Raw genomic sequence first — 281,709 nt, forward strand, 5'->3', positions numbered from 1 at the left:
TTGCACCAACCCTGTGCAGTGATCATCTTTTATGCGGTTGTGAGGAGGCGTTTGGAAGCCAAAGAAGATTTTTCAGACCATATCCAGTCCCTTCTGTGTGACTGCAGTTACCTGCCAAGATGCCCTAATACTTAAAGGGGCCAAGCTCCTGCTCACCTCTTGAGGAAGAAGGAAGACCTGCAACCCCGATTTCTGGTCCATGAACGCTTCCCTTTCCAATAAAGGAACATTTTCAGTGATGGGGGAGGGGGGGAATGTTTCCCTTCTTAGAGAATGTCCCACCAACTGTACAACTACAGAGCACACCAAGTCCATCACTAGGTCGGAGGTATTTGCAGGTGTTTGGTCCCTGACCTCTCCTCTTGGAGTGGGAAGACTTGCACCAAAGCAAGCAGTCCTCACCTCCATGTTAGTCCTGGGGAAAAACAGTCCATTGCTGACAATCTTTGATGTGATTATTTCATATCACAAGGTTGGCTGGACAGGTGGATGCTGCCAGAGCAGGGAAACCACCCAGCACAGCTTGAGCAGGTGGGCTTTTGCTGGCCACGCAGGAATGCAGATCCCCCCCAAGCGGGGAAGGAAATCGAGTTGGGTTGCATTTGAAATAAGGCCTATGCAAAAAATTTGCATAATAACATGCAAAAAAATGTGAGGTGAAACTAAATATAGTGCAGTGCTATTTTACCAACCTCTGGTTAATCAAAGTTAACTGCATTATAATGTAACATGTGTTGTCTCACTGCATATCAAATTGCCATTCTTCCAAACCATTGGCATGTTTTTGGTAGGCAGCTCTACAAAAAAGTACAGTAGGAAAAAAAATCCCAACTACACTACAATTCAAACTTGCTTTTACACTGATAAAAAAGTTTTAATTCTTTTTTAAGTCTCACCATGTCATTTGAGGCAAACCTGGGTGGGAGGGTTGTGTGGAAGGGTAGCAGCAGGAACACCCATTTCTAGTGCTCTGGAAAAAGCCAGATTTGTCTGTCATGTCTGGGAAAGAAATATAAATATTTACTTGAATCAAAATCACAATTTTCTGTAGAAAGAAAGAATGTTTTCCGGTAAAACTTTTCGGCTTGTTCTGTTTAATCTGCAATGTTTTGAGCCTCTCAGAGGAGTGTTGTCACTGAGCATTAGCCAAGAATGGTCCTACAGAAAAGTCAGGAAAGAAAGGAGCACCAGTCTGTTCTTTGATTTTTTGTTTCTTTCTCTCTCTCTCTTTTTTTTTTTTTTTTTAAAGAAACTTGTCCTCTGAGTCTCCAGTCTTTCCATTTTCTTCTCATACAATTTCTGTCACGAGCCATGATCTCAGTCCTACCGAGTTCTTGCTGTGGCTCCAGCGCAATATCGCACATATCTCTGTGTAATCTTGATTTACAAAGCAGAGGTTATATTGCAAATCAGACACCGGGCTGCTGCCCTCTGCAAGCCTCACTGGTCCAGTGAATCCCAGACTCTTGTTAATATTCATACCGGAGCTAACAGTGGCGCGGGGGGCTGTGATGGGCTCCATCACGTCAGGTCCCATACGACCATGTGTGGGAACGCGTGGGTCGCCGCGTGCCCAGCGAAGCGCTCCCCTTTTCGAGCCGAGAGCTGATTGCCCGCCCTCGCCCGGGGTTCTGCACCGCGAGGACCGCTGGCGTTCAGCACGTTCCTGGAAACACCCCGCTCTCCCCATTCAAAGCCTCTGTGGGTTGAACTCCTCCACGGCTTCTGTTAATAGGTTAATGAGACCCTCGTCTGGCGGAGTTAGAGTGCCTGGCTTTCTAAGATAAAACTATCCAGCGACATTAGGAGGCTGGGCCTCTTTATGACTGAACGCCATTCATCCTGAGTACACAAGAGCTCACAAATTTAATAAGCAGAATCCATTTCAGCCCCGTGGCCTGCCATGGCAACAGGAGAGAGGGGCTCCAGCCTCCGCTGCTCAGGCATCATTATCTCCAGGGCCATCTGCTCCAGAGAAGCACAATCCCAAACTCATTTAAATAGAGCCAGCCTGAAATATGTGATGATTTTTCCCAGTCTTCCCCTCCCCGCTGGCTCCCCCCTCTCCCCGTGCACGGCTACACCTCCGCATACAAGCGGGAGGAGATGTAATATTCAAAGGGTGAGGAGAGGGTACGGGAGATAAGATTATAGTGATAATGAACTGAGGGGAGGCAAACAGGGGAGGGAGGAACTTTCCTCCTTTGCCTGCCATTCCCTGAGAAAGCAAGAGGTTGCAATAAATTATAAATGTATTTTTCAAATCATCTTCTTGGAAGAAATATTTCATAAACAATGATTCATCAGCCTCCCCAGAACTCAGCCTCTCTGGAACAATTAAGCAGTGAAGAAAACTAACGCAGCTAATTCATTCCTTTCCCTGCTTTCTGACTGACGGTGCACTGTCCTCACCATGAATGCGTACAATAAATTACCATGTGCCTAAACGAGTTCACCCCTAATAACTGGGGATATTTTGGAAAGCCAATGGGAGGGGTTAGGGAGAAGAAGATTCAGTCCTTGCCCTGTGGGGCTCCGATGGCTTGTGCCCATGCACGTGCTGCCTCATGTTTAGGGGCTTCCGAGCCAGGGTTTGGGATGGGGACCCAAAAGAACTCTCTGAGATGAGCAGCCTCAAGTGCATCCCCTGAAGGGGACAGGAAAGGACATGGGCTTTGACAGAGGGACATAAACAAGAGCGTGCACAGTTGCACTATGCCTCTGCTTCCAGACAGAAGTCATTTTTAATGCACCTGTTTTATTTTGGATGTAACTCACAGCTTGCAGGCACAGTGGCTGCAGGAGCTGTAAGGAGCAGCATGAGCCAAAGTAGGGGCAATGGGGGATGCTGGCAGGTGGTTTTATAATTCATTGCCCCAACGGTGTGTAAAGTTTGAGGAGCACTTCAGGCTGTAGCTGGGAGGAGATGGCCAAGAGCAAGCCCCAGGCAGCCCCAGGGAGATACTCGCTTGGCACCCAGGCTGGGAAGGGTGTTCCTCTGCCCGGCCCCTCCATGACAGCTCTGCACGGTGGGAGAGATGCTGCAGCTGGAGGGCAAAGAAGTTACTGCAGGAATTTCTGAAAGATGCCATTTCTCATTTGTTGTCTGTCAGGGTCTTCTGACCTCTGCTCGCTGGGTCACAGGAGTAAATCTGTCATGGGCGGAAAGATGGGTTTCCTCCGCTGAGGTGGAGGCAGTGTCCATCTGCTGAGCATCCCTGTCCCTCCTGAGAGTCCGTAAATGTGTCTGGAGACATTTGCCCTGTTCTCATGTTTCTAGGTCCTCAGCACACATACACCATAGAGCATGCACACAGGTATACGGTCACAGAGGTGTTGAGGCTGTGGGTGGGATGGGAAGCCACAGCTCCCTTAGCTTTCGGGGCAGGCTTGCAGCAGAAGGTGTGACTTTGCCAGCTCCCATTCATGCAGTCATGGTGCTGGGGTCCTTCTCACCTGAAGCTCCTACCTGCCAAGTTTCCCAGCTCCACTCCGTGGCATGTGGAGTTTGAGTGGATTATATGGACTGAGGCTGCAGTATGACAATGAGATCATATGAAAGTGTAGAAATGTGTCTGGGATGGGCAGAAATGAAATAATATATTTTCCATATGTTTATTTAGTGATGTTAAGCCTCCCAGTGCCTGTAACACCCTCTATATGCTGTCATCATTCACCTACGGCAGAGGCGTACCTCTGGGGGGAGCAGGGCAGATGGACAGCAAGCCAGTGCAGCAGCGCTGAGGTGGGGATGTGATGAACGCCTGCAAGGATAGACATCTCTGCCCTGGCCCCAGGGAAAGTTGAAGGAGGCAGAATGCAATTCTACATCTTGGAAACTGGAGGTTTTCCACAATCGACTGAGCCCTGGTGTTTTTCAGCGTCTGCTTCTGTGGATTTTTGCAAGAGCAGTGCTTGCTCAGGGGAGGAAATTGTGGTTACTGTTGGTGCCCATCCCTGGGCAATGCAACCACACATGTGCAAGACATCTTGGGTGACCAAGGTGCCCCGCGTCCCCTCCTGGAGGCTGAGACTGCTTTGGTTACATCACTTACTTTGCACAGATACGATTTTTAAGTGTTCACTAACTCAGGTTGTCAAGTCTTTGATTAGGAATGCAGACTCAGCAAATCCCAGGTGATAAATAGTGTATGACATTAATTCATATACAAAGCCTGTATTGCCTGGAAATCTTTTTAGGTTGATAAATTGGAATATCTACCACAAAATCCATAGTAATGTATTTTTCTCTGTAGCTCAGTTAGAAATGATAAGGTACCAAGTGCTATCGGAGATTAAAAAGCTTCAAAGTATTTGCAGAAGTATTTTAATTTATTAAATCTGCAGAATAGTTGAAAAATTCATAATGTTTTCACTGCAAGTTTCTCAGATTTTTCTTTTCCTGGACTGGCTAACACCTCGTGAGAAGCCGAACCTAACCAGGCCTTTGAATCCTCATCCTAGACAGAGGCTTGGCCAACAAAAAACAAACAAAAAAAACACCTTATGAGGACACAAGTTCAGACCATGTTTCCTTACTGAGAAGAAAACTTTTTGCCTCTAAAGAAACTTCAGACCTCATGTAAGTCCTTGTCAGATTTATGTGAAAAGAAAAGTTACTGCCTCTAAAGAAACTTCAGACCTCGCATAAATCCTTGTCAGAGAGGTCCCAGGAAGGTGCAGCACCCACGGCAGATGAAGGGAAAGCCGGTCTGCACACACAGGCTGATGCCACAAACTCCATTTGATCCTCTGTGAAATCTCAGCCTGGAGTTTCATGGAAACCCTTTCACCAGCCAGCCTAGACTCTTACCTTAAGTGCATGCATTCAATTATTTAGCAAGGAAAATGGGCTCCTGTAACTAATGAAATATCTGCTTTAGCCCCTTATTCCCATTCTAATGTCTTTAAACCAGTGCCAACACAGGTGAGACCTCTGGGAGAGGAAAGCTAAATATTGCTCTCCGCCTCGTGGCTTGCTTTCAAATGTACATTTCATTCCATCTCTGTTGCTCACAATTTGCGTTGCAAGGGGAGCGGCGGAGAGCTTTTCTAGGAAAGCATGGCAAATGCCCAGCTCCAGCAGCAACCAGCCTACCGCCGTGCAGATCCGCTCTAACACGGGTAATTCATCCCGGATGGCAAAGGCTGGGCTTGTTTTTTGAAATACTCAGCTGTTAGCAGCATGAGAGAACCAGCTCATGGGTGAAAGCTCTCAGAGCAAATCTTTCTGCTTTATTTTTCAGGTTTTCAGAGATAAAGCCCAGCAGGTGGGAAGGAAAAGATTGAACAGGGCAGTTTTTCATTCTTCCATAAGCAAATTCTTGGTCGCAATCTCTCCAGCTCCTGGTGCGGTGGTCTAAAGTAACTAGACAGCACAGCCCGAAATCTTTGCTGCATAATTGTGTGCTTCACTGGACTGACACCAGGAAGGAATTTTGCTCACCCGAGGCTCAGCTGGAGATGGGGTGGCTTTCAAGAAGCTTACGCTCTGTCCTGGCGCATCACCCTTCATTGATTGATTACCTTTTCTGCAGATTCTGACAAGAGGTATCAAATTATCATTAAAGATGCCCCTCAGAAAGGCTCTAAGCTGTTTTCTATCAGATTTACACTGTGTTGGGAGAAGTGAGGCAACTAGCAACTCCCTTCGCACCCCGTCATCTAATTCCGCAGCTGATGGAGCTGGCTAAAGAGATGGCGTGGAGGAAAATCTGTGCTGTGAGCAAGGTCTGGACAAGCCAGGGAGACCAGCAGACACCAGCGTTTCAGGTTTAGTTTGATGCAATTCAGCTTCAATTTTTATCACCTTAGCAAGAGTTATAAAAACAAACAACCCCCCCCCCAAAAAAAAAAAAACCAACAAAAAAACCCCAAACCCCACACCAGGAAATTTGACGTTTTCTGACAAAAAAAAACCCAACCACATTTGGATTGCTTGTAGTGAAGACGTGTTGGGTTAAATGTCCCGGAAAATTTGGGGCAGTCTATAGCTATAAATGTACCTAACATCCTTCCCGGTATCTATTTCACACACAGCCTCGTTTTCTTGCATATTTTCTATTTTTATTTTCTTTAATGGGTCTCAGCAGTGATATTTTTAAGAGCGCTTTTCTGTGCGTAGCAGCTGCCATTGCCATGCTGGCAGCCCGGTTGCCATGGCTGAGCTGCAGGGCTTGTGCCAGAATTTTGTTGGTCAACAAGCCACTGTCAGAGCTGTTGGGCAGCGTGTTTCCATAGCTGTCTGTGGAGAGGGGCGTCTTCAGGTGATGTGATGCTGAATCTCCTGTTTAAAGGACTCAGCCTAAATGCACTTGTAGGTCTGTAGACTTTGATGTGACTGTTTAGCACCCTAACAGCCCAGCTCTTTCCAAATTAGCCAGAAAAGCGAGCGTGATAATTTTTAACACAGCGCCGGTAGAGCAGCTTGTTTGTGCTAATCAAAAGGGAGCTATCAGCTTGAAAATGTCCCCTCTTAATTTAATTCATGGACTTCAAAAATAAGTTTCTTCAGATGCAGGTGCCTTGAGAACATCCATTTTTAACTCATTTGAAGTAGCGAATTCCTCTCACTGGACTTAATTAGGGACAGGTATTAAAACAAATTGAGGAAGAGGATCTTAGAAGAAAAGTGTTTTTATTAGGAAAGGACTGTAGGGCTTTTTAATTAATGCCAGAACAGCTGTCCTTAAATTGTTTCTCTCCTATGAGCCGATTATTCCAGCGAAGGCTAAGAGGCCATGGAAAACAAGGAGCAAGTTCTGTTCAGAGCTTCTGGTCCCCGTCTGCACCGCTGCCATCAGAAACCACGAAGCATTTGTCTGGTCCTCCCTTGGATTGCAGCATATTTCTGTTTTCTTACAATATAGACTCATCCCAGTTTGTTTCTAGGCGAACTGCTGTTTTGTTCATGTTGCATATTCCCTAAACAGTCGTATTAGTGGCGACAGCATGTCATTTTGATGGTGTTATGACAGTATGACGCCAAACGAGTATTAACATAACATTTCTTTTTAAATCTTGTCTGAAAACATATTGTTCTCCTTTGCCAGGGTTTCTCTGTTTCTCTCACCCTTTACCATGGGTTCTGGGTTGTCTTTTTTGGTTGAACTCAGTTGCTGCAAGCGGGCTGATGCACAGGGTATATGGAGGCATTTTGGGGATCATTCAGGTGATAAGAGGAGGGAAAGAAGAACGAACCTGTTTGCCCAAGGCTGTCCAGAAGCCTCTTCTGGGGAAAAGCCCCAAGCCCACGTTTCCCTGCCTGACATCCTCCTGCTTTCTCTTATGCTTCACCTTGCTCAGATTTATTGTGTTGAGATTTATGAAGTTTAGGTTTCAAGATCCCCATCGCTACCACAGAATTATTTATATTTCTCCTACCTTTCCCTCTACAACCTCAGTTAAAAGGTGAACTCTGATGTCCCCCAAATGGTGAAGTCAGTCTTAAATTCAGAATGCTCATGAAAAGGGAAGAGCCATAACCTGGGGGACAAGGAGTTCTCTGTGTGCGTGAGGGGGATGAGCAGATGGCCTCTACTTGCTTGAATGTCCCGTTTTTCTGATGTGAGGTCTGTGGGATGGAGCTAGTTTGGCCTGGAAGTGAAAATTGTTTGCTAAGTAACAGACATTTTCTTCTGAAGGAAAGTAGAATAGCGCTTGTTTCCCAAGGAAGAGATTTTTATGTTGAAAATGGGAGAGCAGCAATTACCTGGATCCAGCCCCCATGACACGTAGGCAGCGAGATGCATGCTCCCAGGCAAATGCCTGCATCCGAGGGAGCCCAAATTGCCAAGGAGGAGCTTCAGTCATTAAAACAGAGAAAAATACAAATGGCCTTTCCTGCAGTCCTTTGCTTCAAGGCAGAAGCCTGGCTGGCAGATGCTGGTGGTCGAGAGGACTGGGAGAAAGTGACACCCAGAACTAAGAGCTGTCGGGGAGCCCCAAAGCTGGAGGCATTGCTCAGTGTCCTTGTGCAACCAAGCTGCCAAACCCGGGGAGCATCTTCACCTGATCCCTCTCATGTTCCCAGTGGGGCAAATATGCGCTGGTCCAGATCGGCTTAGCATCTGGTCTGGCTGTCTGCAGGGCTTTCCTGGCCCCTTAGTAAGGAAAGGAGGATGGGAGTGGGTCCTGTGATACAAAGCACAGTAAAGCTCCCCGACAGCCCACCGATGGTGGTGACACACCTACTCTCCTCTTCAACAGCCTGTAGATGAGCACAGACCCCATCCCCATCGCCCTGGACATCTGCACCCCACAGTTCCTCCTGCCCGATTGTCCCCAGCCTCTTCCTCACAACAAACCTTTGCTCAGGTTTTATTTTTGCCTGTTTGTTTTCCCATCCCTCTTTCTGTTCCTTGACCTGACAAGCACTCCTTTTAGCAGAGTATTAATTATCATCACAGTGCTGGGACTAGTAATTATCCCTCCCTTGTGCTTTATGGGCTTCCCAGCACAGCTTGCAACGAGGACAGGGTGAGATGGCTCAGCTGGCAAGGGGCTCGTGGTGGTGTCTCAGAGCTGTGGTAATTGTCCTGTGCCCGAGAGCAGGCAAAAAGGGGAAGAAGAAGGAAAAGGAGAAAATGGTCTCTTTGGAGTCAATGGTGAATCGAAGAACTCAGGTTGTAGCCTTTAACCAGCGTGTTTTCTTCCCAGTGGCTCCCAGAGTTTATAATGAAGAAGAAAAATAGGAGTAACCTTAGGCTAGCTACCAGGAGATGGAGAAGCCCAGGAGGGCTGAGAGGATGACAGTGCTGAGCAACCCCCTTGTAACAAGAAGCATGAGAAAAAATCCCAACAGAGACATAAAGAGGGGTCACAGGGAGAAGATTTCAAGGCTGTGGGTACACCTGTGTGTTCATCTGTGGGTATTTGTATGGGGCAAGTGCAGCAGGCGCTGCTTTTGAGGGGGGTTTGCTCATGGTTCCTCACAGGGCTCGTGTGGGCTGGCTGGGGACAACTGGGCACAGCAGCACTGGTTCAGTTACCTCACTGATATTAACTACTGTGCTAGTGCCCAGGTTACAAGATCTGTCCAAAATAATTCATACTCAATGCATTGTGTTTCACCGAGCATTTGAAATGAAAAACTCTGTATTTAACTCTGCCCCCTCACACCACATCTCACACACACTACTTCTGTAGTACCTTGCTGTGTTTCTATGCCAAAATTTCATGGTGACCAGCCACCTAAGGCTGCTGCTCTGAGATGCCCATCACCCCAGTGCCATCCTGGCTGATAGGACCTCCCCTGGGATGGCCATGGTGAGCCCAGTGGGAAGGCACTGCGTGGGATGGCAGAGCTGGAGAGCATCGAGGTGGGAGCCCGGGTGCCTCCCCAGGGGCAGGGCTACCACCGCTGCCAGATATACAACAGCTCTCTGTCATGGACAGGATAAAAAAAAAAAAAAATAATCACTCCTCTTTGGTCAAAACTGTGACTTTTTCTTTGGCAAAATGACAACACTGTTAGTGAAAATTGCCTTTCATTACAGCAGGGAGGGGAAAGAGAGATAAAAATGAAATAAGCTGTGCTTTTCTTCCCTTTATGTCCTTTTTGCAAACCTGTAAAGATTCTTTCTGTCTTTGTCCCCCTCTGTTTCCTGCAGCAGTGAGAAGTTTTATTGCGATTTATTGTGTATTTGCCTAGGAATTTAGGGATCTCAAGCAAATCACAGCCCCAGCCTGGCAAGCACTGCTAATAGACATGGTAAGAGCAGGGTGTGCTCTGAGCACCTTTTACTCAAAATAGAGAAGCCAGGTGTCAGGGGGAAATGGATGAAGACGCTTTCCCATAGCCACCCTCAAAAGATCAGTGTCAGGAGCAGAAATGAAATTCAGATCTCTTATCTCCTAGGCCCTTGGGCAAACCTGCCTGCTTGAGGATTTTCTTCCAGGTTAAGGATTAATTGCAGCAATGGAACTGTCATGCTGAAGTCCCAAGCTAGAAAGCAGAAGCCCACCCTGGCTGCTGCTCTGCCCCATGCCTGACCCTGGGACAAGTTGCATGTGTGAGACCTGAGGCCATGCAGGTCTGCAGTGCCACACGCAGCATCTCAGAAGCCGTGGGAGTGAACCCTGCAGCCTTTCCCTGTGCTGGTGCAGAGCACAGGAGGTGCTTGGCTTTGGTAGGCCAGCATGGGAAGCTGTGGAGGACACTTATTCCACAGAGATGCTCGGTGCGAGTAAATCCCCAGCACATCCAGGCTGGAAACTTTGTGCCTGGGGAATCAGGCAGAGTCATTTTCCCATTATTAATGGGAACAGATGAAAATATGACCACCAAGATGGTGATTATCCCTGTAAATATAGTCATCCTGAGAAAACTAGCCCTCAGACACATAAGCATCTCATCTCTGCCTTTGCAGCAAGGGAACTGTGAGCATCTTCTCTGATACAGTGGAGCCAGCTGGGATTTCGGACTCTGTGCTAAGGAGGGTGATACTCATCTCTTAGCTCTGCCAGCGACTCTCTATGTAACCTTGGTCAAATCACTTGCCACTCTGCAAAGGGTGGAAGAAGATTCAGTGCAGCAGCTCCTGAGGGTGCGCAGCCCCAACTCCCCACGTGCTCAGAGCAGCGCAGTGGCTGCAGCACCAAAGCAAGCTGCTGCGAGTGCCAGTGCGGCTTCAGCCTCCTCCTGCCGCTGCGCTGGGGCAGCCCCGGGTAAACAGGCAGTCTGCACGGACTGTCACTTCTTGGCTGCTCCCTCTCTGGCTCAGCCAAGACAGTCCAAATACGGTTCCGAATCACCACGTGCCTCAATTTCCCCATCTGTTAAATGAAGCTCATCATCATTTTCAGCTTTGCACTGTCAGCGTTGCACTGTTGTGCAGAACCTAACAGAAAAAGGCTTTCTCAACGAGGGTGAGCAACATCCTGGAGCTGAGCAGCTCCCCTGGTCGGGCATTCCCCATCCATGGTGGCTCTGCCAATTTTGGGCACGTGCACATCCCTCCTGCACACCAGATAACAAACTGGCTCAGGAAACCGCATCCATCCCCCATCTTGTCTGAAGGCAGATTGCTCACGGGCGGAGGAAATCTCCTGGAGAGTGAACCTTGTCAGCAAAAATGCAAATATTTGGAGACAAAGTGTTCATTACAGCAGAACTTGATTTCAGGGTCAACCCTTTTTGCAGCAAATTGTTAGCCAGCTAAAATGTTTATTGTCACCAGACTCTGGCAGTTTTGACAGTACCTATCAAGTTGAGCTTGACAATATCTGCATACGGCTTCTCTGCTTTTCGTTGCACAGCAATGAGAGAGGTGCTGGAGGAAGAGATTTAAGACAGAAGCAAACAGTCAACAGATAATTGGAACTATCCTCTTTGTGAAAAAGCCAGGGCTGCTGTGGACCGGGGGAGCTGTTTAAGAGGAGGAAGGTGTAACACAGGCTGTTGGTAAGATGGTGATGGGGTAGGCAGAGAAGCGTCTTGGCAATTTATTTTTTTTTTCCAGATGCAAAACTGCACACATGGAACAATAAATTCCCCCCGGCCTGGCAGTGCATCAGCAGAAATCACAGGCTACAAAGGGATGGTATTTCCTTTGGTCTTTTTCTACATGAGCCACGTGGCCAGGGAACCATCCAGACATCAGTGGAGTTTCTGTGATTCTTCTCCATTCCCATCTGTGCTCTCCTCTGCTCCCCTTCATGCCTGCGCGAGACTAAGGCCAGTGGCACCTGGGAAGAGGATCGCACTGCTGGCCAGCCCAGAGCCCAAAGGGATAAGCTCTCACATCTTCACACTGTGATCCAAGACTAGAGGATGGAGGGAGCCGGGGCTGGCTCTGCCTTACCGGTGAAGAGGGGAAAGGGGAGGCAGCAGAAGGAATTTGGGGGAAAACAAGAACAAGGATGAGATGCTGATGAAAACAGCAAGAAGGAGCGGATGAGGCAGCTGCAGCCACAATGCTTGCTAATAATATTTTGGGGCTCCCTCTGCTAGACAAAAGACAATAGCTTGCAGCTTCAGGATGGACTAATTTTACTCTGCTTTTTGCTTCTCCACATCTTTACCTTTTCCCCCAGCTAATGCACAAGGAAGGTGAGCCAGTCTGGAGCCACCGTGAATGGGTTTCATTTCCTTGCTTGCTGGAGCTGAGTGAAGACTGTTTCATCCCAACAGGCTGCTCCCAACACCCCTTAATTTGAGATCTCCTGCATGCAGGAAGCAATGGAGTTGAGTGACCTTGCTGAATCCCAGCCGCTGCAGCTGCAGGAGAACAGGGGAGGAAAAGAAAAGAGGGGAGGAGGAAGAGGCCCTTTGCTGTCTCCCATTAAAGCCCCAAGAGGCCGAAGATGAGAGAGCGAAAGTTTCAAATTGCCAGAACGTAATTCTGAAAGTCATTTTCCAAGCGCAGAGCTCTCTGCAATGTCACCTCTCATCTTCCAAGGTGGGGATTGAAGGGACAATAAAGCACAGAATATTCTGCAAAGACAGAGCTGCTAATTCAAAGACGGAAGAGGTGCCAGTCCCCAAACAGGCTGTCTCACACCCCCTTCTGCCGGGAGATCTGTGCAGTCAGATGTAGCTGTACAGGGGGCCCAGCTCCAGCTCCTTTCCTGAGCCATATCCAGCCCAGACGAGCGATCCGGCTGAGCTAAGCGTGGCTTATCCAGGTCCTTCTAAGAGCAAGGATCTCAAAAAAAGTCTGCCTATTCAACAGTTACACTTTTAATTTGAATCAGACTCCTGACTTTCAATTCAATTCAATGATGATCCTAATGATTATTACTACTATTGTTTCCTTAGACCTCCCTGAGACCAGCAGATGACCGTGATGGATGTGCAGACAAAAAGGTGCACTTTGATATTCACACACACCCTGCCCCAACCCAACAAAACTGTACCTCCCCGCTCGCTCTTCCAGCTCTCTGCCTTCAAAGAAATCTGGATTAAGGAGTTAGATGTATTCAACAAAGTGTTCAGCCCGGGATCTTGCACCAAAGAGGGAATTAGCCTCTTGTTCTACATTCATTGCCAGCATTTATTCCAACTGCAATCCCCCCTTATGTTTATAAAATAAAAAAAAAAAATCACCCAAATATGCAGGCATGCCCTGCTGAGATAAATTGCATTCAGCTCTCCTTCAGATAATATCAGCTTTGTCCCGGGTTCCTTATTACTGGTGCCACCTGTCCCTAGAAGCACAGGCTTTTCCCCTTTCCCAAAGTACCCGAGCTGAGGCTTGGGTGGGCTTGCCCTCTCTCTGCCAGAGCACTGCTTTGCCCACCCGGGTCAGGGTGCTGTTTTTACACTGACAGTCAGGCTTTTTGCCAGGCTACCCCTCCTCTCTCCCACTTTCAGAAATGACACTTTTCCCTCTCCCAGACCAGGGCTGGCCCACAGAAAGAGCTGCCCTTGGTTCATCCGGGGTAATGAGCAGGGCACGGCGGGTCACACAGCCTAGAGAAGGCACTTTGCCCTCCCAGCCAACATGGTAACAAAGTTCAGTCCTATCATACATATTAATCACAATCCTGGTTAGTTTTCTTCTATTATTATTATTATTACTGTTATTATTATTATTATTTCCTGGTAACTCTTTCCCTGCTTTTCCATCTGGGAGGCCAGTGAGAATGTTCCTCACTGGCCTGTAGCCAGTTTTCTCCAGCTGGGATCAGTTCAGTCCAACGTTGCCATCTGTCCTTTGAGGCAGAGGGACATCTTCTTCCATTTCGGATCTCTCCCAGAACCAGTTCCCCCCTTTCCTTCCCCCACGCACCCTGGACTCGACCAGAGCACCCAACGAGCTTGTGTATGGCCATCAGCAGACTTGTGCATTTCTAGATGGACTCAGGCATGCAAGAGGTCCAGTGGCCTGATCCTGCCAGCCTGTGGACTGCCCAGGGGGCTGTGGGCACATCCCTCTGCCCAACCCCCGGGTCAGCTGGGGGGGCTGTCACCCTTCAAGGAGATACAGTGTGTTTGGGGGTCTCCGTGACATAGTGGAGGTGGATGGGGCTCTCTGGGGATGCTTTGTCTTGTTGGGCGCGGGGGTGTGTGTGTGTTTACCCCCCACTCCTCCACTGGGATGTGCAAGCTGTCACTTCATCCCTCTCCTACAGGCAGAAGAGAGGCACTGAGACCCCGAGGGCCAGGGAGGACAGGTCCCCTTCCTCAGCTTCTCCCCCCGCCCTGCCCAGCCGGGGAGGGGGGCGGGGGACGGGACACGACAACCCCCCTCCGGGCCGTTGCGCGGGGCCCCGCGGATTGGCCGCCGCGTGCTCTGCGGGGACTTTGCGGCGGGTCCCATTGGCCGCCGCCGCCCATAAGTTTTTGCTCCGGACGGGAACTTTTCTCAGGGATGATGGAGTAACCCCGGCCGCCCCGCACCCCCCGGCACACGCACCCACCGCTACGCGGCAAGGATGAAGCTCTGCGGGACCTTCCTCGGTTCGTAGCCGTTCGGTGTTGGGGGGGGGGGGGGCATCCTGAGTGCGGGGTGGGGTCCTGAGCGCGTCCCCCACCCCCGCCTTCTGTCTCCTCTAAAGCACTTGAGCATCTTAACTCTGCCTAAGCCACGCCTTGGCAAAGGGGGTCAGTCAGTCGGCCGGGGGTGGGCATCGCGAACCAGCCTGTTCCCCCTTGTTTTATGATGGATTTCCCCCCAACAGCACGGTGGCAAGAGGCTCTCAAGTGTGTTTCGGAGCGCAGGTTCCCCGTGTCTGTGTTTAGTGAGCGAGGTCCCTGTCCCATTTCCCTCCCCTCCCCGGCCACCCCACCCCCCACCCCCCCCGGGCTCAGCTGCGAAGGGCTACAGGTGCTGGGGGAGGAGGCGGGGAGTGCCCGGCCCCGGCGCTTTGCTCCGGGGCACCGGCGTGGCTTTGTCCCCGCTGCCGACGGTTTCACCGAATTACAAAGGACGAGGAGGGGAGGGGAGGTGGGGGTGAGGAGAAAATCCTGTTTTCTGCCGCTTCTAGTCCCAGTTCTGCTGGGGACGGGGTGCTTGGTTTGCTTTTGCAGATTTTTTTTTTCCTTCCCACTCTTGAGCGTTGCTGGGTAATAAAGGGGCGAGTGGGATGTTGTTAAATAAAAAGTTAGTTCGTGGCTGTCGAGCCGGGTGTTTCAGTACCTGCGTTACCCGAAGCACGAAGGAGGAACTTTGGGGATAATGCGAGGTGCCTTTTGCAAAAGATGGGGATTGCTCCGACTGCTGTTCTTCGGGGAAAAAGAGCTCTAGGTTTGGGTCAGACAAAGACGTTGCCTCTTCGGGAAGGAACCGCCCAAACCGGGGAGAAGGGGCGCGCTGCAGAGTGAGTAAAGGGTTATTAAAAGTTTTTTTGTGCCTGTTGTTCCATCTGCCAGGGCCCTGTAGTGGGCAGGTTTCTTCGCAACCCTTCAGCTGTTCCATATACAATATTAATGCTGGCCATTTCTATTCGGCATACAACAGCACTAATTGTAGTCTGAGGCATTAAGGCAGCCAGCCCATCTGCATAGAAGCTTTCAGAAAGAAACAAGGAGGGGGGAAAAAAAAAAATCTTTCACCCCCAGCTGGTAACCGGAGAAGTTGGTGCCAATTACAAATGCATAAAGTTTGAGATCTAATTTTCTTTGAAACAGACTCAAAGAAGCCAGTGAAATGCAGCACGGTGCCTGTATTTACACAAATGCAGTTTTATTTTAAATAGTCTCAAACTTTACACCCATGTTTTTGGATGAATCATTTAGTAAGATAAAAAAATTAATTAAAAAAATCAAATTGCATGGGGGCTGTGGGGTGTGTGTGAAGGGAATTTACTTTTTAAATCCTGTTGGCGCTGGGTTCTGTGGACACCAGGCAGGCAGCGACCCTCGGGGCGCCTGTCCCAAACCACGCTCCGAGGGAGAGAACAGGCGGACGCTTATTTTACACCTCTGCGCTGTTCCGCTGCCTTCAGGGAAGCGGCAGCTCCTTCAGACCTGGGAAGACACAGTCGTTCTCCCTGCGAACAGCTGGGAAGTGACTCTGTAGAGCTTGGAAACACCAAAATGGTCGGAAAAGGCGTAAAAGGCCGGGAAGCGGCCGGGAAGGGGGCGGGGCGGGGCGGGCGGAGCTGTCCGCCGCCGTGGTGCTGACCCGCCGGCAGAGCCCACGCGTGGCCGCGCTCCCCGCGGGCTCCTCCGGCTGGGCCAGAGGGGGCTGCGGGGGGCTTACCCTTGGCTGGGGTGTGTGTGGGGGGTGGGGGTGTGTGTGTGTTGGGGCTGCGAGCTGGGAATTCCTGCCGGCTGCTGAAGTTGATGGGAATGAGAAACTGCGGGTAAGGTGCCGGCTGGCGGCAGCGTTTTGGGGAGGTTTGGAGCGGAGGTGAAGGGGAAATCCGGCTAGTTTGGGAACAAAGGAAAACCAAGGACCCTTTCAGAACCCGGAGCTTAGTAGAATGATATCAAAGCTGTCAGCTGCCTCGGGGCTTCTTGGTTTGTCGTGTTAATAACTGCAACAACAGCAATAATAAAATTCATCTGTGCTACCACTCAGAGTGGCACAGGTAGATTTGCACATGTGTGTATTCCCACCCGTGCCGTGTGCGTGTCCACAAATTTATGTGGAAACACGTGAGTAAACACATTTCCCTCCTGCCTTCTAGTCTATCTATTGTGCTTTTTGTTTCTCAAGTTTTAGCATTACGTCTCTAAATGAAATAGCGGAGAAGAGGACCAGGCAGCATTGTGAGCAGAGAGGAGCTGAGTACACCCAGCCCTCCCTTTGATTCTATCGTGGGTGCAGAACAATGGAGATGCAGTGTAGCACTAGGCCTGCTGCCTGCAGATAAGAGTTTAATAGAATTTCTGAATGCCAAAGGTTTAGGATGTAAAATATCCCTGTCTTCGTGGTGTGTCCAAAGGAGATAGAAAACGGCTTTTCAGGAGTACTCTCTGCTGAATACCTCCTTTATGTTAATGGTTTAGGAGCACACCAGGCTTGCAAGCCATAGAAATGGGCATCATAAGAATCTCCAAAGCAGCCTCAACAGTTTAAAATTAGTATTTCTGTCACCCTCTCCTCAAAAAAAAAAAAAATGCCTGAAATGGGGAATGAAATCCCTCTCCCCTGCTGTGCACCCTGTAATGGTCCGTGGGTGCAGTGGGGTTGCAGGCAGCTTGCTCAAGCCTGCGCTGCCAGGCAGGTGTCCAGCACAGCTAATAACACACGTGGGCTGAAACCTCGGGCAGCTTGAGGGGCTTCTCCCTCCTGCCTGCACCCAACCTCGCCAGGGTGGGAGGGAGCTGGAGAGGGGTGGCTGGGGCTCCCGCAGCTCTGGGGCTGGAGTTTCCCACAGGAGAGTGCATCCTCAGGAGGAATCAACTTCCCTTGCCAGGCTCTGCCTCTGCTCTCGCAGCTCTCTAAAGGCTCCTGGGGTTTCTGTCCGTTTGTGCAGTCCTGCACCTTTTTGTAAATCTTCATGAACATGATGGTGAAGTCTTAATCATCTCGGTGATGCTGAGGTGGTGTGAGGGTGCAGGAAAAAGCGCTGAGTAGAAAGGTGACACCACCGCCCGCCCCCCCCCCCCCCCCCCCCCCCACACACACACGGGGCTGCATCATGCCTGTGTTTTCCCTCACTGTCTCTGAAAAGTTGCAACCCAAGTGCCAATGCTCCTGTCTGGCAGGGCGGGACACGGGACCGGGGGATGGGGACGTGCTAATGCCCTTCCTTCTGCACGGTGCCGGGGTCTCTCCCCAGAGTCCCTCCCTCCAGCTCGGCGAGGGTTCTCCTCCTGGGGTGACCAGACCTCTGCCAAACAGAAGCATTTACAAGGAAAGATGATGCTAGTGCCTGGAAAGTGTAGCTCTTTCTGGGAGGAGGAGAAACATGTTGCAAGAACACGTACTTTTCTCACTTAGAAACAATCTCCAAACTATTTGAGTCACCGCTTTCTTTTAGGACTTCATTAGGTTATTCTCCTTCCCATCATGAAACCCAAAACGTAACTGCCTGAGCCACGATCCGTCCTTCCCGGGGTGAGGCGATGTCTGCTGGGAATATGTTGTGTCATTTATTTTATTATTTTTTTGAAGGGGAAGAAAAAAAAAATATTTATACACCTTTTAACCACTCGCTTTTGAATATGTATATCAGCTAATATGCAATACTTCCAGGTTCATAGAGGCGATAAATTTCCCAGTCTGTTCTTTATGGTGATAGGTCATCTTCCTAACCACCAATAAATATTGTAAAGTACTTTCGCTGGAGCTGTGCTAACCCAGGGCATCTGTCACTCGCTGCTTGCTGCTATTAGGAATTATTGGGCCGTACCACGCGTTGGGATGCGCGGGGGGGGGACACGGCACGGTGCTTGTCGCGCTCGCCGTCCTTTTGTGTTGCTGCTATCAAAGGAACCCCGAGCCTCGTGCATATTAATTATGAATCAGCTCGGGTAAAATCACTCACCTTCTGCCGGGTCTTGGGGAGGGGGGAGTGTGAAGTGAGAGGGGCTGGTGGGGCTGGGAGAGCCCCAACTCTCTGTGCACTGAAGTCAGCAGCTCCATCTCTCTCTCTCTCTCTTTTTGATGCTATACTGTAAATTTATTTCACCTCAGAGAGTAAACAGATATATTGCAACCCCAAGGGTTCATGGGTAGTGTATTTACAAAGGGAAGGCGCAGCAAGCCCCCTCTGTGCCATTTCCATTAATGAGAGCGGTCATTAAGTAAATGAGACATTGCCTTTAGCAGGCTTAAGAGTTCACACACTAAGGAGTATCAGATATTTAATTGAAACCAACAACCCGTCTTACACGCGTGTTACTGGTGTAGGGAAGTGGGCTGCCCTCCAAGAACTCTCCCCCCACAACCTCCCCCATGCAAATTTCATGATTGGTTCCGTGATGTCATTTTGTAAAGGGCAGACAATAGCTGTGGGGAAAGGTAAGTCAATATTATGTTCTTTCGCTGACAAAGGCAGATAATGCTGGCTTTTTTCTTTTATTTTTTTTTCCCTTCTCTCTCTTTTTTTTTTTTTTTTTTTTTTTTTACCCACCTGCTTCCCACCCTTGGATTGAGACAGAGGGGAAAGGCTTTCGCAGCACACAGTTGATGTAAACAGACGCAGGCGTTTTGCCTTTAGAGCACGAAGGCTGGGTTGTTGTTTTGAAAATTGCACTGGAGAACCGAGGGGATTTTTATGATGATCATCATGCTCCTAGGTCCATCTTTGCTCGCTCGCTCTCTCGCTGGCTGCGAGACGCTAGTGGACATGTTATGCTTCTGACTGAAAAGAGGTTGAATAAGACAGAAAGGAGATTTCTTGAAAAAAAAGAAAAAAAACAAAAAAAAAAAGCACAACATCGCATTCAGCCGGGAAACTTTCTGAATATTTCTGGAAGAGGATGCTTGCCGGGTTTGTGGACCGCGGGATCGGTGGATGTGTGCCCGGAGGGAAGCGTGCGCGGTGTTAGCAGAAGACGCTCCCGGGCGCCGGGAGGAGCTGGCGCCGGCGGCCTCCGCGCCCGCGGAGCTCTCGGAGGTGCTGATGGCGGTGCGCGCCCGCGGTGCGGGTACCGGGGCTCCGCGCGTCCCCCGCCCCCCCCCCCCCCCCCCCCCAGCCCCCTTTACTACAGAAACTCCAGCCCAAGTCCGCAGTTGCCCGCTCCGCGGTCTTTAAGCAGCTCTGCGCCCCGGCGGGGGGGGCCGCGCTTTGCTCGCCGGTGGACGCGTGTGCGGGGGGCTGGCGTTTGCCCGCTCAGGTCGCCCGCCGGGTGCTCGCTTTTGCCACTGGCAGACTTTTTTACTTTTTTCCTTTTTTTTCCCTCTCTTACTGCCCCCCCCCCTTCCCCAATATTGACTACTTGAGAGTTCTCTATTTATAGCAGCGAGGAGCAGGGGGAGTGTGCCATGTTTGTGGCTGTCTCTGTGCATTGACCACGACAGAAAGCTGCGGGTTCTTTATTTTTAGCTGGCTCGGAAGAGGCTTTGCTCAGCTAATCTCTTTATCAATTTTAGCAAAGTTTGTTGTTGTTCTTCTGCGGGGGATTTGCAGGGGGGAGAGGAGGGAAGGGGCCCGGTGCCCGAGGCTGTGCGTGCGCTGCCATCGCCCCCCCGCCAGTGAGGCTGAGTTCGGGGCGCACTTTGCCGGCGGGTAGGACCGACTGCCCCCCAGGGAGGCGGCCCGAAGGGAGGCTCAGCACCCTCCGAGGCTCTCCTACACAAAGGGGCAGGTCGTGGGGGTCAACCCCCTGGGAGCTGGAGGTTTGGGGCATGGCAGCCCCCCTCCCCGAGCCGGGCTGCGGGCAGGGGGGTGTAGGCTGGCCACCGCTCCGCTCTCCTCCCGCTATTGTTGAGCCCCCTCGCACCGAGCAGCCGCTGGAAACAAGTGCAAAAATCCAAATCCTCGCCATCGCCCTGCCGCTACTTTTAGTTATTATTTTTTCTTTCCCTTTCCCCCTCTCTTGTTGGCTCATCTGCTGTTATTATCAACCTTTTCCATATGGTCACTTTAATTAATGGCAGACAAAAGGGGGTTGGGGGGGTGGGGGTGGAGGGGAAATCCAGGAATTAGAGTTTATAGTTGGTTTGTCTCTGATGCTGTCATAGAAACCAGAAGCAAAGATGCCGCCTTTCTACTTCTTTGTATGATCCTGTTTATTGTTCCCGAGCGGCGCAGGCTGGAGCAGGCGCATGTTGCAAAGCGCAACCCACCGCCTGCTGCTGCGGCCCGGGAGCCCGGGCACAACTTGGCCCCTTCGGCTCCTCTCCCCGTCCACCTTGCCTGCCCTCTCCCCGTCCTTCCCCTCCTCCTCTCCTTCGGGAAGGCCAAGGAGAACTTATTTTTGCTTTCTCTCTCACTCTTTTTTTTTTTTTTTTTTTTTTTTTTGCAAGTAGCTTAGGGGACTGCGGGTTCCCCCACACAAAGGCGAGAAGAGTAGGCAAACTACCGCAAGTTGGCTTTACCCTGCCCGGAAAGCAGCCGGGAGCTGCCCCGTGGGTCCCGGCGGAATTGGGGTCCCGGTACCACGCAGCGGCGGGTCCGGCTCTGTCCCGGGGTGCCGTTACAGCGGGGGTTACCGTCCCCCCCGGGGCTGGGCGGCGCGGGCCGGGGGCGGCAGCTTCCCGGGGGTTCCGTCGAGGAGCCGGGGGCTGGGCGGGCAGCCCCCCTTGTCCCCTGCGCAGCCCCGGGATGCCGCCTCCCATCCCGGCCGCCGTCGGCCCCTGGCAGCCCCCGGGGGCGGTGGGGGCACCTCGTACTGTAGAAAAGCCAGAAGTGCAGCCCCCCCCCCCCCCGTGACCCCCGAGGTTTGGCCCGGCTTGGGGGGGCGTCCCACTGTGGGACGGTGCTTAAGGTCACTGCCAAGGCTGGCGCTGGGGGATTTGGGACTGGGGTGCCTCCTCGTCTTTGGGCAAGCCCAAAGGTTCTTCCCTTAAAGAACTCAAACCTCTCCCTTACCACCACCCCCCACCCCCCGGTCGGTGCTGCTACTAGGTGCTCAGTCCCTTTGCTCCCCTTGTCCCCAAAGCGGGGGGCGGGGGGGCACACGGAGCAGGGGGAGAGCCGTCTGGGGGTCGGAGCGGCAGCCGCTCCAGCTCCCCCCGGCTTTTGTTTCGCAGAGCCGGGCCGTGTCGGTTAATGGCCCGGGCGGGGGGGGGGGGGGGGGGGGGGGGGGGAGGGACGGAGCGAGGCGGGGCACGGCGAGCCCAGGTACCTTCCAGCCGGGGGAATGATGGGGCCAGGGCTAACCCAGCCGGGCCGGGGCTTGCCCCTCCCGTCCGGAGCCGCAACGTGCGGGCCGGGGGCGGGCGGGCGAGGGTCCGGCTCCACGAGCCCCCCTGTCTCGCAGAGCCCCTGGGGAGCCGGCAGCGGAGCGGCCCCGGTTCCTGGCAGTCAGATGATGAGGGCAGGGCTGACTTTGCAAGACGTAGCTCGGCGTCAGAGCAGCTGCCATTTTAGCAGACAGTGCTAAACTGCCCCCATCGCACCCCCCGTGTCCCCCCCCCGGGGGAGACCTGGGCTTTGGGGTGCTGCCTCCAAACTTTCCTTCTTGATGGGGCACGCTGCTCTTCGTGGGCTCTGGCGGGGAGCAGTGCACCCTAAGCCAGCCATGCACCCTAAACGGGCTGAATTACCCAGCTTTTGGAGCTCAGGAATATAAACTCTTCTCTCCTCACCAAATCCCACCGTGGTTCCACATCAGGGCTTGAGGAGGGCAGGTGAGTTTGTACTCCCAAGCCCCCCCCAAATCAGTTTGTGCAATGCAAAATGGTCCCCAGCTCCCTGTCCGGTGAGGGGGAGAGAATTCCTTTTGCAGCTTGGGGGTTCTTATTTTGCAAGGGGTGCTGGCATCTGCCCCACTCGAAACTCGGGGGGTTTGCCCCCCGAGAGTAGAGCGAGGAGGGGGAAGCAGCAGGTTTACAGTAAAGGCCGGAGCGTGCAGGAGAAATCATCCACGGCTGGGCTGGGCTTCCCAGAAGACATGAAATCAGCCGTGGGAAGGGGGGGGAGACGTGGGGAAGCGTCGCGTTACCGCTGGGAAGTCGGCTGTGAGAGTTTGATGGCAAAGTGGGGGGCAAGACCCCGTTCCCCCTCCACTTTGTGCATGTGCGTCAGTTTGCAAACGGAAAGAGTTATTTTTACAGCTGTAAACTGTGTGGCTTAGTTGCTAGTGCTCTTTCCTTAATGACAAAGGACATCTCCTGTCATCACTACATAGCTGTTCCCCTTTCTCGTATATACGGGAGCTGAGGGTGGAGGATCCTCACTGCAAACTTCCAGAGCTGGGAATACACCACTACTCGTTACTCTTCTTCCCTTAACAACCCCCCTCTTTGAGTTATTTGTTGTGCAAATGCTGTTTAGTCCCCGGCTGTGCAGAGAAGGATGCTGATGCCGGGAAGGAGGGAGGCCAAGGTGGCCCCAAAATCCAGGTTTATTTGTCTTTTTGGGAGATAGTCCTCTAGCAGCTGTGTGAAAGGCATTATCAGGTGGGATTAGCTCCCACCCATCCTCTCAGTTCCCAGGTATTTCTAGAGTTTTGATAGGACAGAACTTGCTGTCAGGAAACTTTATGCTTTCCACTTTTTTTTTTTTTTTTACTTTTTTTTTTTTCTGTAACCCCTGCCTTTTCCATCTTTTTCCTGGGTTTTTCTGGTTTCTACAAAGAATAACTCCAGCACCTACACAGCAGCGCTGGTCTCCTGGGGCGCGTGATGCTGAGTCCCCCGGTGTCTCTGACACCCTTAAGGCTTTCAGATGTTTGCGTGAAACATCCCATCTTAAAATACTCTGTATCGCTTCTGAGGCTGTTTACCTTTGAAATGTAGAAACTTGATTCCCCACCTAGTCCTTAGAGAGGAGATCGTGGTGTGAACAGGGAAGTGGGGTGATAAGCATGTGCTGTGAAAAGTTTCTGGGGTGGAGCAATGCCCTGAAACACCTTCCTCCTAGAGTGAAAGGAATGTGCGTGAGATTTTTGCTCCGGGATCTGGGAGCCAGGTCACGGGTAACAGCAAAGAGCAGGGCTGGGGCATCCCTTCTGCTTCCTTCAGAGATGGAAGGGAGATCTGCCACCCACCCCCACATTCCACACAAATATTTGCACCGGGGAGAAAAGGGCTTGATGTATGTCTATTTGGAGGACGCAAGTTTCTCCTCTTGGCAGGTTAGCTCATCGGAGGGGATGCCTGGCAGTGCAGCGGGCTCCCTTGCAGAGCCTGGGGCAGGGCTGAGATACCGAAGGTGAAGAGAAGTTCCCAGGTGTCCCCTGCCCGTGCAGGTTCGCTGGAAGCCCTGTGTGAGAGCAGCAGCGCAGGAGGGCATCCCTCTGCTTCTTGGAGCTGCTCTGCCCTGGCATCTGGGGTGGGAGGGAGGATGTTTCTGCCCTGAGAGGTGTGGACACTGGGGTGAGGGCATCTCTGAGGCACAAGCATGTGTTGGACACTTATGTTTAAAGACTGTTAACATTAAAAAACACCTGAATGGAGTGACTCCTCAAAAACTTGAAATGTTTTGTGGATTTTCTGGACTTTTTAATAGAATTAATGAGCTGGAATTTTAAGGAAAAATGGCTAAATATACAATACAAAACTAGTGGTTTTCTATTGTTGAGGGTATTCATCCCTACAGCACTTCTGTGAGGTTTTGCTGTGGTTTTGCAGGTGGGGATGAGGAGGCAGAGAAGATTTCTGAGCCAGAAAGATCCAGGCTAACAGCCTGGGATCCTTGTGTGAAATCTTGCTCCCTTTAAGCAGGGATTTGCCCATTGAGGGACTCTATTTTGAACATCTCTGGCTGCTTTTTAAAGCACTGCATCCACCAGTGCTATGGGAGCCTTTGGTGAGGCAAAGCCTGTATGAAACTGGTCCAGCAGTGCCCTGGAGGGACCTGGCACTGGGAGCCGTGGCCATTTTGGGGCAGACCCAAGTGGGCAAAGGCTCACGTGGCTCCTGCTTGTTTACAGATGAGTGTGGGGAAGAAGATGTGGGATGAGTGTGGCTGGGGCTCCATCCTGCCTCCCTGCTCCTCTGCTGATCTGATCGGAGCATCCTGGTGTATCGATTGCTGTGCACGCGTTCATACGTGACTCAGATGCCCGCTGTGTTTTATAGGAGTGAGGAAATGCAGGGAGCTGTGAAAGCTTGTGTGGGGAAGGGTGGTCTGGTGTGAAAGGATGGCAGGAAAGAGGAACACCGAATCACGCACAGTTTAGTTGAGGAAAGGGTGGCTGAGATCGCTTTGTCCTACCAGCCAGGCTGTTCCCAGCAAGTGTCAATCTTACAGCAGAATAATAAAGTGACACACTCGGCAATACTCTGCTTTTCATTTTGGTTTGGTTAAAAAAAAAAAAAAAAGATAAAAAAATATAATTTTCACCTGAATTAAAATACTTTTGATCTTTGTCTTTCATTGAACTTTTTGCTTCAGAGAGAATAGATTAATAAACACTTTCAAATGGAAAAACATAGTTTGGAAAGGTCCCCCTTTTATCTTTAACACAGAGCTTTAATGCTAACCTGGGTATGGGCTGGCTGTCCCTCAGTTCCTTCTGCCTTGCTTTTTTTATCTTAACAACAATAAATTTGCTTTTATTGTGATCATGCTGGCCTTTACTGGTCACTTTTTATTCTTTCCTTTTTTATTTTGAAGTCAGCACATTAAAAAAAAATTGCAATGTTATTTTAATCAGACCAAATGAAAGAGCAAATCAGAGCGAGAATTTTAATCTGCCCCAAGCAAAACTGCCTTGTACATCTGTCATGTTGGGATTAGCGGAACTCTTTAAAGAAGCTGAAGACTTTTTAAACAAAGTATTAAACATTTGTGACCTGATTTCCATTCTTACAATATTCTCATTAATAAGAGTGCAGGCTGAAAGACATCTGTTAGGTCCTATTTGTTTTAAGAATATTAAAGAATAATATGAATATTGGAGGGGGGTGTGTGTGGGTGGAGGAAATCTAATTGTAATATTTAGAGCTAAATCTCTAAGCTGCAGTATTGCAAAGTGATTCTGTGTCTGACTTGGAGCAGGGTGGGGGGAAACAAGTCTTGGTAAAGCCCATCAAGTTGGATACTCCGTATTGTTGGTCTTGCTTGGTTAGTTTAGGCTGGTAGTGCTTGGGTGAGGCTTCCCGGCGGGCTGTGAGCTTTGCCTGGTGCTCTGTCCAGGCTGCAGTAGTGGACAAGAGGCAACTCTACCTTCCTGAGATAAAATCACATCTGAAACGAAAACCAAGCAGCAATGCAGCCTTAAACTGTGCACAGATACAACTCGTATGGCTGCAGCACCTGCATGCATCAAGTGCTGCCTTGGACAGCCAGAAAACAGCAGGAAGGGAATGAAAACGTCCTTCTTGGGTTTGCTGCTTGTGTTTTATTTGATGCTAAGGCAGTTAAGTAAATGGCCCAGCTTGGGCTCCTAAGGGAGGGTGGGAAAAAAAAAAAAAGCCAGGCATGTGTTCAGTAAGCTACTTGCTGAAAGAAGTCTACACTATTAACATGGGTATATGGTTTAAGAGAAGGTTGCTGTCGACTGCAATCTTTGCATCTTGTTTATGCTTGCTGGGTAAAATATTAACTAAAGCATCTGAACATAAAGTTCTGGTGTGAAAGAATATCAGCAGGGGAGAGCCATATGGTGCCAGCCTGCTAACAAAATACCAAACGCTGGAGATTCCTTTTTGCAGAAGACTGAAAACTCTCGTTCCCATACATAATACATGAGTTCACGCCTTTGATTACTCTAAACATTAGTCCAAGCAGTACAGGCGTCTCTCTGGAGCTAACACAACTTAGGGTACGCAGTTCTCATCCACCCTCTTCCTTTACATAAAAGAAATCAATGTCGAGCTGTTAAGATACAAATATCCAATATGCTGTAAGACAATATGTTTCCAAAACTGCTGCGTAAGCTGCCTTTCCTCTAATTAAATATAAACTGCACTAGAAACTCAGGTTTCTTCGTTCCTTTGCTTGAAACCATTTGGCCAGCGTATGGCTCTCCCTAGGACGGCATCCACAAGCCAGGTCTGTGCCTGCTTTGGGGAAGCCCTTCACACCTTGTAGGTGTGCTCAGACCTTTGTGATCAATGCCGAGGACTGCAGTCCTCTCTCTGAGCAGCAGCTCGTGGGCGCATTTACCTGAACGCCCCTGCAAGCCAAGGAGTGGGGTGTATTCAACAGCAATGGATTCAAACCCTGCATTAGGAGGATCCCCTGGTGAATATTATTATAAGGTACAAGAGATGGCTCTGGGGGAGCTTTCATGCACACGGTATTTAAAACCCCAAGGTATTGCTGGCAAAATCTGTAGGTGACACTTCGAGCACTTTTGAATTTCTTTTTTTAAACAGTCTCTCGAAACCAACAATTTAAGGTTGAAAAACTCTGCCTTGTGCTTGTCACTGGGTTCCCCAAGCGCAGCTTATTAAAGGTTGTGATGAGTACCCAATTACCTGTGCGTAGAAACACCCACGTACTGTGGAGAAACCTCCCCAGCAGCTGTCTGGGGTTAACCCATGTTTTAGAGCTGGAGTCTCTCCCTGCTCTGGGGGTCTCCAGCCTGGGAGAGGCAGCTCCAGTGGGTGGAAAGCAATGTCTGTCTGGCAGCTGTGGGTTCGGGGCCAAAGCTTGCATCTGAGTCACTTGTTTCAGCTCTTGGACATCCAAACCCTCTTGGAAGAACATCAGATTTAACACCGAAATGCAGAACTGGGCTTTCCTTTTTCAGCACTGGTTTTTCCTATCTGGCTGTACAGGCAACGCGGAGTGGTGGGATGGAAATTAAGTCACAGTCCAACCCCCCGCTGGCTGAATGTCCGGTGCACATTTTGGGGCAGGACAGAGCAGTATCCCGGGGGGAGGCTGCTCCTGTGCACTGCTGGGATAAGTGACAGTGTCAGATGGGCTTTGAGAGAAGTTGCCTAATTTCAGCCAAGCACTTTTGAAAACCATCTTATGGTGGGGCTTGAAGCCTAAGCAAGAGCCTTCCTGGGGAACATGTGTCCAGTCCTTGCTCCTTAACTAAAACCCAAACGCTTGTGTGGGAATGAGAGAAAATAAATTGGTTCCTTTCCCTGGAAAAGGCAAAAAGTCTTTATTTATATGACATCAAAAGCCTTGGGGCAGTGATATTCTGGGTGAAGTTATCCTGGGCAAAGTTAGCCTAACCAGTGGCTCTAGAGAGAGGAAAGGAAATATATACCTCTAAAATGATGTGGCCATGAGCACGTCTGGAGTCACAGCTTCTCCTGCTGTTGCATACATTTCTCCTCCATAACTTTGAAGCTTTGCATCAAGCGAGCTGCTGGCAAGCAGAGTTAAAGGTTTGTTTGTTGCCCTCAATATTTTGATGTAATTAGTCAGCAAGCAACTCGCTGCTTTTGCCCAGAGAAATGCTCTCTCCAAGAACACAAATGACAGGAGAGGATTAATAGCCTTCTGGAGAGAGCTGTTCCATTTTTTTATTATTAAAAAACAAAAAAGTGCCTGAGAGCATTGTTGTTGCTTTAAAAAAAAATGACAGTCTAAACAGTTACCTTTGCCTGCAGTGTCTCAGAGGAGCATGGAGTTGTCAGCTCCTCTCCCGCATCCCCTAGAAAGTTTCGGCTCCCTCCCATCCCGGAGCAGCTTTTCCTGGAGCAGCAAAGTGGCTCTGGCAGGTTGGCTGCCTCCCCTCTGCGCTCGCCCGCCACGCAAGGAGCGTGGCTGGGGAGAGCAAGGACACCGTGGCAGAAAGGGGCGGACTGGGAAGTGAGGAATTTGGACGAGAGAGAAACTTCCCACTTATGGGCTACAAGCTGATCCTTGGCTGTGGGGTGTGAGGAGCGGGCACAGTGCTGGTGACCTTGGGCTTGGCTGGCTTGGCATCAGGACAAAGCTGACGTGGTGCGGTGGGCTCAGCCGGTGCAAGTGGCTGGACGTGGGGATGAAGGCTGCTCCCACAGCGCTGCCCAAGGGCACCCAGCTGCTGCCCCATCCCGCCTCGTTGTCCCAACTTTGTATTCACTAGCAAATGCAGGCTTCTCTGGGAAGGACAGAAAGTTATCACTTGCCTCTATTTAATTTCAGTTACATGAGGTCCACAGGAGCACTAAGAGTGGTGCCAGCAGGGCTATAAACTTAACATATTTGATGATTCTCCTTCTTTTCAAGCAAGTGGTGCACAGCAGCCATCCCATTCAGCGGTGATAATCCTGGGGGGCTGCGACATTACTGCTGGTAGAGTTGTGCACTGCAGTGGAGGCTCCTTTTTAATAAAACCATTTGAAGGGTCAGCTTAATTGCTTCATTTCATGGTACGCAGCATGGCACCCTGTGCATGGCCCTGGTCTGGGAGGCTTGGTGTGGAAATGGGCATCAGCGTGAGAGTGCTGAGCCTGTGCCGTGAAAGGGGATGCTGGTGGGGGACTGAGAGCCAGCGGGCACTGTGCAGCACTGCCTCTTACCCCAGGGGAGTCGTTGCTGCACGATGATCTCACCTCCTTTTATGCCTTATTGCTTCTGTCTCTCTGACTCTGTATGGCACATGCTTACGTGTCAACTTTTCACTTCTTATATGGCAGCAGAGAGGAAAGGCTTAATATCATAAAGACAAGCTGGCAGCTGGGAAGTAGCCCACTTAGTCATCTAACTTTGCGTCAGAGGCACTGCCAGCCTCTTCCCCAGCTCTTCCAGGCAGCTTCCCCCGCCTCTGCCTGACCTGGTGTCACACATGGTAGAAACCCCCATCTGGAAAACCACCTGCTTGAGCAAACGCTCTTGGTGGACCCCAGTCCTGTGCTGGGGGTAAAAGGGTTTGTGTCCCCCAAAGACGTCTGTGTGCCCAGCTGGGGACAAATTTGGGTAGAAGCAATGTGGGGTTTTGTAGCTTTTGTGGGTTTTTGCAGCTCTGTGGTTTTGCCCAGAACCTACAGGGCTGAAAGTAAGGTCCCAGAGCAGATTCAGATTAACTTGGAGTGTAACAGTCAACACTGGGGCATCTCTGGAGGTCTGGAGCCCAGAAGGCTCCAGAAGGAAGAGTCATTGACAGCTAAATCTATAGATCACTAAAATGACGGAGGAAAGATTAGTTTAGATTTCCCCTGTTTCTTCTATTCTTTCCCTACACACTGGGGAAATCTATATTTGCTGCTCAGAAACGGGTACTGAGCCAAACGCTGTGCTGCCCTGTCCCAGGAAGGCCATCTGCAGCTGCCTTTTCTCACTTGCTATTCCTGTATGCAAAGAACCTCACTTATTACCTTTGCTTTTACATTTGTCTTCCTCCCCAGCACTCAGCCTTGTATCCCCCTCTGCAAGCACAATGCTCAGGCTCACCTTCCTTCTTCTCTGTTTCCGAACAGATAATGGAGCAATTTGGATGCAGGGTGTCCAATACCCAGCTGGGTCAAGGCATCCAACCGGATCTGTTTGACATCCATCCGTGCTGGGAGTCTTTCCCTGCGCGGGCATCAAGCAGCTGTGAGAACGGGGAAGCTTTGCTTGCAGCAGTTGCCGATGCCTCCTTTCACCCCTCAACCTGCTGGGGTGGGCTTCTGTTCCTGGGTTAGGGGGACAACCCTGTTCCCATCCCATGGGTGAGGAGATATAAGCCAAGGGCTGTCTGGCACGTGGCTGCTGGCATTGGGACTATTGTGCAGTGGTGCTCTGTGCTGCTCTCCCAGAGGTTTACCCTTCTTTCAATGGCTGGGAGAAGGAGAGGTGAACTAGAGGGGTCTTGGAGCTGAAATCCCCTAATCTTATTTGTTCCTCTTTATGCATCATCTCATTGTGGCTGCTTCCCCACCGGCCTCTTCTTCAGCCACCCTTCTCACTATTTATCTTCAGCCTCAGCAGTCCTAATGCTGCCCTGGAGCTCCTTTGTGCAGTGCAGACACCGCGCACGCACACACAACCTGAAAGCTCTTCCCAGACCACCTCAGGTGGGGAAGGGCATCCGTGCTTGACACCAGCATCCCTCTCATACCTGCTGTGCTCGCCCCACACAGAGCTCCCTGGCTCACTCAGTTTGTTTTCCCCTTCCTGAGGGCTTCTGTGTGTCAGCAGCACCATGCAAAGTGTTTTACAAGACAAGAGATGCTCTTCTGACCTCACCCTGAGCCATCAGGTCATTCCCTTTGGCAGCAGCGTGTCTTGGAGCTGCTTCCTTCCCACTGGTCCAAGACAACACTTATCCAAAACCATCTCTAAAAATCCATCTGCGCTGAATTCTCCTGCTGGTCTTTTGACACATCGGCTCCACGGAGGCTTTCGATTTGGTATGAAAAGTAATTATTACTGGGGTGCAGTTTAGCAGTTGTGTTTTACAGTGCTGGTAAGGTTAAAAGAAATAATAATAATATAAGAAAGACTCAGCCAGAGTAACTGCCTGCAACATGCTATTTGCATTTTTAAGGAAATACTTCTTTGAGATAGCTTGGGTGAAAGGTCGGCATTTCCATATAAATGGAAAAGAAAGTGTGTGATGCTGGAAGTTACATCTATATTATTTTCTCAGCAGTGAGCTGCTGTTTCAGAGATTAAGGGACGCGGTTTGCATTTGGCTTTTATTGAATAGAGAAGGTACCAGGAAAGCCAAATCAGAACAAAATAATGAGGGAAACGTGCAAGAAGAAAGAAGCAACATCCTGTTCCTCAGAGATGCTCTCCTGCATGCCTGACGTGTTACACGCCTGTTTGCACACGCACTGGGCACAAGCAGATGAGCGTTACTGAGCAGGGCTCCCTCTGTGTGCACAGAAGGATGGATGCTGGAGATGAAGCCAGTGGCAGGAGTGGTCCACGCTGTGGATAAGCCTGGCAGAAGGGGGGATGCTGGCACTCATCGTTTGGCAGTGATAAGCCAGGAATTGCCTGATTTATTTTTTTTTTCCCACTTAAACTTCTGTTGTTGTTCAGGCTCCGGTATGTTTGTAAAGGAATTAATCAGCAGAATCAGATGAATTTCCTTTTCTTGTAGTAAGAAAATTCACACTTTGGGCAACTCTTAGTGGCTGGCAGGGTGAAGGCAGGAGGCAGGAAAGCCCATGACTTAGGTCTTCCTCTCCTCTTGGAGGGGGTCGGCATCAGCTGAGAGCTTTTCCAGGCCCTGCTGTTGCCCTGTGCTTTGGAAATCCCAAAGGGATTCTCCGGTGGAGAACCTCACCGCTTTGTTTTCCCTCTCATTGGTGGCCTTGCTCGCCACGCTCAGAGTGGCTTTGCATTTTGACAGCTCCCCCAAGGAGCTGGGGGGAGATGGGATGTTGAACAACATTCACTCTTTAATCTCTTTGATCGATATGCTTAAGAACAATGTACCGACAGCAGTGTCACTGTGGGCACGCGGCATTTATTCCTCCCTTGAAGGGTACACAAGCGATACAAGGATGGAAAGTGAAAACCACCTTCTTTTATATCTTCTGCAGCGCTGTGTAGTATGCTTCTGCCACTTTGCAGAAGAAGAAAAAAGGCTCTAATAAAAAAGTCTTATTAACTGGCCGTGAACACTGGAGCATGAATATTGCTCTTAATGAGGAGGGACTGTAGCCTCATTTGCTTCCTTTGCATTGTAGATGCAATGAGGGCTTTGGCTCCTGTAGCACTGGGTGGTAGAGGGAAACTGGACGAAATGTTGGTCCTTCCCTAGAGCAGTTAGTGGGTCGGTGAACAGAGCTGCTGGGCAGGCATGGGGAGGGGGCCTTGGGGGATGGGTGGCAGCGTGGCCATCACAGGGGCTTGGGGATACTGGGTCCCCTGGCAAGGTGATGCCTGTACCTTGCTGTCAACCCCGCTGGTGAGGGCTCCACTCCCACTCCAAGGAGCGGGTTTTGGTGCTTCTTCCCTTCCTATTACAACGTGTCCTCCTGTTTGGGACATCTGAATCTTCTTGCAATTAATTGCCAGTTGCTCCATGTCCTGTCCCAGGGCTGTGGGAAAGGATCGATTCCCTTTTCCCATCAAGGACATGGCAAAGAGAGTTCAAAAGCATCCGAAGGTGCCAGGTATCACAAAGCAAAGCACGAGCTGGCATGGCTGAGGTGGTCACAAGGGCTGACTGGGCAGAGGTGGCAGATGATGACATCAAAGCAGGATGAGCCACAGGATGAGGTGGCAAGGGGCTGGGAAGGAGGATCTGAGTCACTTACGCTTCATGCAGGAGGGAGCCAAGGCAGGGGATGCTCCCTTGGCTGCTGGCTGGCCCCTGGACACTGCAGGAATTGCTGGAAGGAGGGTGGCAGGTTTCTGTGGCTGGGGATGGAGAAACAGTGGCATCTTGCTAGCAGTGACCTGTCCTCTTCCCCTTAGCATAGCCAGATGGAAGCCCTGCTGCTCCCCTCTGTGCCCCCAGGACCTGCAAGGCTGTGCTTGGCTGTTGGCAGCGAACACCTCTGAGCCCTGCTGGTGCTGAGCCTGTTGCTTAGTGTGTTAGCAACACACACTGTTCTGCAAGCATCCGTTTGGCAGCGAAAGCTCTAGAAAGGCTTGATCCAACTGAAATCAAAACTCTCTCCTTTGCGTAAGCGGAAAGTAAAAGATCAGAGTGCACACCACAGATTTCATAAACTTTGTTGTAGTGTGTGGTTCGGTAGCACAGTAGGTTAAGCCAGGATTGCATGCGTGTCTGGGCTGTGGGATCAAAAATTGAGTTCACTGGTACGATGAGTTGTTCGGTCTCCAAACAGCTGTGCAGTGCGGCAAGGCACCGTGTGGTGCTGTGTCTCAGCGAGAGGGGGCACGGCTGGGAGGGGGGTGGGGATGAGGAGCAGCGACTCCCGGGCTGTGGGAGCGGGATGTGCTGGGTGAATACGATGATGGAGCCAAGGGATGGGAGCAGCAGGAGACTGAGCACTCAGGTGAACGAGGGCAATGATCTTTGTCAACTTGCTGTGAATAAAAGTTACTATTAGAAAGGGTGGCCGTGACTCTTGCACACTTTTGAAAGGATCCCCCAGGCGCTGGGGGAGGATCACCATCTCCCATTTGCTCCCCATTCACCAGGGTTCACTGCTTTGCTGTCGGTGCATGGTCATGGGGCCAGGTCCCTGCAGCTTGGCCCTGCCTTAGTAGGAGGAAACTGCTCATGGCTCCCTCATTTCTCCTCTATTTATAGAGATTGTAAACTCTTCAGGACTTGTCCAGGTAAGCACCCCAGGTGAAAGCATCAAAGCTCAACATCTGCTTGGTGATTACCAAGCTCCTTTCCAAACATGCTAAGGAAAAGTATCTTTAGGTCAGCAAATGAACAACCAGCAGTCTAGCTGGGCATGCCGAGTCTTCTATCCATATATCCCGTCCTAGCTGATTATTAAATCATATTTGCTGATAAGTATGAGATGTAATATCTATTACACAGCTGTTAAACCTCAATTAATATGTTTTAATGATCAGTCGTTTACTGTGCAATATACAATTAACATCCGGTATTAGATCTTAAATTAAATGCATGTTTAGGAAGCTAAATTTGAAGCGCCAAACATAGCCATGCCACAGTAAACAGTGATAATTGCATTGAACAGACAGTATTCCTGTGCCCTGAGAGGGGCTTAAACCAACACTCCTGGCAGCAGAGAAGAATTGCTGAAGTAGCTGGGTTCTCCTTTTTCAGTGTATTTTGATCCCTACGGAGGTTGTAATTTATCTCTGTTGAAAAAAAAACACCTTGATGCATAGCTGCTGTGCTCCTGCATGTGGGAAGGCTGAACCGGCAGGCGGTACACAGGGTGTCTGCTCAGATGAGTCTTCTCTTGGCAGGGGCTGGGCAGGAGCATGGGGCAATTAGTTGTGCTTCAGGCTGGGTTGGGCTGTGCTGAGTGCCGGGGGCTGTGCTGAGTGCCAGGGGCTGTGCTGAGTGCCGGGGGCTGTGCAAGGGGCTTCAGTGGTGCAGCTAGGATCTGAGACTGCAGCCTTAAATCAAAGCTAAGACTCACATTACCTGCTGGAAGAGAAGACCTCACTGTACCATGGGTTTGGGGCCATGCAGGAAAGCAAATTCGGTTGTTGGTGTCCCTCAGGCAGTGGCTACAGAGAGCGGTGCGTGTGAGCCATGCACTGCAAAATGCAGCGGTGTCAGCCAGCAGGCAGTGCTGAGGGGGTGGAAGGGACCATGGGTGGCGTTTGCAGCTTAGAGAAGATGCAAAATTTGGATTTGAGATTTTTTTCTAAGTTCAATTCATATGAAAGATGCAGTCCAAAGGGCACCCTCCCACCCCTGACACTGCTGCTGCATGTGCTCTGAGCAGCGAGCCCACGTTGCCTGGTGGGACACTGAAGGACGCTGCTGCCTTGTTAACACAGGGTTCACCTTTCCCATGAAAAATGTGCCTGAACAAAGATGAAGAAAAATCTTACCCTCTTCCTTTTTCTTTTCTCATATGTGGGGGAAGCAAATGAAGATTGATATGTTTTTCTTCTAGTCTTTCAGTTTAAATATGCAGTGAGGCATCTTATGAGGAAATGAAGCCTTCACCCCACCATCTTTTCTCTAAGGAACCTGTCTCTCACCCCACCACTTTGCTATAGCAGATGTAACCTCTGCATAGATTTGCAAACAGAGGGATGCTGCTCTGGCAGGCATCCTGTGAGCACGGCTCCCCCCAGCACCGTAGGACACGTGTGGGAGCCGGCTGCCACCCAGAGCTCCCTCCTGCCACATCCCGCCTTGTTTTCTATCCACCCTCTGTGCTGCGAAGCTTTCTGCGAGGTTTGTTTGGTTTATTCTGGAGGGAAATTTCTGCCATTCTTTGGAGGGTTTAGTTTTTTTTTTTTCTGGCAAATCAATGCTTTCTTCTCTCTTTGGAAATGTAAAGTAAAACATACCCAAGTCTGATTCATGCTTTGATTTGCATGTGATCTCCTCCCAAGTCTCCAGATCTTGTTTGGAGTTGATGACAGTGGCCCAAAGGTTTCACAGAACTTGCTCCTCCGTGCCAGGGCTCTGCACAACTCGCAATGCTTTGGTTCACAGCTGACCCTTCTCTGTAGATGTTTCTGAAGGACAGAAGGGGACAAAGAGATTCAAGGTTTGGGAAGGAATCTCATCTGGAAGAAGACACGCTGATGTTTTGGTGGTGGATCGTTATACATGTTGATGAGGGAAAAGACAGAAGTGTGGGTATGCCATCCCTGGCAGGGTTCAAGGCCAGGCTGGACAGGGCTTTGAGCAACCTGGGCTGGTGGAAGTTGTCCCTGGCTGTGGCCAGTAACTAGATGATCTTTAAGGTCCCTTTCCAACCCAAACCGTTCTAGGATTCTTTGAAAAGCAACCTGTCTGATTAGGGAACCCAGTGTGTGATCCCATCCAGGCTAGGTGGTGGGTACTGAGGATGGAGCGGGTGGGGGAAAGCCCGTGATTTCCTTTGCGATGTGAACATCAGGCAGCGATCTGTCAGACCAGCTGAGCATCTAGATTATTTTTCAAGGAGGAGTGGATGCAAGTGCTCCCGGCTGTGTGCTTTGGCTGTTCCGGCTCGGTGCCAGGGGGGGACCCCAGAACGTGCTGTGCCCACTGGGATCTACTTCCCATGGGGAAAAACTTTAATTTAAGGCAATATCCTGCATCATCACTTGGGTGGCCCAGGTAGGGGTTAAAAGAAGTGTCCTTCACAGAACCACTGAGCTGCATTTCTGCTGAACCCAGGGTCCGGAGGCGAGGTGGAAAGGGCACAGCCAGCACTGCAAGCTGATCCTCTCTGGGGACCAGATGCATTTAAGCAGCACGGAGTAGAGGAAATCTGACTCGTGTATTGATGGAGCTGCCTTGGCCATCTGAACCGGGCTGGGCAGAGGGACAGGAGTGGGCAGGAAGGTGCTGAGCTGGTGCGGCCAACGTACATTCAGCCTGGCCAGGGCTCTTCACCCCAACATTCAGCCCCTTCCCCTCCTCTTGCTCACAGCGACAAAGGCACAGGAGGTGGGGATGGGGCCCGTGGCAAGGACAAGCTGGCATCTGGGGCCATATTCACTGCAGCAGCTTCCAGAACTCACCCTTAGCCTACAACAGAGGCACATGTGACCGAAATAGGCCCAAAGAGGATAAGTGTGTATGTGTTTGCTATTTTTTCATCCTTGGTGTTGTATCTCATGACCTCTCAACCTTTCAAAAAAATCTTCTAAGCTATCTTTAGGGTTATCTTGCATCCAGGATCCATTGTTTCTACAGTTTAACCCACTCTGCTTCTGCCCCCACTGCATCCCAGAGGGGATGCTCCTTCTTCAAAACACACTGCTCGGGAGAAGTATGCTCAGAGAAATGCTTCAGCTAAGCAGGCAGGCTGTACTGTCCTATGAATGTGCTATAGAAACATCTTTATTTCTTCCTATCTGATGGGGTTTTTTCCCTCTGTTCTCCTTTCTTCTGTCCCTTTCTAGTTTCTTTCCCACATTTTGCGTGGTTTTCATCATCTGCCTGGCCATCTGTGCCTCCCTGCTCCCTTTCCTCGGAGCTTCTCCAAAGCAGAATAATGTTTCAGCCCAGGCTGGAACACAGCGCATCAGACAGAGTTTGGAGCAGTCTCCAACACAGGTGTTTCTCCTGTGAAACCTCAAAAAGTTCCCCCAGCTGCCCTCCTGGCTCCAGCACAGCTCTGGTTTAGGACAGATACATGAAGATGACTTTCACAGTCATTTGTCTTCATCACTAACGTAGATTGTGCATCACCATAGGATCAAATTATCCTGGTCTTTCAATGTATTCATTCTTGCAAGAGCACTGTAGGATATACTGGTTGTTCCTTAATGTTTTGCAGGTAGAGAACAGGCACAAGCAGGGAAGGAACACATTCCCTACCTAATTTCTTCATGTTCTCCTAAAAGCTGCTTTGTGGCAGAACAGATCCAAAGTTGCTCGGCTGCTGTCCTATGCATTCAGCAAGTTATCCACTGCTGGAAACACCCACCTTCTGCAGGTTTCCTTTAGCATGCGTGAGCCTTCTCCCTGCTTTCCCTGTCTTTGAGGTTGCCCCAATAACAGAACCATCAAGCCAAAGAAGCAGGAGAGCCTGTTGGGCGGAGGAAACAAAGCCTCTACCCTGAGCTCTTCCCCGGAATATTAGGAGCCCAAGATGAATGAGCGCGCCAGCATGTGCGTAGCTCCTCATGTGCCTCCTTCTGGGGGATGCTCTCCTTTTACCTTTCTATCAGTGGTAGAAGATAAATGAAGCAAGACTTGGAGAACAGGCAGTAAATAATTCAGTACTCAGTGCCAGAGGGAACCGCAATTACTGATGTGAGGGGAAGACTTGTGGCGGCAGTGCCCAAAGCAACAACCATTTGCCAAGGTGAGCTGTGGTGCTGGGGGCAAGCGCCCTTGATCTCCTTGCGGTGAGCAGTACCTGCACACCGTGCAGCTGTGCCATGCAGCTCCCGCACCACCGCAGCTCCTCTGCGCTGGCCCCGCTGCTGCACGTCCACCCATGTGCAGCAGGGCTGGCGCCAGCCCCTTGGAGATGCTTGAAGTTGTATGAGATGAAGGGAAAGTGCTGAGAATCTGCTTGGGAAGTATATACGTCCCACGGTATTTCCCCACGGATGGAGGGTCCTCTCTGCCTGCTTTCCCTCGCTCCCAGAGCAGCTCTGTGTCTGGAAGCTCTAACTCTGAGAGCCGTGGTTTGCACCTTCGCTGCTGTTTGTGGACGGACTCCCTCTAGAACACTGATGTCACAGACCGATGCCATGGAGATGGGTGGGGACCCCACTCGCTTTCATTGATACACAGCTAAAGGGTCCCATCCACTGCCCTAGGTGTGCACATTTTAAGGAAAGGTTAAAAATTAACTTTACTTCTGGAATGAGAGGAAGCTGTAAGGGCACAGCGGGGTTCCCCAGCCACTGCTGGCAGCTGCCTTGCCCAGCCCACCAGTGACACTCACTGTTAATACTGTGGTTTCCAATGGAGGACCAAGCTGAGCAGCATTGCAGTGTTTATGGTAAGCTGAGGGTGCGCATAAACATTTTTCATGGTTGGGGCTCTTGGCTTTGGCATGGCACCCTGGGTTCCTGCTCGGGGCATCGAGACCCTCAGCCAGGATTTTTATGGCCGTTAAAGAAAGCAGGCAGGGAATATATATATGGCATTTTTGTCTCCGGTTGCTGCTGCTGGGTTGCTGGGCTGACTCCGTGTCCTGACCCCGTGTTCCTCTTCCCTTCCCCAGAAAATGAGTTTCGGGGTGAGCTGCTGAATCAGAGGTGGACCTGCGGAGAGAAGATCAGCAGCTGCGAGGGAGCCACCAGCCTGCACGGCACACACATCAAGGTGAGCAGAAAGCCTTCCGTCCCCTAAAAGCGTGCACTTTTGTGGTACGGTGACCCTTGGCCCCACATGTTGGCCATGGGACGAGGGCCACGTGCTGCTCCAGCCCTTATGGACCAGGTGGTTCTGGGGGGATGGAGCCTTTCCGGTACCCAAAGTGATGGGCAGGACTTGGATGTCTCTGTCTCCCTGCTGCAGCCAAACCTCCTGCATGGTGAATCCGGGCAGAGAGGGCTTCCAGCTGCCAAGATTTGGCTTCGAGTCCACATATTTAAATCCTTGCCTTCCTCTCTGGTCCCATCCTTCAAGGGCGGATCAGATCAGGATATTTAGGTCAGTCCCAGGCCTGATAAATAGGCCCTTTCTGCAAGGGGCCGGCTGGTCGGAAGGAGCCCCCCGCACGCCAGGTGAAGCTGTGGAGCCTTTGGAGGAGACAAGTGCAGCATTCATCCCCACCAGGACCCCGGGCAGCAACAGGGGCTCAACAGAGCCACTCATTTACTGCTGCAGCTGTGGCTGATGAAAGAGGTCCAGCCAAAGCTGTCAAACCTCCTGGCAGATTCACTGCCAGCAGATTAAGAAGCTTTAATTAAGCATAGAATTGGGCTGCTTGCTACACAAATGGCCCTTCCTGTCCCGTTTTGGCCCCTCGGTAGTGAGGCACCATCTCAGATGGGCGGATGGACGCACCTGGGTGGTGGAGGAAGCCCTCCTTTGGTGACTGATGTTACTGACTCTTCCTGTATCCCCAAATAAACTGAACCCTGGGAAACCCCCAAACCAGCAAAAATCCACCCTTAAAAACCATCCTTCTTCACTAACAAGCTGTCAGCTGCAAGCAGGTGTCGCCAGAAAAGCTCACACCTTCTTAGAAAGCAGAGTAAGCAGTTGTTGCTATATTTAAAACGAGCTCAATTAAGGCTTTTCTATTGAACCTGCCAAATAAGCACTTAGATTAGATTTAATAAGATTGTTGTATGTTAATAAAGCGATGATTACAAAAGGTAATATTCCTCATACCTGGTGCTCATCTAGTGTGCTGTCTCTGCCAGGCACATTGCTAACAAGGGTTTCCTGCAACCTCCGACTCTGCTGATTTGTGTTAAAACAGAGTGACTGGTCTGGGGGCAAGAGGAGGAGGTGGGAAGGGGGCATCTGAAGTGGGAGCAGGATTTGGGGAGCTGCAGCTTTTCGGGGTGGCAGTGCTGGTCCTGTAAAGCCAGGGTCAGAGTCACACCGTGGGATGTCAGGGGTACGCAAGGGCCTGATCCTGTGCATCTTTGGCTGCAAGACCGAGCCTGCTAGCCTAAGGTGTGTGAGTGAGCGACAGATCAGTTCTGGTCCTTTGTTATAAAAGCCAAATTAAACTTGAACGGGAAGGAAGAGGCTGGCTTTGATAAGGCTATTGCCAGCTCTCCATGTGCAGTTTTCCCCACGCATCACTTTAAATCCATTAGGCAAATTTAAAAAATAGTTCTCTGCATATCAGTGCAGTAGCATATTTGTTTTCTGCCGTGTTTTCCTAAAATGCAGGTAGAACTTACGATGGTTTAGGCCTAGGTATTGTGCCTGTGTGCAGCCCTCTTCCTCGCAGTGGGGAGCGAGATCTCAGTTGCTCTCTAACCTCTGGGTCTGCCCCATGCACACATGCTTCCACTTGCGTGTGTGCTCCTAAATACATATTGTATTTAAATGTAGTTTTTCATGCCAGTTACAGCTTGTAATCCACAGGATGTGCAGCAGTGAAGGACAATGGGATGTGGGGCACGTTTACTTATTTATTTTTGCCTCTTAAAGAAGTCCAGGCGCAGGATAAAATTTCCCATGACAGGTCTGAAATGAGATCTCCGGAGAGTGCTGCGGTGAGGTGCTTGCTGCACGGAGCCAGCTGGGACTGTCCGCATGGACGCTCCTGCCTGCGCTCATCCTGGATCACCGTGCTGATGGAGAAAAGAATCTTTGTCTCCCAAATCTTCCCTATTTTCCTGTGCCACAGTGAGCTAGCTGGGGGTACCGCTAAGCAGCGGGCAGGCTGTTGCAGAAGGCTGGCCACTGGTAGGACAGGCAGGGCTGATGTTGATAGGACCACCAGAGCTGCCCACCCCCTGCCAAGAACATGGGCTGCTGCAGCCCTCTTCGGAGACAGGCATGTAGCTCGCCTCAGCCATCGCCTCTCATTGTGCCACTCGAGGATAATCTTATGAAAAAGGCAGCTTATTACTGAGCTTGAAAGCAATGAGGTTGAAGAACTGTGATATATTATTTCCGCCCCCCCTTCCCCAACCCCTCCTTTTCTGGCGTAAGAGCTGTTTGCACGAACGAAGCCACTTAGGTCTCTCTGCGCGTGAAATGGCGTTTGGATTGCGTGTTGTAGCACTTTCAAACAGTCAAGAGGAAAGTATATGTCAACTTAAACTACTGCATATGAAATCACCCCAGCCTAATGCTTGAATGTCAGCGCTGCAGAGGCACACGGTACAGCTGCGGCTGTGTCAAACGTGATGCTCGGGAGCATCTTTTCTGGTCCGCTTCACTTGTGCGGAGGATGCCTCTGCTATCGCTACAGAGCATTAGCGCTCGGTAAGCGTATCATTCGCAGCATTAAGCTTTTTTTTTGGGGTGGGAGTTGGACCTTTTCTGCAAACGCAAACTGACAGTACAGCTTCGGGAGGATGTTTGTGACACCTCGGTAATGTGTAGTTTGAGGGGGGTACAAGCTGTGGGTTTGCATCTAAAGATGTCAAGGCAAAATCCTCCCCCCGACTCCAAGCCCCAGAACACTGCGCAGGGTGTCCTTTCCTGGAAGCAGTCAGAAAGCAAAAGGCAGGCGGTAGTTTGTTCAGCTGAGGATGGGACTCACAATAGGTGGAATGTCAGGAGGATTTAAATCAAGCAGCAAGGAAGACCCTAAAGGGAAGAAGCAAAAAAAACACCCCTAACCTCAGAGTGTGGTTATAAAATAGCAGCTGGGAGCTACTATTGAGCCTTTTTTAAAAGTAGAGGCAGATCAAGGGTATTTCTTCCTTCATTGTTCCCTTATTTTTTACAAAATTAACAGCTGGAGAAGGTCCAGTGGGACAAAGTCCTCTTCATTTTCTGCAGTGACTGATGATGCCATGGTGCTTTGCAGAGAGCAAGTGGGAGAGATTTGGAGACCCAGATCCAGGTCTTTCCACCCATGTTCTGCCTGCATCAGCCAAGGAGGGAGATTCCTCAGCGGTGGGGAAAAAACCCTCAGAAAAAAACAAAAAAAAAGAAAAGAAAAAAAAATACAACAGAGGAAGAAGAAATCGGGACAGGCCATTCAAGCCCATCCTCACCTCTTGGTGGGTGCTGAGGGGCAGTTCTGGTGCCTGGGTGTGATTTGCCCCATAGTATACATCCAGCTGGACCGCAGGGTTTGCTCCCTTCAGTGGCTCACACTGATAAGGTGATCCTTGGGTAGGAAAGGAGCAGTGGGCAGCAGTGCAAATTAACCAGCAAATTAATCTTCCCTGGTGAGGGCTCGAAGGTGTTTGCTGGGACAAGGTTGGTGATGGAGGAGGTTTCCCACCCAGCATCCTTCTCCTTTCCCTCACCCTGGCTTTGAACCCAGCCCTGAAATGGGGTTGTGGGAGCTGGACCGTCCTTGGCCTCTGCCAGGGTGGAGTGAGGTGTGGTGGGGTCCTCCCTCGTTAGGGTGGTCTGTGCTGCCTTCTCCCATGAGGAGCTAAAGAAGGGGCTCTTTGGACCTGGAAGGAGGGAAGGACCAAGCAGAAAACCACTTTTCAACAATTCTGTTCTAAAAATGTAATCTCTTCTGGCATCTTCCTCCTCTTGCTTTACCTGCTGCTAGGCAAATTTAGATTTCGGGGGTTTTAACTAAAAATAGAGGCTCTGTCTGTCAGTCTGTCTCTCTAAAGCTCAGACGCAGCTTCTTGCAAATGGCATTTTGCTACATCTGCGAATAAGCACTGATGGAAGCTCTGCTGTTTTCAGAGTGAAATAAATATTCCCGCTGAATCCTCACCTCCCTTTGTCCACCTGAAGGCTTTTTTAAGATGTTTATTTTCTCTGAGCTCAGTGGTGCTTTTGAATACACAGAAAGTATTACTGCTGACGGTGGGGAATTTCATCATGGCCCTTAATGGCATATTTGCATAGAGCTATTGAAGCCTAGGCACACCTAGGTGTCAGTGCATGGGAGGCTCCAGCGGTTTTAACTTAGCACCTCACTCTTCCATCGGAGAAGAAGTCTGTATTAAGATAAGAAAGAAGAAGATATCAACCCCTCAGGTACTCCATAAAATTAAACATCAGGTCCGTGCTGGTGTTCCCACGCTGTATCCCTGTAGTCTTGGCAGCAGAGCAAGACCATCACTGTAGGAGGAGGCTGTTAAGATTCACTTTTTACTCAGGTTAAACAGTCTTTCCAGTTTATCTGTCTGAACCCCATTGATTTAGATTTGCAGCACTGGGACATGGTCAGTATAGCTTGTGTTACGGTCGTGTCAGGAAGCTACTTGGTGCGGGACAAATGCGTGGTAAGAAATAGCCCCTGCGCCATGGCGTGTTTGGAGAAGTGGGGGGAAGGAGCACCCAGAGATGAAGTGACGCTCTCAAGGTTGTCCTGGCTCAGTGGCAGAGCACTGAGCTGAATCCTGACCTCAGCACGGGGTCCTTTCTACTGCATGGCCTAGTGGTGTTGGGTTAGGAAACCTGCCAGCTGCTCGTTTCGGTTTAATGTGAGAAATAATCCAGCGATAAGGCGAGGATGAGCAGAATAAACCTCTGTCTTTTGTAGCTGGACTAACATGCTCTGAGGCTGGCATCTGCTAGCAATAATTTATTTGCAGGTTTCCTTTCAGATTGCTTTGTTTTCCTTTCAGAGTTAAAATAATAAGAGTGAAATCCAGATAGCTTCTCAGCCTGGCTATTATGCGAGCAAGGGAGAGAACAAATGAAAATACCCCATCAGTTTCCAAGACTGCAAACATGCACTATGTGACCTGAAATTTCGCGTTAAAACGATCTGTCTAGAGGGCTTCTCGCTGAGGAGGCAAACAATAAAGAACAGTGGTTTCATGTAACCTTCATGCATCCGAGCCCGATAACCACAGAGGCTCCAGAAGCGCAGTAATGGCCATGTCAGTTAATTTAAGTTGCCTGGGAGGAGCAGGGGCTGAGTTCAGAAATGGATCTTTTTCCTGGTGTTTCTGCACTTTGGTGGGAAATGAAGATTTTTGAGGCTGGTGCTGCTGTTGATTTAAGCTGAGAAAAGCAGCTTGATGGTAGGAAAAAAAAAAAAAGTCTGGGAGTACAGAACTCACCCCATCCATCTGATGCTGTGAGCGAAACGTTATAATTATGCAGTGGCGGGGCTGTGTCAAGTTCTTTAACCAAGTAATGGAGTCTTCCCTATGGGGGAAAATCCCAATAATTTAGTGATCTAGTGAGATTTTTTGAGTTTTTTTGGTTTGTGTTTGGTTTTTATTTAAAAAAAAAATGCTGCTTTGTAGAGATTACAGGCAAGGCAGCTTATCTGGCTTTTTCATCCTTTGGTCTTCAGCAAGGTTGGGTCCGTCCCTGCCTCAGGTGGCTCCGGTCCCCTTTCCCTATGCAGTGCCCAAGTATGCTCCGGTCTTCCCAGGGCATTTGATCCTGGCTTGAAAGAGGTGGCAAAGGCAATGGGAGGAGTTGCTTTATGAAGTGCTGTGGTGTAGTGAGGAGCTTGGGTGTGTTACCTAATTTTCTGAAGACAAATGTAACTTGAAATGGGGCCTCCCCCATTTATAGACAAGCAGCTTGAGCCCTTCCCACCTGCCTGTCCTTGAAGGTTTAAGAAAATTGAAGTTTTGCTCTGCTTTTCCCCCACTGTCCCTGCAGGGTCCCAGCCCTTCCTCTTTTTTGGCCAGAGCTGGCACGTTGCAGGCGGTGCCCATTACGCTTCCCACTTTGACTAATTTATCTGCAGGAAACCCATATTGCCAAGGCACCAGCCCAACATGTGCCAATTCCCTGGGAAAACTGTCAAAAAAAAAAAAAAAAAAAAAAAAAAGAAAAAAAAAGAAAAAAGAAAAAAATAAAAAAAAAAAAAACCCCGCTCTGAAGTTCGTTTTGGTTGGAGGCAGACTCCCAGCAATCAAATGTATTAGTTGTATTGTCGGCGCGCGGCAGCGGCATTAGCTAGCTTGCTCAGTGCACGCCAACGTTGAAAGGCTCATAAATGTAATGAAGTCCCTTTGACACCTGCTCCTCTCCACACTTTAAACGTGAGCCATTGGTCCACAGGGAAACGGGGCTTTAAAAATACAAATTATAGTAATTGTCTGCTGTGTTATTGGGAAGATTGTAATAAACGTGGAGCACAACACTGCGGTGCCATGAGCTGAATGCTGACAGGATGCATAAATTGCTCCAGGTTTTGATTTTTCCCCCCCTTCCCCCCCCTCCCCTCCTCGCCAATCTCCCTATCTAACAAAAACACATAAATCACTGTGTGTTAACGCCGCATTTCTGGAGGGTGGCAGTGGAAGGGAGAGGGGCACTGGGGGAAATTCCATCCCTGCCCTTTGGAGTGGGGACTTGCATCCCCTCTCCCTGCCTGCCTGACAGCCTCCCTCCTTGCTCCCCCCAAGCCTCAGGGGGAACAAAAGAGACTCACACCAAGCAGTGCATCCTTTGAGGCTGATGGGTGAGGACCTCCCCAGCCCCTTCTGCTGGGGACTGTGAGCAGCATCCATCAAGAAATAGTTTCAAGGTGCGTGTGGGGATGCAGTGGATGTATCAGGCGAGCATCATCCCAGCTACCGCACATGCTCTGCATGCATGTCCCTTCCTGCTCCTCAGCTTGGGGGAGCAGCTGCTTGCGTCCCCCCTCTCTCAGGGGTGCTGGAGGGTTAGCTGTGGAGCCTCATGTGGGGATGCACAGGAGCTGGTCAGATCCTTTCCAACCAGTAGAGGATGCTCCAAAGAGAATCTGGTTTTATGTCAAATCCCACTTGGAAATGGTCCTTCCCCTGCCTTTCTCTCTGCGCCTCTTTATCCCAGGAGGAAATGTCCCAGATGGTAGCACTACAATAAAGCTCAAATTGTCTTGACCCTAACCTACCAGGCTACAATCCACCCCCTGCCCACACCCTGATCCTGCGTACCCCAAATGCACCTGCCTGCAGAGAGAGCATCTGTGTCAAGGGCAAGATGTAAAACCAGCTCCTTGACCACTTCAGCAACTTCATTGGCAACTTTAATGAAGTCCCATTTCTGTTATTCTGGCTATGCCTTTTTGCTCTGCCACAGAGGTTCCCCTGCTCTTGTAGCTCCCACCTCCAGGCACAGCCTGATTTCAAAGCCCCCCGATGCTGGGGCATGGGTGTGTAGCCTGCGCTGCACCCCAAAGGTGGCTGCACTTCAGCCTTCCGCTACCTTGTGGCATGTTGTGATGTTTAATTAATATCAAGCACTTTGAAGTCCCCAGTGTTGCTTATTCATGCCCATATTCCCTGCAGACCTCCTCTTTGATGTCCATGTTGCAGGGGTTATTTAGATGCAACCCTCTCTGTGTCAAATTTAAGCAGAAAGAAGAGGGTGCCCTTTAGGGCACTACACAAAAAGTTGCCCTTCCTGAGCACAAGATCAGCTGGGCTGTGTATCCACAGATTTCTGAATATGTGCCAGCAACTCATCTCGGTGCTTACAGCGCTTCTGTGGTGCAATCCAGAGAAATCAGTTTTGCCCTTAAGTGCTCAGACACGGGTGTTTTCCATCATGGGCCATCACATCTGGCTGTTTGTCCCTCTGTAGTTCCCAACCAGTGGAGAGTCCTTGTTGTGTCCCAGGATGTGGATATTAATTATAGGGTTCCTACAGGGCACTGTGGGTTGAACAATCAAATCAGTGCAAGAAACCTCTGTCTCAAAATTATGGGAAAGCTTTCCCTGCTGCTCAGGTATTTACACAGAGCGATGACCACATATGAGATTGTCCTTTAACAATAATTTTCTTGTTATCTTTCAACAATTATCTTTTCTTTACATTCCAGATGAGTTTAGAAAATGATGATAAGAGAGCACGCACGCGATCGAAGTCTATCAGAGGTGAGCAGCTGGTTATCCCGCAGCACAGGGATGCACAAACTTGAACTCCTCGCGCTTTGCTTGTTCCAAATAGGCTTTGATTTTTCAGGTCCAGGCTTAACTCTTTAAGTTATGCTCAATATTCTCCTCTCCAACCCTACTGCAATCTATCTACAAACCTGCAAAACTCCCAGCCGCAACCTTTATAGGTCCTTAGAATATTTAACCCTCATCCCTTACACCTAGGAGAAAAAAAAAAAAAAAAAAAAAAAAAGAGCAAGAGAGAGAGAGAAATAAAAAAAAAATCACCCCTTTACATGCTTTGCTTTAGGGGGATTGCAATCACTGGAGCTTCAGATCAGCTCCTGGGGCTTTCATCATGCGCACTCTGCCAGCGGCTTTGAAGTTGCACATCTGAGAGTGCCTGGCAGAAGTAGTGCATGCTGGAGAAGCAAATGGGGCCGTCCCCTGGCAGGGATGTGAGGACAAACGACTTGTTAAAAAGCTTGATTGCTATTTATTTTCTGAATTTAAAAACATGTGCAGGTCTTTCGTTGCATGCTTTCTGTTGGGGAGAAGGCGAGGTGCTCTGATGCAGAGCAGAGGGTGTCACCTCAGATGGTCCCATAGCCACGTGTGATGGTTACAGACCAGCCTCTCTGTTTTGGTTCCTTTTTGTGACCATGAATTTTTTTTTGTGGCTATGGATGTGATGAATTGCAAAGGTGGCTGGAAGCAAGGAATGAACAGGGCTGGCTGAAAAAGTGCAATGGCTGCAGGACCTGCAGCTTCACCCACACAGCTGTGCCAAGCCACCTTCCTTTGTCTTGACCCTCCTTGCCCTTCTCAGCATCTGCAGCTTTTTAAAACAAAAACCCAGATGCTGCCAATTATGCTGAATCGAGCTTGGATTTTTGGGTTTCATTGCTTTGTTGTGCTTACATAAAGGTGCTTGCTCAGGTTGCTAATGAGAGTGCCCTGATTCTATTTATTTTCTCGCACCCTGCCTTCCCCACACTTGAATCTGGATTTCCTGATGTGAAAAAGTAATTTATTGCATATGCCCTGGGACTTGCTGCTGCCTCCAGTTTGTTGAAGCTTGTGAGTCATCCCACCGGGAACTGGATCCCAGGAAACCCAATTAGCTCAAACAAATTGAGCAAACGTGTTATGGTTTTTAGCCTGGGCAAATTTAGACTTGGGTTGTGGATTTTCCCCCCTCCTGATTATTTGGATTCCTGGATGGATGTAAGGTTTCAGCAGCGATGCTATGTTGTGTGTTATAACTGTAAGCAATGAGAAGTCCTCTTATTCATAAATGGGGAATAATCCCTAACACCCCTACAAAGCATTGTTTACCTTAGAAGCCAAATAGCACACAGCCTACCATGTGTCTGAGCATAGGCAGGGGCTCCCACATCAGTCCAGTGTGACAAGGGGAGGAGAAAAATGTGGCTGTGCCTGTTGTTGTAGAGGTAAATGTGGCCATTGCAGCAAAACAGTAACAGTGCAAAAAGTAACTGAGGTGCATGTTTTAAAGGCAAACAGAGAAGAAGGCATGAGAAAACTTGGTCTTTACTTAAAAATGTTTGAGTTCAATGCACTGTATCAGTATGGCTCCACTGACTTTAAAGTCATCGCGTCTTTAGAGAGAGAGGTGGTCCCTGATGCTGCAAACACGCTCACGCGCTTGAAATTAAGCACAGCCATGAGGATTTACAAGGCAGGATTATGATTTACTAGAGGCTGGCATGCAGTAAATAATGGCAGGATAGATTTTCCTTGCCTTCCCCAAATGGGATGCCTGAGGAGGCAGCAGCAACCCAGCTGCAGGCAGGAGACGATCCCCCAGAGAAGGGGGGTGCGCAGATCCCTGGTGTGTTTTTGACCTTGTGTTTGTTTCCATTGCTGCATCCTGCCCCTCCACCAGTGCCCACGGAGCTCATCGGCCAGGAGGTGAGGTAAGGACCCTGCTCACCCTCGGTGGTGGGAAGGAGGGGAGGCCCCGCACCAAGGCTGCTGTGGGCACAGCCCTGCAGCTCCTTATAGGCTGGGGAGCCCGGGTGAGGGGAGCAAACCCATGGGACTGATGGGGTGGAGGTCTTGCTAGGAGACTTATACTGGTGGGAACCTTGTGTCCAAGTCCTCTGGGCACACTGATGTGTGGACAACATGCACCAGAAGAACCACGGGAGTTAAAGGGGTGAAAATAGAAACTCTAGAGGGGTCACATTAGACTGGAAACCCTCCAGCCATCCTCTGTCCCACCCCCGATCTAAATCCCAGCAAAACCTAACACCCACGTTTTGCATTGCAGGTTCATTAGGGACAACATCCCCCTAACCAGAGTTTCTTTTCTATGTATTTTACATCCTCTTATTAACCCTAAACAATGTTGTTTCACATCACCTCACGCCAGATGCCCCTCCTTTGGCCCTGCATCCCCCTGTTGAGTCACCCAGGTCCTGTTATTATTCATTTAGCGGCACCGGCATGCCAACAGCAGCAGCCAAAAGAGCAGGAGCAAGTCTCTGCAGCCCTACAGAGCTTCTCATTATAAATAACAGCCTCCCCCATCTCTAAGCTCCCATTAAACCTTGCAGAAGGGCTTACGTGAAAGGTAGGAGTCTTTAACCTGGACAGGCGCTAATAGCAGGGGCTGCCTCTCCTAGCAGCCTCCCTTAGAAAGCTGCATGTGTCAAAGAGTAATTGGACCTTAACCAACCCAATTTCAGAGTATTTCTGCTCCTCTGCTCTCCTATTACTCTGGAGAGATGGGAGGAGTGAGTGGCAGGCATGCCACTTCTCCAACTTTTATTGCTGAACACTTGAGTGGAGGTGGTAATTGGAGCAGGTGACATATATAAGGGGCAGGGCAGAGTGCTCCACAAAGCCATCTCTGCAGCTGTCACCTAATTGCCTGAATAACTGGACGATTAATCGACTAATTGGAAGCAGGGCATCGTCTGCATAACAATAAGAGGCCCTTTTGTCAAGCATATGAAGGCTGTGGGGAGGGGGAGAGCAGTGCGGTGTGGTGGCTCTTGCTGGGAAGGAGAGCAGCTTTAACAGACCTGGAAGCCCTTTTGGGACTCCTGCCAAAATCCGTGAAACCTCCCGAAAGGAGGGTGGGCATGGGTAAAGCCTGGCGTAGCACATGCTGAGCATCACCTCTGCACTGGCACTTTTTAAGGGGATTGAATTAATATGCTGAAGCCGGAGACATCCCAAATCGCCACCTGCTTTGGAAAACCTCGATGCCGAACCACTTGGCTCTCTCCTGCTTACTCTTTACTGCAGGCTTCCTTTTGCCACATCAAAAATGGGGTGGGTGAGTGGGGGGGAATCAGCTTTAATTGATGCAGGGAAGCTTATGAAAGCCTGTAACATCTTCATCAGAGCTGCTCTTGTTTTCCACTGAATAAGGCCTTTTTCAGGCACATCACTGGTAACATAAACACCGCTCTGTCTTTCAGCGTGCAGTCACTTAAAGTGTGTCTGGGGCTGCTCAGGACAGAGCTGCCTCGGTCATGACTGAGGGCAATTAAAATTAAATAGACTTTCAGATCATCAGCAGAGGCAGTAGTGAAGCGGGGAGCTCCCTCTTCCAATTATGCATGTTAGCGGGACGAGATCTTTTTATACATGACCTTAAGCATTTTGCTCGGGAAGGGATGCTTTGCTGGCAGGCAAGACCCCAGGCGTGGTGAGGCTCAGGCTGTGCATGTGTGCTGAAAAAGCTGGGAGCCATCCCCCAAGCGATGATGCTGGAGGATGCTCAGCAACTCTGATTGAAACTGGGCCATAAGCAAAGGGGACAGCAGGAAGGGGACTTCATCTTGGAGGGGCCAGGAGGTGCAGCTTATGCCCACGCCTCATCTAGAACGCTGTGTCCCTTTAGGGGACATGCTGCCATCATTTGCCCTGTTAGCGTTAGCTTTGCTAAGCTAAAGCAAGCAGGTCTCCCTGGAGGAAGGATTCCTACTCTCCTGACAGTTCAGCAGCCCTTTCCTGTCCCGGTTTTGGGTTGAATTATATTCTCTGAACACAGCGATCTGACTTGTGCACGGTGTTCTGGGGAGCTGAGCCATTAATAACCTGCCGGCACCCAGAGCTGCTGCATCCATTAGTGCACTCAGATCCTCCTTATCCTCAGCTTTCTGCAAGGGCTGAGCTCTCTGCTGAGAGCAGAAATTCTGAGTCCCTAAAGCCTGACTTGGCACTTGGTACTATGTAATGTTGTCCTGCGTCTTTTACTCCAGGAATAACAGGCTGGCCAGATCCCCTCTGGGCTGGCGATGCCTTCTCCCTTTGCACTGTCATAAAGAGATTTCATTAGCGCTTCCAACTTCCCGGGCCGAGGGTGATACGGTGCTAAATGAGGTTATTAATCCTACACGACTCCAGAATTCCTCAGATGTCAGGCAAGTCACTTGGGCATCCTATAATCAATGCCATAATCTGGTTTTGCCAGAAAATGTTTGCTCTAATGCTTTTTATCTGGAGCCCTTATAGCTCCTGGAGCTGGGACTAATTACCCTGGCAGGAGAGGTGTGTGGCCCCGCGCTGAGGGATGCAGCAAGCAGGCTGCATCGCTGCAGTCTGTGGCAAAGGACTTTGAGCACTGCCCAGAGCTCCCTGGAAGTATTTAACTCATCCTCTTCTGTGGAGCAGCCGGAACAAATGCAGGGATTTGGGAGATCTGGTCACCTAAATCCCACCTGTTCCCCCCAAAGAGGCTCTGAGGTGCTTTTGAGGATTTTTGTCCTGGTGATCTCCACCCAATGTGCTCTGGCTAATACCTCCTTGATCCACTCCCAGCCTGCTCTTTCCAAAAAAGCCATCCCTTTCTTACTGCAAGGAACCCCAGTTCCCTGAGAAGCCATCAAATAAGCGCAAAGCCCGTGTTTTCCTCCTGCACCAGAGGAAAACTGAAGAGTGGCAGTGGGGAGGCAGAGTGCAGTAGTTGCCTGCTTTTTAAAAGCTTGCTCTTACACATGCAAATCTTTAATTAAACATACTCATAAAACTATAATGAACCGTTCATCTAATTAAATGGGGTGAGTCATTTCATTAATTTTTAGCAAACTGCAAGGCTGCTCTCCTGCCCTCCTCACTTGGAATTCAAAGGGACAAGCTGAACCATTTGAGGGAAATTATCTTCCCTTTTGCGGTTATTTTGTTCCTTTGGCACAGGACCTGTTTAACTGACCATAGTTTATACATTTCTAATTAAAAATAAATTCGCCAAATCCTATTGCTGTTCTTGATGGTTGCTTGTTTCCCTTTCAAGCTGTCCAACTCCAGGCTGTAATGGCTCAGGACACATCCGTGGAAAGTATGCAAGGCACAGAAGGTGAGGCTGGGTTGGAGGTTGTGGGAACGGAAAAATGCAAGCAAGAAACCCAAAAGACAGACGTTCACTGGAGAGAGGCTGGTTCAGAGCAGCAACCCAACCAAACCTAGCTACCAAAGAGCCAATTTCTGTCTCTCCATCAGTCCTTGAGGGATCCTAAAGGATCTGCTTCACCAGGCTGACGGTAGCCTTCCCGCAGATCCCAGACCAAGTGCGTAGGTGCCTGGGGTTGATGGCCGGCAGAAATTTTGGTCTGCTCTGTGCCTCTGTGGGTAAGGAGAAGAAATGAGAGCACTCTGGCTGCCTTGGAGGCCATGGCAGCCTTAAGTGATGGTTTTCGTTACCCTATAATAGTGAGACTGGAAAAGTTGGTAGACGTGCCCCAGGGGATGGTACTGCATCTCTTGCCTTGTTTCATGGTGGCACTGGTGGCCATCAGCAACAGTGGTGCTGGGAGCTGCTGGTCCTGCTGCTCCCTGGCAGCAGCTGCCTGTGGGCCAGGGTGCTGGAGTGAGCCCAACATCCTTGCGCTGACTTCTGAGAAAAGTTGACATAGTTGCAGAAAGTTAAGGTCTGAGAGCAGATCTTCTGGCCACAAAGGGTTAAAACAGCTAGAATGCTGGGCTGCTGGATGATTTATTTGTTTTTTTTAGTATTTGTATATTTGTCCGACTCACCTTTGCCTAACGGGTTTGGATGCCGTAGCCATGCCTTTCTCACTCAGCAATGTCTCCTCTCTGCTCCTTGATCCCATCTGCAGTTTACAAAGCTGCCCTCTAGCAAAGAAGAGGAAACTTCAGGATGCGGAGACTGAACATCTGGTATCAAAGAGAAAATCCCATCCGCTCAAGCTGGCCTTGGATGAAGGCTACAATGTTGACAGTGACGGCAGCGAGGAGGCTGAGGCAAAGGAGGAGTCCGGCTCCGATGAGTCGGAAGGGATGCTGGAGGAGGACGAGGCGGAGGCGGTGGAGCAGGAGGAGACCCACAGCCCTGAGCCAGCAGAAGGTGCTTTATCATTATTGATTGCAGAGCTGTGTTCTGCAGATGAATAAAGGGCAGGGAGTGTTAATAACCAGGAGTTATAGCTCCTCTGAATTATGTACAGGATGGGTCCTTCAATTATTACATTCAGTGGAAGCACAATGGCAAAGCTCTGGTTAAGCAGAGAGAGGATGAGCATAGATTGTCTCCAGTGTCTTAAAAATGAGAGCTTTTCCATCAGGGATGCTCCCTGGGGAAAGACCCATGGAAAGCACGGAGGAGCTCACTGCATGGCTCAGATGGCGGTGGGGAAGGCAGCCGCGGTCCCGCATCGGTGCCTCGAGGGGCTCAGCTGGTGTCCCCATGCAGGAGCTGTCCCTGTCTCTACCTGGAGGAGGTGGGTGTCCAGCCAAGGTCCTGGCACTGTGCCGCCCCCCTGCTTTGGAAAGCCCGGTCTGGGGAGCACTGGGAGCAAGGGGGCCAGGTGGCTGCTGGCTGCGGGGGCTGGGAAGCCACACGCATCTTAGTCCCACCAAAACTTCCACGTGGAAATCCCCTTTCTACCTGTGATGCCCAAATGCAATAAATTAGCTGCTGCAGAGGTACAACAGCTAGGCTCTAGTTTCAATTAAGCTTAAGGAAGACAAAGAGATGTTTATGAGCTTAAATAATTACTTTATTTTCCTCTTTTTTTTCTTTACTTTTCCTCCTTTTTTTCTTTTCCTTTTTTCTTTTCCTTTTCCTTTTCTCCTTTCTTCCTTTTTTTTCTTTCTCCCCTTTTCTTTTTCCCCCTTTTCTTTCTTCTTCCCCTTTCTTTTCTTTCTCCTCCACCCCCCCAGAGAGAAGCCCAGCGAAATCGACGCATTATGGACAAAACACGGCAACAAGTATGTCTGGGCCCAGCAAGGCCAACTATAGCAGCTATCAAGAAATAATCGCCAACTCTCTCCTAAACCTAGGCCAAATAGCAGAGGAAACCCTCGCCATCGAAGGGCAGCTGCCTGAGGCTGAGCTGCAGGGCTCCAAGCCGCCATCCAATGTTGTGCACCTGGTCCATGAGGATGCGGGAGAGGAGTTAGTGGAGGAGGAGTGTGACAAGGAGATCATCATCCAGACGGAGGATGCGGAGGAGGTCATCGAGGTCACCAGCGAACGCAGCAGCGAGTTGTGTCCAGAGCACCGGGACGATGCGAACTGCGAGGAGTCCTGCAAACTGGAAAAGGCTGAAGCAGAAGAAGAGGAGGAGGAGGAGGAGGAGGAGGAGGATGAGGAGGATGAAGATGATGATGATGATGAGGAGGATGAAGATGAAGAGGAGGAAGAGGAAGAAGAAGAGGAGGATGAAGAGGAGGAGGAGATGGCTCCTGAAGTGATCTGTGAAGAAGCTCCTCACACTTCTCAGGACACCCAGAAAAGCCACTGTGAAGGGCAGTTCAGCCCAAAGCCCGAGTACTCGGTCATCGTGGAGGTCCGGTCAGATGACGACAAAGACGACGACGCCCGCTCCCAGAAATCAGCGGTGACCGATGAGTCAGAGATGTATGACATGATGACGAGGGGGAACCTGGGGCTGCTGGAACAAGCCATTGCGCTGAAAGCCGAGCAGGTGAAAATTGTGCGGGAGCCCAGCAGGCTGCCGGGAGAGCATGTAAAGCACTTCCAGGTGGACGAGAAGCAGAGCAAACCGCTGGACAGCATCCGAAAGAGCTACTATGGCAAAGGTATGGGGACAAACCTTCATGGGTCTTCTTCCTTCCTATCCCCAGTGAAATAGCTGAACTTGTCTGCACAGCACCCTTTGAAAACCAGGCTGCTGGGGGGGGGTCACAGCCCACCCAGGGGATTTAGCCACAACTCCTCAGTACCCAGAGGGGTGGGGACATCTGAGGGTCAACAGAGAATGCACAAAATGATGGTGTCCTCTACATCTCAGCAGGGAAATTGCTTGACTAAATTGCCTGTTGGCCTTGAGACTCTCTGCCTGAGCAGCAGGGCTGGTTCAGAATCCGAGTGGGGTTTAAAGTAGTGGTAGGAGTCTGGCCACAGCAGCACGAGGGACACGGCAGAGTCCCCTGGGTGCTGAGCCCGGCTGCCTGCTCGGTCACTGTGAGTGGCTCCGTGCTCCTGGCTGGGTCAGTTACTCAAACTGCTCTGCTGATTTTAGTTTTTGAAACTTCCAGTGTTACAATTCCACCTTCAAGAAATAAAATCTCCAAAGCCAAAGGTTTCTCCCTGTTTAACTGGAAAAGCGGTAGGAAGCATCCTCAGCAATATTCCTCTCCTTTCCACCTTTTCCCCTCCAAATCTGGTAACCTGCTTCCCACCGTGCTTCTCCCACAATCCCTAGATCCCTCAAGACCCGAGAAGCGAGAAATCAAATGTCCGACTCCTGGCTGTGACGGGACCGGCCATGTCACGGGACTCTACCCTCACCACCGCAGCCTCTCCGGTTGTCCGCACAAAGACAGGATCCCTCCCGAGAGTGAGTACACGGTGGGATAATGAGGGTTGTTTAAACTGGTCTGAAGCCTGATTTCCTAGGGAGAATTTCACACCTGGTGGGCAGAGCTGTCTCAAGGCCAGTGGGCACTCCAGATAGTCCCAAATGATGGGAATATTATGACTGAGTCCCTAGCATGAGCCTAATGTTAATCCTTGGGCCATGCCAGAGTTTCTGGCGTGGGATGATCCTTTTCCAAGTTGTTCTGGGATGCTTCTATCCACCAAAGTGTTATTGCTCTTCATGGGAAACACTATGGAATTTACTAGGAAGTCCTACCCTTCTTAAAGATTTTTAGCACCATCCTGTGGAGAATGAGGTCCCTTCCCTGAGAATTAAAGAAGTGCTTTAAAAATCACTGCCTGCCTCCAGGGGTGTGTTAAGCAGTTCCCATCTTTACACTGAATGTCTTGCGTTTTTCCTTATTTGGGATATCATGTTGGGAAGAAGGGGAAAACGTTCTTTCTTGCTGTTTAAATGTGCTGGAAGTGTTGCCGGGTGGCAAAGGCGAGGAGTCGTTCAGGATGCGCAGGATAGCTGAGTCTCCTCCTATGCTCTCCTCACTGTAAAACTCGCAAGGTGCTGTACTGAGATTCATCTAGCCCACAGAAAATATTTATCATCATCATAACAGATTTATATATCTATATGCATAGAGAGATACTTCATTTCTACCTCTCTACCAGCATCCTAAATAGCTTTCCCTCTACATATATATAAAAATCAATGTTGTATGTTTACTATAATGGCATAACAGAGGAAAAAAAAAAATTAGGAGCCCTTCCTTATCGGTAATTTCAAAGGTTGCAGACCTGCCATAAACACAGCAAGAAACAAGGAGAAAGTGCAGTTATCGTCACACAAGCTTGAATGCAAGAAAAAAATATTAATAAATAACTAACATAAGCTGTGTGCTTTAGAAAAGCTCGCAAATCAAATTATTTTCCTTACTTTTAAGGTCAGCGCTGCAGGAAGCAATAATCCTGAAGATTAAATTTTTTTTAAAAAAAAAAAGACAAAAAAGAAAAATCAAACAAAGACTAGTCCTAAGGATAAAAGCAGAGATACAACTTCAATCACTTAAAACTACCTGAAATGGGGAGACCTGGCTCCAAAACAGTGGTGGGCGGGAGGGGCTGGATGGGGGAAGCTGGACTGCAATCAGCAAACGAGAAGAAAGCCCAAGCTGTGTGCACAGATGCTAATCTAGTGCTGACCTGAGCACTGCTGCCTTGTAAATCTTTTTTCTCTACTCAGACAAATTCTAATTACAGCATTTCACGTCCCCTGATTTCTAGGAAACCAGCGTACAAACCTTGATGATTTTGTCTTTTTTCTTTTTTCTCTGATTTTTATCAAGTTGTTTTTGCTTCCCTTCCCCTCTCCCCTTGCCCTTCTTGCTCCGAAGTCTTGGCGATGCACGAGAACGTGTTGAAATGCCCCACGCCAGGCTGCACAGGACAGGGTCACGTCAACAGCAACCGCAACACGCACAGGAGGTACCAGCTTTGACTGCTTCTCCATCACAGCCAGGGCAAGGGTGGCCAGCAGGGCGACCATCCCCACAAGACTTGGCTTTACTTTTGCACTGAGGGATGGTGCAACTAAGATGGGTGAAGCAGGGATAACCCTAAGAGAAAGAATAATTTGGGAAAGCAAGATGGGGCAGTGACTTCTGGCTGGGAATAGAGCAGAGCAATGTTTCCAGGCTTGCAGGTGGGACTGTGGAGGGCTTGATGCAGGTGGGGTTCCTGAAAGAGGCATTTGGCATTGGGGAAGCAGAGGGTGCCCAGTGAGGCTGCCTGGAGGGTGATGTTTGTGTTTGGTGGTGGAGCACTGTGCATGATTTCTAGGGATTTCCACAATATTTAGGTCAAAATGCTTGACGAACTGGGAAATTAGGTCCTCTTGCTGTAGGACCTCAGGCCAGATGTGGTCAGGAGGGGACAGGGTTCAGTTTGGGACCTGTATCCCGTGCTCTGGCTTTGGTTAAACCCGAGCAATTTTACAAATGGGAAGACTGCAAGTGGAGGGGATGAGGCACTTAAAAGCTAGAAACCTTCCAAAAAGCCAGGGTAGCTTTTGCTACAGGGATGCGCTCATGAATTTATGATTTACCATTTGTTGCTCTTGAGCTTAATTGGCAGAGAGTGATGTCCCTGTGAGTGTCAGTGCGCTTGCAGGTGTGAGGTGAGTTTGTGTTGTTACTTGTTCAGCCATGGAGGAAGGTGGTGGGTGCTTCATCATAGCTGCTAGAGGAATATTAGGGAAATCTGCTTGGTTAATTAAGAAGTTCAGTTTGGTGCAGGCAGCAAGCAATTGCAATGAGACTGAACCACCTGCTGGTGTTAGGGGTTACGGAGCGAACTTTGGGCTGAGACCCAGTGGGGTCGGAGCCCTGAATTGCACATGGGGCTGGGCTGGGGTTCCCTCCATGCTGGCTGTTCCAGCGATGAAGCTGCCTGTGATGGCTTGGGGTAGGCTGGGAGCATGCGGGTTCTGCTTGCGAGGGATTTTTACCTTCCCTGAGCAATCGCAGTAAGATCCAAGCTGTCCCGGAGAGGCAGAGCCAGGCTGATGCACAGGGCATGTGTGAGCAAAAGCCATTACAGCCCTCGACCTTCCCCAGGCACCGGCGCGCTGGCAGCCGTGCACATCAGAAGTGCAAATGCTTCCCTGCAAGTGCCCTTCAGAAGGCTCCCTTCAAATGGCCCCTGCAAAAGATCCATATAAATACAAATCAGAAATGCCATTTAACTGCTAAAACCACTCAAAGGCACCAGCCCGTCCCCTTCTACCCCTGCTGTGCTCAAGCAGGGGGAGCTACGTCCCTGACCCACCGCTGGGCCCTGGGGATGTTCCGGGGCTCATTCCAGAGAAGTCTGGCACTTGGTGTTTGGCTGCTTTGCCACTTGCCAAGACTAAGAGTAAGCTAGGATAATGGTAATGAAAAAACCCTTTAAATGCAAGCACTGTTCGCATGGGCTCAGTGCAGCTCTGGGACCCTGAAATGAATTTTTTACACTCATCCCTCATGCTTGCTTTCCTTCTCTCTTTTTTTTTTCTCCTTCTTAAAAAAAAAACCAAACCGCAAAACAAAACAAAAAAAATTTCCACAGTTTATCTGGGTGCCCCATTGCTGCTGCTGAAAAATTAGCCAAATCGCATGAAAAGCAACAAACCCAGTCTGGTGATCCTTCGAAGACCAGCTCCAATTCTGACCGGATACTCAGGTAAATGGGACCACAAAGCGCAGCGCCGCGTAACCAGGCTGCCCCAGCCCTCCCCGTCATGCCATGCTCGCAAGAGCAGCCGTCACGGCTCCCTCCGGCTGTATCTTGATACTGCTGAGTCCTGTTATTATGATCATAGGTCTCGCCAAGGTGGGGAGATATTTAATTGATGATCCCAGGGAGGGCATTGAGGACAATGAATTGCTTCTGTAGCATCAATTAATGCTGAGGCTACAGGCCAAAGGGTTTTACCAGTGCAGCAGAAGGCATTTGTGCCGATTGCTCTGCAATGCAAACTGCCAGAGAGTGATGGCTATTATATTAGCATTATAAGTAGGGTGGGCTCGGGGAGGGGGAGGAGGAGATTTAGGCTGCGTATAAATCACTCGATGGCAGTTTCGCCTGAAGTCCACCCACTTTTCATCCCTAGCCTGCACAGTTCGGAGGAGAGAAACCTGCCACTCATTTCCAAACCAGTCGCATTTATTTTGTTCTTTCACCCATCTCTATCTTCCCGGGAGAAAGGGCTGTCTCACGTTAAGGGTGTTCCTGATAGATGCTGGCTTCCGTAGCTGATGTGATTCATGAGGCTACAGATGGATTGTAATATGGTTAGTTATTTTGCGACGAGAGTGGGATAAAAACCGCAGTAGGAGCCTTGAGCAGCACTCCCACAAAGGCATCAAGGTCTGATTAATTTATTTATTTGCTCCCCAGGACTGCTGTGCACCCTGGTGTGCCAGCACTCGGTGCTTTGGAAAGGCCATTCAGGGCAATTATTTATTTATTTGCAGCAGAGCCCGTGCCGGGAGCAGAGTGCTCTGAGCACATCATGAGGACAGTCCATGCTCCAAGGAGCTCCCGCTCCGAGGACTGGCTGGTGGAAAGAGGTCACGGGAAGGAGAATAACAATAGGCCATTTATATACAATTTCTATGCAAGTCAAATTGATTCATGATAAGCAGCCCAGCAGAAGCGGGTCTTCCAGAGGGGCTCTGCAGGCAGGGGAGAGGCCCTGTGCCTTTGCAATGAACCTGCAGTGGGGAGCAGAGCAAAACTGGGGTCTTCATGGCCTTGGGTTCCATCCTGTGTCATAGGTCCCATAAGCGGTCGTGCCCAAGTTTCTACAGCTTTTGGAAAATGCTACCATGCCATGGCAGCCTGCAAGAATATTGTTTTGGATGAAAGCGACACCTCGGTGTTTTGCTTAAAAAGAGAAAAAAAAAAAAAAAAGAAAAATATAAAGGGGGAAATATAAAAAAAGTAATCAAAGAGACCCAAACCAGATTCAGACTTGCTGAGGGAGAACCAAAGGGCTGTCGCTGCATCTGCTTCTTCAGTAACCCCTCAGGGACAAGGCACAGCTAGCTATGCATCCCCATTGCGTCTGGTCCCCTCCCAACAGCCATCTTGTCAAGGAAAAGAGAGTCACTGTTGTTTGTTGTTTCATCCTCAGGCCTATGTGCTTTGTGAAGCAACTGGAGATCCCTCAGTACGGAAGCTACCGGCCCAACATGGTCCCAGCAACCCCCCGGGCCAACCTGGCCAAGGAGCTGGAGAAGTACTCCAAGGTCACCTTCGATTATGCAAGTTTTGATGCTCAGGTTTTTGGCAAACGCATGCTTGCCCCAAAGATTCAGACTAGCGAAACCTCACCTAAAGCCTTTAAATGTAAGTTGGGAGCAGGGATGGGCTGGGTTTGCATTTTCTGCCTTTCTCAGCATGCCGCGAGGTTCTTGGGATCATGGCTTTGGGGTGATGGGAGAGTCTTGGGTCTGAGCTGCTGGATCCCTCCTGCTGCTGTGAAGCTAGTGGAGAAATGGGGATGGGGAGGCTGAGATGGGTCCCAAGGTGTGCACCTTTGATGGAGAGAGGAGCCCATGGCTGCCAGTAAAGCTTTGCTTGGGGAAGAGTCCCTTCAGCTTTGGGAAGAATTGCATTGAGTGGTGGGAACGTTAATCTGAGTGATGTCTCTAGGTGGGATAAGTTACACAGTCGTCCTCAGTCGGTCCCCATTGCTTTGCAGTTCATATCTATTGATCTGTCTTTCCTCATCTAGCTAAATGGATTACAGTTTTCTTCTCTTCCATCTTATATATGATCCACTCTGCCCATTTGTCTTCTCTGTCGTGCTCTGCTCTCCAGCTCTACTACCTATCGATCACCCACCTCCTATCTCCCAGCTCTTTCCTATTGTAGCCACCCACCTCTGTTCTGTACCGAGGACCGAGCGCTGGCTACAACACTGTGCGATGGAAGCGTGGGTGAAAATGAAATGGCTAAATAAACCCTCAGGGGCTGGGCTGTCAGAAGCAGGAGGGAAGATGCATGGAGAGACAGCCTGCTGCGAGCCGATGTGAAACCTCCCCTTCCTTTTGACACCAAACATGCACCTGAAGACATCTTTTTGAGGAGGAAAAAAAAAAAAAAAAAAAAGATTTAGAAGCCCAGTTTGCAGAAGTCAGCGGCCTCAAGAGGGTTTTCTGTCTGGCTAATCCCACTTCCACAATCCTGTTTAATCCTGATGCAGCTGCTCTCTAAAAAGTGCTCGTACTTGAAAGCATCCCGGTTGTGGCACTACAATGGAAGCGCCCTTTATTACAGTACTAAATCTGTAAAGGATCAGACAATGAAATTGGATGGAGGCCAGAGAGCACAACTGCCACTGTCATCCTGGGTTAGGGCTGATGGAAAAGTAATTTGTTTCCCAGCACAAGTGATTCTCTTGCTGAATAGATTGTGTTATTTGCAATATTAGCAAAGAATTTTCAGGGTAATTGTACTGACAAAAATAATTCCAGCAGACCCACTAGGATAATCCTTTCTATTTTTTCTCATCACTTATTTTACTAATTTGCTGATTGCGAGTCTATTAGTGGTAGAAATACTTATGAAATGGAAAAGCATCGCTGAGCCTATGGTGTGAAATTGCAATTGGCATCTCACGATCCTGGATATTGTCAGGTTGGGCTGGCGAATACCCGCACCCCACTGCAAAGACATGGATTAAACTGGACTCGAAAACAGGCAGCCATACACAAGAATAACCATTTGGGCAAACCTCCAATGAGTTAATCAAAGCGACAAGATGAATATGATTGCCAATCATAGCAGGGAAATCTGTTCCTTTCACTGAGAACTTATTTTAAAGAGATCTTCATCCAGAGGGATTTATATTCCCCTGCATGTGTGTGTATAACTCCCATTAATGTCAATATGCATTATATACGCACACAACGAGGAAGAAAGCAGTCCTTGGGAAGATTAGCATTTTATAGTGTCTTATATTACGAGTTTGTAATGGGAATAATGAAATCGCTTTGCTCTGTAGGCACATCAACCAAGGTTGTCTTGCTGCTTTGCCATCGTCGGGACAAAGCTTAGGAGTCTTCCCTGCGTGAGACTCCTACTGAAGTGGGAGGGATGTTTTCCCTTGAAAAGGGCATAGTGGAATGAATTAAGAATTTGAAGATTTTGCTAATTGATTCAGAATGCAATCCCATGGTTGTTGCAAATCCTGATCCCCTGTTTGCACTCACTGAAACTACTGACTTCAGAGGGACTCTCTGTGGGTCAAGGACCTAACCAGGACCAGGTTTAAGATTAGGGCAAGTTTTATTGTGGGCTAACACTGGGAAATACTGGCTTTTGTTTCATAGGGTGTGAAGAGAAAACGTATCTCTCGGATTGCGCTGCCACGTGCTGTAGCATACAGTAACAGTGCAGCATCGTGGCCACATGTGGCTGTGTAATAAATCCTGTTATTCAGGCATATTAAAATGATATGTCAGCTGTCAGAAAATCCATATTTCACTGGTGTCATCGTTGGAATCTTGTATTTCATGGCCATGGTTTTGCTATTAATGTAATTTTTTAAATTGTAAGTTTTCAAATGTGCTACAAGAAATGTGCCTGTAAGCCAGCTCTGCAGATAAATTATGAACATACAGAGAACCATAAAAAAAAAAAAGAGCCAGGAAGCTTCTCTAAGCTTTCGCTTTTATCCGCTTCCAGTGAGGAGTAGCTTTAATGAAGAAAAGCACTTGTGTTTGGGGGACTTGATAGCAGAGTCAGTTAATGAATTAAGTTTTTGCACCGAGAGACCATTGCACAAGCCGCAGCCAGCACCGCTCTGGTCGCACATCCCAGGCAACAAAACAGCCGGTGGGTCAGTAATACCCCAGGCTGTCACTGGAACCACTAATACATTGGCTGTGTCAGACTGACTTAACCTCTCACCGCTGCCCGTGCCAGTTATACATTAGCCTTGTGTTGTTCCTTCTCTTTTTATTCCAGCCAAACCTTTTCCAAAGGCCTCTTCCCCCAGCCACAGCCCCTCCAGCAGTTACGTGAAGAGCACTTCATCTTCCTCCACAGGCTTCGACTACTCCCACGACGCTGAGGCTGCGCACATGGCTGCCACTGCCATCCTCAACCTCTCCACCCGCTGCTGGGAAATGCCGGAGAATCTCAGCACCAAGCAGCAAGAGGCCCCCGGCAAGGTGAGTCGAGCGTGCCCGGGGACCACTGTGCCAGCACACAGCGGAGTGGGGTGAAACATGAAGTCTGGGGTGGGAGAAATACCTTTTTCTACTCGTTCTTATTTTAATTTTTAAATGTAGAGGGAATGCAGAGACTTGGTGCGTATCACCCTTTCGGTCCCTGCTTTGGGTGATGCAGTTTGGAGGCAGTAATCTTGGCTCTTACTGTGTTATGGAGATGCATTGTGGTTCAAATTACCTATCTGAGACATGCGTCGTTCCCAAGCAGAGTCTCAGAGCTGGTTTCAGTTGCTCACTGGGCTGTATCTGATGCCATTTGAGATTCCCCAGTTGCATCCAGGCTGACCTCCAGCTATTTTTCAGAAGAACACAGGTTTCCCAGCAGTCCCATGTTGCACCCTCAGCCTTGGGCAGATCTTAGATGCCCTGGGGCATCTTAAATGGCCCTGAGGCCTGTGTTCAAGCAACAGAGACAAAGCGCCACGTTGCTGGTAGTAGGAGGCTGCATTTGCATGGCACGTTTCGGAAATATTTATGAAAGAGCATCCCTTTTCATTCAGTCCCTTGTAACTGACTGTGGAGAGGATGGGATGTGAATAGCTTGTCCCCCTGCATTGCAAGAGGCAAATGGGGGCAAGATCCCCGTAGGGAATCGCTGGCAGCTGCTAACATTGGGCATGTTTCCAACCTTTCAGTCCATGGACATCGAGGTGGATGAAAATGGGACTCTGGACTTGAGTATGAACAAGCACCGCAAACGGGAGAGCACCTTCCCCAGCAGCAGCAGCTGCAGCAGTAGTCCCAGCATGAAGTCTCCAGATATGTCCCAGCGCCAAAACAGCACCAGTGCCACAAGCAGCACCATGACCTCCCCGCAGTCCAGCCAGACCTCCCGCCAGGATGAATGGGATGGGCCCATTGACTACACTAAACCAAACCGTCAGCGGGAAGAGGAGCCAGAAGAGGTGAGTGGTGGCTCTTCATGCTTGAATAACACCTCATGGGGGACTGAATGCCATGTTTGCTTGCCCAGTTGTCCTATTTCCCCCCAGGACCCCTAGTTTGTCCTTTGAGCCTAGGAGAGAAATATTATTAGCTTTGTCAGCGCTATCAGGAGTCAGCTGTGGACCATCAGGCAGGAGGCAGATGCTCTTGGATCTGCTGGGGTGCTCCTGCAAAGGAGGAGCCCTCAGCTTGTGTTGTTCTGGGTCTGCACTACTTTCTTCGTTGTAAATCCTTTCAGCTCATTCGCACCAGTGGTGCTCCTGGTGACATTCCTCAGGACGATTTATGTCTGCCATGAGCAGCTATGGCCCTGCATGCTGCTGACATTAATCCTGCAGGTGGGGGAATCATCCATTACCTCCAGCTGGGGGGAGCGTCCCAGCCCTGGAAGCAGCGCACTGCCCATTGGGAGGCAGGTGCTGCTGAGGATGAGTATGGCGAGATTGCACTGACCTTCATGCCTTGAAGACCTTGGGAGACCCAGGTGTAAATCCCTGTACAGACGTGTTTTACACATTTCCCCTGTAAAAAGGCAAAATTAAAGAGATTGTATTTCTGAGGTTTTTCCAATTACTATCAGATCTCTGGGTATGGAAAGGCACTTGCAGAGGGCTCGGGAGTGTTGGCAGTGCTGCACTAACTCTGAGCTGGGCTGAAGCTGGGATCCTTTCCTATCACAGCTCAACAGCAACAACCACCACTACAACCACTTTTCCTGGCTGTTTTCTTGCAGTCAGAGCCTGCTGCCCACTCTTTTGCCTCTTCTGAAGCTGATGAGCAAGAAGTGTCGGAGGAAAACTTTGAAGAACGAAAATACCCAGGGGAAGTTACTTTAACCAACTTCAAGCTTAAATTCCTCTCCAAGGACATCAAGAAAGAGCTGCTCACGTAAGTCCTGCCTTCTTGTCTCTTCTTCCAAAATGTATAAAATATGTACCCAGCACAACCAGGCTGGTAGGAGACAAACTTTGTTAGCAAATACATTTTAAAAATTAGAAGTGTAGTTCCCTTTCTTACTGTGATTGGTTTTACCTCATCTAAGCAGTTCAAATGAAAGCTCAAAGAGAAACCCTCCCTTCATACAGCTGCTGATCGAGGCAAAATATGTTCCCATATGTCCTTGAAACTGTGCAGTGATGAAGGGAACTTTCTGAGGAGCTTGGATTCATGGATGGGGCTGTGGAAACCTCCTTGCAGGGCCCATTTTCCCTGGTATTGTCCTGCAAGAGTGTTTCTGGTGCAGTGATGGAGCCTGCCCAATCTCCTGCCCCCTTGTTTTGGGACACTGGGTGATGCTGTGGAGCCAAGAGCACCCACTGGGTCTCAATATCTTCTTGATGGGGGTGTTGAACCACAAGATGCCTCACTGGGAGGACAGGACTTGTTGGCTGCTTAATGTAGAGCAATGGGTCCCATCACCATGATAGTGCAGGGCCACAAAATGTGAGCTAGGGCTGCAGCAAGGTTGTCACGCTGCATCTCACATGGGAGAGAGATCCTAACCCAGCTCATGTCTGTGTATCCGTGGCATTGGGTGGGTGGGTCTGTTCTGCTAGATGGAGTGCTGCTCTGCATCCACACGGGTCACCAAACCGATGGTTAATGTTTAGTCAGACCCAAACACTGCTGCTTGGAGCTGGCTCTGATCTAATGGCATGTTGGGATCAGTCTGGAGATTGTGATGGGGACGTACCCCCTCCCGGGCATCCCAGCAGATCTGCTGTTCTTGGCTTCTTCCCTGTGCTTCTGACCTTCTTATGTGGTACACAGGGAAGAGTCAGCAAGCATCATTTTGCTGACCTTAGACAACGTAGCTCATGATTTGGCTATGCAAGCAGGAGGCTGAGGGAGCAGACAGGCAGGGAGATCACAGCAATTTCTGAGGTAGAGCCCTAAAGTCCTCCTGTGCTTTGATTGTATTATGAGGGTAGAGATATTTCCTAAATGGAAAGAGTTCTCAAATAAATAAATGGTGTTGAGGGCAGCACTGAGCCTTCTCTCCTTATTTAGCAATGCTGTTCCTTTCTGGTCCCAGGGCTGTAATGAATTAGCTGTTGTTAACTCAGGATCAGACTTGTCTGCTGTGTCTGTCTGGTGCTCCATGTCTGGGTATAGATCTTGGGCCATCCCCTGGCACTGATGGCTGTCGCTGTGAAGATGCTCCTCACTTCAACCTTCTCGTCCCCCTCCTGCTGGTGCAGGAGTGGGTACCACATAGCAATACATCACTGCTGCTTGAGCATCTTCATATCACTGCTGGCTCTAGGGCTCACTGTGTTTGTTGTGAGTGTTGCGGCTGCAAAAAGGACTCAAGGGTGAGCAGGGAATAGGCACACCTCCAAGCCTCAGCCTGCTGGGCCAAGCTCTCCCAGGATATCCCTGCACGTCCCGGGACATCCCTGCTCTCTGGCATCCCCCTGGCCTCAGGCAGGCAGGGCACAACTGTGCCAGAGCCTCACTGCTCATGCACAAATGGGATTTTATTCCCTGGATGCTGAGAAGGGATGGCACCTTCTCCCATCACCCACGCAGGTGCAGCTCACGGGGGAGGCAGCAGAGCAGGCAGGTGGGAAGCGCAGCCCGGTGGAGGCAGCAGGCGGGATGCGGCAGCTTCTGCCTGCCCTCAGTTTAGAATCCCCCAGGCACGGGAGTCAGAAGTTACTTTCATTCCCTTTCTGGAGTGAGCAGTGTTTTCAAGATTTTCTTTGCAACTGTAAGGGCTGGGGGGAAAAAAATGTTTCAGAAAGCTGAAATCTGATGCTTTCAGGCAATAAGCTGATTCCCACACCCAGAGCTTCAGTATTGCAAAAACCATCCACTGAGCAAAGCAAGCAACTATGCATCTTGAACACTTTCTCACGTTTGCCACAAATTCTTTCAATTTTTTCAAATTTCTTTCAGGATCCTTGGGATCTTTTGGGATCAAAAAAGGGAGGAAGGGGAGCTGAAAGGGAAACAGCTGGTTTATTTGTACGCAAACATATAAACACATGCCAAGGTCCGATGGAAGGGGGGCTCAGCTGGCTTTGCAGATCCGTGGCTCTCGGGTGAATCCATTCCTTTCCAGCACTTACACTCGTTGTTGTTGTTGTTGCCCAGTTGCCCAACCCCAGGCTGTGATGGCAGCGGACACATAACAGGAAACTATGCCTCTCACCGCAGGTGAGTTGACCTTTTTTTCATGGTTTGGACTCTAAAGGCAACTTTTTTTTTTCCTTTTGGTATATTTTTTGACCATGTGGATAGTTTGGTTCTGTTTCTTCCCCACCTTCTGTTGCCCCTTTCCCTCCCAACACCCCGGTCCGTTTTCTTTTTCCTTTTTTCCTTTTTTTTTTTTTTTTTTTTTGCTTATCCAGATATTCCATCTCTTCTCTTTCAGCCTTTCTGGTTGTCCTCTTGCTGACAAGAGCCTCAGAAACCTCATGGCTGCCCACTCTGCTGACCTCAAGTATGTTTGCGCTCAACTTGGAACTCCTTTTTTTCTTTATTTCCACCCTTTTTTCTCTCTTCCCCCTCCCCCCCCTCCTTTTGCTCTGCTTTTGCTTTTCCATCCCCTCCCTTCTCCTTTCAAAGAGCTGCTCAAATACCACCTGCAAGGAGCTCTGGTGGAGTCCAGCCTCCAGCTGCTGCATTGAGAAGAGGCAATGGCATGGAGGAAAGATAATTTTGGGGAGGGGGGACCATGGCAGTGTTCAGAAATAACCTGGACCCTTGGCAGGTTTCCTTTGGGCACTGTAGACAAATGATATTTTCTTTTTCATTTGGTGTCTTTTCCCAAGCTCTTGTTCCCTTGTTTGTGCCATAACCATTTTCATTCAACATTTTTGTATGTCTCTCAAATAATCCAAAGCCTAGATAAAGGCACATGCTTTATTTTTGGGTAGAGACACAGCTGGGAAAATACTGCCAGGACATAGCAAAGCCAACTCTTTTGGACAACCTGGGATGCTAATTTTATGCTAAATTTTAGGGGCCATTGGGATATAGTGACAGAGGTTTCTGTTCATTTCCATGAGAGTTTGATTTGTGAGGGGATGAAAGAAGGAGCAAGCAAATACTTGGTGAGGCCGGATCCTGAGCCAGTGGCAAAGGGCTCACCGGCACCCAAATTTCTGTTCCCATTTCTGCTCCTGAAGGGAGGAACCTGGTTTTGACATTTTCATTCCAATATCTTCCTCTGAATCCCGTTTTCAGTTTTGCTACTGACTTCCCAAACCTCCTCATTTTCAGTAGGAGCTTATTCTTCACAAGAGGGTTTCCCAAATGCTGTCTTTGGTTGCCTCCCATAAAGAAAGGTTTAATCAAAAATGTATTTAAAGTAGATGGAGACACTGGGGGCACCCCAACCCTCCTCCACCCAACCTGCATCACTGGGGGCAAGCTAATTGTGAATTTTTTTTCGACATCTGTTCCACGGAGCCAGCCTACCTTCAGAGACCGATTCTCCTCTGAGCTCCCTGTTTTGCTGAATCCAGTTTCAGGATTATTTAGAAACTGAGATATTCATAACTATAATTGAGGAGCCTCTACTGAGAATAAAACCTTATGGAGGACTTCACATTGCACAGGCTCATCACAAAAAGAAAAAAATATATAATGCCCTGTGTCCTGTATGCAATCAGTGATGTCTGGAGCCATAGCAGAGTCAGGTGGGAGCCTCTCTGCTCAATAAGGTGGTGGGTAATGTCCTAAATCCCTTTTTGGTGGGTGACCTGGAGGGCAGTGTGGGTCTAGAACTGCTCCACACTCCACCACTGATGTGGGTGCTAGAGCCAGGAAAAATGTTGATTAACCTCCTGCTCCTTATCACAGAGGTGGAAAAAGTAGCTGGATTAATTGATATTAATAGAATATGCTAGTGGATGGAAAGGACTCGCATGATTAGCACTAAGTACGCTTAATCGTGCATTATAGACGATATACATTTTGAAAGAACCTCTTAAGAGAGCTTTGCTGAACTGGTGTTTCTCCAACAGCCTTAAAGAATAGCCAAGTGATCAGGCAATTAGTGTTAAAGATATTAAAAGCTCTCAGGAACAGTGCCTGTTTCCAGTAAGGGCTGGAGAAAACGCAAATGGTGTTGTCCCCGAGAGCGAGCATCATGCTGAGCCTCGCTGTGCTGCATACCCTGCTCCCCTCAGGCATCTGACGTGAGCACTTTTTGTCAAAATACTGTATAAAACAGGAGACTTCTGGCCAAAACAAAGCTTTCTCATGTTATTTCCCAAGTAATGTTTGGTTTGGGTTTTTTTTTTTTTTTTTGCCTCACTATGTCCTGGTGAGGATGGGAGCAGAGGAAGGAAGAAGGGGAGAGGATTTGGAGATATTACAGATAGCACAGCCATAGCTTTTCACAACTCCAGATAAGGCCATGTCAGTGTTTCTATTATAAATTCTATTTCAGGGGTTAATATCCCTGATATAAAAAAAATAGCTCCAGGCTGAAACATGCAATAAAAGGTCTCAGTCGGTATGATTTGTCTCCAGATAATTAAAAATCAAGATCAAATCACTTTTCTCCCCTCTTTAAAGTCCTGAAAGGCAAAAAGGATTTGGTGTTAGTGGTTTTCATAATTTCATCCCACCCTGAAGCTAGAACAACAAAGAAATAGTTTTGCTTTCTACTTTAACAGCATATAACAGGGAAATGTCAGTCATCTCCCAAACCTGTAATTTCTAAATAAGTTAGAGTATTTGTACCCTCATAGAGGTCCTGATGGATGTGTCCCTTACTGCACTGGATTTATGTGCATTTATATTTTACTAGGTCTGAGTGTGCTAAGCCTTGCTCCAGACTAGTCAACCCTCCCTTCTGGGGCAAGGACATGTCCCTGCTCTCAAACCCTAGGCGAGGTACCAATTTTTTTTGCCATTGGAGACAATGCAATGACCTGCACATGCCAAACCCTCCTTCAGAGGTGGTGCAAAGAGGAGAATTTTGATATTTTCTGACTAAAAAAAAAGAGAACTCTTTAAAAGGCTGTTTTCCAAGTCACAAAACTAAAGGTATCTCTGGAAATCATTGCTCTGCTGACTCTCAGGGGCCAGAGCACCGCAGCAACACCATTGCCCAAGCCAGACATCAGTGCATTGCCTTTCCCAAGGGCACTGGCCTCGGGGTCTGCCCAAGCGCCACCATGTGTTGCCCATTACTTCACTGGGGTGTCCTGGAGACACATCGGTCCCTGCAGTACCAACCAGTGGTACCAAACCAGGCACCCATGGCTTTAAAAATGGGGATCGAGAAAGCGGGGATGCAGCAAAATCCTCCCACGACAAGAACGCGCACTCTGCAAGCTTGCAGCTGTGAGCTTTGCTGGCTCTGGCTCAAAAGCTGAGCATCTCTCCTGCTCATCCCATGGATTTCTTACCCCCCCTCCCCCTGCCCTGGTCCTAATCACTTGATTCAAAAAGCCCTGGATAATTGGCAGGCTGGCGAGCACTCCTCGCCTCTCTTCCTTGTCCCCATGACAGCTTTTATGTCCGCTGCATCACCTACAGCATTCAGAGTAGATCTTCATGCTTGTGGTACTTCAATCCCCTCACCTTTCTCTGTCTGCACCCTTAATGATGCAGTGCTTAACCCGTGCCATTATCTTCGCTGCCACTGGGTACAGCTCGCAGCCCCTGCTAGCCTTTGTGCAGCTTTGGGTGAGCACGGAAGTATTCCCCTGCTGTTGCTTTCAACCATGTCCCAGAGCGTGGGATGCTTACCTTCAAACCATGATCATGAATGCATCTCCAAGGACTCCTATGTAACGGCAGCGGCTGAGGACAGAGAGGCAGATTCTCCACTGAAGCACCAAAAGCTGCTGGGGCACCATGTGTGGTGACCTGGTGTCCCCCAGCCCGAGGCCCCACGGGCAGCCATCCCCCTGCAGACCCTGCCCATGGTGTTATGGAAGGAGGAGACCCGAGCTAACCTAACCTTTTTCCTCCTCTTCCTTCGTTACTTTCCATAGAGGCATCGGCTGGTTTCGGACTCTGAGGACCCTCCTGTGGTGGGGTGTCTCTTTCTGCTCTCAGTGAGATTAGCCCCCCACAAGTCGCCCAGACCTGAGCTGAGACCTTCTGTCAGGCTTCCTCGTGGCTGTGGTCAGGGTGGCCCCGTTGCCCAGAGCTGTCAGCTATTTTTCTGGTTTCTTGTCCACGCTTGCATCCAGCCCAATGGCCATGGATGGTACCTGCTGTCTCCTTATGGTTTCCTCAAGGTGACAGATGCTGTCCTGGAGAGGTTTTTTTGGCTCATTATCGTCTCTGAGCTGTCCCCTTCATGAGGGTGGGGACAGAGGCTGGGACCCATGTCCCTCTGCCGGAGAGCAGCCACCCACCTCGCTCCCAGCATCTCCACCTTTTCTCACTGATGTTCTTCTCCAACGCCAACATTGTGCAGCGATGCAGCAACTTTGGTGCCATGGATATTACAGACCAGACCTTGTTCTTACAGAGGGAGAAGGGGCAGGAAGAAAAAACCTGCTTCTGTGTTGACAGTCCCTAGATTTCTCTTTGAAATGAGCTGTTGCAAAGTGTCGATCCCCTGCTCGCATCGCCAGGCTAATCTGAGGTTCCCTTCCCTCCGCAGGTGCCCTACTCCTGGTTGTGATGGCTCTGGTCACATAACAGGAAATTATGCATCGCATAGAAGGTAAGATCTCCCTTAAATTATTTTCTCTGTAGCCTCTTTCGATTTTTTTTTTTCCTTCCCCCTGCAGTGGGCAGAGTTGTAAAGTTCTGAATAAAACATTAATGTTACTGACAACTGAAGCCTATTTTCATCTCTTTAATCTGACTTCTTTTTTTTTTTTTCCCTGATGTTTCCAGCATCTGATTAGAAGCTCCTTTCAACAGAATAAAAGACAAAGGGTCAGATTTTAGCTGATGCAATGTTCCTGTTAATAATGCTACCTATTTATGACTTCTATTATCACTTTAGAGCATTAATAGCAGAGATCTGAGCCTTCTGTTTCAACAGTTCCATTAAACATCGCAAGCTGTTAGCAGATATCTTCTTATCTAGACACCATTAATTACTGTCCATCTCCCTCAATTTTTTATTATTTTTTTTTCTCCTGACTTCTCCTCGTGATGTGAGGCTGCAAAACGAGAGAGATCAAAAACACTGTGCCAAATTCAAGGGAAAGATGACTGAAGTGGGGAAATAGCGAATGCAGGGATTCTGCCAGTGAGACAGGCCTTTCTTCTTTTTTTAACCAGTCTGTCAGGCTGCCCTCGTGCCAAGAAAAGTGGGATCAAGATCACCCCAACAAAGGATGATAAAGAAGACCCAGAGCTGATGAAGTAAGTCTGCGGATAACTCCCAAGTGGAGCCTTTCACTCTATCTCCTTTGCCTTGCACAGATTTATGCGGGGCAGCAGCACCCATCCTGCAACTCCCCTCACTTGCGCTGCTCGGAGCATTGTCTGCCCGCACTGGAGCAGGCACTGCCAAAGCTCTTCCCCTGGTTGTTGGGGAATTTTAATCCCTGATCCCCAAAATGGTGTTGCGATTTTGAAATCGGTTTGGAAAATGGGGGAGTGGGGAGATGTAGAGGAATGAAGCTGGGTTAATTAGGATCGATAATCTACAGCTGTGGGTTGGCTTGGGGCGGTGGGTTGGCTGATGTAGATAAAGTGCAGCTGTGGCTGTTCTGTTAAGTGGTTGGGTAGCCATGGAAGAGAGAGGAGAGAGAACACGCACCCTGGATGAGGAGAAGGCAGCAGAGGGACTGGCACAAAGAGTATGTTGGTATGAGATGGTAAAAGACCTTGTTGCAGCTTGATAGTTTGGAGAGTGCTGTGATAGGAAGATAACTGTATTTTTCTTTATTGTTTTTTGCAAAGGTAGGCTGATGGGGCATGGGCAGTTCCTCTCCTACCTGTGCTTTATATAATTCCTAAAAAACCCACTGATGGTGTAAAAGAGGGTTTGAACCCACAGTCAAGCAGAACATCACAGATTTTGGGGCAGCAATGGGCAGGTGAGGGGTGCCAGTGGGCTTGCTTAATGCCCAGGAACATGGTAGAAATAGAAACTCTCCAGCACTGAGTTGGACCAGGATGTGATAACCTTGAATCAAATGCATTTTGTAGAGTCTTTGCCACGGCTGACTATTCAAAGCGAACTGAAAAAGCCTTTCTCTGTTGCTTCAGGCTGAATTTTTCAAAACATTGCAGGAGGTTTATTCCTACTGGGAACAGAGAATTTAAATCCCTCAGTCCACCTCAAGAGCTTTCATTTGCTGTGAAATCCATTTGCCTGGACTTTTAGTGAGCCTGAGCACCACCAGCTCAGCATTCGGGGCCTGATGCGAGGTTTGGGGTCTGTCTTGACCTCTCATACAGCTACAGGACATGAAAGTCTTTACAGCAATGCTGGGACTAGCATTGACTCCAGAACCCTATTTTTTGTTAACTTGGAGCATCCCCAGTCTTTCTGAAGCCTGTTCACCCACCCAGCAAGTGCAGGTGGAGTGGGGTAAAGAGAAACATGGAAAAACGTATAAATCCCCTCCAAGAGTTTTCACAAGCCCATAAATGCTGGCATGTTTGGCCAGACCCCTTTGGCTCAGCTGACTGTCCCCAAAATGCATTTTTTTTCCTCATTTTAGCCCTAGGGCAGATCTCACCTTTGCAAGAAGAGCAGAGGTAAATAGCTCCGTGCACCCGGGAGCCAGAGCGGGAAGCAGTGGGTGCGGAAGCATCCCGCGGGGGCTGAAGGAAACTAGGATGCGCCAGCCGGGGGAAGGGCCTTTAAGAAAAAGATGATATTTGAGCCATCTGCTCTGTTCTTACTCCTCAGTCTACAGGAAGGAAAGCCTCCCAGTTAAATGAGCCGTGTGATAATTAGCAGGACTTAGTGGAGTTTATTAAAAATTAAGCAACCTACTCAAGAATCTGTGGGAAAAAAATCCTTTTTTGGCTCAAATACGCTAAATTGCTGGTGGCATTGTAGTGCTGTGCCATTAACCACTGACACAGTGAGGGGAAAGGACAAGCAGTAAATGCTGCTGTGCAACTGCTGGCTCTTGTACTTTTGCTTCTTTTACCACAGCTGGAGGCCCCCAGGTGGGATGTCTCCACTCTCCGTGTTTTCCCCAGCGACTTGTGCCCTGCGGGGCTGAGGAAGCCTTGGCTTTGCTCATCCTTGCCTGCCCCATTAAGGGCTGGGACTGGCTGGGGATGTGCCAAGCGGCTCCTCCAGTGCAGTTGCTCTGCAAAGAGATTGCTTCCCAGTGCAAGGAGAAAGGGGCTTTTATACGACTGGTTTGTTATGGTGCAGCTGGCGCTTGTATAGGAACGTGGGATGAGCTGTCAGAGCATCCCCAGCAGAATGATGGTTCCCCCCAGCATCCTCACCAGGGGTTGGGTCTTTCCTAGTTTCCCTAAAGGTGCAAATGTTGGGAAGCTAAAGTGGCAGGAAATGGGGTTGGAGCATCACCAGAGCTGGGATTTTCTGAGTCCTAGAAAGCTGATGCTATCCACCTCCAGGCTGGCCTTGGAGGCTCGTCGTAGCTCCGCTGCTCCATCCGCAGCCGGACCATGGGCATGGGTGCAGGCAGTGCCGGGTGGGCTGTGAGGGTCTCTGTGGCATAAAGACAGGAAGGCATTCCCTAACATCCCGTGGCACAGGCAGCAACCCCTGCTCCTCCAGTACACCCAAGAGGATGCGTGAAACAACATGGTACCACAATCCCTTCGCTGCTGCCTTCCCCCAGCCCCTGCAAAGCTGGTGCGCTGCCCTCCGCAGCAAGGTGTGCCTGGTGCGGGTTTGCGTTAAGGAGCTTTGGCTCTAAATCCATCCTCCGTCTGCACTGAGTGCCACTTGGAACCCAGCCGAGTTTTGCACATTGCCACCGAGGAGAAAGTCATTTAGTCCCTGTTGTTTTTGCTGTTCATCCTTCAAGTAATTTGCTACAGATGTGATTGAACAGATCACCTCAACCTTCAGCCCAGCCCTGGCATAAAACGGAAGCATCCACGGGTGCCTAATTGATCAAATGCTACTGGTGCTTCTGTTAAATAATAATAATTTAAAAAAAAATTAAAAAATGTCCAAGCCAGCTGTTCTGCACAATAAGGCTCTGGTTTATTTTTTAACAATGAAAATGTAATGAAAGTTAAATTAACAGCATAAAATATGTGATGGTTGGGCTGTAACGGCTGCATACTAAATGCTGGGGTTTGTCTCTTTCTCTCTCACTCTTTCCCCCCCGCCCCCCACCCCCATCTCCTTTTCCTCCTGAGGATTCAGTAATTTGCTCGTGATCATATAAAAGCAATGATGTTATGAATTTACTGAGGATCCTGCTGGCAGGGATATTATAAGTGAATTGTGCTGCATTTGCAGCTGATTAAAATCGAGATCAGCATTTTTCAAATTATCTTGGGAAAAGGCTGGGTGTACGGCTCCCCCCTTCTGCTGTCGTCTCCCTTTTGTATGAAATGTAAACAATCAGGATAATCGTTTCTGCGGTGAAATGCAGCTTGCGATTCTCAGGAGCAGCTCAGCGGATACTTTGCTGGGGAAACTCGAGGTCCCTAATTGCCTTCAAACTGAGAACACGGGGGTTATTTTTGCCATTTCTTGCCTGCTTCCACCTCCCCTTTCTTAGAGTAACCTCCCTTGAGTAATAAACTTTTAACTGTATTTATAATTGACTAGCATCTTTAAACAAATGCAAACCACAGCAAAACCCCTAGTAGACTCACCGGGCTTTGTCAAACAGCTGAATTCAGTGAGTATGCCATTAGGTGGGGAGTTGGTGAGTGTGGAGTGGACACTCATCATCTTGGCAATTCAGTGTCTGTGCTTCTGTGATGCCCCTCACAGCTCCTGTGTGCTTTAACCAGCCGTAAATGTGGCAGAAGCACAGGGGCTGGAGGGCTCGTGCTCTGCCTTGGTGGCAATTCCCACTTCTGTCCCTTGCAAGCGCAGGCTGATCTCTGGTACCTGCAGGATGTGAACCAGCAGGAGGAGGCAAGCGAGGCCGTGCTGTGGCTGCTGCCGGCTGAGCTGTGCCCCAGGGTTTCTTTGTTCTGTCTTGATGGGGTACACACTTGGGAACCCCTCAGACACCCTCCTTGCAGGTGCAGGTTTGCAGCTTTTTGGTGTGCGGGTTGCAGCCTGACTGGCTCCTGGGTCAGGGGCTGGTTCACGGGGAAGGGTTGTATCCCCACGGGCAGTGCTCTGAGATCACATTGGCCGTGCTGGTGTAGGGGGATAAAGCTGGTGACTGTAGTAATGCAGTAGCACCGGGCAGAGCTGGCTGTAAATGTGTGATGGTTCGGTGCAAACATGTCTGTGTCAGCCTTGGGGTATGTCAGGATCCCACGGCAGGCAGCCCAGCCTTCTGGCTCTGCCCTCAATGATGCACCAAACACCACGGTTTGGGACAGCACTGGGACCTGCTTTTGCTTCAAGCATGAGTGTGACCTGACCTCCAGTCTTTTTGCAGGATTTACTTTGGTTCTCTATGGCTCTTTTGAAGGGGCATTCATAGCTCTTAATTTCCTATCTGTCATTTCTATCAGCTGAGCACCTACCCCATAAACTCCAGATGAGAACCCCAAATGTGAATGCTCTCTTCCTAGGCTTCCTCATTTCTGTTCATCCCTAATTTCCTTACGTCCCTCTTCATTCCCATGCTCTAATTTTTGTTCATTCCTTTTGCCCAGGTGTCCGGTTCCTGGCTGTGTCGGGCTTGGACACATCAGTGGCAAATACGCCTCTCACCGGAGCGCATCAGGGTGCCCTCTCGCAGCCCGCAGGCAGAAGGAAGGATCGCTCAACGGCTCCTCATTTTCTTGGAAGTCATTGAAGAATGAAGGCCCGACCTGCCCTACCCCAGGCTGCGACGGCTCTGGCCATGCCAATGGGAGCTTCCTCACTCACAGAAGGTAAATCACAGGGTTGAGATCATTGTGAGCATGACCACGTTGCCATGGACTGACCCACCTGCCTGTAGATGCTGCTTGAGCATCGTTCAGCTCTTCACGCAAGGCTCTATAGCTGGTACTTTTGATGCTGACTTCAGTCAGGTTGCTCCACGGTTGGAGTTTTCTGCATGCAAGAAAATGCATAGTTGTTTTAATAGTGCAATGGTGAGGTGTGGATTGGGCAAAATAACGGAAAATGATGCTATAATGTCCTTCCATTAGCATGCTAGAACAGGACTTGGGCTCCCCAGACAAGGGTTTGATGCCCGAGCCAGCCAGGCTCATCTCACCTTCCTCACCTGGCATACTCTCTCTTCAAGGAAACAATGTGGGGTTTGATCTTTGCTCAGAGAAAATTGCTCTCGCTTTATAAATGGGGAGTTTGTAGCATTATTCATAAAGCAATTTCCTCTGTACCATAAAAAGCTTTTAGAACTGTCTCGCAGCATGAACTCCACCAAATGGTACATGTTCTTGTTGGGAACATAAGCACCTATAAATACCTAGTGTTTATGAAACTCATTTTTACTTGCTTTTCAGTTTGTCAGGGTGTCCAAGAGCTACTTTTGCTGGGAAGAAAGGAAAAATCTCAGGGGATGAAATTCTCAACACAAAGTTCAAGACCAGCGATGGTAAGGATTTGCACTCCTTTTGCCTGGCAGGTGTGTCAGGGCATTGAGCCTGTATATCTTTTTCTTTGCAGACTGAGGAGGTTTCAACAAATGAATTCTGGCCACAGATTTGCAGGGATATCATGTGCTGTGAACACCCATTTCTTGGGTTTCCTGAGTATTGGGTGTGGTGTGGTACTGACACTGCTCCCTGAGTGACACACCATGAGGGAGCAGGTGAAAAGATGAAGAGGGAGTTCCCTTAGGGAAATTTGGGAAAGGGGGGGAGGGGGAAGGAAAAAAAAAGTGCTGAAATTGAATTCCCCGCCCCCCCCCCCCCCCCCCCCTAAAATATTTACTGGCATTTTTACAAATCCCTTGCAGTTGTTCAGTGATTTTCACCTATTCGGGGCTTTTAATCCTGAGATATTTCTGGATATGGAGTTCTGTTGGCACTGGCACTTTGCATTTCCAGTGCTATTACTGAGGTTTCTGTGGTATTTGATAAGCTTCAGGCGTTTAACATGAATACTAATATACTTTGGAACCTATAAATACCTGAACTCTTGTAGAAATATGGCTTTATTTTACGAACCTTGCAATTTCTAACCAAGACATGCATTAGTTTTTTAAATGGCATCTTCCCAAACTCAGGACCAGAGTGACCTGAGTTTTCAGGACAATCAACCTTGCAGGGTGTGGGGATGTGCTGGACTCCAGCCGCTGTGCTGTCATTTGGGTTTGCATTTGCATATTGACCTATTAAAGTAGCATTGAACCATGATGATAAAGACCTTGGGGAGGGAAAAAAAAAAAAGCAGCGAGATGTGCGCCCTGTTCAGAGGATGTAAAAGCAAAGGTGAGGACTTTGAGTAGTGATGTCTATGAACAGGATGGGCTCAGCAGAAAGCTCCACATTTTTGTTTTCCCTGTGAGTGTTTGCTGACTGCCCACGACCTTCTCTCCTGCAGTTCTAGAGAATGACGAAGAGATCAAGCAGCTGAACAAGGAGATCAGTGAACTGAACGAGTCCAACTCTGAGATGGAAGCGGCCATGGTGAAACTGCAGTCACAGGTTTGTGTGCTTGGACATGCATCCAAGCCCCTTGATGCATGGCCAAGCCCCTTGCATGGGTGGTGGGTGCCGTCCCATGAGGGTTGGTAACACTGCCGTGCTCCTTGCTCTGCAGATCTCCACCATGGAGAAGAACCTGAAGAACATTGAGGAGGAAAACAAAATCATAGAGGAGCAAAACGAAGCCCTGTTCCTGGAGCTCTCAGGGTTGAGCCAGGCTCTAATCCAAAGTCTTGCCAATATCCGCCTTCCACACATGGTAAGAAACTTTGACAGCGCTCTCCCCAGCCGGTGCGATCGAGGGAGCCGTGCCAAACCCAATTCACGATAAGGCTTATGTACAATTAAAGAGTGAGAGAAATTCTCTACACACACCTACGTGTCCTTTATAAGATCAGTTCTTTTGCCTTATCTCTGAAGCTTGCATTGTATCTCCCTTTTGCTGTCATTTTCTGCTGATCTCCCTTTGTATCTATTGTTCTGTCTCATTACATCTGGGAGCATTATCACAAAATAGGAAACTTTATCAAGGGCACCCAGCACCTTTTAGGCTAAGACAGCACAAGCAGAGATCAGGAGGGATTGGATTTCAACGTCAGAAAGATCTTACAGCTCCTATTATAATGCAGGTAGTTTCAATTCAGTTTTGAATAGCTGGCAGTCAAAGAATAGCATTCTTAAAAAGAGTGTATTTTGTTTAATTTAACAAGGTCTAACAGCCCACAGCATGTTACCATAGAGTTACTGCAAAATGAAAAGACTGCATTAAAATAGTAAAACCACAAAAGGCTATTAATTACCTTCTCTCTATTCCCAGGAATGTAATTACTGTTGTCAAAACCAGGTGTGTGGAGGGGGGGCTCGTGTTGGCGAAGCTGTCCTCTTACAACTCATAAAGACCCTCGCAATGATCAGAGGAATGAGCTTTTGATTTCCTTTTCCTGCCATCATTTTTTTTGGGGGGGGGAGAATCCTTTTCATTGGGGTTTGTATTTAAATTCAGGCTGGTTGGAGAGAAGCCATCCTCCAGCAGAGCAGTTTTGGATAGTATTCACCCAGCTGCCTAACTGGCAAAAAAACACTTGCTGAGTGCTTTTTTGTAAAGTATTTGACACATAAAGGTCAAATAAACTGTTCAGCAAATATTTTTTTCAAGGTTTCAGGCAACTCCAATTAAGTAGTGCCCATGAGATTTGTATGCTCATTTTATTCCTGTTCTTTTTCTTCTTTCGCCTCTTCTTTTTTTCCCCATTAACTCCAGGTTAGATACTTGCAAGTGTTCCACAATGCCCCTCCAAAGAAAAAGCTGTACCGCAGCAGCATGCTGGTGTGGGCAGGCACGAGCCCAAGGTGACCGGGCTCCTGTCCTAGCTTTGCCTTTCATTCCCTCTGTGATGCTTCAGCAGTGCTCCTGTCCTCTAGCCCTTCATTTCCATGGCTTCATTCAGCCTCCAGCCTGTCAAACTGCCTGTGTGTGCTTAACCTGATGCTGTTAATAGTTCCGTGAGGCCAATGCATAAAATTAAAGACCCAGTTAAGATCTGGCAGGCTCAGGCGTTGCACAATGAGATTCCCGTATGTACAGCACCGCACACAAAAAGGCTGTGATGTGGAGACCTTTGGTTGTTGGTACACAGACAGAGGATTAATTGTAAAGAGGCACCCCAGCCCTTTCCTGCTCTATTACTAATGCTTTTATTTGGCTATTTTGACCACAGGAGCCAATTAGTGAGCAGAACTTTGATGCGTACGTGAACACGCTGACTGACATGTACACCAACCAAGAGTGCTACCAGAACCCAGAGAACAAGGACCTGCTGGAGAGCATCAAGCAAGCCGTCAAGGGCATCCAGGTTTAGTGCCGTGGGCCAGGGATGAGCAAGCGAACAGACTGTAAGATGGAACTTTCCCTCCAAGTATTCAGGTTTACAAGTTAGAAAACTTGTTTAATGAATGAAATTAAAAAAAAAAAAAAAAAGGACCAAAATGTAACCAAGAGGCCATTTCTGAGACGTGGAACTGATCGAACTCAATGTTCTCGTTTACTTAACTTTGGACCTTCTTGAGAAAAGTGGGATTTTTTTTTTTTTTTTTCTACCTGGACCACGAGGTAGATCAGGATGGAAGGTTAACTCCTCCTGGAGGCTGTTGGGCTTGGTAGCTGGTGAAGAGCAGGCATCTTTCCTGAGTTGCCACGCTCTTGCAGAGTTGATCCAAGGGTTAAAACATTACAAGAACAGGGTCTTGTCTGATCCAAGACTACCATATGACTGGCTTAAACCCTCATGTTGTCTATGGTCTTATGTCCAGATCACCTACTCACACATGATTATGTTCTATGTTGCTACAAGTGCTGGAGCTGCAAGCTACCTGTAAATCTGAACCTGTTCTGGGCCTCCCAACCCCGAAGTGTTCAGATATCCACTGGGCATGGGAACTCTGAAGTATTATAAAGTAGCTTATTTTTATTTTCTGAAAGAAATCTGAAGAGCAGTTCTGGATCTCCAGTGGAAAGCGCAATGGAAAAAAGGTTCTCAGGGAAGCTTTTGGAGTTTGCAACTACAGTATTCCTTTGTCTGTCTTAAATATGAGAATAGCTATTATGAATAGGCCAATACCAGATATTTCATACAGAGGAATTCTTTAATGTATCATGGTCCGGTGTATATGATTTTTTTGGAAGTCTGTTTGATGACAGTTCTGGTTCTTTTCATTATTGTGATCATACTTACAGTGGCATAGTACTGCCAGTCCAGAGATCATACATCAATGCCAGAGAACGTTTGAGATTGCGATGAACAAAAACAAACAAAAAAAAAGAAACAACAAACAACAAAAAGAGGAAATGTTAATTGATGGCCAGCAAAGTGCTTACATAACCGTGAATTGGTAGTTGATTTCTTACAGGTATCCACAGGGCAATGGGTATTTTTTTGGTTTGGTGTTCTAAGTTTCGCGCAAAATCACAGCGCAAGCACTGTTCTACAAAAAAAAAAAAAAAAAAAAAAAAGAGTATTCAGGTATTGGGTATTCTTCCAAAGAAGCATTTTGTAAGCAGCTCAGTACACGCAGCCCACTGTGCACTTAAAGAACAACTCTATGAATGTCTTTGTGACGCTGCTGTCCAGCACCCGCTCCATCGCGCATGGAGCTGGCTGTCACCCCGCGGGTTTGCTCTCCCCCACACCCATTCCCGGCTGGAGCTCACTGTCCCCCTGCTGCAAACCCTTTGGAAGCAGAGGGGGGCAACCCCCACCCTGAGGGGTCCCAGTGAGGGGTGCATCCTTCATCCCTTCTGGTGGTGTGGCAGGCAGAGCTGGGGAGGGCTTTGCTAACTTCTACTAAAGGGAAGACCGTGGTGTTGCTTTGAACCCAGTCCTGCAGATATTTAGGGCATCATCCAGAATTCCGAGAAGTCAGTGGAAAGCTTCCCAGTGACTGCAGCGGTCCCTGGATCCGGCCTCGAAGCTCACGAGCGACTTGACTTGCATCAGTCCATCTGCTGAGTTCAATAGGGCAGCTGGCGTGGGTGGGTTTCCTCACATCCTTAAGTGTTTGCAGGATCAGACCCCATCAGTTCACTTATTTCAGAACCCATTCCAAGTGCAAAAATACAAAAGCAAGGGGAAAAAAAAATAATTTGAGGTGTTAAAAACACAATGTTCTTAACATGTAAATAGAGTCCAAATTGATTGTGACTGCAATTCAGTTAGTATTTAAAAGTAGAGAAATTGCACTTCCTGGAAGAAAGAGGGGAGAAAAAAAAAAAGTAGTTAGTTTAATTATCCTGTAAATTATTTAATTTTGGCAAGATGTATGTAATTTATATTTACAACACCTTATGTTAACTTTTTGCTATTTATTTAACTTTTTTATTTATTAATTTTATACTTATTTTAAACTGGACACTGCACCATAGAAAAGAAGATAAAAGAAGCAAAAAAAAAAGTTAAAAATTAAAACTTTTGACCATAAAAAAATGATATTCCAAAAAAAATAAAAAAAAAATAAAGAAACCTATCTACAACTCCTACTTGTAATTTTGATGCAACCAAGTTATTTTTTATATATTTTGTTATTTATTCTTTTAATGATGGGAATTTTTTTAAAGATATTTTATAACTGAGACATTTTGATAATTTTTTGGTTTGTTTTTTTGCGGGGGCAGGGGCACCACGGGGAAGAGAGACTTCTTCAGTTTTTCTTTTCTTTTTCATTCATGTTGTTTCAGGCACTGATAACAGGAAATGAAAATTCTGTATTTATTATTTATTTAATATTTAAGTCGGGGAAAAAAATGAACTGTGCTCTTGTTGTATATTTATTTTGTCGTTTGTGTGTTGGTTATGTGATGACTGAGTACTTGTTTATGTGAAGGAATACTGTTAATATTTAAATAATAAAGAGTCACATTGAAAGTTATAGCAGGCTACATGTTATTCTGTGAAAACGAATACTGTGATCTACTTTCCTCAGGAAATGTATTTTGCAGACAGAACTTCCTTATGTACTGGCAGGGTTATTTCATAATAAAACCCAGTTCTGTTTGTGACTTTAGTTCCCATGGTCTTTCTTCGAGCTGCTGCCAATGTCCCCGGTGGGCTTTGTCCTTGCTCCTGCACGATGGCTTGGAGGGTCGGCGTGTCTGCCCGTCTTGGAGCTGCAGCCAGGGACTGCCCAACCCAAGCCTTCCTCTCCCTGCCTGCTAAATGGGGAGATTTAGGGGGAATTTAGGTTTGGTATCTCTGAAGGCTTTGAAGAATAAGGAGCTGTCACCATCCAGCCAAGTGGGTGCCTCAGATCTCGCAGTGGGGAGAATCCCAACTTTGAGCAGAGGTACGTGTTTGCTGGGTCGGATGCTGGAGCCCCTTGCCCAAGGCAGGAGGGCTGCAGGCAGTGCTCCTCTGGGCAGGGGTTGCATCCTGTACCCCCAGTGCTCAGCATCCCCGGGATGCCACAGCTTCATGCTCCCAGAGGCGGTGTGTGAGCAGAGGAGATGCCAGCCCTGCGATGGGACACAGAGATGGATGCTTTCCCCACCTGGATTTACAAAAAAAGCCTTGCCAAATTATCTCCGAAGTTTAGCTAAAATGCTGGGAGATGGCTTGTTGTTGTCAACAAGATTTCCTCGCTTACATCTGCCTGATGGTGATGTTCAAAGAGTGCCATCCTGGAAGAATGAAGCGTTCTCACTGGCAAATTTTATATTTTGAAGCTGTGGCAATGAAGAGAATTTCTCACCGGTCTCTGCATTGGGGATGTCATTGCTGAAATTGTCGAAATTCAGTCTTGCAATGCTGTAGCTTCCAAGGTGAAATAAGTTAAATCATATTAAGGCAATTTGGAGTTGAGTGAGTTGGGTCAAATGGGAATTTCAAGCAGGTCTATCACCAAGAAATTAAATTTTCTGATTAACTGACCTGAACTTTCCTGACCGTCCCACACGGAGGCACAAGTGCTGCTGGGTTACAACAGGAGGGGTGGCCGTACCGCAAAGACACAAAAGGGAAAGGCAGACTAAAGTGGAGCCAAAAGGGTAAGAACCGTAGCCAGAAAAATTCAGAGGAAAGTTTTGGGTAAAAAGAAGATGTCTTAAAGTCTGTCCTCAAGTATGTTTATGGCCATGGGTGTTCATTGGAAGTTCTTTCTGTCTTCATTGGATGTCTGCAAGCTGTCCTGGGGCAGGACAGCTGGCAGAGGCTTGGGACAGGTTTGTGGGGATCGTCAAGGAGAGGATGACTCTCCTGGAGAGGGTGCAGTAGATGCTCTTGTTTCATGCTGGTGGGTTTCCAAGGTCAGTGTGGTGGACAAGTGGGCTACCAGCTCTGCCCTCTTCCCCTCCTCTGCAGAGCACGGCACAGAGATCTCAGGTGCAATTAAATGTGTAAGGCAGGGGCTGATAAGAGCGATTAAACTTTGGGCCCAGAGTCTCCCCTAGTTGTGACCAACGTTGAAATTGGGAGTTACTGGTAGCTATGAAGCGACAGACCCACCGTGGAGACATGAGGGACAGTTTGGTTCAGAGCCTTCACACTGACCCCGTGAGTGCAGCAGCAACAGGCCTTCCCCCCCTCTGCAGCCCCAGCTCCTTGCACGGGAGGTGTCCTGGGACACCAGCCATCCTGCCTTATCTCCATGTTGGGATAAGCTGGAGGCTTTGCTGCAGCACTCCTGGCTCTGCTGAAAGCGAGTACTCCTCCTGCCTCTGCCCGAGCTCTTTCTCCAGGTTCTTCTATCATCATCTGGCTTTCCTCTCTCTGAGAAGTCTGATTTAGGATCTGCTCTGGATCCCCATGCCATGTTGCCCCAAATGCCTGAGCAGAAACACCCTCAGGAGCGAGGACTGCTGGAGACTGAGCCCAGCTTTCCCGGGAGCCGTCCTGTGCAGCAAGAGCCCCAAGGACAAGGTCTCTTTGAGGTTCTGCTGGATGACACCTTAGGGCCAGTGATGGGGCCTTGATCCTTCCACAAAGGGCTGCACATCTTAAAAGGAGAAAAACAGGGCGACCCATGCAATGGTTCACCAGAACTGGCTGGCATGTTGTTTTTCTGAAGGGTACATAATTGTCTTATGGGGGGTTTCGCTAGGCTTTGCACCACCAAGCAGTTCCTTGTGCCAATATTTGATTATGATGATACAGCTAATAGACATGCTCGCTTGTCCTTTCTTAACGAATTGGCTGTGCTGTATAATAGAGCGGTTAGATTTGTGTTAAATTGCAGCTTTGGGAGCCATCACTGTGAGATGTTATCTTCTCTGAACTGGCGTCCTTTATCGCAGGGAAGGGAATTGAATTGGTTTAAGATGGTACACTGTCAGTTTATAGGTGTGCTTAGGAGAGCTCTTAAGCCTCCTTCAACGCATGTAGGGTGAGAGCTGAACAGCAGAGGAGAGCAGGTCTTTTGCTTCAAGGATGCAAGGGAAAAGATTGTCAGCATATGGTTGTTTCTAAATGCATCGATAAACCCATTGACCAACGAGAGTGTCATTTTGCCTTGCTGATGCTATTGTTAATTGTTACGAGCTGTTAATGACCCATCTCTCCACTCTTGTGCTCAGGTGGTACCTTCCATTTGTCAACATTTCCTAGCCTCTTCCAGAGAGCCACCAGCTCCAGCGATGGCTTTCGGGTGTACACAGAAAGGGCTTTCTTTCCCAGCCTCGTGCATTTTTTAATGATCGTGCATTTTTTTTTCTCCCTGTCCCAGAGCTCCTCTGGTGAAGTCTTAAAGCTCGGTCCATCTCACCCTGCTCCCACAGCCAAGGGGTCCTAAAAACACATGGGTTGGGAGGGGGTCGCCTCATTCTCCATCAGGTTACTGGGGAGAGAAGGCTACTTTGCGTTTCAGAGATGCCATTTGGCATCGAATTTAGCCCCCTTAGGCTGCAGGAAGACAATGCTGAGGCTGGGGAGCAATCAGATGGGCTGGAGATGACACTGCAGCCAACAGATTAGCCCCCAGCTGGAAACTGCTTCCCTCCCAACCGGTACTGAGCGCAGCTTGCTTGGATTAAAGGCTCTGGCCCGCACTTGTTAACATACTCACTTCTTCTACACTTTTATGAGAAGATATATCCTGAAACGACCTTCTGCTTTGTACAGAAGGGCTCGTGGGACTGAGGCTGTAGGAAAGCACGCGGATGATGCATTCTTCAGACAAATAGCTCTCGTTATTCCAGATGCCTTCATCCCTGTCTTTCAGGGGGCTGAATAAATCACCAATTGTTGTAAAAATGGTAGTATCAGATTTAAAGACATTTTTGACCCTGTCAACAAGGAAGTATAACAACCATTAAAGCCTGCTTTCATTTATATAACTGCAATGCTCTTTTATTTGGATGTCAGTGACTGTCTTTGATGATCTGAAGAAACACAAGCCATGAAGGGATAGAACACAGACATATGCTCTGCCTGAGCTCCAGAACCAGCACAGAGGGCTGGACCACCCTGGGAGGACCTATCCACATTAAGATATGGTGTCTGACCCCACAGCTTTGTGGTCGGGTTAACTCCAGCCTGCCCTTATTGAAGCCAGGATATGTCAAAACTTTTCCTTGCCTCTTCTTTACTCACAAGTCCTAGAGTCCACCCAAACTGAGCATGAAGCAATGGCCAAATGGTTTGGACTCAAACAGGGGCTAACTTGGCCTTAGCCCTGCAAGGCAGTTGGTTTTGGCCTCAGGCTCATCAAGTCCAAGATCAAGGATCAGCTTTTCAGGTTTCGCTGTTTGCCAGAGAACACCTTCTTGGGCTTCAACATTTAACAGCCCAGACCAACCATGCTGAGGATGTTTAGCCATTGAATAACATAAATCCAGAAGCTAGATTAATAAACAGTCTAGTCTGTCTAGAGCAGTCTACAGGGTGGAGAGATAAAACTGTAAAATATTCATTATCGGCTTGGGGATGAAGTCATTAATTTAATAACTACCCATTGCTTTGCTTCTTACAGTTGTTAGCAGTCTGAAGGTTACAGAAGATTAGGTGGGAAACTTACTGCCTCCCTGCTGAGAGGAGCCTTTCCCATGAAAGCCACAGCCCAGCTCCCATCTGTCACCCCATTACGTTTGGAGGTGGTGAATATATTATCGTGCTGCTTATCGAAATAAAACAAAACAAAATTTCTGCTGGCCACATGGCAACCCTCCACGAAATTTAATGAGGACGCTGCCCTTTATGCACGAGGCTACTTCCAACAGCTGTAGAGATGAAGTCAGGAGGATCTTTGCTGGTGCTTGCTGTTTGCTCACGATGTGGCTCCCACAGTGAGCCTGGCCCCAGCAGCATCACGAGGGCAGGCGCCTTTGGGGACCAATGCTTTGGCTGCCTCTTGTCCTGAGAGGTTGGGAGCATTGTCAGAGCCTTCCTTGCCTATGATTTCTCAGTGGGTCTTCACATTTTCAGGAGAGGGAACATGGATATTAGTTCAGTCCCTGCTGTGATCTGATATTGGGGAGCATCCAGGACTTAGATATACGCATCCTCTTTATAGTGATTATGGATGGAATGCCTGATGAGTGTGCTTCCCCACCGACAATTACAATTCGCAGCGATGCTGCAGCAAAAATCGTGGGGGGAGGTAGGGGGGAGTAAGGGAGGGTGTCTGTCCACTTGGCATATTTTGTCATTGGTTTTGTCCAGGGACAGCAAAGAGCTGTAACCTGAACAAAGTGCACAGTGGGTAGGGTCTGAGCAGAAGACAGTGTATGATGGGTGATGTGTGTCCCCCACAGCCATCTCCTGCTGATAAGGGGCCAAGACACCGCTAATCCCCCCCTGACAACCACCCTGACAGTGGTGGCAATCAAATTACCTAAATAATTTTATCGAATCTTTGTAAAATAAATAAAATAAAACCAGGCACATACCACAAGCATGGGACACGGACCACAGCATGGATGGATATATGGGTGCAGCCACCCAGTTCTGCCAGGCAGCCCCCAGTTGCAGCCTCCCTGCGGGGGGACCAGCTCCAGCAGCACTTAGTGCCCATCCCTGTTCTTGAGAAGGGCAGGAGAAACAGCTCGGAAAGCACTGAAGGGTGCTGGATGAATTCTGTCCTGATGGAGCTGCAGCTCCCCTGCAGAGCCCATATTCCTCACTCAGCCACCAGCCTTTGAAGAGCCCTTTTGCCCATGGGCATCCCAGGTCCTCCTAAAGCCTCGAAGAGCTGCAGAGCCACATGGACTGATCCCAGGCAAAGCAGGAACAAGTGGGACCCCTAAGGGAGCAACGTGAGGAAGTAAGAGAGGAGAGATGGTGGCCAGTGATGGAGAAAGGTATCTGTGCTCTCCATTAACACAAGAAGCAGTGATAAGCACTGCAGGTCATGCAGTGACAGACACTGATTTTTACCTTGCACCATTTGGTGTGACTGTAGCTCTGCCACCAACCCAGAGAGCACCAAGTCGCCTTGTTTTCGCATAAATTCCAGGCTATCTGGTTGACTCAAGTTATCCTTGATGATTGCCCAAGGGAGAAAAGAAAACATCCCTGGAATCATGTTCTGGCTTCTGCAGGCTCCCAAAGGAGACGCTTGCGTGAGGTCTGTGGGCAGCTCAAAACAGACAAGTACGAAGCTGGGCCTCCAGGCACTGGGGATGAGAAGCTGTGGACAGGTGATTCACTGCAATACCTTGGCCAGGACTTCTCCCAACAGTTTAATGACATCAGGCTCTGTTTTAGCACAGATAGAGTGAGATGTTAGTGGCACCTTAAGCAGTGTCAGGAGGAAAGGGAAAGAGAGAGAGAAAATGCTCGTGAATCACCACAGACCTACAAGGTATTTCTGTTGTCACCAAGAAGTAACAGAAACATTTCTGCAGAGCGTTCACCTCAATTTTTCCCTCACAACAGACTAATTTGCAACTGTCAGCATAAGCATCTTTGTCCTGACCATCCTGTACACCAGTACACATTGAGCACGGGCAGGGCTAACTGCAGAGGCCCTACCCCAGTATCATGCCATCACATTACCCTTTCATTTCTCTTATCAATGCTGCCATTCAGTTCCACTCCTTATTCCCAGCCGTTATCACAATAAGCCAAGAAAGTGCAGAGCATCAGCCAGGAGGGAAAAAAATAATAATAAAAAAAGAACAGGTGAAATCCTGATGTTGTCAGCTAAAATAGTTTCCAGATGAGCTCTGCCCACAAAGCAGCTGAATCTTGGTGATTTAGTTGCCAAATTTTACATTTGCTCCCTCTCCTCCATCTCTCCTCTCAGCTGCAAGCTCAAAGTGGAGTCCTGACACTGCAAAGCGTTAATAGAATTAGTCTCCTGCTATAAACTGTTCACTGGGGCTTGTTAGCTCAATTGTTGATGCTAAATTCTTATCAGAACCACCTAAAAGAGCATTAATCAAGAAAGGCTGAACTCCCTGCCTGGGTCACAGAAATTTAATTAAACCCCAAGTAAAACTGGAAAATCATTTTGAAAAGAGAAGAGATGAATGCAAAAAGCTTTTCACCATTTGACTCTGCATCTTTGTAGTTCAAACCCTCAGCCACGATTTCAAAGAGAGTTTTGCGAGAGCAAAGGCTGAGTGAAACACAGACAAGACTTCCCTCAGTGCCTCCTTTAACACAAGGTCCTGGTGCTCATCCAGGGTAAATGAAATATGGAAACCACTGATTAAGGCCTGCTAAGGACCGGGATCCACAAATGCAAAGGAACAGAATGCCCTTCCAAGTAAAACTGTGATCTTCTCGAGTAAGGTTGTGTTACGGTTATTGGTTTATGTATTTGTATCTATTTCACATTTGCTGTGCAAAAAGGCTCATGCAACAACCATTTGATTGGTAGGTGCAGAGAAATATTAGTACTGGTGTCGGTACAACCTTGTGTGGAATAGTTCTGGGACCTCTCTTTGGAAAAAGAAAAGATGAATTTATCCCTGAACAGGTGCAGGGAAGGACTGGCAGGGTGATTAGCAGAACAGAGAACCTATCTTAGGAGAGGAGATTAAAAGAGCTTGGCTTGTTTAGCCTAGAAAAACAAAGGTTAAGAGGGGATATGATTACTCTTCATAAATACATTCAGGGTGGGAGGAAGGGAAATGATTTAAGTTAGAGGATAATATGGGTAGGAGATCAAATAAGGCTCATCTTGGCCAGGAATAAATTTCCATTGGGAATTGGAAGATGTCTCCTTATTTCTGGAGGAGGGATGTTTTGGAAAAGCCTTCCGAGCAGTACAGCTGAGCCCCTGGGGCTTTTAAGGGGAGATGGACACATGTTGTGGCTGGTGCAGCCTGATAAGCAAGTCTGCAGGTAGGAGATGTGGGACTACCAAAGTCAAAGCAGGAGCAGGAAAACATGATATGGCTGCTGTCTTGTTGTATTTTTATTATTTATGAATCCATAAAACCCACTGATTTCATTTAATCCATGATTCACTTGAAAGATCCAGGAATCATTTTCTTCCCCTGTAAATACAAAAAGTTTGATTTTTGAGATTTTTATTTGGCAGCCCTCTCCTAAATCATGGCAGATGGGCCATAACGAGACAGTGGAGGGATAGGATGCTGAACGGGGCTCACGGGTGCTCCTGGCAGTACCAAGAAGAGATGGAGCACCTCGCTGCTGTATGTCCCCAACGGCAGAGACCTCCAGTGATGTTTTCTCCCACTCTCAGCCAAGCTGCACCATCTCCTGGCTGCTTGCCTTTGATGATGCAGTTAAGTGAGATGAATCCAGGTCTTTACGAGTCCTTTTTCCAAGTGGCAGTAGTTATGCACAGTGCAATACAGTGGAAATCAAGACATATGTTCTTCCTCTTGCTTCAGCAATTACTCACAGAGCCCTTTGATGAAGTGAGGCAAGAGGATAGCTTTAGGAGACACACACACACACACGCATACCCTTTGCATGGCCAGGAGGATCTCAAGTGATTTGCTGTCAGTGTGTTAACAGTAATACTAGTGTACATGCATACGTCTGCATGTATTTACATATATGCATGTGTGTGTGTGTATGCATATATAGTATATGCTTCTGAAAGTGGTATAGTGCCAAACTGACCAGAAAACGCCACAGGGCACATTTTGCAAAATAAAGACAATGGTGAAACTATAACTCTATTTAATGCTTGTCCAGTTCTTAATTTATGTGAGTCATCCTGTCACTCACAAATTACCCTGTTGACTTAAAGGGCCATCCATATCGCAAGGCTTCAGGTCAGGCTGCCTAAGTGCACGAGCTTGGCCCTGCCTTTGGGGTGCTAAAATGCATTTTTACTATTTGCTTTTTCAAATATAGAAAAACATCCCATTTTAACTGACCATCACTAAGATGGACTTCAGAAGTTAATTCAGGCTGGCTGGTGTTTTAAAAATATGTACTTAAAAATGATTAAAAAAAAAAAAAGGAAGGAGGAAACTGTAAAAAACAGGGAAATAAAGATAAGAAAGAGCAAGAAAAATCTTAGCTTCAGCTTAACCTCATGAAAATTGCTTGCTCTCAGCAATTAAGTATCAGCTAACAAAGGATGGAGACTTGATTCTCACTGTTAAGACTGTAGAGCTGGGGGTTGCTGAGGGTAGGGACAGGGCTTGCACTTGCACCAGTGCCCCAGCCCAGGAGAAGATGCAGAGGTGCAACCGCCAGACCCTGCAGCAATGCCTGTACTGCTGGGGACACCTTGTGGTACATGCCTGAGAGACATAGTAATGCTGGGATTTAACTGACGCCACCAGGCCCTGCTTTCCCAATCCTACTCTGTTTTTTCCAATCTCAGATGCTGCTGGGGCTCTTCAATCCCGAGGGAGCTGCCCACACGCATTTGCAGACAACGCAGATGCTGAAGTTACTTACTAATCTATTGCTGACTATAACTCACGGATAACAAAGCCCCAGGTGAGCTGTAAGGATGAAAGGAAGGTCTTTTTAAAGAGTGGGGAAAGAAGGAGCACAAAGAATCAGCAATTACAGACCCGTAAAATCATGAAACACCCAACCATTCTGTTTTTCTAAATGTGGGTATTTTTGCAAGATTATCAGACAACTTTTGGTTTCCTCCAGAGCCCGGCGCTATGACCTATGTGGAGTTTTTTTCAGCAATAACTGTATTTTCAAAGAAGCCAGAGGGGCCAAAGCCCAATAGGGGAGCAGAACGGGTGGCTGTCAGTGGGAAGCTGGGCTGAGCTCGCGGCGGTGAAGGTGTGCCTGCCCAGGCACAGCCCAGCGGAGTCCTCTGTTAGCCCGCGGTTTGGGCCCCGTGCTGCACAGACATGTAGGAGCTTGAGGTGCCAAAAATAACCTGTCCCTTGGGGGTGACTGTCTCCCTTCAGCTATTCCCTGCCCCGTGGCATTTGGGATACAGGCAATGAGGTGGGGACTTGCCGTGGGCAAGTGCCTTCCCTACGTGCTTCTCCTGGCTAGTTCTTGTAATCCTCTGTCTGGAGATGGAGGGGCTGCAAGTCTCACTGATCCTGGCAGTGAAAGGCTGGAAGGAATCATGAATACACCTGGGAGGGTTCAGGATATTTGGGAATCCCTAAAACACTCCTCAAGCACTTTCTGGTCTTCTCGAGGACCTGCTGGAAGAGCAGCTGCTACCGCTGAATCTTCTCCTCCACCTCAGTAACAGTTTGCAGGGAGGCACAAGCGGTGCTCCCCTCGGCTGCTGCTGCCAGCTCCCTCTGCCTACGGCACAGCTGCTCTAGCAATAATAGGAAAATTTTTACCCACCTTTCATTTTAGCAATTTTTGCACGAAAAATAAACCAATTGCTATTTTGCAAGCGGCTCTAGCAGCAAGGGGAGCAGATGCTGAAAGGAAGCCCTGGAATCACACGTGTAAGGAGTTTGTCTGTTCTGCATTTGCAGCTTTCAACTGCATTGCCATTACGCTTGAGTGCTTTCTGTATTAAACAAGATCAGGCGAGCGCAATCGCCCCGTCCTGTTTTGGTTGAATCAGCAAGGAGGAGTTTCAGTGCTCACTCTCCACGAATAATCCCATTCTCCCAGGCAGCTGTCTGCAAACATCTACAGTATTACCCCGTGCCTCTTCCCTCTTCGCAGAGTCTGCTGTTATCATGTTAATGAAGGGAGCTGAGATAATCACCTTAAAGCATAAATAAACCTTGGATGCTGATTCACTTTCTGCTATTTGAGTCTCATTTACCAGTGCAATTCTTATTTTTTTCCACTGCGGGCTTGTTGTGTCTAGAAGGATAGCTCTTTCTGCTTTCACAATTCATCTTCAGACAACTTAAATCAAGAAGCCTCTTGTCTAGATGTGGTTATTTCTTCTCATTTTGTAGCCATACGTTGTATCAAGTCCTAGATCTAAGGCCAGTCAAGACAATTTTGTTTGATCCACAGCCTTAGCAGTCACACAGACTGCACAGCCCCAGCCAGAGCTGTGTAGGTCACTGACAGGAGAACACACACACACACTTTTAAAAGAGGATAATTTCTCAGTCTGAAATGGGTGACAGCATCTACCTTTTCCCCATGTCATGTCAGGCCCTGCCATGTTGGTTACAACCATTGAAGGAGCCTACGTGGGTGGGTAAAATCTAAATTAGGTGCTTAATGCTCAGCCAGATCGTGCTGAGGGACACTGCACGAATGGCAAGTCAGATAGTGTCACAGGCTTTAAATACTCCATTTTTCCTTCAAGCACCAGCCCCTGGTGTCAGGTGAATATGCTTCTCACTTCTTTTCTTCTCAGTAAATTTATATCTGGCATTTATGGTTGCAGAAAAAAAAAATAAAAACCAAGCATGTGGTTCAAGTTGGGTGTTCATAAGCTCAAAATGAAGAATATCAATTAGCTCCCAGAGTAATGTTTTTTTGCTAAGTTCCCATGATTTTTCCCAAGCCTGACTAACAATATCAGAACATCTGGTGTTGGCTATGCTTCACACGAGAGGTTCAGCTACAGCGCAAGGACGGTGTGTGCCAGCTGGGGACTGGCATCTCCCCAGCTCCTCACTGGCTCCCACCGCCGGGCTGCTCTGTGCATCCGCTCCCGCACCCTGGGAAGCCCCAATCCCACCCAGAGCTGGGACAATGTACTGTCACAGCAGGGATCGCTGTGGAGGTGTCCTGCAAGGGATGAGGACTGGGAGAACTGGGTGCTGAGCTGAAGGAACAGGTGTGGAAATGTTGCCCTGTGCTGGGAGCCAGAAATTAGGGCAGGGTAGGGGGTATGGGGCTGCGGGAAGGCAGCGCCACTGGGATGAGAAGATGCTCCCAGGAGGTGTGCAATGGGACAGATGGGGAAATAAGAGTCCTAGTCTGTGTGTAGTTGTTTTGTGTTTGCGTGGCAAGGTTTTCGTAGCAGGGGAGCTACCAGGGTAGCTTCTGTGTGAAGCTGCTAGAAGCTTTCCCCCCATCTGATAGAGCTAATGCCAGACGGACAGCACAAAGGTGGACTCACTGCTGGCCAAGGCCAAGGTCAGCAGTGATGGTGGCAGCGCCTCTGGGATAACATATTTAAGAAGGGGGGAAAAACCTTGTGCAACAGCAACTTCAGCTGGAGGGAGGAGTGAGAATACGTGAGAGGAACAGCCCTGCAGAGACCCAGGGCGGTGCAGGAGGAGGCAGCAGGGGCTCCAGGCCTGGGGCAGATATTCCCTGGCAGCCTGTGATGAAGACCACGGTGAGGCAGGCTGTGCCCCCACCCCATGGAGCCCATGGTGGAACAGTTTCCCCCCCACAGCCCCGGGAGGGCCCCACACCGGGGCAGGGGGATGCTCACAGCGGGCTGTGGCCCCTGGGCACCTCCTGGCAGGGTCTGTGGCCCCATGGGGAGAGGAGCCTGGGCTGGGGCAGGGGCTGGGGACCCCACGGGAAACCCCCTGGGGCAGGCAGTGCTTGAGGGGCTATGCCCATGGGAGGGACCCATGCTGGGGCAGTGCGTGAGGAGCTGCAGCCCTTGGGAAGGGCTGACACGGCAGCAGCTCCTGGAGGGTGGTCTCCAATGGGAGAGACCCCAGGCTGGGGCAGGGGAAGGGTGTGAGGTGGAAGGAGCGGCAGAGACAATGTGCGATGGACTGACCATAACCCCATTCCCCTGCACCATTCGAGGGGAGGAGGGAGAGAAGATGGAGAGTGAAGCTGAGCCTGGGAAGAAGGGACGGTTTGGGGGAGGTGTTTTAAGATTTGGTTTTATTTCTCATTATCCTGCTCTGATTTGATTGGTAATAAATTAAACTAATTTGACCAAGCTGAGCCTGTTTTGCCCATGATGGCAATTTCTGGGCGATCTCTCCCTGCCCATACCTCGACCCAGGAGCATCTTGTCCCATGTCCTCCCCCCTGCCCAGCTGGGCGGGCAGTGACAGAGCAGCTGGGTGGGCACGCAGCAGCCAGCCAGGGCCAGCCCCACCCTGCCATCCGTATTTCGGCTGGACCAGTGGGTGCAGGCTGTTGGTTCAGTTTGTATTTAGACCTGGTCTACATTTATGCCTGGCTGATATCCCTGTGCTGCTGGCCCAGGCTATATTTAAGCCTGGTCTGTCGGCTCCAGCTGCATTTAGCCCTACTCTGTAGCTCTGGTCAATATTTAGACCCTGCCTATAAGCCCAAGTAGTTGACCAAGACTTTATTTAGAGCCAGTTTGCACTTAGGGCCGGTCTGTACTTAGCTCTGACCTGTAGGCCTAGTGCATTGTGTGCTGTGGTTTGTATTAAGGCCTGGTCAGTAGCACTAATCATATGTAGGCCCTATACATAAGCCCCATAAGTAGGTCCCATACGCAGGCCCTGTGCGTACTCAGGCCACAGTGCCAGCAGGGAAGGGTGAGCTCCTGCTGGGATGGGGACCGGAGCCCCTCGGCCGCCCCCGCACTGGGACGGGCCCCCCTCAGGTATCCAGCGCTGCCCCCGGGCCCAGCAGTGGTACAACTTTCCCCCCCGCGCCGGGTCGGCATGGTACAGCCTAGAGAGCGCCCCCCGCCGGGCAACAGTGGTATGGTCCCTGCCCCCCCTTCCCGCGGCGGTGGTGCGCGCCGCGCCTGCGCAGTGGCGCGGCCGGTGCTCAGCTGGGCAGTGTTTACAGCTGCGGAGCGCGGCGGGACGGCTGCGCCTTCGGGCCCGGGAGGGGAGCGGGCCGCGCCGGGCTGGGCTGCATCGAACCGACCCGCTGCTCAGGTACGGCTGGAGGGCGAGGAGACTGCCCGCTGACGTGCGGCAGGCCCCGGCTCGACCCGACCCGACCCGACCTGACCTCACCGGGCCGCTGCAGCACAGCCCCGCCTCCCACCCCACCCCCAATTCACCTCAGCCCCGGCCTCAGCGCCGCCGCCTCAGGCTGCTGCCCCCCTCGGCCCTGCCCTGCGGCCTGGCTCCGGCCCTGGGCCCCCGCCGGGCTGCCCCGCCGGCCGCAGGGCCCTCTGCCGGGCCTCCGCCCGCCGCCTCCCCGTCAGGGCGGCCTGTGCTTCCCCCGGCGGCGCGGGGCCCTGGGAGGGCTGCGGGCAGCGGTGCTGTGCGGGGACCGGGGGCACCCAGGTGGGGGTAAAGCGCGGGAGTGTGTGTGTGTGTGTGTGAGTGGATATCAACGTCAGGCTGTCTTAGACCTTCCTCCCACTCGTCTCTATCACTTTCCTCGCAGCAGCCTGATAACGCAGGTAGTGATTGAGCTGTGCGGCGCGGGTCTTTTTAATTTGTTGTGTGAGAGGGTTAGAAAGGATCGGATTGAAAGCTTGTGCTAACTGTAATTTTTTTTTTTAGTCGGTAAATAGCCTCACCTTTGTTATTCCTTCTTGAGGGTATTATGTCAGAGCAGGGATTACCCTGGAAATCTGCTGGGGTGAAGAACTGCATTGTTGTGCCTTGTATGTTGTTTTGAGTCCTCCCCTGTGCATCTGCTGGTGTTTGCCTTGGAAGAAATTGCTTTAATTTCAGTGTTTTGTTTCAGGCGTCTGAATGCAGCTTCTCATGTCAGACTTGTTTGGTTTTCTGGTTTGCTTTTCTTAAAGGGGAAGATGGCAATGTGCAATTGAAGGGATGTTTCAGCCCTAAAAGGCTGCTTGGTTTGGTACCTGTGTTGTGATCAGCTAGTGATAATGGTTTTTGCATGTGAACTTTGGCTCTGCTCAAATTTATGGAAATACGTGCTTTACCTAGAAGTGTGAAAAGGCCAACTGGGCTAATTGTGGAGGAAGAGGATCTTGTTAAAGAGTTTGTTAAAAATAAGTCCTACTCATAGTCTTGTTTGCTACTTCCACTAGGAAAAGGGAAACAAGGTTAAACAAAGGTGTGGAATTAGCCAAAGAGGAATTTAAAGGTCAGAGTTCTATGTTGTGCATTTTATTGGAAGTAAGCTAGGGTCCAGTAAAACTGAATATTTCAGAAGTGACTGATGCCTGTCACAACATGGATATTCCTTAATCTCACTAGAAAAATGTCTTCCATGTTGTAAAACATGGAGTAACAGTTGTTGATCATATAGTTGAGCTAAAACCAGGTCGGACCAGTTGTCCCAGTGGCGCTTGCATACATCAGAAAGAATTTGTTGGGGATCCAAAGTGGAACACTGTTAAAGGCACACATTTTTATTCATACTTTAAATCTGAAAATGTAGGCTTTTAGTAGCAGAATTGCTCAAGTGGAAGGAAGAAGCAAGCCTATGAACAAAATATACAAAAGAAGGTCAAGGGAATTGATACCCTTGGGGAAGAGAGTATTTTAATGCAAAATGTTGCATAAAGCATACTGATCAATGATATAAGCAATCCTATATGTGCAGATGAAATGAGCTGTGGTGTATGTAAGAGGAGGAAAAAAAGAAGAAAGAATCAAATTGGCTGATGAACCACGTGAGCCTTCAACTTGATACATTTCCACTGTGAAGTAATAAAACACATTCATTTTTTGCAGAGAAAATGAAGGAGTAACTACAGAAAGGAGAGGGGTGGTACTTTTTTTAAAAAAGTTTTATTAATGGTCTGGAACTGGATTAATGCGTGTGAGACGTGAATGTATTAAAAACTAGCTCAAGTTCCCTGCCTAAGTATGTCTTATTTTATGTGTCTCTACAGGTAATCAGGATGATATGTTATTTGAATAACTGTGAAATTTCCTTAGACTTCTGTAGCTTTTCTTTGTTTCCTCTGAAAATGAAAGTGTGTAATTTGCTCTTGCTGAATGTAGCAAATAAACCCCAATAATTTAGCTGTAGGTAGATCTTCTGATTCCAGGAATGAACTCCAAAGCTGCTGCTTCTGTGATTGTGAGCAGAGAAAGGCATTGTAAATAGTGATATTTTTTTTTTTAAAAAAAAAAGCATTTTTGTTTTCTGAAAAGTTTTTTTTTTCCTCTTAAGATATGTGAAGGGAAGAAAAGCTAGATAAATTTTGAGTGATAAAGTTCTTCCATGTTCTTCTCCCTCTGTGCTTTTTCCTTTACAACCTGTAGATAATTTACTACATGAAGTATATAGCCATGCTTAGTATAATGCAGAGTCAAGGAAGGTGCCTGATTTTCTTTTCCCCAAACCAACAAGACTCAATAGGTTGCTGGAGATGATCATGTTGGTGAAGCCAGAATATTTTGTAATTCATAAATCTGTGTCACTGAAGAGTTTTCAAGTTGGGGATTAGCTCATCCAGGACTTAAGAGGACCTAAGAAATTCCACAGGCTTCAGTGGAAATTCTCTCTGCAGATGTTGTCTGTATTGTTAAGAGCTTTACTAATGATAGTGGCTCAGGCTCTAAAGATGAGCTGTGTGAAAGTGCAGTTGCTGAAGTAAGCAAGCTTGTACTCTAGGTCTGAATATTTTTGACCTCTGTGAAATCAGCATCTGATGATTTTCAAAGAAAATGTAATTTGAGATTTTTCTGGTTCTTGCTGCCTGTATTTTAGTCTCTTAATTTCCCCTTGATACTATAAGAGGTAGAAAGTCTGCATGTGGCAAGAATTATGACAGGCAAGCCAAAGTGGCACTGTTGGTTGGATTTGCAATGAAAAGTGACCTATAAGCATAGGAGCTAGAACAATCCTTTTGTGTGAAAGGGTTCAGGGGAAAAGCTGACATGCTGGTAAAATGTTGGTAGTGTTTGAAGACAGGCATTGCACATTTGAATTGTCTGTTGCGATTTTCCCCACTAGTGTCAGGTACTAAATGCCAGATCTGCTGTATTTTTTTTTCATTGTTTGAATGGGAGTGCTGGTGGTAATTTTGTTCTGCTGCTGGTGGTCCTTAGAGTACCTAAAGGTGTGTCTCTAATACTTCATATACGGCAGCATAATTTAGTGTTGAAGTGCATGTCTTATACCTCACCTTCCTTTATTATCTTTTAGTTTTAGTGCTTGTAGAAAACTGTTGAAGATGGGAGGTGCAGTGAGTGCAGGAGAAGATAATGATGAATTAATTGATAACCTGAAGGAGGCACAATACATCCGGACAGAACTGGTAGAGCAGGCGTTCCGAGCCATTGATCGAGCAGACTACTACCTAGAAGAGTTCAAAGATAATGCCTACAAGGACTTGGCATGGAAGCATGGAAATATTCATCTCTCAGCACCGTGCATTTACTCTGAGGTGATGGAAGCTTTGGATCTGCAACCAGGGCTGTCATTTTTGAATCTTGGCAGTGGCACTGGTTATCTGAGTTCTATGGTTGGACTCATCTTGGGTAAATACCTTTTCAGTCATGTTAACTGTTTATGTTAGATTAGAAGAAAAGTTTTGAGATTGGGAATGAAGCATTCCTCAAGTAATGAAGCTGAAATGTAGCTAGGAAAGTAAAGAATGCAGTAATCCAACTGGCCAATTTATCAGGATTCTTGCAGCCTTCTCTATGGAACTGGATGAGATCCAGATTTCTGTGGCAGTTCAGAACAGGCAACAATATGATTGCAGAGGTGGCTTTAGTGGGTTTCTGCAGGACTGGATGTAAACTTGGGGTTTTTGCCCCTTGAGCAAGAGCACAGCTCCAAAGCAGGAGTGCCATGTTTAAACTAGAATTGAGATGTCTGCAGAAACCTGTGACTACAGCTGCTCTGTGCCTTGTTTGTTTTTACACTGTCCTGTCTAGACTGAAACATGTTTGAGATTCAGTTTTGACTTACCAACAAAGAGGTGGGAATAGTCTCTGGAAAGCGCATCGGAACTAACTGTGACCACATCTACCATAGGCTCAAAGCAATGCATCAAAGTGCAATTATACAATTGCAATTCACCCTTAAGTATTTTAGTCAGCAGTTGTGCTGCCAGGATAGACAGCGAATGACTGTAGGGTACATGTTTTCCTTTTGTGGGAGCGTCAAGAATTTTAACTGTTGAAGTGTATGTTGTCAGGATAGAGCCTTGCTGCCATCTCCCATTCGTGGGTTTCTGCTGGGTTTGTTGGGATTACCTAGGATGCCAATATGTAACTCTAGGGCTTTTGAATTCTTTCAAATTTTGGGAAAAGTTACCAAGTCAGTTCTGAATAAAGTGTGAGAGCTAACAACTGCTGTATTTTCCAGTTCATTTTTGCTGTTACTTGAGGTGCAATATGTGGTTACTATTCCTGATTCCTTTGAGGAGGTTTTTAGGATATCAGCAAGGGGTTATAAAAATAACATAATGAGTCCCTCAAAAAAAAAATATCTTCAAAATATGCAGGATATTGTTCTGCATTGGAATTTTTTCCAGGTGGTCATTAATAGTATCAGTGTTTCCATCCTACAGAGGAATTTCCTGCATAGTTAAGAGCAAATGACTCAAGATCAATTGTGCAAAACAGCCTCATTTTCTGCCAAAAATTGCAGGTATAGGGTTGCAGTTCCCACTGTGGTACTAAGATAGGTGACCCTGTGCAAGTGCTGGCTGTCTGACACTCGAGGAGTGATCCGTTACAAGAAGTAACCAAAACTGTATTCATCCTGCTGGATTTTGTGTCGTTGCATGTAACCGTTATCCTGACGTTCTCAATTTGCAGGTCCTTTTGGTGTTAACCATGGTGTGGAGCTTCATTCCGATGTGATCGAATATGCGAAGCAGAAATTGGACTTCTTCATTAAAACAAGTGACAGCTTTGACAAGTAAGAATGTAGAATGTCCATTTGAATTTATTTTGTGCCTTTGGCTCTATGTCATTCTTGCTCCCATGTGGCAGCTCTGGATTCAGGGTAATCTGAGGATTCTGGCTCCTTAGGCTGCCTGAGCTGCAGTGTGTGACCTTCGAAGCTGATGGGTATTGTGGGGGTGTTTCAGAAATTTGTGCAGTGTTTTCAATAGCAGTGCTGCTGTTGCAGAGCTTAGAGGAAGCTGAAGGAGGTTACTTGTTACCTGCAAGTGCATTTTAAAATAACCTGAAACTTGCAAATAACAATAATTGTTATATTTCTGATCTGAGAACATGCATGGTTATCAGAAGAATATGAACTGATTTCTGTGGTGGCCTAGTATGTTTTATCCGAGAAGAAAGAAAAAATAGGGTGTTTTAAAATATGAAGGTAGTTTTATGATGATTAAGTTGGTACTAAAACTACTTGGGATTTGATTTATGTTCTTCCTTGGAACCTATTTTGCTGCTGTCACAAGTAATAACTTTCCAGCAAGATAACCATTGCCAATAGTAACCTCAGCAATAAAAGTTGTAGCTGTCATATTTTTTGGATCCATCTCACAGCTTGTTCAAACAGGGAAGTGAAGCATCTCTGGATACCTGATAGCCCTCCTCTCGTGGGAGGAAGAAAATTAAAGTCATTACATGTTGGAATTTAAACCACTCAGCCTTGTGCCGTTACTGCTGTACTGGAGAGCTACTGATGAGAGGGCTGTATTTTCTTGATGTTGGCAGCAGACCGAAAGTTTTCGGTGTGGATGGTGGTTGCGCATAGATGATGGTGGTTTTTTTTCCAGAGTCACATTGCTATTGTTTGTGTAGGTGTTTTAAGGAAGACAATTTTTTCCTTCTCTCTCCAGACAAATACAGCCATGGAGCAAAAGTGAGCTGAATTCAAAAGTCAACATGAGTGGAAAATTGGCATTGCTGAGAGAAATGTCTGCTTGGTTATGCTGTTAGAACACCGTGTGCAGGAACTCTTAGCTGGCTGTTCTGAATGTCTAGCACACTTTACAAAACCAGAAAGCTTCAGGAAGTGTTTAGGAATAAATAGGTGCTATATTGAGCTGCCTCCCAAGATACCAGTAGAAGAATGGATATGTTGTACAGCTTGTATGAAAATCAGCTATTTAATGTAGGGCTTAAAACTTAGGTAGTTTTGGAGCATGTAGGAGAACCAGAAGCATCGTAGAATCATTCATTATTGTTTTAAACTGAATCAGAAGTGTTTATGGGCAAAAATTCTTTTTTTTGAAGGGTGAAATCACAGTTCTTTTGAAGCTAATGGCAAAACTTCCATTGGCTTCAGCAAAGCATAGTTCTGAAGCATCAGGTGATTAGTTCCCCACAACATCTGAAAACCATTTAAAAGCTTTTGAAAATGAAAACAAAAAAAACCCCACCAAACCTGGTGCAGGACTTTAATATTTGGAATTGCAGGTCTAATATTTATACTTGCATATTATAATGGGGTCAGCATCAGGTGACTAAAAAAACCTTGTTCTGAAGAGTTTTTTGCAGCTTAAGTTTGAAAATGCGCATCCTTATCCTTTGGAGATTGTAATCTAGAATTCTCACTTCATTGTTCTGTGGTTTTGAGACTTCTAGCTGTGGTTAACATCTAGAATATATAGGCTTTGAAGGAGAAATCCTGTGAAACTGTTGGGGTTATTTAAGTGCTTTTATCACTGTTTCATAATCATGAAAGTAATTCATTTGATAAATTGTAATATTCTTGTACGATACACATCTTCATTTTCAGATTTGAATTTTGTGAGCCATCTTTCGTTACTGGCAATTGTTTAGAGATTTCCCCGGACTGCACTCAGTATGACCGTGTTTACTGTGGTGCTGGAGTACAGAAGGAACATGAAGACTACATGAAGAACCTGTTGAAAGTTGGGGGAATTCTTGTCATGCCTCTAGAAGAGAAGGTTGAGTGCCTTTCTACTCATATTTCTCTTTGAGTTATTCTTAATTCTGATCTCGATTTAGTCAACAGCTTTTCCTTTAGTTTTCCTTCAGTTTGCCCTTTTTGTAGCAGGTTGAAGTATTAAGTGCACCAGTTTTCACAATGAGTGGAAACTGAACTCTGCACACTTGATAATATTTAAGAAATTAATTGTTCTGCCGGTCTTTTGCATATTTCAGTCTGTTGTTAATTGCTCATGTACTTCCATGCAGCAGAAAAATCTAAGCAAGGCTTTGTTCAAGTTATAAATCTAGTGTTATACTTAATGGAAAAATACATTTTGCACCCTAACTGGCTTATCAAAGTGTGCAAGTTGTCCCTATTTACAAGTGTCAGTGGATTATTTTTTTTCTTTCAGTAAAAGTAGAAAACTGTCCTGTGTGCGAGCTCAAGACTGTAATTCATATTATTTTTTTGGTGTAAAGGTGTGCTATTTTAATGGACTTGAGTGGCTGAGGTGTAGGTGTCTGACCTCTTACCTCTGTCAGGGTAGTTGAGATGAGCAGAGTTTCTTCCCAGTGAGATGCTGTGCAGTGAGTTAATTTGTGAGATTTGAGCTGGAACAAAGCCAGTGACCTGCAGACTTCCTTCAAGAGCGCATGTTCATCAGTGACTGACATGTTCTCTGTGGTCACATGTAGCTGTTCTAGAATTCAGAATTAAGGAAGACGTGGGAAAGCAGGGTGACCCAAACTGCCAGTGCTCATACTCTGTCGCAGCAGATGAAGTTACTTGGGGCTAATCCTGTAAGGAGTTCTCAGTTTTTCTCAAAAAAAACCCCCAAACCTCACCAGTGTTTCTCCTTATTACCTAACTTACTGTTGTAGCTTCTAGTACTTTAACCACTTGTCTGGGCAGAAAAGTTGTTTATTTTTTTTGTTCAGAAAACTTACTATAGTTCACACAATGGACAATAATCTCCTTGTTTTGGTTTAGTTGACTAAGATAACTCGTACTGGCCCTTCTGCCTGGGAGACCAAGAAGATTCTTGCTGTTTCTTTTGCTCCTTTGATTCAGCCTAACCACGCAGATTCAGGAAAATCAAGGCTTGTTCACTTGCGTGAGTACAGACGTTCTTGAGTATGGGGGAGGTTTCTTCTGCTGTTTGGCTCTAAGCTGCACCTTCCTTCCTTAGATGTAACATCCCTATGGATATTTTTGAGGAAAATTACTTCCAATTGCTTCCTTCTTTGAACAGTTGTCGTAAGTCCTGTGTTGGATCGCAGTCTGTCTTTGAGCATATCTGTGGAGGCCTGGTGCAAGAATCAGAAATGCATAAAATAGATTCTAAGTACAAATGATTTCTTGTGAAACTGTACCTAAACTTTGTGGGGTGTTTGGTCATCGTTTTTGCACATGCAGACATCTGTTTTAATCCTGAATCACGTACTGTCATGGTTCTTGGGCACTGCGGTATGGTGATGGAAAATACACAAGCAGTACCTTTGAACAAACATAATATATACTCAAAGGCTTTCACTGCCCAGCAATTCAGAATTAACCCTGAACCTGGAACTTGAGGGATAAAGTTGTGCAATTTTTGGTTAGCTGTTTGAAATGCAGGTCATATGCAGTGGCCTCAATCTTTAAGCCATCAGTGTGGAGAGGCGTCTTAAGAACACATGAAGACAGAGATACTTCCATAAAGAGATTAATGAGGCTTTGTTCTTGTTCTGGAAAGGTGTCTTTGCATGACAAAAAGCAGCTCAGTAAGCAGTCCTTATAGTGCTGTAAAGTTCATAAAGTGTGTATTTCAGCATACTTTGTATGGTGGCTTTGTTGTGAGACTTGCATATATGTTACATGTTATTTTTTTATGGTTCATTCAGGTTGCAAGAAGTGTGTCAGTAGAAGACAGGGGTTTTGTTTGTTTCAGTTTTAATTCATTTTAGTACATGGATGCATGTGCATCTGTACTTTTTTTTTCTTTATGCTGCATGAGTTACTTTGTGCATTTATGGGCTGGCAGCAAATAAGTGCAGAAGACAGAACAGTCTTCCAAACCATTAATGTGGGAGGCATTTTAATACAATAACTTATTGTATGCTTCTATAATTACTTTTACCAGATGATTTCTAGCCTGTCTTCACCCACCAAGTCTGAAGCAGTTTTTGAAGAGCATAAATAGTACTCATGTTTTATAAGTGAAGAACTTGGCAAAGCTGAATTAACTTCACAATAGAAAAACCATTTTATGGAAGAATTAAATAGACTTCAGGTCTAGTTATCTACAGTAGGAAAATATCTTTTTCGAAGTTATTAAACAGTCACAGTTTCAGTCACTAACTCTGCATTCTTATAATCTTTAAGACATGTGTATCTTAAAATAATCGTGAGGACTTGACATCAAAATATGAAACTCCTCTTTCATCCCGTTCTTTTTTTTTCAGTTAATGAGAGAAATGCATAATTAGATTTTGTTTGGAAAGTTACAATACAGTTTATCTGAGTTGACAGGAGTTGAATAGAGCTGTTTTTGTAATCACAGCAGGGAATTCAAGTGGCCTGATTTAATTTGAGCAAATACAACTTTTCCTATGAGTACTCTTGAGGGGAGTTTCTCCATATCTGTTCATGGTTTTCATTTTGTTTAGCCCAGTGGCTGTTCGCAGCCTCCAGGATCTGGCTCGCATAGCCATCCGAGGAACCATTAAAAAAATTATACATCAAGAAACAATGAGCAAAAATGGAATGGGCTGAAGAACCCCCAAGATTTAAACGAAGACGTGTGCGTCGCCGTCGCATGGAAACTATTGTTTTCTTGGACAAAGAGGTCTTCGCTAGTCGTATCTCCAACCCATCAGATGATAACAACAACTGTGAGGATATCGAGGATGAGAGACGAGAAGAGGAAGAAACTAAACCCTCTGAACTAAAGCCAGATCCTCCTGTAAACTTTCTGAGAGAAAAGGTCTTGAGTCTGCCTTTGCCTGATCCTTTGAAATATTACCTGCTTTATTACAGGGAAAAGTAATTTCCTTCTTCTAGAAAGTGGGAAGTAGGCAGAAAATAAAGTACTACTTAGGGCTTGACAAATGTGTACCACTTGCTTGCCTGCTAATATGACCACCCAAGGCAGTAGGCTAGCTGGGGAATGTGGCTGCTGTATACTTAAACATTATAGCTTTTTTGAGTTTCTTCTTTCTTCTCGGTTGTGTGCTATAGTTTTATTCTACAGCAGGAATTCCTTAGGAAGCAAGTTGGTGAAATGCTCAGCTGCTTATGGAAAGGGTTTAATTCCCTGAAACTAACTGCACAGAGAGATTCTAAAAACCTCACAGCTGCTCTACTGAATTGCAGGTTTTAAATATTCTTAGCAGTTCCCCAAAGACCTTTGTTGTCTGCACTCCTCCCACTAAACCTGCCATGTGTTTACCATGGTATGCGTTTAATGGAGGATGAAGATTATTAGTAAAAACTAACCTGGCAAATCTTGTTTCTTCCAGTAATCTGAAAAAGCACAACTTTTACAGAAAGGAAAGAATTTATGGCGTTACCCTTGAGGCATCCAGGTTTTGAATGAGAAGGAAAGCATCAGCTCCACTTTGGTTGGTCTCAGTTTTGCTTATAAACCATATATAATTTTTCAGTAAAAGGTAAAAATGTTTTGCAGAATATTGGTTTTCTTAATGGAAAACACCTGTTCTAGTGAACTTGTCTGAGATGCACAGGGGGTGTGTTTTTCTGTGGCTTTTTTTTTAAGTGATGGAGGCAAATGAAGAATTGCAAAGCTGATTAGCTTTGACAGGATGCTAGGGTAGTCAGGGTGTGACTGTTGTCTCTGGAAGTGTTCACAGAGTAATTCTGAATGGGGAAGAGGGTAAAGAGGAGATGCAGAGCAGTCAGTTTATAAAAACTGATGCTGAAAGCAAAATCTGCAATTTTGCTGCTGTGTGAGATAACTTACGTCTGCTGGGCTGAACAGAGTGAGGTGCAGATTGTTAGCCTGAGCAGGGTAGCTTGTGTCCTGGTTAAAAAGCCAAGTGTAGTTTTGTGGAGAGGGTGTAGAACCTGAAAACAGTCTAGAAAGCCAAATTGATGCAGTGCTTAGGTGTTCCCACATGTGTGCCTCTGCTGTAGCAGGATGGCTAGAATACAACTTGTGCACACACAGATGCACACAGGTATGCAGAGCATACCATAGGTGGAATGAAGCTGATCGACTTGGTAAGTTATTTTATTCCTGCAACAATTAAGTAGATGTTTTAACAGTGTCATACAGGAGGACTTTCCACTCTGCAGTTCTGTGGATGTGAACTCTAGTTTTGATTCCCAAGTCTTCCTGTAATGGTGATGGAAGGAGACAGGTGTTTAGAAGAGGAAATTTGCTTGGTTCAGCCTGTTTGAAAAGTCTGCCTAAACTGGTAAGGGCTGGAAAGAAACCCTTGAGCTTGTATTGATGTGAAAAATACTCCTAAAGCTGGGGGGGAGGTGGGTAACAAACCCCCTCTCAGTAGGTAATGAAGATATGTTAAGGCATTGCCCCATCAGAAGCACTTAAGTTGATATCACTTTGATATCTCTTTTTTTACCATCTCGTCATTTTCTGAGGAGGAAGGAATGAAGATTGTCTTGCCAAAAATATGCTGTGTTTTGGGTTAATGGTTCTGAGTTGCACAACTTGCTTAATGATAAATAGTGTTTTGAAGTTCTGTGTGGCTTTGAAAATAAATGGATAACTCTAGTACATCTAAGCCCAAGGTGCAGAACTCTTCCTTGCTTAACAGGCTTTTTGTGTGTCTTTGAGAATATAATCTGATAATACGGTGTCATTTGGCCACTGGCACACAACGCAGTTGTAGACTGTGTTTTGCCTCTGGTCTCCACTTCTGGTCTAAATGATACTCCTTGCTCCCTCAGATTTTTATTTCTTTATTTTAAACGGGGCAGTTCTGTGGCCACTGAGCTGATGGTTTCCTGTAAACATGCAAGTACCCATCTTGTAATTCTAGCAACTAAAGTGAATTTCTTTCTACAAATGGCAATCCTGAATAACAGTGGTAAATAGAGGCTTAATTGAATCTGTGTAATATTTCTCTGTGCTTCCCCAAAGGCTGTTGCCTCTGTATTTGTTAGGCATTCCTGCTTAATAGCTGTCATACCAGGTATGTGCCTTTCTGTACTGTGGCACAGTTTCCATACCCCTACAGAGTACAGGGTGTCTCCTACGGTTGGCTGCTAGGTCATCCTTCAGTTTGTTAATTACAAAACTTGTTTTAAAGAAGTTGCTTTGAAAATTGTATTAAACTTCAGGTTCATATTAGTAAGCCTCACTGAGGTTCTGTTGAAGCTGACCAGTTGGAGAATTGTCTTTAATTTATCCCTGTTTGATTTTTATCCCCATCCCACCCTCAGTTGTAAAAGATATTTTATCAGATTTTTCACCAGATTTGCCTTTTTTATTACATTTGCTAGATTTTTGTAGCTTTCTATAAGATGCATAAAATACTGCTATTTTTTTCCTGGATAAGGTTAAATAAATAAATATATATACAGGAAATTTATGTTCTAGGTTGTCAAATTGTCCCCTTGTTCAAAAACCCACAGATTCGAACAAACACATAGTAGAAATTCTGTGTAATATAATTGTGAAATAGTATTGCTTATAGCCTGTAAATAAAGGGGAACTGTAAATACATTTTCCCTGTGCACAAGCACTTGCACTGTAGTTTTGTATGCGTTTCTAATAGAGTAATTGTAGCTTAACTGTTTTTGTATAGTCTGTAAGCTGTCTAGGAGTTTTACCTGCTTTGTTTACTTTTGTGTTCCAAGTAGTCTTCACTTCAATTGTATGTGTCTCCTAGATTTTGATACAGCAGTAAATTTGCAAAAACAAATGAACTTGAAGCTGCTTTAATCATTAGTGTATAAACTGAAAAAATCTATGTGTAGAAGCTAGAGTTAAACTGGCCTGAGGCATGCAAAAGTGTTATGCAATTTAAACTTTATTAATAAGTGTTTCTGTATCAATAAATTCAGTAAAGACTTTTTAGCCTTCTTAACACGGCTTCGCATCATGTTGTGATTACAATACTTTGTAGATAAGTACTTATTTCCATAATTGATGGTTAAGACGCTAGAACACTAGAAAAAGCAGTTAATGTGATGCAGGTGCATAGTTTTTGATGAACTCTTCCAGACATAATCTCTAAAAAGAAACCTGCCCAGCTGATTTCTTTATGTAATGGAGTTGTGCAAGATGTGTTTTGGAATTAGTGTACACAGACCTGGTCTAGGTTCAGTATATCAGAACGGTTAAAGAGTGAATTGACTTACATGGCTGTTAGAGCTGTGGCCAACAGGTATTGAGAGGTCATTCAGTCTGCTTCTGTACTTCAAGGAATTGCCTAAACGAAACATGTCAGGAGTTAGTTTAATGCATTCTGAACTGCAAGTCCCCTCCTGTCTCCTGTGCTCTGTTTCAGTGCTTAATTAATGCAAATTTTTAAGAGCTGGTGTTCATGGCTTCCATTTCAGTATTATTGAGAATAATATTTTGGCATCAGCTGTAGTAGGAAACGGATCACCATAGCAAATACAGCTGTTGCTAATTAAATGTATCTGTTAACCTTTATTCCGCAGGATAATTATTGTATAGTATGTTTCTTCCTGTCATCTGTCTGTATGATAGATGTCCTTTTACCGACTATACATAACATGAGACTAGTTCAGCGTTCATGTTTTCCTTCACACGATGTTAAATGAAAAAAAAATTCTTTTCTGCTTTAGAAAGCTATGGATGTGTCATACAAATGGTATCAAGTAAATTAAATTTGTCAGATAATGTTTGTTCACTTAATAGTAAAACATACATCACAGTTCTTGGGAAGTAGTGATGAGCTCCTCAGGGGACCTACTCCAATGAAATCTTTCTACTGGGGTGAAGTAATAGTTCAAAACAAAGAAGGGTGGGAGAAAAGAACAATCCACACCTGAAAAACAAACCCAGACTTCCTTGCATTCTACTGGTGTGAAAAGTCTTGTCTAGCAGAGGCTGGAAATGCTTAAGCACGGAAAACAAGTGTTAACTTTCATTCCTGTTGCTTAGGAGTTAACTTTTGGTTCTTGCTCAGAGCTGCACATATTTTTGTTTTAACAATTTGTCATGTTCATGGAAAATAAGAGAAATTAATGCAAGAGTAAGGGAACTGTAATTGCTAGCGTTTCATAACATCTCACAAGCATTGCGCTTCTGGTGAAGGAGAGATAACGAGGGTTCAAGTGAAGATCTGTTTCTAAGTAAGTGTATGGGTTGCAGAACTTGCCTTTTTGTGCTCAGGTTATTCCCTGTGGTGTGGCCACTGTTAAACCTGCTGACTTGGCTAAAGATCCTGTTCCTACCTGCAACAGGAAAATACCCATGAATCCTTCCAGAAGCTGCCACCCACCGCACAGCCAGGTACTGAAACAAGATTCCAGAGGCAGTATGTACAGAAACATGACTGATGCCTCTCCCAGCTGTCCTTTTAGCAATATAAATAAACCTGGAAGGGATAAATAAACCTGGAAGGGTTTGGTGTTGGTTTTTTTCCCCTCAGATGTTGGTTTCAGGCTTGGAGTTTATGCACTGATGTAATTGGAGGCAGAAGGCAAAGGCTTTGTATTTGTGAAGCGGGAAGATGCTGACGAGTTTCCTAAATACTGAAGCATGGTTTGAAGAGAGCGTTTTTGTTTATTTTCCTAGAAATGCTGCTTTACAGTGCAGTCTCTAAGTAGCTGTGTTGCCCTGTCCTAACAGAGTTCAGTGTGTTTTGGAAAGAGCTCATACGGGGAGCAATCAGGCTGGAAGAAAATAGGGCGTAACTCTTGAAGACTTTAACAAAAGGTGCGTTGTTCTTTGTGAAGGAGGCGCTTCTATCGCACTTCCCAAAGCTGTCACTACTGGAATGTGCTCTCCGCCGGCGCTTTTTGAAGGCTGAAGCGGACCGTTGAAGCTCTTGCAACCTGTTTTTGTAAGGAAGGGCTGGGAGGCCACTAGAGGATGCTCTGCTCAAACCCATGAGCTGGGTCCACGTGGGGAGCTGAGCCTCCTTGCCTTTCCAAGGGCTGTCAGGGCAAACGAACAGCAGATTGCCTGAGGACTGGATGCAGAAAACGTGCAGTATAATGTGTTTTTATAACTGGGGGAAAAAAATAAAGCTTGAACAATGTATTTAATATATTTATAATATATTCTATCTTATAATTTGTAAATAAAACCCCAAAACTCCCCAAATGTTCAAGTGACAAAGAATCTGAAGGGAGAAGAGAACCAGGGAGGTTTAAATGTAATGTCACTCTTGTTAAGTACTGTTTTGTCACATAAATTATACCGTAGTTTCCGGTATAAAGCAGAGGTACAGGCTGATGGTAAACTTTTGTTTGATCTTCCAGGTAGTGCAGAATGGTGTCATGTTTGAAATTCCTAAACTGTCTTTATATCCTGATGAGCATTAATGCCTCTCTCATGCTAAACCCACACATTCAGGATCTTGTGTAGTAGTAACTTAAAACCTGAAGACAATCTGTTTTCACTCTAAGCTTCTTTATAACAGTAAAAGGTGATTAATTCAACTGGAAGCAAGTCCTTCCTTTTGCATCTTAATTTTATCATTCAATGGGAGAAACAAGCTGAGGTCTGTATTTCCTACAGTTCAGACTCAGTTGAGTTCATTGTTTCTTTCCCTCCTCACCCCTCAATTGCCTTTAATTTCTTCAAAATCCTGACATTTTTCCAAATGACATCTTTGTAGAAAGAAATTAGGCTGGCTAAAAAGTCTTTGAAATTGATCAGCCTTTGCAAATCTTTGCAAAAGGAACTTTACAGAATGCATACCGTCAAGGTTTTTGGTGTGGGTTTTTTTTTTTTTTTCTCGTTTATTTGCAGGTTATTTATCTCTGTTGAGTGATTTTAAAAGGGAGATTACTATCTGTAGCATTCCATGCTCCTGTCAATGATTAGAAATGTATTTTTGCTGGATCTTGTAACTACATGTAATAAGAGACAGCCTTTATCCTGAAAGTCTTACTGCTTGATACATTTGACAGGCTGTTAGATAACATGCTGTCCTTAGTTTGCAGGGAGCAGCATGCTAAGGCAAAAATTTTGACATAAAAAACTTGACCCTGGGCCATCTGCGTCCTAGCTCAGCCCTGGAAGCACAGGGTCATTTTTCAGTCACTGTCCTTGAAGGTGCATTCTGCATGCTTTCAGCTAAATGCCTGAGGAGAGGGTGAGGAGTTAACTTGCTGTTCCAAATAAGAAACAAGGCAAAAATAAATCAAAATTAAGAGTTTGTATTTCAGCACCACAATTAAAGAGGGGTGGGAACAGTCTGATCTTCAATGATGTACATAATGGCAGAGAGGGTGGGCGGTTGGACTGTCAAACTGCCTTAATTTAATTGCAAACACATGCTGATGAGTCCCCTCCTCCTGGACCTCAGGGCTGGGAAACTTTTTTTGTCAGCTCCCTGCAGTTCAGAATTGAGGCAAATACACTCCAGCAAACACCATGCTGATCAAGTCTTCAGCTCTTCGAGGCTTTTTGTGTTTTCTCCTCTTGCCTAGTTTCTCCTGCTCCTGTCCTAGTCGCTGCCTGTGCTTCAGGACTACAGTAAGATGCATGCATCTGATGTTGGAAACCATCCCTGATATCCCACCCCAGACAAACATACTGTGAGTAACCATTTCATTTTACTGCCTTTCTTACCTGCTTGGTCTTTAGAAAGAAGGAAAAAGAAAAAAACAGGCAGTGCCAAAAGCATGCTTTTTGTCCTTTTTTTTTTTTTTTTTTTTTTTCCTGCGGAACTGTCTGTATCATACACTGTTTCATGTTTTTAAAACATGAAACAGAAACTGCTTCCTTTGGCATCAGTTAATTGTTAACGGGACCATCGAGGGAATTGAAAAATTTCGTGAGTGTAATGTCAGGGCAATCACTGGAAGGCAATTTTGGAGAACCAAAGGTCACAAATGTTAAACTGAGCTTATGGAAAGGTACACAGTTTATATTTGAGCAGGCTTTGTATATGGGTGTAGGGGAGAGAGGGGAAACACAGCGGTTCAGGCTTTTGCCTCTACAGTAACAAACACTCTTCTAATGCATACAACATCATTTCTTTCCTAAACTTCAAGTACTGGTTTTCCAGTTTCTATCTGAACCATACAAACCAAACCTAAGGCTTATTTGGAAAGCAACAATTGTAGTAACTCACAGATTCCTTGGGAAATAAAGTACCTGTTGGGGAGGGAGCTGCTGGCTGAGTCCATTTGAACAGAAAAGGTGGAGGAAAAGGGCATGTAATGCCTGGGGACTCCAAGAGCACTTCCCTGTGATTCTAAACTAATCCTAAACTTAAAGGTGGCTTTAAGATGCAGTGGCATGTGACAAAGTACTTCCCTTTGTGCTACTGTTAGCTGATGCCTTGGTTTGGAAGATCTTTATTGTAAATAGTTGAAAAGACTTTTCAAAAATTTATCTTTCTATTCATCCTCTTTTTAACTGCGCTGATTGTAAAACCTTTTCAACAGTACTTTGAGAAGCTTTCTTCTGTGCCTGTAACAAACAAAATTTGGTCTCAGCCAGAGCGGCTATACCAGCATTTCTCCTGTAAACACCTCACAAATACCGCTAATGAACATGATGTGGGCAGAATGCCGGCATTTTAATTGCTGCCATGCAGATCTGCTTTGGCGGATGGAAACCACAGAGGTTCTAGCATTAGTGGCACATAGGGAAATGTCTACACTTGCTGCAGCTCCCAGAGCTGCGCTGTTGGGGAAACTGACTGCAGCTGGGCTGCTTGGGAGTCACCCTGATGGGGGGCAGACCCAAATCTGGACTTGCTCGCTCCTAGGCTAGTGATGGAGGGGTTATTCTGTGGTATGAAACTAGTCAGTACTGTGTGGTTTGTTGCAAACTGTCTGGGTAGTAGTTATCTGCTCTTGCAGCAACTTGCAGAGTCTGACTCTCCAAATTGTCACCAAGCTTTCTTCCCCCTCGTTCCTCTGCATCTTGAGATAGTAAAATATTTTAAATACCCTTACACTGTTTGATTTTAGTAAAGTAACTTGTTTATCCTTGTTTAAGCATGGATTTTTTTTTTATTGTGGGAAAAGTTTGTTTCGTTGGCTGAACTGAGATATCTCTGAGCTCAGTAAAGCTTAATTTCTGTTCTGTTTGAAATGAGACAGCATTTGCTGTCAAACTGGATAGCCCAAGTAACTTTCTGGTAGAGATTCTCTGAGTGCAGAGGGAGGGAAATTTACTGTGGTCATCAGCTTTTTTTCAGTACTGGAATGATGTATTTCCAAATGCCCTCTGGCAACAGCACGCTTTGTTCTCTGTGCTGCAGGGGGCAAAACCAAACTCTGGTCCATGGCTTGTCCTTACAGCTTTAGTAAAATTCCAGGTAGTATCTTGCTGTAATGTAGATGGCATTGAGTTGTCTGTAAAACTCCGTCTAGAAAGGTGACCAGATTTCCAGTGCAGTGTGTACAGCCACCCTAGTTCCCCTTTCCTCTAGTTTATATGTGCGCTGCTTGTAAATGGTCTGTGTTTTACCCACTTAACCATTTGGAAAGCTGGTTAATTTAGCTTAACATGATAGTCACAACCTTGAATGGGAAAGTAGATTTTTAATCATTAACTAAATTGTATAGGTGTGAGATATAAAAGTAGTAACATCCCCAAGTGAAATGACTGTCTTTACAGACCAGTATTTAAGGATATTTATCTGGTTTATTCTCTTTTAATGCTGTTCTGCATAATTGTAAGCAAAACCCCTAGTGATGAGCAGAGATCCTCATAGATATAAGACATATGAGCCTGGTAAGTGTTCTCAGTTGGCAGATTGTATGCCTTTCTCTGGTGTGTGGCAAGTAAAAATCCTGACTTTCTAGCTATGCTGAAGATCTAATGTATGCAAATGATTTGCCAGCTAGCATCCCATTGTATCTATTATAAATAGCATTTGAATAATTAAACTTTTTTTAATTGTGAAAGATCAAAGAATGCTTCTTAACCAAGTCCCTGACTACTCCAGCTTTTTGGTATGTTAATCTTTCTCCTGGGAGGACTGTTGTGTCAGAGCGAACATTCAGAATTATAGCAAGAATAGTCTTGATCGTGGAGTTATTCTGAGTAGAAATGTGGGATTGTGATATTTTCCACGTTTGCCCTTTGGTATGAATAGGACCGAGTCTGTGACTGCAGATACAAACACCGATCCCGGGCTCCAGCTCAGTTCCCTCGCAGAACAGCTGCAGTTTCCAGATGGAGTTTGCTTTGAAGTTAGGAGTTGGGGACTTTCTGACCTCCATGACTCTGTGCCACCCTCTCTTGAACAATCCTTGAAGATCAGGGAAGTCTTCTAGCCGGCACACGCTGTGCTTCAACAAGCCCTGCTGGCAGATGGCCCCCGCGGGGCTGTAGCCAGCTGGCGCAACTTAGAGCAGCCCAGAGCCTTCTCCGAGTGATGCTGGGATTGGCATGGAACCAGTTCCAGGATTGATGAGCTGTTACTGGCTCCTTTTTGGTCACCATTTCCCGCCTCCCTTCCCAGTCCCAGCTGGGTACAGCTGAGGATCTGGCCCAATGTCTGGTTTTAGCAATAGACTGTTTATCTTTGGTAACAAAAGTCTGTTCATTTTATCCTGAGCAGAGAATAGGATGGCAGGAATGACTACACGTGTACAGATAAGTAAGTATAAAAATTCATGGTGTATAACTGCAAACGTATTTTGGCTGTTGTCTGTTCAACTGGAACATGATTATCCAGATGTGATCTGCTGGTTACTGCTGGGATTCAAGCAGTTCTTTTAGCCAGCAGCCCAAAGAAGGGAACAGCTGTGAAACATACATTCAGAAAATTTCAATAGGTCTTTAACCTTCTAAGTCATTTGTTCTACAGTGTGACATTTAAAACAATAAACTTTGAAACGTGTGGGCATAAGTAGAAGAAATCCATGGAAAGAAGTTCCCCTCTGGCTGGCAGCTAATGGATTGCAATCCAATTATCCATGGGTTATTCTCCTTTCTGCATTATGCATCACACATAATGAATGAGTACTTCTAGAGAAACATAGCTGAGGGCACAAGCAAAGACGCCGCAGTATCTGGGATCTGAACGCATCGCTGGCATGAACTGAAGGTGACCCAGTTGTTCACAGACCTGGTTGCTAATTGGGCAGTGTAAGCACGCCAGCTTGACGAGTTTTGTTTCCCTTCATTGTTGTGCTGCTTGTTTGGTGGCCACTCTTCTTCCTCCTGCAGGTCATGATGCTGCAGTAGGGAAGGCTGGAGTAGGACAGGGTGTAGTGCTCTTAGTCTATCTTAAGAAACATAGTTTTGAGAAGGAATTTTATACATTTGTTGAGGAAGGGTTTACTGAGCAAAAGAATTCTTGGAAATCCTGCTCCCTTTGTGATCTCTGTCGTGTGCTTTGGGTTGAGGAATGGATTACTCATTTCCTCTGTGTGTGATAGTCTTATAGGCAGCCATTAAACGCACACCCACGCATTCTGGATGGGCCAGGTGGGATCTCTTTCGGACTTCTTCCACTGTACTATTTAATCCTTGTTAAACCTTTCAGAGGTGACCAAAGTCTTCTGTATGTTCTGTTTATAGAATTCCCTTCATTGGAAGGAAAATGGGGAGGGTGAGGGTATTTAAAACATATTTTCCTTCCAGAAACATTCCAGCATCTTTTGATGAAAGCATCCGAATGCTTGTGATGGTGGCCTGCCTTCACTGAACTTCACGGTGCTTCGTCATCTGGTTCCCACTTGAGTATTTGCATTTTCATTGACCTCACCACATCCTTCTCCCCGTAGGTATACCAGGATTTTTTCCTGTGCCCTTTAAGGAGAAGTCAGTGTTCTTTGGTGAAATAATGTGTGTGTAACCTGGGTAAAGACTTAAATGGCCATGCTCTTAAAAAAGCTGACTCCTATGCTACACGAGACTGCATATTAAACAAAACCCCGGTGGTTCATTTAAGCTGGCAAGGTGCTACTGCTGCTTGGAGTCATCTTTACACTCAGAAATTTTCTTTTACTCCCTCTGGATCAGGGTCAGAACACACTTCAGGAGGAGGGAAAGTTGTCCTCATCTGATGTGGATGATATCTTGAATAGAAGGTGCAAAGGAGATATGCATTAGGTTAAGAGACTCCTGCTCCTTGCTGACATGAATGCCCAAGAATAGACATAGCTGGTTTGATTAGGGTCAGACCCTCATCTTCATACCCACTGCTAATACAGAATAGCTCAAATTATTTAAGATTGGTGAGTTCAATGGTTTTCTGTGTGTTCTGCCTGCTTGAATGTGTCCAGGGCAAGTTGTGCAGATGTGGCAGCTGATGAACTGATTCCACAGGGGATGAAGCATCAGCGGACCCCTCCTGCCTTCAGGGCCAGGCTCTGAAATGCAGCGTTGATGCCAGTTTACATGCACAGAAAAGGTGGGATCAAACAAGCTCGGGATGCTGACTGCTGAATTGCTATCAAGTTCTTGCCCTAGCTGATGCCGAGGGAGCTCTTTTGAAAACCTGACTCCTGTTTGTGGGAGCTGAAATCTTAAAAAGCTAGTTTCAGGAATGCCTGTGGTAATTTCTTAATTAAAATCTAGCGTGCTCATCCCTAAAACTTCAAAATGTAAGCACTGTGGCAGTGCAACAGAGAACAAGGTCCTGTTCAGCAGCACGAGGGTTTCTGCATCTGCTCACTCTTCAGTGTTTCAACTGTTGTTGTGTAATCTCGTTTACTAGCATTTCCATGCTGAGCATGTTTTCCTTCCTGTTCACTCCTTGAACAGTCAAATCTCGATGTCTTAAGCTGGTACACCCCAGAGCAGCCAGGGCTTGGGAGAGGCCCCAGCCCTGAGCCTCGCTGCACTCGCCTCATCTGTCTAGCAGAGATGGCAATGCTCAGCTGCCCATGTGGGGATTCGGAGATGAAGGCTGTCATTTATTAAAGCCATTTGTGGGGGCTCGTGTGTGAGAGGGACATTCCTGAGTTGGGGAGCCGATGACAGTGAGTCTGGAAGGCTTCATTTCCATCTCAGCAAGGCTGTTTTCCCTTGCCAGGACCGAGCTGTTTGGCAGGAGTGGGGAACCTGCAGAGCTGACTCCGATGTTCTGCGGATAAGTAAGAGAAATGATCGTCTTTCTGATAAATGTTCTGGCTTTTCTTATATATGGGAAACTTGACTGAGAAATTGTGGCTAGGATGTCTTTCACATCCTCCCCCAAGAAACGCTGGAAGGAACCTCGATGTTTTATCTCTGTAAAACCACCTCTCTGTGTCTTTGTTGACAATGATCGGGTAGCTGCCACTTACCCAACCGGTTCTGGGTGAAACGGTCCAGAACTGTCAGCATCATTGCTGTGCACAGGGTTTTGAACACAAAAGATGCTTCAATGAAACAAACCCAGTAATTTCCATGGAACTGCAGTAAAATACCTCTTGTAGCTAATTATCTGCTTAGTTAACGTAGTAATACATGATTCTCTGAAAGCTTAAATAGATTAAAGAGAAGTGGAGGTTTCTTGTAAAAGCTGTTGATTGCTTTATATGTTAATTGCCGATAATTATTTAACACAGTGCTTTCAGGAACAATTGTTCTGGTAACAGCTGAGAGGATCAGAAAGATTCAAGTGTCATGCTGTAAAGACCAGTTTCCCCACCCATTTGCAAACTCTGGCGTTCTTGGTAAGCCTTTGCAATGGGGTGAGGAGTTCCCAGGTTCGAAAACGGTGAGTTATTTCAATAGCAGATCCTAGATTATCCACGTATTCCAGCCCAGTTGCCTGTCAGAGCTATGGTGTTTTGGCACGAGGGTTTGGTATGTTGTATTGAGCCGGTCGAGCTGGTATCGTCCGGAGGGAAATCGGTATTGCAGGATGCAGGACAGCTGCTGTCCCGGGCCTCCGGCATGCACTGCGTGTGGCAAGGTAGAAGAGGATCTGAAACCCTTTATCAGCAGCTATCCCCTTTGTTCCTTGTGGAGAGGTATCTCGTAATCCCAGAGTGCCAGCCTTGAAAACTGGGGGGGGGGGGGGGGGATTAAAAGCAGAAGATTCCCCCCACCCATCACCCACCCCCTCCCATACTGCAAATTCCAAAGTGGAAAGAAGCAGGCGGGAGTGAGGGAGCCCAGCTGCTGGTGCACGCAGCAGCTGGAACGGGCTGGCATGGGAGAGCTTGTGTGGTGGGTCCTCGTAAAAAGCACACTTGGTGAAAAGAAACATAAGGTTTCCAAAGTGCCCTGGGAATAGAGAGAAACGAGCGTTTCGGTGTCAGAAGGGACAGACTCCGTAGGGAATGTTCTCAAACGCATGCGAGCCAGGCATTTCCCGGTGCAGCCTTCCATGGCATTCACTGCCAGCTCAGCTTTAGGCCAAGGCAAGGGCTGGAGAAACACCACCACGGGTGAGGTAAGGAGGAACATGTGCGTTCCTCTGTGTCTCCAGGAGCTTTCTCTGCTGTTTAGGGACATCCACACTAGTTTTTTACTGTCTTAGGTACAGGGAGCAGAATAGTCTGGTCCATCCTTATGCCTCCAGGGCAAGATCCACCTACCTAAACCATACGTAGCTAATGTCTGTCTCACCTGCAGTCCACCTGAGTATTTTATTAGCCTTGCTATTTATTTTTTTTTTAAATCTAAATCTTCAGTTTTAGCCGGTGACTTTTTGCCCTTTTCTATTTTTAGCAATGTTCTGACATATTTATGGTATCTATTGCTAAAGAAGCCATTTCAGTTCTTTTCATTGTCATGTTTTCTGGTCTTCAGATCATTCCCATTACTTTCCTCTGGATTCTGTCCAGTTAATTCACATTATTTCTTGAAATGAAGTGCTCAGAGTAGACATGCACTCTTTCAGTTCCCTGTTTCGTGTGTGGGGAAAACTGTTGCCTTTGTGTGATGGAAAGCAAACTGGGGGGTGAGTTTCCCAAAGAAGCGCAAGACAGCTGGGTCTGGAGAATCATTTGAAGGTCTTACCTGGAACAGAAAACAGAGGAAATATGAAGATATTTCAGTAAAATCATAAGGTTTATTATATGCTCCTTGGCAGTGGTGTAGGGGAAAAGTTCCTGCATGAAACCAGATCCCCATTGCTCACCCAGCAGTGGGAACTATCAGGAGGCATCTCTCCATCCATGTGCTTCTCGGCAGCAGGAGCGCTACTGAGAGATGCTCCAGCCAAGTGACAGCCCTGAGACACCTCGGCTAGTGACACAGGGTGGCTCCTGCTAGGTTCTGTGGCCCAGCTTTGCTTTACTGCTCTCACAGGTGAGGAGACCCACCACCGCCTAGCAGGTCAGGCTTGCTTAGGGAGCTTGCGACCAGGCGCAAACTTCCACGGTACCATTTCCAGGGAATTGTTTTTGGCAAGTGACCGGTAGTGAAAACAACCCCGGGAGCAGAGGAGCTTATGTGTTATTTTTCTGGAGTTTCAGAAGTGTTTTCAGTCACCTGTGGTTCTGGCTTCTGCTTTTTGTTTCAGCTGTGGAAGCCACACTCTTATGTGTCAATGCTGCAGTGTGAAGGATTGCACTTGTCTTTCTTCATCGAAATAGTGTGATTTTTTTTTATTTTTTTTCTCCCCCCCCCCCCCCCCCCCCCCCCCCCGCACCTGCAACCTGTGACCCAAAGTGGTATTTTACTCTTCACTGCCTGCTTCCTGCTGCCTTCCGTGAGCATCAACAGTTTCAGCCCTGACCCCTGTGTATTTCTTCCATTTATTTGTTATGTTCCCTATTACCTGTAGCCAGCTGCCTGGACTAATTACACAGCTTTTTACAGCCCCCTTGGGGCACGCAGAGTTTGTGTCTGTGCGCTACAGTGTATAAATCAAGTGTGTGTTTCTTCACCTTTTTTCATGGTCTAGTCTCTCCTCATTTCTTTTTAATAAAGCCGTGGAGAATAGTCAGCCTGTCGTGCTATCAGCTTTGCCAATGTTTTAATTGTGTTTGGCTTTATGGTGTCAGCCATCGCCTTGAAAAATCCGTACAAATATCCTCAAATTCACATCATCAGGGCAGAGGGATGTGTAACACCTTCCAACAAGAAGAGCAAGAAACGTGCGTTTGAAGCAACACAAGTAAAGCCAAACACACCAGAAAATGTCAGAGGTAAAGTTACTGTTAAAAACTGCGATTCCAAGTAGTGCTCCTTCGGGACTGCAGTTTGCAGTGGAGAAATGGTGCTTGTAAATTACAATTCCAACACTTTTTTCTGAAATACTGAAGCCGTTCTCCTTCCTTCCCTCTAACTCTTCTCTGTGGGATACGTACCACTAAGAAAGGGGAGAGACCTCTCCCTACTTCAGTCTTCTCATTCCTTTGTTCAAAGTTGAAAAGTTACAGAAGGGAGAAAACAGCAGAGAAGACAACTCCCGCTGGCATGTGTTCTGTCGCGTTCAGCGCTAGCAAAGGGGTAACAAGGCAGAGATTTAATTAATAATTTCAGTGTAACCTAAGTAAAAATGCCGCACATTTTCTGCCTAAACAGTAAGGGAATTTAGTTGGTATTTTTAAATATAAAATAACTAGTTTTGCAAACTGCTAAGCTGAAGAAACATTACACCTTAAAATAAAATCAGCTTTACTTACTGTGTATCCTCTTCTCGAGTACTTGCTCAAAGATGTTTCAGCCCCCTTGGATACTCGCTGGCAGTTTGGGTTTACAGCTACCTGCAGTGGTTGCACCTCTTTCTCATCTCGATTTTATAAAGGCCACGATTCTTGTTGATGCCTGTTCTAAAAATAAGGGTTGAACTTGTAACTATTGGTAGGATTCTTGTTTAAAACTCTGCCTCCAAATGCTCTGTAACTTACCACCAGAATGACAGGTAGTTCAGCATGTTCATGTGTTTTCCCTCTTCAAGCAAATGCCCGTAAAAGGCTGCCTTAAACCAAGAAATAGCTGTCTGTTCTCTAAATGTGATAGATCAGGCACCGCAGGAGGAGAAAAGTCAACTTGTGGTTTGGATAGAAACTAGCAGCTAAAAACATTTGTCAGTCCTCTGCGATTTGTTATAATACACTGGACCATGCAAAGTGCCAAATCAATGTACATTCCCTATGGAAGGGTTTCTACTTGGTTAACCAGGTTAAACCACTTAGCTCTTATTTTATTATCTCATTAGCAATCAAAACCCCATGTTTTAGGGTTCCAAGTTGATGTAGTTACATGGGCAGCTCTTGAAATTTGCCAGAATCCCCTGGACTCTACTAATTCTAATTGAAGTTGGCACAAATTTGAAATGCCGGCAGCGATAAGCTGTTCTGAGTCTTGGAGCATTGCAAAGCAGAATGTGAAATGCTTATTATATGAGGTTATTTGATCAGATTTAACCATTTTAGGGTAATTTAGGAAAAAAAAATTTGCCAGGGAGCTAAAAAATGGGTCCACGTGTTGATGTGCATTCCTCTACAAATCTGTGTAAGATGCAAGTGTAATTGCGTCTGAACTTGGGGTGCTGAGCTGCAGACTTTGTCTGGTGTTCGTGGAAAAGATCAGTTGGGTCCTTTCAGTCTTCGGTTTTCTATGAAATTTGTAAATGTAGGCTTGTCCTGGCTGCTGGCTGACTTTGCAGAGAAGACTAGACCCCAGCCACCATCCCCACTCCTTCGCTCCTTTCCCTGGCCATTGTCTCCATTTCTCCAGTTCCTGTAGGCCTGGTACGATAGCCTCTCCCACCAGCCCTCCTCCCTGCCTCCCATGGACGATGCTGATCGCTAATGGCTTGTTTATATCATGAGCACAATGATTGTATCTTTTTCTGCTTTTAGAGATTTACGCTTCAACCACATCAAGGAGGTACAACCTGGAGCCTTCAGAAGACTGAAGAACCTCAACACGCTGTAAGTTCCACTCCTGCAGTGAAGATATCCATTTATTGCTTGTGTTGGTGCTATCCCCTATAATGCCTTAAAGATGGTCTTGATCTTTCCGTTATCTCAGCCAAGTTGTGCGTATCCAGCTAAAACTTTAAAATTCTCTCTGTTCTACCTTTTTGTGTTTATTACCTTTTTTAATTAAATGTGCCATTTAATAACTTTCATTTTTCACAATTAACCCATCCTTTTAAAACAACATTTTAAATCCTGATGCGTGCTCTACTGACTGAGGATGTTTGAGCAGGTACAGCCTTACGAGTAGCCCATAAAAAGAGTTCTGGCCTGGGGTCAAGGCAGTGGAGGGATGCATTGAAAGTTTCTTCCTTTCCATGGCCGCCTCAAATGCAAGCACCACTTCAGTTGCTCTGCATGAGTTTGACTGAGGTGAGAGTGCATCCTTCCTAATGCCATCTTCTCCCTATGCCTTGCCCTAGAATAAATGCCTACACCTACCCTGCTGCAGGTAAGAGTGGGAGTAGAAAGCAATTCCTTCAGTTTTGCACGCCAGCCGGAGCAGGCACGCTCCGATATACTACTTGTTTGTTGTATGGTACACTACTCTGCTAACAAGTTTCTGACTCTGCCCTAAGGAAACAGCGGGAGCCTTTGCTGCTTCTTGCCGTGGTAAGGCTGGGGGGTTGACGATAGATATGAGAACGTCTGTACTGTGTAGCCAAGAAGTTGAAAACAAACCAGCTCCCAAATCAGAACCAGAAGCAGTGTCAGCACAGCGCTGTGCTGGGTGTAATTGGCCTGTCGAGACTCAGATGTGATTATTCGATCTGTAACATGGCGCTAACAGCTATAAGATCTCCCGGTCCAAGCTCGAATCCCTCTCTGAGGCAAGCCAGCTAGCTTGGGAACCCCCACGGCTGGACAGACATGCATGTTTCTTGGGTTTGTATGTTCAGGGTCCCAAATGGCAAGAGAAAGTCCAGATTGTTGTTTTTTTTCTGTCTGACCTTGAAAGATCTGTAGTTGCTGATTCTGTAAAGGTGGCAGTGCTGAAAGGAGGCAGGCCTGGGCAATGAGGTGGGCAGTCCGTTTCAAGAAGTTGTAGGAAGAGTGGGAATACAGCAAGACTTTATTTTTTTTTTATTATTTACTACATTAATTTTTTAAAAATCAACATTTGCTAGAGATTATTCCACTATGTGTATGTGGGACTTACTGGCCAGGATGCTTCAGAGCACCCTGCCCATGGCCCAAGCCCCTGCTCCTAGGACAGGTAGTCCACTAGTAGACTGGTAGAAAACTTTATTACCAATGATGCTGTTCATCCAGAGCACAAGAGCAGCCCATATTAGTCTCTCCATCAGCACCACGTGCTGCTTAATTACCAAAAATAATAGAGAGAAAGGATACTTTGGATGCATTTCTGTCATTTGAGATAGGGTCAGATAGGGTGATGAATGTGACTAAAATATCTAGGGAGAAAATAGAGTCTGAGTCGGTGGGGTTCTACCTTATCGCAAAGCTCTGCTGAGGCGTCTTGATCTGCAGATCCGCTCTTCCACCCCTGGAGCTCTCCTGAGTCGAGAAAACAAACGGTTCCAAATTATGTCATCTCTGTGTGATGCAGACAGATGTTTGGCAGGCAGCTCGGCAGGACCGCCAGGCGAGTTTCAGCTGAACCCTGGGGAAACTAGGGATGCTGGCAGGCCTTTGCTTGGAGAGAGCCTCCACCCAACCTGCAGAGCTTTGTAAGAGATCCCGGCTCCTGCCCTGCCAGAGCCTCGGCCGAGGCAGGTCCCCCACATATACAAGACTTCTGCTTCTGTCTTCCCGAGTCCTGCCACTCCGCTTAAAGCTCGATATAGACACGCAGCCTGGCTGAGGTGGAAAGAGCTGTCTCTGTTTATGCTCCGTGAATTTGTCCAATTCTTTTTTTTGCTTTCTCTCTCCATACCCTCCTGGACTTGGACCTCCAGGACAGCAACTCCACGAACAGATACTAAAGGGGATAGGCATGACCATGCCCCCCAAGATCCCTAATCCCATGATTGTGGATTCTGCGGTGTTAAGAGGAATATGTTTTGCACAGATGGTGAGCAGGCTCTCCTGCTTTCCCTAAACAGTGTCCTACAGCTATCGTCAGAGCTGGAATGTTGGACTAGGTGAAACACTGCTCTAACAAAATACTGTGTTTTTATATTTGAATTCTGAAAATCATATGGTTTTGCAAATGAAACCTTTCCATTTAGACAGTGTTTCGTATGCTTGGTTGTATTTCCTGGCCTGGCCAGCAAACTGGAAAAATCAGTTATTCTCACACTCGTAGTAGTTAACTCCCACGGATGAGGAGCTTGATAACTGAATGAGAGTATGTCAGACCTCGCACTTCCAAAGTAAATTTCTCTCCAGGAACTTCAGTTTATCCAATTCCCACATCAAAGCTGACGAGCTGAAGAATTTGCTGATGTTTCTTAGATGGTAAGCTTTTGCCTCAGGACTCGTACAGGTCTTCAAGTGATAAAGAGAATAAATCCTTTAAAATCCCTGGGAGACTCACTGGGAAAGTTTGACCAGAATATTTGAAGTGAGAGATTTGGAGGATAGAGTAGCTCCGGTTCCACGTGCAGAGCTCTGAGCTTGCAGCTTCCTGCCATGGGACTTAAATAAAAGTTCCTTAAGCAAATAAATGCTTTTAAAAGAGCCTTTTCCTACAGTGCTTTGGCCTGGCAGAGGAAGGGCAGCAGATTCTGGGGAAGCTTCTGTTCTGCATCTCCTTCTGGGCAGGGTGGCTGTACTGTATCCACGTTTGACAGTTTATAAACCACCCTGATAAGGAAACCTTTGTAGCCTGTGTTGGATGTGGGCAGATGGGCTGTGAGACTGGCAGGAGAGGAGCCTGCTGTGAATGTCCAGTGGGGCTTTGCGACATCTGAAACCTTCCCCTGGCTCTCCTCTCCTCTTGGAGATTTGAGAAATTACAGAGCGCTACTTTAAAAATAAAAGCAGGAGCCCTGTTTGTCTGTGGAAGAGGTACGGCTGTTATTTGTTTCTGGCTGGGGACTCCTGCTACAGCCGCACAGGTAAGAAACAATTACCTCAAATGCTGCACCGCCAGGAACTGGCTTGTTGGCTGTCTGTGACGTTGTGTGCATTGGAGAAGTCCTCTTGGGGTAAAGGTCTTGGAGTTGTACAGCTTCCTCATCCCATCTATTGCCTCTTCTCAGTTCCCGTGCAGGAGCTGGTGTCAGGATCTCCTTTGTGTATTTTTAAACTCTTAGTATGTCCCCTTGGTCAAAAAATAAACAGGGTAGCAGGGAGAGGGAGGCAAAAAACCTCTTGTATGCCATCCATAACATACCCACAGATCCTCAACAGCTGTTTCGCTTGCGTTTGCTGACACTAGCCACGCTGCTTGCCCAGCATTAGCTCACAGCAGGTGGTGACTGTGGCAGAGAGCAAACACAGTGCGAGCCCGTGGCGAGGCACAGCATCGCACTGCTTTCCAGCTTTTGCTCCTTTAGGTCATCTTTGGGCAGGGGTGGGTGATGACAGCCCTGCATGACTGTCCCCTTACGTGTTCCCCTGGAGGTCAGCACCCTGCCGTGTTGACCCAACTGGTCGATCGCTGTGATTTCAAACCAAGACCAGCAGAGCCAAATGGTTGCTGCTGCTTGGGTCTCTCCAGCATCACCTATAGAAATGTCCAACCCTGGGACCAAAGCAGTATTTCTTAACCTCCCCAGCATGTATTTTGTTCTGCCTGTGGCATGAGCATCCTAGAGAAGAGGGACTCTGTGGAGACCACATCGCGGTATGTACTTCTGCATGGGCCTTTGCCCTGTTGGTGGTGTTGCTCACATCATCTTTCTCTTTCTGCTTAGGTGAGGGTAAAAGACACTTCTGGTGAGCTCTGCAGCTCTCCATTATACACTGCTTGTGATGGGTTTCAGGGTGAATGACAGGAGCAGCATGGAGGCTCTGCCTGGAACCCTTTAGTAGCTCTTGAAAGAACATTTTCCTGCCAGCAAGGAGGGGATGCCGGAGCCTGCTTCAATCTCAGAATAAAAGTTTCTCCCTCAAATGTGGGAAATGGCTATTCCAGATCATTCTGTCAACAAGGGAGAATGCACGGCTGAACATTAAACTCACTTTTTCTCCCCCTTTAAATACACTATGTGACGATTTCTATTAATGGAGGGAGGAAAAAATAGCTGTTATGTCACGACAACTGTAGCATGTGGTTTATCAAACAAGAAGAGGAACGAGTACACAGTTTGAGTCTGAATTCTGTACTGTCACATCATTTAATACATTCTTCAAAGCAGAAAACGACTCATTTAATGCAACTTAAGCCTGTGCTTGGCAAGCCGGAGAGAGGGTGGGGAAGGAGAAGGGAGGGGCTGTCAGGACATAAAACCTAAAGGAAACTGAATGTAAAATGTTCTCTGATCTGGGCCAGATCTCATGGTGCTTGTATATCTTAAACCTCCCAGAAGAATTTTTCAGGAATAAAACCTGTATGATTGAGTCCACCTACTCATTTGGAGCCCGATTCACCAGCTGGCACGAAGGGGAATGCCACATCATTTTGCTAGGAAACAGACTGCTGATACTTTTAATTTAGCTCATTTTGCTACAGGGTATACTTAAGATATACATCGATAATGATCTTTCCAGCTTCTGTCTGCCAGAGCATTTATTCCCAGCAGATCTGGTTAGCAGTAGATCTTTAGTGTTAGCAGGAATTTGGGTCGTTTTGCCATTGATTGCAGCTGGGATCAATGTCAAGGTCAGTCATGCCAGGTTTTTGCACACTCCTCTGCCTGGGTGAATTGCACAGGAGTCAAAGAGCAGACAGCTGTGCAGAAGCCATCGAAAGTCTTTCTAGGAGCCAGATGTGCTGTCTTGTCTATGGATTTCGCTGAATGCAGCAGTTTGGACTATGTGGACTGTGATGGACTTCATAAATTATCTCACTTTTGAGTTTTTTCCAGGACATATCCTTCTATTACAATGGGGAATCCTGAGACAGGAAACAGAGATGGCTTCTTCCATACGCTTTGTAACCTTTAATAGGGCAGTGAACAATTTTTTGAGTATCAGACGATGAGATAAGAGGTCTGCGTACTGCATGCCATCTGAACTTCCAGAATTTGTCTTATTTGTCTTGGATCACTGATTACACCCCCTTGAACTTGTCCAAAATTGCCAAGACAACAAAAGAGACTAGGTTGATGTTTTTAAAAAGCATCAAAGTGCAGTCAACATGCTGCAATTTGAAAGCCCCCAGGGACTTCAGTCCTGGTCCAAACTCATTGCCTTAAAGATAAAGGGTCAGCGAAGGAGTCTAGAACATCGTGGCACGTGGGGTTGCTCAGGCTGTTGGCATGACCCTGTCTCCACGACCTGGTCGTTGCTCATGACCCCTGTGGAACGAGTGGCCGATGGCAGTTGCGTGGCTGGGGACAGGTGTTCGCATCCAGGGGAATGACGTTGGAGCTGGCGCCCGTCTATCAGCCCATCTAGTGTCCTCAGAAGTGTGGCCAAGGATCAGATAACAGAGAACAAGCTGCCTTCGTCCTCCTCTGGCTGAAGATGAAAGCGCACTGATCGAGGGCAGGGAAGGAAGCGTGCACGGTTGGTGCCTGTGTTGTCTTTGTCCTGTGGGTAAATAGACAAAAGCCCTCTCCCGCGCTGCTCTCAAGCAGTTATTTCCAGTCCTTGGGTGTTCAGTCACCAAATAAACCTTTGGGTTGGTGTTCAGAGGCTGGATTTCCACTCAGCATATCTGGCTGTCAAAGCAGGATCGTGTGTTCCAAGGACTTGACATCATTTTTGCATCCTTATGAGTGAAATCGGGTTGTTTAACCTCAGCCGTGTGTATTGAGCCATTGCTTCCAGCTGTGCAGAAACTTTCCAGCAACTTTTTGCCTTAACCTCTTCAGACTGCTCGTCGGCAGCCCTGGCAGTGTGCAGTTTAGTAGTGGTACCTGCAGCCATGGTAGCAGGGTGGCTGGTCAGGAGGGGATAGTGAGATCAAGGATACTGAGGTTTTTCTCAAACCCTTAGTGCTCTGACTTCCAAGAGTTTCTTTGAAATAGAGTTTCTCGTGTGCTTTTTGGAGTTAGCACTCCACCTGAGAACAAGGTGGTGGAAAGCTGATGTGACTCAGTGCCTGGCAGTGACTTGTGAAGCTGCTGTAACACGTGTGTGTTTCTGACATCTTTTATCTTCGCATCCCTGAGGCTTTCGATTTTATCTTCCTCTTCTTTTCCCACACGTTTGCTTCCATTGCTTATCATCTCTTTGTCTTTTCTCTCCATCCTTTACCTGCACAAACTGTTCTGCCCAGGAAGGGACCTTTGCTCGTAGTGCCGCAGGCTGGCCGAAGCCCTGCCCACCCTGTTTTCTGCAGCAAAATGGGGCAGAAAATTGGGCTTTACTGCTGCAAAAGTGCCAAACTTTTTTCTCACCTGCTGCCTGGAGGCAGATTGTTTCTGAGTAACATAGCTATCACACAAAGGAGCCTGTAAAATAGAAAATGCACATCCAATGCGCGTGTTGAATTAGACCCAATGCTGTAAGGTCTGGCTGCTTGCAGAGGGAATAGCAGTTTTTCATACAACACTAGAAAAACAAATCTGTGCAGTACATGGCTGCAGCTCTCCTTTCCATCCACAGCTCCATTTAGGAATTTTAAAAATAAGTGTGGCTGGTGAAACCCTTGTCCTGAGCTATTCAGCTGTAAGCTCTACCAGCTCTGCGGCTGCGGTGCGGTGTGCCAGATCTGAACATCAGTGGGATACCATGGCGAAAGACCCACAGGAGTGCGGCTGGGCAGCTATGATGAATAGTTAAATGTCGTATATTAAAGAGCTATTTAGAAGTGATTGATTTCATTTTCTCACTGTTGGACTTGGCAGTGGCCGCAGAAGAGGTTTCTGCAGCGTCCAGCTGCGTGGTTATCGCTGTTGCACCCAGCATGGTGATGACGGGGTTGAGCTGTGTTTCTGGCCATTGGCACTGGCCATCAGTTGCATGCACAGTCATGGCAACTGCACATACAAGTCAGAGGTCGCTTGCCAAACCGATGTTGTCCATAGGTTTTGTATTAAAATCTGTCACGAGGCTCTGGAGATCGAAAGAGGCTGACTGTCTCTAAATAGCCTCAGGAGTCAGGTCTGTGTTTGTTTATTTTTCCTTTGCACATATTTGTATACAAAGTGATTAGAACGAAGCATTACCGTTTATAACTCCTATAACTCCACTGTGAACTGGTATTTTAAACTGCACTTGCAGTCTTAAAAACTGGCTCTGCACATCCCTGCTCACACGTTGAATGCAACCATGCACCTTCAAAACCCGTTGCAATTGCGCAAGAGTGGCAGCAATGATTTAATTTCTCCCTCCCCTCCACTTCCTTCTGCCTGTCTCCTTTCCCCCCATCCCTTTCCTGGCCAAAACTGTATGTTTGGGGTGAAAACTGCTGTGGCAAAAGGTAAAGGTCTCTGAACATAGTGCATATGGGAAGCACTTGGCATCTCTGGGCCAGAAACCTGCTCATTGACTTAGCTGGTGTGAGTATCCAAACTTTGATCTCCTAACCCCTTTGAATCTTCAACTCCATGAAAGACAGGCTCGGGATTTTTGGATGGGCATCCAGGAACAGAAATGCCACAAGTCTCACATGTGCTGAATTCACTGGTTGTGTTTTTCTTTCTTGATTTGACAGGCTGCTGAACAATAATCAGATAAAACAAATTGTGAGAAGATCCTTTGAAGATCTGGAGAACCTAAAATACCTGTGAGTTGGTAGCTCAGTAATTGCTTAATCTCTTTGAGATGTAACAACCCCCTTCTAATGTTTGGCTGTCAGGGGCATGTTTTCTGTGCTCAGAGTGTCTGGATGTTAAGGTTACAGCTATAAAACGTTGCCCTTGAATCCACACAGCCAGCTCTGCTTTGGGTTGAGGTTCATAGCTCTTCCCACCTTCTTTTTGAAAAACACCTGCTGATCAGTTAGTCTAATGCTTTTTTCTTTCTCTCCTTTTGAAAGCTACCTTTACAAAAATGAAATTCAGAGCATCCAGCAACATGCCTTCGACGGGCTCCGTTCTCTGGAACAGCTGTAAGTACGATCGAGCCGTGTTTGCTGCTGAACGTGGTGTGCCAAAGAGCTGATTTATCGGCTCCTTTGACCCAAGTGCTGTGTTTCCAGAAGTGGGGAGTACCAGACACTTAGCAAGGAGTGGGATGAGGCTTCTGCTGTTTTATCATCCAGCTTTGCAAGACTGCAGTGGCTTCATCTCAAAACAGCTGGTCCCAGTACTGATTTTGGTTAGTTAATACTGAGGTCTCTTCCTACCGACACCCCATATGTTTTCTCCTGACCATAAACCTCTGGAGCATAGGAATTGCCCAGCTGTGCTTCTGATTCCCTTTACGTCCAAGACCTTATGCAATGGGAGGAGGCGGGTCTATAGGATAGCTTGAAGGAGAAGGCAGCTAGCCAGCTGTGTTTGTCTGCTGGGACTCCTGGAGCAGAGAGCAGGATATGGCCCTTTGCTTGAATTGAGGGTGCTGGTCGAGTTTCTCTCTTACCCAAACTTTTGCTGAAAATGAAGGGATGAATTGCAAGCTGAGAGCTGGGGCAGTGGGGTATTTGTGGGATGCGGTACTATGGATGGAGCTACCGGTGGTGCTCACATGCTGCAAAGCATCTGGAAATTGCAACAGGGCGGAAATGAGGGATCCAGACAAAGTGATGTCCTTCCCTCCAGGCTGCGTGGCACTCTGGGATGAAAAGGGTTGCAGCTGGAGCCCATCACAGTGACACTCTAGCAAGTCCTTATTTGCTCCCCTTCTGTGTATGGCAAATCTGTCCTGCTTTTTCAATCAAAGTTTTAGGTCTTGACTCTTTGTGCTTCACGCTCAAGGTGAGATGGGAACTCAGAGGTCTGACTCTCCTAAAGCTGCTAAACCGGGGCTGGATTTTCCGTGCCAGGGGTTGTGATATATTATATGCATGCATGTAAATACATGTGTGCACGTGGAGAGAGTGTGAGCCTGGATATTTGAAGTACAGGAATATATTTGCATCGCTGGAGAACAGGGACTAAAGGTGAAACCATTCTAATTCACAGATTGTCCCCAACGGCAGCATTTGTAGGGCTGGAATGAAACCAGGATAGGATCCAGCTTGTTCTCCAGGATGACAGCAGAAGTGGGCAGAGTATAGCAGGAAGTTTCAAGCTGGCTTAATAATAGGTGTGCTACCAACCTTGTGTGCAAGATGGTTTTTCATCAGCCAGCTCAGCAAGGATGCCTGAGAGAAAACATAGGAAGCAGATACCGGATCAGCTGTGCTTAGAGAGGAGATGATACCAGCCACAGTGATATTTTAACAGAGAGCGTTCCAGACTTGATGTCACGAATAAAAGAAAAAAAAACACCCAAAAAGCAAAAAACACAAAACCTCAAAACCAACAAACAACCCGCTGAAAGTCCCATCTGTTTTCAATCTCAGGCAGGCGTGGTTCCAAAAGAATTAGCTTTGCTCAAATCCTACCCCATTTTCTGTACCCCACAAGCCAGCTTTTCAAGAAAAAAGTATACCCTGGTTGATGGATGGTATCAGATGCTTTCCTCAAGGTCCCAAGCAATGACAGCAGACATCTGAGCCTTATTAAAGCACGTACATCTCTCCCCACTGTTGCCCTCCATTGCAGAATCTGAGTCACCATCTCTCGGTTTGCGCTCTGATAGTGGACCATTTGTCATGAATCCTTCCATTACGAATCAAACAGCCATGTGGCGGCTCAGGCAATTGTTTCTCAATGCAGTCAGCTACAACAGCAGGATGAATATTTGTAGATCCGTGATTAATCAGCGTCCACTGTGAAATTTATGCCTGTGTAAAACAAGGGGGAAGAGTTGAAGCAACTTGAAACTATACCAAAAGGCATCTAAAAGTCAGAAACATGTTGGCTATGCCGTTGGATGTCACAGCTAGTGGGGAGAGGGAGTCTCAGGTCTTGTGGTATGTTGCCCTGCAGCCCCCAGTTTTTCCTTGCTGATGGCGTGGGGTGACTGGGGCAGTGCAGAAGCTCTCCCAGGTCTCTGGATTTTAGTGGAACTAAAAGCATTAACCTGTATTAGCAAGGACTGGGCCGTTCACACTGATGTGCCATTTAGATCCAAGTGCCTCAGCTGGCTGCACCATCTGTGCTGTCCCTCTGCCGAAGCAGAATAGCCCTACGGCAGCCGTTCTGAGATGGTTCTGCTCTGGCTGGGTGGATGCACGTGCTGGGAGCCCCTGTTAGAATCACAGACAAATGCAGACTGGAAGAGACCTTTGGATGTCCCCAGTCCCACGTTCAGCAACCAGCAGGACCAATTTCAAAGTTTTATCAGGTTGTTTAGGGCCTTTTTTCTACAAGTTAATTCCCAGCAAACTCATGATTCCACTCAGAAATGTTGCAGTTCCTAGGCAGGGAACAAATGCCTTGTAGTAAGGCTGTTTCATCCTGCCCAGTGATCCAGGGATGTGTTGGGAAATGCTGAGGTGCTAGCGGAAAGGCAGGGAACATTCCCGTACGGTGCTCGGATGGGGGCAGTTGCTGCTGGCTCCCCACGGGCAGCAGTTTCATCCTGCCCCTGCAGAGTGCAACAGGCAGTTTGCAGTGACAGTGGTGCTCTTAGGCTTCAGGGCAGAGCAAACCTGACCTCCTGGGCAGATTTTGGTTTATTAAGAGAGAGGCTAAATAATTGACAGGGTAGGGAGAAGCTGGTGTTGGCTGCTATGGTTGCACATGGAAACTGGAGACACTGAAGTGGATGCTGGTTTCTCAGAACCTGCCCTGAGGTGTGTGGTGGGCATTGGGGGACACTGGTGGAGTGGTCTGGAAAGATCTTCTGTCTTTTAAATTGCCATCTGTAAGCCTGCCCTTCGTGATTTCCTCCGTGACAGCTACCTGCATTTCAACAACCTGGAAAGTCTGGAGCCGGAGACTTTTAGTGACCTGCCTAAACTTGAAAGGCTGTAAGTAAGATGGGACCTTGTAAGGGAAAAGGGGAAAACTTTGTGTAACAGTTTTGATAGCATGAAATGTGATCTTCACAATGGAGGGAAACACAAAAAGAAGCTTCCTTGAAGAAGGAGATTTTACATACTTGCCAAGTGGGAGGGTTACTGGGAATATGAAGGGAATTTTCCATGTTGCATTATGTTCACGTTTCCACCAAGGGTAGTGGTAAATCTGCAGAAAGCCCTACAGTTGGCCAAGCCAACTGAAATTTTACTCTGACCATAAGGTCAACATTAGTCACTCTTGGGCAGCATGTATGAAAAAAAAGGGGGGGTTGGGGTCGGAGGGTGGGAAAGGAAAAAAAGTCAAAAGAAAGCCTAACAAGAAAAACACGCATCCTTCTTGAAAGCAGTTAGGAAACGAAGTCCTGTGTCCTCTGCTCCCCACGGTTGCTGTAGTACTGATGTAGCCACTAGGACAAAAGTTCATATGGTGGTTCCCACTCCCTGGTGAAACCAACAGACCCTTATGGGATCCAAACACCTTTAGGAAAATTCAGACCTGGATCAGTACGCCATGGCTGATCTCAGTTGCTGTATTTGATCCAACAAAAATTCTGGCTTTAAATTTTAGAGGAAGGTTTGTCAGCATCCAAGCTGGGCAACTAGGCTGAACTTGTGTGTACACTTGTGTGCAGACATTTGCGTGGAAGCTGTTACTGCTTTTGTATTTCTTTCCTGTTCCACCGACTACTAAAATTGCTTCCTGTCTTCTATCAATGGTCTCTTATGAGTTTTAGCTGTAATGGACATAACTAAGTTTGCCCCTCCATTATGGGAATGGGGAGTTAATTATCCCATCTTCGCCCCCACTGATGCACTGCAGTGCAATCAGGGTTTTTTCCAAGAACTGGAGAATCTTACCAGAGCGCTGAGACTCTGGAAGTGAGAATTTGCCTCAGCTTTGTTCAGAGATAAACCCAGCTTAGGCTGTTGTTGTCTGAATTAGATTTACTCATGGATTTGGGTTAATAACTACGTTGAATCTAGGGCGTGAGTTGTCTAGTGTCTTCTGCTGGTGCCTTGCTTCAATGGCTGCCCTTGCAAAATTGCCGTATCTTCTGCAGGGGGGGAAAGGAAAGGTCCTTTCTGAACTGGAGCTGATCCAGGAACAGAAAACGTAGGGTGGGTCCAGTCTGTGGGGATATGGTGCCCTTTCTCCTCCTTTTGCAGAGCATGAAGCAGATTAAGGTTCCAGTTTAAACCTGTTACATCACATCTTGAGTCACCGTTTCCAGTCCACACCCGCTCTCCACTTTGGTGCATTGCACAGCACTCGCAAATGAGTGAAATCCCTATAGCTCGTGGGAACAAACACAGTAAATTTAAACACTAAGCTCCATTTTGGTGAGCAGCCTTTGTATTTAAACTGAGTTTTGACCTGGGATGTTATCATCCGCGCAGTGCAAATACTGAATAATGTTTTGGCATGGGTCCTCCCGTTGCAGATTCTTGCACAACAACAAGATTTCCAGGATTCATCCAGGGACATTCTCTCAACTGGAATCCCTCAAACGGCTGTAAGTAAAACACATTGCCTGCAAAGAGCAATTGTTTATCTTTGATCAGATGGCCAAGACCTGAGGAAAAATGTGCCTGGTTGGCAAAGCTTTTAGTTGTTGCACTTCTAAGGCCACTGCTAAGTTTATAAAACGGTTTTGATTGGACATGGGAGCTGATTTAACCAGTTAGTAGTTTCTTCATGCTAGTGTCTAATTATAATCAAACTATAACCTGCTTACAGCTCGAAAATGCCCCAGGAATAAACACTTTTGGAAAGTCCTCACAATGGTTAGAACCCATAAAACATCCTTCACTGAAATGTGGAAAGCTCAGGTCACAGATATGACCCCAATCATGTCTTCAGATTAGTACCTAACATGGAAGGAAAAATCATAGTCATACAAGAAAAGGCTTCTTTTTCTAGGGATTGAAAACACTTAGAGGGGCATCAAGGTGTACGGTTCTCATTCCATGCAGGAATGCTCTGGTGCATTATTCCCACATACCCTGGCTGTCTCTTAAGCTTACTTCTTGCTTGCTTCAATCCCCTCGAGCTTTGCTTTGTTTGTCTTTTATGATCTCTGGAAATAAGTTCTATGATGTGTTGCGGGGGGGGGGAAGTAAAACTAAAGAATTTTGGTGTTCTGCCACGATTTTCAGCTACGAGAAAATAATGTGTTTCTCACTGCAGCCCTCTGTCATTTCTGCAAGCAGGTAAAATGTCTCACTTTTCTTTAACAGGGAATAACTTGTGAAATGTTGCCTGTATGCATCAGAGAAAAAAGGCAGGGTGGCTCTAAAATGCTCTCTCATGCCCTTGTGTGAAATCTCACGTTCTCAAGTGTTTGTCCCTGAAAATATTAGAACTTCCATATATATATATATTTTATTTTTTTTTTTCCGATGGCCCAGACCCATCTACTGTAGAACTGTAGTGGGGACGGAGGCATAAGCTAATCCCCCTATGGTCTTTCTGTATCCTTATGTCCTTATGCATAGCACCGCACGTAGGGATGGATTCATGGAGGGAATAGCACGGGTGTGCTGGGAGGTCACCGGTGCTCCATTCGGCATGGTGCAGGCGTACGTTGTGGTGATAAAAGTTCTTATAATTGTGTGGAAATGCTACAACCTTGAGCAGGTGGGCACAGGAGGAGATCGATCCGGTGCACACTGAAATCAAAGGGGTTTGGAGCTGACAGTAAAAGAGAATGGAAAGCTCTAACGGAGGCAGTGTTATCTGCTGTTCTTATGGAATTCAGTAAAGGTGGAAATCTCTATCCTGCAGGTAAAACCCAGTATTTCAGTGTGCTCCTCTGCCTCAAATTAAGCCAAAAATGCATAATTCAGTTTAAAAGAATAATTTTCATTTGAAACTGAAATGGCTGATGTATAACGTTAGTTTTTCAACAAAATCCTTGTGACTCAGTTAAGGACCTTATTTAAACGTTCTGGAAATCAAATATCTCCAATTTTCACTTGGGATAGAATCAAATGCAGGGAAAATCAGCCAAGTGATCCTTCACTCCGGAGGACTGTTCCCCTCCTGTGTCCTGGAGAAGGAGGCAGCAGCCTGCGGCTGGGAAGTGAATTGCCTTTTCCTTGGTCTTGCAGGCGGCTGGACTCCAATGCCTTGCTTTGCGACTGTGACTTGATGTGGCTGGCAGAGCTGCTGAAGAAATACGCTGAGCAGGGCAGTATCCAGACAGCCGCCACCTGCGAGGCTCCTCGGGAGCTGCACGGACGCTCTATTGTCACCCTGACCACCCGGGAGTTTAACTGCGGTGAGTTGAACCCTTCCACCGGCCACCCTCAGCCCGTGGAGCTGGGCTTTGGTCTGGGAATTGCTTCTTCCATCCCTTTTCCTCCCTCTTCCCTGTCCTGGCATCCTGCTTTCTCCCTCCTTTTACTGCTGAAGTGGGAACATCCCAATAGGGTCACACGAGTTACCAGGATAACGCTGGGAGAGCTGACAGCGGCGTGGGGGTTGAAGGCAGCTCTGTTTTGATTGGCAGGTGTCATCTTGGTTCTTAGATAAGAGTAGAGCCAGGGAAGGACCTGCTGCAATTAGTGGCTAAACCAGGGACCCGAAGAAATGTCGTGCCTTAGGCTGGACAGAAGGAGAACCCTGGGAGAGCGGCAACGGCTGGAAACACAACTGAAAACCTGAGCAGACGCATAGTCGATACGTAGCTGAATGCTTTGTTTGACTGTGGTAGTGTATTGCATTTCTTAAGCTGTTACTCTTCAAATTCAAATAATTGTTCCCTGAAGAAAAACAGCATTTCAAAATGAAAGGGTTTGTTGTGAAAAATTCCAAAGTTAAATATTTTGTACAGAAAAATACAAAACTCAGACTTTTAAGTGCAGGCATCAGCGGAAGATGGCACAAGCATCGGCTGTGGTTCCCTGGTACTCACTGCTGGCAGAGTCAGTTTGAGATGTTCCTACTCGCCCAGGCCAGCTATTAGCATCCCTCCTGGATATGCCAGTCCAGCTGTGTGCGTGGTCGTGCTGGGAGCCACATCTGTGAGAGAGCTGGATTTTGAAGAGCTCTCCCTTAAATTCAGCTTTTCTTCTATGTTTTTATTTTTTTTAAAAAAAAATCTTGACCATTTCACAGCTTAATTGAGGGCACAGCCATGCAAAGAGTTGAATTGGCACCAATGGCTCTGTAACCACAAGGGAGGTGGGGGGTAGGAAGGGTCTAGAGAAAGCAGCTGGGGACACACCGAGTGGGATGTGCTGCACAGCGAGCTGTCCCCGTCACACACGGTGCCACAGTACAGCCATTGATGTAAATTTGTTCTGGTTTGGGCATGGGCACACAGTGGGATGTCTGTCAGATTAGCCAGAGCACCTGGTGGGAAGATTTTGCTGGCATTAGGCTTTTACGCTGGGATTGCGCCAGCTGGGAAAGACAAATGATGCATAATTCAGCGTAAAGCTCTAATGATGCAGGCAGCTGATATCTGAGTACGAAGCCTGCTGGCATGGAGTGAACCCACCACTTTTTAGCAGATGTGAGCCAGCGGAGCAAATCTGCACTGGATCGGCATCGTGCACCACGGGATGCGGTGGGTTTGGTCCCCGCACTGGTGTTGCCGTTGGGGATAAGTGACCATTAACTTGTGGTATGAGGAGTGAGGGCACTGACCTTCCACTGGAGAAGGTGGCAGGTTCTCACTTAACGTTATGAAGGATCCTGCTGGTTTTACTGGGTTACTGGTGGCCGTACAGATTGCTGGACATACTCTGTTGGGTCAGGAGCATCGTGCTTCAGACCATGTACATAAATTCCTCCCTATTTTAGCACATCCTTTAAACGTTTCACATGCTTAGTGCTTGAGCACATCTTAAAGCGAAGTGTGTAGTGAAAAGCTTGGCTGAATAGGGATCGGCTGATGAATCAGGGACACGATGAATGAAATGCTGTTGAAATGGCAGTGGTGTGGTTCGCAGAGCTGGCGCTCCCTTCAGATGCAGCAGGCTGCCAGGGGCAGAAAAACAACCCAAGTGAGGATGCCACTGACTTCTTCGCTTACTCTGGGGGAGACAGGGCCCATCTCTTGGGGCAGCTGTAGTGAACCAGCGTGCAGCCGGGTCTGGTTTGCCTTAGCGCTGCCCGGGGCTGTGTGATACTGGCAGTAGGTACGGCCACTTCGATTTTCCAGGGCTTTTAGCAGGCTGGCGCAGATGAACGATGCTGTTCCCTCTCTGACATCATTTTTGCTGATGTCGGTGAGGAGTCCTGGGGTGGCTCTGATGCCCAGGCCTCTGCTGGTACCTGCTTGCTCGGGAGCTGCAGGGTGGCTGCGTTACCCACTACGCTCCGGTTGGGCTGTAGGTGGTTTCATGCTGCTCTGGACTGGGTTGTGTTAAAACGGTCTTTTGCAGAGAGGCCTCGTATAACCTCAGAACCCCACGACGTCGATGTCCTCTTGGGAAACACGGTTTATTTCACCTGCAGGGCAGAAGGCAACCCAAAGCCTGCGATTATTTGGCTGCACAACAAGTAAGTTGCACACAATGCGCCCTGGGGTAGCAGAGGTTTTCAAGCGCTGAGCTTTTCAGTGACTGCCTGTAATTACAAAAGCTGTTTCACGCAACATTAAAAAAAAAAAAAAAGATAATTCATGGGTTGTATTTACCTTCCTTTTAGTGGCATTCTCTGGTGACCACGTAATCCAAGTGGTGTCTTCATCTGTGTTTGAAATATTTCATCTGCATTTGTAATGGATTCCAGGAGCTTATAACTTTCCCATAAACATACTCTGCAGGCTGAAAGTAATTGTCTTTTGATCAGAAAAAAGAAATAATTAGTATTTCATGTCGCTCTAAGCCATCGTGCTTGCCATCTATTAACTGCTGAAATGCTTCTAGTCTCTAGGTTCTTCTCACTAAAGGCTTTGCGTGCTGGGAGAGTGGCTTTTTGTCAGAGGGAAAAGTCACTGTGCTCCGCTGAAGGACAGACCTTGCAAAGCAGCCTATAGATTATCATTCTATACAGCAACACTGAAAAAATATAGTTATGCTAGATCCCAAAGCATTTCTGGGAAATGCTACACAATAAAATACTCTGTGCTCCAGCAGTTGCCCACTGTGGAAGGGAAGTTACTTCCCTGCTTTACGAGCTGCTTGTTTGTGGAAGCCTGAATAGGGCTCGGTTATTAATAAAAATGATCAATGTGTGCTTCTTCAGCTCACTCCCCACCAGGCAGAGTTTCAGCACAGAGCAAAAGTTTATGGTTGAGTTAAGTCCCTCTGGAAGGAAGGTTTTGTTAGGGAAATTCTGGCAGGCTCCCAAAGATAGCATTGTAAGAGGGGTAATGATAATAAATGTTCTGCAAACGAGATATGACTAGAGTGAGGAGACATCAGGGGAATTAAATAAATGCCCAGCAAGCATATTAGTTTGCATCGTGGATTCAGCCTTTGTCCTAGGGGGAGAGAGGTCCCTTCTCCCTTTTCAATCATCTGCAGCCATCCAAGATTCCTTCGTGCTGGGACAAGTGGGATGCAGCAGTGGGACCTTCTGCTGCGGGCTGGGATCCAGGAGCCACAGGTCATTGCAGAAAGAAGGAAGATGTTTCACAGCTCTCGGGTTGGGTTGGAGTCCAAGCTGTGTTGGGGTCCCTTGGTGACCTGCTCTGAGCTTTTTGCCCCCCTGAGGCCTTTCAGTCCATTCGAATAGAAATGTTTGCACACAATAACAATATTAATTCATTATTATATTTGCACTTACTAAATAATGAGAACAAGCTTTCCAGGCCTAGATGCCCTGACAATAGCAACGATGCTATTGCATGGGAACAGCATGCTCTCCCGATGGGCTGTAAATGTCGTATGTAATCAGTGGTGAGAGCAAGAACAGCTCACCCAGGGAGTAAACCAGAGCTGGAGCTGAAGTTCAGTGCTGTAAATCATAATTCTTGCTATAAATTTCGTGAAGTCTCAGGACAGCTCCAAGGAACACCAATTTACCGCAGTGCATGCGAAGCCCCCCCGCCCCCCTCGCAGGCCGGGGGAAGACCGCCAGTCTTTACTCCTTTCAGATTTTGCCTGTTTGTGGCTGTTTTTCAGTAATGAGATTGACATGAAAGATGACAACCGCCTGAACCTGTTGCAAGATGGTACCTTGATGATCCAGAATACCAAGGAGTCAGACAAAGGCATCTACCAGTGCATGGCCAAGAATATAGCAGGAGAGGCCAAGACACAAGAAGTTGTGCTGCGCTATTTTGGCACCCCATGTAATTGAGCCTTGTGCACCCCTGGAAGGCTCGGCTGGGGTTTGGTCTGGGAGGGGAGCTAAGTCAGAATCAGTCCCAGCTTTGTATGTGCCAAGATATTCTTGGTGAGCTGGGGGAGAGGGTGGCGAAGAGTGTAGCATGGTCTGAGCTTTAGGGGTTCCGTCATGGGACTGGGAAACCGGGGGTTTAAAGCTTGAAGGTAATTTGGGGCTGGGGAGGGAGTTTGGAGGCTGGGGGGAATTCTGCAGCACAGAGGTGTCACGGGTGAAGGGGGCAGCGGAGCGGGGATGCTCCAGCACTGAGTGATCGGGAGGGAGGAGGTGGTGGGAAGAAGTAGCACTGGGGGAATTGCTCGCAGTGTGGATTTGGAGGTTGAGGAAGATCCAGGTGACCGTTAGCTGGGTTGCGTGAGGAGTCCAAGCAATTTCTGCCCTCACTGAGCAGGCAGCAGAGCTTCTGGTTTCTGAAGCTCTCGTTTCCTTCCAGCCAAGCCCACTTTTGTGATCCAGCCGCAGAACACTGAAGTGCTGATTGGGGAAAGCGTCACCTTGGAGTGTGGGGTCTCTGGGCATCCCCACCCTCGCATCAGCTGGACCCTTGGCACAGGCTCTCCTTTACCGCAGGATTCCCGTTTCGCTATCACCAGCTCTGGGGGGCTCTTCATTCAGAATGTCACCTTCTCGGACCAGGGCCAGTACAACTGCAATGCCAGCAACACCGAAGGGTCCATCCAGGCGACAGCAAGGATCATAGTGCAAGGTGAAGAGTCCCAGGCTGATGATATTTCTGGGATGCAGCATTCACTCAGGGGGTGTATTTTAAGCCCTGGGACTGGTTCTGCTCCCAGGAACTGAGAATTAACCTGAGCTTGCTGCCTGAGTTTTCCCTGCTGCTCAGTCATTGCTTTCCCCTCCAGATTCTCCCAGGTTTCTCGTCATTCCCACTGATCAGACTGTAACTGAGGGACAAAGCGTGGATTTCCCCTGCTCTGCTGAGGGTCACCCTCCACCTGTGATTGCCTGGACGAGGGCAGGTACCGCCTCACTTGACTCACGGTTTCCTTCTCTCCCATGCCATCATCCATGGGATGTGGGTGAAAACAGCTGAGCTGGTGGCCCAGGGTGCTGGCTGGCAGTGGTGACACAGGACAGGTGGTGATCAGCACAGACCTAGTCACACTAGGAGGTATGTTGTAGATCCAGGATGACGTTAAGCACTGCAGAGGGAGCCTCTCAGGTCTCTGACACGCTGTAAGTCATCGTGTCAGAAGGAAGGAGTGTGCTGAGACCCATGGAAAGCCTCAAAGTTCCTCCCGTGGTGGCTTCCTGCCTCCTTGGGAAAGGCAAGGTCTGGCCACTCGGTGGGTGTCACCATGTGCCCGCTCCCCATCATGGCCGTTGGGCTGCTCCTCTGGGGGAGCCCGTTGCAGAAGAGCACCGTCCGCTGCTGACACACCTCACAGGCTTCTTTTAGCTTAGGAAAAACCACTTTGGGCCAACAGGTGGTGGTGAACTTTTAAAGTCTCAGATGATTGTTAGCGCTGGCTCCACTGAGCTGATCCCATCCAACACTTTCTGGGACAGAAGCCAATAATGCTTGGCCCAGAGGCCCTCCAACTTTTCCTTATGCTTCACAAGCCATAATTAATGGTTTAGTGCTGTGGAGAATTCATGGCTATTGTATTTCCGCTTCCACAGCAATAGCCCTGACGCGGAGTTAAGACAGACCAGCTGAAATTCACCTCCACTAGCATCTTCTGCATCTTCTTTAACCTGTTTTCCTTCACTGCCCAGATTTCAGAAGCTATCTCTTAGAGATGTGGAAAGAAGGGAGCACAGTGACAAGAAGAAAGGTTAATAACTGCTTTGTAGCCAGGTTTGCTGGGTCACTCAGCAATCCAATGATCAACCAGGCTTTACCGTGCTTTCACAGAAGGCATGCTAAGAACAAGGCAAGAGGAGGACAAGTGATGGAGCATCACTTTTCTCAAAGCCACTTTTGACAGTGTGGGGTGGATTCAGATTCCTTCTGGTATTTGGAATGAATAAATAGAGCCCTTATTTGGAGGAGAATGGAATATTAAAAATAAAAAGTTGCTAAACTGAGAAGTTCTAATAATTTTGTTGGGGATTGGTAAAGCATTTCAATTTTCAGCTTTTCTCCTTAAATAGAGGAAATATTGAAACAACATAGTTTCCAAACAAAAGAAAATCAAAATTACCAATTATAAAAGACAATCCAAAATGTTTCCCTTTCTTTGATTAAAGAGCCAGTTTGGATAATTGAACATAGTTTTGCTATCTGTCAGGTGTCACTAAATCTGCAGTTTACACTAGGAAAAGACTTGGGAGAAAGAAAAAGGGTACCAGCTCCTATCCAGTTGCTTAGTGAGGGAAGACAACTCGTTCATGGTCCTGGGTGTGAGGAGAGCAGCATCTGTCCTGTTCCTCACTCAGCAAGATGGAGAGGGCACCTCAGGGTGACTGGTGTCATCTTGGGAAGGAAATTAAATTTTTAACTATTGCACAGATATCTCCAGTGCTGGAAAGAGAGGTCTTACAGACTGTTAACAAATTGCACTGCTTGTTTGACCAGGTGGACCACTGCCAAGTGACCGGAGGCACAGCATCCTCTCCACGGGCACCCTGCGGGTAATGCGGGTAGCTTTGCATGACCAAGGCCAATACGAATGCCATGCCATCAGTGCCATCGGAGTGAGGACCCTCCCGGTACAGCTGTCGGTGACCCCACGAGGTAAGCTGATGAGGCCATGGGGAATAAGGGCTGGTTGTTAATTTAACATTATGGTAAATAACACACTATCTGACAAGGCAGGTTATTGCCCTGTTTCCTGTGGGATGGGATTTTCCTTTTGCCTGGGAGCAGATGTCCAGCCATGAGAGCTCCATCAGTTGGTGGGAAACGTAAAAGAGGTTTCCAGAGTGCTAAGATTTGTAAATTGGAAGAAGCGGCATCGGTTTTCCTTAAAAATTTATCTGGTAGTCTAGAAAAATTGTAAGTGTGGGAATGAAACTCATCTGGTGTGGCCAGGGAACAGGATGGTATTGGTTAGCGTCTGCACGAATGAACACTAGGGCAAGGTTATATGGTCAGAAATGACCTTGAACAGCCATCAGATGAGCTCTGATAGCTGACCAGTTTGAGTGAAAAATGGGGCCTTTAATATGTTTGAGAGTTGTCATTAAGAAAATTATTTTGGTAAAGGAAAGGAAAAAAAGGATTTTTCTTGGATAATGTACAAAAAAAAAGGTATTAAATTCTTAGTGAAATTTTTTTCCCTGTTTTTAAATTTTGGCTTTCCTACATAACTAATTGTAGGATTCTTTTTTAAATGAAATATTCTGCAAAACAGAATGATTCCTTGCAAGGAAGATTTAACTCTGGCTCTGGATACACTTGTCTTAAACATTACTTACCAGGTCGTAGGTTCAGCCTAAATTTAGGAATTCTAAATCAAGCCTCTGTAAAATGCAAGGCACACAGGAATGCTTTCATGTTTTAATTTTCTTTTTTGTTCCCCTATAAATAATTGTTCTAAATGAGAAAATTTCCCTGCTTGTTCACAAACATGGCAGAATTTTACTAATGGTAGACTGCAGGGAAGGAAACTGTCTAGAAACAGGAAATTAGCGATGCTTCAAGCACAGAATTTGCAGAATCTTTTAAGACCAGCAAGATCACTATAATTATTTAATGTGACTCGACTAATACTTTCCAGAGAGCTTCATCCGATAATTCCTGGATCAGTTCATGATCCTTGTTTCAGTGAGAGCATCTTTTCTAGAAAGCCTTTGGATTAATGATTTTAAATGACAGAGAACCCAGCACATTCCTATGTATTTGCCTCAAGGAGAGACACACAGGAGCAGAAAATAATGAACGTAAATTACAGGGGACTTGGTAGAGAGACAGCGAGCCCGGGTGAGGTGACACCCCTTTGAAAAGCCCTTGCAAACAGCAGCAAGAGCCCAGCAGCTCTGGTTTGCCCACGCTGAGACCTTTTGAATGCAGGTTTTGCTGTTCTCCTTGATGCATTTCTTGCACTTGTGACTTTTTTTCCCCCCGTGTTGCACAGTGATACCGGTGTTCCTTCACCCCCCCCAAGACGTGGTGGCAGAGACAGGCCAGGACGTTGCAATCACCTGCGCTGCCCAGGGAGATCCACGGCCCACCATAACCTGGGTCAAAGTAAGAGATGATGCCGCATTTTCGGCTCACTGGGAAGCGGGATGGCTTCTCCCTGGAGGTGTTAAACATCTCTCTTGTTAAACACCTCTCCCAGCTCAGCTAGTTAAATCAGTTTGTGCAATACACATGGAATAGATTGTGTTTGCTGAAAGTTTAAGGACCAACATTTCCACTGATCTGGGGGGTTTTATGGTCCAAAAGAATGTTGCTCTTTCTCAAGCTCGAAGCCTCACAGCTCACATTCCTGTTTTCTCTTGTTCTTCCTTCCAAACAAGTAACTTGAAGCCAGTAACCTTCCAGGATGTTAGAAACACGTGACTGACTATTCCTGGAAAAAAATGAAAATGGTTTTTTTTCCAAGTAGTTTGCCTTGCATTTCCAGGATTCCCACTGGTGGGACTGTATGATGCTGATCAGCTCCAGCTTTAATGGGGCAAAGCCCTGATCCCTCAAAACCACACTGCAGCCTGGCTGCTCTTTTCAAGAGTTCATTAGATGAAGCTTTTCAGGCTTTTCCTGCTGTGCTATAGCACAACTCCTGGGACCTTCACTGGGACCTGCCCTGCCCTGCCTTCGAGCACAGTCAGGCACAGAACAAATTAGAAGGGAAAATGCTTGAGCCTCATTTACCCCGCAGAGGTCTCGTGGGAGGTGACCTTGCAGCTTGCCTTGGGCTGCCGCCAGTGGTGGGAGCAGCAGAAAAGAGCCTGGGAGGGCAGCAGAGTAAGTGTTAGATTGGGGCAAGGCAGCAGAAAGATGTTAGGAAACAGGAGAAGAGAAGAGTAACACCTGAAGCCACTTCTGCCACCAGCCAGGCTGGGACGCAGGGTATGAGCATGCTGCTGCGCATGGCGCTTCCATCAGCAGTGCTGGCCAGAGCCAGCAAAGGCTGGGATGTGCAGTTCGAGGCCAGCAAAACCCCACCAGTTTCAGGTTGTCCCCAGACTGAAGACATTTAGACTTATTTATGTGCCGTGAATCTTCTGTGATGGCATCAGGGCGCAACACTCGCTCCAGCCAGCCTGTCCGTAAGAACCGCAGGGAAACGCGTGGCGTGTCTGTGCCCTGCGGTGAGTGCCTGGAGGTGGACCAGGGCGAAGGGGCTGAGCAAGCACCTCCTCGCAGTGGGGCCAGGCAGGAGCAGATGTCCTGGGATGGCTTGCTGGTTTCTCTGGAAGAGCAATGCTAACATCTGGTGGCCACCTTAGTTCATCGCATCCATCTGCGGGTTTGCTGAATGGGCTGGGGGCTGGGATGGTGGGAAACTTTCCATTCCCTCACACGTTTTCTGTCTCTTGATGGTGCGGCAGGAGGGCATCCAGATCACAGAGAGTGGCAAGTTCCACATAAGCCAAGACGGGACCCTTTCCATCCAAGACCTTGGCGTGGCTGACCAGGGCAGATACGAGTGCATCGCAAGAAACCCCTTTGGCTTCACCTCCAGCGCCATGCAGCTCACCATCACCGGTAGGGCATCTCCCGCGTGCCTCCCGCGTCTCCTCTCGCTCTGGTGCGAGGAGGGGCCGTGCTGTGTGGGCGCCTACGCTTTGAACAGATAACTGTTATTTCTCTAGCTTCTTTGCTGACAGCTCCCTCGCAGGCGTGATGGGAGCTGCTGGGCCGTGAAAGCCCATGCGCCTCCCAGCTGCTCCTCGCTGTTTTCTCAACTGAGCTGCAATTGCTCCCCACAAAGCCCAAGGTGGCTTAATCCGCCTCCCGCAAGCCGAGCTGTTGGCATGCGCGTAGTTACTGCCTCTGCTGGGAGGGAGAAACTGATTAAAATGTGTCACAAGTCACCGTAACCTGCACGCCAGCGGAGGGAGGAGGAGAACAGCGTTGGTGCTGCAGATACCAGGGCTGAAATGTTTGCTCGGTCCCCTGGGGATGGGAAAGAAGTCGCTGTTTTCCAGCTACTGCTCTGTGCATTAGGGCAGTTGTAATGAATAAAGAGCAGTAGGACAACTCTGCTAGGCAAACCAGGGGTCAGGAGTGGAACTTGTACTTCTCAGAGGGTATGGAAGAACGGAGAAGGAAACAAAATCACAGACGAGCAATGAGGTTAAAAATAGCAGTAAAGGGGTATTCGTCCAGCACGCAGGAATAGCCAGCATGGATAGTGAGTAGCTTATTAGATTAATTTAGTATCATTTTCTATACAGGGGTTGTATGCGAGGAGCTGAGAGTCATCTGAAATGTCTTTGTAATTTGAAATTATTCCTAAGATAATTTCTGTGATTTATTTTTGATTGCTACCTCATTTTCCAGCTGACAATTGCATATGCTGGTAGCCAAATGGGAACTCGTTTGTTCAGCTGTGACAAAGGCCCTGGCTTAAATGCATTCTGGAGTAATTTTTTAAGAATTCATGTTTACTTCTGAAGGTATTCAAGTGGCAGCTTTCTTTTTTGATTTAAAATTATGTATATGATGTGTTAACGCTAAATTTGAATTGGTTTAGAAGTGTTCCACAAATGGAAAATTAATATATGAACAATATGTTCAAATGAGTTTAATGACTTTTAGAAGTTGTGGGTTGTTTTTTTTTTTGTGGGAAGTAAATATGTTATTTTGCGTTTACTCATTGTTATTTTTATGTTTTCTTCTTTCGGTTTAATCACCAACTGAAACAGGCATTTGTCTGCAAAGTTGTATAGGAGCAAACTCTGAATACATCTTCCACAGCCATCTCCTGAAAACATCACCTTCTTTTCCAGGCAGTTATTTTTTAATTCAGAATTGTTTAAACAAAGAAATTCATGGTGTGTATATTGCAAATGGAGACACAGCTTGACCCGCAGTGGAGTTACTACGGGGCTTGTACTGACAAGCAGATTTTTTTGAGCTTGGAAGACAAATTCATATCAAGGTAAATTTAGGATATTTTGTTCTTTCTTTCTGCTTTGGAAAGCCACGGACGTCGGTCGGAGCGGCGACACGTTTGTAGCCACATCGATACGGGAAGCCATCAGCAGCGTGGACCACGCCATCAATTCAACACGCACGGAGCTGTTCAGCAAGTAAGTGTGTGAAGCGCCACAATCTGGGACTTGCAGCAGAAACGAGACACAAAAGACAACAAATGCAGCTTTCTCAAATCTCGTTTTATCACTGACAATCCACGAATGAAGGCTATGGTATTTTTTTGAGTATTGGAGGTTGAAGCTGCACCATGTAGATATAAGGATGTGATGGAACTTGATAACAGGCATTTGGGATTCTGGAAAAATCTGGTACACAAATATCACCTCTTAAGTCACTTATATTTTCAACGTGCGTTTTGTCAGCTGGAGTTCACTCCAGAGAGAGTGCACAGAAAAGAAAATTAATCAGCACAGTCATTTTATAAATGCAGCTAACTTTGTGTATGGTGAACAGAAATAATAATGGAATTATTCTATTTCCTCAATGAAGAATGACTTCTCCAGTGAATGGTAATTCCCTCCTCTGCCACCCCAATATAAGTTTTTATTGAAAAGATGGATAGTTTGTATTAAGCCCAAAACCTCTGGGTTTCAGTTGTTGAAAAGTGAAAAAATAAATTATCATGGCAGAAAAACCCAGGGATGCTGAGGAAATGAAATATGTGTGTTTTCCTGGGGAAAAATATCCTTTCTTTTTAATCATCTGCAATATGCAGGCAAGCCACGTTGGTCTTACACACTAGTTTTGGGGGTCAAGCACCAGACGAGGCTTAGAGCTTGCCTCTTGCTGTCTTTAGTCTCATTGCTCTGAGCAGAGTCTGCTTATTTTAATGTTCCTGCATCACTTTTAATTCCTTGAAACAGACGCCCCAAGACACCCAACGACTTGCTGGCTCTGTTCCGTTACCCCCGGGACCCCTACACCATTGAAACAGCCAGGGCAGGGGAGATCTTTGAAAGGACCTTGCAGCTGATTCAGGAACATGTGCAACAAGGTCTGATCGTGGATATGAATGTCACAGGTAGGAGAGATTTTATTTCCCTTCTTAACTTTGTGCGTAGGATTAAATTAAAACAACAGTGTGTAGACATCCAGAAAGTTTAAAAATTGCAACGGTGTACCAAAGTCCACATCAATCTTGGGTATATCAAGAAATGTGTTGTCTGGGTTGCAATTCTCTTTGACATCCCATGGTTTTCATAACCGCTGGAGGGCTGGGCTTGCGTTTACTGTTCCAACCCAGTACTCAGGGAAGTGTTTCTTCCTGAGTGCCCCCATTTGCTGAAGATTTCTTGACTGGCTGTGAAAGCTCTAATCTTGAAAAGTATTTAGCTATCTAACTCAGGGAGGAGTGCCTTTGTGGATCTGAGGTTCAGTCCCTCAGCAGCATGGCCAGAGGTGTTTCCTGCCCTCCCAGTGGCAACGAGAAAAACCTGGCGAACTCCGGACTACCCGGTGCTGTAACGGAGGAGGGGAGGTGTCATCCCCCTGTCCCTCTACTGCTTGGACCTCTCAGCTACAAACTCAGATGGGGTCTGGCACTCAGGTTCCTTCTATCGAGGCAGGATAGCAAACAACAAAGCAGTGCAACACCAAAAGTACTTAGTACTTTTTTTAGAGGTCCAAGCACCCAGCAGCAGTACTCCAAAACGTGCTCACTGGGGCTTCCTTTATATGCAACAGACATTCCTGTACACGGCGTGTTTCTACCCATACGTGTGAATCATCATGTAGCAGGCATGTACGTTTGGGGCCTGTAAATATTTTGTTCCTGCCTGGATGTATTCCAGGGTGCGAGGAGTCTCTCTCCAGGCTGCAGGTCTCGTCTGGGCTGGTCGGACTGCCAGCCTCTCCTCCTCCTTGCCCTGTCAGCATCCGCACGGCACAGCATTATTCAGCGCTTTCGCATGGCGTAGCATCCTGGCAGTCACCCACGGCTTCCCTGCTGCTTGTCACGTAGAGTTCGGATGCTTGATGGTGCTCAGGGCTGCAGCAATAACCCAGAGAGATGTAAAATAAACCTAGAACGGAGACCGAGACCACCCCCACAGTTTGGTCTACCAGCCACATTATTTCTGGTTTCCACTCTGTGCAGTTTATACTAAATTATTTTTGCTTTCTTTTCTTCTTTCTGGGCCTGATATGACCCTGTGCTTCATCTGCCTTCCATAAATGACACAGCAACACCACGATTAAAGACCTGGCCTTCCAGTGCCCACCCAGCAATGGGTTTCACATGGAGGGAGCCCTTACACGGGGTGGTACGAACCGGATGGCTACAGTGGCCGCGGTCTGACCTGGTGCTCTGCCTTTACCTTCGCAGGCTATCGGTACAACGACTTGGTGTCCCCTCACTACCTGAACATGATTGCCAACCTGTCAGGCTGCTCTGCCCACCGCCGCACACCGAACTGCTCGGATATCTGCTTCCACAAGAAGTACAGGACCCACGACGGCTCTTGCAACAACCTCCAGCACCCAATGTGGGGTGCATCCCTCACAGCCTTCCAGAGGCTCCTCAAACCTGCCTACCAGAACGGATTTAACCTCCCCCGGGGGTTTTCCTTAGCAGAAGATGCCAGGGACCTGCCCCTTCCTCTACCTCGCCTTGTTTCCACCGCCATGGTCGGGACTGAGACCATCACCCCCGATGACCAGTTCACACACATGCTCATGCAGTGGGGCCAGTTTCTGGACCACGACATGGACCAGACAGTGGCAGCCATTAGCATGTCCCGCTTCTCCGATGGAGCACCCTGCAGCGAGGTGTGCAGCAACGACCCACCCTGCTTCTCCGTCATGGTCCCTGCCAATGACCCCCGTGTGAGGAACGGGCGCTGCATGTTCTTTGTCCGCTCAAGCCCTGTGTGTGGCAGTGGGATGACCTCCCTGCTGATGAACTCCGTCTACGCCAGGGAGCAGATCAACCACTTGACATCTTACATTGATGCCTCCAATGTTTACGGCAGCACAGAGCAGGAATCACAGGAGCTGCGGGATCTGAGCAACCAAAACGGGCTGCTGAAGCAAGGGCAAGTCGTGCCCAGCTCGGGGAAGCATCTCCTTCCCTTTGCTGTGGGGCCACCCACTGAGTGCATGAGAGATGAGAACGAGAGCCCCGTGCCGTGCTTCCTGGCTGGGGACCACCGTGCCAACGAGCAGCTGGGTCTCACGGCCATGCACACGCTGTGGTTCAGGGAGCACAACCGCATTGCCACTGAGCTGTCGGCCCTCAATCCCCACTGGGATGGAGACCTCCTGTATCACGAGGCGCGGAAGATTGTGGGTGCCCAGATGCAGCATATCACCTATGCCCAGTGGCTCCCCAAGGTCCTTGGGGAAGCTGGGATGAAGATGCTGGGTGAGTACAAAGGCTACAACCCCAACATCAATGCGGGGATTCTCAACGCCTTTGCCACTGCTGCCTTCCGCTTCGGGCACACCTTGATCAACCCCATCCTGTACCGGCTGAACGAAACCTTCCAGCCCATCCGCCAAGGCCACATCCCCCTGCACAAGGCCTTCTTCTCCCCTTTCAGGATCACGCAGGAGGGTGGGATTGACCCCCTCCTCCGCGGGCTCTTTGGGGTTCCTGGAAAAATGCGGGTCCCCTCTGAACTCCTCAACATGGAGCTGACTGAGAAACTCTTCTCCATGGCGCACTCTGTCTCACTGGACTTGGCTGCTATCAACATCCAGAGAGGGCGAGACCATGGCATCCCACCTTACAATGACTTCAGGGTCTTCTGCAACCTCTCATCTGCACAGGAGTTTGAGGACCTCAGAAATGAGATAAAGAACCTGGAGATCAGGGAAAAGCTCAGGAGGTACTGTAGCCTGGACTCAGAAGCATCAAAATCACTGGAGATCAGTCAGTGAAAAGTTTCTGCTCCTCCCAGGACGTCCGTCAAATAACCTTCCCAGATATTGCTGCCCACAGATGTTAAGATAGGGTAATAGCTGTGCTTTAAGAACAGGGTAAGACAAATGAGGGCTCTTCGAGTGAGCAGGCTGGTTCTGAGTGGAATGTCATCAGGCACTGCTGTGGTGTAGCTTGGGAGGAGATTGAGCCTTGGAGCTATTTTCCACTGAGACTAAACTGCATCCTATCTGCACTGGCTGCCCCTTTCCAAGGCAAACCTTTATCCCATTGTCTTTTAGATAATACCATTATAAATATTGTCCAGATGAGTTCCTTACATGCAAATTCCTATGATAGGGTCAGATTTTTATTATCTCCTCTCTTTGATAGTCTTTAACTTTTTTTTTTAATATATATTATCCTGCAGTTTATATGGAACTACCAAAAATATTGACCTGTTTCCAGCACTGATGGTGGAGGATCTCGTCCCTGGTACCAGAGTTGGACCAACGCTGATGTGCCTGTTAACGACACAGTTCAGAAGGCTGAGGGATGGAGACAGGTATTATCATTGAAGTCAACGCAAAGTCTTTGGTGTTCTGTTTGGGGGGATTTGCTCCCTATGGGAGGAACAGAACCTGTAATTTTTAGTTATTTCTTGTCTTACAATACAAAGAAGAGTCTCCTCTGTCCAGTGTATTTCCAAGAGGACTTGCCACAGTTCCTGCCAGTGTGTCCTTTCCTGATGTAATGAGTCTCATTTCACTGCAGGACACTGGGCACCACTGAGGATGTGCCCAATATCTCCTGAAAATGCTAGAAAATGTCCACAGGAGCTTCCTTCTAATTCTTATTTGAGACTTGTGTGAATGAGACGCGTCTTTGGTGATGCACTTTGGGCAGGAGCATTGTTCACCCATGTCCCAGCCTGCTAGAGCAGAGCTGCCTGAGCCTTGGGGTGCCCCTGTGAGGGGCTGTACCCGCAGATGGTGGCACCCTGCAGCTCTGGCCAGCAGCTCACAGGGGTTTATGGGTTCAGAAAAGGGCACCTGACACCAGAATAAAAGCTCCTTTTTGAGGGTGTGGGTGCTGCCACACAGGTGTAAGGGAACTCTTCTCCCGCTCCCAGCCTCACTTCTCCACCCTTTTCTGCTCCTGAGTCATGCTGTGATTACAACCCACTGCAGATTTTGGTATGAGAATCCTGGCGTCTTCACGCCCGCACAGCTGACGCAGATCAGACAGACATCCCTCGCTCGTGTCATCTGTGACAACAGTGACCACATCCAGCAGCTCCAGAGAGATGTCTTCAGGGTGGCATCGTACCTGCAGGGCATGGTTGGCTGCGAAGAGATTCCTGCGGTGGACCTTCGCTTGTGGCAGGACTGTTGTGAGGGTGAGGAAGGAGGCTGCTCTAGCACCAGCTGACATGGGGATGGCTCTGGGTGGCATTTGTCACATGCAGTCACCTTATATGAAATGCCAGGAGATGGTTTCTTGCTACACCATGAGAACCACATGTCAGCAAATGGATGCAGGAAGAATAGAGTAGAACAGAACAGAGCAGAGTAGAATATTTCAGTTGGAAGGGACCTACAATGATCATCTCGTCCAGCTGGCTGACCACTTCAGGGCTGACCAAAAGTTAAACCAAATTATTAAGGGCACTTGTCCAAATGACTCTTAACCACTGAGAGGCACGGGCATGGGGCATCGACCACCTCTATAGGAAACCTGTTAGCTTCATTGAATCTGGCCAAAGGTCCACCTAGCCCAGGGCTTCTGTCTCTGCAAACAGCCCATAGCTCATGCCTGGGGGAGAGACTGAAACAGGGTGATCCCCCCCACCCATCACTTTACGGACTCATTTGGGAGTCTGTAAAACTCTGCCACTAAGCCACAGACCTTGCCACGGTCTCTGTGCGGTATGCTGGGTATGGATGTCCAGCTGAGACATGGGAATCCATGCATGATGCGTGCCCCGTTACACACATTTCTTGCCTCCTCTCCTCTGGAATAAGAGACGTATCAAGGGTGGTTGGCGAAGGAGGGCAGCGCTGCCTGCAATCCACATGGTTTTGCTTTAAAAGCGAGTACTCACTGGAGATTTTCCCTTCCTTCCCAAGACTGCCAGACACGCGGGCAATTCAGGGCTCTTTCTCAGCGGTTCCGGAGCAAGAGATCACCTGGCTTCAGCTACCCAGAGGAAAAACCTGCCAAGCATAAGGCTGCCTTCCCCAGGTGTAGTATCACCGCTGCTTTCACCTCCATTTTATGAAGTGTGAGAAAAGTTTTGAATAACTTGGTCCATTTAGGCCTTTGAAATTAGCATTCTGCAAAGGTCTGGAGGCCAGAGGTGTTTCAGTAGAGAGATGCTGAGCTCAGTCAAAGTTCTGCAGTCCTTTAGTGCCGAGCCTGACTCTGATATTTAAATGTCTGGGCTGGGTGGCTGTTGGGTTGGCATCCCTTGGCAGGTGCACCTGGCAGGCGAGCACTTCTGTTTGACGCTTACTTGCAGGCTGATGCTGGAGCGGCAGAATGATTCTCTCATCCAGGAAGCTGACATTTGCATAATCCCTTTCACTTTTTATCTCTGACCCCAGAAATGAGGCGCCTTCTCCAAGCCCTTCCTCCAGAAAGAATCTCGAGTCCCTTGTGGCTGAACTGGAGAGGACAGTTGCTTCCCTACGGAAACAGGTATATTGTGCCCAACTGTTTGTCTTCCATGGAGTCACCCCAGGAGCAGGATTTAGCTTTTTGCTACGAGCAGCTGCTGCGACTTCTGTGTCCTCCAGAGCCATGAGCAACCATCCAATCAGTGGCAGGTCCAGAAGAGGTAGAGTAGGGAGAGAAGAGCTGGAGCGGAGCTCTGTGAGCTCAGACCTCTACCACTGTAGGGTAAAGTGCAAGTCTGAGCTTCAGTCAAGGCAACTTGAGCCAGCACTTTCTTCTTGTATTTGGGACAGGTAAAAGATTACCTGTGCAATGGTGCAGACTTGTCTTAGAGCTGCTGCTTTCTTGTCCCTGCCAGGTAAATGCACTAGAGAGCCAGCTGAGGTGGCCCCACAGGAACACCAGCACGCATGGACAGGGGAAGAAGACTGGAGATAAATGGAGAAAAAGATGACCGTGTTGCCCGTTTGTATAAGGTCAGTGTGTGTGTTCTGGGCCAAGGTCCAAGAGGTGGATCTGAGCCGGTGCTGCTGAGCGTGCGGTGGGACACCTCAGTGGGCTTCACCTGCAGAAGAGACTGTTGCAGAAAGGAATGGAGCAATCTGGTGATGAATGGGACCAGAGGTAATAGGCTTAAACGCAGCAGGTTAGACACTTGTTTCTCCCAGTAATGATTAGTGACTCACTGGAATGGGTTGTCTGGGGACGTTGTGGTGTATCCATTCCTGGAGGTCTTTTAAGAACTGGTTTGGCAAAGATGGGGAAAGACATAAGTATAGGATGGACTGGGTGGACTGGGTGAGGTTTCTCAGGCCTATTCTCTTGGGACTCTGGGTAGCTTTCTTCTAACGACACTTAATATCATAACCCCAAATCTAACAGCCTCCAAAGGACCTTTGTGGGAAAGATATCACAAAGCTCAGTGATGGCGCAGATGGACTGGTTCCTCCTCAGGGTAACAAGGACATCTGGGCAGATGGAGCAATCCCTCATTTGCTTACATGTTGGCAGAGATTTCTCCCTCAACATCTGAGTCATTGTGCACCTCTCTTCTGGAAGCACCCATCCTCTGTTTGCTCAGCTCGAGCCAAGGGAGCAAGGCCGTGAAGTGCGTGTTTAAAGTCACTGTGAGCCTGGGGGCTCCTGCTGCTGCTCAGCTGGGGCAGGTGCTGGCACAGAGCTGTCAGACCCCTCTGGTCCCTGGTGTTCAGGGGCACGGAGAGCACAGACTGAGCTCCCTTAGCCCTCTTGCCATGGAGATCCCAGCAGCCTTGAAAGAGGATGAACAACTTGCTGGCACCTGCCAGTCTGGAAGAGGTGTTTAATGGTATTTACGTGTTGCAAATGATTACTCCAGGGACTGGAGCAGAGGACTTAGGAGCATTGTTCTACCAGGCAATCTGTAGAAGGAGCATCCTCTGGAGGTTAGATTACAGGACAGGGCAAGCAAAGGCTGCTCTGTGCCGATAATCTCAGCAGAAAGCAGAATGGGAAGCCTGTAGGCTGGCCATGCTGTTTTCCAGTCTGATTTGGTGTTTTGGTCCTTATAGATTTTCCAGTCAAACAGCGATTTGCCTTTAGAAATTTGACATAAATTGCAGTGTGACACCCGAGTTGGCTTTTCCCTGCTGTCATTTCAGTTCTTTGAAGAGCACTGTAGTGTTTACAGGGTCCCTGGGAAGTATTTCTGTGGGTTTTTGTGGGCTATTGCTGTTCTTGTGCTGCGGTGATGCGTGCCCCAGACCTGCCAGGCACCGCACAAACACCTCGCTCTGCCTCCAGCTGCCTCCCATAGAGTTCTTCTGCTTTCTTGTGCCATTTCAGGTGCCCTGTGACCCACACTCCTGCTCTCCACCAGCCAGTCCAACCCACTCCTACAGGGCTCAGAAACAGCAGCCACCAGACTCCATGATGCTCTGCCTCCTCTCACACCTCCTGGACCGCTCCCGGTCCCAGGGCCACTGCACTTCTGCCTGTGTTGAACCCTCTGCACTGACTGTCTTCGAGCCCCTCAGCCCCTTGGCAGCCTCCCGAGGTGGGCTCTATCCTCGCTGGTGGTGACAGACCAGCAGTCTGCCGAGATGCCGCTTTCTTCCGCAGTCCCCAGGAAACGGAGAACACCTGAAGCTGCTTTAGTGTCCCTGTTTCGCTCCGCTCTTCCCCACGCAACGCTGCCATTATCTGCCACCCCTTGCCTGAAATGTCCCATGGGCACCTAACCGAAACAACTCATTAAGAGGCAAAACCTTTCTCAAATGCACCATGGTGCCAGGAAGCATCTGCAGAAGTCTTAAAAAAAACCCCAAACAAACAACAAACATGAAATGCAAAACAACCCCCCAGCCATCTTCCCATGCCAACAGAAAGGGCAAGAGGAACCTTGGGGCCCTGGCGAGCACCGTGGGGACTGGGCTTGCAGTCCCTGCCAGCAGCGAGGAGGTGAAGCCAAGGCTCGCGGAGGTCTCCTGGCAATTTGGGTGCTTTGGGATGGGGTGCCAGATGCAGCAGACTGCGGCCACCCACAGCGCCGTGACCAGCTGTTGTGCTTTGCCAGTCCTTGGGTAACCAGTGGGGCATCCTCGGTTACGTGCCCCTGCGAGTGACCTACTGTTACGTGCCCAGTGCTCAAAAACATTTTCCTTGGCCTGACCAGCATTCTCCACCTTTCTGCCCCTTTAGGGTTTTAATTGGATTTATGCTTTTCTTCCTCCCCCCACCCTGCAAAACGCTCTTTGCTAGAAAATGTATTTTGAGTGTAAACGTAGCAGGACCTGGAACAGAACCTCAGATAATTAGGTGCAATGGCCGTGCTCATTAGTGGAGGGGAGCTGCTGGTTTCTGTCAATTAGTTTGGGAGAACACGATGTGCAGTATTTGACACATGGATGAATGCAAAGTGCTGTTTGTGTTTATTGCTCCCAGGTGCTCTGCAACTAAACCAGGACTGTGTAACCAGCTCTACGGAACAGGTCTTATGGTTTTGTTGCTCTTCAGACGGGCTTTTTAGTGGTGCTAGAACTGAAGTCCCTGTGTATCCACCATAGCCCCAGATCTGTGGACAGGTTGGTTTTTAATACATCCTTATAAGCTGGTCACAGGGACTGAAGAGAAAATACTTGATCCATCAGATATCTGTGCCTTCCTTATCTTTCTCACTTTTCCTGCACCCTCCCACCTTCCTTCCCACAGTACAAGGACCAGAAACTTTTATGAACATGCTTTCTCTTTTCTTCTTGTTTTATTTTTAGGTGTTTTATAGTACCAAAGGGATTCAAAGCAGCAGGGATGCTCCTGGAACTTAATAGGAAAATAAAAAAAAAAGATACTAGAAAAAGGTTGTGATTTATCAGCTATTTCCTGGCGTGGGACTCTGAGCTGTGCATGGGTCCTGTGCAGACACGGGTTTGCAGTGATGAGTGTGTGTTATGCATGTCTGGGAAGTTCAGCTCAGAGGCAGTATTTAGTCCTCAGGGATGTTTGTCATTTTGAAGTACTCTTTCATTTAGGTGCAAATCAAGATCCAAAGCCTTGCGTGTTATAAATCAGCTGCACTTGTCTATCGCTTGTACCACTGAAGAATCTAGTCTGGTAAAGGTCAATAAAGGTAAATCAGTCTCCACTCTCCTGCAGAGCAGAAGTTTACAAAGTCCTCATTCAAAACAGTAAGGCATAAACATTCGGTGCTCGATCCCTTCGGGTAATCTCTAAGTGCATAACCAAACAGTCCATTTTCCTCCTAATGGAGTGTGACGTGAGGAGCAGACTTGTCAGGAGCACTGCAGAAGGACAGCAGAGGGGATGTCCCTTCCCCATGTGTTGCAAACCCTCCTGTGCTTCATCCCCTCTTTCCCTCCCTGTGCCAAAGAGGGAAGAATGCACAAAGAAATCACACATCCCTGCGTGCCACCAAGGGCGAGGCTGTGTGCTGGGCCGGTGGGGAAAGATCTTGGGGGAAATACCCATCTATTCAGGTGCTGCTTTGGTAAGTAGGGAGTAGAATATTTTATTAAAGACTCCCTTTTTTCCTAGTTGCCATCTGTGCAGCAACACGAAGGGCTCTGTGCTCCTGCCCTCTGCCCTGGGCTTCTTTGCCTGGGAGAGGGTGAATTGCTGACTCCCAAACCCAGATATTGAAATCCACCTTTTGCAAGTTGTTTGGGCATCATGGGGCACCCAGGATGCAGGACACAGCAGGCCTCGAGCTGCTGACCATGCAATGGGTCCTGTTTGCTCTTTACACACTACACGGTTGCAGTCTGCAGCCTAGACCCCTACAATTAATTTTCCATCTTTTTCTTTAAGCAGCCTCTTTCAAAACCCAACCGCACACCCAAAATGAGGTACCCAGACCAATTACAAGCAGAGGAGGATCGAAATAATGGGCTCAAGGCCAGGAGCGGAGTTGCCAGGCACAAAACTCCCACTAATTAGACAGAACAGTTAAATGATAAAACCCAAGCAGGGGCTGGGGGGTCTGGAGTTGGGAGTTTCTCACCGGAGCAGTGATCTTCGGGTGGCTTAAAGTGCGTGTGCAAGATGTGAGGTGGAGATCTCGGTCCTTTGCCGATGCCTGCGGTCGCTGGGGTTCAGCAGGGCAGTGCTAGCGTGTCTGTGTCCGAGCAGGACCAGGATGGTGAGGCGCGTGGGTATGCTGGTGCAGCTGTAGCCGGGGTTGTGTGCCAGGGCTCTGCTCCGGACACCACAGGTGCCTGGGGCTGGTCCGCACCCTGCATTGGACAAGGACCTCCTGATGCTGAGGGGCACCCATCTCTGCTGGAGGCTGAGCCAGCACCAGATCCTGGTGGATCTGGGAAGTGGATTCCCTAGACATCCTCTGCAATGGGGAATTAGTGGGAGGAGGCAGATACTTTAGTGGGTTAATCCTGGGAGGTCTTTGCAGACCAAAAGGGAAAAGGATCTGGTGTTATAAACTCCACAATATCCACCCAGCAAATACACAAACCACTTCAGATCTCTCTTAAGGTTTACTTAATTCTGTTTTAAATCTCTCACATTTGTGCATGCAATTATTTTCCTATGGAAAAAAAAATACCCTCCCACACAAGTGAGATCAAGACTATTAGCTGGAGCCAGCCACTTGTCACAAGAGCTGCTTGAAGAACAGAGAGCTGTGTTTACTGGTGCTCTGGTAACAAGCAGGAGAGCACACTTTAAAACAATAATTAAAAAAAAAAAAAAAAAAAAAAGCCATTCTCCTTCGAGAGCGGTGAGGCTGGCTCCAGCTGTGCCTGTCTCCCAGATGTGCCCGTGGGTCTGAGCGTGGGACTCCTGCCTGCAGACTCGTCCCACCTGCAGACTCGTCTCACCAGATCAACCAGTTTCACTTTCAGAAATAGGAAGTTCGCCGGGAAGGGCCAGCGAGCACCCAGACGCGTGCGAGGGACGCGGGACAGCAGCATGAGCCTCCCGGCCGGCAGCATGAGCCTGAGATCGCCCTGTCCTCCAGCCTGGAGAAGCGCGGTGGCATAGACCACCGCATCCACTGCCTCTGCCAGGGATGGAGCAGTTTGTACGGAAGCGTTTGACCTTCCTGACATCATTCTGGAACAAGCTCCGTCCCCGCTCCGTGCCGGAGAGCTGCTCGCTGGGGTATCTTGGTTCTGATTCCGTTTCGCTGCACTCTGAGCCGAACTCCATTTCCTTCATCCCCAAGTCGTCTCTCTTTATCGCTTTATACGCTTTCACAGCCCGGAGCGCGGAGGAACTGAGCGTAAGTGCAGGGGACAAACTGCGTGTCCTCAGAGAAGAAGGAGAGTATGTCTTCGCCCGGCGGCTGCTGGGGGAACCGGCCATGGGGTACGTTCCTGCTGCGTATGTGGCCAGCCTCAGCCAAGGCACCTCTGCTCACCAGCCGTAAGTATCTGATGCTCCGGACCTGTAGCGGGATGGATGCTGGACAGGGTAGCATGTCCCTGCACAGGGAAAGGCAGCACTCACCCTCTGCGACAGCAGGGAGCATGAGTTCCTTGTCCCCTACTTTAGCCATCAGTGGTGGTGGGACCGGGTGGGGATCTGCCCTCCTCCGGGCATCCCTGCCATGAAACTCCTGCAGCTCCCAGCAGCGGGATGAAAGTATTGAGCACAGCAAGGGCTGAGGGGTGTGTCAAAGGGCAGAGATGCTGGTCCCCCTTCTTGGGTGCATCACCCTTGCACACGATAGGGTGGATCTGGGCTGGCATGTGGTGCGATGTGTGAATGGATGCAGCTACGGTGCTGAATAAATGGGCTCCTGCTTGCTCCAGCACCTCTCCCTCTTGCCTGCATTAAAGGGCATGCAGCAGGGAGGGTGGGAGCTGGGGAAGCTTGTACCTGAGCCCTGCCAGCTCCAAAGGGCTCAGGAGCATGGGGAGAAGCAGTTTGGGCTGGGACCTACTAGGAAGCCCAAAGCTCTGTAGCTCCAAGCCGTGGCGGTGGTGCTGCTCTCCAGCTCCTGCTCATTTGGGACTGGGGGCTCCCTCCCCGTCAGTGCCTCTCCCACCTGACACGGAGCTTGGCTTGATGTCTCAGCCTTCTCTCAGCTGGGGAAAGCCCAGGCACAACGTTGCATAAGGCAGCCTGGTCCTGACACGCTAGGCAAAGCGCCCCGAGACACTGCTGCTCCCTCTGTACCAGGCCCTGAGTCACGGGGAGCGCATGGACGGGGTGGGTGTGATCACCCTGCAGGCTCCCCCCTGTGCTCACCCTGTGCTGCCTGGGGGTGGGGGTAAAGGAAAGGAGTGGGGGGAGCCTGGGAAGGGGCCTGGATGTGCAGGGGCAGTGATTGCAGCTGGCGGGATGGGAGACACCCTCCCTCCCTCACCTACCTGCACGCGCTTTGCAGAAAGGCAAATCTAGTCTGGTTTGCACCGTACTGGGACCGCATCAGTGAGGACCGTGGGGTCAACTCGCTGCTTCAGACCCATTGCACAGAACACTTGGGCAGGCTACAGCTGAGTGTGCTGGTGCGTGTGTGCATGCCCAGCCTGTGCCCAGCCCCATCCCGAGGACAGAGGTGAGGGGGATGCCACAGGGAGGGCGGTTGGCAGCAAACGTGCAGGGCTTTGCAGCCGGAGCAAGCTGCAAGTGCACAGACTCTGCGGAGCCGCAGGTCGGAGCTGGGTGGTGATTTGTTCAGCTGCTGTAACCCCATCACATATAATTTCCTGCACGGTTTCCCAGACACTGGCGATCCCAGCTAATGATGAAACCTTCGGTTTCTCACATCCTGGCTGTGTCAGGCTGGGTGAAGCAGCCCCTTCCCCACGCTGCTGTGCATCCCGCCGAGTTGGGACCTGGCCAGCCAACCTGCCTTTTCTTGCTGGAGATTTGGTGATGAATCTCGGTGCTGATCGGGCACAGAAGAGGGGTTTGGCTGGGTCCTTCCTCCTGACTTGGTGCTGCTGAGGTCCCCAACCAGTGCTACCATGTCTGGAGCACCGAAGGGCAATTCCCAGAGATGTTTTCATTGATGCAATTCGCTCACGCGCTCTGAGAGCTGGTTGTGTCCGTGAGCTGCATGTCAAGAAACACAAAGCGATCCTGTGCCTGTAGCTGTTGTTCTCGTAGCAGGACACATGGGTGCAACCCCACCAGAGCATCTTCCACGCAGCACTAGGTGGTTGGTGTTTTATTTACTGCAGGCTGTCAGCCCAGGTGCTGCACCAAGCCACACTGTAAACCTCCTGATTTTGGGATGGAGCTGAGACCTGGCCAGCTTGATGCACTGGTGACCAGCCACTTCTGGAGGAAATAGTTCACAGTCAGCAAGCTGCAAGTGCCTGCAAAACTAATCCAAGGAAGCAGCCCTGTTGCAGGCTGGCAGCAGTGTGCGTGGCAGCCACATTCACAGGCTCTGAGGCACCCACGGGCTGCTGTGCCACTCGGTTGGTGGCTGCCAGGGATGGGCAAATGGTGGGAGGGAGCTGCTCGCCCCCTGGCCCAGAAGGTGCAGAAGCCCCTGGGACAGATGCAGCCCCATGTCTGCACCATCTCCTTGCACCACGCTAACCCCTCTCCTCCCTTCCCCCAGCTGGTACTTCAGCAAGATCAGCCGAAATGAAGCTGAGCAGCTCCTCCTCTCGCATCCCAACCAGCACGGCTCCTTCCTGGTCCGGGACAGTGAGAGCAGCAAGGGCGAATACTCTCTTTCAGGTAATTTTGTGGCAATTATCCAGAGAAAATTAGCGCAGGGAAAGGAACCAGGCTGTTCCTTAGGGGCAGCTCCTGGCTTGGTCATCACAGGTAGAAAAACATGGAAATGTTTAAAGCAATTTACAGCATCTTGTTAAAGTGAGAGGACTGTTTTCTAAAAGCGTGGGGAAAGCTAGTAGATGCAGATACGGATTACTGAATTACTGTGGCAAAGGAAAGTGCTTTGCTCCCATCCAGGGTATGAAAGCCATAAATAATTCACGGAAGCTTAATGATGGTTTCATGGCACTGACTCCTAGGATTTCATTCCAGTGGCTTTTGTGATCTGAGGGTTGTCTAAGAATATGCTGCCACTCCAGATTACCAGGGCCTGGGCTGCTCCCACATACGGAAATCTGAGTTTGGGGGGGGGTCGGACCAGGCAGTGCTGTTACAATCTGGTCCAGATCCACATAAAAACAACCCCAAGAAATTCACAGCAAACCCCGCACCCTGCCCATCGCCCCTGGGTGGTGGCGTGCCTGCAGGAGGCCCAGCCGCTGGTTTATCCACCTCGAGCAGCAATGAGCTCCGTCGCTCTCCGAGCAGTGCATCTGCCTGGGGAATCATCCTTGCTAATAAAGCATCACCTCTGAGGTCCAAGCAAGCCCCACTTGCCCATGGTAGGAGTCTTCTGAGCTGGGAGGTGGGAGCAAAAGGGCTGGTGGGGAGTGGGATGTAATACCCCAGGGGTGAGTTGTGTTGCTTTAAGGTGAATTAATAGACAGGCTGCCTGGAGAGGAGAGGGTGAGAGTCAGCAGGGAGGGGGGAAAGAGCCGCGATTGCACAAGCTGAGTTTTACCCACCCTGGGCTTCCCCGCAGTGCGCAACCACTCAAAGGTCAGCCACTTCCGAATCTGCAAGAGCCCCGGAGGCAGCCTCTACATCCAGAAGGGGCATACCTTCCCCGACATGGAGGAGCTCCTCGCCTTCTACACCCAGCACTGGAAGGTCATCCAGAGCCCCCTGCTGCAGCCCTGCAGCCCCGCGGTGCGTACACCCGGGGCACAGCTTGGCCAGGGGCCCAAAGGTGGCCAGGATGGAAAAAAGGAAAGAGAAAAGAGAGAAAAATAGACATTAGTAGTCTGTCTATTTGGGATTTGAGCTTTATTAAGTTAAATTTAAAATACACCCTTAGTAAAGCTGGCAGCTTCACCTTTTATCAGCCATGTTAAGGCCAGGTAGAGCACTTGTATGGATTTTTGACCAGTCAGAACGCATAGGCTTTTCTGAAATGTCTTCTCCACCTCAAAGACAAGAAACCACATTGTTACAAATCCCTTTGGATCTGGAAATACCCGTGCTTCCCATTTTTTCCATAGCGTATAATAAGACCACATTGCTTTTATATAGCTTTCATGCCAATTACTGTGGCACTCATAAATCCAATTAGAGTATTAATCCCAAATTGCCAACTCATTTCCTGATTAGAACTCCATCCGCTGGTTATGACTTAGAAATAACAATTAAACATGTGAATAATCCAAGAGTAGAACTGAAAGGTGCAAGATAAAATAAATGCTTAATGAGCTGAAATCTAAATCAGCCATAATACGCAATCATATTCATTTACTCATTTTTATTTATTGGTGGAAATGGAGAAGAGCCACCTCTGAGGTCTGATGAGCAATGAATTATGACTTGAATTCCTGATATTTCATATAGTCTCCAAAAATCTCCCCCCTTGCATACATTGCCTCCCAGCAGAGGTAATGCAGAGGATGCCCCCCCCCTCCCATGCTTTGTGCCCCAATGAACATTTAGCAGATGGAAACGCAATGCAACCCTGGGGCAATGCAGGTCATGGAGCACCATGTCCTGCTCACTCCTCCGTAGGCACCAGGCCTTGGTGGGCACCAGAAGCTGGTGTAGGCACCATCAGCAAGTCCTGCCCAGGCGGCTGGTCCGAGCATGCAATGTCCATTCTGCAGACCCCCCCTGAGAGGGATGGCTGGGAGCGCCCACGCTGGGAGTTCACGCTGCGGAGGAAGCTGGGTGAGGGCTACTTCGGAGAGGTGTGGGAAGGACTGTGGAGGAACACAGTGCCGGTGGCCATCAAGATCATAAAAGGTAGGTGGAGGAGCAGATGTGGCCAGTGGCCAGCTGGGTCTCTCATTCACTGCCACATCGTTCACCTCCTTTTGTTTCCCAGTCCTGTTGGCCTCTGTGTCTGTCTTATCAAGCAAACTGTGGTAGGACCTGGCAGGAGGCCACTGGACGATTTCTATGGACCCACCTAATCTTGGGCTGTGCCTTTATAAAATGGCTCTGCCCAGTGGGTTCATGGTAAGCTATGTCAAATCAAGTCAAATGGGTTTGTGATGTCAAGTCCTGCTGGGGATATGATCCTGAAAATGGGATCCAAAGCCCTGTGGAAAACATCTTGGGTATTTGGATCTGAGACATAGGGTGTGCAGACATGAGCGAGGTGGGCTGTTAGGAGTAAAAAGGTCCTCATCCCAGCTGGAGGTGCTGAGCTTCCAACATGCACATGAGAAAGTAGCTCACAACCGTCATGTTGGCTTTGTTCCCTAGCTGACATGAAGGCAGAAGACTTCACCAAGGAGATTCAGAACCTGAAGCGCCTGAGGCACGAGAAGCTGATCCAGCTGCACGCTGTCTGCTCACTGGATGAGCCCGTCTATATCATCACTGAGCTCATGCGGAAAGGCAACCTCCACAGCTACCTCAACAGTGAGTACCCATGCTGGCACCATGGGGAGTGGGCTCCCGGGGCAGTGCTGCTCCGCAGATACTTTCTGTGACCCAGAATGGCCCTACGAATCCGAGTGGGGACCCTAAGAGAGCAAAAGTCTAGGTTTGGGTCCTGTTTAGATCAGTGGTAACGCAGAGCAATCCATGGGTACTTAGTGGAGATGGTCTTGGGTGACCCCAAGACCTAAAGACACAGTGCCATGATCCTTTTGGTGTCTGTATGGGCTGGGTATCAGTTCCTGGGAGGGCAAGTGTGTCGGTAGGTACCTTCATCCCTCCTTCTTATCTCACCCATGGTCTGCCACCTCCCACTAGTGCACAGAAACCCTGTGGACATGTTTCATAGAATCACAGGATGGTTTGGGTGGAAGGCACCTTGAAGACCATCTCATTCCACCCCCCTGCCATGGGCAGGGACCCCTCCCACCAGCCCAGGTTGCTCCAAGCCCCGTCCAGCCTGGCCCTGAACCCTGCCAGGGACGGGGCACCCCCAGCTGCTCTGGGCAGCCTGTGCCAGCGCCTCGCCGCCCTCACAGGGAAGAATTTCTTCCTCGTATCTGATCTACATCTGCCCTCTCGCAGTTTAAAGTCTTTCCTCCTTGTCCTGTCACTACAGGCCCTACTAAAAAGTCCGTCCCCACCTTTTTCACACGCCCCCTTTAAGTATTAAGTGTATGTAAGCTTGGGCAACTCTGCCTTCATGAGGAATGAAATGACCCGTTCCCCAGGCCAGCAGCATGGCTCTGTTCATGTGCAGAGCTAGCAACAGGTCACAGGCCACCCATCACCAGCCATCAGTTTATTTTTCTTGGCCTTTCTTTTCCTGACCCAGTCATCAGTCTTGAAGGGAAACAAGACAAACCACTCCCACCAAGACCTGTTCTTCTGCTGGGTGCACCCCCCTCCTCCCCCACGCTGACCTCGTTTTTGGTTGGGGCTCCAACAATATTTGGTGCCGGAGGAGCTGGAGCTTGCAGGTAGGACAGGTTGAGAGGCCCAGCTGGAGATTTGCATGGCAGAAGGTCACCTTCAGCTTTGAACAAGACATGGATGTCCACATCTTCATTGCAGCACAGGGTGCTCTTCATAGTGCCAGAGAATCACAGAATCATTTAGGTTGGAAAAGACCTTTGAAATCATCCAGTCCAACCGTTAACCCAGCAGTGCCAAGCCCACCCAAGTGCCACCACTAACCCATGTCCCTAAGTGCCACATCTACATATTTTTTAAACACCTCTGGGGATGGTGATTCCACCATGTCCCTGGGAAAGCTATTCCAATGCCTGACCACCCTTTCAGGGAAGAAAGTTTTCCTCATACCCAACCTAAACCTTCCCTGGTGCAACTTGAGGCCATTTCCTCTTGTCTTATGGCTTGTTACTGGGAGAAGAGACCAATGCCCACCTCACTACAGCCTCCTTTCAGGCAGTTGTAGACAGCAGTAAGATCCCTCAGCCTCCTCTTCTCCAGACTAAACGCCCCCAGTTCCCTCAGCTGCTCCTCATAAGACTTGTTCTCTAGACTCTTCCACCAGCGTTGTTGCCCATCTCTGGCAACGAATGTGCCCCTCCAGCACATCTACGTCCCTCTTGAAGGGAGGAGACCAAACTTCTCCCTTCAGAGCTCACCCCAGTCCCATCCTGAGGAGCACATGGCTGTGCTGAACTTCCCACACAGTACCACTGGACAGTTGGGCAAGACCTCCAGTACAAGGTTTTATACGTTCCCCTGGTCCCACATTGCCAGCACAGGGTCTCCTTACAAACCAGAACATCCAAAATAGATGTTGCTAGGTTGCCCCCAACACTTGGATCATCTGGGTTAACAGGTCCTGAAGGGAAGTCCCTGGGCACCTCCCACCTGCTCAACATCGCCTGCCAAGTGGCGGATGGGATGAGGTATCTGGAGGAGAAGCATATTGTCCACCGGGATCTAGCGGCCAGAAACATCCTGGTGGGAGAGGAACTCACCTGCAAAATTGCTGATTTTGGACTTGCCCGGCTCCTCAAGGTTGGTCAGTGGGATGCTGTGATCCCCCCCCCATCACCCCAGGCCACCAAGCTGCCCCAAGCTGCAGCCACCCCCCCTGCCATCCCCTTTTGCAACCCACAGCCCCGGCAAAGCCCCAAAAGCAGCATCTGTGTTCATCATACCACCCCTCGTGACCCATCTCCCCTTGCTTTTCAGGATGACATTTATTCCACCAGCAGCAGCACTAAAATCCCCGTTAAGTGGACAGCCCCGGAGGCAGCCAACTACCGCACCTACTCCCTCAAGTCTGATGTCTGGTCCTACGGGATTCTGCTCTATGAAGTCTTCACGTATGGACAGATCCCGTATGAAGGTAGGGCTGCCAGCCCCATCCAGTGCAGCTCCATCCAGAAGCCAGGCAGCTTGCCCATGGTCCCCAAAAGCCAACATGGCATGAATTGTTATCTTGTCCCTTCCACGAGGGATGTGGAAGCAGCTCCTAGAGCACGAATAGGTTGTTGTCCACTTTGGGGGCTGCTTAGAGGGATTTTCAGTGCTTGCAATGTGGGTGTAGGAGCTGGAGGCAGGAAGGTGGAGTGGGCTGGATGATCTCTCACAGCCTTTCCTCTACCAGCCTCATGGTAGAGAGACACCAGCAGTGCTGGCTGACATCTTGGCCCACTGCAGGTGTACCTTCAGGGCATCCTCTGGGGATGTTAAGATTCAGGAGCATCTTCTCCTTCCTTGCAGGAATGACAAACCAAGAAACCGTACGGCAAATCACCAGGGGCTACCGCCTTCCCCGGCCCAGCTCCTGCCCTCCCGAGATCTACAGCATCATGCTGGAGTGCTGGAACGGCAACACAGAGGAGCGTCCTACCTTCCTGGCCCTGCGGGAGAAGCTGGGCTTCATCTACAGACGGCTGCTCAGCTCCCTCTCCTGAAGGACCCCTGCCCACCATCCTTCCTGCACAAGCCCACCCAGGCCAGCTCTTACCAAGAAGCTCCTTCCTTCTGGTTTGCCCTCTGACAGGGCTCCAAGGAAAGCACTTCCCCCCCCAGAAAACAGCCCATGGTCCCTCTCGGTCAGGATGCAGGGAGGTGGCCAAGGGAAAAGGCAACGAGTTGTGGAGAACTCCTTGCCAGCGCTTGGCTGTGTAGCAGTCTGGAAAAGCCCCATGGTAGTGAAGGTATCACCCAGAGTTTACATCTTCATTCAGCCAGTAGGGTGGGAGGTCCCTGCTGCTCCCCACGCCAACGTGAAGGTTTGCAGATTTTTGTTCAGTTGAGGCTCCGCTTGATTTTTCTTGTAGTGTGTGTCCGGTGTATTTATCAATAAATGTGTGTGCATCCATCCTCGAGTCCTCGCAGGGCACTGCTGGATGCTCCACCCTCGCCACGCTGCTCCCCTCCCTGCCCAGCAAGCAATGGTTTGCAACCAGTCCCACTCTTGCAAACACATATATAACTCTTTGGTCTCTGTGCATCCAGATGGGCACTAAACCTTAGTGTGTGTCTGCCAGCCCTTTCCCAGGCAGCAGCCCGGCTTGCACAAGGATCCTGCGCAGGCAGCTCCTGCCTGGGCTGCTCCACTCTGGCTCCTTGCCTTGCTCACCATCGTGTAGTTATTCCAAGAGAAATGTGTTTCTGGGTTCATACATTTAATGCCCCCTTAGCCCAGGTGCGGGCAGCAGAGGCAGCACTCAGGAAAACACTGTTTCACCCTGTTTTACTCCTTATCGCATCTATGGTGCAAAGCCAAGAGATGCTCCCCCAGCTGCTCGCCGGTCCCCAGGCCTGGCATTATAGAAGGACCTTAACCCGCCCAAGCTGGGGTGGAGCGGGGGGGGGGGAGCATTTGCTCCAGCCAAGTACCTTTTGCCCCCCTGCTCAAGCCCACTCAGAGGCCGGGCTGTCCTTGGCAGCAGCGGAAGCAAAAAGCAGCAGTGGGAGCAGTGCCAAGGCGCCAGGCTGGTGCAGGCAACCTACTGCGGCCACACTGGGGGCACCGGTGGCAGGGAGCACGGCGTGCTGCGGGTGAAAGGCAGCCTGGCACGGCCAGGGCTGCCTGGCTTTGGGTTTTCTCCTGACAAGCCCATTTTGCCTGTTTGCAGGAGACGGGGTGACCGGTCGCACTGAAACAACAGCGGAGTTGGAATATACGAAGTTAATAAAGTTTGTGCAATACCCCCCCTGTCTGAGCAGCATCCGTGCTGTGCAAAACAGCAGAAACAAGTCTGGCTGATAATTGAGCGAGTCTTTGTGCACAAGGGGCCTGGAAAAGGGAGGTGGGAATGTGGTTTTGGTATGCAACAAATTCTGCTCCAGCCACGCTTCCTCTGAAGCCGGAGCAAGGGCAAGGCAGTAGCTGAGCCCTCAGGAGCTGCAGCCGTGCCCGGGAAAGCAGCTCCGGGCTAGAGTGTTCACAGCTGGAAAAAGCAAGAGGTTGGGTTTGTTTGGACATATTTGCAAGAGGAAACCTTCATCTTGCAAAAGCATTTCACAGGCTGATCAAACACCCCAGCAGAAAGCACACACATGCACGGCCCAGATCCCCTCGTACAAGAAACTGAAGACTGAAGCCGAGTGCGGCGGGTGACAGGTTCATTGCATGCCAAGAAAGAGCACAGACACGCATGGTGCAGGTATGGCAGGGCTGTTGCAGCCATAAGAATATTAAATTTGCAAGTCTGATTGCCACCAGATGGAGCTAAAAAATTAAGCAGGAGAAGGGGGTGTGTGGGGTGCTGGGGCTGGTGTGGGGAGCAGCAGTGCAGGAGTGGGGTCCCTGGAGAAGCCAGCGGGGTGGCAGGGCTGTAGGAGCCCTCCTGCTTGTGCTGGCCCCATCAGCCACATGCCCCAGAGCAGCTCAGGCTGCTGTAGCAATGTCATGATGGGTGGTGTGGAGGGGGAGCTGCCAACAGCAGCTTTTCTTTCCTCCTCCTTAGCTGCATTAGAAGCGGATCTGCTGCTTGGGTTTGCCCTCCAGCACGGTCTGCTGGCTTTTGGCATTTCTCTGAGTCATTATGTGCTTGAAGTAGACAGAGTTGTGGGAGGGAGCCAAGGATTTTCTTATCTCCCAGGATCTCAGCCTGGGCAGTGCACTGCAGCATCCCCCCAGAATCAGAGCCACTATGGGGTCCAAGCTCTTCCTAAAATCCATCCCACGAAAGCAGAGCTGCCAGGGTCCCCAGTCCTTTCTGAACCCCACCAGAATGGGCATTGCAAATACTGTTGTTAAAGGCATTTGCCTGCTCTGGTTTCAGCCTGGCATGTGCCCTGTTTGCAGATTCAACTTGACCGACTGGCATTTGCAAACACTGTCAGGCTAACAGGATGTATTTGAGCTGCACAGTCTGTTTCTATTTTTAAGGTCCCACATTGGCCTTTGAAGGGTGAGGGGGAAGCAAAGCTGCTGGAGGGGAAAAAAAAATAAAAAAATCCCCAAGCAGCAAGAGGAAGGCAATGAAAGGAAGTATTTCTCACACGGCTGCCGTGGGAGCTCCTCCGAGACGGCGGGGTGGCACAAGGGCTGCTGCTAGGGCCGAGAGCGAGCGGAAAGCACCGGCTGTTTTTTGCCAAATATGTGAGTTAATCAACAGTCAAAACACGGGGTCTCATCACAGGGCACAAGGTGGGGGTGGAGGAGCAGAGGAGGCGATGTCCGTCCCGGGGGGGGGTTGGTGCCATGGGAGGTGGGTGCTTGGCCCTCCGAGAGCAAGCCCAAGGGCAAGAGGGGATGCGCAGGGAGGGGTATAGCATGTAAAGAGCCCCTTTGCTTGTTTTGTTTCTGTTGCCCAATGAATCCCTGGCTATCTCATCCCAACGGGCAGTACGATGACCCGAAACACGGGAGATGAGCTGGAATCAGAATTGTTTGGGTTGGAAAAGGCCTTTAACATCATCATTAGCCCAGCACTGCCAAGCCCACCACTAAACCACGTCCCTAAGTGCCACATCTACGCATCTGACTCCACCACTTCCCCAGGCAGCCTGTTCCAATGCTTGACAACCCTTTCTGGGAAGAGATTTTTCCTAATATCCAGTCTAAACCTCCCCTGGCACAACTTGAGGCTGTTCCCTCTTGTACCATCACTCATTACTTGGGAAAAGACACTGACACCCACAGCAGTGGGAATGGAGACAAGACAAAAATAAATGTGCCCAGCTGTCGGGTGCTTTTCCTGAACATGTCTGAGAGCTGCAAAGGGGCAAGAAAGGCCCCAAAAGCACCAGGCAAGCAACCAAGGCAATGCCTAGGTCTTTGCTCTCAGCCATGCGATGAAGGTGCCTGGGAGTGCAGTCTGCGGGGCGACCAGGCTCTCCCTGTTTTTTCACCCCAGCAGAGCAGGAGCCCAGGTCTGTGAGTCTTTACATATGTTTTAAAAAATCCCCTTTAACTCAGCAGGGCTTTTCCAAGCCCTTTTGCTCTGCTGGACAGGGAGCTGCTGGCATCAGGGCAGCCACTCACTGCTGCTGTAGTTACTGCTGTAAATCCAACCTGCCTCACAGCAATGTGGGCATGAGTTTAACCTCCACGCAGTGTACAAAAACAGGATGAAGGAGCATCAGTGTGCTGGTGGCATCGCAGCAGGCAGCCAGAGCAGCTCACCCAGAGCTGGGTCAGCCCAGGGAAAGTGCCCAGCTGAAAACCAGGGACACAGGATTGGTGCCTTTGCTCTGAAACAGCCTGTCCCAGGGTGCCTGGGGACATTTGCTGGGTTGGACCCTCTGCAATCACAAGACCAACAAGCAAATATGGCAATATTGACTTTACCTTTGTGTATCTACACTTTAATCTGCAGGCCCTGAGGTTGCAGGCTTGGAAAAAATATTTGTTTCTCCAAAATGAGGGGTTTCTGCTGGGAACCAGCAGCAGATAAGACCCCTTTGCTCCTCCGGGGCATCCCAGGGGTCAGCAACAGCCGAAGGGGCTTGCCAGGGCATCGCAAGGTCCCAGAGCTGTGTGCTTGCTGGTATGAGCCAGTGCCACAGCCACACTTCCCAGCTCACCGGCCAGACAGTGTGCCTTGTCTTGTCTTACTCAGAAATGATTTTTTAAAATTATTTTCTTTTGCTTGATTTACCTGCACTTTGTGAAGTTTAAAGGCTGCCCCATGCCTCCTGTGATACACAGCCACACACGCGTAGGTGCAGACCCCCAGCAGTGCCAAGCAGCCGCGGTTTGCTGCCTGGCTGGAAGCCATGTCAGATCAGTGGTGGGGTGATGTGCTGCTGTGGACACGGAGGTCACCCACAGGGTGCTGGAAGCCTTTGGGGATCTAAACCACGTGCCCAAGGCTGCTGGCCCTGGGGACCCCCCCATAATCATTCCTTTTGGATGCATATGCTTACACAAGGGGGAGCGGAGGTCCCAGTGCTGCCCTAGCCCCTCCTAGGGACAGGGGAGCCAGACCCTCTGCCCTGAGGACAAGGACTGTTGCCTGGAGATAGAGAGCCCAGGGCAAAGCTTACACAACACTTTTTCCCTATCAGAAACAAGAAGCAAAGCTGGAAGTGACCCCGGATGCCTCTGGGGCAGCGACACAAAGCAGAGCAGCCACCTCAGCTGCTCCCTGGGCCAGGCAGTGGGGAACTTTGCCTTTGCCCCGGCTCACATGGGATGCCAGCTGTACAACGCCACTGCTCAGAGGTCCTGCAGCACCTGATGCACACAGGGACTGTCCCATACCACGTGCTGGGGCTAAAAACAGACCAAGCAGGGATTTGGCACCTTTAAATCAGCCCCCACCAGGGTTTTGTTTGCCTCCAGCAGGACCCTTGCCCCTTTGCATGCAGGCACCTGCAGGCTCTTGTTTTCTCAGTGCTGTATCAAGCAGCACTTCCCAACTATCAGGCAGATCACAGAAGGGCCAAACAGCCAAGGTGACCCATTCAAAGCAAAAAATCAGCCAAAACAGCCCTCAGGGCACTACAGCTGATGGGCCAGCTGGGCTCCAGGGCTGCCCAGCCCAGCGTACCCCAAGCTGCCATCCACACCACGAGTTCCAGCCTGACATCAGGCCCATTAAACACAAACCCTGAGCAAGCCTCCTCTCTTCCCTCATTAATTCTGCACCCAAATCCTTTTTCCAGCCCTGACCAGGCCCAGACTCCTATCAGGGAGTTTCTATCAGGGAAACTGACTCCTACCCCAGAAGGCACCAGAGCAGGGCAGGGCAGCAATGTGCTTGGGGAGCAAAACAAGTTCAGCGCCAGCAGGGACAGGCTGTGCAGCCAGCTATGGAGGAAAGGGTGGGGGAGGCACTTGCAGCATCACCACAGCCAAGCCAGGTCTTGCTGACATGCAAAACACACACGCACCAGTGAGTCACGCTGGCACAACTGCGCCATGCAGCATTGCCAGATCCTGCTGCTGCGGTCAGAGGCTGCACCACGTCCTGGTCCAGCCCCACCAAACCGGCAGATGAAGAACAACCCACTGAGTTTTAAAAGGCTGCTCAGGTTTATTAGTTGTCATTGTATGAGTACAAGGTAAATAAAACATGTTACAAAGTCCGTGTGGAAAGGGCGTAGTTACATTGAGAAAGAGTAAAAAAGGCTGGTACGGGAATCGTCAGGGGTTTGCTGCACTTTCTTACAAAGCAGTGCCTTTGCCTTGGAGCAGCCAGCCTACTCTATGGGGGGGGATGGGGGGGGGGGGGGTCTGTGCCCGCCGGTGTGGAGAGCAGCCGCTGACCCACTCATGCCGAGGGCCCGGAGCTGGGCTCGCTGGCGTGACGCCTCCGTCCTGCTCCTTGGGCTGGCACCAGGCCACATGCCATTGGTCCCGTTGTCACACGCAGTGCTCCCAAGCTGCAAGACAGAGCAAAGAGAGGGTCAGGCATTCCCTTATTGCTCTGCATTTATTTTTGCAGCAAAGGAGTGGGTGCCCTGGACATGAGGACATCACTCACTGGGCGAGGATGTGCCTCAGGGAACACAACAGGGATGTCCCCAGCTGCCCTGGGTGCTGTGTTGGTGCTCCCGTGTCTCATCTCCTCCAAGGACCGCACTCACCTCTCTGGGGACTCTGACACAGTGGTCATGGCTGGGTGAGTAGTCTTCCCGAAGAAGAAGCTGGCCCACCAGTGGCCAGGGTCAGACTTGGGCAGACCTGGGGGGACAGTGTGTGCCAGGGCAAGGCCAGGTCAGTGCGAGTGCCCTGCCACCACCCCAGCCTCATCCCATAGGAGAGGCTGGGTCACCTCCAGTAAGATTTGTAGTGGAGGGGCTGGGTGCAATGTCCCCGCCATGGCCCTGAGCTGGGGCTGGTGGCACTTACCCGGAGGGTGGGGGATGACCTCCCCAGAGTACTCCGAGCTGCCGCAGGAGCTGTTGCTGGATGTGGAGCTCAGGCGCTCTGTGGAGAAACCACTCTCATCAGAGCCACCAATGACCCTTGGTCACACCACGAAAAGCAAAGCATGGCCTTGGTGTGGCCATCCCTGGGGGTGATGTGGCTCAGCCTTATCGCTATCTCGCTCCAGTACTTGCCCAGCTTCCATGCCAGGTCAATAGAAACCACTAGGAAGGGAATACTGGTGAGATTATGAGCTGGGCAAAAGCAGGTAGCAGAAAAGGACCTGAACACCCTTGTAGGAAAGCACTTGCAACCCCAAGGACACTATTTAATGGCTTTGCATCTGTATGCAACACTTGGCAGGCCTTTGCGGGTGACTTGAGGCCAAGAGGATGCAGATTCCTGCATGTAATCCCTGCAGTTTCAGACCAACTGCTAGAAGCCTGTTACTTGTTTCAGCTCAAGGGGAATACTTTTAATTCCCTCTGATTTAGGCAATCCGTTAAACCAGAAAGTCTTTCCCCTGGAGAGGTACCAGTAGCTACCATTGCCCAGACTGGTTTTGCAGCTCATTTCCACAGCACAAGTGCAAGATGCATTTGAAGCTGCCACCTCCCCTCCCCCACAGCCTTCCTAACAAGAGATTGCAAGACCCATCTCCAGCTGGTACAACTGGGCAGGGGCTGCAGTGGCCCAAAGGAGGGTCCAAGCAGCAGGAGGGGGGGCTGCTGGGGGTCCCTTTTCTCAGCAAGGAGCCCACCAGGTCTCGTGGGGCTTCAGCTGAAGGCAGGCACATGCCTGAGCTCAGCTTTTTCGCTGCTGGAGCCACATCCCACCGAGCCTGGCAGCGCACCCTGCCCACTTGTCCACCGGGCCCAAGCACCCCCATACCCTGTGCCCTTACTTCTGTAGTAGGTGTGCGTCGCCATGAGCGAGCCGCTCGATGGGATGGATGCCATGGTTTCTTGATCTTGGTTCTTGTGCAGATCTAAAACCTGCAAGCAAAGGGGCAGCTGTCACTGTGGAAGGGCTGCAGCATGCTCCCCCCGCCCCCCCCCCCCCCGAAAGCTGCAACAAGAGTTTCAACGTGTCATTTCCCAAGAGATTTGGCACGCACACCACCTTCACCGCGGCACTGTGCTGCGTACAGGGCTAGTGCTCACAGTGCTCAGTCTGCTTCGCATCTGCGGCTGTAGGGTTCTGGCTCAGCGCTTCGCGCAAAGCCAAAATAACTTGCTCCAAGCACAGAGCACAGGCCTGGCGAGCCTGCACAGCACCTTCCCCAAAGCCCAGACAGGGATTTTTGCCTCCTTGCAGAAATTCAGTTCCCCTCCTTGTATCAACAGTTGGGAATTATGAAGTCTCAGGCACAGATTGCATAAGTAGCAAAGGAGTGTTCAGTTTGGGGCACGTGCTGAGGATTTTCATGCTTGATGAACTTAAAGGTCTTTTCCTATCTAAATAATTTTGTGATTCCAAGGGGTTCCAGGCCAGCCTGGCCCCAGCAGTGCCTCTACCCGTGCCAGGGGCAACCCTACCTGCCCTGCTGGCACAGCCCTCCTCTGGCAACCTCCAGTTCTAGGGCAGGCAACAAAATTCCTCCCCTCGGCCCCCAACATGACCAGTTCCGAGCGGGAGCTGCATTATTCTCCTGCTGGTACAAAGCATCTTCCGGCTAGGAGGCTGACACCCCCCATGCCCCCCCCCCATCTGATCCCTTCTTCAAGCCATCAAAGGAAAAGCTCAGCCGGCCCCAGGCGCCAGCCGCCAGCAGCAGCCGCAGCGCCCCGGGCCTGCGGGACACAGAGCCCCCCGCCACCCGCAGGAACACCAGCAGCACCGACCCCCAGGGCTGTGAGCCAAGTACGGGGGAGGCACCCAGCACCCCCACCACCCACCGGACGGCCAGCTCCTCCCCAGCTCCTGATGAAGCTTTCCCTAGTCTAACGATGCTCCCACTTGTTGGGTGCCCTGCTCCAGAACGTCCTCCACGCACCCACGACGCCGTTAACGCTGGGTGGGGAAACTGAGGCACGGCGCCATCTCTCAGAAATTCCACCCCACAGGGACTCGGTGCAGCCCCCTCCCAAACCACCCCCCGCCAAACCCCCAAACTGCTATGAGCTGCCCCGTTCCCTCCCCGCTCCTCGGGGCTGCACTACCGGTCGCAGCGCACCTGGGCTGGGCAACGGCGAGGTCCGGCGGGCGGGCACTAGGGCCGCGGGGGCCGCTCGGCGCCGGCGGCGCCGCCCGGGGAACGCAGCGTCCGCTCCGCACCGCACGGCCTGAGCCGCGGTGCTGCCGCCCCCGCCCCCGCCCCGCCCTTATAGCGTCTCTGGCCACGCCCCCCCGGCGCGGCGCCAATCGGAGTGGCCCTCCTTCGCGGAGGGGCGGGGCGAGGGGCGGTGGGGGCGGGCGGGGGATGCGCAGCGCCGAGCACCGACGGGGCGGCCGCTCGGCTGCGCGCTGCGCCGTTACCGGGCTGGGGGGCGACGGTGGGGGGACGGTGGGGGACACCCACGCCCCCCCGGGAGCCCGTTGCAGCGCCGCACGGAACGCTCACTGTTGTCTCACACAGGAGCGAGCAGATTTAAAAATTCAAAGTAATTTCCTTATTATTCATTTGATGTTCCTTGAATGTAAGAGTTTGCTTAGCCCGTGCGGTGGGCTGGCACAGCACCGCCGTTTGAGCAGGGCTTGGAAAGGTCCCATCTTAAGCAAGTGCTGTGGGCAGCGTGATAAGTCATGGCCACCACACACGGTCTAACGCCAGGAATGATCTCAGAAGATTTATCTTACTGCAGCACATAAGGTGCTTTCCCATTCCCAAGAGAAGAGGGAATTATGTTTTTATTGACTTTGGGTTTTTTTTCCTAGGGATGGAAGTCTTTCGTAACACTAGTAAAGGGACTCTGACACCTAAATGAAGTTCTTCACCTGGCGAAGGTACTGCACAGCCACAGCGTCGTGCAGTCCTCCCAGCCCCTGCTTGTCACACCTGCGCTTCAAATGCCCTCGATGCCAAACCAGCTTCCCACAGCTGCATCCTCAAAAACCAGCATTACGGTGTGCAATCAGTCCTGGCATACGCAAGTCAGTAAAACCTGTCCAACTTCATAGTCTCTTGGGGTTGGTGAGGTGCAGAGATGGACAGTTAGTTTCTCTTAAATTACTTGTAAAATCCCTAGAACCGTACATGTTCAAATTTTGAAGAGTATAGTTTTGAAACTCAAAGTTCAAGCGATACGACATGACACCACCTTTAAAATTAGAGTAACAATGAATAAATAACTAAATATGGATTTGAAGGGATTCTGAGCTGGCTGGACTGTATCGTTTTTGTGGGAAAATACTTGATTTTAGAGGAAAAATCCTGCAGCAAGGGCTAAGTACAACCTGCACCGCAATACAGCCCCTCCGCGTTTGGGTACCGGGGTAGCACGCTGCACAGATTCTGTGTATCAGCTGCCGGTACTGAGGGTACGAGCCCCAGGGAGCCAAGGCAATGCCGTGGGGGTGTAAAAGGAAAACAGAAACTTTACAGAAAATTGCTCTGTGTGGAGCAGGAATGTGGCTGAGAAGACAAAGTGAATCCCCTGGAAGTGTCAAAGCAGGACTCTGGAGAGGCCGGCTCCCCAAAGGCTGTGTGGTGTTTGCTGTAGCTAAAGTGTTGTTCATTTATTCTCTCTCCCCAGCTCAGTAATAGTTCAGAGCAGAGTGCTGTGGCCCAGCATGCTGAGGTTCGCAATAAAATCGTGCAGGTTGGCTGCAGCTGGGGGAAAGAGCATGTCTGGGGGGTGATACTGTAGATGTTTTAGCGTTTGGAGACAGGAGGGAGCCCGTATCCCAGCCTGGGGTGGTTCTGGTACAAACTGTCCATGCAGCAAGGTTCATTCCTCCCCCAGTCTGTGATTTTTTTTCTTATTAATCTGGAGTTATTAAGCTTCAGGGGCAAGCAGCCAGCTCCAGGGGGACAGCGCTGGGTTGCTCCAGGAGGACATTGATGTCCCCACACAGCTCACAGAGCTGCTCAAAGGCCGAGCTGCCCTGGGGGCAGCACGGGGACAAGCCACAGCATGGGGACAGTCCGAATGGCTCATGTCCACAGATCCCCCTGACACGGAGGCACTCTGGGTGGCCCGTGACCCCAGATCCCCCTGTCTGGCCCACAGAACCAGGCAATACTCCTGCCATTGCTGCTGGGACGGGTGCTGTCCCCTGCACGCAGCCTGTGTGCATGCTCCCGGGAAATCAGCTGGGACAGCTTCGGGGAAATCCTTGGCACCACAAAGTTGTAAATAATTTGTTTATTTTCAAAGTCTACCCCGGAGGTTTAAGGACCAACACAAGAGCATGCGCAATCCAGCTTGGGACCAAGTTCTTCCAGCCGTGCCTCAGTTTCCCCATGGATGATACCGACTCAGCGTTTTCTAGGGAAGGAGTTGGCTAAAGACCGTGATGGACTTTGAATACCCAAATACCAACAGGCAAACAACCACGTGGATGTTTTCATGCCCAGCATTAGACTTCGCTTTTGTGCCTCATCATCAGGTTTGATCAGTGGTTTGATTTTGGGTCCCTGGGACCCCTGGGCCAGCCCAGCAAAGCATGGAGAGCTTTTGGGCGCAGGCTTGGGAGATTTTTCTGACCCAGGAGGGAAAGACAGAAAGGGTGAAAACTGGGTGCTTCAAACCTGAAAAGTCACTTTTGTTTTAGTGAAGCTGGTGTCATTTTTCAGGTTCCTCCTCAAATCCTTCCTGAGAGATGTATTCCTGCATCCTAAGTCCCTCTAATAATGCACAGAGCAAAGAGAGTATATTGATAGAGAGATTACATTCTATAATGGAGTGTATTCTCCCCGGTGGGTTCAGGATGCCTTTGTACCCCACTGATCCTGAGTGGGCTAATTGCTTTAATTAATGATAGAGCAGAGATGAGCAAACACTTCCTAGTCCCTTTGTGCAAGGACACCACTTACACCCACGTTTGGGGCTGCGTTTCGAAGGATCAGCTCCTTACGCAGACGGTGCCAGGGGCGTGATGCTGCACCTGTAGCAGTGGGGGTTAATTGGGGTTCCACTGGTTCAGGGAGATGAGTCTCCCCATGTGGATGAGTGACAGACTACAGCAAAACATGCCTTGCTCTGCTCTTCATCCCAAAGCCAAATCCACGTCGATAGCTGGAGCAGTGCTGGTGGGATGGAGCAGCCGGGGGGGACTGATGGAGCAGCCAGGCTGGTTTCCCAGGACAAAGCCTGGCCTAGGTGTGCTGAGGAGAGGAAGATACATTGAATTTGTATTGATCGAGAATCAGTAGTTTTAAAAGCAAGCAGATGACAAGATTTAGATAGATTTTCTCTTCGATTTTCCTCTAATTAGAGCCTCTGAGCTGACTGCCACTCTCCTAGCAGGTTGCTTTTGAGCAAGGTTTCTGTGTTGTCCTTCTTTTTTCTTTTTTTAAATCTGGTTCTTTGGGCTCCATGTTACAGCTGCCAACTGGCTTTTGTTATCTGCCGGTTGTGTGTGCCGTGGGGAGATAGCCTTTTGAGTCACAGTTTGTACGGCAGAAACATCTGGAAGCCAGCAAAGGCTGTGGGGCTGCAGGAGCTGCTGCCCTTGGACCCCACCAGCGCTCACGGGACGTCACAGCCGGGTGTCAGCAAACGCCGGGGGCGATGGGGCTCCCCAGGGCCCAGCTGATGAGGCTTCATGCTGCTACCCAATTCCCTCTGGGGGTGAGATGTTCCAGTGGCTTCAGGAATTTGGTCAATGGTGCGAAAGTTGCCCAGCACCCCTTCCCTATCCCCACCGCGGAGCACGCAGCAGTTTTCCACCCGGGTAAGAAGGCAGCGCTCGCTCCCGGCACAGCAGTGGTGCAGGCTTGAGCTCTTTATGGTGCTGCAGAGCTTGATCCTGCGGGTTTTCCTTAATTCTCCCTCTGTCGAGGGCCTCTCGCTGCAGGGGAGGGAGCAGGCACGACCTGTGATCTGGCTCTGCCCTCCCGCTCCTGCCGCACTGCATTTTCCCGGCTGTGTCGTTCAGTGCCAGGTTTGGGATCGGGGCATTGTCCGCCCAGCGCAGACAGCTGCTGCCATCTATGGATAAAAAATAGCTCAAATTCACTCCAAATACTACATTAGGGCCATCCTCTCCCCTCTGCCTGGGGCCTTTGCAGCCTCACAGAGGTCAGAGTAAGAGCCAAAGGCAAACCCATGTTGTGGCCGACACACATACCTGGGCATCTTCCCTGCCTGCACATGTTTTAATCAGAAAAGGGGATGTCCTGGAAATACAAGGGGAGATTTTCCTTAAGCACAACACCTGAGCAGCGTATTTTACCTGCCAGCTGGAAATCATGCTCTGCCTTTCTGGGATGTGAGCAGCAAAGTGGCTCAAGTGCCACCTGGGCAGGAGAAAGAACCAAAGTTAGATCTGGGCACGCACCACTGTCCCTGCGGTGATGGGAGCAGCTCTGCTATCCTCACCTGCAGTTTGTGCCAGGGGGTGCGGGCTTCCAGAGCTGATTTCCAAAAGGGCACAGGGAATTGGCGTCAGGGACCCCTAAAATTCTGAGTGATCTGAAAATGCGGGCTTTGTGGAGAGAATTAGGTGGGAAGTCCAGGACTGCCTGATTTGCCTATATGAAAGGGATGTCCACAATTCGGAAAAGGCAGTGAAGAGAGATGATTGCTGCTTGCTGAAATCCAGAGGCTTTTAAGTCAACTTGGTCCCACGAGTTCCTGACATTTGACCCATCCATTCCTCTGCGAAAGCTGGAAAACCATCTTGCAGAAACCAGCAGTGGCACCGAGCAGGATCCGTCTCTCCACAGAAAACTCTTAGACCAGCATCTCCTTTGTGGGATTCAGGGAGGTTTCACTGCCATTCACTACCATCATATGCAAACAAATTCCTCACTAATATAAATCTTTGGGCTTTGATGGGGGTTGGTTCAGCAACAAATTTTTTCATTAAGCTCCCTGATCCTTATTTCTCCCTCTGGATGCATCCAAAGCTTATGCTGTTAGCCAGGTACCTCCGCTGACAGCCCTTCGACTAAAATGATCTGAAGATACGGGCAGCTGGGGCTCTTTTTGCTCAGTGGCTGTGGTTTAATATGAAAAGCCGTCCCCAGGATTAATGTAGGCTTTGCCTAACTTGGAGATGCGCATGGCTGCCAAAACAAACACATCAATCTGTTGAGGCTTGATAGGGCACCAGACACCCTTGCTGTAAAACCAGCATGGTCCAGGAGCAATGCAGTATCCTGCAAACAGCGTTAAACCCCAGGACAGAGGTGTCTTACCTCACCTGGGCTTGACCTAGATCAGGGTCTGTCCCCTCCTGGGCACATGAGGAGATTTACAGGATCAGCTTCTCGCAGCCCCCGCAGATGCTACATCCAGGCAGCAGAAATGTCAGGGTGTCCCTAAAGAGATGCATTTGAAATGGTGTTTTTCTCCTCCCCTGATGTTAAAAAAGATTCCAGAGTGTGGAAATGTTCATCCTGGCTGCTTCCCAGGCAGACAGCGGCTCGGATTGAGTGGTTTTATCCTCCATAGCCTCTTCCCTGCCAGTGGCACCTCGGGAAACAGGAAGAAATAAGAGTGACAATATTAAAATGATGATGGGGAAGGTGAAGAGCAGTGCAGGAGTTAAAATATTCAGAGAAAATCTGAAGATAGGTGGGGAGCTGCTGCGTTTGACTTGGGGATGTGCACCCAAGGGTGTATTATAAGCCCTGGGGTGCTGCTGAGCTCAGAGTGGTGGGATGAGAAAGCTGCATCAGAGGGTGCTGGAGGAACTGCATCCCAGAGGGATGAGCTCCCAACAGTTTTATCTGAGGCCACCACCTCTCTCTCAACCTGGCTGAATTTGGCCAAGAGCCTACAAGCTGCTTACTGGGGACATTGGGGTACAGGGTGTTGTGTGTGTTGTGGTTTCTTAAAGAGATTAAAATCTGTATTGGCACCCACCAAGGCTGGCTGGAGGGCAAGAAGTGCTGGATGGGTCCCTCGGCTGCGTGGGGCTGCCAGCTCATGGAAGATTTATGCTGCATGCAGAGATTTTGCTCCCCTGTGTCTCTGCAACAGGATTCACAGCTTAAGGTGCCAGGGAGCAGGTCAAGCCCTAGAGCTGGAAGTGGCCTGATCCTCCCCTGCTCCCCGTGCTGCCCCATGGCCCTGGCGCCTCGCACCCTGGGGACACCTCTGCACTTCATTCCAGTCTAAATGCTAAGCCTTAGCAACATCCTCTGCTTGTATGTGGGTTTTCAGTAAAAGATGGAGAGTTATTAAGGCCATTGATTTACCACCAGAGGAGGAATTTCACCCCATGAATGTGTGATGTCCGGCTGTTATTAAAAATGTTTAAAGTCAGAAGTGGTTTTACTGTGCTCCCAGGCGAACGTGGGCACCAGGAGCCAACACAGGAGCTGCCTCGGCCCCCATGGCTCCGGAGGCTTTCTGTGGCAGAGCTGAGTTTTGGGGTGAATACCTACAAACACCTGGCGCACGGCTGCCCTAGGGTGGAGGGATTTCCCTGTCTCAATCCCATAACTCAGCCGTTTGGTGGAAAAGGCGTTTCTGGAGGAGCATCCCCATGGCACGCCTGGAGCCACATGCTACCACCCATGCCCAGGATGGATGGGGATGGTTTTTAAGGCCTTTAAGCATTGTCCCTTCAGCATTGCTACCTCAGATCTCCTTGGGCGATTGCCGATAGCTGTGGCTACACCAAAAGCCAGGGGGCCAGGTCCCAGTGGTGTGAGCATGATGGTGGGTCCTTGGGTGTAGCCTGATGCAGCCCAACCCACAAAAGGTACACTGCTGTCCCATCAGGGATGACACCAGACACCGTCCCCAGCTGGCTGGGTGCCTGGAGGGCTTGGGCATCTTGTTATCATTTCCAAAGTTTATTTTTAAACCTCTGGCTCCAATTTAAAGGTATCAGCAGCATGCACTTAGTGCAGGACCTCAAAATACTCCCCTCCTCCTCCTTCCCCTGCCTTTCTGTCCCATCATTTCTGTCTTCATCTCCCCTCTCCAGGTCTACAGCATGAGCCTGAGCTGAAAAAACTGCTTGCATTAAAAGTTCCATGAAATCTTCTCCTGTTTGGTGCCTGGAGCTGGGAGTGCTGCCAGGCAAACAGAGAGAGAGAGGCATGACACATAAACATGGGGGCTTGGAAAGGCTGACCTCAAAGCCAACCCCACGTAAACGTGGTGTAGAAACCTCTGGGAAACACAGTGGGGAATCCCATCCCATCTTAACCTCACTTAAGCTGTGGTATAAGTGAAATGGGAATGCCTGTTTTATGCGCACCGACCCTGGCACTCAGGATCGCTGCGGGATGCGTTTTGTATAGATGAGAGGATGGCCAATGTCTCAGTGTTTTTTGCTTGTCCATTTCCAGCAGATGGTATACGCTGAAACATCTGGGTGCAAAGCCTCTAAAACTCGTGTGGGAGGAACTGGAAGCCTGACTATGGGAAGAGGGAAACCTAACAGCATTCACCCCTTCCATAAAGCTGCCCTTTAGAGGACAACCGGTGCCCCTACACGCCTCTGATCAGCTTTTCTGATGGCTGTTGCATGAGGCCATGCATTTCTTCCTTCCAAGGAAAATATCTCCATTGCTTTGTATGGGAAGAAGAAAGACAATAGCAATTTATAGCCATGCCTGTGTCCAGCCTCAACTTCTCCCCAGCGAGAGCAGGGCTTCTGGAGCTGATAACATCAGGGCAGGCATCCCTTGTGGCTGCTGTCTGCTTTGCCCAAACCCCCACCTTCAAAGAAGACCTGATGCATTTTATAGCAACAAAACCACAAGTGCTCAGTTAGCTGAACGCGTTACTCACGGGAAGAAACATCCCCAGCGTGAAGGCAAACTCAGGCAGGCAGCCTGGGGTGTTCGCATCCCAGATACATACAAATTACCAGCACTGCGGATTATTCACTCTCCCAGTCACACTGTGCAGGGCCTCTTTGGAAACAAAACAAAAAAAACCCCAACCCTCAATTATTATGTCTGGGCTAATGGAAATTTTAGCACAGCTTAAACCATCAGATCCTAACTTGGGGAGCTGCAGGGCTGGATGGGGTTGAGGTGATGATGAAAGGGTATGAGGTACCCACCCTGCACGTGTGCAGCCTGCCCATCCTTTTGAGGGGGTTTCTGTTTTCCTGAGTGACCCCAAATCATTTGGTAATAGTTTCTGGGGTGGGGGAAATCAAGCCTAAATAGGATGTACAGGAATTGCTTCAGCTGGGACCTGAATCTGAAGCCAGATGGATGAAGACGAGGCGCTAAACTTCAGCCGCCCTCAGATTTGCCTGCTCAAGTCTCTTTATTTTACATAGCTGAACATTTAAGGACAGATTGCCATCATTTTCCAGGAGGGAAAATGGTTCCACTGGGGTGTGGCAATCGCACTTGATGGTTCACAGGAACCACACACGTTCAGCGAAGCCCTTTTCTCCAGGCACTGGCGAGACCTGGGCACACAGCTGGGGCTTTCAGCTTCCCGGAGGCTGGGCACAGGGTGGCTTGATGGAGCCGGGATTAGCCAGGTCTGACAGCTCGCTCTCCTGCCTGTCTCCCACACTATTTATAGTCTGCTGGGCCATCAGGCTCTGTTTCACTGTAGAAGTAAAGCACAGTGCACTGTCCGTTTCTCTTTTCCCTGCCTGGGAAAAGGGGTGAAAATCCAAATTCTTTTTACTGGAGAAGGAATGGAGAGAGGAGAGCTCCATCACACACTCGCCTGGCCCAAGCGGCACAGGGACCTGGGATTTATTCCATCTCTGCGAAGGCTGAAAGTCTTCATTAGCAAACACAGTCTCTGCCCTGCTGAGGGCAGTTCCCAGGCTGCCTGCAGCCCTTGGGAGTTTATTTTTTGGCAAAGTACTAAAATCTGGATAGGAAGAATAAAGGATCTATATACCCATCCCCTCTACGCGTTGTCACACTTGGTGTCCATCCCCGGCACATCCAGACTTGGGGTAACGCTACTACTTCTGTCCCACAAGAAGGCTTGGTCACTCCCTTTAAATGCTGTCTTAGAGCCTTCCTCTTGGAAGTTTATTTTTATTTTTTCTGGCACTCAGTGCATTTTATGTTGCGCAAGGAATGCTGCATAAAAGTAAAAGATATCTTTCCTATCATATTTCTAAGAAAATACCAATGAACTATAACATTCAGAAAAAAATAAAAGTCTCCCTTTAAGTATTAATGAGAGGTTAGTAACATTTTAATCTACATGATGTATACGTTTTTAACCCTTAGGCTATGAAGGTAAGAGTATCTTCATAAGAGTACCTGAGGGTACCTGATTTAGCTATTAAATTCCCTGAAAGGATGGTCTGGGCCATAAAACTGGCCTGGGCTATGACATAGCTTAAATCAAAATTAGCTTTCTTTTGACCTATATTTGGCTTTGGGACACAAAAAATGTTACATTAGCCTTGTAATTGCACAGCCGACACAAGTATAAATATTCTGACCACTACATGTTGTTTTTTTTATGCACAGAAAGTTTCATGTATTACCGAAGGAGATTACTTATGGTTTCCTCATCCTCCTAGGGCTTGAACCCCACCTCCCATTAAATGAGATGATGTTAATAAACCACAGATTCTTGAGCAGCCAACATACATGTTGCAGGTGCAGAAATCTGTTTTGCTCTATTTGTCCCTTAATTTGCTGTTTGCTTCCGGGCTAAGGCATTTCCACCGAGGCAGAAATGTGGGTCAGTGCCTGTGGGGCTCTGCCCTGGTATGTGTTTGCCCCATGTACCCTGCAGGGATCCCTCTTCTCCCAGCACCTGTGGGAAAACAGCCCTTCTGCACCACCGGTCAGACTGGGCACAGGCAGGAGCTGTGGTATAAGGCTGTGGCCCTGGCTGGCCCTGCCCCCCCCCTCCAGTTCCAGTCCTGTCCCTCCATCCCCAGGCTGCCACAGGGGGTCTGAGCCCCACTTGGCCTCCATCTGCACCACTGTCCCTGGACCAGCCCTGCCATCCTTTCCCCTGTCTTCCAAAAAGCCCTTCCTCTCCATCTCCCCCATCCCTCCATCTCCCCCCCACACCTTCATCTTCCATTTCTCCTCTCTCCATCTTTTATCCTTTCACCTTCCTCCCATCCCTCTATCTTCCATCCTGATGTCTCTCTCCAAACACTCTTTCAGCCTTCCACCTTCCTACCCCTCCATCTTTCCCCCCTCCGTTCCCCCCCCTCCGTTTCTCCCATCCCTCTGTTCTCCCCATCCCTCCATCTTCCTCCCATCCCTTTATCTCCCATCCTTCCACCTTCTCCCCCTCCATCTTCCCCCCCTCCGTTCCCCCCCTCCTCCGTTTCTCCCATCCCTCTGTTCTCCCCATCCCTCCATCTTCCTCCCATCCCTTTATCTCCCATCCTTCCACCTTCCCCCCCCTCCATCTCCCCCCCCTCCATCTCTCCATCCCTCCACCTTCCCTTCCTCCCAGCCCCGTTCCCCGTCTCTTCAACATCCCCCCCGCCCCGCTCGCTCGCTCCCTCCCTCCTCCTCCTTCTTCTCCTCCTCCTCCTCCCCCCGGCGCCTCCTCCTCCCCCGCCCGGTACCGCATTGCCGTAGTGCGGGGGGGCCGCTGCATTGCGCTGCCGCCGTCAATAGGTGGGCCCCTCCCGGGGAGATAAAGCCGCCGGAGCCCAAGCTGGCAGCCTCTGCCGCCCCGACCGCCGCTCCGGTAAGAGCTCCGGGCCCCCCGGCCGGGATGGGGCCGCTCCACAACGGGGCGGGGGGCACCGGGCTGGGGGGGGTCCTGCGGGGGGTCAGCGCCCCCCCCGCGCTGTGCGTGCATGGGGTGCTGCCGGCCCCGGGGCGGGGGGACCCCCGGCGAGGGGGAGGATGGAGCTGGGCCGTTCCTTCATCCCGCAGGTGCCGCTTCCCGCAGGTGGGAAATACCGCCCCCCCCCCCCCAGCCTTTAGCCCCTTGTGTGTGGGGGGGAGTAAAAAGATAAAATAAATCCGCGATTCGCAAAGCGACCCCGCACCTGCCAGCCTGGGTGCTGGGGTGCGCCCGGGCAGGGGTCCCCGCCCGGGGGTGGGCGCCGCGGGGCACCGGGCATCGCTGCGGTGCAAAACGGCCAGAGCCGGGTGGGGGCTGCAGGAGGGGGAGGGGGCAGCAGGGCAGGGGAGGGGGGTGCTGCAGGAGAGGGAGGGGGCACCGGGGCTTTTGCTGCCCAGGGGGGCTTCTGGCAGCGGATATTATTTCCCGCATGACTGAATCACTGTTAGAGCAGCAAACTCCTCCTGACCTCCTTTGCTTTTATGGGCAGATTCATAAAATTGGATTTTATTAGACGTCAAATTAAAGCTCCTAATTGTGCTGGGTTTGTGTAGCAGCCGCAGAGCCATGGTAACGCTGGGAGATGCCAGAACAGCTTCCCCGGATAAATCGATTTGTGTTTTTTTAGCCTCCTCCCTCTGTTCCATCCAGGTTCATGGCAGCAAAATATAATAGCCCCCCCAGCCCCCAGCCCGTGCCACCGAGCTCCGGGCAGCCCTGCCGTTAGCAGCCCTCCGCAGGGAGCGGGCGAGGGCTATTTTTGTCTGTCCCATTTTGCGGACACCATGTTGTCACCCGAACCATGCACGGCTGGGGAGCGGCGAGGGCACCCTGCACTGACGGGCACCCACAGCTCCTCCCAGGGCACCCACAACATGGAGGAGATGCCGTTGGGTTTGGAAAGACCGAGAAGGCAGCAGTAGCAGCCCTGAGCTGGAGGAAGGTTTTTTTCCAGGGAGGAAGGGCACCTTCAAGGCACCGATGACGTAGCCCTGGGAACTGGGGGTCTCCAGGAGGATGGTGGAGGGCGAGATGCCGAAAACTGTGGCATCTTGCTGAGACTTGGAGGCTGTACATGGCAGCCAGAAATAGCCCGGCTGGCCTCCTTCGGGGTGGGCTGGCTCCGTCCCAGCGCGGGCAGAGCTGCCAGACGAGGCTGGGCACCCCCAGCCGCGATGGGGCGCGTGGTCCAGCGGGAAGGTGGGGCAAGGGGAGGAGAGCCATCCTTGATGGGCTGGGAGGGTGCTGTCACGGGGGCTTTTTTGACGTGCTCACCTCTTCCCCTGCAGCCTCCCCAAAAACGCAGCTGCGTTGCCACTGCCCTCCCCGCCACCGCCCGCCCCGGCCAGCCCCGCGTAGCCCACCAGCATGGGGAAGGAGAAGACGCATATCAACATCGTCGTCATTGGGCATGTGGACTCTGGGAAATCCACCACCACCGGGCACCTCATCTACAAATGCGGGGGCATTGACAAAAGGACCATTGAGAAATTTGAGAAGGAGGCTGCTGAGGTGAGGAGCCCGTCCCTCAGCGTGCCCCCAGCCCCACACTCCCACCTGCAGGGATGCTCCACACTGATGCCCCATGAGTGTCCCGTGGGCAATATTCCCCTTTTCCTGGCACTGCCCTTCTCATACCTTCTCTTTCTCCCTTTGTTCCCATCTATTTTTTTCCCCTCTGCACCCCTGGGTCTTCCCGACTTCTCTGGCCTTGGGAAAATAGGCCATTTGGGCGCTCGCCACCCTCTTCTCTGGAGCTGGGGGACTCCCTGCTGCAGGCGGTTAATGAGGGCAGGGGCATGGTGAGGTCTGCGAGATGGGTTAGAGAACCGGTGGTAATGGCCAGGATTCTGGAAAACCACAAGCTGTGGTGCTTCAGGGAATGAAATTCCTTATTTATAAATTCCTTCTAAAATATTATGCATGAGGAGGAAAACCTGGTAATCCCTCACTGCCTAGTGCAAGGCTCTCTGAATTTCACTCTGAAGCATCTACTTCCAGTGCCTGCTAGGTTGCAGCATCAGCTGGACCACTCATTTGATACAGTTTGTTAAAAACTCCGTTCCCGTTTTCTCAGGCAGGTGGTGTGATATGTAGCTTGATTGGTAGCCTTTAATACAGAAAAGATTGTATGAAGCACGAGCATTTAAATTAAATTCTTTTGTTTAACTCTTATCATGGAAGAATTTATACAATTTAATGGTGCGTGCATTTAGCAGGCTGTCACACAGTAAAGCACCACCCAATACCTATAATGTGGCAAACACAGAGATGAAAGAGGAAGAAATAGTCTTGAGAAGGAAAACGTGAATTGAAGATCGCAGAAATTAATGATGGTAAATTCTAGAGAGGTGGGTGAGCCAGGAAAAGCCTGGCTGTGTTATTGATAGGGCAGAGCTGGTTTGCGGAAGATGGCTTGTCGTCATCCTTCCAGGAATCTTTAATGCTTTAATGCAGATATCCCTCAATTATTTTTTAAATTTTTTAAAAAAGTATTTTTTTCTCCTTTTCTGGACAAGATCTCATATCTCAAGGGGGGGGGGGGGGAAGGTTTACAGAGCTGCCACTCTTGATTAGAAATTTTACCGTCTGTCCGTCTTAACACTTTTAATTTGCTGATAGCATCTGAGCTAAACCACCCATTTTCCTACCTCCCTGTCAGCCCCTTTTTCCAGCCTGTAAGCAGAGCTTCCTCCTCCATACAAAATGATCTTTCTCCCCTGTGTTTTAAAATGATTGCTGATATCCCTCCATGTATTTTGCCCCTTTACCTGTAGATCAGATGTGGTGTGATTAGGTTATTGTAGATGTGATTGTGGCTATTTTAATTGAAGAGACACTTTCACTGACTTGCCAGAATATGCGGGGACTGGAAGCTGCTATTAATAGCCTATTGACTGAGCTTACAGACTCCATTTTCTGATGCAGGGCTGGGGAAGGGTTTTCTTCCATTAGGTGGCATTCATAGGAAATGGAGGCCTGCGTGCACCCAAAAAGCCAACAAAAAAAAAGTAATTTTTTTTTTTTTTTAAGAGAAAAGAGCAAGGATTTTTCTCTTTTTCATTTGCCTCAAGGGCAGAGGTAACAGTATCTCCAAAAGAAGAGCTGTTCTGTTAAAAAGAAAAAAAAAATTTAAAAAATCATTATTCGTGGTCTCCACATAAAGCTGTCCCTCTGCTGGGGTTCAATGAAGGAAAATCAGGCTGTTTCTGGCACCGAACAGGGAAGGTATTGTGCAAAGCTAGATAATACCCTGGTTTTCTTCAACAACAGCTCTGGGTAACTGAATATACCCCGTGAAAGGAGGGAAACTGTTTGCTAAATAAAGGATCTCGTTTGTCTTCAAGTTACGTATGATGGCGGGTTCTGGGGGGGTCACACGAGACGTCCGGCTGTTTGTGTGCAGGGACATGGTTGCCTGCGATAAGGTGTTGTTTCCCACTCGGCTCCCATGGGAGAGCCAGGGGTCTGCTCCATGCCTCAGTTTCCCCATCCAGAAGTGAAGGGATAGGCTGCTGATAGGTGAGAGGCTGTGGGATGTGCTGACTGAGCTCCTGCCTGAGAACTCCCCGTTATTCATGCATTGCACAAAATGCACCGTTCCTCGCTCCTCGGTGTGTCTCCACCATTTCCAGCAGTAAATGTGCACCCTCTTACGGCCCCCTCCCTTTTCCCCTGGCAAGAGAGGGGTCCAGTGTGCGTGCTGACAAGGGCTAACCCCTTAGCTCCTGCTCTGCCCCCTCACCAAGCCTGATGCTGATGCCAGGAGGATGCCTAGGAGTGGGGATCTGATTCTGGATTTTTCCACCCCCTGACTGCCCTTCCTGCAGGCACGAGAGCTCACAGCTGCCCCGCAGAGATGGGGCATCACCCTCTTGACCCGGCGTCCCCTCTGAGGAGGGAGAGGCTTGCTCCTGGCTTTAGGATTTTGTTGGTAATCCTCCAGAGCAAGCTGCAAAGTCATCGCGGTGCTCGGCTGTTACGTAAAGGGGCCGGTGTCATTAATTCCTTGTGCTGGCTGGGCTCGGGTCTGGAGCGCAGGACCCAGGCACGGTGTGGGCAGGACAGTTTTAGATGCGGTGCTGTTAGCTGCCTTGGTGAGGATCAGCACTGAAGCGTTCGCTGCCCGCAATCAGGAAGCGCATCCCTCTGGACCAGTGATTTATAATTGGCCAGAATGAATTCTATGCATTGATATTCCAGAAGAAACTGCGGTCACAGAGGACACTGCAATGGAGGGATGGGAGTGGGGATTGCAGCTCTGTCCTTGCACAGGGATAGGAGCCCATGAAATCATCCACAAATGACCTAAATTCTATTTTCTGTCTTAAAAAAAACCCTTGTGTCTGAGGCCAAGAGCTGATGATCGATGGCCATTAACCCTTTTCTTCAGCCAGGCTCCCCAGGCTGCCCCAGCATACAGTGTGGTCAGCAAGGGGTGGTCTTGTCCTGCCCCATCTCCATGTTGGCAGGACCCAGCTCAGACTGGGAGCACCACCACTGTGCTGCTGGGGGTGGGGAAGTCCAGCTCTCCCTGCTGTCATGATGTCCAAGGACACTGATCCAAAAGAGAAAGCGGTTCAGAAGTGACACTGTGGTTTTATCAAGGAATGTGCTTTATTGCAGAACAGAGATTTGCTGTAGCTAATCTCACCCAGCACAATTTTATGCATTACAATGTTGGCTGAGATTTTGGCCATTTGGCAACAACAGTTGGTCTGGCTGCAGCTCACAGTAGCTTCTCGTGTGAATTTGCACACACTGTGGCAAAAATCAATCACGTTTCTCTTCTGCTCATAGCAACCAGCTCACATTTCATTTGCTTTTAACCCATTCCCATCCTATACCCCTGCCAGTTATGGGCTTACTCAAGCAGCGATGCCCTTTCCCATAATCAGCTGTCTCACAGGCTCAGTTAACAGATTAAAATGCAACAAGAAGAAGCTTTCCAGCATTGCTCTATAGTTCTAAAGCAGTATGATTTCCCAGCAACACTGCAGGACCATGGCGTTTCATGGAGACCTCATGGGTCACTTGTTCCAGCTCCTGCCCGTCCAGCCCCGCTCACAAATTCACTTCATGGTTCTTCTTCCAGCCTCTCCTCCATCCTGTCGAGGAATGTGTTGAGAGCAGTATCTCCTTTCACCTGTATTTATTAGTAAATATATCACGCCTGCCATTGAATTTAGGGAATTTTGTCTTCAATGATTCCAATGTGACCCTCTGCCTACGTGAGCTTGGGATGTGACTAGAGGGTGGGTTGCCAGCACCAGCGCTGTGGCGGGTTTCTCACTGGCTCTTGCCTTTGTGTTGGCCAGATGGGGAAGGGGTCCTTCAAATACGCCTGGGTGCTGGACAAGCTGAAGGCCGAGCGTGAGCGTGGCATCACCATTGACATCTCGCTGTGGAAGTTTGAGACCACCAAGTACTACATCACCATCATTGACGCACCTGGCCACAGGGACTTCATCAAGAACATGATCACCGGGACTTCCCAGGTAAGAAATGGTGGCCGGGGGTGGGGAGCTGCTGGAAGTTGGAAGCTGAGACTTGCTGACAAGACCAGGGTCGTGTAGATGCTGTTGGAATCCTTTTGGAGGTTGGTAGCTGAGGCAGCAGACATCAAAGAATGTTGGGTAGGGTCCACGCAAGAGGCTGGGTAGCAGCAGCAGACCCAGCATGCCACAGTGGTCCTGCACCTCCCTGGGCATCTAGGAGAAAGGGCCTCCTTGAGCACAAAAACATTGTTTCTCCACCCCATTTGCCCTACGTGGAGGAGGTGAGGATGAATGTGGCCTCTCTGGGAGGTGGGATGCTGTGAGCTACAGGCCTCTGTGTGAGGAGATTTCCACATTATTTTAGCCTTGGCCCGCTGAGTTATACAAGAAACTTTAAACAATCCATTAGGAGTTATTGACTCAAGGAGACTCCATGGATCTTTTCTCCTTCCCTTTCCTTGAAAGAGCTGTCCCATAAACCACATCCCATTGCCAAACTCCACCTTCCAGTGTAGAGTGGTTTCCCCTCGTTGCACTGCAGGACACGCCTGCATCTCCCCGTGGGCTGTGGGTGCTGGATAAGCCTCGCTGCGTGTCTAGCGAGGTCCCCATTGTGATGCCAGTTGGGCTGGGCATGGCTTTCTGTCAAAACCAGAATCTGTCAAAACAGAGGGAATCTGGGGAGCAGTTTCCATGGCTGGAGTCTCACTCGTCACCCAGGCAGATTATTTGCAAGACTTCAGTAGGGCTTCAGATAAGGTCTCGTCTGTGCAGCCCTGGGTGATCAAGATGAGGTCCTGCTTAGGGTCATCAACTGGAGGGACCCACCCTGGTTTCCAACCCATGTTGCAAAGCCATGCGCATTTGGCAAGTCTGAAATAACACAGTTAGGTCAGTTTTGAGGTAGATCGGAAGGATTATGGGTAGCAGCTGGCAGGGACCCTGCCCAAGCCATGAGTAGAGCTCATCTGGGGCTTACTCAGAGCTCTTAGGGGTGTCACCAGGAGCAATGGTCTCTGGGGGCAGGAGCAATTCATTAGCTCTCTCCTCCCAGGCTGACTGCGCCGTCCTGATTGTTGCCGCCGGTGTCGGTGAATTTGAAGCCGGCATCTCCAAGAACGGGCAGACCCGTGAGCACGCCCTGCTGGCTTACACCCTGGGGGTGAAGCAGCTTATTGTGGGCATCAACAAGATGGATTCCACAGAGCCCCCATACAGCGAGAAACGCTATGATGAGATCGTCAAGGAGGTCAGCGCCTACATCAAGAAGATCGGCTACAACCCAGCCACAGTTCCCTTCGTGCCCATCTCGGGCTGGCATGGAGACAACATGCTGGAGCCCTCTCCCAATGTAAGTGTGTGCTGTGTGAGACTTCCCCCCCACCCCAGCTGTCCCGATTCAGGCTGAAGCTGACCTCCGTGCTCTGAAAACCGCAGACACGTTTTGTGCGCCCGTTGCGTGTAATGGCCCGTGTTGCCAGCATAGATGTGTTTGTCACGTAGCTCAGAGTGCGCTGAGCCGGGATGAATGGGCGCACTGTTCGTGGGCACGCTGGTCGCTGTACCGTAGCCAGATATCCCGGCAGCTAACCTTGAGCATCTCCAGAGGATGATCTGTGTGGCTTTGCTTCTGGGATGTGATTTGAAGGTTTCGCATCGTCAGTCCCATGGTGACGTTAGAGCCTTCCACAGCAATTGTCACTCTCAGCAGGAGCATCATGTGTGGGTTTAGGGCATTGTTTTCTGGGGGAAACAACACAGTCTGGTGACAGGCTCGGAACAGTGCTCACCACGCAGCCAGGTCCCCCTGTGCTGGGCATCAGGTGCCCTTTCCCAGTGGTGCTGTATGCCGCTGTGGCAGCCAAACCTCCAGTTTCAGTGCTGGGATCTCACTTCTTAAGGTGACTTTTTCTCGTGGAGGTACCAGGTTTCTCTGGCCAAAACCATGGTTTCCTAGAGCATCCATTTGGGGCTGCTCCTTGTCCAGTTGATTTTTACGGTGCCTCTCCCTCCATGCCTTGGTGGTGGTGGGGATACAAAGGCAGGGTGCTCTGGGTGGGCCCACGCCATTATTTCATATGGGGAGAAAGAAGAGCTTGAGGAAGGATGGAGGCTTCTCAGCAGACATGCTGCCGATAACATTTATTCCAACACTTTTTTTGGGGGGAAAAAGCTACCCCAGCTTTAGTCTTCTAAAGAAATGATGGGCTGGAAAGTTCTGGCCAGAGGAAGGTCCCTGCCCTTCTGCTGGCTTCTGGGCAACCTTGAGCAAGGCGCTCAGACCAGAACCCCTCAGCAACCTCTTGTGAAACCAATGGGAAACGTAATGCCTAAGGGGACGTTAGGACTTCACCCGTGGATTACGGGTCAGGGCTCTATATCGAGGGAGGCAATGTACGAGTATAGCAGCAAGTGAGGGAGGGCAGGGATCACAAGCCTGAGCTAGAGGGGTGCTGCAATGCAAGTTCACACAGTCATGAAACGCAGCTCACAGCCTTTGCACGGGAAAGGCAACTCCCTTGGGTCTGACTTGGGAGGGAGGAATTTTTGGGGTGCTTGGGAGGTTCCTGTCCCCTGCGGAGCAGAGCTGGGATAAAGGTCAGTTGCGGCCATGCCAAACCCAGCCGCATAGTTCCTGGGTGCCTCAAATCAGACAGGCTCCAAATGTCAGCAGCTGCTGGGCCGGGAAGATGATCCCAAACAATTCTCCTATTAATAGGCTGCAAAGGGGAGGCACAGAGCAGGATGGGGCTCGCTGGCCCCCTTCCTCCGGATGGGTCTCAGAGCATGTTCTCAATGCAATGTGCTGCCCAAGGGAAGGCAGTGGCCAAAACTTGCCTCTCTGCCGTAAGGAGGCAGCTGGCCTCAGGGTGGGTTCCCAAGAGCTGCCTGAGCTCAGGAATTGGGAAGAGAGCCTGGCCAGAGGTCTGGATCAGCATGAGCTTTGCCAGAGAGGGTGCAGGGTCCTCCCCATGCTGTGGTCCCCAGGAGGTTCCCATCCTGCCTTTGCCAGGACACTGGCTTGGAACAGATTTCTCCTCCCCATGCTGCACCACATCTAGGGACGCTCGAGCAGGAAGCTGGTGCAGATACCTCTCTTCTCGTTCCTCACCTGAAAGAGCTCTTTTTTTTTCACTCATACTTTCTGGTGGGGTTTCACTAAAGCCTAAGACAGTCAAGTGACTTGTCTGTCTGTGAGGGGACTTATCAGAAAGTGGGGGTTAAAAGCTGTGACATCCCTACAGCTCCTGTCACCTCTGGGCGAGGGGAGGTGCGGTGGTACACCAGGCTGGAGCCAGCTCTGCGTGGGAGAGTCCAGCCCATGTCCCTGTTGCACAGCAGCCCATGGCCAGCTGCAAAAAATGATGGCTGGGCTGCACTCTTGCATCAAAGTTTGATGTTTGAGAGCTTTTTGGCAAATGGGGGTTTATGTGAAGCCATCCAGCAGAACTGGGCCATTCAATGTGGTTTGGGAGACTTTCACCCCGTGGGATGCTGCAACTCAAGTGCACCCAGCCTGCGGTGCAAGGGAGTGTGGGGGCCTGGGGCTGCAGCCTCAGCGTTGGGGTGTGTGCGGTGGCTGAGTTGGGATGCTCACGGGCTGGGTAAAGTCAGAGAAGGGCAACTGTTCTGTAAAATGCACTTGGGGTGCAGAAGAGTTGGAGCTCAGCTGTTATTTATGGGGGCTTGAGCCTTCAGTTTACTCTGGCTGTGCCGTTTGGTCCAATCCTGCTTTTGCCATAGGAGTGGTGGAATAGCAATTGCTCTTTGGGAAGCAGATTTGAGGAATACATAAGAGGTTTTACTTGGGTGGCCTTAGGAGGCAGCACAAACCAGGTTTTGCAGATGCTTCTCACCCTGGGGCCATGCTGAGGTGGATTTGCTCGAGAAGGTGTCAAAGCACATCTTTTACGTGATTCTTGGGATGTCAGAAGTTTCCTGGATAAAGCATCAAAAGGAACAAGCATGGCTCGGACAGCCAGGCATCACGGGCAGAGGTTGCCATTTTCCCATGTCCCCAAGCCGTGCAGGGACAGAGGCGCCAGTGCTGCAGGGCACGTGGTGGCCGTCACCTTCAAGAGCAGAGCCTTCAGGCAGCTGGCTGCCGGGGGCAGCTGCTCCCATGGGCACCTGCGCGGCGTTTTGGGCCATGCGACAGCAGGCTGGAGGGAAGGTCTGAGTCATCCTGCACATCACATGCGGCCCCGTCACCAGCTGGATGGATTTATCATTTCACCAAGCTGTTAGCGTGGTGCTGGGACTGGCTGATAGCTGCAGTGCCCTGGGAAGGATCCCTCTGCAAAAGTGTCCCCAGGCTTCTCCTGCCACTGTCACCAAGGAAGACAATTGATGTCAGATGTGACCTTCTGAAGGGGGCTGACCTGAGCATGTTTGATACAGGCTGAATCCCCTGGCTGGACTGAGCTCTTTCCCTTGCTCCTTCCCAAAAGAGGCACAGACTGTGGGGTAGGAAACCAGCCTTGGCATAGCTGTGTCCTCCAGAGATGGCTGTGAAGCCAGGGGTGCTTTGGGGGTCCCATTTCCCCCCCAGCCCCATGCCCACTGCACTATGCCACTGCTGTTGGTGCTTAAGAGAGAAGCCACATCCATAACGTGCGTGATGGAGCTGGGGCACGTGGGCAGCATTTTACATCTGAGTGGGAAAACATTGTCTGAACCTCTCTGTGCAGAGGAAGGGGGAATGACCTCTCAGGCTCTGATCTCTCTTTGTTGTATCAGGGTTGTTTCAGACCCGGGACTGAATTTTTCTTGCCAGCAAGCCCCAGGCATTGCTACAGGTTCCAAATGTGCAGCATCACCCCAAGAAAGCACTGCTTTTCCCTGCATCAAAGCATGGCCTCTGCTGAGCACGTTTCCATACCTCTCTGCCTCTTTTCTGGCCAATTTTAGCTTCAAAGGTCCAATTTAGGGCAGGAGCAGAGAGCATCTGTGAAAAACAATCCTGCCTCTCAGCAGCCCTAGTGCAAGTGCTGGGTTTCGAGCATCCTTCCAAGCCAGGGTTTAAAATTCAAACCCTGGAGGGATGACAGAAGGAGCGAGCAGGGAGAAGTGTCTTTCTGGGGCTCACTTTGAAGAAACTTGGTTCCCAGGACTGAAGGTTGAGTGCTTTAGCTGGGATTTGGCTGGAGACCCTGTGGTCCCTGTGCTGGAGGCATGGTTGGAAGGCAGGATCCAGGCCTGGCACAGCGCCCGTTTGTTGGTGTTGGAAATGGGCTGTGAATTTGCTGGCTTTAACCACTTCCATCCTTTTTCTACTGTTAATGGATGTTTGTCATGTTTCTAGAAGAGAGGCGGGGGGAGACCAAGTAAAGGGGTGCAGATAAGCCTGCAGGGATGGTGAAGTGGAAAGAAGTCCCCAGGTAAAGCCAGGACATAGCTGGACTGACTCCATGAAGGCTGTCCTGGTGGGACGTCTCTCTGGGGTCACCTCTGGAAGCTGAGGACAGGCACACTTGGTGCATGTTGGAAGTGTTCAAGGCCAGGCTGGATGGGGCTTGGAGCAACCTTGTCTAGTGGGAGGTGTCCCTGCCCATCACATGGGGGTTGGAATGAGATGGTCTTTAAGGTCCCTTCCAACCCAAACCGTTCCATGATTCTATGTTGTTGCTGCTGTGTTTCCAGATGCCTTGGTTCAAAGGCTGGAAGGTGGAGCGCAAGGAAGGCAACGCCAGCGGGGTGTCCCTCTTGGAGGCCCTGGACACCATCCTGCCCCCAACTCGCCCCACAGATAAACCCCTGCGCCTGCCCCTCCAGGATGTCTACAAGATTGGAGGTGAGCATATCCCTCTTCCTTCTGCTTTAACTGGAGTCTTCATTCCGTGGGAGTTTGGGAATGACATTTCCAGACACTGGGAAACTGGAGGGATTGAATTCTTCAAACTTGAGATAATGCTGGGGAGGAGGGTGGCAGCTCCAGGGCAAAGACCCCATTAGAGATTGGGCTGTCTGGGGTGGTGGTAGATGTGCCCAAAGGTGTCCAGGGAATGGAGAGGAGCAGCAGGTTTATGAGCTCTCCCCAGGGAACGTGCAGTGCCAGAATGGCTGCAGATTCAGTTGTCCCAGAGGCCATGGCTAGCAAGGCAAGTCGGAGGCAGCAAAAGCCATGCTGGGACTCAGATGAGGGACAAGACCAGCGGCGGGGCCACTGATGAGGCTGGTGTGCGGCACCTTGGCCGCGGTCTGCCTATGCTTCCCAAATGCTGGTGTCCATCATCGGCACCTCTGTCTGCTGAGCTGGCCCATGGCACCAGCCATGTAGGGAGTGCAGCGGCCAGCTCGTCTCCCCTTCCCTCTGGAGTGGTGATGGGGACGCTTTTCTGAGCTATAAATACCCTGTGAGCTCTCTGACCTGCTGGCAGCAGCAGGCAGCCCTGCTGACTCCTGGGCTGCTGGATCAGGCAGGCACAGCCATTTCTAGCCCTTTTCCACACTTTTCCAAGGACACATGCACTGCAGAAACCAGGTGGGGATTGAACATAGGTTTTAGCAGGCTTTTTAATGCGGTCTTCTGTTTGCAATGGAGATGAAAGGTCATGAGCAGGTCTGTGTCCTCCCCTAGCTCAGCTGGGACAAAGAGATTTGGGTTTACCATAAGGCAGGTCCTTAGAGAGCAGAGGCACCATGGGGAGGGAGGAAGGGAGGCAGAAGGGTGGATGTGGAGGAGCAGACAGGTCCAGCCAACCTCTTTTCAAGGTTGTTTCTCTTAACGATTCTTTACCTGACTCCAAAGGTGAGTTTTCCCAAAGTCTTATAATGACACAGGGTATAAAAGGTCCCCTTCATTTAAATAGCCACCCTCATTCTTTGTCACTTTTGGGCCTTGTCCCATGCTGATGGTGTGGCCGTCAAGGATTTGGAGCATCCTGTTGCACACAAGCTGTGATGTGCCCAGTCCTCCATGTAGGGAACTCCACCACTGCTACAAAGGAAGAGCTTTCAGGGTATGTGCATTGCTCAGGGTCTTCTGATTATGGTGTTACTCATTTTTCACAAAACATCGGGTAGAAAGGACAGACTGGTGGTATTTTTGAAGACCCTAATGTTGATCTTGCTGCTAAAAGCTGGGGGGTTTGAGTCAAGAAGCAAATACCATTTTTGGTGAAAACCACTGAAGATGTTTTGCTTTTGCTGCAGCCAGGCTCTGGCCCAGGAATATGCCAAGCAGGTTACATTTTGCTCTGCTCTGCCCTTGTCTCCACAGGGATTGGCACAGTCCCTGTGGGCCGGGTGGAGACTGGCATCCTGCGACCTGGCATGGTGGTCACCTTTGCACCTGTGAACATCACCACCGAGGTGAAGTCTGTGGAGATGCACCATGAGGCCCTGAGTGAGGCTTTGCCTGGGGACAATGTTGGCTTCAATGTGAAGAACGTCTCTGTCAAGGACATCCGCCGCGGGAATGTCTGCGGGGACAGCAAGTCGGACCCACCGCAGGAGGCAGCACAGTTCACATCTCAGGTCAGCAAGAGCTGGTGGTGCCACCGTGCATGGTTTGCCACTCTCCTCCGGCTCCCAGCCTTGCCCTGACACTGCTCTGTCCCCCAGGTGATCATCCTGAACCACCCTGGCCAGATCAGCGCCGGCTACTCGCCCGTCATCGACTGCCACACTGCACACATCGCCTGCAAGTTTGCTGAGCTGAAGGAGAAGATTGACCGACGCTCTGGCAAGAAGCTGGAGGACAACCCCAAGTCCCTGAAATCGGGGGATGCAGCCATCGTGGAGATGATCCCCGGCAAGCCGATGTGTGTGGAGAGCTTCTCCCAGTACCCACCCCTTGGTAAGGGAATGGCTCTTAGGAGGTCTCCTGCAGAGGAGCACAAAGGCTCTACAGGTGTAGAGCTCACACCAGGCATGCTGAGCCTCTCCCAGTATCTCCCACCAGTTAGACTGGGGAGGGAGCTGGGAAAGTTGTATTGCTCCCCCATGTGCTGGAGGTGCAAAACTGATGCATGAATGTGTTAGGGCTGGTGGGGTGGGGTGGGTTTTCTGCTGAGCTGGGTTTCCAAAGGCAGGGTTTTCTCTCTGGGAGCAACAGGACCTTTCCTTCAAGGTTACTAAACCCCGACAGTTTCTGAATGCAGAAACATTTTTCAGCTTCCCTCTCTCTGCCCTAAAACACAACTGGTCAAGAGAAGAAAGAGGGAAGTTTGCTCAGCAGCAGTCACCTTGTAATGCAGGGAAGTGCCATGCTTTCCGTGGATGATGTGGCACATCTGCAAGCTTAGCAATGCCAGGAGTTTGCAGAAAGCAGATGTGATTTAAAGTCATTTAAACAGAGAGGACCATCAGGGCTAGCTTGGTGGTCAGAGCAAGGCATGGTGGCTCATGGCTTGTTCCTTCAGGAACCTGCTCCCAAGCCAGGGATGATATATGGTACCACGAGTGGTGGGCGTAGATCCCACCATCACCCACCCAGAAGACCTCAGCCTTAGGGCAGGCAAGGCAGCTGCGTGTCACTCACGTCCCCCTGCTCTCCATCCCGCAGGCCGCTTCGCTGTCCGTGACATGCGGCAGACTGTGGCCGTGGGCGTGATCAAGAACGTGGAGAAGAAGAGTGGTGGGGCTGGTAAAGTCACCAAGTCTGCCCAGAAGGCCCAGAAGGCTGGCAAATGAATTGTGGGCTCCCAGTGCATTGCGCAGAAACCATCCCTGACACCAGGACGCTGCCACCGTCTCCCCCAGGCGCACGTGTGCACATCAGCTTGTAAGAGTTTATATGTCAACGACTGGATGCTCACCATTAAGGTCCAGTGGAAATTCTTTAAAAGGAAAAGCATGTTCCAGCGTTTGTGAGGCTTCATGTTAATTTTACCAATAAAACTGGTACAACATCCACAGTGGAAAAAAAAAAAACCCAAACAAAAAACAAAAAAACAAAACCAACCAACCAACCCAAAAGGTGTGGAGCTCTGTGTGTGCGTCTGTCATTGAGGGGCTGGTGTCCATGGGGTTTCTGTAGTTCCACTTAGAGCAGATGGGGGGGGATGGGTACAGGCAGGGCTGGGTGGAATTTTGAAGGAAGGAGGAGAGTTGGACACCCTGATTCAGGATGCCACCCAGCACCCAGCCTTTCCCCAGCTCTCCCCCCTTGACCGATGCAGGTGTCTGGGCTGATCCCCTCAGCCTGAAGCAGACGCTGTTCTTACAGCAGTTTTGATACTGTTCTTGACCTGCTCAATCCTCTAATATCAATTATTAGGGCTTTTATTATAATTTTTTCTATGCAAAACCACCTTAAGTTAACCTCTTAAAGTTAGGCCATTTAAAAAAAGACAATAGCATACCCCTATCTCCTGGAAGGGCTAGCAGCATCACTTTTGTTCTTTATATTACTGCATCGTTCTGGGAGAAGCAGCCGAGGCTGCCTTCTCTCCACACTTCTTTGCCTCACACATAGCAGACCCCTCAGCCCTTTCCAAAGAATACAACAGGAACGTTTCTCCCCAGTTGAAGCCCATGTGCTGGAGCCCAGATGTGACTTGGGGCTCCCAAAAAACCCCAAAATTCCTGGCCTTCACCCAGGATGGTGTCTTGGCTCCCGTTGCAAACTTGCAGCCCGGGGCGAGGTGTGCGCCTCCCCCCCAGTCACCCAGCGGCAGCTATCCCAGTGCAAAGGGTTGTGGTTGGCAAGTGGTTAGGACTGACCAAAACGCATCATGAGGAGCTTCAAGGGGAAGAAAGGTGGGAGCAATGAGTGCAGGGGAGGAGTGGGAGGTGGGACAGCAAAGCAGGGAGATGGAGGAAGGCGGTGCGAGGGTGCTGCTGCCACCCTGCCACAGTGCTCCAGGGACGTGTCCAAGGGGTGTTTCCTCCCTGAAGGTGGGGTTAGCAGCGTGCTGGGGCATCCTGAGCTTCTCTAGGCTCATGGCTTGGCTTTTAAGAGAAGCAGGTAGCCCAAGCCCTGTTCTCATAGGTCCGTGGTGGCCAAGGGCCAGGAGCAGATGCCTTGTACAGGCTCTGCGAAGGATGGCACCATGCAAGGTCCTTCCCAGGAGAGCTTGAGGCACAAGTATCATTACTGTTCGTGTTGCAGGAGCTCTTAATGATCCTAATTAACATCTGACACTCTGCAGCACTAAGTGCCCCCAGGCAGAGCCTCCAGGAGCTGACACCAAGCTGAATTACAGACAGCTCTGCATGAAGCCACTGCTGCCTGCTCCCCCAACAGCATCCCCATCCCACATCCCGGTCTGACAGCAGATGGACACATACCTGCTCACTGAGCCATGTTCCCCAAAACCCTGTGCACAGGCTACTGAGGCTTCTCACTCCTCTTAACACCCCCAGCATCTACCAGCTTCATCCATAGAAACTGATTTGATGCCCAAGGTCTTTGCAGTACTTGGGCCCTAAGAAGTGCCATGTCCTTGGCATGCTATAAATTGGAAGGGGACCTGGGGATCCGTTCAGGCACAGCATGACCGTGGGAGAAGTCTGTTTTCCGACTGATAGTTTAATCTCATCTTCCAGCTCCTCCTGCATTTCCCAGCTCCTAAGGCATGTTGTTCTTGAGCCAGCACAGCAGATTTGTGCCCCTCCCTGGGTATTTCCAAGCAGGGCTTGAAAACATCACCATGTGCATGTTTTCCTCCATCCTTAAAAGCAGCAGGTACAGGAACTCCTGTGGGAACCTCCCTCCCATGCTGTCCAGGAACCTCCAGCTCTCTGGTCCCCAGTGGAAGCCAGCCACTGGCACAGCAGGAATGGGGACAACCTTGGGGGCAGGTGAGGGACAGAGAAGAGCAGGGGCAAAGTCTGCACCTGGTCCTCTGTAGCTATTTTAAGAGCAAAAACAAGTTTGACAAAACCATAGCTACGTTTCCATAGAAATATGCCAAGGCAGCTGTGAAAGATGCTCTAGCAGCAATGCCTAAGTGGTGCGGTAATTAACAGTGTGACTGCAGAAAAGGAAAAATAGAAAAACCCAGAGGATTTGACTCAAACTTGTTCACGGCTCATAGCAGGTCCAAATTTTCAGCCTGATTTCAGTGTGGTTAGTACCCTGGGTAATATGCAGGATCAGAAAGAAGAGACAGGGGTTGAGCAGCAGCATCATCTCCCATTTTGGAAGTTTGGGTCAGGCTCTGTAGTCAGAATCAACAAAAATACTATAATAATTTAGACCCACTTCAAAGCATGAGATTCAAAAAAGAAAATTAAATAAGCTGAATTTCCATGGATCTCAAATCAAAATCAAATGAAGCCATGACCTGCCTCCACCCAAACCTTGGGTCTGAAGACTCATTGTGGAGCCAGGTTTGGGGCTGGATCAATGGGACACTGTGTGCAAACCATTGCCTGACCCCCCAGGGCTTGCAGGCACACCATGGGTGATGCTTTCGTCGGTGCAGGTGACCCATCTTGGGGCTCTACCCAAATTATAAGCAACCCAACTTCACCCTGAACTGGGCCACAGATGGCACGTGGCAAACCTTGCGGTGAGCTCAAGTCGACAGCAGAGCCGCCGGTGTGGTGCAAAGGCTGGTGGGCGTTGCATGGCCCATGGCAGGTGCTGGTGAGATGCATTTTAAAACACTGACTTCTCCTCCAGTCCCCCCCTGCCACGGCCAGGTGCGCTGAGACCTCGCAAAAGAGAACTCAGAGGTGGTTTTTTTCTAGCAGCTTTTTAGCTTTCGGAGGCATTTTTCATCACCGTTCTCCCTGCAGGCGTCGCACGGATGCTTCCCCTCCGTAGCAGTCTCCGTGATGCCATCTCGTGGAAACAGGCACAAAGTCCTTCTGGAGCAGGTGCCAAGGAAAGGAAATCCAGCCCCCTGGCCACCTCTGCACAGCCTGGCCCTGGCAGGCAGAGCATCCATAGGGAAGCGAAGGGTACAGCCTCGGGAGCTGCAAAGTGCTTATTGTCATTTCTTTGGGGACCAGAGTGTGCAAATGTGATTGTATTACCTGAAATTTAAAGCTGGTGGGGGGAAAACTACTAGAGGTTGTAGGAAAGTCAAAAAGCATCGAGGCTGGCTCTCCTCTGGTGCTGCAGATCAGCTCTTCAAGAGGTTGTTTGAGAAACCAATGGACCTGGAAGAAGAGGGAAGGAGAGGGAGGTGCAGGGGTGCTGGATGTAGACCAGCATCCAGTTTCCAAAAGGGACATCATCTCCATGATGCAAGCACATGGTATATAGCACTGATGCCTCATTGGGGTTTCCTGATGGAGAAGGGAAGACCCCATGAACAAGATCATCCTCCAAGGTGTGAGCAGAGACCTCTGCCCATCCCCAGCCTGGTGCTGGCCGCCCTGGTGGCACCCACCAGAGAAGGAGGAAGAGGAACTTCTTTCCCACCTCTGCCCCACAGGCCTCATGTCTGGCTGTGTGCTGTTAATAATTTAAAATAAATTTCCTTAATCCACTGGAGTTGATTGGCCAACTCAGCAGGCACTTTGGGCTGCTTTAAAAAATTTATAAGGCTTTTGCAAGACTGCAAGTGGCATCCACGCTGCAGATGCTGAGCTGGGTGAATTTGAGCCGCCTGCTGCCCTTCCGCACTTGGAGGCGAGTTAAAGCATCAGCTGCAACCCCTCGTCTGCCTGGGGATGTCCCTGCAGAAACCCAGCACAGCAGCACGTCACCAGGCAGGCTGCTGGTGCAGAGCGTTGCATAGCAGCTTGGACGCACCAGAAAGTCTTTCCAGTTAAAACAGCTCCTTTCCCATTGCTCCCTTCATCTGTCGCCACCCTCCCAGTATGTGTTGCTGAACCTTAACCCCACATGGGCAGTGAGGTCCTGCCTGGCTCATGTTGACTCTGAAGTCTTGATGCCATCTGGAGCATTTCAATAACATCTGAAAACGCACCCCACTATGAAGGAAGACCAAGCGGAGATCTCCTGATCTTCCATCTCATTCCTGCTACCTTGGAGGCTGATGCCACTGACTGCCAGGGAGGCCAAGGTACACTCCAGCCTCCTGAACACCTGCATCACCAGAGGACATCGCCCAAGTAGGTCCTGCCGTTGTCTGCTGGAGATGGAGATGCTGAATCAGCTATGGTAGAGGTGGGAATGATGCAGATGCAGCACAAAGTCCATGACTATGTGATCTCAGAAAGTGAGTTCATCACTGACCAACATCTTTGCCTGGGGGCTGTGTCCCAACAGCAGCCACTTGCCTTCTCCATGGGCAGTCTCATGGCACATTTCACCTTGCAAAGCTGAGCTGCCAGTGGGTAGCTCTCCACCCAGCATGGACGTAAATCGTGGCTGCTCTGCTCCCCAGCCCATGTTGCTGGACTTGGCCTCTTTCCTGGAGCAGATTTGCATGGTGCTGAGCACTCAGGGTTGGGGGTCCCACACCAGCCTGGGCAGAGCCCAGCCCTGCAGGGCTAAGGAGAGCTGCAGGCAGGAGCTTTGTCCTCCCTGGGCTTTTCTTCCTGGGGACTGGCTTTCTGTACAGCAAGTTGGTAACACAAAACACTTGGAGTAAGCCTCCTCAGGAAACAGATGATGGGCCAGATCAGAAGCGGGGAAAAAAGGCTGATCAGGGCAGAGAAGAACCTCCTGTGCCTGCGTAGATCTCCTCTCTCCATCCTGCTTCCATCATGCCCCCTTCACAAAGTGCATCAGCCACCCTTGGTAGGCAGCCGTCCTGCCCCAGATAGGTACAGGTTCAGGGAGAGGGGTAGCAAGCTAGGCCCTCCCCCAGCATTTTGTAACATGTCAAGGACCAAACGTGGGAAGTTTCCTTTAACCGCCTCCCTCTGCATCCCCCCATTTGAGATCCATGTTTTCGGTCTGAGCCTGAGGTGCATTCGCAGCAGCCGGGGGAGCATAAAGCAGCAGCTCTGGGCAGGGCGATGCAGCGTGCCCCTTGCTCCCTTTGGCCTGTCCCTCCATTCCTGTGCAAAGATATTGCTAATCTGAAGCAGAAAACCGAGCTGTAACACAGCCCAGAGCCCAGCTCCTGGCCAGGCACCCAGCCCTGCCCATCTGCCTCCCAGTGCCCGGGTATCATTTAGCCACGGGTCAGACGTTTTACGTAGAGGTACTGCAGCATACTCAAATAATTCAATTCAGCTCTCTTCACAAACACTCCTCTGCTGCCTGCAAATTTAGGATGGCCTGATTTTCCCTAGCCTAAATGATTTCTAATCACCCCTTGTCTGGCACTATTTTCATGCCTTATACCTGCTAAATGCATTTTGCAATCCTGGCCAGCCGCAGCGAGCGCCTGCCCGCTGAGCACTTAGGAGTGATGAGTCTGGAAGCAGCCAGCCTTTGGGATGGGGCTGCAAGAAGGGGAAAAAGGGGAGAGTGATCCCCAAATATTATCTCTGCAGGGAGATGATGGGTGTGACAGCAGTTACTTAGCAAAGGCTGCGGGTTTCCGAGCCTGTGTTTTGGTGTGGAGTGGGAGTACAGGGGGATTGTTGCCTGTGCCAGCCACTGCTCCCATATCAGCGTGATGGGAAGATCCTCTCCCAGGACAGCCAGTTCCAAGGGCACAGCATGGATTTCTCCCCCTGGCACTGACCTGAAGGACCGCGGTGACGAACGAGGGCAGCCGGTGCCAGGTGGGAGGCAGCTGTGATTAACGGAGCTGCACCAGTGCCTTGGATGCTCTGAGCAATTCCCATTAGAGCAATTGCTGGGAGGGAAGTGTGCCGCTGCTGGTCAATATGTTTTGGTGCCTCGGGACATCTCTGGCCACAGATCTCCACGGGGACCATGGGAAATGTGCTGGAGAGGGGGGACAGGGAGGGGTGGCTAAGGCAGACTGCCTCTTCAGGTGGCAGTGAAGTCCCTCCTGCAGGGTGGCCTGGGCAGCTGAGCCGTTGCCAGCTGACAGCTCGCTGTCAGGCCACAACACGGCTCATTTTTAAAACCACCCTCCCCTGCTCTTCCCACTGCCTGCACACACAAGTGAGTACATGGAGATTCTGAATGAGATGTTTTGTGGGCACAGCCAGAGCATCCGGATGCCCAGAAGACAGGAACATCCTTTGGACGAGTGTGAGCAAGGCAAAGTTGAAAGAACAAAACAGGAGCTGCATGAAAATAAGGCTGGAGATGAGGAAATGTAATCCTGCAGACACAGCAATAGCTTCCCCCCCTCGGGGGGAACCTGCCCCCCCAGCTCCGTCCTTCCTGCCTGGTCAAACACCCAGGCACCAGGGTGTTCAGCAGAGGCTCGCTGCTTCCGCGGCACTTCCCGCATGGGATCCAAGAGGAACCCACAAAGAAACAGTTTCATGAGCAGCAGAACCAGGGGGTCCTGTTTCCCATGGATTTGCATTTTGAAAAAGTCACAGGTGGGTTCTCTGATACCCAATACAGTTGTGTGCATACATCACCGTCTCGCTTAAGGGGGAAATTTCAGGGTTTCTGTCCTCCCTCTGATCACCTATTTTCACTTGTAGCAATCTGAAATGTTCCCCCCCCCCCCCCTTAATGAACTAAGATAAAAATTGCCCTAAGTTCCATAGTTATTAAAGGAGGGAAGAGAGGCAGGTGCACATACACCAGCCTTCCTTAGGACCTCAGGTTAAACATAAATAAATCATAAACCCTTGTCCCTTCATGTTCTCTTGATTTCCCAGGTATCCAAGCTGAAAGACTGAAGCAAGCCTGCAGCAAAAGCTCATGGTGCAGAGGAACTGGGAGTTTGGTTACTTCAGGAGTTTTCCTTTACATATGATGCATTGTGTGCTGTGGCAGAGAGGCAGGAGCACAAAGACATCCAGGTCTGCCTGGCAGATTCCCGATGGAATACTTGCATTTTTTAACATGAAACACGGGTCAAAAGCAACTAAATTAAAAAAAACTCTATTCTTCCTTCTGATATTCTTGAAAAGAAAAAAAAAAAAGCAGATGGAAAAAAGGGGAACAGTTTTTTACATTCACAAGTTTTTAAAAATCTCTTCCAATAACAAAAAGATAAAATTATTAGCTTTAAAGACTCTCAGTATTTTAGTAATTAGGTTTGGTTGTCTTGCTTACCAAACCTAGAGATTTTGACAAGATTTCAGTGAGAAAAAAACCCAAAACCAGGAAAAAAGAAAGGTTGCAACAAAAAAGGAGGTAAGTTTTTCCTCCATGCAGGTTTAGAGATGTTTCATCTCTAAAGCCACAAGTGCCATTGCTCCCCATGCTGCCCCCCTACTGCTGGCAGGGACCCCCCAGGTGGTGCATTGCACCCCACATCCCTGCTCCTCCCTAAGGCTAACCCACCCCAACGTCCCTGCCACCAGGCAGGACAGACTCAGCTCCTCCAACCCCCCTGTGATCCAGCACTGCTCCCCAAGTGATGTATCACCAACAGAGCAGGAATCCCCCCACTCCTCCTGCAGCAGCAACCCCTGCCCTACCCTCCACACCCCCTTTTATCTCCACAGCAGCCTACCGAAGCAGCACCCAGCTCTGGGAGGTCTCTTCCTCCTAACCCAGGACACCTAGGACCATTTGGAGCCTATTTATTTCAGCTGGTTCCCCCCCCCCTCCCCAGAATAAGGCACAGAGTAGTCCAGTGTGCTCCTGCACTGCTCATCTCTCAGATAAAATCTCTCAGATAAGATGTGTCAGAATTATTAGCTATTTTGGTATGGGCTTTTTCTTTTTGATGACAACCTCCAGTCCCTAAATATTCCTGCAGGTTTCAATTCAGCTTTGAAGTTGGTGGGAGGCAGGTGCTTGAATGGGAACAAAGCATATAATGGGCTTTGTGGGACTGGGTCCCAGCCAGGATCCAGTTAAGCTTCTAGGAGGTTCTTTACTGGGAGCAGAGTCAGTCCTCTGCTCTGAGACCTAAAGCTCCTGAGACCTGACCAGGCTGGAAGAGCTCCTGTGTGAAACCAGGTTAGTTTTATTGCTACAAAGCTGTTATGTCGTAAAGGGCAAAGCACTGGTTTGGAGGAACTGGAAAGGGGCTGCTGATGGGAAGTCTTCTAAGTCAACTCATACCTCTGAAAGGAGCTTGTGGTGGCCCTAGGGGTGCGGGGGCGGGGGGGGGGGGGGGGGGATGTCCTGGAGCATCCTTGTCTTGGGGAAGGAGGTCTAGGAGCACAGAGGTGACAGTAGCTTAAGTCAGGTGGCTTTGGTCCTTGGGGGTACAGGGAGAAGGCAGAAAACCAAGGAGGTTAGGAGGAGGAACACAAGTGCTGGGAGACACGAGGGATGACTAAGAAAGCTAAATTTACAGAGTCTGGGGAAAGGAAGGCTCAGGGGCAGCATGGTCACAGGCTAAAAATACCTTCAAGGTAACAATGTAAATGAAGAAAGGGAATTGCACGTGGTCTCAAAGGAGGCTAGGGCAAGAACCAGAGCTGGAGGTTGATGAAGGAAGCGTGTAGAGATGGGGAAGGGGACCTGGCTGGTGGGGGAATTGCTAAGGGAAGGATCTGTGGGGGGCTGTGGTGGGAAGAAGCAGGGTGGCTGCAAGGTGCCAGGAAAATTGGGTAGGTGCTGGTCCCTATGTGACTGAGGGGCTTATTTTCAGCTTTATGGGTGCCTTGAGTGTAACCCAGTTTAACTTGACAGAATTTGCCCTGACTTTGGTTCTTTCTCCTTGGCTCTCCTTCCACATGTCCAGTCATGTAGCTGTTCCTTCCTAACAGGTTTTCTCAGTCAGACCGCCACAGTGCACACAAATATTTAGACCTCAGCAATTTTAGTCATTCTTAGAAAGGGGAAACATAAACTTTTAGTGGAGAAGGGAGTGAGTGTGTCTACCTTCCAGTTTAATTCAGTGTTGCTTGGGGAGATTTCTGTTCATGCAGTCAGATGCTTCCAGCTGCAGCTCAAGCTGATCTCATACAGCATGGTTTGTCCTGGATTTTGCTGGAGCAGCCTTCAAAGAGGTAGGTGCTGTCTAAGAACAGGAGAGAAAGGAGGATGGTGGCACAGAAATTTTGCATCCAATAAATATGTAACACAAAATAAGTAGCTCTGTTAGCACCAGGATGAAGGAGGCATGGCTTCTCATCAGTACGTTGTTTTGCAAGTTCTATGAAAGGAAGGCTGGTCCTCTCCTGGGCACCTTCTCTGCCGTCTAATAAAGATGAGATTACACTTCAGGATTCCTTTTGGGAGGGGGAAGGAGTCATCATTAGGGATCCTCTGTGTCTCTCTAGGCTTCTAGTTTTCATGAAAAATGACACAAACTTAATTAGTTTTGAGGCTGATGACTATCAGATTTGATTGAAACTGGACAATCATCTGGTGCATCTTCATATTAGGCTGGTAAAAAAAAAAGTTAAAAAACATCAGCGGTGATACTGTGGTTGAAACTGAGTGCCAAGAAAGGCCTTTGCTCTTTGCCCAGTTTGGAGCCCTCTGGCTCTTGAGGTGGTCCTTAGTCCTTCTGCTCCGGTGTCTTTGTCTCTGGTCTTGGTTGATGAGTGCCCACCAAGTCATAGAGAGCTCCAGGAGGGAGATTTTCAGACTGGTGAGGTAACGCTGCAGCACCTGCTGTTAACCCCATGTCCTTAGCAGCTCCTGATCTATAATGTGAGTTTAGTTTGTTCCTTGATCCTGTAAACGGGGCATGGTTCTTCAACCTAAACTGAGCTTATTCAGCGAATTTGTCTCTTGCCAAAGCCTCATTTTCTTGCAACTCAAACGACAGCAGGCTCCTTTCAGTTTACCATGCACTCATCTAAACAGTTCCTTCTTCACCACCCTACAAGCAAGTTCTCTGCAGCTGTGCCCAAACCTCCCCAATCCCAAAAGATGAAGCCTTTGCTGAGCATTGCTTTATGTTGTAGCCAGTTGTTCTTACATATCCCCTTGTTACACTCATCTTTCTCCTTTGGAAATCTGCAGGTTTCTCCATTTATGCACAAGAATCTTTCTTACAGAATTTTCCTCTGCAGGCTCAAACCCTAGTGCTGGCAAAGCACCACCTTCCAGGTGGAGTTCCTGGTATGAACCAACGTCTACTGGCTCACGGCTTCTGGTTTCAAAATTAAAAATGGTTTGGTGTGGGTTGGAAAGAGTGCCTGTTAATCCAGCAGACAGGTGTCTGATCAATAAACATGGGTTCCTGGGGACCCTTTGCTGCTCGGAGAAGAAGATGGAGTGGTGAGGGGCAGGTGAAGCAGAGGAGGGAGATGGGTGGACACTGGGTGTAGAAAGCCCAAGCTGTTGACGCCTTTTCTCTGGCAGGTTAGCTTTGCTGGGATGGGGTAGCCTCCTGTACAAGGGGAGATAAATCCATCTGCTTTAGGTTTTGAAAATAGCTCTGGAAGAAAGCTATGACAAAGCCCAGGCTACGGGTGGCACAGTTCATGTAAACCACCAGCTGGATGGGCATGGAGAAAGGGCTCAGGTTCAGTGTTTCGAACAGAAACATATCCCTGGAGTCATTCTACATATTTCACACCAGTCATTTCTTACTACGTTTCAAAAATTTCCAAGGGACAGAGCATGGACTTTCTGTATCTTAACTTAGCTTGATAGCTTAGACCCTGAAGGTAAGATGAAATCTATCTGCCACGGTATTTGTGTTTTAAAGCCATCAGTAGTGTTGAAAGCAAAGACTGACTCAGTAATTCTGTTTGTTTGTGGAGACATAATGTCCTTGGAGCAGATAAAAGCACCTTCCCAGTACTGCTTTTATATACCTCATTAATTTGCACAGTGTTAGTGGCTGCGCCTTTTCTCCCCCCGCGCCTCCCGCCCCAGCAGAAGTAGCAACACAAGCAACTTCACCTTTGAAATTCCCCGCTGCAGGCTCCGTGGCAGGACATGGCAGCTTGGTCAGTGTTTATAGCCCAGTTGTTCCCAGGAGCCAGCTCCTCCTCGCAGGGTTGCAGCTTGCCCGGCACTGTGAGAAGGGGGCTGAGGGAGAGCCCCTAGGGGGCTGGCATGCGGGCGCGGGGGGGGGGGGGGGCAGTGGGAAGATGTGCTCAAGGTCTTAGCATGATTTGGTACAGGGACCCCAGCCCCACTCTTCTGCCACCCAAGACAAAGCCCTCTCCAAGCAGCCATGCTGCTGCTGAACACTCAACTGCAGCTTGCAGTGCCAACCCGTGAAATATCATCTGTAAAGAGGGAATTAGAGATGCCCTAAAAAGCCAAGGTGAAGAGAATGAAGACTGGGTCTTCATCCCCAATTTCAGGCCTTTTCTGCCTCCCAAGGGCTGCTCTGTTCATGGAAGGAGCCCATCCTTCGTGCCACTTGCTCACAAGGCCTTGCTTGTCTTTGAGGTTTTACTTCCAAATGAAGCAACAGCTGCTGCATCCATGCCCTGTCTTTCCTCAGGCCACCCACAGCTAAGGGTGGAAGGACCAAATCCCATCCCCTCTCTTGGCTGCTCCTGTTTTTTGATGGTCTCAAAGATACGCAATACCCAAAGCTGTGCTGCTGCAGTGTGACACCGCAGAAGACCAACTAATTAGGCAAAGAGGAGTGCGATGAATTTAGATTCTTCTTTAGGGCTCACAGACTATTAGTAATCTTGAATTTGTTAATTGAAAATTGCTTCCTCTGTTTGTTGTTGGCCTTTTTGTGGAGGGGGATATTTCCTGCTTTTGGACTGCGTAACTGGATCTATAATAATGCACTTTGTACATTAGTGCCAGGCACATTTGTAATTGGCTACCCTATTAAAGAACACTAATGATCTTACAAGTGTTCACAAATAATGAATAGAATGGCCCCTCATTGAATTGAGTAGTTTATTCACTGACATACTTGCAGATCTGTTTTTCCAGTATTTAACCCAGCTTTAGTCTTCTGCCTGCCTTGCAGTGATGATTTCTCTTTTAGCCATGTGTTGGAGAGAATATGGGTCACGGGAAATGTGCTGTTCATAAAAATGTAGGGCTGGTCCATGTTGGCGCTTCTGTTAACGTACATGGTAGGATCTGGGGAGTAAGTGTTTAGTCTCAAAGGCTCCTCTTGTCCATTAGTTGTTGTGATTCTCCTGAGGCAGGAGAGGACCAAAAAGCCAGGAGCTGGCAAATGCACTCTGGAAGGTTATGTTGAGTTTATCATTTAAATATGAATTTTGAGAGAAGCGTGTCAACGCTACAGAGTGGCAGGATTGGTTTTACAACTGCTGCCCCTTGCTAGAGAGGGAACTGGAACCCAGCCCTGGGTGGTTCCTGCAGCCATGAAACTTTGGGCAACCATTTTGGCTGCTTCCCTACAAAGAACACTGCGGCAAGGTACTTTGCCTTGAAAGCACCTGCTCATCTGAGCTTGCAGTTTTATTTACATGCACAAAGCCTTGTCCTAAAGCCTTGTTCACTTTCAAAGGACATACAGAAGCGGGCACTTCACTGATCGTCCATGACTTGTTGGGTTGCATGGGATAGACAGTTTGGTGCAGTAGGGGTTGGTGGTCCTGGGCTTGATTTTTCTGTGGTTGCAGGTCGTCGTCTTGCACTATCTCAGGCTTCTGCAGGGTATATGGGTCTTCTCCTGAGTCTTGTGGAGGTGTCAGAAGGAAACATTCTTTGGGGCAGAAGCCAGCCGCGGTGTATGGGGGGAAAATGGTAGTGCTGGACCACAACCAGCCAGGTTTGTTGAAGAGCTGATGTAGGTCAGCACATGTGCTGAGAGCTCAGTCACTCTGCAGCTTGGTGACCACATGACGGTGGATTTTTGGTGTGTGAAGTGAGCTGAGTTTGGGCTTCCGAGTCTTAGGAAGGGCAGGTTGGACCTTGGAAGTGTGGACAAAGGGGATGGCTTTGCAAGAGGGGGTTTGCGGTGAGGTTAAGCAGGGCTGGTGGCCGAGCAGGCATGTGGACGTGGGGCACGGGCTCGAGTCCTTCCCGTGGGCAACCTGCGCCCGCTGCCAGTGGGACCTGTGGAAGCCGCGGGGGTGGCAGCCCATGGCGGGCTGTCACCCAGCCCTTCGCAGGGGCCTTTGCAGGAGCCCAGTGGCTGTTGGTTTTGCGGGGGAGGCGGGAGCCCTGTTCTGGGAGGGGACGCTGGACCCCGGGGAAGATGCCAGCCGTTGGTTTTAGAGGGGGATGCCGGAGGCCGCACGGGGGGGAGGATGGATCCTGGATTTCTGAGGGGAAGGGACTGGTGTGTGTTTCCCTTTGGGGGGTGTGTGCGTGGCACCCCCAGGTTTGGCGGAGGGAGGGTGCGGGCCGGCGGGGCGCGCCAAGGGTTAAGGGGGCGGCGCGGGGCGGCGCTGCCGAGCGGCTGCGGCGGCTGCTGCGGCTTCGGCTGCGCCGGGCGCGGAGCAGCGGCGGGGAGCGCGGGCGGAGCCCCCCGCCGCCCCCGGCCCCTTCCCCCCCTCCCCCCCCTCCCCAGCCCCGACCGCCACCATGGTGCAGAAATCCCGCAACGGAGGCGTCTACCCGGGCCCCGCCGCTGAGAAGAAGCTCAAGGTGGGCTTCGTGGGGCTGGACCCCGGCGCCCCGGACTCCAGCCGGGACGGAGCGCTGCTCATCGCCGGCTCCGAGAGCACCAAGCGGGGCAGCATCCTCAGCAAGCCCCGCTCCGGGGTCTCGGGCAGCGGCAAGCCCCCCAAAAGGAATGCTTTTTACCGCAAGCTGCAGAATTTCCTCTACAATGTGCTGGAGAGACCGAGGGGCTGGGCTTTCATTTACCACGCATACGTGTGAGTAAAAGGGTGGGGGGCGAGCCTGACGGGAGAGACCCCTCACCCTCCTCCACCCCCCACCCCCCCCAGCCCCCAAAATGCACGCCGAAGAGGAGGGACGCTCCAGCTGCAGAGCGGGTGCGGGGGGTGGGGGGATGCCGGCTGGCTGGGGGGCCCCGGGGGGATGGTGCCGGGTGCCGGAGGCTGAGCCGTGGTCCCTCCCCCCCCGCCGGGAGCAGGCGGGCCAGGCCACCGCGGCATCTCTCGCCCTGGCCCAGGCGGGGCACGATGCCTGGGGACGGGGCGGAGGGCGATGCCAGGCGGTGGGGAAGGCAATCCGAGGGGGGTGGGGGTGGGGGGGAGCGGCTGCCCCTGCAGAGCTGGCAGGTGGCCCCCCCGGAGAGGTGCAATGCACCGGCCCCCCCTGCCCGCTCCTGCTTGCGGGGGAAGGGGCTGCTCATGCGGTCGGTGCAGGGGGCTGAGCAGCAGGAGTGGTGGGTAGGGACTGTTCCTCCGTCTTGCTTGAAATCACCATAGCAATGCTGCGAGCAGCGGAACAAAAAGCCCTGCTCAGGCACTGTGTCTCCTTCCCCCCCCCTCCCCCCCCCCCGTGCTGCTTCTCCCCCAGCCCCATCTTTAGCTGTCGTGTGGCTGCGGAGGGTTTGAGGGTGGCTTTGTGGCTCTGCCCTGGGTTCTGGAGGGTTTATTTCTTGTCCCCCTGTGGGAAGCTGCTGGCTTGGAGATGTGTCTAGAAAGAAATGCTAATCAGTGTCTGGGGCTTCCTGACCGCACAGCGATGAAGCTGGAGCGGTAAACAAAGGAGCAGTCCCGGGGTGCACGTTGCCCCTCTGCTCCCCCCTTTTTTTAGCCAGAAATGGGCACCTCTGACCCTCCGTTTGGCAGAAGGATGCTCACAGCCGAAGGCATCATTGCACAGGGAGAGCAGATGACTTCCCGTTATTCCCAGGGTTGCAAAGGGAGGGTCAGGATAAACTGCTGTGTTACTGCAACTCCCTTCCCTCTGGGACTTCCCACAGTCCCACCAGGCTCTTCTGCAGCCCTGGGCTCAGGCTGGGGTGCTCGTTCCCTTGGTGCTGGCAGTTTTTGTTTGTGTGTTTTTCATCGTGGCTAAGGCTTCTATCATCTTTGGGGCCTTTTGTGTTTTTTCTGGGGGGACCTTTTCTGTTGTTCCGTGTGCCCACCCCCCATCTTTTTGCTGTTACGCTATTCTCAGATAAGGTGTTGGGATATGCTTTGTGGTCCTCAGCCATTTTGTACATTGAGGCCTTCCAGGGAGGTGTTGGCGAGCCCAGGCGGAGAGGGGAGATGCTGGCTGGGTGGCAGGGGAGCTTTGCTGTGCACTGCAGCGAGTTGGGGTCCTTGCAGGGAGCTCATCCCCCCAGGGAAATGGGAGAGGAGAAGAGGGAGCTCGCCAAGGGGTGCGATGAAGGGTGTGAAGTCCAGTGCTGAGAGTCCTGAGCATCCTCCATGCTCAGGACCATCCTCTGGAACTGGAGGTGGTTTGTGTCGCAAAATCCTCCAGAATCGTGTGGAGGGGCTTAGCGTTCACCTTATGGGCTGGGTGCTTGCCTGTGTGCGTGCCGAGGGCAGGGGGATGTTGTGTACAATATGCACTGTGTGCTGTTAAATACAGGGGACACCCCAGCCTGCGGACACGGGGGTGGCAATGACAGAGATGGAAGGGGCTGAAAGCCAAATGGCAAGCGGCAGGGGTAGCCCTGACTCTGGGGGCTTCATAAGCATCTTTGACTTCTTCAGCTACTCTGTCTTAACTTCTGACACGTTTGGCTCTTTGCAGTGGCATTTGCTTGGGCAGCTAGTGATGCTCATGGGGCAGGAGCAGAGGCATCCCAAACCAACCCCCTGGCAGGGCTCACTTTCCCAGGAACACCCTGTCCCCGGTGCCAGGCTGGAGTGCTCTTTGGCTCTCACCGTGTAGCTGCATCCCTCCAAGCCCAAGCATCTGCATTTCTCCCGGGCTTGTGACTCCACTTGTACCTGCTGTGACACCATGTGGAGCCGTACCCTCTGATGAGAAGCCACTGGCCAGGGGTGTGCTGGGAGCTGGGCGGCCTCCCCAGGTCACCTTGGGGCCGATGCCCCAGTGGCCGGGAGACATAACCACTGCAAAACCATCCTCTGACCTGCACCCTTGCACTTGTCGGGAAATGGAGGCTGAATTCAGGGCTGAGGTGGTAATTGCACCAATGTCTGTGAAGCATCAGTGATAGAATTAATTTTTTACAGTGTGTCGAGAAGTTATATGGGCTCCAGTCTTCTGAACTATACATATAATAGGTTTAGCCTTGGCAGTTTGCTAATATATTATTTAAAGAGCGGAAAGATATGGTAAAGATATACAAAGTCACCAGGATGAGCCCATGCACCAGTTACCATCCTTTGCTGGCTGGGTGAGCCTGGCATGGCCTGTGCCAGATCTGTATGTGTTTGAATGGGGCAGGGAAGGGCTTTCCCGGGTTTTTCTGTAACTAGAAATCTGTAATCCAGACAGACAGGACAGATAAAAGTCTCAGTAGCTGCTTATTCAAAGATGTGGGAAGAGTAAGAGACTGGCTCAAGGTCATAAAGTTTGCAGGGGAGAGCCGGATGGCTGGTGCAGCGCCCTACCCATGCTATTGTGGTCACGCTGTCTCCTCCTGCCCCAAACCCCATTTTATGCCAAAGCCTTAAGCACAAAAGCACCTTTAGCCTTCATATTGCAGCAGTGGGAGTCCTGAAGAAGACTGTGGATGGGGGAGCCCTGTCCTGCTGCTGTCCGGGGCTGTGCACCGCTCAGCCCCTCCACCCCAATCCCATCTGCCGGTACCCCTCTCTCTCTGCTCCCGCTGCTCACAGGGACATCCTTGCATGACGATTTAGGACCCATTCCCAGTGCGAATGAGTTTGTGACCCTGCAGTGTTGGGGTTTAGCTTGTAGAGATGCTTGTAGACCAGCTGCATTTCTAGGTGTGGGGCTGCTCTGGGGCTGCTGTGCTGCGCAGGTAAAATCCCTGCACCCAAATGCCAAGACACAAACTACAGAGACTCTTGCAGCATGGAGATGTTTTAATAAATGAGAGGTGCTTCTGTGTAAGTACCTCTGGTAAATGCCTGTCTGCAGAGGCCCACCTCCCAGGCTGGTATTGCACCGGGCGGTTGAGGCACTGCCTTGTGATGCCTGTGCAAGTTGCATTTATTTCCAGTGCTGCATCCTAGATCCAATCCATCTCATTCCTTTCCCCACCTCTTCCTGTTGTCGCTCATTCCTCTTTGCACCATTTCGTGCAGAAGAAACCAGGGAAATTCAGAGCAACTCCCACCCCCCCCAGCCCCAAACTCTTTAACGTGGTCTCATCTCAGATGTTGCCTTTGCAAAAGCACTGTTACCTCTGCGAGGAAAAGCACTCTTTCATATTCATGTGTTGTGATTTGGTTTTATGCTTAATAACTCTTTCTACATTGACACAGCTGGGTGCCCTGTTCATGGGAGCTGTGTTTCTATAAATTGTATATATTTTGTAGAGCCCCATCGGCAGCACTGCCTAGTGGGTCCTGTTTTTGAGCGTGGCTGGAGATGGACTCTGGCTCCCGGAGGTCTGAGCCTCCCCTGTCTCTCATTTTCTCCCAGTATTTCAGCTTCTTTCTCCTCTGTTATTCTCTCCCCTCCCCTTATTTTTTTTTGACAGAGCCATAGCAATGCAGGATGTGTACTCATTCTGTTCAAGTCTGAGCTGAAACTTTAAAAGTTGAGCCATGTCTAAATAACAGGCCAGGGTTCTTGATCAGCACTTAGATCTTGAGTAGTTCTCTGTACAGGGAGGCATTTCACTTCCAAAATTCTTCATTTTATTTCTTTAAATGATTTAATATTTTTTTTCTAGTCCTTTTACCAGGGTTAGTGTAACTTGTCCTCAGTGGTGCTGAGTTTAAAGGGCTGTGATTTCTTGAAAGTAATTTTTGTCCGTACCTGCCATCTTATTTCAGGAGGGATCTCTGTGTTCTGTGCCAGCCTAAGCAAGGTACTTGCGCTGGGCACCCCTGTAGCCCCTTGTCTCTGGAGACACTTTTGCTGATCCCCTGGGTGAGCTGCTGTTTGGTCCCTGAGCTGAAGAAAGGGGGGTGGGGGTGTGTGCAGGGGCTGGATTTGGGGCAGTAGCAAGAAAACAGCCTGTCTTCAGGCACTTTTAAAGCTGTGTGGTCAGGGCCAACATAATTCCTGTGTTTCCTACTTTGAATTTACAACCTTAATATGTCTTTTCAACTGCGTTAAAAATAGTTTGGGTGCATTTTTTATCTGCATACTGTGCACCATACATTCACTTAATTAAGCAAGTGCATGGACTCAAGTTATAATAAGGAAGAACATTTCCTCTCTGCCTAATTCTATTAAAATTTCCTTGTGCCATCCCTACCCCATTTGTTCTTCCCTTTTAATCCAGCCAGAAACCACTTCTCTCTCCAGAAAGTCTCCTCTCCGCACTGCCCGCATCTTGGCATGGCCGCGGCTGGTGCGGTGGGAGGATGGAGAGTTGATGCCGTTGCTTCCCGGAATGCCCAGGGTTCCTCAGTGCAGAGGTGGCCACCTTTGTGACTCCCTCCGCTCCTCAGGGACTGATGAAAATGGTTATTTCATACAGGTCCGTTCCCTTTTGCATCAGAATGAATGACCCTGGGAAGCCCCAGCCATTTTTATGTTGCCTGGGTTGGGTTTTTACGTAGCTCTTTGTTTTGTTTTCCACTTACCTTTTTTTTTTTTTTTAATATATATTTGTTTTATGGCATTTCCTAGTTAGGGGTAAATTTAGTTTGAAAGTCTCATTTATCCAGCCCCAAGCACTGAGGGGTGGTGGTTCATGGTAAGCCCTTGTCCATGGACAGGGATATTGCTGGCTGGTGCAATGCCAACAAACTCAGCCCATCCACCAGTGATGTGCAGGGACCTCCTGGGTTCTCCTGCCCACCTCCTAGCTGAGTGTGTGGGATGAAGAGGTCAATACAGGTCTCCCAAGTCTGCTGAGTTTAATGGACCTGCTGGGCTTTGACCTCTGACGCTAATGCTCTCAGCCGCACGGTAGTGCCTGCCCTGGGGACCAGGGAGACCTTCGTGGTGTGATGCTTCACGAGCTCCTCTCCAGCTGCTTAGTCAGAGCTTGGTGGGAACAACCTGATTTCAGTCGCTTTGATATGTCACGTTCCAGTCATCACATTCACCCCACACTGACATTAAGGAAATGAAAAACAAGCTCATTCTCTGGCTGACCTCCTTTTTGTGCTGCAACATACCTTAACCAGATGAGTCTTGCTATGGCTTAATTTATTATAAGAGGGAATAATGCAAAAAGCAAGCCCTATACTGAAGGGAAGATGGGCATTATTTAGGATGTAGTTAGCAAAAATCAGATTTCTTGATTTTTTTTTTTTTAAGTTGCAGTAGAGGGAGGGGATGATAGCAGGGTGAGACACTGATTTCTTTGGCAGGGCAGAGGGTTTGCCTGTCAGTTAGGCATCAGTGGGGTTACCAGGATAAAAAGCATGTAAGTTTGGTATTTGGCTCCTGGGATTTAAGCAGTGTTGCATTAAAGGTTATAAAATTCGATCTGTAATTCCCCCCTCCAAGCAATTTTACAACAAGCAGCAAACACTTGGCCTTGCATAATCCCTTTTAAGGTAGCCCAAATGCTTAGTTGGTTTCTTTGTTCTTGAGGGATAGATTCCTCTTTAAATTGTGGTGGCAGGGAGATGTGTCAGTCCCTTTTTCTGCTGTGTAATCTCCTGTAGTGTAGATGTAGGAGAGCTGAGAAAGATGGAGAGTGGTTGCTACAAAGGATTAAACTTGTCTAAGGTGTGCTTCTCAGGCAAACATGAGCCTGTCCCCGTTGGTGTGATGTCCCTGATGCCCAATGCATCAAAGAAAGAGGGGATCTCCAGCACTGAGATGCACATTGCTGCAGAGTAATGCAATGATTTTTAGCTCCCAACAGTCAGAAGGGAACCACACTGCAAAACCAGATTATTGTGGTGGTCTAAACTGAGTTTCATGAATGTATTTAGATGGGAGCTGTGATGCAAAGTGATTTGACTGGTGAGCACATGACAGCAAACCCAGGTAGTGCAGAAGGATGCTGGGCACAGTGGTTTGGCTGCTGCAGCTTCACCACCGTATGTTTAAATGGCTCCTAATCAGGTTGCAAGCCAAAAACACCTGGGCTACCCGAAGACTTACCTCTGGCAAAAAGTGGCCCTACCAGGGCTGCAGGAGTAGGTATTTAAATGTGGTCTCTTGGGGGGATGTGTCCATCCACCCAGATGAAAAGAAAAATGTCATTTTTCTCCGGTGAGAACAAGTTGTGTGATACTTGATCATGGTCTCACTGAAGCTGCGGGTGACCTCAGCTCCCACATGGTTCTTCTGGTCTTGTCCTGGGTAAACTGCAAATGCAGCCTCCTATGACATTACATTGAAGGTGTTTTGGGGGTGTTGTGCATTTATTCTAAAGCACTGAATTAATTACAGGTGGTGGTGTTTGATGGGGAATATCTCACACAAGGTACTGGCTGGGATGGTGAGAGCTGTGAGAGCAGCCTCAGGGCTTCTTGACTGTTAACTGCCAATAAATGAGGGAAATTGGAGCGTTCCTCCAGAATGCTCCCTGGTCTCTCTTCAGCATCACTCCAGCCTCTTAACATGCTTTTTAGATGTGCGGAAAGCTTTAGTGTCGGTAAGCATCCATCCAGTGACTTTTTTGGAGTGGATTGGATGTCAAAGGGCAGCCTTTTCCAAGGCATGGGGAGCAGAAGACCTGTGAGATCTTCTTGCCTCTTACTCTCGGTGCTGTGGGGAGCTTCATCAGGGTCACTGGGACTCCTGATTGCCTTGGCTTTGCAAGCCCTGCAACTTGAGCAGTCACTTGATTTGTTTCAGGATGTGCAACACCCAGACATTGCAGGTGGCGTGGGCTTTCAGCTCAAATTTGGTGATGCTCAGATACCTGTGGGGTTCCTCGCCGAAATCCCATGGGAGCGTCAGTGAAGGCTTAGGTGGGCAGGTCTGTCTTCTGGAGATGCCCATTTCTCTGTTGATGACAGAGGCAGCCTGAATTCCCCTGCACACCTTAGGTGAAAGCGGGATGAGATGAGTCCAGACAACGAGGAGAGAAAACAGAGCCTGGCACAATTTCAGACTGAAAACTGAAGTGAGCTGAGGTGTCTCCCCCCTCCTGCCACAGCCGGTAGGAACTGGGATGTTTGGAGCCATAACCATACTGTGGACACCCCACCAGGTAAGGGCAAGGTGAGAGTTGGGGCTGACCCACACTGAAATGGGCTGAGCAGGGTCTGAGATCCACATTTACTCACCATGTCTGAGAAGTGGTTTTGGGAAAGGAACCTTTATAGCAAACCCTGATCAACTCTTGTGGACCTGCAACCCAAGACCCAGGGGAAATCAGAAGGTAATCAAGCCTTATTAATGCTAATTATAGTTCCTAAGCAGCTACAGTTGTGTTTAGGCTCTTGGAGGGAAGTACCCAGTGGTCAGTCTTAATTCAGAGATCCTCCTTTTTTAACGCTTTCCCCCAGAGGGTGGGATGGGGCAAAGAAATAAGAGGACAGGCAAGGGCAGAGGGAACAGCTGCTCCTGCCTGGCTCAGGAGGCAACTGGTCTCCTTCTGAGCATCCTGGCAGTCTGCTGCGGCTGGCTTTTGGTCTCTTCAGGACAAGATTGAAAGAGGCAGAAGATTTTGCCTTCCGGAGGGGCTTTCCCAGGGATTCATAAATTCCTCATTTGTAAACAAACCCTGATCTGCCTTGAAGTCCTGCTTTCTCATTTTGAGCTCTGCCAGCCCAGGGAGGTGACAGCGTCGAAGCAAAATACAGCTGGGGTGATAGGTGAGCTGCTGTTGCGCACTGCGATGGATGAGTGCAGCAGGGTGGGCAACCCTGATGCCCCTTCCACAGATACACTGTCACTCTCTATAAAATTATTATGATGCCCAGGAAAAAAAAAAAAAGCTAGGAGAAATCCTGACTCAAAGGTGACTCACATACACCTCTTCTCCATCTCTCGTGTGAATGCTGCAGGTTGCATCTGGGTACCTGCTGTGTGTGGGTTTTGCGACTTTGGTTTGATGTGGTGGGAAAAACTAATACGGGGTACAAAAGAAAAGGAAAAACTTCAACCAAATAGTAGTTAAAATGAATACTGAGGAGAAAACAATATTCTATGAATATTACAGCGGTGTGCAAGCACCCCTAATGGGAGTAGAAGTCTACAAGCTTCTATTCTGTACATCAAGCCAAAAAGAGCCAGTCCCTGCTGGAAGGACGTATTGTATTGAAGAGATGAGACAGATGAAAGGCATGAAGTGGTTGTTGGGAAACTGCTGGTTAACGTTATCTTTGCTACACTTTTCTCTTTAACAGCATTTGCCTGCCGCCGTACTTGCTTTTGAAGTTTGGGTTGGTTTCTCTTCGTGCTCCGTGGGTTTGGAAAAGAAAGCGGGGTTGGCTTTGGCTGGGGCCGACTGCCGGAGGTGGACCGGCCTGAGTGGAAAATCCCATGGTCTGAGAAGCTCAGCAGCGTTAGCGTTGGGCTGGGAGTACGAAGGCATATCTTCCCCGGGACAGGGATCGCCTGTACTGGGGCAGTTTGCTGTGATCTGGCTGCTCGTTACAAACGCAGCGTGTAGAGGGCTGGGAATTGGTCTTACCGGCTTTCTCGCTGTTTAGTGTGATGTGTGGCAGCGAAATGACAGCAGCAGGAGACTTTTTTTCCTGCATGTTTAGGGGCTTTTGCACAACTCGGAGTCTCAAAGTGGCCATGGATTGAGTTTAAGCTTGCTCAGAGGTTCGTTACCTGATCTGAAGGATGTGGTAAGGGATGTAAGAGCACTCCATCTTTCACTCAAGAGGAGAGCAAAGGAGTTAAATATAAATATCTGTGTATTATAGCTGAACAAACAGGGAGTGAGGCTGTGTTGTCTCCTGCCACTTCAAGCCATATGGTGGTTGAGCTTGAGTGCTTCCAGGATGGGCAGTTGCTCTTGAAGCAGGTAAAACTGCATGGAGGTCTCAGGCTGGTGGGGCCATTGCTTCAGTGTTGGACACTGGTTGAATTCTGTGGTTATTCATCCTTCCTCTGTGTCTCGCAAGACTGGAAATGCCACGTCTTGTCCAGTTAACCTCTCCCTGGGCCTTCCTCCAAGTTTCCTGGGATTTATTAGCGATGATTCGTGCTTTAAAGACTACTGAGATTCCTGAGTCATCTCCTTAGGCAGGGAGCTATTTATTTCAGTGTGTGAGTTACACTCCCTGGGAGTGGGTGTCTCTCTTCCGCTTTTGGATCCTGCCCTGACTCTATATAAAGACTCCAGGCTTGAATGAGCAGCAAAACCAGCCCTCAAACTGGCTCCATCATTTGGAAGATTCGTGCTGCTGATCCCATCTCTCCTGGCTGAAGGAGCATGGCCGTTTGGAGCATGGGTAGGAGTTTGCATGGGCTGTTTCTCCATCTTGGGGTGGCAGAGCTGCCAGGACAGCTTGTAGGGACACAGCGTGCTGCGTGTCCGTGTCCAGCAGCAGTTCTTACTCTATGGTGGCTCCTGACCAAGGGGGAAGTGTGATTTGTACCTCCTTTTCTCCCCTGAGGTTGGTTTGCTGATGCTGTTGGGTTTCCAGGCGGTGGGACTTTTCTTATTTAGGAGAGATAAGGTATTTCTGAGTGGCTGTAATTTTCTGTTGGTATCAGAGCGGGGACTGGACGTGCCATGGGCAAATGCAGACGGGCTCCTCTGAAGTGTTACCAGTGCAGGACCTGCCAGGTTTGGAGGAATTTCACTGCGTCATTCCTCCTGAGAAGTCCCTTTTCAGACACATCCCACGCTTGGTCAGTGGCCTTGCAGAAAGCTGCCTCGCTGGTTATGAATTTGGGAGTTTGGGGGTGCAAGGACAGCTCCCCACCTAACAGCTCTCCAGGGAACTGCAAAGAAGCCAGCCTGTTAATGGCAATGTTTGTCTGAAAGCTGACTTCACACCCAGTAAAGCATCACCCTGAGCCAGAGAGACAAGTCCTCATGTCATTATGTCTTGAACTAAATTGCTGGCACTTCATGAGGGCTCTGTCTCCATAGCCTGGGGGACTGATGCATTTAATCTGTATCAGCACTAAAGAAACTTGGTTAATGTGACCTCGTGGTTTGGTCCTTGTGGCGATTGGATGCACATCACTGTGGTTGTCTTTTTCTTAGTTATGGCTTATTCCTGTAAGGAACAAAAAAGACCTAGAGAAAATGAGATTTTTTCCCAAGCTCTTTGTCGTTTGTCAGGCATGACATGCAGTCACAGAATTTTGCACTGAATTTTTCTTCTTTTCCATGTTTTTCCCTTTTATACCTAGATGTTTTTAATGTTATTCTTAATCAGCAGCTTCTCTCTTACCATACCAGCTAATGAGGGGTAAGAAGAATTTCTGCACTGACCTTTTGTTGCTGCTGCTGTTTCTCTTCCACAACAGAAATCAGATAAAATTTGAAGCCTTCTCAGAGCTGCCCCTCCAGGCCCTGAGCTGCACCCCCCTGCTGCATGTTTGTGGGAGGTGGGAGTGTCTCCAGTCGTGCTAAACAGCACAGAGCGAGCTGCTGAGGCTTGGTCTGTGAATCAGTACATCTCCCATCTAAACCTGGGATAAATAACACCATGTAGGTCTGAAATTTGGGTTTAAGTTGGCAACGGATTAACCTACCTTAGTATGGGGGGAATGATTTGAGGTTGTAAGTATAGGGGAAGGTAAAGAAAGAGACTGAATAAGGAGAGTGGATGGGACTCTGGAGGTGTGTCCATGCCACTGTTTCTACTGGGAGATGGGAATGTAGACATATACAGGTAGGCGAGATGTATCCCACCCCCAGGTCTCCACCCTGTGCTTGGAATGCCAGGTGTGAGGGACCTGTTAGTAGGACAGGGCTTGACATCGTCTGGGTTTGACCCATCCATACGCAAGAACTTGGGCACCTGGGGAGCACCTCCATCAAATTTGCCATTTTTGCCACCCCTCTTTGCAAGTGCTCTGCAGAGCAAATAAGCCTGCCGTGGGTGTGTGCTTGGCACAGGGCACCAGCCCCAGCTCCCTGCAGAGAAATGGGCTGAACCTCCAAAGCCAGTTCCAGTCCTACCTAGCCTTGCTCTTTTGGTCCTTCTCCACATGGGAGCATATGACTATTAAAAAACCCCAGGGAAATTCATTAAGCTAATGGATTGCCAGCTCCCATCTGTGGCTGGGGATGCCCATCTACCCTGCAGCCACATCCCTGTGGGATGTGAGCTGGGAAGAGTGGCTGGAGCCAAGCTCAACCCTGCGACGGCATTCCCTGCCAGCTGCAGCAGGCTGGTGGGGTATGCACCCCGTGTATGAAACACAGGGGCTGGCAGAGCAGCCCCGTGAGGCAGCGTAGACCTGACGGCATGATTTACCTATTTCTCATTTGCTACAAGCGCAGCAGAAATTAAATGAAGATTAATTAAACCTTTTTTTTTTTTTTTTTTGTTTCCCCTCCCTCCTGCTTCCTCTTGCTCTTTGCTGTTTGTAGGGAAGACTGAAACGATGTGCTAGGGAGGAAGATGAACTGAGCATCCTCTCATGAATGCAGAATATGGCCCCCATGGGACTGCAGGAAAAGGCCCTGTAATTACGGGGAATGTCCTGCGAGGCTGGGTTACATGGCTGGGATGGAGAGCTGCTCCTGCTTTGGCTTAGCAGCAGGCTGATGACGTTGTAACTCAAAATACTACCTGGCTATTATCCATTCATTACTATTTATCACTGTCGGTGTCCTCGACGCACAGCACAGACCACTCGCGAGGCTCTGAGCCAAGGAGGTAGGAAGGAGCGGGCAGGATCATAAAAGGGCCGTTTGATATTTACTGTGCCTGGTGACATAATTCCCAGACAGCCCGAGCAGATCTCGGAGCTGGCTGACGAGTTGCGAGGGAGAGCTTGCTACAATGCCACCAAGTGAAGGTGACTCCTTCCCAGCTCTGGCAGGAGCAGGATGCCCTGATGGAGAATTCATGCTGCAACGTCTGCTCGCAGGCTCTGCACCGGCTGCTGCCACCTGGGTTAAGAGCCAAGTTAGCGGCTGGGAAAGGGATTTAGGACTGTTGCAACTGCCTGGAGATGTCATATAGGGGAGGTTTAACGCCTTGGCTGCGGTGTTGGGCATGCCCTCATGTGCTGGAGGACGTTGCTTCTGCATGCTCCCGCGTGGCTCTGGGCTGTCATCTAAGATGCTGTTGTTGGCTGTGGTCCATGCAAGCCTTGGTTACTGGTGTGCTTTGCAGCCTTTGTGCCAGGCTTTATTCTACTCTAGAAGGATTTATTGGTTGCTGAAGGCCATGGGCATATCCTGAGCTGTGTGTGGGCTTAACCTCAGCTGTGCCTCGTATGCTAGGGGGAATTATTACCCTGTATTCCAATTTGGGAGCTGAGGTACGGAGGAATTCCGTGACATGGGATGCCTGTAGCATAATCCAGCATCGCTGCTCCCCATGCTGTAACCCTAGCCTCTCCCTCCTCCAGCAGTAATAACCATTTCCCATACAGACAGGGAGACTTCAGCATGTATCCTTGTCCCATCAGGCCTCCCTAGGCTTTGAATTATTAAATATTGTCTCTGTTCTCCATTATAGAGGTTGTTAGAGCACAGCTACTTATCAGAATAGAAAATACTCTGTTTCCATACTTTAACAATTGGTTTCATCTGCTTGTGGGATTTACAATAAATGAGAAGAGTTTAAAAAAAGTGTGGGGGGGAATCATGAGAGGCTTAGGTTGGAAGTAAACACAGAGAAGCAACATCTTTGCAAGGGGATGTTCAGATTTCTGTCCCAGCACCCACATGGCTGCTGGTGTGTATATTCTGGCTAAACTAAACTCACATGCACATTCATTAGCATTAACAGGCTGGAGAGCATTTGGTGCTGTGACTTCCACAATGCCAGATTGCAGGTTGTGCTCTGGGGGTGCCCTGTCCCACCACCCCATCACCTTCTCCATCAGCTGGCAGAGACCCTGGCCAACCAGCCTGGCCGTGTTTCTGAGCAGTGACCCTACACTTGGCTTGGAGGGAGCAACAAGAAGGTGCAGATGCAGAGGAGACCTGGGGCCAGCTGCAGACTCCAGCCAGCTGTTGAGCTCAGTGGTGGGTTTATCATTATTTTGGCAAGCCTGAAGCCCTGGCTGTAGGTTGCCATAACTTCCAAAGTCAGATTTTTCCTGCTACTTGTATGAAATCGAGTGGTACCTGCTGCTTGTCAAGAGGCAGGATTTGCGCAGCAGTAACCCAGGCCGTGGTCCTGCTGTTGGTTATTCCTTTGCTGCAGAAGTGTCTTACCCCACAGCTGAGCACATCTGTGCCTGGCCAGCCACTGTCTGTACCATGCACCTACAGCATCCCTGAGCGGAGCTGCTTGATGTGACCCAGGCAGATCGATCCCCTATTCTTCCCAGGGAATAAACCACGGAAACTGGTTTGAGAATGAGCTGGAAGCAAGGTCTCACTGCTGTCAGGCTAGGTCTGATTTCCTCTGGACCCCATGGGAGAGGCACCGTCCCCTTCTCCTGCTCCTGAGTTAAGCTGTGACAGCTCTCCCACATGCAGCAGCATGCAGCACGATGCCACGGGGCTGGGGTGGCTGCTGGGGACTTGGATCATGCCTGAGAAAAAGGGGTTAAAATCAGGTTTTTGCAAGCCTTTGCCTGCCATTTTAAATGGGAAGGATGTTTCCTTGGCAACGAGATGGATGCTTCCCAGCAGAGCATATGGCTTCCATCGACTTTGATTTACCAGCGTGTTGAAATGGCAGCTAGATAATCTCTCTTCAGCTTTAATGTGTCTATGCCCTGTGTCCCTGTTACTTATGAGCTTTAGAAGACCGTGGGTCCGACCCCTGTGGTGCTAGACTTGCTCCTGTCCCTGGGCTGGAGCTGGTGGCGTCCCACATCGGGGCTGGGTCTGGGGACCTTTGCAAAGAGGGACCCACACAGAGGACCTGAGCATCACCCGAAGCAAGGAGCTGCAGGATGGGCAGGAAAACCTTCCTTGCCTCTGCTGCCTTTCACCAGCCGAGCAGCTCCTCCTCCTCCTCAGAGAACATAATCCACAGCCCTCTTTTCCTGTTTTTCCTCCCTGCTTTAAATCCTTTTTAGATATTTTCCACCTTTCACCACACAATCATCTGCCTCCTGCAGCTTGCTATTTATTGTTGTGTTTACTGGCACAGGGAACAAACCTGGCATTTGCTGAGCGGGGGAACTTGGGGGAGCTGGTTGCTGTGAGCCTGTGGCTCTCCCAGGGTCGCTGGCGTGTGCCAACCCCCCGAGCCCACACAGCTGCCTCCTCCGAGGGGCAAAACCGGGGTGCCCTTCTCATAGTTGCCCATCACTGGCTTGCTGTTCTTTGCCAAATTTGATGAAAATTGGCCAAGAGGTTCAAATATTAGGTAGAGACACTGAGGCAACCAGACAGGGTGATTGCATGAGCCTCGTTGCCTTAGGGACCAGGTTGGCTGGAGGGGTTCGTTCCTGCACCCAAGTGGTGCTGGGGCCAGCCCTGGTTCCTGGCTGCCCATGTCTGGCTGGTTCGTAGCTGTGAGCAGCAGTCAGAGCCAGGCACAGGGCTGGGGAACCAGCTGGGTAGGGTGGCCTTAAGTGAAATTAAAGGGCTGCACTGCAGGGGCTGGGAGGTACATGTGTTGTTGCTCCCCTCTTCCACTGATGGAGGTTTTTGGGGAGCTGTGGGTGAGGCAATGCCACCTTCTTTGCAGGTATTTAGGTGAGCCAAGAAGCCCTCACGTGCACGTGCTGGCTCTCGCCCCGCAACCCTGACTGCCGCAAAGCCCTCCAAAGCTACCCAGGCTGAAGGGCTTAAAACGCATCTCCCTTGTAATTGAGTTTTGCCTTTATTTCTTCTGGCAGGATCATGGCTTTTCCATTCTCTCTGGGTTCAGCTTCCCAGGCAGCCTTTCCCTCTGCAAAGGGCTCTTGATGATGGGGGGCTGCCCCCCGTACCCCCAGTATTCAGGGCTGAGCTGTGCTCACCTGCTCCCCTGGCCACCCGCTTGCATTCGAGTTATGCCAGAGAAGCAGCAAAGGATAATAGAAGTGATTAATTGCCCATTAGCGCTGGGAATTAATTTACCAGGTACAAGGAGAGGCTGTGCCCTGGCAGACCTGTCCCGCTCCCATTGGGGTCGGTGTCACAAGGTGGCCGTTCTCTGCCGCCAGCAGGTGAGACACCGCCGTGGGTGGTGGCAGGGGGGTCTCCCCATTGCTCCTGGGGAGTGGCGTGGCTGGGGCAAATCTGGCTACAACAGCTCAGGGAGGCTTTACTGCCATAGAGGGGAGCTTGGTGGAAAAGGACTTTGAATTCAGAGTTGCAGCTCCTGGAGGACCCAGAATAGTTATATTAGTGGTGAGGGTAAATGGAGCTTGACTGGCAGCTGTTGTGATGCTCTCCGGTCCCTGTGGCATGACTGGCTGTCTCAGCAAATTTTAGGGCTAAAGAGCACTGCCTTTTCCAGCCTGAGCTCTCTGGAGATCTGGGTTTGTTTTGCATCCCTTCACCCTGAGCAGCTCCTCGGGGCCTGCCTATGCATGGCCAGGGCGCTGCTCCCAGCACAAACGTTCCCATCCCAGCAGGAGCAGCTTCATGGACATGGAAAGCGTCAGGGCTGTGTTCTGCCACCTTTGCCATGGAGGAACGTGCGGTCCCGCTGATGTGGGGAAGGGATGCAGAGCTCCAAAATTCATCACTGTCTTTTAGTTCTTGTTGTTGGACCTAGTTGTGTGTTTTCCTGCATGCCAGGCTTGGTTGTCCCTCTGCTCTTGCAGGGCTCAGACCCAGCTGAGCCGGACCTTGCCCTGTGGCAGTGCAGCCCGTTTGGCTTTTGAGGGGTTATTCCTGATTTGCACCGGTGTGAGTAGGGGAGGGGCGCAGAGAGGGAACATGGTCCTGCAGATTGCAGCACTATCGTTATTCCTCTGGGTACATTTTTTTACCCAGCCGGGGGGTTGTCATCATCTGGGGACTAAAATCAAAGGGCTGTGAACCAGCTCTCTTGCTGCTTAGCTCTGAGCTTCTTCCTAATCTCTAACTAGGACAAGAGAAGCAAAATTAAACAGATGGTGAAATTACCAACTCTTAAGAAATATTATATGGGCAGTTTGCAAATACTTCTTTCTTTTCCCCAAGACTCAGTTAATTAAACTGATGAGCAAATGAAATTAACCATGCTTTGGTAATGCTTGTGTTTTATGCTTTGGTGTTGTCATTAGCCTGTGGCTTCAAAAAAACATATTCTTGTTTTCTAGTTATCGAGGGGTGACGCTCTGGGTGGACCCCAGGAAGGGGCTGGGGCATCTGTGTGCCTTCGCGTCGGAGGGAGCCCCAGAGAACAGCTCTGGGGACCTCCCTGTACAGAAACATAAACCGTGGGCTGAAGCGTGGGGAAAGTGTGGTTTTTAAAGTCGACACAAGGATTTTGAGCCATAGAGTTGCCTGCCATGGGTCTGAGGTGGCTCATGCAGCTGCTGAGAGCTGCCGAGCCTCTGTGTCTGCAGCTCCCTGCAGATGCTCTCAGCGAGGATGCTCGTTTTTGGGGTGCTGTAATTCTGGGTGCTGTAAAACTAATGCAGAGTTGGAGAGAGGGGAGCAAAGCTGAAGGAGCTCGGAGAGACAGAGCTTGTCCTTCGTGGGCAGGAAACCTCGGGCTCCAGCTGAATCGCTGCTTCTGGGACAGACCTTTGAAAAACCAGCTACTATTCCTGTCTGCAGCGGGAACTAGCCCTGCACATTTTGAGACAATCTTCCTATCTGCAATTAGACCAGAGCCTATTTTTGTATATCCCATTCCCTCGAGGAATGTTTAGATGAGATGCAGCATTACATTTTACAGGGACATCTTGCTTTTAACCCAGTTTTAGAGCTCACTTAAGTCAGGTCAAGTGACTTGTCCAGACCAGTGAAAGGAGCTTGACCTCAGCAAGAGGATTTTTTTTTATTCCTGCATCCTCCAATGGTGCAGCATAGACCTTGGCTTCTTAAATTTATTTAATTTATTTTTCCCGAGGTGTTGCAGAAAAGCAGGGCTTTGCCCTTAAAGAGAAAAAACTTGGTCTTCATATACAGATAAAAGTCAGATTAGGAAGGCTCATATTCCTGTACTGACTAGTATTGGTTTGTCAGAGGTAGGGAGGAAGCAGAGGCTTTTTTTTGGGAATACCCTGTGGGATGAAACAGAGGCAGCACTCAGATTTCAATCTGAATAATATGGGTATTGCATGAGACAGCAACTTTCCCTCACATTAAAATCAATGAACATGCTCTGAGTAAATGCCTGTGCAGGCATTTTAAGAATTACGTAAATGTCCAGTATTTTTCTACTCTTAATTTACCTCCCAATGCACCGTAATTGCACCGTGGTCTTCAGGGTTCTCACGCGTGAACCGTTCCTGCAACTGTGTGAATATATTTCTCCCCACCAAGTTTTTAAAAGAAAACCTCAGCCCAGCAGCGCTGAGTCGCAGCAGAGACGGGCTCCTCTGGCAGGTGCATGGGCTTGATGAATACTCTGGGTTTTCCTCCAGACATCTGGCTCCTCCGAGGCTGCGTGTGCAGGGTGAGGAGAATACTCAGACAAGCATTTCCCAGTGATTCATGTTAGATGAGGACAAAGAGGAACATTTGAGCTAGAACTTTGTATGCAGTGATTATTATTAATCAGGCTTTTTTTCTGAGTTGTTACATTGTTAGAGCCAGTCTGTAAAAAAAAAAAAGAAAAAAAAAAGCAACCCCCAAACATCTGATTACTGAAATTTCATTTTTCAGGTCTTGATCTCTATTCCCTGTCATTTTCAGGCGACTTTTGCTCTTTGAGGCTTCAATCCAGAAAAGCTCTTAAGCTCACTCTTGCTTGCAAGTGTGGATACAATCCTTTGCTGGATGAGGGACAAGCTATGTCATGCAAATACCATTTCTGCTCAAATTCCTGCAGTTTGTGGGTTCAGGTCAGGACTGTGGCTCTGGGCACTTGGGGCAGATGATGCCATTTCTGCTCCCTGACTCTGTTAGAAGCAAGAGGGAAAGGCTGGAGGAGCTCTTGGAGTGGGAACTGATTTCAAAAGTGGTGGCTGTTAAGGAGAAAATATACGTGAACCCATATCCTGCTCTTTGGTGGGGTTTTTTGGGGTTTTGTTTTTTTTTTTTTTTTTCCTGAGGAACGTGCTGCCTACATAGAAAGAAGGTGGGGAAAGAGGTTTTTTTGTGACTTAGTTGTGCCACTTTACCACGCTCATACAGTGAAGCCATGACCAGCTATTCCTTTTTCCTTAGTTTGCTGTTCTGGAATTTGTGAATGCCCCTTATCTGCCCATGAAGCAGGAAAGACCTTCCTCCCATCACCTGATGCGAAGGAGACCTCCCCCCCTGCTGCTTCCCTGGGCTGTAACCGTGCAGGTGTGTGTCACAAGCTGCAAGGGCAGCGCAAGCACAGCAGCAGGACACGGTGCTCTCGGGCTCCCACCCTGGCCACCTGCCTGGGGAAGACCCCAGAACACCCCATCTGCTGGGACACCACCTCCCGTTTTTTGCTGCCTTGCTGTCACCCCAGGAGAGCAGATTTGCACAGGGGCCAGGGGTATGACTTGGGGGCTTGCGGGTGGTGAGGTGATAGGGCTCATGAGGAAAGCAAACCCTCTCATTTTCCTTCCCATCCCACTGCTGCCTCTATAACGTGGTTTGGGATCTCTGAGACGTGCTTCTCTGTAGCCTGATTAACTCCCATCTCCCGGAGCAGCCTTGCTGTCCGCACCACAGCACCTCTGGGACACTGCGCTGGTCCTCTGGGACACTGTGCTGGTCCTCTGGGGATGCGGCACCGCTCCATTTACAGCATTGTCCTTAGCACACATTGTTGCTTCGTACAACCTGGGTGCTGCTTTTCAGAGCTGTTCAGCCATCATCTCAGGGCACTGCGAAGGCACAGGAGCTATTAATGTTGTCCCAGAGAGGCCTTTGCTACAGATTTATTAAAAAGTTTATAAACAATGAGAATCCCTGCCTTGGAGCCAGCCTGTGTGTTGCCCATAAACGATGTTTTCTACCCATGTGGGTGCCCAGGAGCCTCCGGGCTCCTCTGTGGAGCCAGATCTTGGATGAGAGGATGGGGCTGGGCATGGCCAAACCTGCAGGTTCAGGACCTGATTTCGGAAAGGAGAGCATTTATTACGGCACAGGGCTGAAAGGCAGTACTCCCCACTTCTATTTTCAGCTCTGCTAGTGACTGAATTCTCCTTGGGAGATGATCTTGGCTGAGACGGAGGGATGTGGAAACCCAGAGTGAAGCATTTAGGCTCATATTTAGCCTTGTAAATGAATAGCCAGGTTGCAAATCGCAGCAGGATTGCTTGCATGAATAAAGATGACGGATGCTCCTGGCTGAGGGCAGGTACAATGCAACCATGTCTTTACCCCTGGAAAAACCATGGCCTTATCAGAGTTTTGCCTCTTGATTCACTGGAGATTTAAATGGAGTGTAAATATTCCCATTCTGATTACGAGGCTCTCTGAGTGTTAAAAGGCATTTGACAATCTCAGGTGTTCCTCAGTGTGGATGTTCTTTCACCTTGGTTTATTATCGCTGCTGCGTTTTCATGACCTTTGATTTACATTGAAGTTTTAGGTACTTGAATGCCAGGATTTCACGGAGACCACAGCAAATGGATCGCTGGGATTACAGATGGATTGCCATAAGCGTTTTGGTTTTTATTTTAGCACAGTTATCAACGCCTTGTTTACATCCCCAAAGTAATTTTTAAGTGTTTTAAATGTTTTAAGTTGCTTGGCATTGTACAGCTCTCAAATGCCTGTAGTAAAAGACTCCTTTTCCAGCTTTGCTCTTCCTAATTAAACAAATCATTAATTCCCTTTCCCAATTCCAGGGAAAGCCGACAAAGCGTGTAACAAGCAGAGTGGCTTGTTATGAGCTTGTGTCATTTCCCTGTTTTACATCCATCTCCACTGCATCCAGGAATGCAGTTGCTAATTATTGATGCTTCATCAGAGGAAGACCAATGTTTTTGCACTTCAGTGAATGTTATTTGAATACAAGTATTTCAGGAACAAATTTAAAGGTCTTTTTAAATTCTTATGTAAATGGCTGTGTAGATTCCTAGGGGTTTTCTTTTGGAAGGCAAATTAGATGATTAACCTGAAAAGCTTTGTGATGATTCTGTCTTGTGCTTTTACTGTGGGGAAAAAAAGGACAATCTTTCCTGTTTCAAGTAATTTTAAGTTTTTTTTTTTTTGTGAGGGGGAGTTCAGTCTTTTCTATTGCTAACCTGAAGCACAGTGGATATGAAATCTGGATATGCAGGTTTTGTGCCGGGATTTATAAATTGTAATAAGAAGCTTGCCAGGAATGTTTTAAGTCAACATAACCTTTGGATGTAAAGCCTGACTTTGGATTTATTAGCATTAGCAGCAGTCAAGATTTGCACAGCTGGGTCTTGCCTGAGCTTATAGGTCTGAGTAACAGGCACGGGGCAGCAGAAGGTGCTGGATGCCTGCAGGAATGGGTGGTGGGTGAGAAGCTGCAGTGACATGAGGTGCCCTTCTCCAGTGGGTCCAGGAGGCTGGAGCCAGCTTTCTCCATGCCCTCAGTACAGAGGAGACGGTGGTCCGAAGTCACGCGCTGCCCTTCGCATCCTGGCTTGGCTTTGGGAGAAGCTGGTGGTAGCTGCAGCCGTGCATCGTGCAGGACCCAGTTCCAGTCTGCTCTGGAGGAGGATATTGTCTTCTCCAAAGCGCTAAGCAGAATTGGCATCTTTAATGTAAAAGTCATTAGATGGGACATAATTAACGTTTCTTATTGCACATTAACATTACCCAGAGTCAGCCAGCAGACATAATTTGCTTTGATTAGATATGTAGCTTTAAAAATTAGATTCATCCCAACCCCTACACTATTTGTTGGCCTGTTTCCCTTTCTCTAGCTATCCATTATTATCTGGAGCCCTTTCCTGTGCTGTCTGGGTGGATTAGGTGAAATTAAAGCAGAGTCAGCCTTCCTGTCCCCCACTGCCCTCCCTCGGTGGGAGCTCAGGGGATACACACCATCTCTGGTGGGGACATACCGCTTAGCTTTCTTCTTCCAGCCCCCTGTCCAAGGGGGGTCTGCAGATCCTTCAAAGCTTCCCAAGATCCATACAGACCCCAACCCCCAAATTAATTTTCCTTGCAGAAAGGTTTTGTCCCTTAGTCTCCTTTTACAGCCTCCCAGAGGTTTGTGGACCACAGGGTCAAGCAGAGCAGTGGTACATCACTGTGGAGGTATTTTGGGATGCTTGTGCAGCTCATCCCATGATGAGCCAGTGCCTCCATCCCTTGCTGGCAGAACTGTTCCTTACCGGGTGGCTGAATGTCCCTGTCAGGACTGAGATAGGGAGATTTTGGTCCACATGGGATTTGGCCATGGAACTCCTGCGCTTCATTGAAGAAGACAGTGCCTTCCCTGTTGCCTCCCATGCTCAGCAGTACTGTAATTAATGCTGGCCCTGCAAGTGTGATGTGCATCAGGTCTCCCCAGCACTGAGAGCCCTGGGGAGTGCAGAGCCAAAATTACAGCAGCACCGAGCCGGCCCTGGGGAGAGGAGGGGGATGAGGCTGTAGCAAGTGCTGGGGAAGGAAATGAGCAGCACCCACATGTCCCACTGCCCCAGCAGCACCCGGAGCTGGCTGGCTCTCCTCACATAACCACTGCTTGCACAATCCGCCCTTGGGATGTGAAGTGATAAAGTGATTTCTTTTCTTTTTTCTGCCCCCTTGATATATGCCTAGCAAAAAACTTAACGCACAGGAATCCTCTTTCTTGTGGCATTTGTTGCTGCCAGGACTCACTGTCTGAGCACAGCTTTGTTCTGCATCTGTCCGAGGTGGTCACCTTAGCAGACACCTCGTGCATGCCTGTGTTGGCATTGGCGCTTTGCTTTCAGCCCCTCCTCAGGCATTTTACTGTGATTTTTGGTCACAAGAGTACAACCCACGTTTTACTTCTTTAATCCGAAAATGCAGGATTTTCTTTTCCCCCTGATCCCTTTCTGTGATCATTTTTTTTTTAGTTTTCCTCTTCTATTTTTCCTTTCATTGATTATTCATTTGCTTCTCACTCCAACACAGAAGTTTGCAGCAAAATCTGGGCCGCCGTGGGAGCAGGGCTGCCTGACCCAGTTGCAGCTCCTTTGCTCCAGCGGTGCAGGGCTCTGCTCCCCCCCTTGGGGTGGGCACAGCGGGGTCCCACTCCAGCTCGCAGGGCAGCCCAGGCAGCCTGGGGCATGTGGGGCTGCACGGAATCCGTGGGGCTGCAGGGCAGGATGCGGTCGGCTTGTTTATGGCGAGGGGTTTAAAAGACCAACTTGGGGAGAAAAAACATTTTAAGTGAGACACGGAGGGACACCATAAGTGGGATTGCAGGGGATGTTTTCTTACTTTCTTGAGGTTGCGACAAGTCTCCAGGTACCAGACCTGATATGAGAAAAGTAAATTTGCAGTGAGAAATCAGGCAATTTTCCTCAACTGGTCTACGCTTGAATTCATCTTGTTGCGGACAAAGCTCAGCCTTTGCTGAGATGGCTCAGAAGGTCCCTTCCCTCTGGCAGGCAGGGATGTTTCAGCCTGTGGTTCAACTAAATACTACAGATCCCCCAGTTTTTACTTGTTACTGTGACATTAATGGTCATTGCAAAGCCACAAGCACGACCCGGTGGTGTGAAGCTCCTTTTCTTTATACAACAAAAAGGAACAGCACGCACCACCGGAACCGTACCTTATAAATATTCAACATGCAGTTTGTAGGAATGTGAGACAAAGCCAGACAAATGAATTATTTAATGCTTTTAAAGAATGCAGCTTTTAGTTTCTCCTTGCGCTGGCCTACTTTATTGTATCGGTAAATGGATCTTTAGTAAATTAATTTCCCTCCTTTTGTTTGAGCAAGCAGTGGGCATCGCGGGCTGGTGGAAATCATCTCCATTCGTGAGTAGCTGCCAGGACACCTTCATAGCTGAGAACTCGGGGCATCAAGTGTCAGAGGAGAGTCAAGCTCCTGTCATTCATTCGGTGCCTTTTGATTTGTGTTAGTACCTCCAGCGTTCACAAAAAGCATGGAGCAGGCAGTTTTGATGGGGACAGCCTGTGAATGACAGGGTGGTGTGGCACTTCTGAAGTTGCTTTTGGGACAGCCCATGGGTTTAGACATCAATGAGACCTGGATGGATACTGTAAGGGTTTGGAGAATCTCCCGTATTTCATGGCAAATGAAAGAGGCTGAGAGAGCTGATATCAAAGCTGGGTCCCTCCCAGCTCCTGGCAGGATGGGGCTCCTTTGCGTCTCTGCCAGGCTGCGACAGAGAGGCCAGCCCAGCGCCCTGCCCGGTGGCAGAGTGCCTCTGGATCCATACTAAGGTACTGTCAGCACCAAGGTCACATCCCCTGGACTGGATCAAACCCCTACTGTGTCCTGTGTCTGGCCACAGACAAGCAGAGTAACAACCTTCCACCTCCCAGTGATACTACAACAAACTTAAAAAGTCGCCAGCCTTTGCAGGCGCTCAGGAATTAATCTGGAGTTCCTGCCTAGAAAAGAAACATTACATCCACCCCAAAATGTCCTACCTTGCAAGGATAGGAAGTGCAGTCCCGCTTCTTGTGTAGCTTTTTTTGTGGATGCGAATGCATCAGCAGAGCATCAGTGGAGCTTTCCCTGGGCTTGTGCCCAGCCTGTGCTCCTGCTCGTCAGCCCGCTGGGTCCCCTGTCCCTGCAGTAATACATTTCCCTGCTGGTCTGCATGCTTGTTGAAAGCATGTGGCAGTCGGGGCTGACAGTTCCTTGGGGAAATAATGTCAGAGGGGATCAGGGGAGTTGGATTGGCATCGGCCAAACTGGAAACAGTCTAGTGGGTCCATCAACATGTGACCCTTCCAGTTGGTAAAACCGGGGATTTCCCCTTTTTACCTCGTGGTGTAACAGCAGCAGCACAGTAAATACTCATAGACAAATATGTCCAAAAATGCTCTCTGGACTAGTTTGATGAAGTGTGAGAAATTCCTGCTCTGAAAATTAACATTCTCTCTCTCTCTCTCTTTTTTTTTTTTTGTTTTTGTTTGGGTTTTTTTTGTTTGTTTTGGTTTGGTTTTGTGCTACGTAGTTTTCTACTAGTTTTCTCCTGTCTGGTGCTGTCTGTCTTTTCGACCATTGATGAGTACCAGAACAGCTCGGAAGGGGCCCTTTACATCCTGGTAAGTGGGGGGGTTGCAAATGAAGCCATCAGTAAGGCATTAAAACAAAGTAAAAAAACGCACAAAAACCTGAGGTTGCAGGTGTTTAACAGAGGCAAGAATTTAAGCTGTTGCTTGTGAGAAGGGGACTGCTGGAACCTGCAGGTAAGAAATAGGAAAATCTGTATCAGAAATAAACTAAAAATATTCTTAAGGATCCTTTAAAACCCTTCTTCCTAAACTCTTCCTTTGTTCTGCATTTATCTTCAATTACAAAACACAGTGGCAAGACTGATCCCAACTGAAAGGCGCTTTGATGTCCAACAGCTCCCAATATCTAAAGCCATGGATGCTCTGAGTAGGGGCCATCCTGTGTAGCTGCCTCCTCTCCCACGCTATAACATCCCTGCAACTATTTGATCCATCCCTGAGCTGCAGAGTTTTGTTCCTTAAGTAGCCAGGTGTCCCTCACAACGACAACGTGGCTTCTGCCATCAAGAGCCAGCAGAGATCCTGCCTGCACTGCCACATCGCAGGGCTGCCGGGTTCACCCCTCTCCTTTCTTTTTGCCTTTCTTCCTCTTCCCCAGTCGCTGCCCTACATTGACATCAAAAGGTACTGCAGACTAATTAGGGATTCGTCAGGTTTGGGACATGATAAAGCTGAGGCAAGCGCTGCTAGTAAAGAAATCAGCGGGAAGGGAGCGTGCGCAGGGTGTTCGGGTGGCAGTGCAAAAAGCTGTGGTGCCCTGCGTCGGTGTGCTGGCTTGGCACAGGGGATGGAGATCTACACCGCCCCTGCACCGGGCAGCACAGTCACAGCGACAACCGGTCCAGTTTTCTAGGGAAAAAAGCTCAAATTCCCTGTGAAGAGTCTTAGGGAGGAGTAGCCAGTGATTCCTGTCTCTGGTCTTCCCTGAGCTGCTCAGCTTTAACCTCGTCAAGTCCTGGAGACGAATGGCAGGGAGAGGAGCGGGTACTCATCAATCCTCTGATGGGGCATGCAGACATGATAGGAGGTGCAAACCTCTAGTTCATCACTACAATGTGCAGTACCTCTTGCCACCCCAGGGGAGGAAGGTGCGACAGCACAGAGCTGACAGTCTGTCAAGCCTGGGCTCCCAGTTTAATGGTGCGGACAGCTCTGTGATATATTTTCTGAGGTGCGCAGAGTTTAGTTTGGGGGTTTGTACGTGATTCTGGAGCATGCTTGCCATCACACTTCTATCTCAACTAATAGCGTTGTCTCCCTCGCAGGAAATTGTCACCATCGTGGTGTTTGGGGTGGAATACTTTGTGAGGATCTGGGCGGCTGGCTGCTGCTGCCGATACCGGGGCTGGAGGGGAAGGTTAAAATTCGCCCGGAAACCTTTCTGTGTTATCGGTAAGAGCTGCCTCTCTGCACGGGATTTCCCAAACCAAAAGGGCTATTGCTTGCGCGGTGCTCCTGTTCCTTGCATGCAGTTTGGGGGTTGATCCTCAGTTGCTTCGTGGTCATCTTGAGAAGGGAAAGAGCACAAAGGCACAAGGCCTAACCCACAGACATGTTTTTTGTTATTCTGCGTGAGCCCCCCCGCTGTTTCCCGCAGGCCTGGGAGTGCTCCCGTTGTACCCAGGCATCACTGACAGCTGCCCGCAGCCGCAGAAAGGGAGTTTGGCCAGCAGAGGCTGGGACCCCGCGGTGCTGTGTCCAACCTTGACACCGACTCACTCACAAGTCATTGAAACTCTCTGTGTCTCGCTTTGCCTTCCCTGATGCTGATGAGCTGCCTCACAAGGGAGTTATGAGACTTAATTAATTCTTGTTTGTAATGTATTTGGCGATCCTCTTGTGAAAGGGGCCATCTGTGCGCAGCGGTTATTTTTAACGGGGTAAGGAGCAAGCAGAGAGGCTGTGCCATTCGCTGTGGAGCCTGCTTTCAAATGTCCGGGAGCTGGCGGTGGTCATGTGCAGGACCTTAGCTTATTCCACAGAAAAGCACTCCTTCAAAATTTGCATAGAAAACTGGGAAGAGGGAGGTTTACAGGATCTTTGAATTTGAGATATATAGAGCCAGGCTTTTTTTCTTGGACTTTTTCTTGGAGGCCTTTGGCTGTGAGCACCCCAGGATCATTATGGTGGGCCTCTAGGTGTTTTCACTCCCAGCTGAGATGGTGGAATTCAAACCCCTAGACAGCTGTGCGTAGCGGGCAGCTGCAGCTGGTTAAAAAGGGCAGGCATTCTGCAGGGCTTTGATCCAGTTTAGCGGGGTTAGCACTGGATCGTATCGGAATTCAGGCTTTGCAATATTTGACACATTTTCTATGGGAATGATGAGCGTGGAGAAGGAAACCAGGATGTTTTCCTAAGGTGTGTAGTGGCTCCATTCATCCTTAAGATGTATGCTGTGTCCTTCCAGCATGAGCTACAACTAATAGGAGATCACTTCCATGCACAGCCGTCCGCTGCCATGGCAGTCGGTGTGCCTTCCGTTCGGAAGCGGTTCAGGGATGTTTCTTCAGCTTTCCATGCCCTCTCTTCGTGCAGACATCATGGTGCTGATTGCGTCCATTGCCGTGCTGGCAGCAGGGTCTCAAGGGAATGTCTTTGCCACCTCGGCACTCAGGAGCTTGAGGTTCCTGCAGATCCTGCGCATGATCCGCATGGACCGGCGGGGCGGCACCTGGAAGCTCCTGGGCTCTGTGGTCTACGCACACAGTAAGGTGAGCAAGTCCCAAGCAAGGACACTGAGTCACTCTGCATGTTCTCCCACCAGAGACACTGCTTTGGTTCAGTTCTCCAACCCAAACACCTCCCAGGCCTGGGGGGATTGGCAGGTAACACGGAGAGCAATGCAAAGTCAGAGACACAAGGTCCGATGAGCTCTCCGACCAGTAGAGAAGGGAGAGATGTTTAGATGTTTGCAGGGGATGTCTTGAACATAGCGACTACCTGCACACCGACACGGCTCATTTCAAAGAGCTAGCAATTAGCCAGCAGCCTCATTAAGCACAGGTGTTGCTGTGAGCCCTTTGTCTAGGCTGCACACTGCAGAGCTGATGCGTTTCTGGAAGCGCACTGTGCGAGCAGCAGCTTCCCACAGACACGATGCTTGTGCCATTCCTCTTCCCACCATGAGATCACAGACCAGTCACAGACCTGATCCCTGGTGTCAGGCACCTTGGCCTTTCTTCGGTTTGGGAAGAGATTGTTGGCGATTTTTTTGTTTCCTGCTGCCAAATTTAGAAATGTAACGTTTCCTGCACTTTTTCCCCTGAAAAGCTTCACCAGCTTATCCAGAACCATGTAAAAATCATTGGGAATTTGTGGGTCTCTTTTAACCACTCTTGCATTAACTTCATCCAAAAACAATCATTCCTTTGAATTCTGAATTAAAACTTCCCTGAAACTGGGAGATATGGTATCCAGACCCCAGCCTTGTAGCTCCTCCCCTGTTAGTGGAAGGGACCTGCACTAAGCAGAGTCCCCAGGGGTCTGGAGATTCCCATTCCAGTTTTAACCCTACATCCCTGTGTGAACTGAGGAAATAGAATTATTTTTTTTTTAGTCTTAGTTCTACATCTTGAAATAATGGAGCTCTTAGCAGTCCTTTTCCTTCTCCATTTGCTGTATGTGTTTAGATGGCGGGGTCTTCGGGACGGGGGCTGCCCCATGTGCGTGGCAGGGCCACCACCACTACCTTGGTCCCATCTCAACAAGGGGCACTACTGGTCTTGAACCAAAGCCCCAAAGCCTAAAAGAATTCAGATCCGACCACAAGCAAGCAACTCGGCTTTTGGAGATGCGCATCAGGATTGCAATATTCTCTTCTGTCCCTTAATGATCTTGCAGGAGCTGATTACTGCCTGGTATATTGGCTTCCTGTGCCTCATCCTGGCCTCTTTCCTGGTATACTTGGCCGAGAAAGGAGAAAATGAGCACTTTGATACATATGCAGATGCACTCTGGTGGGGTCTGGTAAGTATTTTTTATAGAACAGCTGCTGGTTATTAAAATAAAATGTCCATTAACCCGCCATCTTGTATCACTTATGTGAGGAATTGACTTACAGCGTGCTTAGTTAACATTTTTATTAAATGGCTTCAGGCTGCTCCGTTTAGGTTGTCTTCTTAAATAAACCTTGGAGAACATGTTAGGGAATCCCATTTCTTGAATTAGCTGGAGCTGCAAGGAAACTGGGAACTCATGTTGCTCTTAGTCGTGGGATTTAGCTCAGCAGAGGCAGGTCAGATAAAGACTCCATGCTCTACGGGGTGCTTTGATCATCATTTTGACAAGTATTGCCGCCCTTTAATTATTTAAAATCATACTTGGGCAATGCTCTGTTGAACACGCTGGAATACATTTTATAAAATTAATAAGGTCTAAGTACCAGAAAGACTCCGGCTCTGAAAGCACTCCCCTTTCACATCTTTGCTGACAAAGGAGGAAAGGGCAATACTTTTAGTTTGCTCTGTGTGTGCGCGTGCATGTGAATTATTGGATTACCCGATTAACAAAGAAAGAATTAATGACGTTCTAATCTTCTTGCATTATTATTCTCCTGCTCCGACACTGTGGCGCTAGTTTGGCCTTGATTACAAAGCATGTAATGAAAATCCCAGATCTGATCAAATCCCAGTAACAGGCTTGGGGAGGAATCGGCTGATCAAGCAGCTCCTGTGTTCCGACAGAGGGAAGGCAGCAGTAAATTGCTTTTCAAGTCCCTTGGTTATGACAGAAAAATAAAAACAAAGCTGAATTTGACAGAACTAGAAAATAAACAATGAGGAAGAAGTGACAGCCCAGATTAGAGCTCAGTCTTGGGAGAACCATGTGCAGATTTATCCCTCTTGCTTCCCAAGCTGTGTGAGCCTTTGGCAGCAGATCACCGCTCCCTGTTTCAGGACATGGAGCTGCACTGGTCTGTTTTGCCCCTGAGAAGCTCAAAGTAAAATCTGAGCTTCATTAAAATAAATAGGTTTTGTCATTGTCCAACTCATGGGTCCAGTACAGACATGTTAAGAGATGAGCAAGAGAAATCAAGTTTCAGGTTCAGAAACTTGTCCTTTGGTGTGATCTTAGTGAATCCAATCCTGGTAGTGGTCTATAGAAATTACAAAAAAATTGTAAACAAACTTTGCAGTGATTATGGAGAAAGCATTGCTTAGACTTTGTGTTTCAGTAAGGAATAGCCACGTAGATGCATTTTCTAACCACTTTGTCAAAATGGCATCTAATTGATAGGGCTTTTAGTGGGTCCAATTAAACAGTGCTTTGGGATTGTACTTCCATTTGTGTAAAAGTGATTTTATTCTAAGTTGAATGCATGAGGTTTCCAAAGCCACAGCAGCATGGTGTCAGCTCCCATCCCTGGGGCCACCTCTGTCCGTGGAGGCTATGGGACAGGGACGGCTTTCCACTTGGCATAGGGACCTTTGAGGTCCACTGGGGAGAAGTCTCAAAGGTGTTCCTAAGCAGACCATCTCTCCCTGCCTTGTGCTGCCAGTCCCAGATTCTCTAAATCCTGTCAGAAGCCTTGGGGGATACCCAACGTTTCCCACTATAGTGATGTCTGTGGACTGAAGGGGGAAAATGCATCTTTCCCTGCAGTTTGAAATTCAGGGTGTTCTTTGTCTCCAACAAATCTCTCAGCTCCATCCTCAAAACACACACAGCAGCTTGCCAGCACTTCCCTGGTGCACTGCAATAATGTTGGGGACGGGAGAAAATGTCCCTAAATGATGTTGCAGGAAGCAGCCAGAATTAATCCTGTTGGCCTAATATGTTGGTTTGAAATGGGAAGGGAGACCAGCTAATAGGCACTGCTGGCAAGATTGGGAATAAACAGCATCAGACCTTTATGTGTGCAAATAGCCCTGCCTGCTCTTGTGAGATGCCAGAGGGAGTCCGGGGGAATGGTGCCGGTTCGCTTCCCTGCCGAAGGCACAACCTCATCTCCCGGGGGAGGCTCAGAGCTGCCGCCAGCCTCTGCACCAGATGGCAGCTCTGTGTGTCAGCTGAAGGCAAGAGAATGCTCCCAACTGGTGTGAAAACCCAGCCTGTCGAGCAGGGAGGGTGGCAGCACAGTCCTGGGCATCGGGGCATCCCGGCTTCCCATGGAGACCTGAAGCAGCTGGGGTCCTCCTGGGCACCCCAGCTGCCCCTCGACTCGGTTGGCTGGGGGCACGTGGGACCCTGCTCCCCCGGTCCCGCTGCGGTGCTGCGAGGGTTTGGGCTGTCTGGTTTGGTTTTGGTTCGGTTCTAAGGCTGTCTGACCGAGGGCTGTGCGGTGATGTCCCCGCAGATCACCCTCACCACCATCGGCTACGGGGACAAGTACCCGCAGACCTGGAATGGGCGGCTGCTGGCGGCGACGTTCACGCTCATCGGCGTCTCCTTCTTCGCCCTTCCTGCCGTAAGCGGAGGCGGCCGCGTCTCGCTGGGGGGGGCTGATCTCGGCTGCGCTTTGTCCCCGGCCCCCGGCGCTGGGGCAATGCCACAGCTACGTCCAGTGGAGTGATGCACCCAGAGAGCTCCCGACTGCAACTGCTCCCTGGCTTTTGAGTCAAAGTAAAAGAGAGCAGAGGGGAAACCCTCTCCGAATGTCCACAGCTCGGGCGCTATGTAGATGAGCAAATGGCATGGAAACTCTAGATGCGGCTCTGCACAAACATTTGTTGAAACGAAGCCGTTTTTCTCTTGCAAAGGGCTGTTCCTAGGCGGGATTGTGCCTTTTCAGCCAGTTGCCCCCATCTCTTTCAGAGTGCGTTTCAGTGTGGTGCATGGAGCTGATTTGCCCCTACGGGGATAATTTGCTGAATGCCAGCGCAGCGTGGTTGTTTTGTATTTTATCAGCTGGCTGGAGGTTATTTTGGGAAAAGCAGCAACTCCAGTGAGCGCCAGTAAAGTCTGCTGCCCCTTCACAGGGAAGGGAGTGTTTCTGCCAGGGCTGCCTCGGCTGGAGGCTGCTCCTTCCTTCCCCTGTGTGTTTGAAGCAAAAAACCACCCAGAACAAACCTTTGGAGAGAAAGCTGGCTGCAATTTTTAAGTGGAAGCTTAGCTAAAGCCCCGCTAACTGCAGATTTTTGTCCTCTTCCCCAGGGCATCTTGGGTTCAGGGTTTGCTCTGAAGGTCCAAGAGCAGCATCGACAAAAACACTTTGAGAAGAGACGAAACCCAGCAGCGGGCCTGATTCAGGTGAGGATCATGTCCAAGGAGCCTTGGGCTCACGTCGTCCTGATTTTAGGGGGCTTAATAGACTTCTAGAAGTTGGGGAGGAGATGGGCAGGTGAAAACTGGGGCCGTGTGTGTAAGGTGTGAGACAGCAGCTGGTGACTGGTCTTGTCTGGGAATAAATGCCAGGAAATCAGCCTTGGGAAAATAGCGTGTGGTAGGCAATCTAGGGGAGAAAAGGAACGGAATCCAGCCCAGTGCAGCAAGACAAATGCATTAGGACAGTCTGTTTTCACCCAATTTTTTTTTTCCCCCAAAGAGAATATTTATACTGATATAAAGTTACAATTGGGAGCATTTTTTTCACGGTAACAGATGTCTGCGCAGAAGGTTGGCCTTGGTGTGTATCTTGGAGATTTGAAATTAGAGTAATTTTACGTTCCCCTGCTCCTCTCTCTCCAAGTTTTTAAACTCCCTAATGGGCAACAACACCCATTTGATACCTGACCTCAGCCTGACAGTGAGTGCTGGGTACTCACAGCGTTCTTAGCTGGGCTCACATAGGACTGTCATGGTACCACCCCAGATTCGTCACATATCCAGTCAAGGAAGAGCCGAATGCCTGGACCCTTCCCACAGAAAACAGAGGGAGGAGGCCGGTTGTGGCTGAGGTTATATAAACCGAGGGTAGTGTGGCCATGCCAGGGTCCACAATCCCGCTGTGTCTTCTCCGCAGGCGGCTTGGAGATTCTATGCCACCAACCTGTCTCGGACAGACCTGCACTCCACCTGGCAGTACTACGAACGCACTGTCACCGTCCCCATGTACAGGTACCTCATCCTCTAACTGCCTCTTCCACTGCCTTCCTCGTGATGCCACTGTCTCCATATTTATTTTTGTTATCTGGATGTATAGTTTTGTTTATTTATTTACTTTTTTATGTTACAAAAGTGGATTTCAAGAGCTCTTAAGGGCTGGTATATGCTTTTTCTTTTGGAGTTGGTTTTTTTTTTTGCTTTGGATTTTTTGTGTACTTCTTTTTGACTTGATTTTAATTTCCCTGTTGTTTTGTGTTTTTTTTTTTCTTTTTGTGTCTGTGTGTGTACATGCTCTTCTTTTCACCTTTATTTCTCCGAGTGCACTGGTAGTTGCGTTGTGTTGTGACAGTTGCCGCGCCCAGGTGTGAAGACCTCCCTCCCGAGCTGCCCTGGATCGTAGGTAAATGCTGCCCTCACCCTGTGTGCAGCTCCTCGCACCCACTTGAGCTCTCCCTGCCGTTCCAGCTGGTGTCTAATGGTCCTTCTGCCTTTCAGCAAACTTCTGTCCCTCCCTTGACTGGCCCAGCACTCCCCCTAGGTGCATTTGCCCTGGGTCCCCCTTTCCTTTTTTTTTCTCTTAAGAGGGGGAAAACCAAATCAGGATCCAGTGAACATTTTCCCATTTCTTGCATTTCATTTATCCATCATGATTTGTTGACGTGAGTAGGGAAGGGCAGCGGAGCCTGGCAGATGATGCTGATAAAGCACCGTTGTGTTTTAGCAGCATCCGTCTGACTTGCTTTAAGGAGAGGTAACTCGTCATCACACCCAGGCAGCTTTTTTCAGTTGAAACGACACGGGTTAGAGCACTGCTGTGGGACTTCACAGCCTCTTGGGATTTGGAGCTTCATGGAGATGAGAACAGAGTCCCCTGCCATGCCTTGCTGCCCTCCGGGACGTGGGGAAGCGCCGCGTCCCCTGTGTCACTCTCGGAGTTGGTGGCATCAAGGAGAGAATTCCCCCGAAGCTGAAATGCAAAACATTGCTGTTCATTTTCCACTCCACACTGCACTGCATCCCAGGCAGGGCTGTGCATCCCTTTATGGCAAGTTTTTAGGGGCTACCCAGATCTTTCTGGGTCTGTAGAAGAGTCAGACATGTTCCTTAGATATTCCCATAGCTTCACAGGGTTTTGTTGGGCGTGATGCTTTCCCTGTGTCCAGTTTCCCTGCTCCCAAACAGGACTGTGGTCCGATGCTGGGTTGTGCCACTGCAGGTGTGAATCCCTTTCTGTTTTCCCATGTTACTGGTGCCTTCTAGCCCTCAGGCAGACAGTCTGGATATATTTCCTAGGGTAAGCATTAGCCTGTATTTGAAACACAGCAGCCAGCCTGTTAATCCATCTTAAAAACCTGTTGGAAATCACGTTGTCCTGGTCAGTAAGTTTTCATTGGATTTTTTCCCAGTGTGTGTCTGATCGGTTGCTTTTTCTCTAGAGATTTATGAATCAGCTTCAAGACTTTTCTTAAAAAACCCTCAAAAGCAACAACCCAACAAAACAGAACAAAACTGTTTTCCAATAGCATTACACCCACCCATCGAAACTCTCCCTCCCAGGATCTGACCTTCTTGCTGTACATTTGCAGCCCTGCTGAGATCAGCTGCTGGGGAGGATGAGGACCAGAACCTGGTCCAAAGTCCACTGCAAATCACAGAAAGCCAGGGGCTGATTTCGGTGGGCTTTGCCAGGTTTTGCTGCTCTTTAAAAGACTGAACTTGCCACGCAGCCAGGCATGCAGTGACACCCTTTCGCATGAGGGTGCGCTGGGGTCATTACCTGCTGCTTAATCCACTTGTTAAAGCCTGTATTTCCTGTGGATTTAGTATGCAGGAAGAAAACTAAGCTAAAGAGCTCCAGAAGAGGCTAAATAAAAACTTTGGGGAGGAGAAGAAGCAAAAAATATAGTTTGGTGAAGAGCCCAGCTGCTATCTTGAACAAAAAAAACCAGGACAAGGTTGTAGCAGGGTCGTTTGCTGGCTGATGCCATGGGTGCTGCTCCCAACATGGGCCCCAAGCAGCAGTGTCACCCTGGCCTTCCCTGAGCACAGGTTTCTTTTCTCTCCCAGCTTCACCCTTAAATCCCAACCTGTCTGTGCACAAAGTGAACATCACCTGGGAGAGTAAGCCGTTTGTGCACCGATGGAGTCAGCTGTTAGTCAAATTGCATTTTTGACCAAGAAAGCAGCAAACCTCTTTTGAATGTATTTTGGATGCAGTCAGATAATTTAATTGGGGGGTGGGGTGGTGGTGGTGGTGGAAGGGGAGTTACTGTATGTTCTGGCTGCAGCTTCCATCACTCACACTGTCCATCTATCCTTGTCTACCCACTTCACTAAGCCAGCTGGCAGGCGCTGGCCGCTCTGCGCCGGTGCAGCCTCAGCAGCACGTGGAGCCCCGCGCTGCTTTAAGGCGACGGCTGCTAATGCACACGTGGTTAGGAAGTGGGTTGGAGGAGCACAGTACCCCCATCTCCCCGCCGGGTGCCTGGCACCCTTTCTGCTCAACATCGGGCTGCTTATTCCTCATAGCAGGAGCCCTGTGACTTGGGCGTACCTGTCTTCTCAAGGCATCCCCGAAAGACTGGCTGCTTGACAGGAGAAAATTGTTGCACATGCCTTGGAGGAGCTCACGTCTCTCCAGAACATCACTCAGATCACTGCAGTAGCACGAGTCTCACTCATTTGGGGAAAATGTGGTGGCCTCTGAGAGATCTCAGATTTCATCTTTGAATTAAAAATGTGGTAGAACCAAATCTGAAACATGCACGAGGCTCCTGTACATGCAGGTACGGGTTGGGCTTGTGATGCACGTGTAGCGGGGTGCGCCCAGACATCGTAACCTGTTACGCATCAGCCACTGGATTTGCTGAAAAAAAAATCTCTTTATTATCACTCATGGGAACAGGGCCTTGATCTCAACTACATTCATATATTGGTCTTCACTAAGAAAAACCCACCGGCACAACATTCAGCCCAGCCCAAGGAGACCTTGGCTGATGGGACCAGGGGCTGTGGATGTCTCATGAAAGGTGTCTTGGAGGCCTCCACATTCTCCCTGCCTGTGGTGCCCATTTGCTTTCGGAGCAAGGTGCCAGCTGCCTGTCCCCAAGGGTGACATGGGCATGCAGTGGTTTCTGAGCTGGCTGCAGTGGGAGCGAGCTCAGCCCACGCTCCTGTGCTCACCTGTACGCCTGGTCACAGCGCATCTGCTCCTGGGTATACTTTGTTCATATGCTAATTTTCTTTATTCTGTTTCTTTTCCCCTTTCCTCCACCCCCACCTTTCCCCCCTGTTTTTCTTTCTCTTATCCCTTTGGTTTTCTTTGGTGAAAATACTTGAAAAGCACGCAAACACAAACGTATGGTGCCTCCAGGTATGAAGTGCATGTGACTCTGAAACTGTGTGTCATGTCACTCCTTGTTCTTCGTTTGGGACTGTAACGTGCAAAGGCTTTAATTAAAAAAAAAAAAAAGAAAGAAAAAAAAAAAGAGAAAAAACCAGAAACCTCTGAAGATCATTTTTTTCAAAGGAATGAGTGAAAGCCCAAACCAGACTCCCCATCCTGCTGCCTACAGACTAACTCCATGCACCTCCATGTACATCTTAGCTATTGGTACACACAAGTGTTGGGGAACTGTCTGCCAAAAATGACAATTTGAGGAAGGAGAGTGGGAGAGAGCTTGATAAGCTTGCTTTCTTAAGGATGATTTCTTGATGGTCTTACCAACCTCCTCCAATTCATGCAATGCTTAACAAGAAAACTTCCCTGTTCATACTTCCATTTTCCCTCTGCCGTCACTGCTGCGTGTTCCCCTTTCTCTAGCCCTCTGTTCCCATCCTTCCTTGTATCATTTGCCTCACTTCATGCTGTAGGAGCTGTGCCCACCAGGTAACACTGAATTTGCTGAAATCTGCTGAATTTGCTGGTGTGGTGGCACCATGGGACGCATCAGTGGTAGCACGGAGTAAAACCACAGCAGCGGCCGTGCCTGCTTTTGAGGACGGCATCTGGAGGAGGGGGAGATCTGGAATGCTAAACTGAAATGATCATTCAGTTCTAGTAATCCAGTCTGATTTTTGGGAAAAGGACATCTCATCTCAGCAGGACTTTTCCATTTCAGTTTTTTCTTCCAAGACTGACCTGGAGCCAAGCTCCAGTTATTCAGTCTGGGACTTAATCTTCTGGGATCAATGCAAATGCAAAGACCTGTATATGGCGGTATAAGATTTATGGTAAATAATATTGTCTCAGGTTCTTCAAAAAAGAGTGGATTTTCAAATCTCAAGCATATTTTATATGAGGTGGGTATCTGAAGGTGTAGTCAGGTCAATATTTTAAGATGGGGAATAAATTACTTGCATTTCAAGACTAGGGGCCAAGCTCTGTTCTTAGAGCAGTTTAAATCCTCACTAGATGCATTAATGCTGATGTGATTTAGTGCTTGATCTCCAAACCCGGTTCCAGTTTTCACAGATGCAAGTTTTACAGCCTTAGTAAATCACCCTTACTACTTTGTGTGCTTAATTTACAGCAAATTGCATTGGTGAGTTGCAAGTATAATATTATAAGTGCATTTTTCTCTGAGAGTCTCATGAGAATCAGACATTTTTCTATGCTGAGAGTGAAATAAGAGCATGCCACTTCCACTTCTTATAATAAAATACTTTATAAGTTTCATAAATGTTCCCAATTATGAAATATAGCTTAGGCTGGAGAGGCATAAAGTCAGGGTTGGGGTAAAAATTGGTTCCTCGTAGGAACTCCAACACAGCATGGAGACTCATTTAAGTCCCCATCCCATTCCGGCATCCATCTCCTGGTCACCCTCTTCCTAATTGTTCATACTGGGGCTGTTCAAAAAAAATCATCATCGTTTCTATGTGTGTGTGCGTGTTGTGGTGTGCGCTCGTGTTTGTGTATGCTCCCACCCTGTTGTGTGCTGCTGCTCTCCTCGTGTTGTGGGGTTATGATGATGTCCTGGCCGGAGGCATGATATCCCTACTGTCCCCAAATGCTTGAGCATTATCTGTGCTACCAGGAATAGCAAATGTGCCTTCCCTTTGGATGGGGGAGCCGGCACCTTGAGTTAGTGTGGCATTTCTCTGTGCTGTACGGGGAGGGGTGATGGGAAGCAGCTGTAGGTACCACTGGGTCCCCTGCGGAGCTGGCGACTCAGAAGTGTTGCTGTGGTGGGTGGCATGAGCTGTGTGTGTTCCTGTGGTGTGCAGATCTTCTCACCCAGCTCCCCTTTAACTGAAACGTGCTTCCCTTGCTAACAAGTGACACACAGACCAGGAGGAGAGAGAGAAAACGTGAGATGCCCCAGCCGGAGGTCCTTCCTTCACGTCTCTGGAGGACACAGTGGCACCTGCATCACCTGTTCGCTGGGCACGCACCCCAGGGCAGGGTGCCCTCCATCCAGCATTTTGTAGCAAAGCTCGTTTAACGCACTGTGCAGAGCCCTGCCTTTTCTTTGAGGTTGTGGTGAAATAGTGCGATGCAGCAGCTCTTCCCCAAGCGGCTCTCGTAATGACAGCTTAGGCTGAGCGTTCAATTCAGATTAAATTTCAGGTCAAGTACATGGATGAGCTTACACCCATTTGTAATAGTTATTGTTTCAGTAAAACATTGCTTTTTTCCACAACGTGTACCAGGACTGTCACCCTACCACAGAAATGGTGAAATTCTGTGTTTGCTTGTGTATCTTTGCCTTTGCATAGAAGCATCTGTGGTGGCCCGAGAGGTTGCCACCTTCAGCACAGTGTAGACCTTGTGTTACGGGCTAATAATGCAAAGGAAGGAGCTCCTTTGGGGATCCCGAATCCTTCAATCTAGTGAGCTCTTCAGCTCTGAGGCTTGCATTGTTGGGAGCCCTGGATTTGTGATCCCAGCTGGAGAATGGAGGGCTGTTGTCCCATGTTCTGATGGGTATGGACCTCCCTGGGAAACTAACTCACCAGTTGTGCACCCTTCGTTAACTGCCGAGTACACTTTGTGCTTGATTTGATGGACCTCCTTCTCCTGTCTTGGAACACATCTGCAAACCCTGCGTGGGTTGAAGGGAGGCGACAGCCCAGCACTCATGCACTGCTCTGCTGCACCAAGGTCAACTTCTTCCTGATGTCTTGAGTGAAGAGGATCATTAATTCATCAGATCAGGATGTGCTCTTCTCTGGATGGAAGTGAACAGAGCTGGACTGGGGAGCTGAGCCAAAATTTTCTGGCCTATTTTTATACTTTTCTCCATACTTAGGATTCGAAAAATTTCTGATTGCCTTAATCTTGCGAACACCAAATCTGCTCTGCTGATCAACTGTGTTTTTGAGGATGAGTTCTGTGCATGCAGAGGAGAGGCTTTTCCAGTTGGTTTTTTTCCAGTCAGAGGAAACCTGAAACTATTGGTCTCATAATGGCTGAAAAAATGTGGGCGTGAATACCTCTGCCTTTATTTTACAGTAAGCAACAGCCCCATTTCTTACAGTACCTCAGCTGAGACCAGTTCGAGACCGGTCTGGTCATTTGCAAGCACTTGCACACCTTTCCTTCCAGTCCTAAGTTGCAGTTTTGGGACAGTTTGAATACGTCCTTCTTGCTTTCATTAAAACCTACACGGCTCATCCTACATGGTTCATTTTCCAGCAAAGGCAGAAATAAACAATGCCTTGGGGTTATGGCTCTTTGGGCTGTGGCCCCAGCCACACAGATGTGGGCAGCTGCAGGCAGCCTGTCCCCAGCCTGCCAGCAGCCCCTTGTCCTCCCCTCCATCCCTGCAAGGATGCATCTTCCCGCTTGCTTGTCACAAGTGCGACCGGAGACGGCTGTGGCGCTGACTTTGCACCCTCTGGGCACAGCGATGGCATGTGGCACTTCAACAGTTTGACAAGGGCACGCTGGTGGCCCAGCAAGGATTTTGCAGCAAGCCATGGGATAAGCCCTGTTAGCCTTGGCCCTGAATGCAGAGTCCCCATGGGTGCTCTGAATTAGATGCTGCTCTTCCCAACCGTGTGCAGCGTTCTCCGTCCTGCCCCCAACACCTCCAGCTCGCATCTCTCTTGGTTAAAAACCTGACTGTGAAATGTTAAATATTGATGGAGCAAGCCCCAGTCCCCCAGGGTCTGACGGAAGAAAACAAAAGTGGATGCGGGAGCTGATTCAATGGCTTTTAGTACAAAAGCAGGACAGGCAACAGGGTGTTTGTTCGTTGGCTTTTTTTTTTTAATCATTAACGAGGATTCCCATTGTCAGGTTCTGTTTCATCCTGAGAAAGGAAGGAAACTCATTGTTTACTGAAGGCAATGTTACATGGGTTTGCCTCGTTTTGGGGCAAAACCTGACATGAAGGTAGGGAGCTGGTTAAACTTGACCCTGGAGCGCACTGCTGTTTCTCCTGGGGTGCTCCCAACCTCAGGTCTCTGTTTTCTCTGCCCTATAAGCCACCCTTTCCCATGCCTCCCCACACTCCCAAGAGCAGCAGGGTTGAGTTTTCGCAGTTGCCTCCAAAACCAGAGCTTCCCTCCGCTTCACAGGCGGCCGAAGCGTGGAGCCCCACAGAGAGCAATGCAGCCGTGGGGCTGCGGGTGAAGCAGCCTCCGGCCGAGCCACCGCCATCCTGCTCAGAAACCCTGGCAGCGGCTTGTGTCTTGGGAGATTCAAAACCCGGCGGTGCAGATGAGTTTCTCTCTCTCTCTTGCTGTCACCCTCTGTCTTTCCCCCCCCCCCCCCCCCCCCCCCCCGCTCTGCCTTAGGATGCTGTTGGAAGTAGCAGCCAAACCCCTCTCCATCCTTCCTGAGCTGTCCCCCAGATGCAGTTGGTGGCACGAAGCTGGTTCTGGTTGAAAGAATGGGGCAGCGGGGGAAGGTCCTGAGACAGGAGGCTCTGAAATCAGCTCTGCCTGAATATTAATGGTCTTTATTTTCTCCCTTTAGACTAATCCCTCCGCTGAACCAGCTGGAGCTCCTGAGGAACCTGAAGAGCAAATCGGGACTGACATTCAGGTTAGCAGCAGAGTTAAGAGAGCTTGGAAACACACACTTGGCAACCTTTTCCTTTTCTTTTCTTTTCTTTTCTTTTTTTTTTTTTTTTTTTTTTACTTTTGGGTTTTTTCTTTTGTTTTTTTTCCTTCCTGCCTTTTGCATATGGACAGCCTTGAAGATGTGAATGGTTTTGGCAGCTGGTCCCCCATGGGTCACTCAGCAACCTCCTCCCCATCCCTCTCCCATGCTGTACATGAATTTCTTCAGCCTGACTTGGCTCTAGAGTGATGCTACAGTGCTTGGCTGAAAATGCAAAGTTGTATTTTCAAAGGGTCTGATTGAGGTAGTGTTCCCAGTTTTCCTCTGACCTTTCTGCACTTCACCACCCTCAGAGGAGACTCAGGTCCATGATGTGTTAATTCCTTCTCTATTCCCTCAACCTTCTCTCGCCTCCTCCCAGAGCAAGCAAGTTTGTAGTGGTGAAATTTTTTTGCTGATTTTGCTGTGGCAATGTGTACATCATTGCCCCTGAGGGCCAGGAGTCCTGCACCTTCAGCCTGTGCTCGGGAGGGGTAATCCTTGGGTTTTTTAAGCTGAGGCTGCACCATTTGGTGAGTGGGGAGTGTGCAGACCCTGGGAGGGAGGGAGAGATGCTGGCCACGCCGGTGGGCATTGGGGCCAGGTGGGGAGGCGTGGGATGGGACTGCCCTGGGCTGTGGGTCTCTGCAGAGAGCAGAGATCTGTAGACCCATGGGTCAGACCTCAGACTTTGAAATGTATTTGAGCTAGTGACTGAGGCTGGGATTCCGAGCTTGTCTGAGCAAGGATGGAGGGTAGAGGGGTGTTTTTTTAGTCTCTCCAGGCGGCTGCAATCAGCCTAAGGGAGAGGGGTCAGGGTCTGTGCAGATCTCAGCATCTCAGTGGTCACTGCTGGGTGGAAGCAGGACCAGGGCTGGTACAGCACCACGCTCAGAGGGAACTGAGGTCCTCTTGCCCAGGTGTTCTCGCAGTCCGCTTGGTCCCTTAGACTGTCTGGTGTTAGGGGGGGCAGACCCTTATCTTCTGAGAAACAGAGTCTGCTCCCTCTCTTACGGGGCTGCAGGGGCAAGGCTGCTTCGAGGCCCCAGATTAAATGCAATTCCCCACTGTGAAGAAGCTGTGAATCAGAGTAGTTGAAGGCAGAGCCGTTTTTCCTTGTTGCTGGAGGGACACACCACCAAGATGCCTGGTCAGTGAAGGTGAGATGGTTTTTTCAGTGTGGCCTTAGCCTGGCTTGCAGTGTCATGCCTCCCCTTCTGCAGGTGGTCAGCTCTCTTTGTCCTCAATGTCAGTGATTTTTCAGGCCAATCGAGTGGTTTGGGATCTCAGTAGCAAATGGCATACAAAAGTTGTGATGTCCTACTCCCTCCATGTAGCCTTTGCCAACTACTTATGAAAAGTACCTGCCAAAGGTTTTGGAGGCAGAAACCCCACGTGGGGTGTCAGGGTGTCAGGGCAGGGGTCCATCCTCCTTCCCACCAGTATCCCCCTACCAGCACCACGTGTTAGCACTGCAGCATGAAGCTGTGCATCAAGAGATTGACTTTAGCTCTGCCCCAGTGGCCAGGAAGGAAAAGCAAATGCCCCAGGGTCACAGGAGCCATTCAGATCCTTCCCTGTGTGCCGAAACAACGCAGGGCGGTACGTTTGCAAATGAAGGGGGCTGCTCTCTGAGCCCACAGAAGTCCTCCTGTGCTCACACAAATCACACGACCGTCAGGTGTCTCAGTCATGCGTAGGTGCAAGGATGGGTTGGGATAAACTCTTCGACCCTGTGCGTTGTATGTGTCTTCTCTGAGGTTGTGTGAGTCTCCAGTGATCTTCTGTCCAGGCCAGAAACTCCAGGAATTAAGTGCTCCTTTCCCTTTCTTCTGTCCACAACTTCCACTTAGTTGTACTGTTTGGTATTGTCCTTTCGTTATGTTTTAACAGTGAAGCAGCAACATCTTTTGCCACCTGATACCATGCTAATGTACTATTGCTTCTGTTTAAAGGAAAGAGCAGCAGCCTGAACCATCGCCAAGGTCTGTATCACTGCCAACACGCCATTCCCATGCATTACCCGTAGATTTCTATGTACGTGTGTGCGTGTGTGTACCATGTCGTGGCACCATTGAGGGAAGCATTCTAGGTATTACCGTGCTTTTTCTGTGCTGTGGCAGTCCAATGTATCTACGTGTATGCTGGACCTTAAATCATATCTTCCTTCCAGTCTGCCTCCGGCTGTAGCTGCGAGGATAGCGAGGCTGTGGGGGCTAGAGAGAGTGGTGGGCAGCACGGGTAGAGCTGGCAGACACTTATCTGGGGTGACGGCAGGGCTTTGGTTTATGCTGCTTTTTTTTTTTTTAATTTTTGTTGCTTCAGTTGTAGCTGAAACCAGTATACCGCAGGCTCAATGAATGCTGGTGGGTAGGTGATGCTTTGCCTGTGTCTCCATCACTCAACGCCATGCCAGGCGGAGGTGACATGGGAACACAAAGCCATCACCATGTCACTGAGTTAGCAACTTCTCCTGAGCTCCTCTCGCTGCAGGGCACTGCGCAGGGCTGCGTGGACCTGCTGCTCCGTGGGACACAGGAGGGCTCTCTGACACAGCACGATGTTGCATGGCAGAGACACCTTCTCTCCACCCCATTCCCTTTGGCCTCACCACCTCTGGATGAAGCACAGTCCCTGCTCCGTCTTCCCTCCACGCCTCGAGCCCACCGTGCAGAGCGTGCTCAGCCGGGCGCCTCTGAGACGTGGCGAGCACCTTCCAAGGCCAGCTGTAAACCTCACCTACGGGAGAGCTTTTCTCTATTTACATGTCCCAGGGAAAGCAACAGGGCTGGTATTTGGGATGCTTTTAAGATACTTTTCATCCCCTTAGAAGCATTTAATTCTGGGATTTTTTTGTCCTGTATTTTCCCAGTTCTTTCAAGAGTAATTCTGGGACTGAATCTCTTTTCCTTGGGAGGCGAGACGCGGAACTGATGATCTGTGGAGATCATCTGCTTGGCTTTCAGATATTCCATCTCATATATCAAAACACAGCTTACAGGCTAAATATTGTAAACACTGAATACGTTTTTCAGAAGTATAGTTAGAGCCTGACATTTTGCAGATTTAACTTTCTGCTGTGCCTTTTAGCTTAGAAGAGACCAGAAACTAAATTTTCCCTGGCATAAAATCCAACCAAAGAGGTCTGGGTAGATAAAGGTGCTGACTAAAGGGAGGAAAATTTCATCCTCCATCCCTCCCTCCCTCCCTCCCTCCCTCCCTCCTTCCTTCCTTCCTTCATTCCTTCTTTCCTTCTTTCCTTCCCTCCCCCACCTCTTTTTTCTGTCCTTAATTTAAATTTTGCTTTGCAAGCAGAACCTCTGTAGCATTCCGTCCACTTTCCTGTCAAATTAACCAAATCTCCAAGATCATGTTTCAACTATCCAGATTTTTTTTATTTTTTTCCTCCTTGGGTCTCAGCCTGTGTAGCTAGAGCGAAGGCATCCTCCATCCAGATCTATTAAAGCAGGGAGCGTTACGTGGAAGATGCTCTCTGGTAGCACACCAGGGCTGAGACCTTGGCCACCCGCCTGTGGCATCAGGAGGGTAAGCATTTTCACCCCAGGGGCCTGGCTGCTCCACTGCCCTGTCTCAGCCAGTGACATACTTTGGATGCATTGAAGGGTAAATCCACATTTCTCACAGGCATATAACTGTGCAGTGAGACAAAATCTCTATTCGACCTGGTCAGCTCCAGAAAATCTAAGAACCAACAGTCCCTTGTAGGGTCACACCAGCTGGCATCCCTGCAATCACAGGCACTGGTCTTATTGATGAGGCACTAGTCTTATTTCTTATTTTTAAATCTTAGTCCTGCCTTACAGGGTTCATTTTCACCAGTTAAAACACTAGGTTGGATTCAATACTTCTTTGTAGAGGTTGCAGGTTTTTCCCTTTTCATTTTCTACATTGTTTCCTTGATCTTATGTCACAGAAAGAAGTAAAAACAGACCTTCACTGTCCTTTTTCAGAGTATTTTTTACTCTATATAGCTCCTTCGTCAGGGTCATTTCCAAGTGCTGCTTTCCTGCTCCTGTAGTGTATCTGTCTCTTGTGACACTGATGTGTTTTGTTCTCCTCTGCTGTAAGATGCCATCCCTGAACCCAGGAGTGCTTAAGCTGAGGGTCTGCAGCTGCGTGTATCTGACATTACAGTTCTTTCCATATTGTTCGGTTCAGCGGCCACAGCAGAACCAAAGCTCTTCCCTTCTGTTTTTTGTTAGGGCGGTATCAGTTCTACTTGCTCCTGCTGCTCTTTTCTGTCTGATAAGGTCTCAGACCTCAGGAAGGGATTTTGCACAGTAGTCCCTATATCACCTGTTTTCCCAAAAAAAGTTTCTGGATCTTTTACATTCCTATCCCAAATCTCCCACCCACTTCAATTTCCACCAGCCTCCCAGTGATGCTCAGTGTGTCATCCTGCTCTCAGAAAAGAAAACTCACCCTGTTTCCTGGCCCACCTGACAGTTAATCATCCAGACGTGGTCTGTTGCTGACGACTGTCTTGCTTAGGAGACACCTTGGGATGAATCGTCTCTCATAGCCCACCCAGCACCACACTTCTGCGGCTTCAGCTGGTAAAGGATTTGCCGCATTCCATTTCCATCGATGTAAGGAAACATATAGTCTCTCTTCCAGAGAGAGATGGATCTTCCTCCCGGTGTAGTTACGTGCAGGACGTGGCTGATTTCCTATATCCCTCTTTCCATAACTGATGCACTACGAAGTCCTTACAGCAAACAGAACAGAAACAGCTTTGTCACTGTTTTGCCTTTTAATATATTTTAAGTTAGAGAAAGGATGCTGGTACGGCTCGTGGGAGCGTGCTGCGCAAGGCATGTGTTGCCTTGCAAGGTCAGGGAGCATCCCAAGCATCTCGCCAGTGCATGGGGCAGCTGCCAAGGTCTTGCTCGTGCACCAGCAGTGATGCTGCCCTCTGACTCTGGTGCTGCTGTGGCCGTGATGATTTCTGCCCAGGCAGCACACGGAGAGCCCCTGCCTGGGCTGGGAGGGCATGGGGAGGCAACAGGTTAGTGTGGCAGAGGCTTGGGGTCACCTGGAATTACCTGGGTGGCTTTTAATTTGGTCTTGGAGTAAAGTGGGACAGCCGATCTGAGAGACAGGTTACATCCTTTCTCTTACAATTTCTGTTTTGTTTTCCACCGTGAGCTTGTCTGCATCCACCTATGACCGAGTGCCGGGAAAGCTGTGTGCTGACCTGCTCGGGGGGAGAGGAGCTTGCCTCCCCGTGACATGGAGCTCAGGCTGTGTTGAGCAGAAAAGACTCTGGCCTTTTTCTACATGCTACATTCCTCTTCCCCCTTTTTATTTTCCTCCCTTTTTAAAAAACTGCTTCCAGAGCCTCTTCTGTTGCCTGTTGCTTTGGGTGCTGTGTCCACCCCACCATCTGCCTCGGCCGGGAGAAGTCCCTGCTGCCCTCCCCCAGGCTAGCTGCCCCCTTCACGCCTCTGAGACCACGCTGCCCTCAAGCAGGGATAAAATACGTGTCCTCTCTGCCTTGTAGCCCCAGGGAAGGAGGGCTGCTCTGTGGTGGGGCTCTTCTCACCCTGCTGCAGAAAGCCAGCAGATCAGAGTGGTAATGGGGTTTGATTACTCCGATGTTAAGCAGGCTGGAAATTCGCTGTGGCACCTCGTCTCTGTTTATTTTGTCTTCTGATTGTAATGTCAAAAAGACAAACATATGGTTAGCCAGGGCTACGGAGGCTCCTACGTGAAATGTGCGCTTCAGATGCTCTTTAACAGATGGTTTGATAAACATCTGAAGGCATCCATGACCACATTTCTTCCTCTTGTACTTTCCGAAATATGATTGGGTGAAAAGCTAAAACTTCATGAACCATATGATTTTAATACTATATTATGATCAGAGAAAAAGAAACAGAAGGATTCCAGGGGACTGGGAAGCTGAAACTCAGATTACTTTGTCCAGCATGAGTTCAGTCCTGTAGGTGATGAGAGGAACCTCTTTGGAAGGTTGTCCTCAGCTGTGGTTGCCCTTGACCCTAGTGAACTCAGCAAGACCTTGGCCATTCTATTGAGTGAATGCTGGACTGGGCCACCTCGTAATGTGTATGTATATCTGTGTGTATATCTATCTATCTCTCAGTGTATGTATATGTCTGTCTGAGATCCACACAACATTAATATCTCTGTTCAGGGTGTGATTAAGGCTTTTGTATGCACTGGAGGATGCCTTTGGTTGACTCTGTGGGCCCCTGCTCATCCAACCTAGAGTGTCCGAGGCATCAATAACCACTACTGCCCATGGAAACTGGTGTCAATCACAGGAGCATGATGGGCCATGTTAGCCTGGGTTGGCCTTTGACCTTCTAACCAATTAAACCGATGTCAGAGACTCATGCTGGGACTGACAGTAATCTGGAAATAATCAGTTGCCTTTAGGGGAGCGGATTATTTGCACAGAAGGGACTGCATCTTTCTGTAGGGACTGCAGAGGAGACTAAGAGGAGAGTAACCCACGTGTCTCCCTGAGGCTCTGCATGCTGAATGTCGCACTCCCACGCCGCGACGCTCAGACCCCAGCTCCAGAGCAGCCCCGCTAGCACCACCGGTCCCCAGGGCTACCTGGGGATGCGGGGTCCTATTGCGGGCACCTGAGGAGTCCCCAAGCTGCAGGGAGTGGTGTCGGCTGAGCTTGCATGGGATGCCACGAAGCAAAAGGAATTCCTGCAAATTCCTTCTGTGTGTGCCCGCGAGCTCCTCCGGTCGCCGAGTTCAAGTGTAAAACACGATTGGGATTTTACGCCCTTCAGCCCTTTCAGTCTGGCCATAAACTCAGCAAGCGGTGCCCGCTGGTGGCTAGGTGGGGTGATGGGGGCCACGTCCTTACCCTTCCCCAGGTCGAGGGCTGCTCCATGGCGTGGAGGACCCTGGTGGTGGTGGCGATCTCCTGGCAGGGCAGTGCCTGAGCGGCGATTTGGAGTGGGCTCATGGGAGCTGTGGTGGTGCCTCAGCGAAGCCAGTCACTCCCCAGAAATAGTAGGGCCTTTCTCAAAAGCGTTACGAAAAACAGATGCGTGAACACAGATGTTCAAATCCCTTCCCATATGGGACTGCACCACACCCCGGTTTTATCTATTTTAATTTTTTTTGAATGCCAGGCTTAATATTTCCTGTATGAGAAGTGCAAACAATTCACAGATAAACTAGCTCTCTTTGTGAGTTTTTGGTTATTTGGTTTTTTTTAAAGAAGAAATTTGAACCTTTTGATGGTGTTGGACAAAAGAAGTTAAAGTTTTGGCTCTCCATGGCTTAGACAATTTAAAAAATTTTCTTTTTTATCTGTTTAGAGGAAGAAGAGAGTACTTTTTGTTTCCAATGCAAATGAAAAAAAATCTTCCTGCAATCAATTGCAGATGAACTGATGCCACCAATTCAATGCTGAATGTGTCATTTCTAATAATGACATTTATTGACCACAGTGAGATTATTTCAGAAACCCTCTTGATTTTTTATTTTTTTTTCACTTAACGCTCAAACAGAAAAATCCTGTCATGAACCCGGCCCTCAAAACACCTGTCTTTTAAACCTAGAGTCAGTAATCAAAAGTTTCCTGTCTGGCATTTGCTTCCAGGTCTAATTTTTACTCTCCCCTCATTTCCAGTAAAAGCAAACCGTGCAGAGAGTCACTATGTGGATGCTGCTCAGGAAACTCTAGGTACCACGGGAAATGCGTCGCACGAAACTAATCAAAAGCTGCACGGCTCATTCTCCCTCTACCCTGCTACCACCCGTTCTGATCACTTCTCTGCTTAATAGAGGTACTAGATGAGTGAAAAAAGGTGAAAGAGCCTCCCCATTGCCTGCACAGAAATTAGAGGCTTCCTTGTCTGCTAATGATGGAGAACATGTGAATCAAAGAGACGAGGATGGGGAATTTGGTCTGGGCTAGCAAACCAGTGTCTGCTCAGCAAGGAAGGAGGGCAGGAACTGAAGTTTAACAAATGATGGGGGAAAAAATAAGTAAATTATAATTTAAAAAAAAAAATGTTAAAGATGACCCCTTCCTGCCTGTTGCTCCATCCTTCCTCAGGGTCCGGGGAATCCTCACAAACTGAGTTGCACTGTTCAGCACTGTCAAGTTAGTAGCATGAGAAATTCCAGCTTCCTGCCTCTGTTCAGTCACCGTTCCTTTGGCTCTCTGGACACTACAAATTGACCTTTCCTAGTCTTGTGGCCTTTGGAAGCCACGGCTTGCCTATCTAGCACCTCTACTACGCAGCTAGAGAAGGACTAATCTCAGCCTGTCCCACCAGACGTAGGGGATACGGGTTCCCCTCAGCGTTGACATTGGCATTGTGAATGGTTCTGTTTCTAGATCCCATGGGGAACAGATAGCTAGAGCTGAGGGTTTCGTACGAGCAGTGTTTTCCTCTTTTTCATCAAGTTGACAGTTGTTAGGCAGCTTCAGAGAATTCCCAGTGAGCATCCCTTAGTACACCCATCTAACGGCCATAAGGGTACACCGATACATACGTTGTATTTTACTTATGTGTAAGTACGTCTACTTCCAGCACCTGCACTGGAGGAGTCTCTTCCCCTGCCCCAGACACTGCTTCTCAGCAGCAAACATGCACCTTCTTGAATTAGCAATGCCCGGAGTTTGCATGCTGTGAATGCTGGCAGGTGAACCCCCCCGCAGCCAGGCAGCTGGAAAGCCCAGTAGTGGCAGGGCACTGAGTGATGCCGCATGTTTGTGAAATTGGATTTTTGCATGCTCTTTTTTGGAGTCCGTTTTAATTCTTAAAATCACCAGTCTCTGTCTCCCTCAGAAAGCCAACAAACTACAGTTTTAACAGTATAAAACTACAGTTTTCAAAGTATATGTATCTCTGATTTTCTCCATTAATTGTTCCAACTTGTATCTTTTCTTTTCTTGCTATTTTTTTCCCTGCTGGCTATTTTTATTACCTGTCAGTCTAGAGGCTAGGGCTCGTGCCTGAGACTTGCATGTACCAGAAGCTCGGCAGCAGTGCGGTAAATCCCATCTCTGAATGGGTAACACAGAGACAGGGGGCATCATCTAGGTTTTGTAATAAGCAGTTCTCCACGGTAGGAAATTCCCTTGTACCTGGATAAATAGCCTGAATCTTTGAGTTTAGCCTCCTGCTATGTTTTGAGGGTGCTGTGGCCTTCCTTGAAGTTTATCCTTGAAAGGTCTGTTTAAATATTGGCTGATGATCAGTTGCATAGACAGCATTGCAGTATGTTTCCAAATGACAAAGATTTGGTCAATAGCTTAGCTGAAAAAATCATCCTGTAGTGTGTCTGCTGTAGTAGTTGACATCCCTAGTGTTTCCATTTGCCAGGTGAGTAGTTTTACCTGTGGAGGTGGAGGCGTAGCACAAGCAGGGACTCCTCGCCAGAGAAGGGCTCCTTTCAGTTGCTTCACATTGAGGTTGATTTTGGCAGAGATTAAAACAAGCAGTGATGTTTGTAACGCTGTCCTCTCACCTGTCCATGTCCAGTTCTGTTTTCTGGAAAATCAGCCACTCTGATCTTAATGTCTTCCTTGCATGTCTTCCTAGGCATGGATTTTTAATTGGTAAAGCCAGTATAAATTTTTCTATTTTCTACTGAATTCCTTCCCACTGTGCTCCGCATTTCATCTTTCCCATCTTGAGTTCTGCAAGGGAAAGGGAGGATGAAACAAATTATTATCTCAAGATCTTCTTAATCCATTGGAAACCCTGAGAAGAAGGATTACAGACTGTGGTTCTTCCAGTCAAAAAGGAGTCTTGAACTTTGGAGCAGCTACAAGGGCATCTTTGTTACCCGCATCCATCCTCAATGTAGCGTTATACATACTGTGCTTTAGTAAAACAATAGGTTAACTATGAAGGGACATAAAAATAATCCAAATGTCTTGTTTCCCTGGAACCTTGGGCTGCCTGCTTACAATCCCCCACTGTACGAACTCCTAGGGGAAGATGCCAGCACTTTGATGCATCTGAGGCTGAGTGCTAAACGCCTTCATCTAGGATGCATATAACGAAATAACACTAAATGATGCGGCAATCATGGAAAACTCAATGTAGGTAAATTAATAGAAAACTCCTTAGAAGCCGTGGTTTCTTAATGTACTAAACCAATACTCTCTAGTCAGTAAATGCAATAATGCATGCATATTTAGACAGGAATGTAACTATTCCAAGCCAGATTATCAGGTGTATCATGTTCTGCTTTATAAGAGACTTGCCTGGCGTCTACTCAGAGCGATGAAGGCATCACAGAGAGCTGGCCGTGGGAGGGAACGGCACACAGAGCAGGGAAGGAAAGGTGTTTGCAGAGCCCTTGCCTGGCCTGTGGGTCTGGCTGTAGTGTGCTGCTGAAGTTTCGGAATAATCAGTCAGCTTGAGGATGCAATCTAGCTGTTTTCCTTTTGTCCTGAAATGCAAAACAGCTGAGCTGGCAAAGAGCAGAAGCTTGCGGGGTGATGCAGGACATGTCTGATGTGGTGTTTGACAACGCTCAACATCAATTTGGGGAAAAAACATCTGTGTGCTAGGAGGAGAGGGGCGATTGCAACAGAATGCTGCAAAATACCAAAGGCCAAGGTTAAAGATGTGTGTCAGGCTCCAGTGTCCCTTCAGCCACCCGAGGCCCCACGCTCAGCCAGGTTTACGTGGTGGCTGTGGGGATGGTGCAGCTCTGGTCTTTCCCGTTAGGATTTCAGTGACTGCCTTCATCCCAAGCCTAACACCGTGGTTGTGGATGAGGAAGAGCAGGAGGATTACTCACCATGACATTGATCAGCTGACCTTTTGTTTTCCTTATGCCCGCATTGCTCTACTTCTAGAAACTCCATTCTGTGGGCTGGATTCACCCTTACAATGGCTTTTCTGAAATCACTGGAGGCAGACCAGGCTTGAGCCTGGTCCTCTCTTGATTTCTGCTCTGGTCATGGCAAGTTTTCCACACAGAGATGTATTTTCCTTTCCTTCATCTCTCCAGTAACTGATTTCTGCCTCTTAATCACACCTGCAAATAGACTGGAGCCCAGCAATAGTTGCAAAGGCTGTCATTCACTCCTGGCACTTCTGCCTGGGTTTAACAAGCTGTTCTCATCTGCCATGAGCTCAGCACAAACTCTGGGTTAAAAAACAGCCTCATTTCCCAACGGCAGATAACCTCTGTCTCCTGGCCATAGGTTCTCAGAAGAATGGGACACTGTTACTGGTTGAACTGGTGTGCAGAGGTGGGTCTGAGTCCACGCTAGCCCAACTCAGTTTGGCTAATGTTTGCTGCCTACAAAATGAAAGGAGAAAATGAAACAGTTGCTGAAGCCTGGTTTAAAATTAATGACAAGACAATACAAGTGATACTTTTTATTGATCCAAAATTACTGCTAATGTAATGAATCCATAATTTTTAAAAGTGCTGATTTAATACTATAGAGGACAGTGGCATGAGCCCCAAACCAGAGAGTTTCAAACAGGAGCTCAAACCCCCAGCATTCTAAAAATGCTGATGGCAGCTCAATTGAAGGTTAAGTCTCATCTGAAGGTTAGCATTTTGCTGCTGAGTGCTGGCATGTTGGGCCTAAATGAACCTAAATGCACAGCCCACTAAAGCAGTGAGCATCTTTCTATCAGCTGTGGGACCATGCATCGGTCCTTACGTGCTCATCCAGCCCAGGCTCTCATTTTTTGACTGGCAGCAGAGAAAAAAAAACCAGTTTCTGTCCTTTGTAAAATTCAAGTCAAAAGCTGAAAGTTTTGTAAATCTTCCCCAAAGTCAGCCTGGGAACATAATTTTTTTGGTATCGAATATGTTGTTAATAGGTGCCAACTGAAAGCAGTTATAAAGACCTAGGGGCTAAAGCACACTCTATAATGTTACAGCCTCCCATAATCTTTGTCTCTGGTTACAAAGCCACGGTTTCCCTTCTCTTGCCCCTGGCATGAGCAGGGTGCCTGCCCCATGCTCGCGCCGCTCGTAGCTGTCACAACTGCAAGCTTCAGTTCATGCTGTCGTGTGTGGCTGGGTTACTGCTTCCCTCATGCTCATGTCACCAACACTCACACTTCTCACCCAACCGAGGCTCATGTACCATCTACTTGAGTGACATCTAAATACCGCTTCTCCGAGACACTGCGTCACTCTGCACAATGTTCTAGTTGAACGAGAACATGATCTTGGATTAGCTGACAACATATATCTCTCTCTCTATGTCTGTATTTCTTTTGGACTCTTTCCTACCAGCTCCTGCAGACCCCAACAGCATTCTCCTCTGCAGGGATTGTACTTGCATGTGATTCCAGGTGTTGTTTCCAATGAGAGAGTTGCATGGCAGAAGGAAAAATTCAATTAATTGTTCATGTTGTCTCATGTTGTCTATGTTAAAACAAAGAAGCCGCATCAGGTGTTAGGTTTTTTTCTGAGTAGTGAGTACTCAGGAACAGAACCCACCCAGATCTTAATTGTTTATCAAATTTCTATGAGATTTTTTCATGTGTAGGTGTTGCAGCTTATGCTATCAGGCTTGAAACTCTTTGCTTGTATTCCTCACTGAATTTAACGCTTTCTTTTTTTGCCTTTTGTGATTCTTGCAAGCATTTGCAGGGCATTTGTTGTGGGAATGGAAAAGGGCCCCAAAGAAAAGGGTCCTCAGGGATAGACAATGGCTTTTATGCTGAGGTAGGTGATGGGAGCAAGTCAGCAGAGGATGAGGCACAAAGAGATTGCTGTGAATTCTGGATGGTGGTGTGTTGCTGATTCATTTTTATAAAACTTGTTTTTAAAAACGGCAGGTAGTTCAAAGTATTAGTACTACTGAAATGCGGTAGATTCCAGGAATATTCTTCTGCAACATTAACTAAAATAAAGAAAAAAAAAATTCCAATTGGGCTATTTAGGATCAAATAACAAATAAAATTCCAATCTGGTTTCTAGTCCAAGAAACAGAATGAGAAATTCTTTTAAACCTTTGGCTCATCACGTACAATGATTTTGGTAGCATTAGTGACTAAGGCTTACATCCAGAAAGGTATTTAGGCACATGCTCGTTCTAGATTCCTGTGTGGATTTGTAGCTCTGCTGAACAAACGTCTGTTGGTGCCATGGCTTGCAGACAGACCCTGCAGGTAGGCAGCACTCTGGAGATGAAATCTCCAGTACTTATCTGAATTGAAAATGCACCATTAATTCAAATAATTCTGATTTTCTAACTTGGTTGTGAACAGATTTTATTCTTCCTCAAATGTATCTTTCAATGTGAAACTGTGGCCCAGCCAGTGGCCAGATAACTCTGCCCTACAGCCCAGGAGCTACTCTCCCCATTCCCTGGGCGCTGCATCAGGGCAGCGGTGCCTTCCTGGGATCACACCCTGCCACTCTGGAAAATGCTGCCTAAGCACCTTTCCCTCCCTGTAAATGTTCAATGTCTTGCAATGTAAAGTGACTTTGTAAAAATAGCACCTTCTTACTCGACAAATCTGCTTCCTCTGTGTCTTCTGAGTCACGTCTTCTTCCTTTACTGACAAAACCGCATGTCTGTTCCCATCAGCACAGCACAGCTGATATGGCTGGGGAAAAGTGAGCTGCATTTTGCTTTGCTTCACGTATTGGCAGCAAAGTTCTGACTGAAGGACGCCGTGCCAGTTTTGAAGGCAAAGGAGAACTGTTTGGCTCTGAGTTTTAAGGTGGCGTTGCTGAGAGACAGCAAAACCCAGGTCTGTGGTTGGTGACCTGGAAATCTGATGTGGAAATCAAAATTCCTGCAAACTGAGCCAGAGCATTGGCAGCAAAACGACAAGTGGCTACTGCAGCGGTACAGAGTATTGGGAATTCAATCTGTGTTTTTACTCAGTTTTGGTTTACCTACATATAAAATATTGGCTATATGTGCAAGTGCCTTGCACTGGTTGTCTAACCTCTATTAGTGTATTTTCATAATCAACTGCTATTCAGAAAATATCAAATTATCCAAAACTATTTGCAGTTTGATTTCCCCAGTGCTGTCTCTATGAAGTTTGCCTGTTCATAAAGATTCACAAATTCTTTCTGCTTTGCGATTTTCATGTGAAAATTCATCATCTTCATTTAGGTGAAAGTTTTTAATCACCAATTTCAGAATTTGGAAAATAATTAGAGCTGGGTGGTCAGCGGACCATTTCTCGGTGAGATGATCTCTGCTTCTGGAGGGATCTTCTTTTCAAACCATAATTACAAGGTTTTAAAGAAGTTGGATTCTAATAGAAAAAGAGCAATAAAATGCCATATTTGGAAGCTGTAAATTTTTTCTTTGCATGTTTATGACACCCGTAGCAGACCTACAGGTAGATGTTAGCTGGCTTTTAGGTTGAATCTTTATAGGATACAAAGGAGTTGCACATTGAAGTGTTCGTATTTAAGTATTTAAACATCAGACAGGAAAAAGTGGAACTCTTTGGAATATATAAAAGGGGCAGATCGTGTTTGAAGAGGGAGGAAATACAGGAGCTGAAGAAAGGGAAAGGGCAGGTCTGAGCACCAGAAGTGAAGTGTTTCAAAGAAAGTTAAAAATCTAAGATAAAGGCGCTTTTTTAAACTGGTATTTTCTTACTAGCTGTAGGGTTTTGGAAGGCAGCTGTGAAAGATAAGCTTCCTCGCTTGTGGTCGGAGCTGATCAGTGATTTAAGGAGTCATAACCTCATCGTTTAACGTCATTCTGTCCCGCCAGCCCTGGCATCCCACAAGGGGCTTCTGTTTAAGTCCTCATTATTTTCTCTTTCTTAATAATCATTCCCATTTCACTCATTATGGCGGAAACTTTTCTACAATGCTTTCTTTAAAAAAAATAAAATTAAAAATTTAATAAATAGTAAAACAAACAAACAAACAAAAAAGCCAACAGCAAAACTACATCTCACTGCTGCTTGGAAGTGCTCTTGGTTTCTAATGGCTGGTGGGGAAGGACTGCGTGGTTTCCAGAATGACTCCTCCTGCTGTCTCCTTTTTGTCTTTGTTTCAACGTGTTTCTCTGAACAGTCAGAAGGTCAGTTTGAAAGATCGTGTCTTCTCCAGTCCCCGCGGTGCTGGCACCAAAGGGAAAGGCTCTCCACAGGCTCAGGGCATCAGGAGGTCCCCCAGTGCTGACCAAAGCATCGAGGACAGCCCAAGCAAAGTGCCCAAGAGCTGGAGTTTTGGAGACCGCAGCCGAGCCCGGCAAGCTTTCCGCATCAAGGGAGCGGCATCACGGCAAAACTCAGAAGGTGAGGGCTTGGGATGCCATGCCGGACCCCAGATCCTCGGCTGGCCCCCACATCCTCTCCCTCTCCACCTAGGAAGGGCATAGCTGCCAGCTGGGGTGCGTACATAGGTCTCCTTCCCCTTCTAGTCCTTTAGCTTGGAGTATAGTAAGAAATAAGAAACCCCCCTACTGACAGTCATGGTCATGCATATATTTATATATGTATAGGGATGGGGAAAGGAGGAAGAGTCAGGCAGCTAGAGATGGATGAGAGCTGCAGTTGGCATTGCTGGATGTCACCTTAACACGTCTTGGGAAATGCTGTCATGTGGATGCTCAGCAGATTCTCTCTGGTGTTTCCCCCGGGGTTGCTGTTTGCAATCTGACTTGTCTTTCCTTGTGCGGCACCAGCACGGGGAATAGTAACGTGTCGTCTTTATTCCTCCCCCTCCCAAACTCAGAAGCAAGCCTCCCCGGAGAAGACATTCCCGATGAGAACAAAAGCTGCAACTGCGAGTTTGTCACAGAAGATTTGACGCCAGGATTGAAAGTCAGCATCAGGGCAGTGTGGTAAGAGAGGGGACGGGGGGAAAGCGGGCCAGAAAAATAACTAACGGGGGGGAAAAATAAATGTAAAGTCCAAGCAGAGGTGGCAAATGCTGAAATGTCTGTGCTGCAGGCTGTTTTTCCCCTGGGTGGCCTGCCCTCCTTTACAGAAAATTCTGCCAGAATTTTTGCTGAGGGAAGGAATAAGTGGAGAAACAGGAAAATCCCTGCAGGGATGCATCCAAATGATCGTTCTCGCCAGCTTTGAGAATTAATGCTGACATCTATAAAAGTGGTGTAGAGAGGACACTCACACAGCTGACAGTCCAGGGGGCACCGAGGACCCCCCCATCTCAGACAGGGCTTCAGCCCTGAGCCCCCATAAGCCCCTTCCCCTCTCCTAGTGCCGCATCCTCTCCCAGACCCACAGCGCTGGGATTTATTCCATTTTCCTTCCAAAGCAGCTCCCCGTGGTGTTTTTTATCCACCACTAAGCAGGTCAGGCTGCAGTCCAGGGACTATATGTTGCCTTTCCTCTCCGTCTCCTGCAGCATTATGAGGTTTCTCGTCTCCAAGCGCAAGTTTAAGGAGAGCCTTCGGCCCTATGATGTGATGGATGTCATCGAGCAGTATTCAGCCGGCCACCTGGACATGCTCTCCCGGATTAAAAACCTTCAGGCCAGGCAAGAAACCCCTCTCTTTGCTTCATTTTTTCACTGCTTTTTGTTCATTGTGGAGGTGTTGCCAGGAGACACTTTCCTTTGCAGCTACAACTTATTCTTTTTCTTCCTAAGAGAAAAGCCTCAAGGAAAACATCAATGCTTGTGGCTGGAACCCACAGGGATGAGCAGGACAGGGACTGAAAATGGTGGTTATGCCACTAAAATTGCCTCAGTGCCCACCCCAGGACATACACACAAAAATCACGGCTCATCCTCCTACTTTACTTGGGGAGTTCCCATCATTATAGAATATCCCATGGGAAAGGCAGGTGTGGACCTCTGTGGTCATTCTGGTGGGATGACAAAGGTCTGGTGCCCCAGTTTTAACGCTGATGTGGCTAATTTGGGAGTGACACAAATTAAAATGTGGTGTGCTGGTTGTGACCCTGCTGCTGTGGGTAGAGGGAGCAGAGAGGAGGCAGCAGCTTCCTCCTGCTGCTGGGATGCTCAGCTGCTTTGGGTGGGATCCTTCCTCGGATGGCACAGCCTGCTGAAAATGTGTGCAGATGGGGATTTCTCTTCCAAGCCCACCACCACAGGCATGGTTGAGCTGAGCTGCGTTTCAGCTTCTGTGCTCAAACTTTAGGAGCAGTTAGTTTCCATAGGGGAAGAAATGTGGAAAAGGGACAAATGGAACCGAGAAAAGCATTTAAAATTTAATTTTCTCCTGAAAAAAAAAAACAAACAACCAAAACCAGATTTTGTCCCCTGAAGAGAGGATCTGAGCTAAACTTTTTTATTTGACCACTCTTCCCTCAGCCCTGATGTCCCACGATGAAAAGGAGACCCCAGACCCCCAACACCCCCCGGCTGTGTCGGCTCAGCACAAGTAGCCCCAGTTCTGCTGAGCTTGAAGGACACCCAGAATGGAGGCGGGGCTTGGCCGTAGGCTACCTCCAGTCAAAATAATACATTATTTTATTTTACACTGGGAGAACAAAATTATTGCCCTTGATGGCTGTGGCAGCCCAGCTTCCTCTGGAATCCACTGGGGAAGTTTTCCTTTCATTTCAAACTTATCTAGGTCCCTGGCAGAGGCAGCAAATGTGCAAAAAAAAAGTGTTTGGGTATGCAAACAGCTAATATGAATCCCAGGAATGAAATAGGAGCATTGTCTTAGGAAAAAGAGGAATCGCTTTTCTGCCATTAATCTCTCAGAGACCGTTTTAAGTCTGCTATTTTTGATGTTCCAGCAGCAGAGGTAACGCTCTCAGTGTTGCTGCACGCAGTGTGTTTCCCAGAAGGTAAATTCTCCCTTGTGATGGAGACGAAAATATCGCGGAGAATTTCCTCTCTTTGAGCCTCTCACCCCTGTTCAGTATGAATGCAGTGATTATAGATCCAAGACACGTAGCTGAATCTGGAGGGGGGAGAGGAGGAGGAGGAGGGGATTGATATTTCCTAATTTTAATAACCTGAAATGAGCTCCAGGCTGCCTCCGCAGTGGGTGGTGAGCCATTGGGGTTGGCATCACCACTGGCTCCAGGTGGGACACCCAAGTTTCCAGCACCCCAAGCTGGTGTAGCAGATTGCCTCACCATCCACCCAAGTTTCCCATTGCCAGTCCTTCAAGGTGATGTGCTGCAGTGACAGAGTAGTTTGGTTGGATGTTTTGGGTTGTTTTTTTTTTGCCGGGGGGGAGGTACGGAGTTACAGTTTTCAAAGACCAAACTGAATTCTCCTCTTAGTTGTACCTGTGGGACTGCAAGGCTGAGGCTGCTGAGGCTGGATAGGCTAGGGCTGCCATCTACCCCATTGTAGGGAGGCCAGGAGGACCAGGAGCTGTTTCAAAAGTGTGAAGTACCTGGATTTGGTATCTTGGGCTACCAGGCAGCTTCACTGGTTTCACTGTCCCCACCTAGCAGGAGATCAGCGATGGAGCAGAGCCCTGCGGGGCCATCCTTTGAAGCACTCCTCATCATAGCCAGATGGGCACCAGGAGGTCCCATGGCTGATCACCTGCCCAGTACAACTGGAAGGGGCACCCTGTAGATGAGGTGTGTGCCTGGGGTGGCCGTGGCCAATGCTGGGCATGACCAACTGATGCTAGACGCACAGTGCACCCATACGGTGGAGCCCAGGGAGGTTGTCACGGGGCGTGTTGGGGAGCAGATATTTTTATTTCCCTTTCCTTCAGCAATCAAAGCACTGTGTTCTCCCTGCCAGCTCAGCTCGGCAGGGCTGGCTGTGACCTCCCGTAGCCAGGGCTTTGGTGGATTAAAGCTGCATTGAAGCAAATTTCTGGAGTGTTTACATGCACTTTCGTCTTTAATCATTAATGCCTCTGTCACTGTGTCTGTAATGTGCTCTTTTCAGTGTTGTGTTCACACTGTCTCGTGTCTCATCCTGACACCTTGCCAACCATGGATGTCTCCCATTCATTGAGCTATACAGTCCTGCAGCGTATCTCGCCGACTCCCAATGGCTCATGTTTTTCTGAACTAGCAGAGGATGTATTATCTAGCACTGGAACTGGAAGGAGAATGAATCTATGTTGTTTCGTATCTAACTGCCTCAATGGGATATTGCTACACATATGCAAATATATTCCAGAGGGTAAAGCATGTTGCCTATTATATCTGGGGTGGGGGGGGCCTCCTAATGATGTTTCAGTGGTGCCGAAGTCTCCAAATCTTACTCCGAGGTGGGTAAGGCTCTGGCTTTCACCGACAACCAGGTGGTAGGAGAGAGCTTTCTGTTTCCAGCAGAATATATTTTCAAATTCTCTCTCTCTTTCTTTCTCTGTCGTTCTGTTTTTCAGTTGTTTCTTTCTGCAACTTTTCTGACCAACTTTTCTCTATGTGTTGCTTCATTATGCATTTTGCTGGTGTCTTTTTTCTTATTTACTTTGCCAGGATAGATATGATTGTGGGTCCCCCACCCCCTTCAACTCCCCGGCATAAGAAGTATCCAACCAAAGGACCCATGTATTCTTCCAAAGAATCTCCCCAATACTCGCCTAGGTTAGGATTCACCAAAATGCCGCTTTCTCTGGATTTTTCATTTGCTTAATGTCAAACCCCTTTCATTCCAGTTATATGACGGCATTTATCACCTAGCAGTGCAGCTTGCTAAATCATGACTCAGAAGGGCTTGCTACTCTGGATATGCTCTGATTTACTTTCAGTAATGAGCTTTCACACTAGGCAAGCCAAAGGAAAAAAAAAAAAAGGACATTCATACAGTCATCAGTAACCATCAGTCTCTTCAACTAGTGTATTTTCTATTTTCAATCTTCTTCTAGGTGTTAGAAAGCAAAACTGTATCTTTTTGACTCTATCTATCTAATTGTATCTATGTAAAAGGTGAAATATTTACCCACAAAGCCAATAGAAACTGAACAACCTGCTTTCTGAAAGGTTAAACACTCCACACAGAAGCAAAGGAGCCTCTGCAGCTCTTTGAAAGGAGTTTACTTCAGTGGGCAAAGTAAGAATGAAGTGTTTCACATCCGATGAACACAGTGATCTCTTTGTCTGGCTGATGCAACTGTACTGACCAGGGAGGAAAAAACCTGTGCTAAAATGTTACACCCACGGGACTCATATTAAAAAAAAATAAAATCCTGATTTTGCAAGCGAAAAGAAGAGCAGGCGTCAAACCAGCCCTCAGGCGTGCAGCAAGATTTTTCTGATTGCCCTTACTAAGTTCTTGCCTTAGGTAAAACTGTTCCTGAAGCTGATGCCATGAGAGATATATTCAGAATTTTAGAGCATTCTGAGGTCTGGGCAGCAGGGCCATGAGCTGAGCTGTATTTTCACCTTGTATTGAGACCACTGGAGCCTGAGGCAGGTACAAATATTTGCCAGAACGTCATTTTCTGTGCACAAATAGTAGGTGATTTTTAAATGCAGCAAGCTTAGCCTCAAATATCTTTTTTTCTAAATATACTTGCCCTCCCTAAGAGCTAATACATAACAAATCTCTTGATTTTTATTTAAGCTGCTCTGAGTAATCTTCGCTAGAGGAATGTGAGTAAAAGGAATATTGAAAGCTTACCTTTTCCCACTCAGCTAGCTCATAGATTAAAAAAAAAATTAAAGAATTTTCCAGAAGCCTCAAGCTTTGTGCTTGGAAAAAAAGTTGCTCTCAGAAAAGCATTTCTCTCATTTCTCCTCCCGGCCAAATGATGAGGCCCAAATCTAGTCTTTAAACATGAAATAACTTTCTTATCTGCAGAAACATTTTGATTTTAAAATAAAAATACATATTCAAGTGGTTTTTATTGCATTTAACCTATGTGCAAGAAGCCTTCACTGGAGGCAAGGATTTAATGTAATTCTGGGGGAGGAAGCCTCAAATTAGGACAGACATTGTATTCCATCCGAGTCTATTGCTATATCAGCTTAATGTTAATGACTTCTCTCTCCCCTGTTTTTGCAGTTTCTAATACTGATGGCCAGATTAAAAATCTGTTCGCACATGCCCACTAGACTCCTGGGACATTAAGACTTTTAAAAATAATTGCTCCCTTTTAAAATGAATTTTCTCATTTCTTCTTTATCAAGCTGTGACTGAGAGGCTGCAGAAAGCAGCAGAGTACAGAAGGCTGCTGAAATCTCTGCTCCCACCCATGGGCAGGCTTATGGTGTGCTGAATTTTTGGCAGTTGCATCCTCCCACAGACACCGGTGGGACTTTGGAGGTGCCCGATGGATGGGGACCAGAGCTCTGAGCAGCCCCAAGCCCAAATCCAGAAACTCCAGGTCAGGCTGTGCTGCTGCCACGGGTTCCATCATCTCAGCGCCACGTGTGTCCATGCCATGGGGACACGTGCTGTGGGGTCCCCGTGGGCTGCACCAGCCTCTCCTTTTCAGCCTGCACGCCCCTGTTTTAGCCAGAGAAACCACACCAAGTGATGTCCCATGAGCTTTCTCGACCCCGTGGGTTGCCTTGTGGTACGCTAGTGACAAGGGTCAGTTCAGCCAAAAGGTTTCTGCAAGTAGCTCCCAGCAAAGACAGCTGGTTACCACTGGATGTCCACGGCTGTGGTTTGGCTGAAGGTGTTTGCTCCACGCTGTATACACAGACAATTTGGATTAAATTCTCTTGATCAGCTGATTTAACATAAAACCAGGTGCGACCTCAGCTGTAATTTTTAGACAACAGATACTGGTCAAAATATGTCTAGAGCAAACTTTGTTGCCAAATGAGGAGGTAAGTAGCCAGTCCTGTGACATGGATGAAGGGGGTTTGGCTTCAATGCCTGGATTGTGTACACAAAATTATAAGAGATAAAGAAAAAAAAAAAAGAAAAGAATCAAATATATATTCCCAAACACTTCATTTTTATCTTCATTTGAGCCGTTTGACCTTTTGATGTCTGCTTCTGGCCCGAGGGTGACATATTACACCTCTTTGCATGCACTGTTAGCATGAAGCATAATGAAGCATGAGAAAACCTGCACTGTGGCTGATGCAAGACTACATTTTTTTTGTATCATTAGAAAGAAGGAAAGATATCAAAGTTCACTTTAAAGAGCAACCCCCTTTCTCTCTCCCTCTCAAACTAAGACCCAGCAGAGCCTATCAAGGACAGCAGATGGCACAGTTTGTCACGCATCCTTAGAAATCTCTGAATCCTCTTCTGCCACACAGGGGAAAACACAGGGCTGACTCTTCCAAAGCCTCAGCTGAATTTTTCCCTCTGCACATGTGTATTTGACACAGCCAAAGTAAGTGTCAGGAATACATAAGGCTCCCACGGGGTGTAGTGCAGAAGTGGGGTTTGGCATCTCAGAAGATTCATGGTCCTTTGTCACGCATTAGGAACATAGGCTGTCCCCTTCTGCTTGCAGAAGTGGAACATGTTCTCTGTTCTGTCTTCTTCATCTCTTGAGCTTTGTTGCCCAATCGGAACAAACCCTCAAACTCTTTTATAACGGCTTTGCAGTGCTCAGCCAGGCACAGGTGGGTTGGGAGCTCGTGAGGGAATTCCTCTTCTATCAGATAAGGCACAAATGAAATCTTTGCTGAGGGTAGGAGCATGCTTCTCCCAAGGGAAGAAAAGGGGTGAGAGATCTTGAGCCTGGTTTCTCTCATCAAGAGAGAAGGACTTGGTTCACCACCTTCTCCCCTCTGTGCACTGAAGTCGGTGGCCCACAGCTGCCCACCACACTGTCCTCCGTGCAGACCCTGCCTGCATGGCGAGATCTGCCTCCCTGGCTTCTCAGAGCTGTGGAAGATTACCACCTCAGGAGTCAGGACTATGTTATGGACATGAAGGGAGTGGATCAAGCAGGAATTCTCCTGGGCTCTGGTATCAATGGTATGTGGGCACAGGCTTCTCAATGCTTTATGGGTGAGCTCTGTGGAGGGCCTCAGTCCTGCTTTTAAATCACAGCAGGTCTACAGGCAAGTTGTTTCCAGCCTGAAGATGATGGAAGAAGTCATTTCTCTTCTATGTGATGCTAGTCATCACTCCATCTGTGAAGTGCCAGCTGGCCTTCTGTGCTTCACATGGGTTATGTGAGGTTCACTTACTGGATGGCTCTTCTCTTAAGGACAAGGAAGACAGCAGAAGTCCTCCCTCAACTCCTGCAAGATTAGAAATAGGGTTGCACCAGACTCTCTCTGCTATCACAATACACCATAGCATGGCAACATTCAATTTCCCCCTCTGTGTTACAGTCTGTCCTGCCTCCCTGCTCTACTCAGCAGCTGTTGAAGGACATCTCATTTCTGTTAGTGGGCACATCTCAGTGTTAGTGCTGTGCTAGCTGGGACCTGAGGACAGAGCACCCGGGTTGTTCTTGGCCTTCCACAGTATTCAGCAGCGTTTAGACTTCGGGCCTCTTTAAACGCATGTTCATTGTTTTACTAGTCTACTTGCTTGTGCATACAGGAGAGGAGTTCGTACAGTGGCTGTACTACGCCTTGACTTGTGATTCCAAACCAAGGTAGCCCGAGGTATCCAATTTAATACCTCTTTGCTTACATGGTAATAACAACGTTGTCATAGGATTTCTTGTGCTGTATGTCCTGTCAGTAATTACATCCCTTGTGGGGAGTTCCTGTACGTGTCAGTACTTTCCTTCTCCCATTACAAGAGAGAAATAAGGCATGCGTATTCCTCACACTTGTAATTGCAGCACTTGGTGCTCCTTGTACTCCTGCGCTTATATTGCTAAGCAAAGGATCAAACGTGACTTTTTAAACAGAACGGTATTCTGCCACATCCCTGCCCAAATGAAGTATCTTCTGGGATCAAAGATAAACTCTAAAATAATTGCTGGCTTATATTTTGTGTCTTTGGTGTGATGTGCTCATCCACTTCATCTCTTTGAGCCAGATCTTGTGGTGCTGTAAACTGCTGTTGCTCTAATATAAGCTAAGGGAGCCACTGATACCTGTCCCTTAATGTCAACAGCCAACATATGTACTAAGTCCCTGTCAAACGTAAAGAGAACAGATAGCTCTTGTGTTGGAAATAGCCTTCCGTCTCATTCCTTTCCTTGGTTTTTGTTTGTTCATTTTCCCCTGTCTGTCTGTGTTCAGCTCCTTCCATTTCTTCCTCCTGGTGCATGGACCCATGACCCACACAGCAGAACTGCGTAAGAAGCATTTTGAGTTTTCCGCTCAAGATACCTCAACTTGGTTTCAGTCAGATTAATTAACCCTTCTTTTCCCCCGCCACCCTGATGTTTGGTGCATTATGCAAGAGTAAAGTTTGCCTGATGTAGAATGAGGTTATAAACGGGGCTGCCATTAAGAAACTGTTCCAAAACTGAGTTGCTCCCCTGATGTTTGAGGGGTCAAGAAGTTCTGGTGTTTACTCTCTAGCAAATTTATATTTGATGCCTCAAATAAAATTGACTTCCAGCTTCCAGACTGGCTCTGCCCTCCTTCCTAGGCATACAGAGCTATACATCAACCCAGGTATTTCTATACTGGGAACGAGGAGTTGCAAATGTAACGTGTGTAAAGAAGTTAGTAGCAAACAACATGCCCAGTAGCTTTAGCTGCTGATTTGGCAGGAGTGTCCTCTGCTATTATGCGCTTGGGGCCCTGCTAAGAGAAAACATCTAATGACACAGGTGTGAATCGCATTAGCATTTTAATAAAGACAATTTAGTAATGTTTGGTGAGTTATGACCAAATTCAGCCTTGATGTAATTCCACTAAAACAGTTAGTTTATATATGTACACCTGCTTGTCTGGATCTTAGGACAAGTGGCTCATTTTCATGGACCGGAGAATTACACACTTACATTTGCATTGAGGAGAGGAAACTGCTGCAAAGACTGAAAAAAATCCCATTGACATATGCTAGACAGAAAACTTGATCTTCCTGCAAAATAATAATTTCTCAGTACAAATAAGAAGCTAATTGATTTGGAAGAAAGCCAGTTAATGAAATTCTTTGCAGTGGGTAAATTTACTGTGCATAATGTGCCAGGTTTTATCTGTATAAACAGAAACGGATGATTTCAAACTCTGCTAATACTGCTCTGAATTTTGCATCTGAATTAACACTTCAGTGCCACTGCGTGTCTGTGAGTAATTTGGAGTGTTAGTTGGGAAAGAGGCTGTTGCTTTGTCCCACGGAGGCGCGACAAGTGGAGCCCTCCTTGCCTGCTGCC

The 281,709-nt window shown here is 48.9% G+C and overlaps 7 protein-coding genes across 18 annotated transcripts in view; 6 read left to right on the plus strand and 1 right to left on the minus strand.

Annotated features, from left to right (window-relative positions):
• Positions 1-18,584: 18,584 nt before the first annotated feature.
• On the plus strand, positions 18,585-83,321 carry MYT1 (myelin transcription factor 1). 6 transcript variants are annotated; one of them, XM_037402916.1, is made up of 24 exons: positions 18,585-18,860; positions 19,139-19,458; positions 38,550-38,650; positions 46,668-46,722; positions 48,632-48,662; positions 51,995-52,057; positions 52,818-53,065; positions 53,881-54,762; positions 55,389-55,523; positions 56,902-57,040; positions 58,661-58,774; positions 60,231-60,445; positions 63,071-63,276; positions 63,972-64,241; positions 65,015-65,169; positions 67,381-67,443; positions 67,661-67,729; positions 71,864-71,926; positions 72,496-72,579; positions 76,957-77,178; positions 77,758-77,849; positions 78,800-78,903; positions 79,019-79,162; positions 80,622-83,321. In XM_037402916.1, exons 2-24 carry the CDS (start codon positions 19,194-19,196, stop codon positions 80,760-80,762), a joined length of 3,861 nt encoding a protein of 1,286 aa, XP_037258813.1. In that variant the 5' UTR covers positions 18,585-18,860; positions 19,139-19,193; the 3' UTR covers positions 80,763-83,321. The 6 variants fall into 6 exon arrangements, with proteins under 6 accessions (XP_037258813.1, XP_037258819.1, XP_037258815.1 ...); XM_037402922.1 differs by lacking the exon at positions 19,139-19,458; XM_037402918.1 differs by lacking the exon at positions 18,585-18,860 and having other exon boundaries at positions 18,989-19,458; positions 63,152-63,276.
• Positions 83,322-96,374: 13,053 nt separating this feature from the next.
• Positions 96,375-109,387, plus strand: PCMTD2 (protein-L-isoaspartate (D-aspartate) O-methyltransferase domain containing 2). The gene is given in 8 exon segments (XM_037401569.1): positions 96,375-96,508; positions 99,660-99,994; positions 101,285-101,387; positions 103,176-103,347; positions 104,322-104,445; positions 104,977-104,982; positions 105,985-106,081; positions 106,083-109,387. Coding segments are annotated over 7 exon segments (1,086 nt in total). The 5' UTR covers positions 96,375-96,508; positions 99,660-99,687; the 3' UTR covers positions 106,360-109,387.
• A 122-nt stretch (positions 109,388-109,509) lies between these two features.
• On the plus strand, positions 109,510-157,538 carry LOC119154246 (peroxidasin homolog). 2 transcript variants are annotated; one of them, XM_037401568.1, is made up of 24 exons: positions 109,510-110,784; positions 112,935-113,042; positions 123,168-123,239; positions 130,963-131,034; positions 131,287-131,358; positions 134,200-134,271; positions 135,765-135,836; positions 137,434-137,603; positions 139,717-139,834; positions 141,403-141,572; positions 142,059-142,331; positions 142,489-142,605; positions 144,168-144,326; positions 145,669-145,781; positions 147,092-147,248; positions 148,690-148,798; positions 149,567-149,724; positions 151,027-152,530; positions 152,993-153,127; positions 153,753-153,961; positions 154,692-154,806; positions 155,169-155,262; positions 155,597-155,714; positions 157,063-157,538. In XM_037401568.1, exons 2-23 carry the CDS (start codon positions 112,990-112,992, stop codon positions 155,690-155,692), a joined length of 4,110 nt encoding a protein of 1,369 aa, XP_037257465.1. In that variant the 5' UTR covers positions 109,510-110,784; positions 112,935-112,989; the 3' UTR covers positions 155,693-155,714; positions 157,063-157,538. The 2 variants fall into 2 exon arrangements, with proteins under 2 accessions (XP_037257465.1, XP_037257464.1); XM_037401567.1 differs by lacking the exon at positions 109,510-110,784 and having other exon boundaries at positions 112,844-113,042.
• Positions 157,539-160,231: 2,693 nt separating this feature from the next.
• On the plus strand, positions 160,232-174,164 carry LOC119154248 (tyrosine-protein kinase Srms-like). 3 transcript variants are annotated; one of them, XM_037401572.1, is made up of 11 exons: positions 160,772-160,848; positions 160,947-161,112; positions 163,268-163,389; positions 164,252-164,418; positions 165,360-165,498; positions 165,964-166,122; positions 167,972-168,153; positions 168,331-168,487; positions 168,865-170,759; positions 171,488-171,700; positions 173,611-174,164. In XM_037401572.1, the coding sequence occupies exons 2-9, from the start codon at positions 161,051-161,053 to the stop codon at positions 169,056-169,058; spliced, it is 1,182 nt and encodes a 393-aa protein (XP_037257469.1). In that variant the 5' UTR covers positions 160,772-160,848; positions 160,947-161,050; the 3' UTR covers positions 169,059-170,759; positions 171,488-171,700; positions 173,611-174,164. The 3 variants fall into 3 exon arrangements, with proteins under 3 accessions (XP_037257467.1, XP_037257468.1, XP_037257469.1); XM_037401570.1 differs by having other exon boundaries at positions 160,232-161,112; XM_037401571.1 differs by lacking the exon at positions 173,611-174,164 and adding an exon at positions 172,920-173,196 and having other exon boundaries at positions 160,232-161,112.
• A 393-nt stretch (positions 174,165-174,557) lies between these two features.
• Positions 174,558-177,729, minus strand: PPDPF (pancreatic progenitor cell differentiation and proliferation factor). Its single transcript, XM_037401573.1, has 5 exons — positions 177,594-177,729; positions 176,322-176,412; positions 175,400-175,477; positions 175,135-175,231; positions 174,558-174,930 (listed from the first exon to the last, which is right to left on the minus strand). The coding sequence occupies exons 2-5, from the start codon at positions 176,374-176,376 to the stop codon at positions 174,819-174,821; spliced, it is 342 nt and encodes a 113-aa protein (XP_037257470.1). The 5' UTR covers positions 176,377-176,412; positions 177,594-177,729; the 3' UTR covers positions 174,558-174,818.
• A 10,261-nt stretch (positions 177,730-187,990) lies between these two features.
• Positions 187,991-202,640, plus strand: EEF1A2 (eukaryotic translation elongation factor 1 alpha 2). The gene is made up of 8 exons (XM_037403006.1): positions 187,991-188,142; positions 189,534-189,756; positions 193,563-193,742; positions 194,797-195,093; positions 199,386-199,536; positions 200,965-201,221; positions 201,309-201,543; positions 202,252-202,640. Exons 2-8 carry the CDS (start codon positions 189,613-189,615, stop codon positions 202,377-202,379), a joined length of 1,392 nt encoding a protein of 463 aa, XP_037258903.1. The 5' UTR covers positions 187,991-188,142; positions 189,534-189,612; the 3' UTR covers positions 202,380-202,640.
• A 13,354-nt stretch (positions 202,641-215,994) lies between these two features.
• KCNQ2 (potassium voltage-gated channel subfamily Q member 2) overlaps positions 215,995-281,709 on the plus strand; it is a 77,589-nt gene continuing 11,874 nt past the window's right edge. The window contains exons 1-15 of one of the 4 annotated variants that reach the window (XM_037403085.1): positions 215,995-216,293; positions 240,550-240,640; positions 241,876-242,002; positions 243,146-243,321; positions 244,451-244,576; positions 246,906-247,016; positions 247,703-247,798; positions 248,511-248,605; positions 251,937-251,966; positions 256,521-256,589; positions 258,602-258,631; positions 271,659-271,882; positions 272,322-272,430; positions 272,958-273,089; positions 275,984-276,091. In XM_037403085.1, coding sequence (XP_037258982.1) covers positions 215,998-216,293; positions 240,550-240,640; positions 241,876-242,002; positions 243,146-243,321; positions 244,451-244,576; positions 246,906-247,016; positions 247,703-247,798; positions 248,511-248,605; positions 251,937-251,966; positions 256,521-256,589; positions 258,602-258,631; positions 271,659-271,882; positions 272,322-272,430; positions 272,958-273,089; positions 275,984-276,091 — 1,820 coding nt within the window. In that variant the 5' untranslated portion in view covers positions 215,995-215,997. Of the gene's footprint in view, positions 216,294-240,549; positions 240,641-241,875; positions 242,003-243,145; positions 243,322-244,450; positions 244,577-246,905; positions 247,017-247,702; positions 247,799-248,510; positions 248,606-251,936; positions 251,967-256,520; positions 256,590-258,601; positions 258,632-271,658; positions 271,883-272,321; positions 272,431-272,957; positions 273,968-275,983; positions 276,092-281,709 lie in introns of those variants that run through there. The other 3 variants (XM_037403087.1, XM_037403086.1, XM_037403084.1) reach the window with 3 other exon arrangements.

Source organism: Falco rusticolus, chromosome 10, assembly GCF_015220075.1.
Source record: "Falco rusticolus isolate bFalRus1 chromosome 10, bFalRus1.pri, whole genome shotgun sequence".
Classification (NCBI taxonomy): Eukaryota; Metazoa; Chordata; class Aves; order Falconiformes; family Falconidae; genus Falco; species Falco rusticolus.

Coding starts and splice junctions, on each gene's coding strand:
- PPDPF (XM_037401573.1), bottom strand. CDS start 176,376: ATGGCATCCATCCCATCGAGCGGCTCGCTCATGGCGACGCACACCTAC. Junction 175,232..175,399: donor GGTCATCCCCCACCCTCCGG/GTAAGTGCCACC, acceptor CTGTCCCCCCAG/GTCTGCCCAAGTCTGACCCT. Junction 174,931..175,134: donor GTGTCAGAGTCCCCAGAGAG/GTGAGTGCGGTC, acceptor TCTGTCTTGCAG/CTTGGGAGCACTGCGTGTGA.
- EEF1A2 (XM_037403006.1), top strand. CDS start 189,613: ATGGGGAAGGAGAAGACGCATATCAACATCGTCGTCATTGGGCATGTG. Junction 195,094..199,385: donor TGCTGGAGCCCTCTCCCAAT/GTAAGTGTGTGC, acceptor CTGTGTTTCCAG/ATGCCTTGGTTCAAAGGCTG. Junction 201,544..202,251: donor CTCCCAGTACCCACCCCTTG/GTAAGGGAATGG, acceptor TCCATCCCGCAG/GCCGCTTCGCTGTCCGTGAC.
- MYT1 (XM_037402916.1), top strand. CDS start 19,194: ATGCTTCTGACTGAAAAGAGGTTGAATAAGACAGAAAGGAGATTTCTT. Junction 54,763..55,388: donor AAAGAGCTACTATGGCAAAG/GTATGGGGACAA, acceptor CACAATCCCTAG/ATCCCTCAAGACCCGAGAAG. Junction 57,041..58,660: donor AACCGCAACACGCACAGGAG/GTACCAGCTTTG, acceptor AAATTTCCACAG/TTTATCTGGGTGCCCCATTG.
- LOC119154246 (XM_037401567.1), top strand. CDS start 112,879: ATGCTGATCAAGTCTTCAGCTCTTCGAGGCTTTTTGTGTTTTCTCCTC. Junction 134,272..135,764: donor CTGCCTAAACTTGAAAGGCT/GTAAGTAAGATG, acceptor CTCCCGTTGCAG/ATTCTTGCACAACAACAAGA. Junction 153,962..154,691: donor GTGGCAGGACTGTTGTGAGG/GTGAGGAAGGAG, acceptor TTCCTTCCCAAG/ACTGCCAGACACGCGGGCAA.
- LOC119154248 (XM_037401570.1), top strand. CDS start 160,757: ATGGAGCAGTTTGTACGGAAGCGTTTGACCTTCCTGACATCATTCTGG. Junction 161,113..163,267: donor GGCACCTCTGCTCACCAGCC/GTAAGTATCTGA, acceptor CCCTTCCCCCAG/CTGGTACTTCAGCAAGATCA. Junction 166,123..167,971: donor CCTCCACAGCTACCTCAACA/GTGAGTACCCAT, acceptor CTGGGTTAACAG/GTCCTGAAGGGAAGTCCCTG.